Raw genomic sequence first — 288,358 nt, 5'->3', positions numbered from 1 at the left:
GAGTGAGCCACGCCTGGTGAGCCCGTCACAAATAGACGCGGAAAAATGATTGGACACTTAATACGACACGACCACTTCTAAAAAACTATCATGGAGGGGCGAATAGGACACAAGCGGAGAAGAGGAAAACCTAGACGCAGCTTTTTGGAGCAAGTGAAAGAAAAAGTGGGGGTAGTGTCAATGAGAATAACTCTTAAGTTAATGATGATGATGGCTTACCGTAGCAATACGCTGAGTGGGGGGTTAACGTCATTTGTCTATGTATAATTTGTAATTTAACTGGTTGGTTGATTTAAATAAATGTATTTTCTTTCTAAATCCAAATTCAACTGATAGTATTACATAAATATCCAAGTCTGGTGTATGTGCGGCAGATCCCAAATATCAAACCCTAGTGGAAGTTTTATATTGGTTTGAGAGTCTAAATAGTAAAGTGCATGCGTGCGTCACGGCCCCGGTTGTCAGCCGGCCTAGTTACCGTTCCGGTGTCATACCGTCTACGCGCCAACCCGGTCACGCACTCTTCCTCGGCAGACGTGTTTATTCCCGGGGCGATTCAAAACAAACTTACCCTTTAGAGAACTGGGTTAAATAGATTTACGGTGCGATTCGGAAAGCGAATTAGAGATTAATTAGATACGATATAGTAAAGATATGTGACGTCCCACGGATAAAGGTACCTTATCGTCGCTCCAATATTATTGCGGCGCTATGCGACGTAAGCGCCAGCCGCCATAAGGTACCTTTTGCCGTGGAACGTCACATATCTTTACTATTTCATATCTAGTACATCTCTTATTCATTTCCCGAATCGAGCCGTTAGTCACCTGTAGAAACAAGACGATGCGCTTAAAAAGAAAAAGATAAATGAATATAAGTAAAGGTTTTCTCGGGGGACTACAGTATGGAGATCTTCAAAACAGGTTTTTAAAAGATCAGCACCGTGCACGTAATACCTCTGGAGTGGCTGGCATCCATAAGCTACAGTGATCGTTTACCATCAGGCATCAGATATTACATAATAGGTACTTCATTCATAAATATAATCAGGGTTATGCTAGATAAATATAAAAAAGGCCCAAATTAATCTGCTTCAAAAAACGTCCGGGAAAATAATATTTGACGCCCTTTTCAAATTAATTCGGCTGCTCGGACTGTGTCGCTGCTTTAAAACAATTAAGCCGAGTAAAGGATTAGGTTTCAAAGGCGGGCCATTAGCAGGGCGGAGCGCTGGCAGCGCATGCGGCGAGTGCCGAACGTAATTATATAATGCTACGTACAAAAACCTGTTTTTCACGGTTGAAACCCAAAACGTGGCTGTCCTACTTCGATTCCACGTGTAAAGGATGGCTCACATTAGACCGTGCCGGGTCCAGGCCCCACCTTCCGGCGCTTACTTTTCTATGACAGATGACCGGTGATCACGTGATGCTTTTCATAGAAAACGAAGCGCTGGAACCGAAAGCTCCGGCCCGAACCCGGCCTGGTCTAACGTGAGTCATCCCTAAAACGGCTAAAAACCCTTTCATGTAGGTAGGTAACAATGTTAAAGATTTTTTTTTTCACTGACCGGTTCGAATACTGAATTCACCCTATTGTTCACTAAGCTCTTTGCTCTGAATTTCTGTTTAAACCCTCAGGCATATTCTGGTTCTAATATTGTTAGAGTTAGATTTGCATCAGATCCATATACATACGCCTGTCGTGTCTTTGTAATTGTGTTGCTTTCCCGTTCTGGATTTAAATCAAGAAACTTCGAGCGTATTGCAGGATTCGCGTCACCAGTTCCCTGACGTAAGCAAAAACGCAATCTGCACTAGCCAACTTCAAGAAACAGATTAAGTTAAATGTTAGAGCGAAGCGCAGCTAACTTTTTCCGGAAACGTTTCTGCGATACGGGCAGCTTAGAATAAGCGAGTCGGTGCACCTTGGAGTGAGTCAACTCATTTATTTTATGCTAATAAGTCGGTGCTTAGCCTCAGAAGACTCAGCAGTTTTGTGGGTGAGGAGCAACGCGTACACTCTGCCGCAAAAATGCATGGCCACTTTATGAATGAATTTATATGATGTGTTCATGGAATGGTGCAGCTCTACATTGAATAGTACATTGTCTGCACGTGGCATTATAAGGTTGTCATCGCATTTCTTAACACCGAATCGGCACTAAGTCTTTCAATTTATTTCCTGAGCGCGTGAGCGATTTTTAAGGTCGTATCAAAACAATAATTAATGGTTAAATGGGAATCGGCCTCGTTAAACTCAAACATTCAGAATGTATTAAGCTAATATTTCAGCAAATAGGCCACACATGAACTTTTACATATCATATATTTTTTAATAAAAATAAACTAACTTATCTATAAAATAAAACTAAAAACTAATACTAAATAAAATAAAATAAAATTAAAATATATCTAATACGCTGAGGACGCTGGCAGCATTTCCCCGCTGTATTGCTAAGCTAAGGCGGTTGTCACACTGCCGCCGCGTCTCGTTGCGAGACGCGGAGCAACGGACTCGCATGCGGGGACAACGCACCAAAGTCCGAGTTTTCTCCGCATCTCCGTCCGGAGCTGCGATGCGCGACGTCTCGCGTTCATTTCACATTCGAACGTTAAGGTGAAAACAGTTCCTATTGAATTTGTCGATAAAATGGAAACGGAACTTATTCAGAACGCTGCGGTGATACTTTCAGTTTGTTTTTTGTACAATCGAGTCATAAAACGCAGAAGACTAGACACTGCATGGGTACATCCCTATTTACAAACCAGACCTATAAATGGGTTTTTTCCTAGTAGAGATTACCAAGATTTAAGGCAACACGAAGAATTTTTTTTTAATTGCACCCGTATGTCAACCTCGTCATTTGATTATTTGCTAAGCAAAATATTCGTCGCATTTAATATTCCAAATTGCTGGACGACTTTCAATTTCAAAAATAAACTTATCGACGTCGATATTCATTGCGCCTACCTTCTTGCACTAAAATCCGTACGGCACTGCGGAGCTCGGTGTGACATACCCTGCGGCACGCACCGCGTCTCCGTCCGAGCGCACGAGTCGTCGTGCGTCTCGTTACTCCGCGCGTCGACGCGGAGCCAGTGTGTCGTACCATGCGTTTTTTCTATACAAAATCAAGATTCTACATACAAAGTTAAAAAACGCATCAACGGACGCCGCTGCGAGATGCGGAGCAGTGTGACGACCGCCTAATACGTTGAGCGAGAAAGCTGCCAGCTCTTCGGTCACCAGTGAAGTCTACAATCCTTTTCGAAAGCTCCTTAAAAAGTTTTAAAGCATTAGGACCCCACAGGGTCTCAACCCTAAATGGCATAAAAATATACTCGGGGCCGTTAGTTAGTTTATTTTTATTTTTAATATTTGTATCTACCTCTACCTCTACCTTATAAATAAATATATTCACCCCTTTTTTAATTAATAAATATTATATCACACCATTTTCCGAGTAAGTACCTACTTATGCGTGTTGGTGTCATCATAAAGAATAACATATAAACATCATTCTTATTTTATACATGAAATAGAGTCATAGAAACATTTAGTAATTAGTAATATTGTAAATACTTACCTATTACGAGTAATCGTACTCATTTATAGTTATAGAAAGGGTCTATATTTTGTTTCTACTCTGTGGTAATTATCTGACGAATACCACCAAAGTACTAGCATGAAGAACTGTTCCCATTGTTACGTGGTAAGAAACTGTATGCGGCAGGACTAAAAGTTCCCGTGGTGCAGCGCGAAGGAGCACGCGGTTGTTAAGGGATGCACGGCGCGGGGCGGCCGGGCTCGGGCGTCGGGCGGCAGTGCTGGGCGCTACGCCGTCGCGAACGCACGCCCCGCCGCCCGGCCCACCCGCGCCGACTTAATGCCTAATCTAATCAGTGACGTGAACAAACTCAGGAATAAACTGTCCGATTTGTGCTAATAGGTATGCGATGTTATGGATACTTTCTAATTCTTAGAAACTTTCATTTTGTAACTTAAAAAGTTTTATGTTTATTATGGTCTGTTATACCTCTACATGTTTATTATGGTCTGTTATGACTGTTATATACTATATATAGTTATATACTAATGTTATGAACTTATTTACAAGTTTTCTTGTACTTGAATACCGTGCTTTGAAATCGCACCTGAACCGTTCACGGATAACTGGCCTGTTAGTGAATGGGCTTTGGAAATCGTCAACAATAACTACAGCGAACTGGATGGTATCAGCGGGATAACGGGGATCGGCAACGAGGCAAATTCAAAGCTCTTTAAAGACTCGATATCCGATAAGTCGAGAGGAAACTAATTGCTGCTGTTGCATCGCATTTACTCAATAACGCGTTCGGAAAAGTTATTTCTGCTATTACAATTAGTATTGCTTTTTTTTTCTGGTAGATGGATTATTTATTTTCATAACAAGCCTCTATATACAATCATCATCATCATAGGCCTTTTCGTCTATATCAGACGATTTATGGTTTAACACCGTTTTTACATATACAATACAACAATGTTAAAACAATACTTACATAAATATTGCTTTTTGTTTTAACTTGAAGTTTTTTTTATATTAGGTACTGTCGTAATAATCGAAATGGATAGTACGAAACATGAGAAGGTACCTTACGAGTAATAGTTATGAATTAGGTAAAGTTAGTTCATTAATTGGATATATGTATAAACAAAAAAAATCAGTAGGTACCTAAAATAAATTGACCACAGAAACTTTTTTGGATTTCGCAGATTTTGGTCGGCAGGTTTTGTTATGAATTATTTTTACCTACAAATATCAGACATGAAGGTAAAACAGCTAGAAGAAGCACATAATCATTTACAAATTAGGAGTTTATACTTCGTTTTTTTTAGCATTAGAAAGAACTTGAAAGAAGGTAAGCGATCTTGGCAGGTCTTTTAATTGAAAACGCTTTTTAAAAATCAATAACTATTACTTATGAAAGAAGAAGAATATAAATGATCGTATTAGATTCATAATTGTTACATATTTGCCGTAACTTATTTTTAAAATGTGTTTTTCAATTAAAAGACACATCAAGATTGTTTACCTAATTTCTAATGCTAAAAAAAACGAAGTATAGGAACAAATGTAGGTAATGACTATAAGAATGTACGTACATAGGTAGTGAGTACTGACACGGTCTTCAAATTAATTATGGATCCGCACGTCGCTACGGTGTGCGAGCGGGACGTCGCAATATACATGCATAACGCTGTTTCGCTCACATAAGTACCGTAGCAGAGGTTGTGCGGATCCAGCAATTAAGAGTCATACGAACCGAACTATGCCGCCTCCATACAATCGAGGTTATGCTGCCATTTTAAAACTGCATTCTGAAATATTGACATGGATATACAATACGAGTACCTCTAGCTAGACTAATTATCACACACAATGAATTATGTATGACATTGATATACCGGGTGTGGCCTGTAATGAATGAATGAATGAATGAAAACATTTATTTTCAGGCAACTATTGGCCCATAGATAAATACCTTAAAACTAGCATACATATTATTACAAAATATATCTTAAAACTAAAAACACAATTATGGTTGCGACGCAGTATGAATTATGGTTGTAATATGAGCAAACAATGAAACCGTACGCTGTACTCCTCATACTGACCAACATTTGTTCAGCGACTTTTAAAAATAACGTGTGGATTGATTTTTAATACACTTTAAAGTTTATTCTAAGACGCAATGTATTGCGAATTTTGTTATGTTTAAGACGTGACAAGCAACGTCAATCACAATGATATGGCGTGGCGATGGCGTCCATTGAAGATAATATTTATTTTGTATGAAAAATAGGGAGTCTAAATACTTCATAATTTTTAAAAGTTGTTGAACAAAAGTGTCACCGTTTGAGGAGTACAATCTATGTTTTAATTATTTGCTCGTGTTACAGGCCACACCCGGTATAAAGGCGGTTTGTTTGTTTGATAAAGCAAAGGGCCTACCGGGAAACGCGAAAATCGAATCTGAGCTAACCGCCTCTTTATCGCTCGAATATGCAAGAGCGATAGAGAGGTTAGATAACAAAATTTCGACACTCACGTATGCGATTAGGGTTGCCAGATCGAAAGGCGCTATTATCGGGAAACAATATATATTTTTCGGGATTTTGGGACTTAAGTCGGGAAAAAAATACATTCAAATTAAAGTAATTGTATTAAAAACAACGATATTTTACACTATTGGCACTACGTCAGCTCACTCACTCGACGACAGTTCGGAACTTGAAATTATTGTTTTATAACGTGAAGCTGTTTTTCGGGACAGTTTACACTTTGTCGGGAATCGGGAACACATGCTAAAAATCGGGAGAATCCCGCCAAATCCCGACCATCTGGCAACCCTATATGCGATAGACCCTCAGATTGTGAGTAATTGTGGTAGTAGCGCCCCCTACGCAGAGTTTCGCGTAATATTCCCTATTGTTACATGTTCATACCAAGGGTGCATATTGGATAATTCGGGTCTATGGTGGAGACTACGGTACCCACGGAAGAAAGAATGAACTTCTTTGTTTTGTGACGGTACCGGACTTAATCTATGTTAAAAACACGAAACAAAACATAGACAGGCGGTACATAACTAGCAATTCATATCGTAATATCGGCCCCCAAAAGCAGCCATGCGGTGCAACACGAAGACCACGTTGTATCAGCGGCTTATGGCTCCTCTACACGATGGGCCAGCGCCGGCCACTCCAAGGGACGCATTTATGCGTTAGAGGGAGCAAGTGATATTGCTATCTCATTCTACCGCATGACTCCGTCTCTTGGAGTGGCCGGCGCTGGCCCATAGTGTCAAGGAGCCATTAGGGTATGGCTCTCCATACCGCCACTTCCTACCCAGAGAACTAAAGCAGGGGTCTTCAAACCCCGGCCCAATTACGACGAAAGTTTCTGAGGCGCAAAATGGCCCTCAGGTAAAAAAGTTTGGAGACCCCTGGCCTAAAGGGAAGGGAAGGGATTCAGCACGCCACTCCTCATCTAAAGAAAGCACGCTTATCACGAGGAATTTCGTACATGGACCCGCCTGTTCCTATCTCTATTGCACCGCACGCGTGCAATTATATTGCTGCCCCGCTCATGTTGCCGATGGTCAATGACACTGCGAGCGGGACAGGAATAAACTGCCGTATTCGAGCTTCAAGATATTCACAAGAGACGACACGTAGATCCATTCTAGATACGTTATAGTTTAGATATCAACTAGTTCTCTTTTGCAGCCCAATTCGGGCAACCAATGTCACTTTCACTTTTCAATACTATTATTAATTTGTACATTGTACAACGGAACTTAATCGCGTAATTAAGCTTTTGATTTACCTCCGACGGTGTAAAATTTAATAACGTGTAAAAATCGTGATATTATATTATAGTAAGAATAAAATTTAGGAAGACAATCAAGAACGAGTCTTGAGATTATGAGTTTTTTAAGGCGATACGAGTCAAATTAAGTACAAATAACTAGTTATTACGACCTAAATTATATCTCTTAAGAGAAAATGTACGGAAACTTTAATAAAAATTAAATTACTATTTGTGAACGTAATGACACTAGTCACAAAGTTTATAATTTATATAAGAACAAAACATTTTATAAGTCGGAGAACCTCCTCTCTTTAGAAGTTGGTTAATTAAATAACGTATGAGATATTTGTATTCATAGTATGGTTTCGGTGCAGTGTCGAATTACATGAGAGCGTTACGCATGGCTTAATTAGCTTATAATTATTGGGTATTAGAATGTTCGGCAATATCGGAATTGATGGCGTACATTTGAGGGAATTATTATACCGTGGGTAACAATGCTAATAAATGTCGTGATATGAAAGTTTTCAACACGCTTCTGTTTCATGGCTTTGTTTAAATTATAATTGTACGTGTATGTTATGATTGATATGATTTTAAGTGCTGTAGAAATATTCAATATCTCGCGTAACACGCCTTCTTTTCGTCACAACAAAATATTTGTAGCAACTTCGAACTTTAGCAACCTATGTTTGTTTAGGATTATGGATCTACAAACGCATTCACTGCCAACGGTTTCGTAGCGCTACACGCGTAGCCGATTCTAGGGTTTTCCCGTTTTGTAGAGGAAAGCGACTACGGACAGAGCTTAGCAATAAAGTCGTGCTGAGATCATTTTGAAAACCTTACCAGCTTAGCTACCTACCTACTTCTGCTGTTGACTATACTTAAAGGGATTTGAGAGCGTAAATTCGATACCTTTGTAGATTGGGGTTTTAAAATTGCACTAAAAATACGATGTACGTCATGTACCTACGTCTATTTGCCTTTCTATCGCTCGAATATCTAAGTGCGATAGAGAAGCTTATAACGAAATTTTTCATTTCTAATATTCGCGGAAGGCCATTGGACATTCATTTACTATTAGTATGCAGTATAAGTTTTGTTTAGACACTCTAGGATAGTGTTTTTCAAACTGTGGGTGTGTTTCAAACAAACGAAGCCTCTGCTAGCCTTAAAACATAAAAACTAATAAGCATAACATCATAAGCGAAACATTATGGGACACGTTGTGTAGAACCTTAAACAATGCTTTAACCTATATTATTTATTTCTACTGCAGTGACGTAGGTACGCAAAATGGTTGTTTATCATCCAAGCTGTTCTTTGGTTTAGGTGTGCATGCAGCAAGGACATTAAGATTGGTTACGCTTTCCATTCGACTTTGCACGTAGATATTGCGTTTTGTCATGAACTCGGCTCGGGTTTGTTTGGGGCTATACTAAGCCACTCACGAGTATTGATATTAATAGTATAACAGTACCGTTAGTTAACACAGCTAGTGTATTAGTTGATAGAGTACGTAATGTTTACTTGTTACCAAAATATTCTCCAACTTAGTTATCATCAGGTTAGGTTTGTTAGAAATGGACCTGAATATTTTATTACGCCTATGTATGGAAAAGTCCAAATGAAGAAGTATCTTTTTATTGACGCTGAGTACCTGTATAATTGAAACATTCTATAAGAAGGGTACGGTGACATATTTTCCGACCGAATATCGGTTATCAAAAAAAGTTCACAATTTAAAAAACACCAAAAAATAGCCACATTGGAAATAATTGAACGACGTGCATGAATTGGAGACAGGAACTTTCCGACAGGAGTTTTCTATTGGAGCTTTCCAGAGCCGAAACGAGCATTTTCCCGGCCGGGACGCGATTTCGGAGCGACCCCCATTCACTCGCGATCGTGCATCGACTGCATTTCAAGTTGGCTCCACTTCAGCTGATCCATCACAAACTGTATACCTGTATATTTTATAATTTCATTCAGTTTTAAGGAATCTGCAAGAAAGTTGGAAACTGTAGCCGCCTAGACTGTATAGGCTAGGATCTCGAAGACTCAAATAAAAAGCTTCATTAATGAAGTGATGTAATCTTCCAAAGTCCTGCATGGTTTACAAGGGTTTCTTAACTAAGCGGTCAAGGAAGTGGTGGTTATTGTATGGAGGCTGATAAAGGAGTGATTTGAATAATTTGAACAGTACAAAATGGTTTTAAATATAGGTGCCTCTGATTGGCCGCGGCCCGCGATACAGGATATGTTGAGCGCTGGTATTAGAGCTTTAGAAAAAGCCTCCGAATACTAGCCGAGCCCAACGGCTGCGTTTAGCTACTGCATTACGAATATACTTATTGAGGTTATATAGAAATAAAAGGTTGCATTTCCAACAAAAATAATATTCCTTGTGTTGTGGAGTAATATTATTTAGCGTATTCGTTGCGTCAGTTGCGTCGTATAGCGTAGTCCATATGCCGCGGCCATATTAAACATGCAGCTCTGGAAAAAGGTTTCATACTTCATTATAATTCCTATTTCTGGCATTTCTCATTCAGATTCAGCGTTGTCCCGTCACGTCTTCTTATCAGTACCTGCAAACATTATACGACACCTGAGTGTGACGCAGCCAGGCCACACAGTGGAAATAAGGTATTTAGAGTCCGCTCGGGCTGCAGACGTGCTCAAACTTGAAACATGACTGTTTAAGTTTCCGATAAGCCCGATATTACGTTATGAGTACACCTCTTCGCTTAAACATCAATCTTCTTTTATTAATTGCTTTGACCTAATTAAACAACTCAAAGCTTATAAAATATTTAAATTAACTGCTCCTTAATTTGCTTGAATACCGTTTGTAAAATTCGGTTTTCAGTTGATTTTCAGGGGAAATTTTCCCTGGGATTTTCAGATTTTATTGATAAGACAAGGTAAATTGATTTTAGGTTTGTAATTGAGCGTATTTCGTTAATTGAGGTTTAACTTGTTTGGTTCGATTTTATTATCGGAACATCAATGTATACATAGATATTTTTACTAACTTTAAGTAATAATATTTTTTAAAAGGCATCTTAGTATTCATTGTACCTACCTGTATTTATCTTTATTTGAATCTTATTTATTTTATAAACCATACATTATTTATCGTTATTTTTTGCTAAATGAGTTACCTACTTGTAATATAGTGAATATTGATTGACATCGACGAATAATGAAGGGAAAATATGTTTTATAAGCTTTATTATCATTCCCACTGCTGTATCCCTGTGTATATTAAATTTATCTCATTCGCTCATGAATCTCATGATATCCACATATCATACGAATAAAATAATAAAACAATAGGCACAAGTACCTTCTTTTATTATTGTTTAATATTCTAAGAAATTTCGCATTGATAAATCAAGCTACATTACTCTACTAAATATTTATGCTTATCAAAAAATACTTGAGTACGAGTATACGAACCGTGTACCTATCGCTGGAAATGGATATATTATGTACGAGTAATAGGTATAATAGCCTTCAGAATTGTTCAAGTCAGATTTATCTCCAGCTGAAGTGAAGTTTAGTTGAGCCGGCTTTTGTCTGGGCCATTGCACATGGGGCGATGTTCACACGAACACCCTCCGTCTTCCTAAGTAGGTATAGGTTTAGGTGGTATAGTTGTACTGAAAAAGAGGTCGTTTGTTAAGTTATTAGGGTTATCTGCTGACTGGTTGAAGGCTTGGCTGCGTGCGACTGTTTTGTAAATCTGTTTGTCATAGTTATGGACAGTCTTATACACATCGAACTACTAAGCTCTATAAACCTCGTATATTGTTGGTACTATTTAAACGACGATATCTAAAAAATAAAATAAAAATAGCATTTATTCTACGCATAACTATAATTTTTAATTGCACATTCCATTTTATTGTATTTAAAATATATACGAGTATTATATAACATATGCAGCATACTAGTAGGTATTATTTATAAAATAAAATAAATATATAGAGGTAATATAAAAAGTGAGTGGAGTGAAGTGAATGGAGGTCCAAGGGGGAGGGGGAGGCCTATGTTCAGCAGTGGACGTCTTAAGGCTGAGATGATGAATATAAAAAGTACATACCTACGCCTGGATAAACACACAAATAAGTGCATCTTACCAAGATTTGAACCCGGTATTCGATCATCTATGGATATGGTGCTCGACGCGGTCCCAGTACATGTTATCTTGAAACTTAAATCATTTGTTAATAGAGGTGACAGTAGGGTGTCATCTATTGGGCATTAGCATGTCGAGCACTAGTAACACCACCTTAACTTTAGAAAACTTACGAACTGTTCCCGCCCGCAACCTCCAGTTTGGAAGTCACGTACCTAACCACTGGACTATCAACATCCTTTGACAATCCAATGAGTATACAATATACATGAATCTTAAATATTTAATCAAAACAAACAGGAGAGGCTCCTACTTAGAAATAAACCCAGATTACCTCGATATACATTAGCGAATCCGTTTTAATAGAAAACCTTTGAAGAGCCAAGATGTCCACTAAGAGGCGAGACTAGAACGACATTTTTAGTCCTTATTTTTTTTATTAAAGTGCATTTTTATGAAGCTTGGATGGTATTAATTGTAATGGATTTTTTTGTGTAATAAATCACGGGTCTCAAAATGCATATCTCTCTAGTTTACGAGTAGGATATCAATCAATCATCTTCCACATCAGATGGAATATTGATTAGGCGGAATCTTGAGATGGTAAGCATATTGATGTTGTCACATGGTTGTAATGTAATTCAGATATACTCGGGTGATAACCGTATCATACGATTCCATCTGTATAACATTATTGGATACTAGCTGTGCCCGCGGCTCCGCCCGCGTGGAATTCGGTCTGTGTTAATAAGCGGCTTATTTCTAAGGCTAATTTCTCTCCCTCTCCCCTGAAGGTGGAACTTAAAGTTGACAGATGGATATGCTAGAGGACTGTAGTCCATATAAAATATTTTACAATTAGGTACCACTAAATAAAACTACACTCCAAAATCAATATTTTTTTCGCCCTTATTAAAATTTTACACGTAATTTAAACGACAGACAGTGGCGGATTTGCAGTCTTTGCCGCCCTAGGCCCCAAGCCTTGTAGCCGCCCCTTTCTCAGCATCAGCACCCATCATATTGACTACATTTAGATCAGGCAACGAAAAGATATACATGGTGTGTCTGACCATGGGGCTTTAAATCCAGGGCTTGATTTTACTCGCTAAACTGAGCTACTTTTACTATGGGACCAACCCTAAAATCGTGGGAAAATTTTTGGCTTTTCCATAGAAAACGTCGACATCTGATCAACCAAAATGTATGAAAAACTAAAAAAATTTTTCGAGATTTCGGGATTGGTGCTATAAAAAAAGTAGCTCAGTTTAGCGAGTAGAATCGAGCCCTAGATTTAAAGCCCCATAGTCAGACACACCCTGTATTATAGAGGGAAATGCTTGGGACACATTTTTTACTTAGTAACTTTTTTAGGGACGGTGGACGGGCAGCACCGTCCCTCAAATTCGGTGTACTCGACTGCGATCGCCAACCCGCCTGCCAAGCGTGGCGATTATGGCATTCACCCCCCATAAGGGGGAGGCCTATGTTCAGCAGTGGACGTCTTATGGCTGAGATGATGATGATGATGAACTTTTTTAGACTCGTTAGGAGGTGAACATATCAAAAGTCCCCTTGAGCGGGGACCCCCCTATGGTTTGGTTTGAAGGTCACATTTTTCGGTTTTTCGCTTATTACATCTCAGAAACTACACGTCATTATTCATTTTAAGTGACAGTTTTACCAATAACATTGACTTTTTATCCTACAAAACCATCCAAAAAATCTAGAAAAGAAACATAAGAAAAACATTTTTTTTCCTTTTTTCTTGAATAACTGCTAAACTTTTTAACCTAAAATTATAAAAAAAAATATATTTAAGATTCTTACAATGAGCTCTTTGATTTGATATGTAACACGATATAGTTAGAAAATCTTTATTTTTAAATTTTCTCACTTACCCCCAAAAATGGCCTCCATATTTAAAATTCATTTATTTACGTTACACGTCCATCTTTGGGTCACAAACTTACATATGTGTGCCAAATTTCAACTTAATTGGTCCAGCAGTTTCGGAGAAAATAGGCTGTGACAGACGGACAGCCAGACGCACGAGTATAAGGGTTCCGTTTTTTCCTTTCGAGGTATGGAACCCTATAAACGAGGAACAAGGCGCGAAGGTGTCAACAATATACGAAATCGACGCCACACTCACGTTCGCGGCTTCGCGCCGCGATTCGCGCACAAGTTTGGATGGCCCTCCAGATATCGTAAAAATTGTAGCTTGTAGCAAATTTAACCAACTTTCATTTTGTATGATGATCATGTCGTTAGAACGCATAGTTTCCTAGATATAAGCGAAAAACTGAAAAATGTGACTTCAAACCTCTCTCTTCCCCCGGCTCAAGGGCTACGGCCCCCCGGCCGTAGCACTTTTAATATGTTCACCCCATAGTCAGACACACCCTGTATTATAGAGGGAAATGCTTGGGACACATTTTTTACTTAGTAACTTTTTTAGGGACGGTGGACGGGCAGCACCGTCCCTCAAATTCGGTGTACTCGACTGCGATCGCCAACCCGCCTGCCAAGCGTGGCGATTATGGCATTCACCCCCCATAAGGGGGAGGCCTATGTTCAGCAGTGGACGTCTTATGGCTGAGATGATGATGATGATGAACTTTTTTAGACTCGTTAGGAGGTGAACATATCAAAAGTCCCCTTGAGCGGGGACCCCCCTATGGTTTGGTTTGAAGGTCACATTTTTCGGTTTTTCGCTTATTACATCTCAGAAACTACACGTCATTATTCATTTTAAGTGACAGTTTTACCAATAACATTGACTTTTTATCCTACAAAACCATCCAAAAAATCTAGAAAAGAAACATAAGAAAAACATTTTTTTTCCTTTTTTCTTGAATAACTGCTAAACTTTTTAACCTAAAATTATAAAAAAAAAAATATTTAAGATTCTTACAATGAGCTCTTTGATTTGATATGTAACACGATATAGTTAGAAAATCTTTATTTTTAAATTTTCTCACTTACCCCCAAAAATGGCCTCCATATTTAAAATTCATTTATTTACGTTACACGTCCATCTTTGGGTCACAAACTTACATATGTGTGCCAAATTTCAACTTAATTGGTCCAGCAGTTTCGGAGAAAATAGGCTGTGACAGACGGACAGCCAGACGCACGAGTATAAGGGTTCCGTTTTTTCCTTTTGAGGTATGGAACCCTATAAACGAGGAACAAGGCGCGAAGGTGTCAACAATATACGAAATCGACGCCACACTCACGTTCGCGGCTTCGCGCCGCGATTCGCGCACAAGTTTGGATGGCCCTCCAGATATCGTAAAAATTGTAGCTTGTAGCAAATTTAACCAACTTTCATTTTGTATGATGATCATGTCGTTAGAACGCATAGTTTCCTAGATATAAGCGAAAAACTGAAAAATGTGACTTCAAACCTCTCTCTTCCCCCGGCTCAAGGGCTACGGCCCCCCGGCCGTAGCACTTTTAATATGTTCACCTCCTAGATAGTCCAAATAAAGTTAGGTAGGTACAAAGTCAAAAATTGTGTTTCAAGCATTTCCCTCTATAGGTACTTTTTTTTTGAGAATTCGTTGCCTGGCCTAATTGTGAGCTATTTTTTGTTAACATCAGCGAATTTATTGTCACAATTTGCCGCCCCTAATATCTCGCCGCCCTAGGCCCGGGCCTACTGTGCCTTATGGGAAATCCGTCACTGACGACAGAGTAGTAATGTATCTATATCAGACGATACAGTAAGGTATATGCGCGCGAGCGAAAGCGAAGCAGCCTACCTGGCTAGAGCGCCACCCACTCACCGTGGTCTTCTTCAGACTCCTGAGGAAGATCACGTGCCCCTTGTAGGTAACCTCAATGCGTTGCGAGACTTTCGCGAATGATTCGATTTTTTTCGGGAAGGCATGGTAATGCGTATAAAATGCGAGTCCCAAATCGTTTCACTCCGCAGACGACCAGTGCCAGATTAAGATATTTTGATGCCCTAAGCATTTCTAGACTATGGTGCCTTCTCTCCCTAGGGTCATCGAGATTACATTGAGTTTTTCTGGTAAGTTGAGTGACGTTCATTGCCGCATTACAGCTGAGAATGGAAATCAGTCACATAAGTTTATCACGAAAATTGACAGTGCTGCAGCAGTAACGTTGCAACAGAGTAATGCTGCTGCAGTCGTTATATCGTAGAAAGTAATTAATAACGCGAGCGAAGCGAGCGCGAAAATTGTTCGATATAAAAACGCAATTTGATAGACAGTTGAAGTACATTTTTACTTTTAGTATGGAAATTAGTCACATAATTTTATCACTAAAATTGACAGTGCTGCAGCAGTAACGTTGCAACAAAGTAATGCTGCTGCAGTCGTCATATCTCAGAAAGTAATTGAAAACGCGAGCGAAGCGAGCGCGAAAATTATTCGATTTGAAAACGCAATTCGATAGACAGTTGTACATTTCTACTTTTAGTATGGAAATCAGTCACATAATTTTATCACGAAAATTGACATTGCTGTAGCAGTAACGTTGCAACAGAGTAATGCTGCTGCAGTCGTCATATCTTAAAAAGTTATTGAAAACGCGAGCGAAGCGAGCGCGAAAATTGTTCGATATAAAAACGCAATTTGATAGACAGTTGAAGTACATTTGTACTTTTAGTATGGAAATTAGTTACATAATTTTATCACGAAAATTGACAGTGCTGCAGCAGTAACGTTACAACAGATTAAAGCTGCTGCAGTCGCCACCCTTATGTCGCCTTTATTGTATCATATAATGTAACTGTAAACGCGAGCGAAGCGAGCGCGAAAATTTTTCGATATATAAAACGCAATTTGATAGACAGTTGTACATTTTTACTTTTAGTGCCAACCAGGCGCGAATCCAAGATTTCATACAGAGAAGGGATGGGACAGTTTTCTATCAGCCTAGCTTCGCATGGGGCTCGATATTTAAGGGTCAAAGCGAGGTTGTTTTCATACAGAAAAAATGCAAGGAAGCAGAGCTTGGAATTGACCAAGTGAATGTGAAGTGTGAGCAAGGCAGAAAGAGGAAAGCTTGGATTTGAATCCACGCCCAAGTGTAAATAAGGCAGAAGATCAACTTTGTCATAAGGCAGAAGACCTCGCATAAGACTTACGCCGAACTGCAAAAGAGTGGCTTGAAATCGAATCTATGCATGTAATCACGACTCTTCTACTGCTCGCTCTTTGGCGTCACTCGAAAGCGCTACTTGATAAGATGCTTTTAGTTTTCGGCTTTCACGGGGCCCCTTATAACACTTTGACAGTTAGGTCTCAGGATCGCGGCTAAGGAGTAACTCGGCTTGGCCGACAAATCTGGCGTGCAAGAGAGCAAAATACGCTATACAATCGAAATAATCCTATGTCGAAAAAATCGGCTGGCCGCAAGCCCGAAAGCAAGAATTTTTTCCATGACTATAAGGGTCTCCGCGTAAGGTCAAATCGAAAGCCTACGTTGGAGTTGTTCTTACGTACCCTCACTCTCTTACTTGATCCCTACGACCCTTCGTTATTAGATGGGTAATTGTACACGTATAAAAGTTTCATGTAGGTACCTACTACACGACGACTGCAATGCTGATGCAGCCTGCGCGTTTTTTTGCCTATGATGGTTGGTTTTGGTGCCCCCTAGACGTGGTGCCCTTGCAAGTGCTTATTTTGCTTAAAAGGGTTAATCAGGTTAGGTCAATGCTTTTTTTTTCAAAGTACCCACCTTCGTGGCCATTATTAAGTGCGAGGCGATACCTCCGTATGAATATGGATTTGATATGGGTGCGATATAATTACGATTAGGTATAATTCATGATGGAGAAAATTTATAACTTTAAATAATTATGCAATTATACGCGTGTTGATATGTGTGTTTATTTTACCACTACGTAACTATGTAAACTCATTTTTAGTTTTCTTGATTACTTAATGTTTACTCAGTTCCCCAAAAGATGCCACTGTGCAATGAGGGGCAATTAATTTACTGTCGTTTAATTTTGTTGTATTATTAATTTATTAAATCAACATAATTATTCAATTATTTTTGTTGATATCCGTAACCCCTCTTCTAAACTTAGAGTTAATTTGGCAAAATCTTTTCTCGGTGGCTTATCCATGTCAAAACGTATTCAATTCAGCGCCATCTGTTAGTTTACCAGGGTACTCAATAGTGGTAGCACATATTTGAAAAAAGTTTGCCCCTCCTTCCTAAGTAGCGCCATAAGATTCAGGGGCAAACTTAAGTCAATCGAGCGTTGTGGCTACCCCCCCTTTTAGGGGTTGAATTTTTATAGCCTATAACCTGGCCGGGAATTTTCTCGACAGTCAGTAAAGTTTTCATCAAAATCCGTTCAGCCGTTTTCACGTGATGCGCGTTCAAATAAACAGACAAACAGATAAACAGATAAACAGATAAACAGACAAAAATTCTAAAAACTTTTGGAACGTGTTCTGTTATCGATTCTAAGTATCCCCAGCCAACTTTTTTTCAAATATCTTCCATGTACAGACTTTCGACCGTCTTCAGCTTTATTATATGTATAGAAGAAGATAGATCATTGGCGTGTAATTACCTGACGAGATATTTGATGGATAAAGAATACATAAAAAATCAACGCGAGCGCGCGCATATACGAGTACATTTCGCGATGAGGAAATTATTTTTTTACCACACCAGCTCGGAAAGGCTTACTTTGCACTTCAAAAACTGATAGCAAACTTGCATTTTATTCACATGTGAGGCAAAGTAATCATGTGCAAATTTTGAGTTGTTTTCTTATGTTTGCTGGTAAAATTGACTTATATAAATGATGATTTTGGATGATAAATATTTAATAACATTCATTTGGAATTTGATTTGGTTTGATTTTGTTTGATATTTTACATTTAATATTTGCTTCGGGTTGGTGTGGTGAAAAATTTTGTGTTTCACTCGGGGGCAAATTTTGTTTAACCCTCGTGCTTTGAAACCCTTGCAACGCTCAAGATTCCGTTTTTCGAACCACTCGCTACGCTCGTGGTTCAATTTTGGAATCTTTCGCCTGCTCGGGTATCAATATTAGCACGAGCGGTTAAACAACAACTTTGCCCCCTTGTAAAACAAATAACTATTTTTCAGCTTTCGGTTCCACCAAGTCAATATTTTTTTTGGTTTATTCAGTCTTGGTCAGGAATAAACCAAAGTGTAAAAGCATTTATCTTTGCTCGGTGGCAGTTGCTCAAGATTCACGCGATAACTCTACTAAACTCTTTCTAACTTCGTGTTTTCTTTTCCTCAATAGATAGTAAAAATGTCCAAACTTAGATAATGGATAGAAAATAATAAGGTGCTTGTTTTGTTTACTAGTATTACTTGTTGAAATCACGTAATTGTTTGCTTCTGTAATGAAAGATGTACAAGTTTACCTTTATATAATGTGTTGAATCTTAGCTTCATTATATCCTAGTTGATTCATCGATGAAGCTGGGATTACTTAGGTATGTTTAAGAGGAGGCTAAAGGTCAATAAAAAAAATTACAACTTAAATCTTAAACGCAAGCTCCTGATGACACTCCTCGGTACGGAGTGAATCATGTCGAGCGTTTTTCGACTTAAAATACGTGAGTGACCCGTTTTTAATATATTTAATATGTCTGTGTCTCACGGAAGTTTTGTTATCAAAATTAAACCTTAAAAGGTTAAATTTGGCTCGATAGAACAAAAACACTTAAATTTTCAGTTGTACCTATGTATCGTTAGTATGAGCTAAACCGTAAAAACAATCTATAATTTTGAAAGTTATAGTTTCATCGCGAGTTTGATTGATAAGGGTGCGGCGGGTGTGATCACGTGCGCCCCCCCACTCTCCCCCTCTCGTCTCATTCTGATATATATCCAATTGGATCTTGCTCAGCAAATTTTCAACATCTGCTCCGCTCTGGGAGCATAAATTTTGAACATAGTTGTAGGTGTTTGTATGTGCGCAAACCTTCGGCATTTACTCGTAATATAAACTAATATATAAAAAGTGTTGTTTCGCGACATTTCTGTTTTAATTATTTATATTAGGTTGAAACCTAAACGGGTTGAATAAAAAAGTAGCTACTTATCTATCATAGTCGAAATTTCCCTCACAGTGCTCTCATTATTATAGCCAGTGTTGCCAACTCGGATTTTGAAAATTATGTTAGTCTGAATTATCCCAAAATTTTGCCAAAGTTTTTTGAAATATGCTAAAAAAATGCTAAAATGTCACTTGAAAATAGACACTTAAAATAATATGGTGTCTAAAAATATTCAGTATAAAACACCGTACGTGCGTACATACCTCTGCTGGCTCTGCTAGGACTAAAATGCCGACAGCTGTCCCTTCCCAGCAAAATAGCAAAACAGAGATTTGGCAAAATTTATGTAAGTACCTACAAGATCAGTAAAGGCCAGTCCAGATGGGACAATTTTCGCTCAACCTGATACAATTGTCTGACCAAATCTGCAAAACGGAACTTAGACTAAATTATGCTAAAAAATATGCCAGATGCTAATTGGAAAATTTTGGTGCCAAAGAGAGTGAAAATATGCCCGATCTGGCATCATTTATGCAAAGTTGGCAACACTGATTATAGCGCTGTAGCGGGGCTTGATTATCTTGATTTCCCAGGTACCAACACTTTCGCTAAAAATAAAAATAACTGATCAAACACACCGCAAAAACTTTTCGTTGTTCCCATTTCTTTTTATTGTAAAAAAAGTTAGGTGAAAGTTGACGGATTTTGCCGCTTTATTGCCCAATTCATTTGTCCTGAAAACGGGAACAAACCGCTACGTAAATAATGAAGGTCCGTCGCTTCCTTCGGCTCCAGATTACCGTGCAGTAAGTTTGTCTTGTTTCTCGTTATGCTCAAATAGGACAGTATAAAACGAACGAACTTATATACCGTACTTCTTATTAAGGGGCACCAATTGCCAATGATGATGATGGATAGGATTGGCTAGGGACCGGGATAAGTGGCGTACTCGAAGAGAGGTCTATGCTCAACAGTGGGCGATAAAAGGCTGATATGATGATGATGATGACAAATTCTCGGCAGAAATCCATCAAACTCATTGTCTGATGATGTCAGATGAATAAATGTAAGGTCTTTTGTAGGGTATATTATACAAACTTATCAACAAACAAGGAAAATGACCAATTAGAGTACTTAAGAGAGCATAGTTTTAGGTCTAAATTTTAGTTTAAGTATTAAATTCTATTATTATTTAAACCTTAAACATACTATTACAGTATAGGTACTTTTCCAACCTATACAAATGTAGATATATATTGAAGGCACACAGCATTATTAAAAACTTAATACATAGCTTGAATAAAAACTCCCCGTTAGTAATAAATATTTACAAAGATTTCCCGATAAATAGTGTTAACACGGTTATTAGCGACTTAACGACCTCATGGCTAGTAATCGCTCGTTACGAGAGATTACTGTCGATTTCGCGTCTTTTAAAGTCAATGGATATCTATAGAATGTTTCCCTCATTAAATTTACCAGGCGAAACTTCAGGGTGCGTAGCCAACATGCAATCGTTAACGCTCCGTAGCGAACTAAACGCAACTGTCATTGTCGCACTAGAGGAGAAGAGTGATAGAGAGAGATGACTACGATACGTTTCGGAGCGTTAACGATTGACACGTTGACTACTCGTTCTGCTCTACCCAAAAAGAATAGATAGTATAGAGGGGTCCTGTCATTGTGAATTTTGTAGTCACAGTAAATTTACTGCCATCTATCGACACACGACTAAAACTCAAAATGAAAACGTATAAACTTATCAAAAAATGTATATATATGGATAAATGATTTTTATTATTTTTATATCATTTTGATCCATGTTCATTCACCCATATCAAAGACATACGTAACTTCATATAAGACGAATGCGTTAAAATTGTTAAATATGAAACCGTGTCGTCACGCCATCTCGCCGAGAATAGGCTAAAGGCGTGTGCGGCATCTATCCGAGAATGACTTTTTCTTGATTTCCGAGGCACGTTTTTTCCTTAGACTTTATTCATCTTATACGAAGTTACATATGTCTTTGGCTCTACCAAATGCTCTTTTGCAGCTCATTGTATGTAAGTACCGTAAAACGGGGTGAGTAGGTATCGCGGGGAGAGTTGGGTTATGAATGGGGAGAGAAGGTTTGAGAGGGGGGTGAGAAGGGATTTTAAGGCTACTGCTAAAAAAAAAATATTCCAATTTAAAATGGGGCTATAGTAATACGCATAATAAAAAAAATCGAACCATCAATCTTCCAAAATCACCTTTGTATGAAAAACCCTCTCACCCCAAATACGAGGCACTACGGGGTGAGGTGGGTTTTCCTCTTTATCGTCAAAGTTATGAAATGGAACTACCCAAAATAAAATACAAACTAAAATACAAACGTCCGAACACTTATTATGTACACCATTCAGTTTTCACATATAAAAATAAAATTTTACCGAGGTTTGAAAGTCAAATTTCACCCAACTAACCCCATTTTACGGTATCTATGGTGAAATGTACTTTAAATTGTTTCAGAGCGTAACCCCCGGCCGCTTGACAACCGCGTGGCATTTGCGTGACTCGTGACAATCATGATGTTACCGACAATAGTCAATTTCGAGTGAATCGCAAGTGATTCTTAGTAAACATTAGAGCTCGGTAAAAAAGTGCCCCGTTTATGTACGCTGAGAAGTGGATTTACATTATACGTGAGTGAACCAGTGCATTTAGTGACAGGAACGACCAGGGCTGCTTTATAGAGGTAAGTAGATATTCTTGTTCCTAGGGGCCTAGGCTCTAGGGTTCCTACCCAAGATGACAATCGTTTGCGCTACAACAATGAAACGCTGTCTCTCTATCATTCTTCCGTATAAGAGCTCGGTAAAAAAGTGCCCCGTTTATGTACACTGAGAAGTGGATTTACATTATACGTGAGTGAACCAGTGCATTTAGTGACTGGAACGACCAGGGCTGCTTTATAGAGGTAAGTAGATATTCTTGTTCCTAGGGGCCTAGGCTCTAGGGTTCCTACCCAAGATGACAATCGTTTGCGCTACAACAATGAAACGTTGTCTCTCTATCATTCTTCCGTATAAGAGCTCGGTAAAAAAGTGCCCCGTTTATGTACACTGAGAAGTGGATTTACATTATACGTGAGTGAACCAGTGCATTTAGTGACTGGAACGACCAGGGCTGCTTTATAGAGGTAAGTAGATATTCTTGTTCCTAGGGGCCTAGGCTCTAGGGTTCCTACCCAAGATGACAATCGTTTGCGCTACAACAATGAAACGCTGTCTCTCTATCATTCTTCCGTATAAAGGATGACTTACTACTGGATTCGAACTTTAAGATACGTCAATTAGATCTAGAAACGATATGGATTAGATGTGTCAGTGTCAAAAGTGACGTATTTGTTTGAAGAAACGTCACATTTGACAGTGACATATCTAATCCATATCGTTTCTAGATCTATTGACGTATCTTAAAGTTAGAATCGAGCCGTCAAGCTAGACCGGGCCGGGGCCGAGCTGTAGCTTCAGGCGCTTCGTTTTCTATGGAAAGCAGTACGTGATCACCAATCAGCCGTCATAGAAAATGACATGTCGGACGCCTCGGCCCGGGCTCGGCCGGGTCTAGCGTGAGCATAGACCTAGTATTACATAGATGAGCTATACGCGTGCCTCCGTGAGGGACAAAACATACGCAAAGCGACAATATTAAAAACACGTTTTAACATTCCTGACAACATACCAAAAACAATCTACGTAATTCGGTCGGGTTATTTGTTGCCCACCATATTAATACTAAATTTTTGGTGGGGAACAGACAAAAAGTGAGACTGTGACAAGGATAAGCAATAATACCGCTTTCTCTGCTGCTCCTACTGAAATTGCCATAAGTGCAGCTCTTTCGGTCTTTTGGCCCCTCCTCCGTGTCATCTCTATATTATTGTACCTCTATGAGCGTGAGTCATCCTTTAGTGCGATAGCGTTTCGATGTCGTAGCGTAAACTATTGCCATCTTGGATAGGCCCCCTGAGGCCTTGCCGTGAAAAAAGAAAATATAAATTTCTATCCTACACCTCTCTATCGTCTGATATGCAAGAGCGATAGAGGGGCAGATAAAGAAATTTCGATTTCCGTTCTTCCCTCAGACAACGATAGATTTCATTTGTAAGCAACGAACGACTCTTGAACGCTTCTTGAAAGTTATCTCAAATTGTGTAACAATTAAAGACCGAGCTTTTTGGCAACGTCTTAATCCTTAAACAATGGCATTATATAATCCGAACACAAAAGCTAGTTTTTAATTTCTCTTCTAATTTCGTGTTTCATTGTCTCTCGCCTTAACTTAGGTACGCAATGAAAAGCTTATAATAATGTGAAACAATGTTTTCAGTGAAATACTGTTTTGTTCGCAGTAAATTTTAGTTGGCACATAAATATCTGTTTGCCGGCACGGGTGAGGGAGTGCTAGTGGTGAAGGCTCTATTTGGCCCGACAGCCTGAACGGTAGCAGCGAAATATAAATCGCACCCGGTTGAAATTACCTGTACGTTATATGACACACTCGACAAAGTGTCCACTCATGCGTTATATTGTGCTATGTTTTTATCCTGCCATTATAGGTAAAATATCTATCATGGCGTGGCTACAGATTTATAAGAAGCCTGCAGATATATTATTTTATTTTACATTTTGAATGGAGAATGCAACATATACTCGTATTACAAGCTTTTATTTAGTTTCACATGACCGTTGTCTGTCATCAAATCTTGCAAGTTAAATTTGATCCACTTTCCGGTTTCCGATTAAGCTGAAATTTTGCATGCATGTATAAATCAGATGACAATGCAATATTATGGTACCAACGAGCTGGTCTGATGATGGAGACAGGAGGTGGCCGTAGGAACTCTGTGATGAAACAACGCAACCTAATTGTGTTAGGGGTTTTTAGAATTGTCTCGATGAGTATTAGTTGTCTGTCGTAAAAAAAGTACAGTCAGCGATAAAAGCTTGTACCAAAATTGTTTTTTTTTGCCAAAAACTTGTTAACTTTAAGGTGGACTTGTAAGTGTTGAGTGTTGACCTGGTTTTATCGATTGATGTTACAACAGACAGATAAGTACATATCTTTAAACGAGCAATTCTTGTATATTTATATATATATTTCGGGGATCTCGGAAACGGCTCAAACGATTTCGATGAAATTTGGTATATGTAGGTTTTCGGGGCCGAAAAATCGATCTAAATAGCTTGGTCTTATCTCTGGGAAAACGTCCATTGTGAGTTTTTATGTTTTCCGAGCAAAGCTATAATAAGCTAGATAGTATGGTGTAATACAAGTACAAATGTGACCTGTACAAGTACATATTTGTCCTGGTTGGATTATACAAGTGAGGCAAACATCGTTAGACACCCTTTCTTTAAGATATCGACAGTGAATATTTAATAAGTTAATGGTACCTAGGTTAGTTTCGAGGGAATTTTACAATTTCGTATGTATTTAAATATTTGCCTGTTGGCATCAAAAGTATAAGCGTATTTATTAAGAACCCAAGCATACCTAAATATACATAAACGTGGATTAACTTTATTAAATTCTCAGCGAAAATGAACCTTTTGTTTTACGGGAATAAATTATTTAAACCGAAATCTGAAGTTTTCTGCGATCGACATGTTGCCTCCCTATCACACTTACGTATGAATTTACAAGTGCGACAGAGAGGTAACACGTCGAACGTGGTTCGCGGTAGATGCTCAGAGTGCTCGGTTCACTCACTGTACTATGTATGTTTGATGTGGCCGCACCAAAACATGTTTTCCGTTTTAAAGCGTGCTGCGAGCAGAGGGCCTATCGCGAACCACGTTCGAAGTGTTGCCTCTGTGTCGCACTTGTAAATTAGTACGTAAGCGTGACAGGGAGGCAACACGTCGAACGTGTTTCGCGTTAGGCCCTCAGATCCTAAGCACAGAACATTTGTAAACAGAGCTTCACGGCTCGATTCGGGAAATGAATTAGATACTCACTAGATATGAAATAGTAAAGATATGTGACGTTCCACGGAAAAAGGTACCTAATGGCGACCGGCGCTTACGTCGCATAGCGCCGCAACAATATTAGAGCGGTGTTAATAATAGCGTAAGCGCCAACCGCCATAAGGTACCTTTACCAGTGGGACGTCGTATATCTTTACTATATCGTATCTAGTTAATCTCTAATTCATTTCCCGAATCGCGCCGTCAGTAGCAAACCTTAAGGTGCAGTGAGTTCAGGTCCTCATCCGGACGTAGCTTGCTGAACACCGAGAGCCTACCGCGAACCACGTTCGACGTGTTGCCTCTCTGTTGCACTTGTAAATTAATACGTAAGTGTGACAGGGAGGCAACACGTCGAACGTGGTTCGCGGTAGGCCCACTGAGCGGACGGCCGTGCGTCAGTTGTTATTTCTAGTTATAAGTAGTGTCGTAAAGAAGTGAGATCTATTTTTCGTCTTTGTAACTAGAAAGGTATTTTACCTCTACTTGAGTTGCCGCATTCATAGTATTATTTTATCGTATTGATGTAGGTATATAAATAAAGAGTATTTGTATTATAATGTAAATAAAATGAAATCTTTAGAGCGAATTGATTTACAAATAATTATAATATATTTTTGCTCCTGGGCGTAGTGCGATTACGTCAATATCTAAGTAAACAGTCTAGCGTCTAGTAGCAGCCCACGCAAACGCCCCGCTCCTTGTGAGCTGTGTCGCGCAGCAATCGGCGGCGGCGGCGCGGGTGTAAAGGAACCGTGATTTGTATTTGCCCGCACCAGTTTTTCCGCGATTGGACGCGAGCTCGCTGCTGAACTAACGAACCATTTGCGAGCGCACCCAACTAGAACATCCATACTGATCATTTTTATACTATTTTATTTTAACTTTCGATTTACTACTCAGCCGATTTTTGTTTGTATTTTATTTAATAGGAATAACGTTTGGGTATTTTTAGGATAGAAATAGAATCGTGATTGATCGCGCACTGAGGAGATGGATGGAACTCCGCTGTGTTTTTTCGGCTGCACAATGTAGGTATGTGTGATATATCAACTATTTCTCAAGCCGATAAGTTCGTTGTGATAGATACCTACATTCACGTTTAACCTAACCTAACATCCATTCTTGGCTAACTGGTTCATTCTTTTTTCTAAAATGCAAATAGTATTTTGGAGTAAATAGTAGTTTGTAGTGGAAAGCTATTTTAGAAGTAAATAACCGGTGACTTGTTTAAATTCCGTCGCGGGAAGTTGCCTCGAAATTGTTGTGTAAAAAAGCAGGTATTTTAAACCGCCTCCATCCACACCAGCCATTGTAGGTGGCTGCATGCCAAATGAGTTTTGTGATGGAGTCCCCTTGTGGAAGGCCGATAGTGGCTGCGCATCCTCCGCGAAACAAAATCTACATAAATTTAAAATTTGGCCAGATTTGTGTTTATAAAAGATGATTTAAGGTGGTTCGCTTTTCATACAAAATTCAATCAAAGCTCATTAAGTAACTACACACTATTAGTACATAAATATTTCCGCATTTATCTTCTTTCGAATATTCGTTTGCGCGAAATTAACAGGAAAACAATGTTTCATACAGAAATCATGCAAAAATCATAGTTAACTTTTCATCAATTTTACGTATGTGTGTGTCACAAATGTCGTGTACAGATACATTTGCGACGTTGCCATACCATTTCCGACGTTGCCGGGCTGACCACGGCTCGAATTTGGAGTGCCGTCATGTTTAGTCCAATTTTGTTGACACTGATATTTGACAGGTAGTTAATTGACCTAAGCGAGAATAAGTACCCGAAGTTCGTCAGCTTAGCTGAGAACTATCATGGCGTGTTATGCAAACAGTCGCTTTTTTGCTTGCAAACGGAAGATTCCCGGTTCGATCCCCAGTCATTGTATGCTGGAACATAACTTTTTGTATTTTTGTTACACCTAAATTTCGTATTGTTTTTTTATTTTTATTTAATTTTTCTTATTATCATAAATCGATTGATTAATTTTTCTTATTATCATAAATCGATTGATTAAGTATGGGCTACACGTATTCTTTTATTTTTACAAAGATAATTAGAAATTATACTCTACCTAATCTCTCTGATTTTTACAATCAGGACATCCTCACTGCAATAAAAGAGAAGTGTATAAAATTTCCTGTGGTTAAAAATAATGGATTTTGTCTATGAATGAAAAACTCAATTATTACTATAGTTTGTTTTTTTTAGCATTAGAAATAAGGTAAACAATCTTGACGTGCCTTTTAATTGAAAAACACATTTTAAAAATTTTAAGTTACGGCAAATATGTAACAATTATAAATCTAATACCATCATTTATATTCTTCTGCTTTCATAAGTAATCGTTTTTGATATTTAAAAAGCGTTTTTGAATTAAAAGACATGTCAAGATCGCTTACCTTCTTGCAAGTTCTTTCTAATGCTAAAAAAAACGAACTATAGTTACAACCAGATAAGTAAATTATAACTTGATTATAACTTTATTAGAATCCATATTGTTGCAAATGTTGCATCATCTTTCTTTCTATTACATTAGTGATTTTTTCCTAGATTCATGATATTATACAATTTCTTTCAGGTTTCAGGTACGGATAACAAATATGAAAAAACCGGGCAAGTGCGAGTCGGACTCGCGCACAAAGGGTTCCGTACCATAAAGCAAAAAAAAACGAAAAAAAATGCAAAAAGAAAACGGTCACCCATCCAAGTACTGACCACGCACGACGTTGCTTAACTTTGGTCAAAAATCACGTTTGCTGTATGGGAGCCCCACTTAAATCTTTATTTTATTCTGTTTTTAGTATTTGTTGTTATAGCGGCAACAGAAATACATCATCTGTGAAATCTATCACGGTTCGTGAGATACAGCCTGGTGACAGACAGACGGACAGACGGACGGACGAACGGATGGATGGACGGACCGACAGCGAAGTCTTAGTAATAGGGTCCCGTTTTACCCTTTGGGTACGGAACCCTAAAAAATGTACTGTACTTGAAATCATAATAAAAAAAAAATATGTTTTCATTTTATTTTACAATTACCTACTACTTTATTAGAGGTTGAGCAGTAAGGGATTGCTTTACTTGTAGAATTATAACTACATATTACCTGCAGGTATCAGTTGACACTTACAAACCTGGACTTCCTTGGGGTCATTCCGCTAAGAATCGTCAGTAGGTATTCTCCATACTAGCATAAAAAGATATCCTAAAATGTCGGTTCCATCACGTCAGGTTTTAGTATCAAAAATGTTTCCCAGCCTGCGTGACGTAGCGGAAACTAAAACTTGTATACAAATATTTGGGACATAGTTTTTATATTAGCATCAGGATTCAACAAGAATATGCTAGTGATTCTGAGTTGGAAGAACCCAAAAAGATCTTAATCTGTGAAAATCAGGTATTGAATATTTTTTTTGAAAACGTTGATAAAGTAATTTATTGATAATACCTGATAACACTGAATATCTGGGGAAGCGCTGCTGGCCTAGCGGAAAACAATTCGGAGGTCGCGGGTTCCAACCGCGGCTCGTACCAATGATTTTTCGAACTTTTGTACGAAATAGCATTTGATACCTATTTATATACCGATACCTATTTTTCGGTGAAAGAAAACAATGTGAGGAAACCGGCCTAATCCAAATAAGTTTACTCTCTGGGTTGGAAGGTCAGGGCAGTCGCTTTCGTAAAAACTAGTGCGCATGCCAGTTCTGGGATTAGTTGCCAAGCGGACCCCACGTGAGGAAGAAGATTGAATATCTGGGAGACCGACCAAAGCTTACAAAACATAAAAACTCAAAAATGCGCGTTTTCTCATAGATCAGACCTAGCTAAGAGATCAAACCCCTTATAGCAAATTTCATCGAAATCGTTAGAGCCGTTTCTGATACCATCCAAATATATAAATAAATAATTATATACATAATAATTGCTCGTTTAAAGGTAAGATAACACAAAGGAGAAACAAAAAGAAATTACCTACTCGCACCAGTCTTGAACCCCAATCCTCTTGCACGTATTTCCACGAACATACCGTTACGCTATTGCAACATACTTACGTTGTATGAAATTGTCTACTACAACGATCACGGAAACACTGTTTGCATGTGTGAGTAACAGTAGGAAAAAGCGTGACAGCAACACTCCGTCGAATTAAAAAGGTGGTTTTTGCACAATGAAGTATTCAATGTTTATTTTAATAGTTCAATATTTACTTAAAGAGTGCGCGAAACATACTTTTAAGTATACAAATACCAAGACCATTTCACAAAAAAATAAAATCTGAAATTTTGCAAAAGTGGTGCCATCTAGCGAGAGTTAAGTTTTGAGTAACCTAGGCGAACCACCTTAAGTGGAGTTTTAAAATTTGGACTAACGTATTTGCAGTCTATAAATTCAACTTCCAATGAATGTATTCCTTTCTTCATGTCGTGATAATTTTTTTACCGCTGTTTATTAGCCTTCAGCCAAACATTATAAGTATTTTTTCACCACACCAACTGGTAAGGCTCTCTTGATTGTTCAAAAACTGCTATCAGTTTTTGAATAATCAAGGGAGCCTTTACTATTAAAGTTGCATTTTATTCATATGTGAGGCAAAAGCAATCAAATACAAATCTTGACTTGTTTTCTTATGTTTGCTGGTAGAATGGACTTTTAAATGATGATTATGAATGATCAAAATTTAATAACATTAATTTGGATTTGATTTTCTTTGATATTTTACAGTTAATATTTTGTTCGGGTTGGTGTGGTGAAAAATGTTGTGTTTCACTCGGGGGCAAATTTTGTTTAACCCTCGCTGCGCTCAAGATTCCATTTTACGAACCACTTGCTATGCTCCTGGTTAAATTTTGGAAGGACAACAAGTTTGCTCCCTTGTAAAACAAATAACTATTTAATTTAAATTTTATAAAAGAGAATAAAACGTAAGTTCCATCCGAGATAATGTATGTACTCGTAATAACGAACGAATTATTGAGTAGGCTGCTCTGCTCCCGTTGCTGATGCAGTAATCATAAAATATCTACTTTAATATGCATTTTTTAATCCCACCAACGGGAGATTATTTCTTACGAGTTCTAATACGAGTACTTACTTAATGTTATCATTTTTTTATTTGTATCATGCGTCTTTCATCTAAATGAAAATGTGGGCGCATTGACTGTTTTGTGCAAATTGTTTGTTTCTTAGGATATCACATAATTCCTCCTACTATAGTTCGTTTTTTTTAGCATTAGAAAGAAGTTGCAAGAAGGTAAGCGATCTTGAAATGTCTTTTAATTGAAAAACGCTTTTTAATAATCTAAAACTATTACTTATGAAAGCAGAAGAATATAAATGATCGTATTAGATTCATAAGTGTTACATATTTGCCGTAACTTATTTTTAAAATGTGTTTTTCAATTAAAAGACACATCAAGATTGTTTACCTTATTTCTAATGCTAAAAAAAACGAACTATAGGCTAACACAATAAGGTAGAAGTACCTACTAGTGCTCGACACTGCACTAGTATTCGACATGGGCACTTTATGTCAAAGTGATAAGGATTAAATTTGAATACAGAAAAATCTTCGTCGTTCAAGTTTAACCTATATTACTTTGACATAAAGTGCCCATATCGAATACTAGTGCAGCGTCGAACACTAGTACAGTCAACAACAGAGCTATGAATACAGGCAAAGTGCCAAAAATATATATACACGACCTTAATGTACAGGCAATAGTATGTTAGGCTAAGGCTAAAAGTATGTTATAGCCAATGTTCGCTAGTCCGCCAAATCTTAGTGTAAGGCCTGAGTGGGCGCTTGCCTTGCTTGCTTGCTTGACCGCCATTGACCTGGTGGTCTAACATCGAGAGAGACCTTAAGAAAGCCCAATTGCCAAAACCGACAATCCGGGACCGATGGGCCTGGCGCAGAAGTGTGAGGAGACCCGACCCCAGATAACGGGAGCAGGGACGGACAAAGAAGAAGGCCTGAGTGGACGCTCGGAGCGGAGCGTACGGCGGGGCGGGGCGTGCGGCGTGCATGTTAAACAAATGCAAACGTATAAGAGCGGCCTTAGTGCACTCAGGCGAGCGTCCACTCAGGCCTTACACTTACTGTAATAAAGCTTCATGTAGCGTACGAGTAGGTACCTCATGTAGCGGCAAAATATCGATATTTGTACAGGATACTTACAAACTACAAATTAGACTTGCGCCGAATCAACTTTTCAAGTTGCGTGCTCTAACCCTACTTACAGAAATGCCTGCGTACTTGAAGGTAACAGTTGTATACTGTCTACAGTAGTGCCACTTGACCTCAGAATGTACCTCGGCTTCTTTGCTGTGATCCGAGCCCCTCGTTGAACTCAATTTAAACTTTGTATCCGACCCCTTTCTGAAATAGTTTTGCATTTAAGAAATTCAATAGCCATTTATAATTACGTAGATACTTAGATTAAATTGGATTTACGAGTAGTATATATTTACCTGGCTGTTGCAAGCAGTGTTATTTATATTAAGTCACATTTTTAGACGGGACTAACGCGAAATTTACCTTTATAAGTAACTTTATTTACCGACGTTTCGACACATACCTGTAATCGAATAAATTTCGCGTTAGACCCGTCTAAAAATGTGACTTAATATGTGTTCAAAACGCGGAAGTTTTAAATATTATAGTGTTATTTATATTTATATCTCCAGGAGGAGCCCTTCACGAAACGGTCGATTCAGATATACCAATTTGTTACGGTCTTGATCTTGTTTTGATAACTTCATATTACCTTGAAGATCGTGTTGGTGAGCGTGTGCGTCTCACGTACAAAGGTGGTCAAGGTCGTATCAAAACAAGACCAGGGCTATAACCGCGAAAATCGAAGTTCGCAAATTGCGAGGATTTTTCTGTCACTCTAATTACGCCTTCATTGGAGTAAAAGAGAAAGATCCCCGCAATTTGCGAATTTCGGTTTTCGCGGTAGCCGCTCATAGCCGTTACAAGTTATAAAATCCGCTTCCAGGCTATTTTACTAACGAGTCATATCGTTTCGTATTATTATTGTAATACCGATATAATTAATTTTTTTTCCGTTAGAAATGCTTAGATAAATATAAATCATAACAAAAATTATAACAACATATTTAATATTTGTAGAGTAAATTCAAGGTACTATATATCGACATGGACAAAGTGTCAAAAATATGTATACAGGACCTTATTGCACAAACATTATGACTGACATGACTGTACTTATAGCTCGTGATAAATGCTAAATGCTTCTTTCTACTTTACTTTGTTTAAATAGAGTGTTGAACGTATACTATCTACTTACGTTACAAACAAAATGATTGATTTTCATAATGTATTACAAAGTTTTGATAAGGATTGAATGTTTTAATAACGTTATGTGAATCTTTTATAAATATTAAAGCAAGTGGGAGTCATTTAAATATAAACACACTCAAGGAATATCACCTTATGTGTCACTTATTAGTTCATAGTTAAATTAAAGCACGGTTGCCGAACACTAATGCAATCCATTTGCTCGTTAATTGAGTAAAAAAAGGCTTTTAGTTTAAGCAATCTAGTTATTAAAATACACCTAGATGGATGCACCGCACTACTAACATTGTACCAAATTTTAATTTTAAGTCCCTGCCGTAAAAACTGACATAAAACTTGTATATAGCCGCCATTCTATGCAATTTCAGCGATAATAAATAGATTTTATTTTTAAATTATACAACATTGTGATTACACTACGTAAATTAAACATATTGTAGATTAGTACTTACGTCCAAAATTTCTATTACGGTGGGTTTATCAAAACATGTTTTACGCAGGCTGGCCCTTGAGAAAAAAAATCACTTAATTGATAAGCAAACAATCCAAACAACGCGTGTGCGTGAGTTTTCATTACGGTTTCTAAATGGAAAGAGTGTGTACGGTTTGTGTCATCGCATATTCATGGGGTATTTTCGTGAGTCGACCTCTCAAGATTTGCGCACCGACTACGTAAACAACGTCTAATGGAGGGATTTGGGGAGGTTACGTGGCGTTTCTAAATATTCTAAATTTCGGAATTTTTAATTTATTTTTTAGATTCCTGATAACTTTGTCGTTAGCTGCGTGGTGTATTTGAAGCTTTTTAATCTTCGAGCAACACGGAAGGGAGGCGGCATTCGCACTATTTCCCCTCTGCCGAGGTATAAGATTAGCGCGTCAATCTAATCTAGCGCGGGTAATAAAACTAGTTGCACTTGGATTTTTCACTAGACCGAGTCCAGACGCGCGCGTGAACACTGCTGCTCAAAAATGCCTATTTGCTCGGTTTTTTGTTATAAAAAGAGGTCGGGGACATCAAATTTACAAAAAGAAAGTGTTACATTTCACATGTAATATTTTTTTTTACATATCATACGTTAAATTACATTTAAATACAATTATTATATTTTAGTCTCAAGTAATTGTTGGATTTATCGATTTTGCTCGCTCAGTACAAATTGCGGATCGGTCGAGCGACAAATCCGACTTCTCATCTCTCAGAATACAATGACATACTTCAACGAAAATGTGTTAGTGTGCGTGTTGTGACACTAGTCACTCGTCCGTACACAAAAAGAGATCGAGGTTTGCAAGATTTGTCTTTGACGTGTGTCATTTTCTATGTATTTGTGTCGTCATTACAGATTGGATTTTGTATGTAAGTGTGTGAGAAATGCGACTGTGTGCACCTTTCCCCCCGCGAAAGATGGCAGAATGATTTGTACGGCGAGATATCGCTTGGGCCCCTCCCTTCCGACGTGTCGGAAGCCGGTGTTGCTCGAAGTTTTTAATACATAATGCGAAGTTTTTAGACGGTAAACTACAGAAAAAAAAAGTAAAATGTCGAATCAAGTTTTGACATATTTCTGCCGAACTTCAAGACGTTCACAAGAGACGACACGTACTAGATCCATTCTAGATACGTTATAGTTTAGATATCAACTAGTTCTCTTTTGCAGCGCAATTCGGGCAACCAATGTCACAACGTCATATCCTGTGGTAATCGTTCATATCAAGAGTATCTCCAGAATCGCGCAAATGTCAAATTTGACAGGTTAGATCTTAAACATATCGTTATCGTATCTTGGTGATGTCTAAAAGATATCTAATAGATATCTATTTCAAAATCCGAATCAGGCCCACTGTCATGAAACTTAGTTGCCGACTGAGTAATAATTTTACGAGAGAGATAGCTTGTTAAACTTTCTTCTGCTTACTGTTAAAGAAGTTAAAGAGTAGAGGCGCGTTAGCATTCTAAAGTCACGGCTTATTGCGAAGTTTCGTAAGTCAGGTAGTGGAGGGCACGTACCCGGGCCGGGCCGTGTGTTTGGGCTGGCAGTGTGGGGGGACCGCCACTTCGCTGTTTGCTCCGACCCGGTCAACGACATTCTACACTATTACTATTTGACATGAAAAGAAATCGAGCGATAACACAGCTTTTACCCTGCAACATTTTAGTCCGTACCTACAATTCTTTGTTTTGTGTGCGAATTGGTTTTACATTTCAATATTGATATTTGAATAATTAGGGAATATTGAAAATTTGCTAACGGATACTTGAAACTTGTTGTTTATTTGTAGGCGAACAATAAATATTTATTTATTTACACTGGTGAAAGTTACGTGAGTCCGTTATTGTTTAACTAAAGTTAGGAATTTGTTTTGCGCAAAGAAACAACAACGAAAGTTTGATTTTGCATGGACTTTAGAAGTAGAATAACAATCCCCTAAAATGGCAACTTTGCTCCCCGCTGGGTAACTATGCTCCAATTCAATAAAATGACTTAACGTTTAATATATTGAAATATAATATTCCTATATTATTATATATAAATAAAAATTTATTAATATTCCTAGCTTTAAATACCTACTAACACATAATTTAGAATTATTTTTTACTAACCAAGATATGAGTGTAATTCACTGGAAATAAATTATGATTATATTATTATTTATAATTATACTTTGAATTGCTACGTTAGTCATAAAATAATCTTTCTTTTTTGGTGGTGCCCCTAACTTTGCGTCCCTTAGTAAACTATAGGTAGGAGCAAAAATACCCCTAACAATGGGTACCTTTTGCTTCTTATTCATTGCTTCAGATATACGCGTAGTATAAAACAATATTTAATAACGTTGATTTACCGATAAAAAAATGTTACATAAGACGTTCTGCTTGGTATCAATTCGTTTGAATATTTAATTATAAATTGATGAAAAAATCAACAAAATTTCCTTAAATTGGAGCAAATATTGGAGCAAAGTAGCACCATTTTACGGTCCTATTCAAGTATTATTTCTAGTTGTTTTCCTTGCTGCCCGCGTCAAGTCGTGCTTATTTTTTACCTGGCAAGTTTCAGTTTTTTAAATTATAAATTAAGTATGATTGTTAATTTTTCAGAAAAAATCTCGATTCGCTATTTACTTAACTATCATCAGCAGTCCACAGTTAATGCTTAATGTATAGTTCTGAAATATAGGTAATTTATCTCCGCATATAGCACTTCTGGTCTAGTTTTTAGGGTTTCGTACCCAAAGGGTAAAACAGGACCCTATTACTAAGACTCTGCTGTCTCTACTCCGTCCGTCCGTCCGTCTGTCACCAGGCTGTATCTCACGAACCGTGATAGCTAGACAGTTGAAATTTTCACAGATGATGTATTTCTGTTGCCGCTATAACAACAAATACTAAAAAAAGAATAAAATAAAATTTAAGTGGGGCTCCCATACAACAAACGTGATTTTTGACCGAAGTTAAGCAACGTCGGGCGGGGTCAGTACCTACTTGGATGGGTGACCGTTTTTTTTTCCCTTTTTTTGCATTATGGTACGGAACCCTTCGTGCGCGAGTCCGACTCGCACTTGGCCTACGCGGTGTCCGGGCTAAAATCTATTGGGATAAGTTGAGAGCCATCCCAAAAGGTAGGATAAAAAACCGGAGTAAGTGCACGTCCTTGTTACGCCGCGCCGTGGGCTGCTTGTATTTATTTTCAGGAATATTTTTACTTTATCCACGCCCTTCCGTTTTTTTGTGTGTGTTTGTATGTTCTAGCGGTGGGTCTTACTGTTCTTAGACATCTTTTATCAATAAATGTTATCTTGTCTTATCAAAATCGGTTCATCCATTTCATTGTATTGGTTTTTTATTTTTAATTTGATAATTTACATATTGTCTTATTGTATTATTGTTTGATAATTTGATAAATGTACATGAATAACTATTATTATAAGACAGTAAGTCTTAAAAGCTATGACAGGATGAAACTGATGACTTTTACATTTATCTGATGTCAAGTGGGTGGTCATGGTTAAAAGGTACTACTAATAAAATAGTAAAATACTATATTAGTTAGTGTCTGAAGGTTATATATTTTTAAGAAGAATAATAAAATTACATAATGTGTGCCTGTCCCGTACTTAATTATTTCGTCACGGTAAAATTTTACTGCATATGTTTAAACGGTAAACCAAAGGCCCCCTACCTTATTAGATGTCTATGCGCTAAGGCGGCTCCGCCATGTCTAGCACGCCATAGCACGTTGGATGCCGTAGTCATAATTAGCGTTTGTAGTAATTATTGACGTATCTATTAGTTATCTAACTGAGCTTGCCAGTTGCGTACTGACAGAGTTAATTAGCTAATGTATATTTAATAGGTTTGCATTCACCATCATTTAAAATGTTAAACTATGCTATTTATGTTTGGAAACTGATATTATTTACTATCTACCTATCCGGTATAGAAAATCCGGTACCTACCTACGTACCAGATTTTCTAATATCATAAAATTCATAAATTAGCTGAGTCGTAAACATTTCATCGTCCTTTTCAAACAAACAACTCTCAGACTTTTAATTGTCATTGAGGATCCATTGAACTCTGCCTTGTTGGCATTATTTGATTATTTTGTTTGTAATTCGAAAAGTAAACATGTACAAAGTTCTATTATGTCACAACGGATCTTCAGAAGAAAGTACCGAACAAGCATCGATTCCTACTTGGTTATTTTCATATGAAGAGCTCGCTTTCAGACTTTTACGACTGTATATGTCTTCTGAGAGCGGTAACTTAGTCATTTTATGTTTACCCCTTCTTGCCTCGGCGCACTTACCACGGGAACTTCAGCGAGTGACTCCCTAAGGAGTCTCATAAATACGCATATATTTCCCATCTCCCATTTGTACATGGAGTGTGTTATTAAATTTTTCCCATTAGTGTGAACAGTCGGATAACGAAGTTGTGGGTGGGTAACACGAGGTCCGTTAAGTAAAATATAGCAGATATAAACGAGGGGCAGAGCTGCGTCCGGGTCACCAGTGGGCAACCGTGCGACACTCGTAAAGGGCCCAGAATCGGTCGCGCGCCGCACTTTATAGTTTTAATATCGTGCGGTCTGAGGTCGCCGGAGTTATGGCGGGAACACGCTTTTCCTACAAATGCGTGTCTTTAGTACCGGTATACCGGAACATGTGTTCCGAGCGAACGGAAGTTGTAAGAGTTAATTTACCGACGGCAAGTTGCTTTCTGTGGTTTCAATATCGAAACATTCCAACATAACGTACGGATTGCTGGCAACCAACTACATACTTAGAACAATTTTTAGGCCAAGGGTTCGTTTATAAATTAGGTTACCTTGGCATTCCTTTTACATCGAATTTTATTTAAAAGCAAACATTTTATTTGCAACCTTCTCGTGTTAAAATGAAAAAAAAGCGCTTCCCCCGGCGCACGGCTCAGGTAGGCGTAAGTTATTTCGTTTTACATTTTCCTTAAGCCGCTCTGGGCGCCCTCTCTCGGGGCAGATAATTTCGTACATTGTACGTGCTGCGTGCCTTGTTGTCCGTGCTGGGATAACCTGAAGTGCCGTCCTAAACCTCAAAATAAAAACGAAACAAGGAATTTGTTCAGCCTGCACGGACGCACGTAACAATCGGTGTGCCTCAGAAGATTTCTTCTTACCACAATTTTTCCTTCTTTTTATTTATTAATATTGTTGCTCGCCGCTAAGTACAATTTAAAGATCTGTCATTTTAATATATTTTATATCAAACGTTGACTTCTACAGTAAGGTACCAATTGTAAGAGTAAGGATAATCGGCGCGATTCGGGAAATGAATTAGAGATTCACTAGATATGAAATAGTAAAGATATGTGACGTTCAACGGCAAAAGGTACCTTATGGCGGCCGCAATAATATTTGAGCGGCGTTAATAATAGCGTAAGTGCCAACCACCGAATATCTTAATGATTCTAGATCACGAGTACTGTTGTGTGTATTCAAATGTGTATCTATAGAAAATGTCGTCACGAAGAAAGCCTCAATTTCTTTGCGACAAACTGACAATTTAGGAAAGCTTTCTTTTATGTTTATGAGTTTACGTGTCCTGAAAGTCACTGGCCCTTTTATAAGTAAAAATTGTCCGGATTCTTTTAGGAATACGTTAAAGGGAAAAACTTTTTGACATTTTTGACCTCAATGTCATTTCATATTTTCTTTGCCTATGTTCAAATTCACCCCTAACTTGATTGTTGCCAGACTTTTCTAGCAATGAATAGCTTAATCAAAACAAATGACATAAGTTACGTTCTGAAATATAGAGGGTATAGAGGGTAATTAATTGGCGGGGCGGAGTGGTCTGTGGATGGATATAAATTGCGGTTTGAGGGACACACGTCTATAAACTAGGACGATGGTGATGAACGTGAGCGTGGCGACTGCCCCAGATACGCTTTTTTATGGCAGGACGCTATCGGCCCCTCATCTAACTGGAGACCTCAGATAGTGGATCACGCGTGTATGAGAGGGCTCGTGTAAAACTTGACCTACTTCGTTTCGGTTACGGTGACACAAGGTGTGTCTCAATTTCGACTCACCACCTTACTTTTGAACTTTTAAAGTGGATACGTTAAGTAGGTAATGAGATCTTGTACGAGATAAGTAGACCTTTGAAGATACGATATTGAGATTATGGTTTTAAAACAGGGTTCATAAAGGTACTTAATACATATAGGTAGGTATGTTACTTGTTTGGCAGGTTCAGGCAGGTTGTTTGTTATTCATAAAAAGTTATCACATATTTATTTTTATAGCAAGGTGAATAGCCGTGTTTGTTGTTAGATGTCGATCGATTGAACGTCAAACGTCAGTAATGTGAAATACAATGGATATTTTTCTACCAAGATAATGGGCAACCAAATATTTGGAGTTCTTATCACTGTTTAATGCATTAGAATTTACCTTTACTAAAAATAATATGACTGAGGCACAATATTTATAGAGATCTCCAGTTCGAAATATGTCAGATAGATCAAAAAGGATATCTTTGTTTACGGTCAAAGTGAACAAAACAAACAAGTATTTGGAAGGCTGTTGGGAATCTATAACTCAATGCCAAGTTTTCTGAAGTTTGGCAACTCGTAAAAGTACTTTGCCCGAGGCAAACTGGTCCGGGACGGCACCGCCATTCTGTTGTTCTCGAGTTACCTGAAAACAAAAACAATTTCCTAGAATAACTGTTTATTTCCCATTCTATTAATAATAAATCATTTGAAAACGAATTTAAAATCTTTATTATTAAATTTATATAAACTTGTTGGTAATGTAAGACTTTATGTAATAACATTTTTATAACATAATAAAAACACAAAAAACTTATAAAAAAAAACCTAAGTCATAGTCACTCGGTAGGGCGCTCAGAAGGCTGGCCGCTTTGCCCCGCTGGATGGCAATGCTGATGGGTTGGGCAAAACATTGGCCAGCCCTCTGGTCACCAGAAGCCTCTATGAGGCGCTTTTACGTCTCCTCATAGAGGCGCGCACGCTAGGATGTAGGTACAATTTAAGCTAAAGTATTTATGAAAGTCAAAAACTACCACCGGTTTTAACTTACGCCATAACTTCGAGAAGACACTTAAGCCCAATTCTAACTTCTTCCGATGTCAAAATGTTGTCATAATGCACGCGCGAATGTTAACGAAATGACATCATTTTGTTATCGGAACGTAAGTTCAAATTAGCCTTCGGCGCAAGAAATTTCGCGGGACTCATTTAAACTGCGCTAAGTGGCCTAACGGTAGCGGCGGAATAAGATGTAGACGAATACTACGCGTTTATTAATTTACATTTATTTCCATCGTTATGCTACAAACCATGTTTAGAGCTGGTAATAATTTTCATGCTTTGTCTGTAAACTAAAATTCAAATAAGTCTAAAGTAAGCTTTTAGCAGATAAAATTGTGTTTAGTGTTTCTCTACACATCACGAGAGTTATTTTCGTAATAAAGCGACAAGAAAAGTTTCCAATTTGGACGCGATGAACTTTTATGTCGGCAGCCTTACGTGAGCTGAAACGTGAGCAATGAGATTAAAAATGAATTATGTACCTACCGTATAGGGCGTTGGTGAGCGAGCGAGAAAACACGTTATGAGTGTGCAGAATACGCGACCTGTGGCTTCGTAATCAGCAGATATGATCAGCGAGCGGTTTCATTTCCCTGACATATTCATTAACGCTGTTCACATAATAATATCTCAAATATGAATAATAAATTGGCTAAGAGGGATTCGGACTCGCGAATGACTATTACAATATATTAACGCATTAACTGCCAACGTTTTCGTAATGATACGCTCGTAGCCAATCCCAAAGGTTGTAGAGCAAAGCAACTACAAACAGAGAACTCGCCGAGCGGGTAGTATTTTTTTGAACTTTGCGTAATATAATAAAATAAATGTCTAAATCGCACCGCCTCGTATGAAGCTTATTGTGATATTGTCATCATGAACCTTACTATTAATGTAGATGTATACTTAGTAAAAGTGATTATAATTCGGGGCGAATGTTAAACTTTTTAGTTAAAACTATAGCGGTTGCATTTAAAGTAGGGCTAATGAGTTGAGCAGAACTCTTTTGAATTAAGTTGTACGAGAAGTTACAGCTGTGATGAACAACTGAGCGACTGCGGTTTTCTCGACCTGAATAGTTGAGCATAGCCCTGGCTGCGTGCCGACCGTTGCAGTTAAATAATTTGTGATAACCGCGTTCATTCATTCAAGTTTAAGCCGGAACCTTTTGTGCGCTGCACGTCTAGTACTTAGGTAGGTACCTAAATTACGCGTAAATTCAGGACGAAAAACTTGTTATGCCGAAATTCTATAAGCAACGAAAGTAATTGTCTTCATATCGTCAATTTATAATAAAGTGACTAGCTGTGCCAGTGCCAGTTGTCGTTTTATTTTTAAGGACAATTTTTTTTAAAAGCATACCTATTCGCGGGCAAATTACATTTAGAGAATAGTACATTTCGATGCTAGTGCGGAAGGTATGTCATTACTTCACGAGTACCGAGATATCTTGCCACGAGCCGCAGGCGAGTGGCAAGACTCGGGACGAGTGAAGAATGACATTTCCGCACGTGTATCGAACGACGTTTTTTAATACAGTTGCGAAAAAATAAGAAAAACATTGTTAATCGTACACTAAACAAAAGTGGTAACAGTGACAGCTCGGTTAGACGTCGTCTTTAAGTATATTATATCTATGGGCGTTTGGCAGCTATTCCGTTCCATTCAGTCAACTTATTAAGAACGGAATTTTCAATATTGAATATTAAAAAATAAACGTGTTATAATGATGAAGAGGTAAGTCATTAAATATGAAATATGTAATATTTTTCGTATTCTTACATTAACGGTAGGTTTTTATGCTGATTACGACGTTTAAAGGAAACTAATATTAACACTCATCATAAGTAGTCGTGAATTGGAACAAGTATAAATTTAAAAAAAATGGAAAAGTAAAAAGCACTAGTTCGAGATAACCAACTTTCCGCACGCTAAACAGCTACGTAAAGTAGCACTTTTTGAGCAACTGTATTAAAAAATATATTATGGTTCACGTGTGTTCTTATAGGTTTACTATATTATAGTAGGCAGGCACAGACCAACCTAAGTATGTATTTGACTTTCATTAGATACATTTTCTGTCCTTCCTTCGATATCAACCTTATGTTAAAATACCTAACTTTTGACTTCCAGGTTTTATAACTAGCCGAATCTGTTTAGCTGTCAACTATTTACTATGTAAATATACCTAAATAAAACTTTCAAGTTAATTATTACGAGAAAATTCGTACCCAGACCATAAACTTTTACACTCTATGGGCTTGATAAGTTATAAATCCTGCTGTATCCGAGTACATGGGAATTTGTCGTTTATTTTTAAACACGCAGCAGCTGTGTCCGTGATAACGGCTGGTGTGAAAATTGGAGGTTTAACGGCTATAATAAAGTGTGTGTATCGGCATGGCGGTGCAGCGCTCCTTGGCTTTTAGGAGACCGCGTCATAATTATAACAGACAAAGTTTTAATTAAACGGCTTTTACTTGCTTCGCTTATTATGTTCTTGGTTTATATTCCACGTTAACGGCGTGTTTGGCTACCTTTTTTATCTACAAAAATAAAATTCGTGTTTGAATAAACAACACAAGTAAATAATTAAATGTAAATTCATTTACCTATACTCCGCTCTCAGCATGTTACATTTTTTACGAAGGCCTACAATGATACATAATAAATACCTACGTGTATTTCGTATAGATAGGCTGAAAGCTGAATATTCCCCAACATGTAGTTTGCGTCACGGGGAAGCCGCCACTAGACCTACATGCCGTGTTGGCCGACCCGAGCATACTCACGTTCGAGTACTGCTTGATGCTCGTTAAATGTCTTTGTTGCAAAAAGAAGTCTACATCTTCTCAAGACCTTCTTTAAAAAGTTACGTATTTCATGTAAAACTCGACTCGAAATTGTTAACGTTTTCTAAACGCTCCAGCTCCGACATTTATTAATGGGGTGTGAATAAATTTGTAGAACAACTTACCTCGGCGTTTTTTGCAGTCAATACTCTTTCTGTTGCTTTTCTTGAAAGCAAATTACGTCGGCAGCAAAATCTTTGTTCTGCTCTTTGAAGCAACGTTGTTGTTTAACACGGACAATTGAATTTGAACGGTGATTTTAGTGTAGCTATACTCGCACGCCCCCTCAAGATTAGTGGTTCCAACTTACAGTTATGAGGTTTTCAGCGTGCTCGGATGGGGCTGCGAAATTCATTACTTACGTAGAAAGCCCAGGCTTTTATCTCGAAAGATGTGCTTTTGTAATCACATTACGCAAATGAGAGCTCGAGAATTCACGGCTGGTTCGAGATAGGGTCATGATCCCGACAAATGAGAGGCGACACTCGCGGTCGACTAAATCTTCATCAACGCGTTAACCACTGCCGACTCGATAAAACCAATGAGACCAGTTGATTACCGTAACTTCAACGATTATTAAAATTAACATACGGGATGGAAATATAATATCACTCGCATTATAATAATGTAACTGGTAAGCCAATAAAAGGGTTAGTTAATTAAAGTTATAGTTTACAACGGCTTTTATAGATTAAAATTGTAATTTTAATATGTTAATTTGTCGAATGGAAATCCCGTTAGGTTTATAAGTACCTGATTTATTTTTGCGATGCATCACAGCTCGAGCAGATAGATTCAGAACCGCTTCAAAATATGTAGGTATAGGTATATCGAGTCATTCACGATGACGCGGAGTCAAATCTAACTTTTAATAGCATAACAATAAGAGTCAAAGCATGCGTCTTCGTGAATGAGACGGTCTATATACCGGTATATTTGGCTCAGAACTTTTCCTGAGAACTCGAAAAGATTAAGAACTTTACCTTAACTTCTCATATTAATTCCTATGTCACTTATTGTTTTACACTGAAGTGAGATAAACCGCGGACGGTATTCTGATTTTACAATTTGGTAAGGTTATGATATTTGTATCAACATCAAACACAACTGATTTCAAAATCAGAATACCGATTCATATTAAAAATTCGAGTTGGCTATTAGGCCCCTGTTTTAGGCAACGTGTAACATGTAAATAAATACCGTAAAATGGGGTGAGTAGGGTCAAAAGTGAAATTCAAACCTCGATAACATTTTATTTTTACATATGAAAGCTGAATGGTGTATATAATAAGTGTTCCGGACGTTTGTATATTAGTTTTTATTTTATTTTGGGTAGTTCCATTTCATAACTTTGACGATAAAGAGGCAAACCCACCTCACCCCGTAGTGCCTCGTATTTGGGGTGAGAGGGGTGATCGATTTTTTTTATTATGTTTTATTATAGCTCCATTTTAAATTGGAATACATTATTTTTGTAGCCTTAAAATCCCTTCTCACCCCCCTCTCAAACCTTCTCTCCCTATTCCTAACCCACCTCTCCCCGCGAAACCTACTCACCCCGTTTTACGGTACTACGCTGCTAGTATGTAGCTAATGCTACGCATTACCTTACAATTTGCCATATCGACTATTTCGACATTTATAATGTATTTAATCCCATTCTGTTTGCGCCATGATAATAAATTGTGGAGCTTGTAAATAAGTTTCATTTTATATAGACACAACTCACAACTCCTTCACAACTGACCCATAAATTATTACATTTAAAAACATAACTAATGGCGTTACGTAAAGTGCGTGGTATCGATTTATCGATATGTCGTTCAGCTAAATACGACTGTGTATTAATGTCCATCAGGCCATTAATGATTCATTGCAATGCTCAAAATATTGTCGATAATACACACGCGTGGGTTTTATATTTATGGCTTTTCAAACTTCATGCTTCTACAAGCAGGCGATTATGCGGAAGAGTGTGCTCTTCAACTTTTGAGATCACAGATAAATCAAACAGGCGTATTCTACATTTAATTGTAGGATATGAATTCGATCTTGATTAGATATGGATCAGATATATCTGTGTCAAAAGTGTCGTTTCATGACAACACGTTAATAAAATTAGCCTAATATAGCAAAGGCCTACCCTGCTTCCCGTTATTTGGTCTTATTTAGTGTAGGTACCTACATGGTAGGTATATACATTAAGTACCTTTTCTTTTGTGATTTATTTAGTTCTAGTTTGTATTAGTTATAGTTATAGTGTCTTAAAACCGCTTAACTAAAGCATTTAATAATTCGATTCCTACTGCACTATATAATTTCATTTACAATTTAACTAGCTCAATTATTAAAAATGTTCTGAACCGAACAATTGTCACTCGTTTAAAAGTTAAATAAGTTCGGTCAGTCGTTTCCCGGCCGGCTGAATAAAACATAAGACTTTTTAGCCGTCCTAATGAGTCGAGGTCTTTGTTTTTCTCAGTGACTGCATAAGTTGTGAATGAAAGTGGGAGGAAGGGGCGCCGGCCGGTGCGGAGACCACGGGCGTCGGATCAAATCGCACTTCATTTGTCCGCGTCAGACGCCGCCGCGTGATGGATGGCCAGCGTTGCCGGTGCGCCGCCTGTTTTTAATTGATACCGTCATTTTTGCACCGCGGCCGCTCCCGCCTACGCGTCACAACTCATTTCGGTTTCATTACATAATGGCATGAAACGGTTTGAAACATTTCTCTTTCACTTTAAGAGAACCTCTAGTAGCATTCTCAAGCAATTTGTGACTGACTTATAATGTAATCATTTATTGAAGTGAAAACTTCTTTAGCGACGTTGAGCACTTTTTGAGGTGGGGAAAAAATGATAAACTCGATTCAGCGTAACGTGTAACGTAATGCTGCAAAAATACGTAAGGCTAAAATACGAGGATCTCACAGTTACATTCTAACTTTATATAATTCAATAAAGCTACATCTTGATGAAATCGCTAATAAAAGTGAACTCTAGTACTGGTGAATAAAACTCAAAATATCATGACCAAATATATTTAGATACGAGGTCGGCAAGGTAACTTTACAATTTCTATTCGAATTTTAAACAATTAACGCTATAAATTTTAGCTCACTGGCCAGCAATTTCGGAACTAACATTTTTCAATAGAAAGGAGGATGGGTCAATTACCTATATATAGTGCTGCAGACATTTTGGACTAGTCATTGAGTTTTCACTTCTGTCGGGACTCCCGGAGTGCAACCCGTTGTTTTTTTTTTCAGACACTTTCTTTAGGATGACATACAATAAAAAAGTAATAAACAATTCAAAAGTTAAATTAATAGTTAATATAATAAATAAATGGACTCCAGGTCCATGGGGTCCCAGAGTTAGGGCCTGCCTGCCTGCTGTTTCTTGAACTATATTCTATTATTAAGTTAGGCTAATATTATTAGTATGTTGTCATCGAAATCCATACGAGTTGACAATTTGTGGACTAACAAATTAGTCCAACAGAGTTCGAGATATGGGCCCCAGCAGTATACTTTAACAGGCTAATTAAAAAAATTGTATAAGTATGCTTTTTTAGTATGCGTTGAAATAGTATACATTACATATCATGTGAAAATTTGATTATTGACATAGGTGTGAACAGAAAAAAAGTGCGTTGCATGATGACCCGGCTCCCTATTTTTATACAGAACAGTTATTTACATAGTTACCTACTTTTATTTCAGTACGCACTCAACAATCTTTGTAAGGCACATTACAATTTCAATGAAAACCTTATAGTATGTTAGCTTATCTGACCTCTTACACGCAAATGGCTCAGGTTACAGCCGTTCGTTGTTAAAGTTATACCTACATTGTATTGCGTTCTACAAAAGAGCAATATGTAGCAATTACCCTGAACTAAACTAACCTATGGCTTTTTGTCACCATCTATTATCCAAGGTGACATTAGGTCGTTTGTTACAAAACGAGGTTTCCGACATGTTAGAGGAAACTTTAATTGTAAGTTAAAAATAGCTCTTTTACTAAAGTTACAGTAGTTTATTTTGTAATATGTAACTATAACCTAAAAACTGCGCGACAATTATAAAATTTATAAGAATGGTTTTCACAAGTTGCAACCGAAATTATTTATACATACATATGGCAGTGTACCTAACGAACGAAGAGAATTTACTAGTTCACTTTATTTTTATGCACTCGTCTTGATCAAAAATGCAAACTTAAACTAACAAGTTTCTTTTGGTTCATGGTTTTAAGTTATGTTTCTTTAATTAGGTAATTTAAATAATTTATTTCTATGAAAAGCTATTTTTAGAATGTTATAAGGCCGTTTGATATTAGGTATTTACATTTGACATACATAATGTATACGTGAATGTACATTTCCCGCTTCCCTCTATCATTTATACTGGTTCAACTATAGGATCAAATTGTTCATAATTAGGGCTCATTGTTCATCTTCTGGGTGAACTGGTCTATTCCGACTGGCGTGTCTCACTCCGCGATTTCGTCGCTTTGCTACAGGTAGCTAAAAGTACATCCTTTCGGCCCCAATTTTGGGGTTTGCCATAAGCCGCGCGTGGCGCTGTCGCCACCTAGCGGCCATATCTGTGCTGATCGTAACAGACGCGTTTTGTTAGAGAGTGAGTCTTCTGTACTTAGTACTATTTATTTATTCAGTGATAATGTTTATAAAAGCAACAGACAACCAGGGTGTGAACCAGTTAAAACGGCGAATACTTGGAAAACTATAGGTACTTATTTATATGGTAACGCGCTCATGATATCATCGGCCATATCGTACTTTGTCCACTTACTATTAAGCCGGTTATATACTTGTTTGCCACCTCCGTGGTGCCTATATAAAGAGTAACAGAATGAATCTTCATTCATGAATTTAAACAGTCACCTTTTGGCTGCATATGAAAATTAATCTCGACGCGAAATAAGAGTTTCTGCTAAGACAGGACGAAACAGCGCGTTCATTATCATCTCGCCTTAATATGATGAGAGTTGGCACCGCTCCCGATCTCCCACAGCGAGTAATTCTGTTTTCGACTACGTGCCGCGAATCGTTAGTGGCTACTCGAAACTGTCCACTAAGCCCTGCGACTGGCCCGTTGCTTCGAACACAACCGAACACCATTAAGATTTCACCGACTTTGCGAATATCCTGGGAATCGGGTAGGCGCACCTTAATTAAACTGAATTGCCTACTAGAATAGAATAGAATAGAATAGAAATGGTTTATTTGGTGTTGAAATACATGCTTAACCTATAATACATCTTATTCTAGTACAAGACACCAAAATGGACGCCACTCAGCATATGCCGATGACTAATGTCCTTAGCCATGGCGCTGGTTTTCAGGGCAACCAATTTAAATACACATAACAAATATAAAATAAAGCAAAACTACTATTTACTAGAAATATTAATCACTACACTTTACAAAACAAAGTCCCTCGCCGCATCTGTCTGTTTGTGTGTAATGTATGTTTGCGATAGACTCAAAATCTACTGAACGGATTTTCACGCGGTTTTCACATTTATATCAATAGAGTGATTCTTGAGGAAGGTTTAGGTGTGTAATTTGTTACTTTTTTGTGTAACCCGTGCGAAGCCAGGGCGGGTCGCTAGTGTTACATATGTAGGTATCTATCTGTCATATATGTAGGTAATTAGGTATACTTCATGTTTTTCACGAAGGAAATAACAGCTGAATTATTATTTTGAAAAAATTGGCTTTTAAATAGATTGTAGAATATTAACACAAAATACTAACATAAGCAGAAAATCATCTCGCTAGGTAACAAATTAGATTAAAAAGTTAGTACGGGAGTATAAGTAGTAAGGGTTATACCGGATTCTGTTTAACGAATCATAACATGGAAGAAATTGCGAATAGAGACTGGTGGAATTCCAAGGCATCAGCGTCGCCAATGCACAAGTATAGCAAACTTATAGCAGTAATTATAATTAAATCCATTTGTTTTTTCTGTTTTTGGCGCGTCTCGGACTAAACCGCCGGTCGAAAAAACCCAGTAATATAAAAATAAACCTTGTCCCAACCAACATAGCACCAGTGTGCGATTAAACCAAAATAATACAGCGAGCACGGCGGCACGGTGTTCTCAAGGGAACCTTTTTAATTTGCCTAATTTCATATTTGTTTAGGGCTATGATTTATGCGCCTATCCCCGGGACCCAACTGCCCTAATTATTAAATCACGTTTATTGTTAATTATGGTTAGTTTTGTTTTAAGCATTTAAATAAACATATTTCATAATTAAAATAAAACATAAACTAAACATAAAACTATTTTAAAAATTAACTTAAATATAAACAAAATAAGTATAAAAAAAAACCTACTGAAGCCCGTCCCGGGCTGCCCCCGACGCAAAGGTGCCCGTCACGCTCGCTGCGTTGCCGCGTTGGATTGCGATGGACAACCTTTGCATCAGGATAAACCTGGAGCGGGGGTCAAGGCCCCTTTCAAGCAGGGACCCAGCTCCCGGAGGAAGGAGCGCACCGCACCAGCAGCCTGAGGTCTCGACAGCGATGGGGACGAATAAATAGGTACCCGTTTAGCGCCGAGTATTTAATATATTATTGTATTCACTACCTTAAAACGAAACAGGAGCTGAGTTTTAAATATTTTAGGTAAATATACCCGTCTCGCTAACGGAAGCGGCTCCTAAAACTAGTACGATAAGGACAAGGCGAAAAATCCTGCGTAAAAATCTCAAAAATCGAGGTTTCGTACTCGACTGTTTCCTCTTCCAAAACTTAACCAATCGTAACCAAATTTGGAAATCTAAATGATTATGAAATTATCTGTGTCGGACCGTTTTGCTTTTTTGGCTAATTGATATCAGTTTTGAATACTACGCCTCTCATTGCGGCATAGTCAATGAGGCCATTTTGGCCATTTTTGAAGGGCTCTAGCGCCTTAAAAAACAACAATATCAAAAAAAGAAAAGCGGTCCGACACAGGTATTGACAAAACTTATCTGTGTTGAAAAAGTCATTGCTCTAGCAGCAAATGTTAATGGTTATTGATTTTAATAATTTTACTGTCGATTTACTGTCGATCGGGGTTAATAAGGCCTAGTTTCCCCTCTGGGTTGGAAGGTCAGATGGCAGTCGCTTTCGTAAAAACTAGTGCCTACGTCAAATCATGGGATTAGTTGTCAAGCGGACCCCAGGCTCCCATGAGCTGTGGAAAAATGCCGGGATAACGCCAGGCAGAAGAAGACTGTCGATCGGAGTTATAATGAATAATATTTACTTAAACGTTCGCTGTATTCTACATAATTTGTCTATTATTACGCAGACTGACACTGATGCAGGGATAAGATGCGCGGGGATATGTTTGCGTAATTGTTTATTGGATCCCTGTCAGCCGGTGCTATTAGCCGGAAAGGTACACACAGCACTAATCAAACTTGGATTAACAGTAAGGAGCTTTGCGAGTTAGTACGCGCGATAAGCGGTGCCATTGAAACTTTAGCAAATCCTTCACTATGGAATTAAGGTGAAGAAATCGAATTGCTTTTACGTAGACTTTTGAGTTAAATATGTAAAACCAATGTATTATTTACGCATCCACTCAGACTGAAACATGTATGACGTGGTGGGGATTTTCACTCGCCTTACCAATTTGAATGTACATTTTGATGTCAAAATGATATAATTTTATTCACTCGTGCGTATCGCTCGCGCCAATATTGTAACGAACAGGCATGAGCAAAATGCAAGAGCAAATGATAACAAAACGATATCACTCTGACAAGTTTTTCATCAAAATGCAAGTTCGAATTGGTCTTTTAGGCTAATTGCAGTTTCGTAGAGCGCTGTCACACTGTCACACACTCCTCATGTGTCGTAAATATGTCACACGGCACACAGATTGTAGGAATAAATATTATAAAGTTTGCAAATATAAAAAAAATCAGACATACATATGTATAGGTACGTAAACATTAAATATCTATTTTACGTGTTTGGATAGTTCCAGTTCCTCAACTCACCAACGGAGTGGCAGTTGATCCAAAACTAGTTTTCGCAAAGTACCTTGGTGAAAACAAGTTTTCACTAATTAATTTAAATTCAGATATTCCCGGTGTCCTGCCAGAGTAAAAATAGTACATTTCGATGCTAGTGCGGAAGGTATGTCATTACTTCACGAGTACCGAGATATCTTGCCACGAGCCGCAGGCGAGTGGCAAGACTCGGGACGAGTGAAGAATGACATTTCCGCACGTGTATCGAACGACGTTTTTTAATACAGTTGCGAAAAAATGAGAAAAACATTGTTAATCGTACACTAAGCAAAAGTGGTAACAGTGACAGCTCGGTTAGACGTCGTCTTTAAGTATATTATATCTATGGGCGTTTGGCAGCTATTCCGTTCCATTCAGTCAACTTATTAAGAACGGAATTTTCAATATTGAATATTAAAAAATAAACGTGTTATAATGATGAAGAGGTAAGTAATTAAATATGAAATATGTAATATTTTTCGTATTCTTACATTAACGGTAGGTTTTTATGCTGATTACGACGTTTAAAGGAAACTAATATTAACACTCATCAATAAGTAGTCGTGAATTGGAACAAGTATAAATTTAAAAAAATTGGAAAAGTAAAAAGCACTAGTTCGAGATAACCAACTTTCCGCACGCTAAACAGCTACGTAAAGTAGCACTTTTTGAGCAACTGTATTAAAAAATATAATAAAAAATAGATGCAACGACGACCGAAGCGAGCTAGTTACTACCTTTAGAATGTTAAGTTAGAAAAAATGGTGGTTCCTCACACCAGCTCGTAAAATCGCTTTTTATACTTTAAACGCTGGTGAGAAATTCGCATTTCATCCACAAGACGCAATTATGCAAATTTTGAGTTGTTTCCTCGTGTCGGCGGTAGTATCGTCTGTAAAGTGATGAGCTTGAATGATCCATATTTAATTTTTACGTTCATTTGTCATGTTTTTGAGTTAGTATTTTCCTCGCGTTGGTGAGGTGAAAATTGTTGTCTTTCACTCGAGAGCAGTTTGTTTAACCCTGAATGCTGCGCTATACTCAAGATACCACTACCACTTATAAAGTGTTGAATCTTTTGCTTGCTCGAATATCAATACTAGCACGATACTCATTTTTATCGAGGCACTCTGCGAAAATGAGTGGTGACTGTAAAATCCCCGTTTAAAACTAATTTTACCAAAGGCTGTCGAAAAGCTACTTTAAACAATTTAAATCTCGTTTTCACTAAATACGGGTTTTACGGTAATATATATTATGCATTGTTTGTCAGCTTAAAATACTAGCACAACTAAATTGCGGATATGTAAACAGAAATTACAAATACCTATCTAAAAGTTACAGTAAAGAACTTATTTGATTGACTGAACCGGTCGATCTTAGTAAAATGCCAATTATTTTTAGTAAGTAATTAACGTTTAAGCTTCACAAATTGTTAATTTAGTTAACTGTGAAAATTAATAGAAAATATTGATTGTCTATGCATAAACTATGAGCATTTCGTCTAGACTTCGAGCCTAATTTTATAACCAAACAATTTGGGTCAGTCGTCATTTGATCAATGTTAGATTCGTATTTAAATTGTTACCTATACAATCGCTGCTAAGTAATTGGTGCCTGGCAAGTGTACCTAGTGACTTCCATTGTGTGACGGTTTGGCTCAAGCGCCCCGTGCGTGTACACACCCAGTGAAAGGTTATGGGCTAATAGATTAGGAAATAAATTCCCCGCGGCTTAATGGGTTCCGTTCTAATTTGTTTAGCGTCAAGAGGATCGGGTGACGCTAATTTAATTGTAAGTGAATTAAGACCACCTTCGAGAATATTGAATCGACTGCACGTCGATGGAGCAATAAATACGTCATTCATTAGTTAGGTGCCTACTTATATTATTCGTAAGCGAGCTTGGGCAAATGTGTTTTGAGTATTTTTTTTATTAGTAGATGGTAAAATGTACCGTGGAAAATACAAATAATTATTATAGCATATAAGCATAATTTAAAAATATAAGTCTTAACAATATACTTACAAAACAATATAGCAGAGAATTTTTTGTGTTGATTTGATATAAATGCTTATTGAATAACTGGGTCTCAAATTCATTTCAAGCACACTTGGCGATAAAAGCTGATTTTATTTTTGATAGAATGTGATTATTCTTTTTGTTCCAAAAAACCAAAAGTATTGTTACTGGAGCTTTTAATAAATTTTCAATGCGTTTTTTTTAATAGGTCAAAAATTTAAGCTTGTTGTTTACTATGTAAACACTTTATTGTATATAAGACAATAAAATCAAATATATACCTACAATATATATTGTTTTTCTAAGTACTTATGTGTTTATGTTATGAAAGGCTGCCCTTTGACCTCTCGCGAGTACGTTTGTCAGCGCGGTTGAATTATTAATACGTTCCAGATGTGATGGTGTATGACGGTTGTTTGTTTGTCTTACTTCTAAAAGCCGGAACACACTACCGCACTGTACCGCGACATTGGTGCGGTGCGGTAGTCTGTTACGGCTATTACAGTAGCATTTTGAAGTACCTATGTGTGATAAGGGATAGGTAAATAAAAGTAAAGTAATTATTGCATTGGTGTATTTACAGTCAGCTAATGAGATAGGGTAAGACCACCAGTGAATGAACACTTAAGCAATTATCCAAGTTTGAAAAATCATTGCTCAGCATTCATTAATAATTGGTATAATTAACTGCAATTTAATCAATCCTCATTTAATAAATAAGAAAGTAATTTCTGCGATTTTTAATTACTTTCATAGTTTATGAGTTATACCAGAATTTACCAAAAACTACCCAAAAACCTAATGAATGAACATAAAAACTAGTGAATGAACACCGAAAAACCCAGTGAATGAACATTATTTAACTCTTTTAATTAGCACAATAAAATCATTTTTATCACAAACACCGTTTCCGGCTCTATTTTAATAGGTATAGCGATAGCGTTTATATCTTTTTATCCCTCCATATTGACTTCAAATCGATTAGAATGTAATAAAATGATGGTTATTCACCAATAACATAGAAACCCGTTACATATTAAAAGGAAAAAATAAAATCAACCATTAAAACAAGAACCAACGTGCATATTTTGATGAAAAGGGGTCATGCTCACCAAATAATGCTTAAAATAATAAACTTGTCACTGCATTGTTCGTGGTTACACTGTTCATACATAGAATTAGTAGAAATCCAATAAATGAACAAGCCAAATTTTGTATTGTTCATACATAGGCATGACAAATCTAGTAAATGGACTATAGAAATTTGGTTTGTTCTAATACTGGCTAAATGAATCAGAATCGTTTTCTATGCAGAATCACAAAAAACAAGCTCAATACGATTGCGTTTACATATACATTTGAGAAAAAAATTAAATCTACGCGACACCAGTAAATGAACACACTGTTCATTTACTGGTTTCAGAACATTTGATGAGCCAGTAATGGAACTATAAAAATAAAGACTTAATCGCATAATATGCCGACAAAGTGTACATAAATAGAAGGTTCAACTCTTAATCTGATCAAATAACTAAACTTTGTACTGGTAAAGATTAAATAAGCACTTCATATGTTGCTCCAAACGTACACTGTTCTTATCTGGGATCTAATATTTCCATACAAAACTTAAAATCCAGAAACACGTAAACTTCAAACGCCAGTCACATCCTAACTGGTCGAAAATAAATTTATTACGGGTTGTCATTGCATAGGAAATAGAATTGTTAATAAGAAAAAAAATAAGACAAGTGGAAGAAATTGCTACATTTCTTATTTTAGACAAAAAACGTGATTTTGTTCATTCACTGGGGGGTGTTCATTCACTGGAGGGTTTACCCTAGTTGCCTCTAGTGAAATTGGATTAAAAAAAGACTAATGCATAATTATTGCCATAATTAACATGCATATAAATAAACTACAATTGTTTATCTCAAGTCAGCAAAATAAACTTTTAAATTAAAACTAGTTTTCATTGAGGCCTTACGGAAAACTAGTTTGGACTAGTTAAGTCGCGTTTTACTGAAGTGATAAGTACCCGTACCACGAGTCACTGACAGTATCAACACGTACCACGAGTCACTGACAGTGTCAACACTGACAGAGTCATATGCTAACGCTTAAGTGATTTGCTTTCTATATATCTCGCTCGCACTAATATATCAGTACGAGCTGAATGCATAGAAAGTAAGTTAAGTAAACGTTAGCGTGTCAGTGTTGATACGAGTACAGTTTTTACCAAGGAAAAAACATTTTCACTAAAAATGGGTTGTTACGGTAACATATACTATAGGTAAGTACCTACACTAATTGACTTTGAATGTAGGTATTTAACCAGATATTTGTTAAGAAAATTTTCGTAAAGTTAAATTTGTCATGGCAGAAATAGATCTTCAGTAACATTCGGGCCTCTTAAAGAATCTAACTATACCTATTCTGGTAGAAACTAACTCAGGAAAATACAATGCGTGTACCTACACCTCTATGACATATACCTACTCATATGTGGCATAGGCACGCGGCTATCTCATTGATGATTGATGCGAATCCATATCTAATGTGAAGGCCGCCACTGTCTCTCTGTCGAAGTCAATATCAGAACTTACCTAAACCAAAAGGTAACTTAAACCTTAAGTATTTGTGGCACAGAGGAACTTTGCTGAAGTCACTCCACGTTATAAGATTGGAACCCTCGTCTTACTCCCATGTATTTGGATATATCAGTTTGGCAACATTTAAATGAGATAAGTTTACATTTCACATGGCGTGGCATGGCGTATTTTGGCGTATTTTTATTATAGGACAATTTAGACTGTTCGACCTAGTCCCACAGTAAGCTCAATAAGATTTGTCTTGTGGGTAGTAGACGACTAGTATATAGCTAATATACGTTTTTACTTAGTAGTACTTGTCTTTAGTCATTTGACATTAATTATGTTATAGGTACTTTAGGATTGAAACGTTGTTGAAAAGAGCGCTGGTGGCCTAGCGGTAAGAGTGTGAAACTTTCAATCCAGAGATCGCGGGTTCAAACCCGAGCTCGTACCAATGAGTTTTTTGGAACTTATGAACGAAATATCAGTTGATATTTACTTACCAGTTGGTTTTTGGTGAAAGAAAACATCTTGAGGAAACTGGACAAATTCTTATAAGGCCTAGTTTCCTAGTTGGAAGGTCAGATGGCAGTCGCTTTCGTAAAAACTAGTGCGGACTTCAAAGGTGTCAAGCGGACCCCAGGCTCCCATCAGCCGTGGCAAAAGGCCGCGGGATAACGCGAGGAAGATGATGACTTTAGTATTGAAATATCTCGGGTGATATGGTTCACATTCCACCCCTTGGTTAACAATCTAGGGTAAACCCTTCAGTGAATGAACACCCCCCAGTGAATGAACAAAATCACGTTTTTTGTCTAAAATAAGAAATATAGCAATTTCTACCACTTGATTTTTTTTTTTCTTATTAACAACTCTATTTCCTATATAATAACAACCCGTAATAAATTTATCCTCGACCAGTTGAGATGTGACTGGCGTTTGAAGTTTACGTGTTTCTAGATTTGAAGTTTTGTATGGAAAAATTAGATCCCAGATAAGAACAGTGTACGTTTGGAGCAACATATGAAGAGCTTATTTAATCTTTACCAGTACAAAGTTTAGTTATTTGGTTAGATTAAGAGTTAAACCTTCTATTTATGTACACTTTGTCGGCGTATTATGCAATTAAGTCTTTATTTTTTACAGTTCCATTACTGGCTCATCAAATGTTCTGAAACCAGTAAATGAACAGTGTGTTCATTTACTGGTGACGCGTAGATTTCATTTTTTCCCCAAATGTATATGTAAACGCAATCGTATTGAGCTTGTTTTTTGTGATTCTGCATAGAAAACGATTCTAATTCATTTAGCCAGTATTGGAACAAACTAAATTTCTATAGTCCATTTACTAGATTTGTCATGCCTATGTATGAACAATACAAAATTTGGCTTGTTCATTTATTAGATTTCTACTAATTCTATGTATGAACAGTGTAACCGCGAATAATGCAGTGACAAGTTTATTATTTTAAGCATTATTTGATGAGCATGACCCCTTTTCATCAAAATATGCGCTTTGGTTCTTGTTTTAATGGTTGATTTTATTTTTTCCTTTTAATATGTAACGGGTTTCTGTGTTATTGATGAATAACCATCATTTTATTACATTCTAATTGATTGCAAGTCAATATGGAGGGATGAACACTATCGCTATACCTATTAAAAAAGAGCCGGAAACGGTGTTTGTGATAAAAATGATTTTATTATGCTAATTAAAAAGATTTCAATAATGTTCATTCACTGGGTTTTCCGGTGTTCATTCACTAGTTTTTATGTTCATTCATTAGGTTTTTGGGTAGTTTTTGGTAAATTCTGGTATAACTCAAAAACTATGAAAGTAATTAAAAATCGCAGAAATCACTTTCTTATTTATTAAATGAGGATTGATTAAATTGCAGTTAATTATTCCAATTATTAATGAATGCTGAGCAATGATTTTTCAAACTTGGATAATTGCTTAAGTGTTCATTCACTGGTGGTCTTACCCTACTATTGATGCTTCTATACCTACAGTCCTCACAGGATAGATTTCGGAACAAAGGAAGTCCAGTACTGACTAGACACTGTAAACGTTAGGTGTAATCCATGTATGCATTCGAATAAATGTAATTATTATGCCTATAGGCATTAAGTCCGCCATTTGTACATTTTATTTGTATTTTGTGCAATAAAGTTTAAATAAAATAAATAATTAGTTCATAGAAGCTCTAGTTGCTTGAAATCTAGTAAGGTGCCCTCCGGCTTCCTAAACCAGAGAGAAAGTAACTACGAGACGAGTACTAACTATGCTCTCGCCGTAAATTTGATACCCCAAAGCATTAGAGGATTAAGCTCCTTGGAAAACGTAGACTAAGGGTCTCCCCTGATATATCGACGCGCATTCGGCAAAAGCCGATAGGAAAAAGCTTTATGTCCACGCAATAAGAGCGAAAAAGTCGTCGTTCGGCTCGGCTCGCATCGGCCGGCGCCTGCCGACGCGTCGACGGCTTTTTCGCTCTTATTGCGTGGACATAAAGCTTTTTCCTATCGGCTTTTGCCGAATGCGCGTCGATATATCAGGGGAGACCCTAAATTTAAGTCTCCTAGCTGTTAATATTGAACGTACCTCCACCGATCTCTTTTGACGACCGGTCTGGCCTAGTGGGTAGTGACCCTGCCTGCTAAGCCGATGGTCCTGGGTTCGAATCCCAGTAAGGGCATTTATTTGTGTGATGAACACTAATATTTGTTCCTGAGTCATGGGTGTTTTCTATGTATATAAGTATGTATTTATCTATATAAGTATATATATCGTCGCCTAGCACCCATAGTACAAGCTTTGCTTAGTTTGGGGCTAGGTTGATCTGTGTAAGATGTCCCCAATAAAAAAAAAAAAACATCTACGTCTTTGACATCCGAACAAACTAATTAGAGACGTTTGCTCTGGCCAAACAAATGGCTTAAGTTAGTGTTCGAGAACAGGGATCAGGAATAGAAATAGGTTGTGATTAAATGTGCCGTTTTCAACCAAAAAGGTACTTATTGTCGGTTGTCAATAAGACGCTATTTCCATAAAGCTTCAATTTGAAATCAACTTTATCGACATCCGACAATGTGGCATCTTTTAGTTGAAAACGTCACAAAAGATGTTTTAGTATGCCTCTAAGGCCCTTCTCTCACGAGGCTACTTTCAAGCGATTTGTGTTTCGTAGGTACGCGTATCCTACGCGTCGCTGTGAGTACCCGCCATATTTTTGGCCCTTCTCTCACGAGGCTACTCTCAAGCGATTTGTGTTTCGTACGCGTATCCTACGCGTCGCTTGTCGCTTGTCGTCGCACCATATTTATTTCCTACGTTTCGCACACAACGAGACGCGTCGACGACGCGTTTGGTATCAGTCGCATGATACTGCCTTGCTGGTCGCACGCGACTCGAGTCGTATACGCGTTGTACGGCGCGATTCGAGAAATGAATTAGAGATTCACTAGATATGAAATAGTAAAGATATGTGACGTTCCACGGAAAAGGTACCATTGCTCCGGCTGAATATTGGAGCGGCGTTAATAAAAAAGCGTAAGCGCCAGCCGCCATAAGGTACCTTTTGCCGTGGAACGTCACATATCTTTACTATTTCATATCTAGTGAATGTCTAATTCATTTCCCGAATCGCGCCGGTATACTCAAGATAGCGGCGGAACAAGCTTTTAATGTAAATTTCGTTCAAGAGGTGGAAAAGTATCCATGTTTAAGCTGCCTGATTATGTAAGAAAAGATGTGACAGAAAAGACGTGAATTAAATAGGAAAAAAAATCTAATTAAAATTTCTTTCAATGCACCCAGAATCTTCTTTTATGTTTTCGCTTGTTCTTGCAATATAATAGAGAAGAAGATTGTCTTCATCGCTGGAGTCACTAGACATCGTCGCACCAATGTTGTTCCGCGAATGACACAAAATAGTCTCATTTGCGTAGCACCGTGTGCGGAAACGAGTAGCATACCAGGGGGCCGATTTTTGAATTTCGATCGTTCGATTTCGTCACTCGAAAATCGATGGAAAACGGCGAAATGCTTATTTTTGAGATACGAGCGATAAACATTTGGAATCTAGTGGTATTGGTCACTCGATTTCAATTTTATTAGTAGAATTTAAATGCCTAGTAGTGGAGATATTAATTAAGGAAATACACGAAATCGAGTGGTCGAAATTCAAAAATCGGCCCCCAGTAGGCGATCATGGTTTGCATCTCAGTCGCGTAGCATTTGAATAGTCTCGTGTGAGAAGGGCCAACTTTCTTCATCATAAGTAGAATTATTAAACTGAAATAAGTATACGTCATGCGAAATAAAAAATATGCAAAAAATCTCCAGCTCCCGAGGCTGGATTCGAATCGGCATCTTACGAGCATTTGCGGCTAATGCTGTCACCATAACTTCTAGGCCGGTCATGTCGGCACCCCGTCTCAATTTATTCCTAAGTTAAACTTTTAAAATTATAATGTCATTTTGAATAACGACTGCGAGGAGCGTACTGACTTCGTGACGGCAAATATGTATTCTCATAAAAAGGCGCAATATAATTCCTGACAAGTCTTATTAGCAGACGATTTTGATGTGCACAGTATGCTCTCAGGTTCAATGTTTATAACAGTCGAACACTGTATTCCATCTAATCATGATTTAAATCTGTCAGTCTGTGCGACCTTTTCTCTACACTCAGGTGTGTCGTAACTCCAAAATAGCGGTATAGCGCAAACGAGAGCTCGAGAGTAACGAATGCCCGCTCCAGAGAATATTATAATGAGACTTGAAAACACTGTGGCTGTTTAAATTTGTTAGTCTCTTCGCAGCTCGTCTTTGGCTGGGTTTAAAAAAAATGCAACATTTTGAATTTGTGGTTCATTTAGAGTTTAGAACATACAATCAGGTACAAGTCAGGTAAGTATATTAGGGTACCTACTTTCATAATGTTTCCTCAATTATCCCCTTCTGAATTATATGTGACTTGATCTGACATTGAGCAGGGGTAGTTTGGTTGGTCGGAAGGCCACCGATATGTGATATACCTACTTACTTCATTAATTATTACACAATACAATTACTCTTTATTGCATACTTCAATATAACAAAATAAAACAGATAATACAGCAACTCAAAGAAGAGGTAAACAACAGGCTATTGATAATCTAGCCTATGTGTTATACACCGTGTTTTTTTTTGATTTCCGTTAATTTCAAGAGTTCATTCCTGAGCTTAAATCAAGTAACTTTCTCAAAGACACCGATATTCTAATTAATTCCATTTCGGAGATAATCAATAATTTATTTTTTTCTTATAAGGCCTCTACAAGCGTGTACACTTGTCTTAGGGCCGGTTTACATATTGATTAGTGTTAAGAATGAGTTCATACATTTGCTACTAAACTTAAGTACAATCTCGGTCGATCAATGTTCGAAATGACATTGATATGTCATAGATTTCAATTGTTTGGTTGAGTTAAATGTAATGCCCGTGTTACAACAACGCTACATGCTACATTTAATCACTTTTTAAAGTTAATTTTTTAGCGGCCATGTTATTGTGACGTAGGCTTGTGTCACTCTGGGAAGAGAAGACCATGTTTTATTAGACTATGGGCGTGGGCTATACTGAAAGTTTCTGGATTTTGATATATGAGAAGACTTATTTTTTCTAAGCCAGTCCAGGGATTTTCAGTATGCCCTAAGTATATCGCACGCGAATTGTATGATTCCACCTTTTACAAACGGCGTCGTTATTTTACAAAGCGTGTAACGTTATACAAATTGCCTATTAAGGCAAATTTTAAAAAGTCCGCATTTTGTAAAATAATGACATTTTGGTGAAATTAGTTTTTGAATTTACCACGCACATTATAAACAATTAAAAAATCTAGAGTTCGTCTTTACTATTTTGAATATTTTTTAATCAACCACGACCACCCTAACGAAACCCTTAAGACAACCGTCGTCGCAACCCAACCTGACACTATTGAGCGCACTAACAATTTGCCTCCAGCAATTTGCATAACGTTTCACGTTTGTAAAATGACGACGCCTTTTGTAAAAGACGGAATCATACAATTTGCCTGCGACATATACAATGAGATGCACCATGAAGGCACCTTAAATTACCTTGCATTGGGGTAACATTGGAAACGGTTTCAAAAATCCCGAATAGAAGGAAGGGGATTGAGTTATTATTATTGTTTTATGTTTACTTTCAAATAAAATTATATATTGAGTTATCGATACCAAAACTTCTCACCGGTCATTCAAATTTGCCCCCGAATTCCCGATGTTTATATATATTATCTCTTCATTCGTTGCTTATTGTACACGGCAAGTATCTCGTCATCCCGTGTTTAATTGTATTATTAGTAAAATAGCTTTTGTTATCCAATTAAAATATCTAGATATGCCTATTGGTACGAGATTGAAATATGCGGACACTAATTGCGGTTCTGCAGGGAAGTATATCAATTAGCTAATTCGATTTTAAGCTATTATAGCTTTAATTTTCGCAACCGCGTACCTCGTAGGTCCTAGCCTATTCAATATGAACTTAATAATCATGTAATAAGGTTGGATTTGGAATACGTAGTTAAGCCTGATACGATGTAGCGTATTTAATTAGTTTTGCTTCGAACATAGCATTTGACTGGCGGTCCAATTAATCGAAAACTAGCACTTGGTAATTTAGCTAGTGCGTTATTGTGACGAGCAATTTATGGTGTGCCGTGTCTGTCAATAATGTTTGCCCAGCAGTCGTAAAAGGCAACTAATGACCACTGGTAATGGAAAGGTCAATGTTTGTCATTTACCTAATAACGGATAATGATTGATTGATTATATTTAGGTAGTATTTGTTTAATCTAAAATGTTGTAGAAATCTGTTTATAACTTATAGGTATTATGCTGTATCATGACTTGAGACATATTTTTTTAAATTCTATTTGAATGACATAAGTCACCAGTTTAGTGTACATTCAGCATTAAAAAAAGCGGATACGTGTCAAGTCAAAAGTATTTAGCAATTTCTAACGACTTAACAAAACGCGGGGTTATGTTTCAATATGAAGAACAATTAGATTATTTATTACAGATGCTTTGAATTTAATAATTTTTTTCTTGTTGAAAAAGTACTCTAGGGTGGCGTACTTATTAAGACGACGAGCTATGCGTCCTTCGTCTATTTTAATTTTTTAATGTACCATGTATAGTCGATATCGGTTTAAAGTTGGTTAGCATAGCAATCAATCCCACTCAAATGTTCCCAGTTACTTTGGTAGTTATACTGTCGGTTTTATTTTTCATTTTTATTTGTTTACCTTTACCTATATTCATCCACTGCGGTAGCAAAAATGGCTATTTTTTATTTTGTATTAGGTACATAAAAAGAACACTAGGTTTCTCTTCGTGGACTACCACAAGGGCTTAACTTTTTGTGTCACAAATTTTTATTAATTATAATTACAATTTTTAGAAATAAAAGCGTGCAGTAGTGAATGGCTTATGATAACTAAAATAAGGGAAAACACTTTTTAGTCAATTTTGAAGGGGATGTATGTAAATAGGTGGTTGGTATATAGATGACCACCAGGACGAAAGGAGTTAAAGGGTAACAAGATGGAGCACTGCGATTATCCCGTACTGTGCCCTGTAGGTAACTGTAGGGTCACCGCCGATCCGGATCGCTGCCTTTGTTCTCCGAACAACCAAATTCAAAGGATGAATTACCAATCCAGTTCACCACGTTGCGAAACATGCTTCACATGCTTGTGTTAACCCTAGCTGTTTCCGCTCTATTAATTAGTTCGTTGGTTTGTTGATTTCTGAAAAAAGCGGTGGTTGCCGAGTGGTTTGGTGTCCCACTCTCAACCCAGAGGGTTCACTTTCCTGAGAGTAAAACCAAAGAGTTTTTTGGAACTTTATTGAATACTACATACATCTGCGAAGAAATTCAAAGGTATGTGAAGTCCCCAATCGGCAAACTCATATCACAGGATGAAATTATTATTATTTTATTATATAATGGAATACCATAATTGATACTTACCACAAGCTTTTCGGTGAGTGGCAAGCGGTTCGGATTTATTAGTTAATGTCAGTACTTTTTGTACCAAGACTGACTGGAATAGACACGTTCGTAAGTTTCCGTAAAGATACGATGGAAAATAATTATGCACTACATTTGAATTTGAATGTTTATGATTTAATTCTTGATTTAAATCTTCAGTATAATATATCCTCATGCTTTTGCAAATGCACGTAACATGTTATATTCCATTCCATTAACAAAATCTTGCATATTCCGTGCTCATCCCCGTAACGAGTCAGAGTTATAATTAATGTCGAAATTGCTGGCAACAGTTTCTATTTACCCTGATGCGCTTATTGTTTGTTTGCATGCATCTACTAAACTACTGAAAGTGACACTGGCGTGGTATGGTCTGCGTAATGGCTCCTCTACACGATGGGCCAACGCCGGCCACTCCAAGGGACGCATTTATGCATTAGAGGGAGCAAGTGATATTGCTATCTCATTCTACCGCATGGCTGCGTCCCTTGGAGTGGCCGGCGCTGGCCCATCGTGTAGAGGAGCCATTACATAAATAATGAGAAGGTAGGTAGGTAGCCAGGTACGGTATTACTACATTTACTTTTATTGACTTCTAGCTTCTGGCCGCGACTTTGTTCTACGTGGGATAATGATTGACAAAAATATTCTATGTTCTTTCTCGGGCATCAAACTATCTCCATACAACTCCAACTAAAGGTCGTATGTATAAAAATGAGATGAACTAGGCTTATATCGACCGGGATATGAACAGTGATTACCTTTATTTGTGATATGTCTAGTGAAACTAACCGTGAATCATTCAACATTGTTAAATGAGGTGAAATACATATCAAATTGTTAAAACAGTAGGTATCCTCCTCACTATCATTACGGGGACCGGCTTAGCAATTGAAAACTTAAAGAGTATCATTGTAAAGCAACAGATAATGTTTGCATTACCTACATAAGGTATTCTTAATATGCGGTGTTCCACATTACCAGCTGCATACGTGTCTAAAGTCAAAGAAAAATTGTGTACAAAGCAAACGTTGTAAAAGATTCTCCGCGCAAAATATTAGCATTGTATTTTGGAAAGGAAGGCAGAGTGTATCGGAGTTTCGCCGGAAGCGGTCGTGTTCCAGCCATAACTCAGTGGGCGACAACGGCTCACCTATCTGCGCCACAAACTAGCCACGTGACCGTGTACACAGATACAATAAATGTACAGAACAAGGGAGTGCTATGCTTTATTTTATAATGCACTGCCATTTTGGCGATTTTTTTGCGTCTTATTTAATTTCCTAACCAAGTTATCGCAAGACGCTTTGTTAGAAAACCAACGTACCTATACAAAATTTATATTTTGCACAGTTTACTTTGGGCGAAGCATCACATAGCATAGAGGTTAGATAAGCTAAATAATTTACTAGATATACCTATTATAAGTGAAACGTTATCTGATCATTCGACGAAATTAAACTATGGAAAATATTGTTTGGGATATAATAAGTTGCGATAAAGCCAGTCAAATTAGTAAACTCAAATCTTTGAGATTCATTTCGCTCAGTCGGAATGTCTGAGCTCAATGAAGTCTCCAGATTTATTTTATTGTCATCTTTATTTATTATTAATATTTACTCCAAAACATCAATGCATTTAATTGCGTCTACAAGGAATTTCTACTAAAACGGGAGGAGTATTCAGATTTCAAATATTCAAATTCTCTTATATATTTTATATAATGAAACCATTTTCTATGCATCACGTAAGGAGAATTGTAGTATAATATCTGGGGACTTGTGAAATTCACGAATACCTCTCACTTATGCATGCTAAATCACTTTCTATTTTTAAAACCCAAGTAAAAGAATATAATTATCACTTTTAAGTAATGTTATTTTATATCCTTTTACTTGGTAATATAATACAATATAAAATTTTAAATCTTACAATAATTTGACTTTAGTTACAGAAAAACGGTCACATATTTTACTTACGTTAGTAGTCGCGCGGTGAGCAATTTGCCGTCAAACGCAACACAGCGACAACAACGTTTGCTTCCTGCGATCACCTAAGTACGCACTGAATTTCTTCAAGTGAGAGGGAAGGGAACTACTACTAGGACGCTTGGCCTTGACCATCCTTCCTTGCCGGTTCCTCATTACTGAGGCTCGTGATCACTTGGTTTTGCTGCTCCCGTGATTTGTCTCCACCGGTCTCGATCCCCCGTAGCCCTCACCGCCTTGACAAACGTAGCGTTTTCAAGTAATCATAGGTGACGTTCCACGGAAAAAGGTACCTTATAGCGGCTGGCGCTTACGTCGCATAGCGCCGCAATAATATTGGAGTGGCGTTAATAATAGCGTAAGCGCCAACCGCCATAAGGTACCTTTAACCGTGGGACGTCACATAGTTTTTTCGCCGAGTGCGGCAAAATACTCATAACGCGAGCATTCTAGGGTGTCAAGGTGACATTTAATTGAAAATTTACCTTCTTTGCTTAAAGATATTTATATATTTTCGTTTTTGAGATCCAAAGCAACTAGTCAACAGCAACAGACGGAACATATACGGTATGGTGTAAATTGCCTATTGTTAACATAAACAGTGTATTGACAGTGCGGGGTCATTTAGGATTGGTTTTCAATACTTTCCCCACGAAATGTTCAATGTAAAGAACGATTAATTGCTTTACCACTAGGTTTAGAACATTCGTCTCCGAGATAGCCCGTGGACAGCGTCTTGTCCTCGAGCCGCAGCGTCCGCCGCTCCAGCAAACACTAAATAACAAAGTGGGGCGAGGTATCTCGCTGAAAACAAATAGCCGACCTTTTGCCTTCTTTATGAGGCCCTTGTTAACTTGTCCTTAATAAATTATTTATTTGCTCTATTCTGCGCCGTGAAAATACAAATTTAACAGGTATGCGGGAGATTGATTAAGGTATAAAGCGAAGAAGATTAGGCAAGAACATTTTGATAAAGTAAACAGAGGCATCCCTTAAAATATACTTTTTACACATGATGTTGATGAAGTGCCGTAGGAGCATTCCATGAAATTGTCTACCGTTGTCCCGTACACACGCGAAGTTTCTGAAGATTTAAAGGTATAAGAGTTTCCTTTTCTATGACAAATAGTCAAAAATATGCACAGAAAAATAATCGCCTGCTTTAAATGCCGAGAAAAAAGTCGCAACACAGCAAATAAAATGCGTTTGTACGGGACAGCCCGTGGAATGCTCCCGTACGATGAAACATAATTAAAGTTTAGTTACATAAGTATAGAATTACTGGCATAATGAAGTAAAGAATGTACGCTACAAAATCCGGGCATACATGATCTGGTAAATCTTTGAAATGAATGTGCATTATTAAGCAGCACTTTTTATTTAAATAACGTGTAGTTATTTTTATCTTGATCTTTTATCTTTAATACTCGTAGATATACAACAGTTGGTACCTATCCGTTTTAATATACATTTATATGAAAATAAATGTTGTGTCACCTAAAACAAATCATCCGGTATATACCTATCCATAGTACGTATATAAGCACTAAATTGTACGGCCAGCACTTGTAGTAGGTGTAAAATTAACGAGTAACCCAACAAAGCGGCCGGTTTATTTGCCGGAAAGATTTCCCGTTCTGGTCACACGAAGAAAATGTATTTGATTTATCAGCACTTGAGGCCGGACCTTCCGCTGGCTATAAATTTTATTGTGTTATGATTTAGGGGCGTATGTGATTTTATGGTAAACAACGCTCTTTGTGTTTGTATGGGATTTATATCGCCGCATGACGGCCGATGCGAGGCGTCAATATCCTATGATTTGTATGCGAAAATAATGATTTTGAGCATTTATGAAACAGCCTTTGTTAAGGTTCCTGTTCCATAATATTACTGTTCCAGTCCCTGTTTACTTGAAGGAAATATATAAACGTTTCTCTGTAATTAAGTACACCTTTTGTATCTTGTACGCCTAACACAATGAAGGGTAGAGCTGAATATTTCAGTGGCAATATTTCGGTATATTGGTGAATAGCATAGTCATATTATTCCCAGATCATCTCGTCGTTTGTGAGGACGGCTACGAATATGAGATTTATGTGTGTGTACCTAATATTTTATAGAGCATAGCATATAATATCCCTTTGGAAGTAGGTATAAAATCGGTTAAGTGGGTAGGTAATACCTACTAGGTATAATATAGTATAATATAGTATAATATATTTTATTTAGTCTACGCACATTGTATATTGATTTGCATTGTATATTGATTTGCAATATGTTTTGGTCCTATTTCTATTCTATACTTTTCTTTTAATTTTGTTGACTTTTAATTTTGTTGCACCTATAGATTTACTTTACATTTTGTACCTATTCGCATGTTGTACTCTCAGAGCAAAATTGCATGTATTAACTTTCAGTGGAAACTGTTTTGGCTAATGTGTTAAAATATCTTTCTTAGGCTATAAGAATTATATATGCTGTTTGTTTCCCTAATCATAAAATAAAAAAATTAAAAAATAAAAATTAAATAAAAAGGAGAAATGCGGAACTCACGTAAACTCGTGAAAATGCTATATCCTTAAATATTTAACTTTTACGAACACCCCGTCGTTTAAAATTTATGCGACTAAATTTGATATGGGAGTCAACAAAATGTTGTTGGTTGGTGTGTGACTTTCAACCGAAAATGTTTATCCCTATTTATCCCCGATCCGCACCTAGCCAGACATACCACAATAATTTCTTACATCGCAGTCTGTTACTCTGTTTAGTAACTTAGTACTTTGCTAGTATTACCTGCTTGCCTGTTGCCACTGACAGATCCAATTACATTAAAAGGATCGAAACATTTATTCCATTACCATTAGACATTGTTACTAATACTCGTTTTATTTTGAATAACAATAATATCATTACAGTATACATTTGATAGAATGAAACTTGTGCACTCATTGCTTTTCAAAACGATCTCTAATTAATTACTTTAAATGTTTCAAACTCAGCTAATTCTTGTAGGAAATCTTGACTTTGCACGTCTAAATTGTTGTAGAAGTTAATTTTAATAATATTACTAGTCTGTAAAACTTGTGTTTAAATCAAGAAAGTTGATTAAGCAATCTCACTTTTGCGTCGAACTGATAGTCCAAAAGTTTATAGTCCAATGATTAGTTCAAATTTTATACTTTAATTTTAGACTCGGTGAAGTTACTCATAAAATAGATCGAACGACGTTTAGTCGACTCGACGGCTAGTTATGTAGATGGAGTTCTTTTCATAAGGGGCAAAAACTGATCAGTTTAATCAAGAGCTGCGTCAATCAGTGCGCTCGTTATCCGAACGACCCGTAATTTTCTTTCGCTGACCGAACGCGATTTCTAACGCTTCGGCTCCGAACATTAACTAGTCCTTATTCATTCTATCTTCTGCCAAAGAGTCTTATATAAAGTTTTTTGGCAGATTAATAAATACATCGGTAAGATTAATGTGTGGATAATTAAAGGTAGCGACGAAATAATATATCGCTATTTATGATATGGTGCATTCTATTTGAGTTCCATTGAGGGTGTTTGTCAACAAGATACTTTTATATTTTTTATTATTCAATGTTGCATGTATGTTCTTCTTCTTTGTCTGTCCCTCAAGGCTGAGGGTCGTGACCATCAGGAGTGCAGTTCTTCACCACAATGTATGCATGTATGTTATATGTATGTAAATTAAAATGATCACGATGGAAACTAGTCTGAAACTGTGAGTCAAAGGACATGAGAAAGAAAGCTCTGCCGACGACAAGCGATGCGAATTGATTAGGTACCTACGTTAGTACATTCGGTAGAACACTAATAACAATGGAAGGCAAGGCAATACGAAGACATCTCTCCTCAGACTTAAACGTTCAATATCGCTTGTGAGCTTGAGACAGTCGACGATTCGTATAGCGTGCCGTGCCAAATAACCTGAAGACATCTATTACAAACCTGCTGTTGGTCAATCCAGTTATGAGGATCAAAGGTCTATAAAATATGGGACTCATTGCGTTAAAGCAACACAAAAATCAGAAATGACCTCCTTTGATAATCGTACGTACTAAACGTCCCGTACTATATTTACATTATTCAAACGTGCTGTGGCGCAAGGGCTGAAGTCGTTTTGAAAAATGAAAAATTTAGCTTTTTAAGTTTTTTGTATATACTTGACTTCAAAACTATTCTTAAAATGTAGGTAAGGAATCGAATGGGACCATTTTTTTTAATAATATGTGTTTCATCCAAAATCGACGACTTCCGTCACTGACTCACGATAAGTGCTAGATCCGAGAAGGCCTTTACATTTTGTATAGTCACCATTCTAAATATTTTCACACAATTAACAACAGCTATTAAAGTGCCCGAAGAAACAAAAGGATTCCGTAAAACTATGCTTGTTTAATATTGCACTGCGACAACGGAGTGCGATTACCCGAGAGCAGGAGGCGAGCAGAACCGTAGGTAATGATAGCAATAATTTGACCCTAATCGCTGCACGCCGCTTTGTAGTCGCCTTGGGATACGAGTCCGATTTTAAGCTCTCTGTGTTGCGCATCACTGGACTTCTACCTAAATCAACCTGGATAATTGCCGTAGAGCCGTACCGTTATAAAGTTAGCCTAATATCTACTACTTACTTATAGAACATTATCTCTCTCTTAGTGTTTGTATAATTGTATAATTCTGTTGTAGCAAAAACCCGTTATTAGTGAAAGCGCGTTTTCTCAAAACTAGTTTTCTGTAAGGCCTCGGTTGTCCATGGGCTGTGCAGACGGACGGACCCTAACTCCAAACTGTCAGTAGTTTAAAGTTACCGAAATCGAAGGCTAACAAATACGACAAAGTCAGCCATCCTCCAACTGCGAGCCTCGCTGGCTATATATTTTAAACCAACATTAATAACCTATCTATCTACCTATTTGACGACCTCCTAGCCTAGTCGGTAGTGACTCTGCCTATGAAGCAGGAGGTCCCGGGTTCGAATCCTGGTAAGGGTATTTATCACAAATATTTGTTCCTGAGTTATGGATGTTTTCTATGTATATAAGTATTTATATATTATATGTATCGTCGTCTAGTACCCACAACACAAGCTTTATTGAGCTTACCGTGGGACTAGATTGATCTGTGTTAAATTGTCCTGTAATATTTATTTATGTATTTATCTTCATAATGCAGCCCTCATGTAACATTATCGAGCAACCTTAATTTATGCTTTGCTGTAACTTGGTAAACTTGGTGAAACCGTAATTAAAACAATTTTCCTCTACAAGGAAGTGAACTTATAGACGCACATATAAACTTGGGGATGCTGTTAGTTTAGGAACTATTTGGTATGCACAGAGCAGAAGGTATATCATATAGGAAAAAAACATTTACCAAACATTTCAGCAAGCCAGTATATAAAAAAACAGTGCATTGTTGTGTATGAACAGACATGTTCATGACAGGCGAACGGCAGGCAGGTTTTAAATAAGGGAACCTTTTTGGTTCAGAACCCAAAAAAAGATCTACATATTTCTTAACGTCAAAACGATATAATACATTTACCATTGTGTTGTTTTATTATTTATTACGGAGTTTCCAATATACAAAATTTCAGCTCGATCGGAAATCGGGAAGTAGGTCTTATCTTCCAATTAAGATTTGACCCATACTAAATACAAACATATCTACATACTAACAGGGCAAGTTAAATTAGAGCTTGTAAAAAAGAGATTAAGATTTTTAGGCCCATTTACAACTGCTTGCGTACATATTCCGTTCATATTATGTATTTCGTACTTAAAATAAATACGCCTTTTAATAGGAACGCAAAATAGACAAATTTAAAAACAAATGTTAGACAATTTTTTTTTTAAATATTTAAATGCCATCAACTTTGGAGCCCTAAATAATTCTAGGGTGGAGTTTTTGTGTTGTTATTTTTTTCCGTTATCCAAGAGACAACGGTGGCACAGCAGCAAATGTTGGGGAAATGTATCACGTTCTACTAACATGCTTAGTATGGCCTATTATGGAATAGGATTATTTAATACTACCGCTACAACATGTTTGGTTAATTTAAATAATATAAAATCAGGATTTAACAATTTTATTTACCCTGAACAGCTAACCGTAACCACGCCAGCGAGTGACACTAAAAAGCTGATTCATCCTATTCAATAATGCAACAGAATCCCCAATAGAACGATTTGTTATTGTTAAAATGTATTGCTCACGATATAAACAGCGATTTACATGAGTTGGACATTGGGAAGGATTTCTTAAAACCCATTGACCCACGCGGGCGTAACTCACCGGGACACGCGGACAATAATGGCCGCCATAATTTGCCTGTAATGGGCCACACACTATCGCGCTGTCAGCCCCACCAAAAATAAGCTTCTTTCACCTAAATCTCTTTCCCCGTTGCCGGGAAAGATGATCCTCTTTAGTATGTCATGCGTTTAATGGTTGGTTTACCTACTTATTAGATTTGGATTTGTTAGGCAGCAGAATATGCAAACGACTTATAAATTGATTGATTTGTGTTGTGTTGCCAAATTGTCCCCTATAGCTCACGCTTCTAAAGGGGCCCACTGATTAACAGTCCGCCGGACGGTATCGGCCTGTCAGTTAGAACAAAATTTTGACAGTTCCGAACAACTGATCGGCCGATACCGTCCGTCGGACTGTTAATCAGTGGTCCCCTAACTGTAACCGTCTAATGTCAAAAAGTTATGGATTACTTTAACAAGCACCTAGGGTAATTCGTCAATTACTGGCTGTTTAATAACTGGTCACTTTATACTAAAAATGAATTCTATTCACCTATTTATAAACAGAATTCATTTTAGTATAATAAGGTGGCTAGTTCTTGAAGGGTGGCCAGTTATTGACACGTTATACTAAAATTAATTCTGTTTACATGTGAATATAATTCATTTTTAGTATAAGGTGGCCAGTTATTTACCGGTGACCAGTAATTGACGATATACCTACCCTATGTGTTTATATTAGAATGCACTAGATTAGCATTTGGTTGGAAGCCGAGGGACCTGTGTGTCATGCGAACCATCCTGTTTCAAATTGCTGCGCGTTCTGGGTGTATTCGGTCGTGAATTATGTTGACATACCCTAATATAAACGTGCTTCAGAGTTACCTATTAGTCTACTTGATGGATTCCAAGAGTCATTTTAGTTATTCCCTAAATAGGTACTTTGTTTTTTCTTTTCATTTATTTATTGAAGCTTAAACACGTTCTTATTTATAAATTAATGGTTTCTTTCATTTAATCAACATAATTTGTATTTCCCTGATTTAAACTTTCATGTTTGGGACTTTTCATGAGCCTTAATTGAGGTACCTATCTAAATCTTAAAACTTAAATACGCGAATAAGTCCCGTTGTACAATTCAATAATTTGTATTTGTTTATATTTTTTAATTTCTTATAAAAATTACACACGTACGTACAGTCAGCATCGAAACCATAGTCGGTCATAGTAGCCGAATATATTACGATATATTCATTCATTCATTCATTATTTATTCATAAAACATAATATTTTACATGTCGAATAAGGTAGGTACATAGATAATTTATACACTAGGTCTTAGGTAGATCATGATGTTATCATAGAAATAAAGATGTGTTTGTGTTTGGCTAGGTATTACCTTTGCCGTCACCACCTATGTATTTAATGCTGGCTGTAAGTACCAAGTACCTTTTTCATGTATTAGTTACTTATATAAATGTACACCTACACCTTTTTAAATTTAAATGCTGAATTGCAATAATAAAAGCAGTTTGAATACCTGAACAGGAGAACACTGCAATACATAGTATTCCCAAGAAACACTTCGCTCCGAGTATCTTCGTTTAACTTGAATGAAAATAACCTTGTAGCTCTTACTCACTTTACTTCATATCATAAAATACGTTTTCAGGATGTATTATTATTAATATATAGACATAACTTAGTTTGTAGCAATTCGACTAAAACCTGACTAAGAAAATGTATGATCAATTGATCACGCGCCATGTTGCGGAATTTCACTGGAACTATTTTTTTCATACTATACTGAACTGTCACCCAATACACGAGAATAACAGGGCATTTTCACTCAATTGAACGGCCGGCTTTAACGGCCGGTTAGCAATCGTTACAAAACTGACGGTCAATGTCAAATCCCATACATTTTGTCAGAAATGTAACGGTTAGACGTTACTGAAACAAGACATAAGTCGTGCTTAACTTGTACAAGTCAAATGAAAATGCCCAACAGCGGCCTTTTACCGCTTGCCGTCAGGCTTTGGGCACAATTTGGGCACTTATTTAACTAAGATCAATTTGTTAAAAAAACAAGTGTTAACGGGTTACGGTCGATCACGGTGATGCAGTACAGTAAACTGTTAGTGTACGTTTTCCGTTTTCATATTATTGCATTGCGAACAATGTTTACCAAAAAGTTTAAGCAGGTACTACCTATACAAGTTTTATCTAGCGACCATGTCTACCGACAATATAGAGACAAGTTGCTGGCGTGGTTGCGTTTCGTAGAGGGCGCAATAGTTCCGGGCATTGATGGTAGATGGCGCTTTTACGGGGCGGGCGTGAAACTCCGTTTACGAGGCAATTCGCTCTGTTTTTGATAGATGGCGTGAGCGACATTGTCAAGGGGTAGTTACTTGAATTTTCGTTTTAGTGCGTGGTCTACAAATTCGTAAAATGTACGATTGTTTTAAGCAGTACTTAGGATTTAGGATACACAGTAATTAGTTAAATCCAAAACTTCCACATTTAATAAATACATACTGCCGAATTCGAACTTTAAGATACGTCAATTAATAGATCTGCAAACGATATGGATTAGCAGAGAGCGCAACTTTGGTGCCGATGACGTCATTATGACGTTAAGTCGCATATAGGATGTTTTTTTAAAACAACATTGTAACACCTCAATGATTCATAATAATGATAATATATATAAATGCTTGGTAATTTACACAAAATATGATAAAAAAATAATGTAAACATTAAAAAACGATACGAAACGATCTCCTTCTCGTTCAATATGCTTTGTTGTTTTCAAATGTTTCTCTATATTGCTTGCTTTTGCTGTTAAATTTTGGTCACATTCTTTCATTTTTTACAATCAGAAAAGGAAATTTCTGCAAATAAGTACGGGTGCATAGACTCCATAGCGACTTCAAACAATAATATTTCGGTTATATTGTACTCATACAGAAATATTAAGTAAACAGAAATTGGTTGTCATTTCCAACAATTTTGCTTTTAACATGACAATGACAGTTAGTTATGTTTTTATACGTGGCCAGTACGTATAAAAACTCTCAACTCAAGTTTCAATGTCAGTAAATTAAAGAGGCTAATAAGTTGTTATTTGTTTAAGTATCTATAATCTAAATAACAACACTCTGTATTTAGCTTACATACGTCTGTCATCGGCACCAAAGTTGCGCTCTCTGTGGATTAGATATGTCAGTGTCAAAAGTGACGTATTTGTTTGAAGAAACATTTGACACTGACATATCTAATCCATATCGTTTCCAGATCTGTTAATTGACGTATCTTAAAGTTAGAATCGGGCCGATAAGGTGTATTCGGGTAATACCGAATGTCGGATAATTTCGAAATTCGGATGAAAATCACCCTAAATTCCATCATAATAAAAGTCTCTTTTCGGAATTATCCGACAGTTTTTGACATTCGGAATTACCCGAGTAAACCTTACTATGTTATATCACAAAATTAAATTCATGGATTCAGGATATTTTCTTTTTAAATCCGAAACATGGTTTTAAATCCGAAAAAATTTGCCGAAACATGATTATTCTGTCGAACTAGCCTCAATTGAAACACTTTAGTCGGACACTAGTTACATCTACGACTCTACGTGCTCGTTTACGAGAGGCAAACTGCTACGATGCGCAGGGCCCGGTGTAGCACGCTACGCCGTAGCCCGTAGCTGGTAAATCTTATACATAGGCAAAGACATACGTAACTTCGTATAAGATGAATCAAGAAAAAGTCATTCTCGGATAGATGGCGTACACACCTTTGGCCTATGCTCGGCTAGATGGCGTGACGACACCGTTTCATATTTAACAATTTTAACACATAGATATCAGTGAATGAACATGGGTCAAAATGATATAAAAATAATAAAATCATTTATCCATATATATTCATTTTTTTGATAATTTTATACGTGTTTATTTTGAGTTTTAGTCGTGTGTCGATAGATGGCAGTAAATTTACAGTGACTACAACATTTACTATGACAGGACCCCTCTATACTATCTATTCTTTTTGACATAGGTAAGTATGTAAAGTTTTTATGGAAGCGACTGCCATCCGACCTTCTAACCCAGAGGGTACTTAACTAAACTAGGCCTTAGTGGGATTAGTCCGGTTTCCTCACGATGTTTTCCTTTACCGAAAGGGACTGGCAAATATCAAATGATATTTCGTACAGTCAGCCAGATGATAGAGTCGAAAAGTGGTAGACCACTTTCTTGGCTGACCGTACATATGATCGAAAAACTAATTGGCTCGAGCCGGAGTTTGAACCTGCGAATTCTGGATTGAAAATCGCACGCTCTTATCGCTAGGCCATCGCACCAGAGTATTACCATAAATTGATAAATTGGCTTGTTGACTAGTGCGAGTGAGACACAGTCCTCTGGTTTGATCCTGTCTTTCTTACCGTTTCCTCTAGTCGACTATGATGACCTGTTTTGCTAGGTTATAAGGTTCAATTTTGCTTAGCAAAAAAGGCACCGCACTATCCGTGTTCTATATAAATTCATGGAGATAGTACAATGAATCATGGCCAAAGTTACCCCGCACTTGGCACACAATCACGGAGGCTCCTTCTTCATTACAAGACACTTTTTTGTCCGACTTTCTCTTTTATTTTAGCGCCGAAAGCCGTTTATCCACTTTAAGAGTAAGAGCGTGGTGAGAGCAAATGTGTGTTTGCTATTGTTAAGGATTTCTTGTGTGTTGTTGGAAAAATTTTCAGTTTTGTTACATTTGTTGAATTTGGTTGGCTATTTAAGAAAGAAATTAATGATATATTATGTATTTACAAGTTGAAGTGCCGTTTTCTTGTGTGAAAAAAGAAATAAGATTACATTGTTTATTCTTATACATTATACAAAAGTTTCAGTGATGATAAAACATACATACAGTAAACTGAACTGGTATACAATATTAATTATTTGCAACTCTTTATTTATATAAATATTCTAACATTACAACTATATTCCATACATTTCAACATGGGTTTAGCAGAACACTCTTTTAGAATAGTATATTGCACAGACAATAGAATACTGAAGCATTTAGGCCATCTTTTACAACAAAGTAAAAATAATAAAACATATGTTTACTGTCATAAAGACAGCAATTTTGCTAAGTAGTTCAACACGTGAGCTGGGCGCTCCGCCGCGCCATGCGTTAAGGTGACAGTCCATTTCCAACGACAGCTGCATTACTGTTCATTTTACCATGGAAATTGACAATAACAGCGACGCGTTCAGTACTAGTAGTGCAGCTGCAGTCAGAAATGGAATTTTACCATTAAGGTGACAGTTCATTTCCAACGACAGCTGCACTACTGTCAATTTTACCATGGAAATTGACAATGACAGCGACGCGTTCAGTACCGGTAGTGCAGCTGCGGTTAGAAATGGAATGTTACCATTAGGCACGGAGCTAGGCAGCTTAGACGATTCAGTTTTTGTCTCCGGCTGGGCCTCTGACACTGGCTGTCAATAGCGGCCCTTGTTGGGAAACTTTTCAAAATTGGAATTCCGAAGTTCGGAGAGACGTGCCGGCGCGCAGCGAGGCACGCTCCATCTCTCAAAGGAAATTCGGTAACGGCCCATGTATTTACGGGAATTGAATTATTCACTGTGGCGTAGATTATTACATTTAGAAAGCGTGAAATTTCTAAATACTGAAAACGGGTAGCATTCAATTTGTGAGTTTTCTTTTCCCGTGTCAATTCCGGGATATGCAAGCGCGACTTTACACAAATCGATCTAGTCGATCATTATTTCATTAAGCTCAATATAGGCCTTACATTGTGTGTACTAGGGTACCATCGCCCACACTGTTAACTGACAGTTCGTAAACCCTATTCAAATCAAATCAAAATATACAACAATACAATATACATACTTCAGTAAAATAGCTATTTATGATACAAAAGTGTGGAAAGTAGGTCTTTCCCAACGAGTGGCGGTGAGTTCTCACTTCGTTCATGTTTTAAATCGACACGAGTTTCCCGTACGCGTGCTGAAAAGTGGCACTTTCTATGCCTATGTTGTCCCACATAAACCAGTACCATTTTCTGAGCATATGCATTGTAAAGGTCTTAGATAATAACAGGTTCATGTTCGCTATATCCTGCCTTACAAAGGCGTACAATATACCTATGGATATGTTTTATAACTAATTTAGGGACCATATTCTTTTTTCTTATTACAAAAGGCATGAGGTCCACCGATGGACAGAAAAGAATGCCTGTTTGTGTATATGCATACATTTTTTAATATTTTTGGCTCTTACACATCAATTTTTACAGCACATCTGGTGCTACTATACCGAATTTCTTACTTTTCTGTGTCGTAAAGGTGGAATTCCACCAGTGTGCGGTACAAGCATAAACTATTATACGACCGTGATGCATCGACGTGACTGAGTTGTCGAAACGGGATGAAATTGATCGACCTGGATTTATAGGACGTTTGCCATGGAGACAGATTAAATAATGGCTTATAAGAGAATAATACATCAATTAACATAAATAAATAAAATAGATATCATACGAATCACGTTAATAACCCCAAATCCAGTCATACACACACTAGAAAAGCAATATGAAAATTATTTAATCACTAAACTACCCAACTTCGCGTCCATTAGTGCAGATAAGGAGCTATTATGTTCCTCTGCGGTCGCTTTGTTTGGCGTCTAATTAGAAATGGCTGGATAACTAAGCTCAGACAATATAAAGCGTGAGGAGCTTTATTGGACAGTGAAAATGAGTCTAAAGTTGCAGCGTGGGGATTAAACGCAACCCAATTAACGGGCGCAGAGTCCGTGCCTGCCTCAGCTCGATATCAGATTACCTCGCAGGATTACATTAGTGCCCGACGTCGCAGTGCACTTTCTGGTATAATATAATCTATGCACGATCTGCGTCACCTTACCAATCCGAGTAAAATGGGGTATCGATATGTTACGGGTAATGTTAGAAGGTTAATTTAACTCAAGTTTACCCTGGTGTAACTAGTATTACCCGAGTCTTTTGGGTTAAACAACATTAATCTGTAGAGATGCAACGGATAGTTGTTTGATCGGATACTGGATATTCGGCCCGATCATCAGCCGAATAATCCGGCCGGCGGAACTATACTTACATTTCGGTTTTTCAGGTGCGCATTGTGCAGGTTTGACCCATCCTAGTGAACGTTCGCGCGGACATATTTCTAAGTTCGAAGTGAGTGCACGTGCAAGTCAAGGAATGTTTAAATTGTTTTAAAATATTAAACAAGTACGATTATGACTGTTGCTTAAATCCAATTTGTTTAAGCAATGTTACTATCCGGTATCCGGCCAGATAGTAGGTCACTATCTGGTATCCGGCCGGATATTTAAATAATGGCCGTATAGTAACCGAATATCCGGTGCAACTCTATTAATGTGTATTCGTCGTTTACCTGCATACACATCTGGATATTGAACAGCGCGCCAAGCGGAACGTTTTGGAAACCCAAAATCCCCTGCAATTTGCATGCAAAAAACAACGCAAGCGCGTACGTCACGTCACGCTCTCGAATGATATGTAAACTAGGGTACTGTGGGCATTAGAAACCGTCACCGTCCTCGTCAGCCTATTACCGGGAATAGGCTCCGGTGCATTCAATAGTCATGCAGATTAGTTCCTACACGCCTATAATACCGGGAAACACTCTGCGACAGTGTGTGGTATAGACCTGTCCTATTCAACAAAGTTTGAACAGTGTTGGATGTTGTGTATATTGTTACAGATATAGTGCGTACTTGTTTTTGTTTTTTCTCGGATCTCCTCCGGGGGAGTTACGAGGTTTACGACTTTAAGTATTGTTGTCCAAGGTAGCAATTACTAATTTTCTTGAAATCGAGTTACGATGTTTGCAACTTAAGCCGACGTTATGCTAGTTCAGTTCAAATTATAAGAACTCATAAGTTTTGCTGGTGTTATAATATATGTAAAAGACGTAAATTAATTGTGATGTTAAAAGTTTCGTTTCTATTACTAATTTCATATTAATAGACGGCGATGTTCCATTACGAGTAGTTGGTTGGTTAGAAGGCAAGCCATATAAGATGAGCTAAATTATTAAGTCGTCAAGTTATCGTTTCAGGAAGCTACCTAGAATAGTTTTCCTACCGATTTGACAGCTAATTTCCTGTACCCGTTTGAAGCGTAGTCTACTGACATTGACTTGAATGACACGACATATTATTTAATTGCTCGTCGCTCGTCGATACCTAAAAGTGGGGTTTATCGTATTTAAATTAAATGGTATCAAAATAACGCTACGAGAAAAATCGTAATTAAAGGACTAAGTAATTACAAATTTAGTTATCAATAGCGTGGACGCTTCTTTTTTTGTTGGATTGGCCTATCGAACTCTTGCTCCTGTATTTATTGGGTAAAAGACACAAATTTAAAGGCTTTTTCTTAAAGGCGACTAAATGTGTCATTGACTGAAGCGGCATTGCATTATTGATACCGCATTACTGCTGCAGCGTTAAAGAGGCCCACTGATTAACAGCCGCACGGTATCGGCCTGTCAGTTGTTCGGAACTATTAAAATTGACAGGACGATACCGTCCAGCGGACTGTTAATGTTGCCCTTAACGCGAGGGCTTCTAATCGCGACAGTCACTCATTTTATCAAGAGAATTAAGTGACAGCGTTCGTGTTAACGCCACAGCCGTTATGCTGCAACAGTAATGCAGCTGTAGCGTTGCCACGTAGCCTCATCTCGCACACCAAATCAGTTTAGACCATTGAAATTTAAACCAAGGAATTTAGAAAACAGTGTTGATGTTCCTTTGTTCCAGGTTTTACTTAAAAAAAGAAAATTCACTGTAATCTTAGGTTGAGGTTACACTGAAATTATTTTTTTTCATCCAGCCTTTTTATTCATCACTTGCTAAAAATGGAATATGTCCTTTAGGAATCACGTTGGGCAGGACGAGGTTAAGTAATAATAGCGAATGCAATTATAATCGTAATTATATGCAAGACAGATAACTAAGCGAGTTGACAGATGGACTCTGATACCGAATTAGGAGTTAATTAGTTTACGACGTGACTGTAAGTAGATACTAGCCAATTTGCATAACTGGCTTAGCACAGCGGCTTCCAAGACCAAGCTAAGTACATACAACTAATATTATAAATGTGAAATGTTATAAATGTGAAAATCAGTAACTCTGTATGCACCACATAGATACAAAATTTTTCTTTTGATTGACAAAACAAGATAGGTACGAGTTTTTTTTATCAAAGTAGTGGCAATATGTCTACTTGTATTAAGTAGGTATATATGTCTAAGTTTGTCAATATAGTTTAATATTGATGTCTTGTTTACAATTTCATTTACTTTAAAAGACACGCGACTTTAGCTTTCTGGTTTAGCACATTGGTTGACCGGTACAGTAGAGAAATTAATGCCTTCACTTAAGGCATTAAGTCCACCATTTCTACCTTCATATATTGTGCAATAAAAATTAAATAAAGAAATTACATCCTTTTTGCACAGTAGGTTTGAACTTAAAAAGTTGTACAGTCGATCCACGTCAAAGATATGTTTACATTTTTCGTCTTATTACAATGGAGTATGGTGAAAAAGAGTAAACATATTTTTGACTTCGACTGTACCCCGCTACTACTTTCCGAAACGTAGCAATGAGCCACTTACAGAGCATGAGAAATTTAAAAATAAAATAATGTAATGTCGCCAGTACTTTTGGCACATTTCGTCCGGGGATAATCCGAGTGGGGGGTAGGGTTTATTAGTCATTTAGTTCTTATTCTTAGTTTAAATTAATTTTATTTTAAGTAAGTAAAGGCCCACGCGTGATAACTTAGTGTAACCCTTACAGCGGTGCGCATCGCAGAGATTGCAGTGAATTCTGCACACGACGTGCAGTGCTGACCTGTATCTTACGTGATTAAAATTCTAACTCTGCCCGAGGGAACTTCGAACACTGATCACGGCTCAGATCTTGCAATTATATACGCCACTGTTTCAAATTCAATCTATTTGTGGAAAACTTTCTTTCGTCATAGTCATCTTACCTCGTCTATCATAGTAAAACTCGGCGCTTGGAGTCACCCCGCTAGGCAGTGACAAAACTGACAATGTCGCTCAGTAGAGCTAAGATGGTGGGTTTTTTGTCATCTGTTATTATGCCAGTCACATTCTAACAAGTATGTAAGCGGAATAGTGACGCATGACATGACAAGTGATAAAAATGAGACCGTGATACTTGGATGAGAGTTATTTAGATATAACATAACACTTGGGATTAAAACTTAGTGTAGTCTGAGGTCTGATACTTACTACATATTTATTTATTTGTTATATTATAATTTTATTAGGTACTAATAGAGTCTTTAAGGAGACATCACAGTAGTCCCCTGTTTAACGGCGTGAAGTGTAAACGAGTTTATTCTCAAATTTGATCACATGATGGTAGACACTACGACACATCCAACTCAGTTCTGCTTATAAATAGGCGTGATGTGATGTGGCAATTAGGTATGAAATTAAGTTTTTGCTGAAAAATATAAAACTTTAATAAAACGGGCTAGTGTGACAGCCTGATCCACCAGTTATCTCTCTACATAGATTTTGCTAGAAATTTAAGGCAAAGTGAAGCAGTGAAAAACTGTATAAACATGCACGGGTTTCACGAGGCAGCCTTCGCTCAATAAGCCAGCGTTTAATATAAACTGGCATCAAGTGTGTAAAGGAAACTGAGCCTGCATGCTCTGAACATTTATTTTGAGTATGTAAACTAGATGTCTGAAGAAGGTCAACGAGCGTAAGATGCAGTTTTAATACAGCCCGCTGGCGTGTGGGTCGTATTTCAAATGCTTGTCGTGCTCCCCATTGGCCTGACGCTTATTTTATACGTGACGCGAAAGAATCCTTGTTGTATCTCTACGATCTACGAGTAACAGTTCTAATTTGATGAATTCAAATCTTTTTTACGAGACTTTGCACTTTGTCGTCATAAGTCCGTCATAGGTACTTTCCCTTGATGTCCCATAGTCTTGGAACACCCTGTATATAACTTCGTAAAGAGCACGGGCACCAGGAATGAGGCCAGCGCACTAGTGAGTACACGAATGCGAGCCATGCAGTCCAACGCAACTAGTTGTGGCCAATCGCGCACCTGATGCGGGTGATTCCACTGGTGTTCATCAAACGAGAATGTTCGGTCGGAATTATATGAACGGCCCTATCTTTACTTTTGAAATCGTTGGCTGTAGGCGCGATTATGAACGACGCGACGCGGCGGGTAAAGAGGGAATCCACTTTATATTAAACCGAGCGGTCTATCAGACGCGCCATTAGCCGGTGTCTGTCGACCTATGAATTAATAGACGCGGCAATAAAAAATGTTCTATTAGATTATACAAATCGTTGAAAACCTGGTATTTACCCTTGTTCTTCGCCCGGAAAGCGGCAATTTCCAGTCCGGGTGCGCTAAACGAACAGAAAAATAGTATACACACCTCGGCCAGTAAATAAGAAAATCACAGGGTGCGTAGTCAACATGCAAAACATTTGTCAGGGATAAGGAAAAGGTCGTTATTTGAACGATATTGGAAAAAGCGATCTAGGTCTTTGCAATAAAAGGCAATCCGCTTCTGAAACAACAGACTTGTATATTTGTCTACTCGAGAAACTAAAAACGGTGAAAAATAGAGATACGTAATGATGCCTAGAAAAATGTATTCGAAGCGTGTATTAGCACACAAAAAAAGAGATTATAAAAGAGGAGGATATTTCCAATAAAACATTCCATACTAGCAGAACTGTATTTCCATTATTTATACTTTTTATTCAACGCTGAACACAGCCCTCCGCGCCTCATTTTCGGAAAACGCGCGCGGCGTGAAAAAGCGAGTACGTAACATTTTAAAGGTATTAAAATATTCACTGAAATTACGGCCCAATTCGAACTTTACATAAGACACGTTAATTAATATATCTAGAAACTATATGGATTAGATATGTCAGTGTCAAATTTCACGTTATTTCGACCTAGAATCAAACGTTTCTTTAAACAAAAACATCACTTTTGACACTGACACATCTAATCCATGTCGTTTCTAGATCTATTAATTGACGAATCTTAAAGTCCGATTCGGGCACCTAGTAATGTAGGTATATGATATTTAAATAACCTTAAATCTTTATTTAATGAGGTTTTATAGGCGAAAACTGTTAATGTAATGTATATAGGTATTGTTATTGTTAATAAAAATAATATCAACTTTAAATCTTTATGATTCCTAGCTCTATGGAATGTCGGCGAATCTCTAATGAAACCTCCTCTGTTTATTTAGTCTATACGAAATGAGAAATGAGTGCAGCTAGCCTTAACAATTGTTGCGCGGGCCCCGGGCTCGATACTGTTTAACGTTTTATTGTTACATTCATATAGAAGTTGCCATTAAAGCGCTCACTTTTTCGAATCCATATTTTGAAATAAGTACCTACTCGTATTTTAGTGTTCCGTACCTACATGTAAAACTTTGTTCACGGGACACTTATGGGATCACTTCGGTCTTATTTATAGGACAATCAAGATTAAAAGTATTTGGTCTATCAAGTCTTTTGACAGTTGAACTACTTACTCACTGGTATGCAGAACGGTAAAGGATTTTTATTCAGTACCATTTTGTACCTTTGTCACAATGACAATAGAACGAGGTCCTTGTTAGTTCAAGTTACGAGGTAACAAACGCACACTGTTGCGACCTGATTTCTAGTTAATAGATTCCAAAAAATCGACGATGTTCCAACTCTCCTCTGTCACAACTCAACTCGGTCTCCCCTACGCCAAAATAATCCTTTCAACTGAAAATGGCAGGATATTCAATTTGTACTGCAAAAGTACGAGAAAACTTTTGCATTACGAGTAGAAGGACCGCATTTAAATATTAACTTGGAGAGAACATTATAAAGTCTTATCAAACTGCACAACGGGACTTAATCGCGTATTTAAGTTTTAAGATTTACCTCCGACGTTTCGAGGACGGCGTTGTCCCCGTGGTCTCGGAGAAGACTGGCTCAAGTTGACATCAACATCTTCTAGCCGCGCGAGTTTTTCGAACTACCCGCACTTGGTCTTGTTTATCAGTTTGAACGTTTTGCGCACTAGGGATGTCACTCTGTCGACACACAACACTAACGATATTCGATTTATCGACTGTCGATATTCGTTTCCGCTTACATTTACTAATGACTGGATTCCATGTGGATGAGATCTTAAAACCCTCGTCCCGATTAAAATTGCAATGTTTTTTTATTTCAATGGCTTCCCGCACTTTTCTACTGTAGAAATGGCGATCCGTGGAGAGGATTTTAGGGTTATGCAGCTCAATCCAGTGGTTTGGTCCTGACTCCAGCAAATGCTCAGCCACCGCAGACTTGTTGACCTGACGATTTTTAATAATAATGTTTAATAATCGTGAAAGTTTAAACCAGTGTATTATAAAGTCTGCTATTAAATGCGGCCAGTCTATCAACCAAGGAAATAGCATACACAAAGTGACGGGAGAGCAAAGAGAAGTTTGCAGTGAAACTAGCTGAGTCAATAGGAGAATTGCGGTCCGTGCTGGTAGGCCGCGCCGCGGGCAGCGTCGCGCCGCGATCCACTGGATTAGGCCCCACGCACGCCCGCCAACTTCCTATTTATATTGGGTCGCTAACCAAACAACTTGTAGGCTCTTTATTACAGTTGTTCTTTTCCGTTCACGACGTCGTTACCGCTTCGATAAAATATCGTGTCGATTCTTTGTTTTGAGCAGGGGCTTACTCAGCCCTTCGTGGCCGATAAGGTATTTATTAAACGAACGTTTCCGTTAACAAACAATAATAATATGCTTTTGTATACTTACTGAAGAAAAAGAAGATTGTATAACAATTTCTTTCGTGATAAGAAATATTGCTGGTTTTCGATTTAAATTTGTTTCGGCAAATACAGTCTGTTATTTTCAACTGTTGCTATCGCGAAAAAAAATTGTATTCCTTATAAACATCGATATCTGAGTGTTGTCGGCAAAAACGGAACCCTTATAGGATCACTTTGTTGTCCGTATCTCTGTCCAACTGTCAATCAAATACTATGGTCTGATACCCCTTGGAGCAGTGAAACGCAATCTAAAGATAAGGCCATTCATGCTGCTCCGTTTATGGCGCATGTAGGTAATGGGACCTAGAATTATGAAATTCCTATGTAGCAGATGTAAAGAAATAATCCACTTACCGAAAATATGCAGTTGCATTACAAAATAATTAATTCTTGTATTCTTGGGATTAGTTGCCAAGCGGACGCCAGGCTACCATGAGCCGTGGCAAAATGCCGGAATAACGCGAAGAAGATGATGGAGTAATTTAACCATAAAATTAACCATTATGATAACAATATTGGACTGATAGCTGATATTGCCTGTTTACATTGCTTGGCTATAATTTAATAATTTGTATGTTGTTGTCCACAGATGCTCTGATGAAATGGCATGAGCACGACTAGGATGGAGCGGGCCGGCCGGCGCAGCAAGGCCGGCTCGCTGAGCGGTCTGTCCGGCGGCCTGGGCAGCGCGCCGGGCGCGGGCGTCCGCCGCCAACGCTCGCTGGAGTGGGGCGGCGACCGCTACAGCAGCAGCGACGATGACCGCCCGCCGCAGCCGCCGCCGCTCGCCGATAGAGTCTTCGCTTCGCTTCTTGCTCAAGCCACGCAGCAGTTCGATAGTAAGTCATCTACCGTACTCACTTAATCCTTAGTGCTTTATCCGCAGCCTGCAAGACTACAAAACGTGATTTGTTTGTAGTAGTAGTAGTAGTAGTAGTAGTAAACTCTTTATTGTACAAAAAGACATATTAAAAATAACATACAATTAGCAAGAAGTACAAAGGCGAACTTATCCCTTTGAGGGATCTCTTCTAGTTAACCTTTGAGTAGATGAGAGGAGAGAGTGACAAGAGGGTGACAAATGCAGCAATGTATTTAGTTTTGTTAATTAATTCCAAACCAAACATATGTACTCTCTTCGTAACTTATTTCTAAGTATGTAGGTATAAATATGTGGCTAGCTTACGTGTATAAGGAAAATAATTGCAAAATGCGAGCGGTCTGCTCAGCTAGCCGCGAGTTGAATGACAATCTTATGGCCTTTAATATTTGTTCAGCGGCCGCTACGGACTAGGATCAGCTTAGAATTTGTTATTCACCGAGTGACATGGCCGAAGGTCCGTGCTGAGCCCCCAACAAGTGGGATCATTAGTGGAGCCTGCGGGGAGGGGCGGGCGGCCGGCGAGGGGGAAGGCAATTGATAGGGGAGCGCCCTGCGGTGAGCTTATGAGGAAAACTTTACACGTAAACCCGACGCAGCCTTCACTCGTCGTCCTTCTGCCATGACAACTACGACTTGATGAACTCATGCGGGATACTTAGTAATGTTATAAGTAGGTTTTTCCATTTTTATTCATATGAAAGCAATACGTTTACATTACATACCTTATTTAATCGATATTCTCAATCACTTTCGGAATCAAATATCGTTCGTTGGCCGATATGAACTCTTATCTGAAAAATAAATTACGTAAATACGAGATCGGTAATATAAGGCTCCATTCAATTACGTTCAATTTGTTCCTGTCGTATCGAGACTAAAGTCTCATGTAAGTATATTATAGGTAAGCGTCAACAAGCTACGCTGAAATAAAATGCCTGTTCATTGCGCTGTACAATGCAAATGGTTTTGTTAACGTTCCTTATTGCAAGTACGTGATTTTAGTTTGCGATTTTTAGGGTTCCGTACCCAAAGGGTAAAACGGGACCCTATTACTAAGACTTCGCTGTCCGTCCGTCCGTCCGTCCGTCCGTCCGTCTGTCACCAGGCTGTATCTCACGAACCGTGATAGCTAGACAGTTGAAATTTTCACAGATGATGTATTTCTGTTGCCGCTATAACAACAAATACTAAAAACAGAATAAAATAAAGATTTAAATGGGGCTCCCATACAACAAACGTGATTTTTGACCAAAGTTAAGCAACGTCGGGAGTGGTCAGTACTTGGATGGGTGACCGTTTTTTTTTGTTTTTTTTTTTGCATTATGGTACGGAACCCTTCGTGCGCGAGTCCGACTCGCACTTGCCCGGTTTTTTATTAACTAGAGCCCGACATATTACTGTTTGCATCATGTTTCCTTCCCATCTATTCCAAATATAACTGAATTTACATTATATTTGACTTCTTGTTTTTTTATTATCAGACATCGTACATTTTCCAGCGTTTTTGGTGCAGCGGAGTGGTGTTAACGGAATTGGTATGAATAATTTCAACCCTAATGATTAATTAGCGTTAATTACGTTAATATTAACCTTAGTTTACCATTTCAGTTGAAATTATTTATACCAATTCCGTTAACACTACTCTGCTGCACTAAAAATGCTGTAAATATACGATGTCTGATTATTATCATACTTAGTGTCATTTTGTTTCAAATCGTTACTATTTTGCACGCTAAATTCTCTAAAATGATGCTCATCATTCGTATATCACTATCACTAAAACAGGGTGCCTTAACAAAGCTTAATGTGATTCTGTGATAACAGCCTTCCTGAAATTGGGAGCACAGTCCATTGCAATTTGGACCTTACACTTCATACGCAGACGTCACATTCGATTGGTCGAACTTGTCGATAAGGTATCGGTAAAGGTTTAGTTAGGATTATGATGGAAAGTCGTCTGTCGAAAGGTATTCGTATCGATGAGGACAAACGCAGAGAACACTCGGGGAAAATCGACGCGACGGTTAGGGCGGAATTTAACGGTATTATAGGTATAGAGCCCTGTTTTAGTACTATTGATGTAAGTAACAATATTTAAATCCTTAAAATTAAGTCAAGGAGCTGTGTTTAGTTCACAGATTTTAAGGACTGGTAAAATAGTTTGAGCTTATTAACCGTATTTTTTTCTGTCAACTTAGTTAAGGGTTAACTATGTTACAAAGTAATTTGTGTAAAAATGCTTTAATTACATAGGTAGTATGATTAGTGTTATAAAAAGAAAATCAATGATATAGTTTATACGAATTAGACTCTTTAATTATATTACTTAATGTTTTTGCATTTTAAAGGTTTATCATAAAAATGCGCAAGGAAAATAAAACGAATTATCCAGTGAATTTGATCGCAAACCGATCGTAAGTCACATTACAGGTTTATTAAAAGTAGAATCATTATTGATTCGATTTAAAGTTCCGTTGAAACGTGATCCTTTTACGGATCCTTTCCTTACGTTCACCCTCTCACCTTTGCCCCGTGTACGAACTCGTGTGAATGAAGGAATGCGTCGGGGTTGGCTGTAACGGAAATGACTTTAGCGGAAGCAGATGCGGACGTGAAAGTTTGCTTCCACACGGATGTGATGAAATACGCTCAATTGACGTTGAAGTAAAAAAACATCTCAAAGCAAACGGAAGGCGCTCAATTATTAGCCTGAAACGTGCATTCAAAATGTAATAAAATCTATGTTAGTTTAATTTAAATTTTACTAAAATAATTTTATACAAGTAAGGTCAAAAATATGATATCTAATTTTTTCTCGAAACCTGTTAACTTGTCGGAATCGTATTTCGAAATAGGTAGGCATTTCCTTGTTACGCCCAAAATGTACTAACATATTTAATAGCACCTAGTTTCTAAGCACGTTATTTAAAATATCGTTAGATGGTTTAAAGTCGGTCCGTGTTTCATATTTCATGACACGCGGGGAGTATTTACCATGTAACGAAGGAGGCAACATTATCATAAAGGTTCTTGTTATTGCGGCTCAGATATTGCACGCCCTGCCTTTCATAAAATATGCGGTATCCAAGCTTGCCTTGCGCTTTAATTACAAGAAATGTTGACTATCTTTGCTGCGCTTGATGTATACTCAGCTTCTAAATCTTTTCATATAGGTACCACAATATTAAAACTACCATCTTTATGGTATTGTTTATATTATAATAGTAACAGACTCGGACTTTGAACTATAAACCATAGTGTACTTACGTATCATTTTAGTCCAGTGGTAAAATAGTCGTAAGTCATGTAGTTTGAATATAATTATATTAATTTTCTAGAGTGGCCCAAACAAATTAAGTGTAACCAATGACCGTGTAATTCCTATGTATATGCATATGAGTAGATAACTATCTATAGGTATCTACGAGGTGGCGTGTCTCGATTGTTCGTAGGTAAGCCGTAGCTAAGTTGCCCTTCTTTTTCTTCATAAGTTTAAAGAAAGTAGCCCAAGAGCCTGAATACTTATCAGACAAGCCGATGGGAATCGAGTTCTATAGGCCGTCCGCCACTGCAGTTTGTGTATACCGGGTGTGGCCTGTAACACGAGCAAATAATTAAAACATAGATTGTACTCCTCAAACGGTGACACTTTTGTTAAACAACTTTAAAAAATTATGAAGTATATAGACTCCCTATTTTTCATACAAAATAAATATTATCTTCAATGGACGCCATCGCCACCCCACATCATTGTGATTGACGTTGCTTGTCACGCCTTAACATAACAAAATTCGCGATACATTGCGTCTTAAAATAAACTTTAAAGTGTATTAAAAATCAAACCATAAGTTATTTTTAAAAGTTGCTGTACAAATGTTGGTCAGTATGAGGAGTACAGCATATACAGTTTAATTTTTTGCTCGTATTACAGGCCACACCCGGTATATTTAGTGTACTTAAAAATAAAAACGTTAACTGTAGTATATAGTGCCAAAGAATTAGAAAACTAACAAAGAAGATATCGACCGTATTGTGTACTTAGCGGTAGCTATGTTATTATACAGTGCTATGATAATGTTTATGGTAACATCGATAACAGGCATGTCGATATTTTATTTTGTCAATCCATTTATTTTGACACTATAACTTATATGTCTGTTAATTAGTGTTGTCGTTACCGGTCTAATTAACGGATGCATATTATCAGCCCAAGCTCACGTGGACAAGCATCCGCAGTTACATTGATCGGCTGCCAGGCCATGCATTAAAGCGGCGCAAATATCATCGCTCGGGTATATTAATTACGTCCGTATGGGTAATCAGAGGATAAGCTCGAAATGCAAAGTCAAAATATTTATTTATTAGCATCCGTTTCGCTGCGCATGTACATTTTAGCGTAATGTTTTATTGTGTCTTTGTCAAGCAAAGCAACAATTAAGTTTAATAAGTCAACAAAGTAACTTTTTCAAATCATTAAACATATTATTAACATCATTGAGCGTACAGGCACGCTATTTTATTTATTTGTATAAGGACGAACCTATAAAGGAAATCCAACATTTGTATTGTAAGTACAAATGTAAGTATTTATAAAGTGCGTTGGGGTAACTACGAAAATAAGGTAATATCAAAACTAGCCGAGACGCCACTATATCAGCCTTCCCACTTCTAAGGGTCTACCGCCAAAAACGGAAATTGAAATTTCGTTCTGTGTTTGGTGAAATTCGGTTTTTCGCGGGAGGCCCCCGGTCCCGGCGCATGCATGGAAGCGCTTATGCTGGGAACCAATTCCTAAGTTAATTGTAATTAAATCTGACAACATGTAAGGACTATTGAACCCATCCCATGTCATATAACTCAGGAATCTGTTAGGTTACATCTTTGTTTCATTGTTTTAACGTTTGTTAGTTAGTTTCAATTGAGTAACCCTACAACAATCACACTGTAATTTTAAAAGAACATTCAATTTTATCCTACGGCGGTGGAAATTCGTAATATGTATGTAGTTAATTACTTTCGAAACAATCCCAAATTAACTCTTAGCATCGTAAGGATTATTTCATTGATTGTGAATTTTGTCTCCAAACACGAACACACTTTACACACTAGGTACCTACCCTCCCCACTCTCCCACAGACATATCGAAAATACCCGAAAGCACCTTGCGTTGTTTGTCGAATAGCGAACAGTGTATAATTGCCGCCATTTATGGTTTCATTCAATTAGCTGCATGTTTACAGTTGATGTACCAAATGCACTAGCACGCCAACATGACGGGCGCGTTGTACATTTGTAAGTTGCCATGCGGAAGCTGGACGCAATAATTCCATGTTCAGTCTCCCGTAAGAGTGCCCGTATAATGATCGTGACAATGATGGGAAATATGGTGATAAAAATTAATTTAAACGGCTAAAATTAATTTTTACACGATTTTCGATTATGGCTGAATCCGAGTGGGTCTGTGCCTTCGAATCCAAACCTGCCAAAACAAGACAATATGGCGGCCGAATGTTTGAAATGTCACCGTATTTAAGAATGATTTCGCTTAAAATTAAGTTTTTTCTTCGCAAGTGTGATGAAAAGCATTGTATGTAACATATAGACCTCGTTTACAAAATCTCGCTTACCCCCCTCGTTGCACAATGTACTATTGATTACATTATTTGTTAACTTACACTCCTTCCTAGCGCTATCCCGGCTTCTTATGGTTCAAGCAACTTGGGTTCTCAAGGGAGTGAACTAATTCCAAGATTTGACGTATGCACTAGTTTTTACGAAAACCACTTGAATCTGACTTAACAACCCATAGAGGAAATTAGGCCTCATTGGGATTTATTCGTTTTCCTCATGATGTCTTCCTTCACCAAAAAGTGATTTGGTAAACTTGTAAAGGTGACAGTCCATTTCCAACGACAGCTGCATTACTGTTCATTTTATGTACTATGGAAATTGACAATGACAGCGACGCGTTCAGTACCGGTAGTGCAGCTGCGGTTAGAAACGTTTCGTACATAAGGGTAAAAATCCGAAAGATTTGGTCCGAGTTCGGGTTCGAACCCGCTACGTTTGTTCCCGATGTAGGGGAACTTAGGAAACTAGGTATTATTAATTTATGAAAAGAGTAACTCATTAACTACACTGTTAATACTGTTATTAATTGTTATCACTGTTACATACTACGTTTATCAATATATGCATTGTTCCAACCGAATGTTATACGACATTCAGGCATTTTTTTTTTGTATAAATGGATAAATCGCGTGATACTGAGTAAAAATAATATCAAATTTTCCAATTCTTAATACAGAAATTGGAGGTACCATTTTAATAGAAATGCCTAATTATGTCTTTGGTGACCTAGCTCGGGTCCCAATCGTATGACCGTACACTATAAGAAAAAAAAACCGACTAAGTGCGAGTCAGACTTGCGTTTCTAGGGTTCCGTACATAAGTCAGACTTATGCTTGACTGCACATTTCTAATAGGTTTTCCTGTCATCTACAGATAAAGAACTATTTTGTGTATTTTTTTTAGTTTTAATTCAGTAGTTTCGGAGATAAAAGGGGGGGGGGGAATGGAATATTTTGGCTATTTTCTTAAATAACTTCGAACCTATGTACTTTAAAATTATAACAAAAACATGTCCATCTTTGGGTCACTAATTTACATATATGTACCTTTCAACTTAATTAATTGGTCTAGTAGTATCCGAGAAAATAGGCTGTGACAGACGGACAGACAGACAGACGCACGAGTGATCCTATAAGGGATCCGTTTTTTCCTTTTAAGGTACGGAACCCTAAATACACTAGTCTTCAATTATAGCTAATCATAAAATCAAAAGCGCCCTCCAGATCAAAATTAAAAAAGCAATACGCCGCAGGCAAATTGTAAACCGAGATTGGAAACCATAAGGCGGTGGCTAGTTTCCATTTCATTTCGTATTTTTCCTTACACAAACGATATCGGTGGTGTTATTAGAGGCAAGGCCGGTAAGTACGCAATATCTCCGCCCGCTCCACAAGAATCTTCGGCGAGGCGAGACGAAGCCTCCTGTACCAACCCGTGGCTGTAAAAGGCTCTATGTATCTATAACCTTCATATATACTTACTCTCTTTCTGCTTCAAGTGGCAGCGTTATTGCATGGAAATACTTCGGCGTGCAACTTCATTGAGTCTCTTCCGTATAAAGGTTTCTGCGCAATGTTCCGAGGTTATTGTTTTTCAAAAACGGAGTACTCGTATTATATTCCTGGAATCCGAGCAGTTGGTTTAAGGTTGTTATTCACCTAGGTTTGTATAATTTTTAGCTTTCACACTTTTTTTTCCTATCTAAAAATTGGAAAGGTCAATGGAAGATCTAGCATGTAAATGTGAAGGTATATATGATTTTGAAAACTTGTATTAAGTATATTTTACAGGTATTAAGTACAACATCATATCCGGATTTATTGGTACGTGAAGTAAAAAATAAATATGATTAATGGTGTCTGCGATAGGTATTTTTGTAATGTCATGGTTGCTTGACGTTAAAATATACTGGAACCTATGAACTTTGTAAGAATTTATTGCCTTTTACTTCTAGAAAACGTGTTGACAATATTGAGTCACTGTGCTTCGGAAGTTAGTCATAAATACGAGTTAGGGTTGATCCGGTTGATTGATTGATTATTTAGTAAAATTTCTATCACAGTTAAAGTATAATAATCATTAAATTAATCCAATACTTACTCGTAATTCAACCTTCTAAAATATTAAGTACATATGGTTAAAACCTAATCAAATAGTTTTTTTTTTCATATTATGTACAAAATATTAAGGCATAAAATATTTAACATATTAATAATTATGCAAATTTTCATGTTTGCTTTCGCTTTCTATTTCGCGAACGGGTTTTCACTTGCAACGTCTTTAATTTTCATTGTTTGTCAGCAGGTATATACCTTTTATTTCGCATTAAGATACCTACCTTGTCGGCCATTTTAATTGAGATAAACTTACCTGCCGCCTTAATACAGAATATTGCAGAATTATTTTGTTTGACCGAGGCCGATTCGAACTTTGATGTCAATTTTATCTTATTAACTAATTAGATTACTTAGATTCGAGAGAACTTACATTCGCCGCGATTCGGGAAATGAATTAATTACAAATTCACTAGATATGAAATAGTAAACATATGTGACGTTCCACGGAAAAAGGTACCATTGTCCCGGCTGAATATTGGAGCGGCGTTAATAATAGCGTAAGCGCCAGCCGCCATAAGGTATCTTTTGCTGTGGAAAGTCACACATCTTTTCTATTTTATATCTAGTGAATCTCTTTAATTTCCCGAATCGCGCCGATTGTCTTGTCAACAAAAGGAATCAGTACAAAGATAATGTACTGTGTGCAATATGTATGTACACTTCGGCATTATTGTGGCCGCTCGCGTCAATTGTAAACAGCATGGCCGAATAGCGATGGCGCGGCAAATGGATCCATTTATTTAGCTAAAAGCTTTTGCCGCCGGTGATATGTCATTTGTACTGTGCATTGAATGATGCATTGTTAAATATCTTAACACTAGTATTCTATAGTTTACTTAACACTAGTTTTAACACAGGAAAAATAAACTTAAAGATCTAGTGGGTATTATTTAATGGTCTCCTAGCCTATCCTGCTACAAAGCAGGAGGTCCAGAGTTCGGATCCTGGTAAGGGCATTTATTTGTGTGTTCATCACTAATATTTGTTCCTGAGTCAAGGTGTTATAAACATGTGTACCTATGTATAAGTACGTATTATATTATTTAAGTATCTAACTAAGACAACGACGGACCACGCACAGCCTAAACCATTCTGAAGGATATAATTATTCAAAAATTTAAATAATACTTAAGGTTACAAATTACAATAGTCAAAGGTCTTTATCTTAAGAATGAACTAATTTAATTTATTGCTAAATGAGGATATAACAAAATTGTGAGCTTATGGTGGTTGATACTAATATGCAAGAAAATCCTTTCATTCCATTTCGCCAGTAAAATCCGTGGCGTGGGGTTAATGTATGCACTGAGTACTCATTAAAGTCACTATCTAATCCAAAAGCTCGTCTGCCCTCGTCAATTGAAGCTTTATGTGGCTCTGTGTAGTAAACTACTACGCACTGGTAGTGGTGGCATGTAAATAGTTCTAATAACAGCAGGATCTCCCCGATCCCCGAAATAAATAAATATATATACAAGAATTGCTCGTTTAAAGGTATAAAATAAGGTACATATAAGTATCTTTTTTTGTATTTATTAGGTAGTAGCACAGATTATATAATAGTTCTTACGAACAGATACTTATCTCTCAAACAAAACGCAAATACCTACCGTTTTGATACCTACACAAAAATACAATGGAGTGACCTTCAACGCGCCGCTCCCCGCACCGCACGCACAGGCACAACGCTAGGGTTGCTGACGCTTAGAAATGATAAATAAATACCTACTTAAACAGCGGAGTGAAATAAAAGGAAAGCTAAATCATAAATTATACCTAATATTCCGATTATGCGTTAGTGTTTGCGAAATAGTAATTTTAAAATGTCATATGTCCCTGCAGTAACCGCAGTGTTAACGCCGTTTTATAAACCGCGCAATAATCCCAGCAAGAATTAGTTTTAAAACTTCATGTAATTTAAAACCAGATAGAGATTAATGTTACACAATAAAGAAAAATAATAGAAACACCATGAATAAAGGTAATTAATTATAAGTTAACCAGAGCAAAAATGAGTAGACACTTTCCGGTGTAAAGTTAACTTACTGTCGTTAAAATAAACATTTAACAAAATAAATTAAAAATTTGCTACCTATTTCAAATAGATAGATATCTAAAACTATACATTTGTCATACATAATAAACATTACATGTTTAATTAAAGAAATTCAATAGTAGGTAGGTACCTACTACGTAGCTTGTAACTATCGAAAAATTGTCAGTGCGGCGCGCGGTGACGTGCGTATGTGAGCGCGCGTGGCAACCAACTGGCTTGCTTTTCTACCGTGAACGGGAGCAGATTCGTAGGTATAAATCCGAGCTCGCGCGGAGAGTCCCATAGGCCTGGTAGTAGTAGGGTTAGGTAGTAGTAGAAAGGAAGGGGTTTGCCCAGCAGTGGGACAGTCTAGGCCTCTAGGGAATAGTGGCATACTATATAAATATACGGTATAACAATTACATAATATACATACTTAAACTCAATATTTCAGACTTAATTTACCAATACTAGCATTAACATTCTGGGGGCCTAGCCAAGATGACAATCGTTTGCAGAAAACGAAACGAAATTTCATTGTATCTCTATCATTCTTTCATATTAGCGCGATAGAGACTGACGGCGCGATTCGGGAAATGATTTAGAGATTCACTAGATATGAAATAGTAAAGACATGTGACGTTACACGACAAAAGGTACAATTGCCGCGGCTGAATTTTGGAGCGGCGTTAATTATAGCGTAAGCGCCAGCAGCCAAAAGGTACCTTTTGTCGTGGAACGTCACATATCTTTACTATTTCATATCTAGTGAATGAAGTGAATCTCTAATCATTTCCCGAATCGCACCGTGATAGAGTTTCGTTTCGTTTCTCTGCGAACGGCTGACAGTTTGGCTAAGCCCCCTGTACGCCGGCTGCAAGGAATACAAGTCGTACTGTAGCGCGTATCCGCTATGTTCCGGGCTTGCACCCACCGGCCTACGACCGACGCGACATGCGGGCAGCCATTGCGATTGTACCTATATTGCTGCAGATAAGCCGACCTTCTATCGAAGCACCTACTATGGCCAGTTTCATTTGGACATGAAGGCCATTTGGTTTTAATAATATCGTACGGTTTTCATCTTGTTTTCATACGACTTTTAGTCGTGTCACTAGGCATTTCACGTTTGCCAGTAAGTAATATACCACGTAAGTGCTTTGGTGTCACACTGTTAATTTATGTGTAAAGTTTAATAAAAATAAAAAAAAGTGCGAGCTAAACGTCGAATCAAAAACTATCAAATGTTAAAAAATAATCGGCCTGATAATCGTATCGTACTAATAACCTTTCGAATTCTGTGACAAAATTTATTTATTTACCTTGTACAAAAGGCGGACTTACGGCGCAATTCGGGAAATGAATTAGAGATTCACTAGATATGAAACAGTACACACAAGATATGTGACGTCCCACGGCAAAAGGTACCTTATGGCGGTTGGCGCTTACGCTATTATTAACGCCGCTCTAATATCATTGCGGCCGCCATAAGGAACCTTTTGACGTGGAACGTCACATATCTTTCGTCACTATTTCATATCTAGTGATGATTAATTAGGTGTGAACAACTAGATTACAACCAAAATTTTATGATCGCTTTTCATTATTAGTTGCCAACTTATTATTTTAGACGCGAACCTATCACTTCAAGTTCTCTATCAATTTTTTGGGTAGCTTGATTTTGCTGCCAGTTTTTTTTAAATAATATGATGCTTATATTTGAGGCTAATATAAATTTATAGGCGCTAAAATATTAATGCACAGCCAAATTATATTAACTATTATATGCCCAGTGAAAGTTCTTGTTTAATATTTTAGTTGCCCGGTTAATAATAAGCCATTTAGTAGTTAGGCAAGGTTAAGAAAGGCATTTCAAAAAGAATTACACTAGACGGTAAAGAAAAGCATGTCAAACATAATTATTTATAGGATACCTAAGTCAAGTAGAATTGGATTGGAAAGTAAATACTTTTTCTTGACAGTCCGCGTTAAATGCGATTCCATTGCATTTGTGGTCGATAGGGCTCCGCTCGCTGGTTTCAATTCTCTTTAGGAGATATTTTTTCTACGAATTATATTGAAATTTACGTAAGTAATTTTTTTTCTCTCAATATTATGTTAATGGTGTTACCTACGTTACAAAGACGAGAAGTTTCTACAACAGCATGAGTTACGAACCCGCCAGGAGACAAAGAAAATTCTTTGGAACAACTTCTAAGTATATAAACATCTGAAATTATTCCCTTTATAATTCAAAAATAATTCATCTACTTAACTTTTTTCTTTTATGCTAAAATTCTTTGAAGTCGAAGAAAGCTCCCAAAAAGTAATTTTATTAATTACGAGTCAGGAATTCAACAAAGTTCCAAGCCAGAGAGGTCCTTTTCTTTCGCAGCGAACCATTATCTTATGAAGATTTAGAAATTCCTGCGGTGCGGAGATATACGTACCGCCGTCTGAAGGCGGTTCATTGCCGGGAAACCTTTTAACCTCGCGTATTAAATTGTATACTTAAGTGAGTACACGCACAGAACGCTTTTAGATACACATGCCTAAACGCACTGATCTGACGATTCATTTAAGGCTGTAATAAAGTTTGAGACGCACGCGTTACTCCTCCGCATCGCGCCCGTTTATTGAAGTTGTTTATCTTCAATCTGATATGTACACTTTATATGACGTTCTTGAAATTTATAATAAATTTCGATGTAATTACTCATAAAATTAAACGGTTAGGTTTAGCAATCTAACCAGAAAAGCCGAGCCGAGCTACAACCTTTTATACTACTAAAATTATGAATTTATGACGGTTTAGTCAGCCTGCGAGCCCTGGTATGGAGGGCTGGGTAAGAAAACAAAGGGTGAAGGGCCGGACTACTTGCTGCCCTAAGGGCATTTTCTCTGTAAATGTTGCCGTGCTCCTCTTTATCGTTTCGTGCGCCGGTGGGTCGCGAGAGGGCGCTATAGACAACCTCATTTACCCTCTTTAACAGAATCGCTAGTCGACTCCGTGAAACCGCAGGTGTGGCGGTAACTTCAACCCATTAACATTTCACTGTTTTGTTCCCAAGCCCCAGTACTTATTGTAATTAATACGTTTTATGTTTTACGTAGGTGTGTAAGTCGTTACTGAACTTCGAGGGCGTAATCACATTATTAATGAAGTAGAAAGTTTACTGGCCTAACCTAATGCTATCTGTCCGTGTTGGACCTCATTAAAATAATAACTCCACAAAATAATGTTTACTTGCTGAGTTATTTTCAGCTATTATTTATTATTTTGATGTGTTGTTATTGCTTGTTATTTTTCTACATACATATATACTTCATGTACCTACTTACTATATTTTTTAATATTACGTAGCCTTAGTTTTGAGTAAAAATTACGCAGTTATACAATACATACATATACATCATAATAATGGTCACCTAAATGAAAATTTTGCTAGGGGTGGTTAATTGGTTATTCTGTTTAGTTGCCCGACAAGGTTGAGTGAATATTTCACAAGATAGCCTGCCGGACGGGCGCTGGGGATTCAACCAGGTACATATTTAATTATCACTCGCAATATTATCGAGACTGCCATTAAAATAAACTCAACGTTATAAATATTTTAGTTCATTGGCATACCGATCATATTTATATCAAGTCTAAATCGGAATCAAGTCTAAATTTAATTAGGTACCTTCATATAATCGATATTAAACTTTCGTGAGAGATATTTTAAATTGTTTATACGACAACGGTTTCACTCACTTGAATTTTTAGTCGCTATTGTACCTTCATATGTATGTATTGTACCTTGATATGCTTTTTGTATTATCAGTCCTGGGGGCCGATTTTTGAATTTCGACCACTCGATTTCGTGTATTTCGTTAAATAATATCTCCACTACTAGGCATTTAAATTCTACTAATAGAATTGAAATCGAGTGGTCAATACCAATAGATTCCAAATTTCGATCGCTCGTATTTCAAAAATTAGCATGTCGCCGTTTTCCACCGATTTTCGAGTGACGAAATCGAGCGATCGAAATTCAAAAATCGGCCCCCTGGGTGAAGACTTCTTTTCCGGTGTTTTAGTCGTAATCACTAGAAGAATAAGGTTAAAAACTACCAGCCATCTTGTGTTTCAGATAAGGGTAAAAAACAAAATCCGCATAGTTTTTAGACTTAAAGGGTGACTTTAATTTATGGAAGTAATTTGGACTTGATTATCACTACAATATTAACATAAGCTTGAATTTGCCTATGCACGTGAAGAGAAAACTTCAATTATCCCAATAGGTTCACGAAGAGCGCTACGCACGTGTCTCGGATTACTTGTAATTGATGGGCCTGGGTCTAATCTCTGCACTCCGTTGCGAACGCTCTGAGCCCAGCGCGTGCGGGCTTTTATTGGCGACTAACATTTGAATAGCTAAATAAACAACACATTTTTGTGAATGCTTCCCAGCTTGGTAAAATACCCATTCAGATATCCTAATGATTCTTTTATATATGTAAGAATGTCGGGATGTAGTGGGAATTCAATATACGCCATATAATCCGTTACAATAGTTTTATTTCATGAGTAGGTAACTATCGCGGTAACCGAAGACAATATTATGTAAGAAAACAAGTTGAAAGTACCTACACAGTGAGTAGAAAATAAATAAGTACCATCAACATAAACTAGGGATAATATAACTCTGACCTAAAAGCATAAGAATTCACCATCAATGGCAGTAAAACCTTTAATGTGCCAGAGGAAAAGAATTGCAGTGAGAATATTTGAAGCGCATTTATTTGCTAAGAGCGTAATTTAGCCGGCCCGGCGGCCGTTGTTGCGGCGGCGTACTTTCGCGTGAGCTTCTTATCTGCTGATATTTAAATTCCAGACTGAGCCTCAAAATAGTTCAAATTAAACGGAGCTTGTAAATTAAGTGTTGCTATCACGCAATCCTCGGGAAATAGCTCTAAGTGGTTCGGTGTACGATCTACTATTTTATCCGCTCTGTAATGACAACGTTTTGGAAGCGATTTACATTTATGTTGATCTAGTTTTTACTCTTCAAAAAATAATGGCCTATTTTTGCGTGTCGGGCAAATTTTCTTTTTAACTTTGTTTTTCTGGACCTATCGAATTTATCTTACTTATCTGATTTCTACATTTTTTTTAAACTTTTAGTTACATGTCTCGACTCGGCCACGACATTGTGCGACCGGCGGCGGCGGCAACCATAAGTTGGAGCGAGACACAGTGCCATTAGTTGCCATCGCCGCAGCCGCCGGTCGCGCAATGTCTTATTCAAAGATCTACGTTCAAAGTTTTGAAATTAATGAAGACAATAATGAAAATATCAACTCGCTTTTTATAATACGGTCCAGATACCATCATTAATTAATATGTAATTGGCATTCATGTCATTCTCATTGATAGTGTCTGGCCCGCATAAACTAAAATGAGTATATCGTGAGATTGTTGAAAGAAGTTATTTTTTTAATCAGTTCGTATCATTAATTAAAGTTTTTTGAAGGTTTAAAGTTTTCTAATCACAGTAAGTACAGAAAGTAAAAAAAGTTGCGCGTTTGTCTTTTAAATAAATTATTAAAATGCCCAACAGTCATACAAATGTAATGTAGCTGTAGGTGTTAAATGCATTATTATAATTTTGTTGATAAAAACAGAAACAGAATTGGGGTCGAGGCGGCGGATAGCGATCGCTCTCGAGGGTAAACACCCGGCGATTGAATGTTAAAACTTAATTCAGGTCATTTTCAACGCTGGAGCAAAGAATCTGTTATTCTCCCCAAAGGAAGCGATTACCTTTTCAATATATTTTATGAAGCCATTACGATTCTTTCACGATGATGTTATTACCTTTAGGCGATATTCTATGGTGAGAATACCTTATGATATGATGGTTAACCGTTTCGCTGCCACGTCAATGAAGTAATAAAAAAAAATGCAATGTCGTGTGTCGCATATGGGACACGAAATATGCTGACTTCATACATCAAGTCAATAGCGGCGAAAAGGAAACCTATAATGTAGCTGTAGCTATGTATTTAATACTTAAGTTTTTAATCGGAGTTTTTAATAAATTGATTTTAAACTCCATTTCTTACTTCTTTGGCCGATGGCTTCCATGGCAGAAATCGGCCGAAAGGATATTTTTGGATAGATAAGTATCCACGTGCCGCCCTAAATTAGAAGTACTTATTTCAATAAATAAGCTTATGAGGAAAAAAAGTCTCCACGAGACAACATAAAATTCCAATAATGAAACTGAAATTGTAGCAACATAAAATATCTCTTCAATTTAAAAACAACGCTCTGTTAGTAGAATAAATCCTCTAAATATATCTACTAGCATTGCGAACCAGAATACAATTTACAACTTAGTTAAATTATCAACCTCATATTTAACTTGTGCGTTCTTCTAACTTAAACTTTATTACGCAGATGGAAGGGTAGCTATTGCAATTTCATGATTGAGTAAAATACGAGATCGGGAAGGTAACTGGTCAATTTACAGCCGGCATTTACAGGTAGACAATAAATACGAGTGGATGAAGCAACTGTTGTGTTTCGTTAGATATGCGCCTTGGGGCCCGATTCGGATTTTGAAATAGACATCTATTAGATATCTTTTAGACATCACCAAGATACGATAACGATATGTTTAAGATCTAACCTGTCAAATTTGACATTTGCGCGATTTTGGAGATACTCTTGAACGATTTCCACAGGATATGACTTAGAGATCCAATTCACATCTAATAGATATCTTACTCTATCTAACGTAAAAGTGACATTGTTGGTTGCCCGAATTGCGCTGCAAAAGAGAACTAGTTGATATCTAAACTATAACGTATCTAGAATGGATTTAGTACGTGTCGTCTCTTGTGAATATCTTGAAGTTCGAATACGGCAGTTGGTTTATTGAGACGGCCCACCCGCTTCCTGCCACTTAAATATGAGAAATGATTCCGAGAATAGAATCAATTGTACACCAAATTAATGCTCTACAAACGAATTTACAAGGGAAATACGGATTAATAATCAATTTTCATTTGATATTCATTATCGCCTCGTAAGATATAGGTATGTAGAATTTTGACTTTAGATAGGGTAAAAGGAGAAAACTATCCGAATCGAAACTCTTGTTTTTCATGATAGATATAAAACTAACGATAGTAGGTACTTTCAATACTCAGACTAAGCGGATTAAATTTCCATTCATAAAATTTGTCTCTGATTTTATTTCTCAGACTTCAAACGATATACAACTTATCTGGTAACCTTGCAAATACATATGTACTAACAAATGTGGGCAATGGTGTATCCTTTGTAATAAGTATATTATATAAGTGATTTACGAAATAACCTGAAAAAATGTATAAACTGAAATTCATAACTAAAGAGAGAGAAGCTGGTTCGAATTGGCCCTATTTATTAATAATGTTCATTTCAATTTGATCTGTAATGATTTACAGTTAGCATTTTACTCGAATTGGTGTTGTGAAAAATGTCGGGAGCAAAGTTTATTTGAAACCCGCTCAAGATTCCACTTTTCTGTCATCTATAAAGTCGACAGTCATTGGCAATAGAGGTGGCAGTACGTTAGGATGTCACTAGCACTAATAAGACCTTTATATTAAATAAATGTACCTAAATATAAAAACAACAAAGTGATCCTACAAGGGTTCCGTGTTTTTTCTTTTGAGGTACGGAACCCTAAAAATCAAGCATTTCACGAGTAGTGAATGAATCGAACTGAGCCGTTGCATTCATTTGCAAACCGCCAAACTTTGACAAGTTAGGTTGCATTTAAATGCCGAGCGGAGTCTCTGGGCGGCCACCCTAGGTGAAATTTGCATTTTCAGTCTTTTGTGTCTCAAAGCTAAACCTCGCTACCTATACTATCGGTGTACCCTTAGGTAGCTAAATGTTGGCATTCTTCCTACCTTTCGAGAGGTTATAATCCCAAGTGTAATAGGCTGAAAGGCGATTTTATATCGAATAAAGAGAATAAACATTATTTTCAACACACTTGCTCGAATAAGATCTTACACGTGTATTTCATGCACGTGTAAGAGATAAATACAAGATGAAAAAAATTAAATAACATTTAAAAGGCTGTTTCTGATTTCATGATAAATCAACAACTATGTGTAGTACTTTTCGACACCCAGTTTGCTCGGCGCTCGTGTGCCCAAAGATGGCTGATGTAGCCGAAAATACAGTTTTCGGAAACTACGTTCTTAATGTAAATTAAATTTGCAGAATCGTTGAGTAAATTACAACTTAACTCAAACACCAGCCTCAGGCTATCCGGCTAACTTAACTTTCATTAATCATTACCTTTTAACCCTAAAACATTACGTATTTTACACGTTGCGTTGCGACCAGATAGCAAAGCATAATAGCAAAACATGAACAACGTTTAAAAAAAACCATCTTACCTAACACTCACTTTTTTTTTCTTTTAACTGCACTGTTATCTCTCAATTTTAACGTCTCCATAAATATTCTATGACGTTTCATTGTAAACTTTTCTTTTTAAACACGGATACAATAAACCATGCGCTCCGTGGCTTGCCGGTCCGCCCTCCATTTTGAATTTATTCACGTTTCTCCGAAACCATAATAACATTGCGAACAATTTGTAAAGTATCGCGAAACTTCTCAATCTGGTCGAGGTTTTTCTAAATTCATATTCCACTCGGTCGTTACTTGAAAACTTTTAACAGTTTTATGCATACCCCGTTACCCCTTGGGGCGTGTTGTTACTGTTGCAAGTTTTTTTTCGTTATCAAATTTCAGAACTATAAAGAAATTTGGGATATAATTTCATTTTGAAGCCTTTACACCTCTAAATCGAATTAGTGCTTTACTATGTCATTGGGAACCTTTTACATCTTGAAATTTAATGTTTCATTTACCATATCTCTGTTATATTATATTAGGTAATTATTTATTTTAAGATTATTATAATGTAATATTTGCCCAGGTATTGGCTGTTGTATTTATGTATAAATGTTGCTATGAATATAAATGTTGTATTGACTTGTGACAGAGCCCTTGAGGCATACTTACAGAATACAATTTTGAATTTGAATTTTTGTTTGTCTTCGTCTTCTCGTGTCGATGGTTTCGTTCATATTAAGCGGGACCAGAACTTAATTTTTGTTTGTGAAATATTAATACTCTAGGGCAAAGGCGCACCTTCAAAATGAATAGCTAGTTGCTTTGATTGCTGTCCTGTGTAATACAAGTACCTATAAAAAATGTTTTTTTTTTTTTTTTTATGCATGGGTTTACTCATGGCCACAGACTAGCCGAGGCGTAGACGTGGCCTACGATGGAGCGAGCTCGCCCAGAAGGTGCCTGTTCACTCTTGATTTGAAGGTTGCCGGGTTATAAGAGCACGGAAATATAGACGCCGGCAAGGAATTCCATTCCTTGGCAGTGCGCATAAGGAAAGTAGAAGCAAAGCGCTTAGTGCGAATTGGCGGAATATCTACCAAGTAAGGATGGTGGATGATGTACTGTCATACACCATACCACAGTTAAAAATTGGTACCTAAATACTACCTTTGAACTTCAGTGTAAGGCAGTACAATACAAAGAAAAGAACAATGTCCCCTAAATATAATAGCAGCCTTAAATTTTGCCTAGAAAAATATTTACAGAAGTAAAGTCGGGGTTTGTGTGAATCGCTTTCGCTTGTTCGGTTTGTTTGTGGAAGTAGTGGGGCGCCACAGTGTTTCGTCTAGAACAAGCTAGGTGGACAAAATTATTTTTTTGTGTTTTTGGGTAGTATTATGGTTAGTATTGCTTAATTAAATATAATTTACTAAAAATTTTAAAATACCATGAAAAAAAGTAAAAAAATTAAAATAAAATATATATTTAAATTAATTATATATTTTTTTGCAAATAAATTATTAACACAATCATAAACAAAATTTTACAGTTCATTAGATACATTATTTTCATAGTATTTACTTTAAAATATACAAAAAAATAAAAATTTTATATAGAAAATTAATTAAAATTTAACTTATTATTAATAATTAATCTGTTAATTATTAATAACTTATAATCTGTTCTAACTCATGTATTATATCAGAATAATAATTGTTTTCCTTGTTTTGCGTAAGTTTTTTAAAGTTCTTCTGAAGGATATAACACGCTTGTACCTTTTGCATTGGGCAAATAATGATATGATGAATATTTATGATAATCAGCCTTCATTGACCACATTTTAGTCTGCTTGTAAGTTTGTATTTGTCGATTTTGACTCAATATAATATGCTAATGCCTCATTAACACTTAGCTGCCTAGAATTCATTGAAGTACCTACTGCTGTCGTAAGAACAAGACTACGTTGGCTTATGTGGACTTTCTCTAATATTTTTTAACATTTTTGCCGTGTTCTATTTGCTGCCGATCACGAATCAATCGGGATTTCGGCAGCAGTTAAAAAATAGGTACGTAATTGTACCAGATCTTTAACTCAGCGTTTTTTCCGTTTTAAAAGGGGAACTTTTGAAGTTTAATTTGGGTCTTCCTGCAGGATTAACATTTTCAGACGACGTTGATGCACTTGGTCTAGTTATGTACACTCGTAATTCTATATTTTGGCCATCCATACCACTTTTAAACTTTTCCACAAATTGCTTCTTTAAATCTTGACGCACTATTCCACTTGGTATTCAGTTATGATGAATAACTGGTTAAAATATTTTTTAACCGTCTCTCAGACTCTTCTTTGAAATCTCGTAACTCATATTTTACCAATATAAACTGATAAAGGTGGAAATTTTCGTCGTTTTTCCCCTTCTTTGTCCATTCTTCAAAAACCCCTTCCTTAAAATAGAGAAAACGTGTTCTGCAAAAAAAAAGAAAAAAAATGTTCTGCAAATTTCTGCAAAATGAAATATACACCATCATAAAATAGAATTATGCAAGTAAATAATATTAAAAATCTAGACCGGTGTCAAGCGGTGTCAAGTATTTGCTAGTCTATCAAAGTTCTAAAATGAAGAAAATCTCACCACGTTTTTAAGTGCATATTTATTGCATTATTACAACTGATATGAACATGTTTTTATGAAAAATATAAAGTGCTTACCTTCAGTTATAAGATCTATTACCAAACCTTTTCATAAAATAACGTTTTACTTGTAAGAGATGTCGTTGAACGCATCACAAAATTGCAACTGATTAAATTGTGCAATTGCACTTACCTCATTAGCTGACTTCTGCACCCTATGGCTCATAAAATTAGAAAGTTAGACATAATCTATTAATGGGTTTGGGGGTTTCAACATGTTGTTTATCATATCTAATGACTCATTAGAGATAATTTGATAACGACTTTTGTCCACCTAGCTTGTTCTAGACGAAACACTGTGGGGCGGTCGCGGCGCGGCGCCCGCGGCGCGGAACTTGCCTCGGCGCTCAACTCCGCTCCCGTCTACATTCGTTTGTTATTGTTTACAATTAGGTACCCAAAACAAACCGCCTCATATATTTCTAACTTTCACTCGAAACTTTTGTACCCACCTAATACAGGCCTACTTGTGCGGAATGATGAAAATTTTCCACCAGACATGTGGCTCTAATAAATAACATTGTTTCTCTTTGTTTTGAAATGGTGCAAATGAGTCAGTGATGTGCTGACAACGAATTGAATTATACAGTTTCGAAGTTACGCATCACACCAAGTGTGTCTGAATAATCAGCTACCTACTTATTTTATTTTGGGCAATACGTGTTGAAGTTTCATGTTTACCAAGAATAGCAGATATTAAATTGATGTATTGTAGATCCCTAAACATATATGCCTATTCTGGCATATCCGTAGGTATAAGAGGCCGTCCTCTTGAATGATATTGACAGAAGAAAAATGAATAAAAATTCATTTATTTCATGCCATAACGTAGCACATGAATAAAAGTAAAGACATGCGTAGACATATACGTACTTAAAATATCTATTCTACTCAGCATAACGCCGCGGCTATCCTCAGTTTTCAGTAGGGCCTGACCAAAAGTACGAATTAGTCGCGGCACATACGCCAACGATAGACAGAACAACATATTGAAATACACATAATGTTTGACAGATGAGCAGCGTCGTATTTACGGGTCGGAGTGCGGAGAGGAGCCCCCGCGCTACGTCAGCAGCCCGCAGCGGCAAGCCTCGCCGTTCCCGCTCGAGACCACCGGCCGGAGATACTTCCGGAGGAACAGGAACTCCAAAGGTAACTATTAATATGCGCACTTGAATTAAATGGAACTGTTTACTTAGGACTGGTAGTTTCTAAGTTATATTTGCTTATTGCATTTATGATATAACAGCAGAATATAACAGTCGACGATCCTGAAAATATGAATAATCCTATGCCAATATAAACTAGCGTCAAACGCAAAAAGAGGGGGTATATGTTTGACTCCAATGCCTGTCTGTGGCATCGCAGCTCTCAAACGAATGGACCGATTTCAATGTGGGTATTTATTTATGCTTTTGAGTTTGATAAAAATAGATCCAACAGTTTGAAGTGTATCAGCTGTTTTGCAAAATCATGTAAGGAATTTTTGGCATAAAATTGATAGGTTTTGTAGGTACCAAGCGCTTGTAATATTTTTAGAGTTGCAAGCGTCAATATGAGACAGTGTCCGTTAACCATCAAGCTGCTAAATACGTATACACTTTGTCTGCTTAATTCTTTGTCTTAGTATGAAGAAAAATCATTTAAAAGTGATGAATAAGGAATGTGAATATTGGCGCAGGTGAAGAGCTGTTCGCTGCGGAAGCCAGCGGAACGCTGTCGAGGCGAGGGCGCCGCTCCGAGGACTTTGCGCACGACAACAACGCGAGACACCGACTTGATAACGGTATATATTATACGAGTATTCATTACGAGCTACAAGTGTGTATAAAAATGGGTGCAGGGTGTATAAAAATAAATATTAACATCAGCCAGCCAAAATATATCTCGCCAAGGGTTCCGTAACAACACAATATTATAAATGATTGAAAACCATTTTGAAATGATTGTATGGTAGAAAATTGCCTAACGATATCGTCTAAAATAAATTACGTACGTAACGTACGTAATATCAATAGAGATGATGATTTTATTATGTTTAGCAAACGCAGGGGTCAACGAATAATATCAAGTCACTACACCTTATTAAACCAAGTCCCCCGCCGCGTATGTCGGTTTGTGTGTTTGTATGTTTCTTCGCAATAGACTCAAAAACTACCATACGGATTTTTATGTGGTTTTCACTTATCGATAGAGTGTTTCTTGAGGAAGATTTAAGTGTATAACTTGTTAAACCGTGCAAAGCCGGGGCGGTTCGCTAATCGTTTATAAAAGTGAACGTCAATAAGGTATAACGTTCTTCGCATACACAGTGTGTTAGTATAATATTGAATTGTTCCGTTTAGTTATTCCAGTTAGGCATAGTGTAGCTATTACGCGGCTGACGGGAAGGTGGCACGTGCCTTTGATAAGGATGCCTGGCATAGTTTCACTGCTGACGCACGTGGCTCGCAGGCGAGGCGGGCCTGTGAATACCGAGACTTATCGACGTTTTACTATATACGAGTAACAAGTGTTTACATGGATTATTATGTGGAATTCCACGAAATCGTCTATCATTGTCTCTTACATACGCGAATTTTCTGAAGATTTGCTGGTATATAATGAGTTTGTGACAACAATCAAGTATACGCAGAAAAAATAATCATCGACTTAAACCGCTGTAGGTATATAGGTACATATTCATCAAATACAGGAAAATATAATTTGTTTGAACGGGCTCGTGGAACATGCTTCTTAATCAATTTCATGTAAATAGCTACGGAATTATTTGTTATGCGTGATCAGATTTCATTTCAGAATTTCGTTGGTTTATTAGTCAGACCAAGAAAAGTTTGCAGCGCAGTGCGCGTGTTATTTCAAACGTCAAACTTCTGGGAATTATGGCGTATAAATAACACTTATACTGCGTGGGCTATCAAATCCGCTGCAGACTATTCTTGGTCCGACTCTAATAAATGTTATAACATGGCAAACCTGCGCGGTGCAGCCACCGCGCGCACTGGCCGGTTGAAAATGAACTAAGCCATTCGCCCGTCTTTTGTTTTTTAGGGTTCCGTACCCAAAGGGTAAAACGGGACCCTATTACTAAGACTTCGCTGTCCGTCCGTCTGTCACCATGCTGTATCTCACGAACCGTGATAGCTAGACAGTTGAAATTTTCACAGATGATGTATTTCTGTTGCCGCTATAACAACAAATACTAAAAACAGAATAAAATAAAGATTTAAATGGGGCTCCCATACAACAAAAGTGATTTTTGACCAAAGTTAAGCAACGTCGGGAGTGGTCAGTACTTGGATGGGTGACCGTTTTTTTTGCTTTTTTTTTGTTTTTTTTTGCATTATGGTACGGAACCCTTCGTGCGCGAGTCCGACTCGCACTTGCCCGATTTTTCTCTTCAATTTTCTCTTGGAATTTTGTTGCAAATAGCCCAACTCCGATTTTATTTCTTACGTAATGTGACTCGATGCTTATGATTCGTGTTAAAACTTAATACGAGGGCTACGTTAAATGCAGGTAAATTGGTATAATTGTCTATTGTCTATATATTTAGTATTAAGTTTCTCTTTGTTTAATTTAAATTAAACCTAATCCAAGTCTTATTACGTCACTAGTTCTTATAACTGAATAAGGCTTGGGTTAGGTAAACAACTTCTAATAGCCGTATTAATTGGAAACTTTACAAATGTATGTAATACACAAGACATTACAATAATTTGGTCTTGTCGAGCTGATTTCATGATTCTTATTAGTATACGTCTTTAGTGAGTACTAATAGACTTCTCGATTGGGCTTCAAATCTTTAGGGGCATTAAGTGCAATTTGTCAAGATATTATTTTACTATAAAAATTTTTGAAGTGAAAATTTAGCGGCGCTGTGCACATTTTGTGATGGGGAAAGAATGTTAAACTCGCGACAGGTCACGTGACCGTAAGATTCGTAAGACGTAACACGGACACGTGACCTGATCGAAAAACTGTTACAATGTCATTGAGTTTTCACTTCTGCCGGCACTCCCGGAGTGCAGCCCGTTTTTTGTTTATAATTTTATATCTCCGCTATTTTCAAGGTGCAACGAATGCTGGTGCAGCGAGCGAGCGCGAGTGCGACTCCCCGCCTGAGCCGGCGCCGCCCGAGGTGCCTCCGCGCGGGCCCTCGCTGCACGTGACGCTGCGCCACCGGCCCGCGCCCAGCGAGCAGCCCGTCGAGCCCGACCGACTGTATCTGTCTGAAGGTGAGTCAGAACGAACGTGAACATAATATTATTGCAATACCTATCATACACGTCAAGATTATAACCAATTTCAGCTCAGTACAACCTAAATGATTGAAATAATACATGTATTTAACTATTCTGCTTTTCTATTGATTAAATGCCTATAATGAACTTTATTCCGATTAGCGAAAAGTTGAATTGAGTTAAACCAGGCGTGGCTCACTCCGCAATTTTGTCGCTTTCCTACAGGTAGCTAAAAGTTATGTAGGTACATATACATACGGCGCGATTCGGGAATTGAATTAGAGATGCACTAGATAAGATAAAGTAAAGATATGTGACGTTCCACGGCGAAAGGTACCATTACCCCGACTGAATATTGGAGCGGCGTTAATAAATAAGCGTAAGCGCCAGCTGCCATACCATAAGGTACCTTTTGCCGTGGAACGTCACACATCTTTACTATTTCATATCTAGTGAATGTCTAACGGCGCGATATCTTGAACTTGGAATCGCGCCGATATTCAAACAGAGAATCGCTATGGCTAAAAGAGCCTTCAATAACAAAAAAGATCTACTTAAGGCACGCATTTCAAAAATAGCCAAAAAACGAATGATAAAAGTGTTTATCTGGAGCATGGCGTTGTATACAAATGACACATGGATATTGAGACAACAAGATAGAAAGAGGTTGGAGGCTTTCGAAATATGGTGTTGGCGGAGGATGGAGAGGATTAGCTGGACTGAAAGGAAGACGAATGAAGAGGTCCTGAGTATGATAAGAGAAAAGCGATGCTTGTTAAACGTAATAAGAAATAGGAGAGGCATGATGTTAGTACACCTTATACGGCATGATAACTTTTTCCTAAACATACTGGAAGGTAGGATTGAAAAGACAAGAGAAGAAGGGAGACCTAGAATCACTTATCTTAGCCAAATAAAAAATAATGCGTCGCATGAGGAAATTAAAAGACTGGCACAAGAAAGAAATGATTGGCGATTACTCCACCGACAAGAGCAAAGCTCTTAAGTTATGATGATGATGATGATGATACATATTCAAAATTCAAATGACATAGTTTGGTTTCGGGATAAAATTTGATTACTTTTACAAGAGGTAAGCGTAATACATGCACGAAGAAGACACCATGCCGCGTGTCAGGCACGCACGGGTTAGCGGAGCACTCCACTGATGAGTTAGCTAATTAAATTTCCGCTCTAGACCTACATCGACCGTTAAATAGGCGTAGGCCGCACTCCGGTACTTGGGCAGAAGTTTAATCGAATTGCAGCGTCCGTGGTCCGTGGCACCAAGTTTCCTCTTGCTGACAAATTAGCTACTTAATCTCGCAATGCCCAAGGCGCGTGTACGTAAAGAACTCAGACTTTAATTCCTTTTGCGACTCGTTTTGACGTTCTCTTTCTTGTTTACACTTTGCTTTGATTTTTTTGTGGCGCTGTCCCTAACTAGCGGTCGGTTGCGCGAAGAGTACGCTTTATTTTTTAACATCCTTTGAGTTGAGTTTTGTATAAATAAATTAAGTAACATTTTGTAGGAGATTTAATTACGTAAACAATAAATAAAATATGCATTGAGGAACTCTTTCGTGTGTGTAAATAAAAATAGTCAATTTACAATTTGGATATGAATAGGTAGTCATAATACAATATGGAAAGACATGCAGCTTCCAAACCAGTCTCCATAGGTTACGAGTAGAATTAAGTATACCGAAATAGCCTCATTTTGATACCTCAAAGTCGTCTGGCAGCAGAGCTTTTAAGCTGCCTACTCTATTTTTATAAAGTTGTCTTAAAGGTGTAAACAAGATAACAGTAAATAGATTGCATATCAGTAGGTAACCTGAAACCATCCAACTATTATATACTCGTAGTCCAAAAGATCCCAACAATGTCCAAAATATGTGGCACGCTCTCGTTTTGGAGGCCAAGATTCTCTTTGGATCTATGAGCCAAAATAGTTTTAGTTTTTAGTGTAAATATATTATTACCCCCTTAGTACCCCCCTTTATTACCCCGAAGCGGTGGTGGCCTAGTGGTATGAGCGTGCGACTTGCAATCCGGACTATCCGGAGGTCGCGGAGTTCAAACCCCGGCTCGTAGAGTCACCTGCAATAATAATTGTTACTCTTTGAAGGCCGCAAAAATAAGTGACATGCTCTTATGGCTCTACAAATAAGATCGTGGCAGATATTTCTGCGGCCTTTGTTGTGTAACATATTATTGCAGGTGACTGTACCAATGAGTTTTTACGAACTTATGTACGAAATATCATTTGATATTTACCAGTCACTTTTCGGTGAAGGAAAACATCGTGAAGAAACCGGACTAATCCCAATAAGGAGTAGTTTCCCCTCTGGGTAATCTGGGTTGGAAGGTCAGATGGCAGTCGCATTTGTAAAAACTAGTGCCTACGTCAATTCTTTATTATTTATTTATTTATTTAAACTTTATTGCACAGTAAAAAATATACAGTGACAAAAGGCGGACTTAATGCTACACGGCATTCTCTACCAGTCAATTCTTGGGATTAGTTAGCGGACCCCAGGCTCCCGTGAACCTGGCACCACCTGGAACCACCAGGGCTGTCTCGAACAGACGGCAAATGACGGGTTAACGCTGGTTCCCTGGTAGAGAGGGCGGTGTTTCATATGGAATGCAACTTGTGTGAGTACATTTGCTGCATCCCATGTAGGACACACCGCTAAGTCGGCAGGCTTAGCGGCAGAGACTGCCACCTAAGACTACGTGCCCGTCGCCGTCGAGACAGCTGGGCCCTGGGGAAGGAAGGCACGTGAGCTCTTTCGAGAGCTTGGCAAGCGCTTCAGGGAGAAGGGGGATGACCCCCGTTCTGAGTCATGGCTTGTCCAACAGGTCTCATCACCATACAGCGGGGTAACCCTGCTAGTGTGATGGAGACCATACTCTTGCAATTTGTTAGGTAGTTTGCCGTATTCACATACCTACTGAGTTTTATCAGTACACTGTTCAGGCTGTTAGTTTATAAATAACATCTTATTTACTTACCGGTTTTTGGTGGATTGAGTCTGGAGGACAAAGTTATTTGTCTGCTACATAAATCTTCTTTGTTATATTGATATTAATATTCAGGGATAATTTTACAGGATTATATTACAGCTAGGGGCGGCCGTAGCTGCAAAATTAAATATGTTACAGTAAAGCTATAGTAATAAAATTATATGATGAATATGGCAATAATTAAGTTATAGTGATGATGACTATGTTCATTCACAAAAACGTAAAAAATCTTTATGATGTTTATCGGCAAACACGTCGCAGTCAGGTGCAAAAATTAAGAAATTGTTGAGAAGTGTCCGGGAGTGGACGATTGGAAAGTACTGGTGTGCTGTTGTGTGAGAGGTTTCATTCGCTAGGAGGCGATGGCTGCGACCACGTAAGTAGTTGTCGGGAACAAAGAAGGTAGTCGTCTTCGCCATGAAGTCCAAGCAGTCCGACTCTCCTCTTAATATTTGAGATGCAGCAGGCATTAAGTTGACATTACGCCTTAGCTCTAGGGAGTTAAAGCCTAGCATACCCAGTGAAAACTTGGTAGGGTAATATAAAAAAGGGTTACATCCGTACGCTTTTTTTTATAAGAAGCGGAGAAAAGTTTTCTATACCTTTTCTAAGACAAGATGTAGGAATTTTTATGAAAGGGTCCAGATGCAGGGCTCTATAAGCCCGATTCTTTTTTACTCCTAACTAATGCAATATGTAATAGGTGAGTAACATTAGGATCATTAAATTTTTTCAAATTATTCGAACTAATAGTAACATTTAATATGAGGAGGGGGGGTGGGTGTTACCCGGCCGGCCAGAATGGAGTCGTTAGAGCTATGAGATAAGGTCCAGGGGTGGCAGTTAAAGATGCATAAGACGCGTGCGTGCAACACACACACACACACAACGGTATACGGGCAAGGGCAGCATCCACACGGTGTGCCCCTTACATTTAATTGAAGTGTTAAATGGTCCTCTACGTGTTGGCTTCGGCTCCGTGAGTCCGTGCACGCCTCCCAAAGGTCCCGAAACCATTGTCACGTGAAAATCACGAAATATCAAAATAATTAACATAACAGGGACAAAGGGTCAAAGAGTTGAATACACTTAACTGAATAAGTATACTATTTTTGGATTAATAGTTTTTTAGTAGAGGTAGGTAAAAACTACTATCAAAAAACACAACATAAAATTTATGTATGTATAACCTTTAGAAACTGACCCATAAGTAGGCACAGTCTAGTTGGAGATATCCAGCGACCCAGTCTTTCATGTAGGTATACCGGGTGTGGCCTGTAACACGAGCAAATAATTTAAAACATAGATTGTACTCCTCAAACGGTGACACTTTTGTTCAACAACTTTTAAAAATTATGAGGTATTTAGACTCCCTATTTTTCATACAAAATAAATATTATCTTCAATGGAGGTCATCGCCACGCCATATCTTTGTGATTGAGGTTGCTTGTCACGCCTTAAACATAACAAAATTCGCAATACATTGCGTCTTATAAAAAACTTTAAAGTGTATTAAAACTCAAACCACAAGTTATTTTTAAAAATCGCTGAACAAATGTTGGTCAGTATGAGGAGTACCAGTCTACAGTTTAATTTTTTGCTCATATTACAGGCCACACCCGGTATACTCAGTAGCGTTTTAGGACCATGACGAAAGAAGAAAGCTGCTAAATTTGATTTGGAGCTCGCCCGACGCAGGATGAAGCGCTTTGATGTGGCGTGCGCGCCGCCACCCCCTCCCCCAGTAATGGCGCGCACTTACACAGAAACTCTACCGTAATTTAATTTTTATGATAGCGCATTGTAAGTGTCCCGGAGAGAGTTTTATTTTGATTTGTCCTTTCACTTAGGCGAGGCACTTCGGAAAATGAATAGCTGCCAATAAAACCTACCTAGCTATTGTAGAGAGACTGCTGTAACATTAAAATTGAATTGTCATTTATATTTTGGTTTAATCTCCGATAAAGTTTATTTAGAGAGCGTTTGATTCCATCAAGACGTCAGGCCCTCTGGAGCCTATGGAAATGAACTAGTCAAATCTTGATTCAAACAAGAAAATAGCTTCAAAAGGTCTTGAAAGTTTAATGGAATCGAACAAGGCCGGAGCGAAGTCGTCGGAAGTTTGCGCGGGTGACAAATTGGGCACTTGACCCGCGCGAGCCTCCGAGTGCTTGTTCTGGAGGACCGTAATAAGTTTAACTTAAAGTAAACTATGTTCCATTCCCTCTAATTTGCCCTCCTGTCCTGGGATGCTGGGAAACTCTTTGTAGTTTCGAATTAACGTTTCCGATTTCCTCCAGGAGTTTGATAAGGTAATAAGATCGCCGTGGGTTTATACACGTTGGCATTGCTTTTTTGTTAAATAGTAGCTTTAAGAATTATTATAGAGGGTGGGCCTGGTAACCAACTATAATCATAGATTTTAATACGGATTGTAGTTAAAATACCAAAAGTAGTCAGTTTACACTACTTAATTTCTATAAAGACTAGTCTTACTTAATCAATCTCGTGTCATATTTATATCATACCGTAAAACGGGGTGAAAAGACACGATTTTCAACTTCAAGGACGATTTTCGCCAATAATCCAAGTGATAAAAGTAATAATTTTGATATCATTTTTTGAGTCTTGGTTAGTTCTTCAATTTTGCATATGTGAAAGAAATTTTTACCAACCCAATGCAGAGAAAATCAAAGAAAACTAACTGATTTCTCCACATCCTTAAAACGGGGTCGATAGACACAAGAAAGGGGTGAATAGAAATATTAAGTTTTAGTGGTCATAGGCATCGAATTTGGTCATTATTATGTGGATACTCTATTGGCAAATGGTATATATATATCTGTTAAACAGCTATTCGACACAAAATTATTTTTTCGTGTCTTTTAACCCCCAAGGCGTGTCTTTACACCCCTTTGTTGTATCTAATCACCCCCTATGGCGTAACTGTTCACCCCATATGCGTGTCCACTGACCCCTTTATCACGTAGATTTGCTTGTTATTGGTTTTTTGCAAAAAAATGCTTTATTATAGAGAAAATTAGTGATATTATTTATTATTTAGGTACTACAGATACTATATTACCAGGTTATCTAACTTTTACTTAGTTAATGTCAAAACATTTACCGCTAGAACAAAGTTCAGACAGGCTTCATTTCTTACCTCGGCGAGGCCTTACTTTAGAGTAAAAAAAAATCGAACTTTTAGGCAGTTTGATTAAGTTCTTTTGGTATCAATGTAGAGAATAAATAGTCTACTATATATGCATTCCAAAAAATCTAATTTTAGAGATGTACGTTTTTAAATATAACAACTTGAAAGAAAAAGTTCAAAATGTATCTATTCACCCCGCGATTTCTGTTGACCCCGTTTTACGGTACGCCACTCGCTGTCATTGCAGTCACAGCGACCTGGTGCAGTCAAAATATCTTTTTCTCGCTCTTACTTATAGCTGCGTCCTTAACGCACGTACGGCGGCATTATTTATATACACTCAGATTGCGACTGCATCGTTGCTGTACTATCAGCACGTTTCCCCGGCGGCAATGAACAATGGCACTGTAAATATTTTTTAACCCATTCAGTGCTAATCACGATACCTACGTTGTCGTTTTGCATCTACGAAGCATTTTCGCTACATACTGGGAAATCCATGTTATGGGCTACGACGTAGCGCTACGACCGTAGCTCATCGGTGAATGTGTTAATAAATTGCGTTACTATTGTTGCCGCGAGCCAACAGGAGTGGTCATTTCTCCATACAAACGTATGTACGTACTGTTTCCTCCGTGGGTTTTGATGCTAGAGCTATGATTTTTTCAACACAGATTAATATTGTCAATATATGTGTCGGACCGTTTTGCTTTTTTTGATATTTTCTTTTTTAAGGCGCTAGAGCCCTTCAAAAATGGCCAAAACGGACTCATTAACTATGCCGCAATGAGAGGTGTAGTATTCAAAACTGATATCAATTAGCCAAGAAAGCAAAACGGTCTGACACAGATAATTTCATAATCATTTAGATTTCCAAATTTGGTTACGATTGGTTAAGTTTTGGACGAGGAAACAGTCGAGTACGAACCTCGATTTTCGAGATTTTTACGCAGGATTTTTCGCCTTGTCCTTATCGCACTAGTTTTAGGAGCCGCTTCCGTTAGCGAGACGGGTATATTTACCTAAAATGTTTAAAACTCAGCTCCTGTTTCGTCTTAATCCGTCACTAGTTATAATCATACAGATTGATGGTTAAATCATCATTTTACCGATAATACTGGAACGCTGCTTCGTTTGCCATTTTTTATTTAATTTGATAGTTATATGGATGTGATCTGGCATGTTGACAGCTAACAGATTATATCCATAACCGTTTCATAACAAGAAATTACTATCTGAATACCGCTCCACGCCTTATTAGGATTACTTTGGTTTCTTTAAATGTCCGCAGCTATACCATAAACATTCATCTTGGAATTGAATACAATTCCTTTATTTTAAAACTACACATTTACACACTTTGTCAAAATTAAAATAAATTAAAGGTAAATAAATTAAATTTAAAATTAAATTACCTACATATAAAAATGAAATTACCATATCGTCCGATACCAACTTAGTACATGCGAGATTTGTCAATATTGTATGCAATTGTCATTTTTATGTTACAACTACTTACACCAAATTTTTAATTAGGATATCCACAACGCAGGCTTCGTCAGGTGGCTACAAATGCAAATCCGCAACATGCTTCGTTCAAAACAAACCAATGATGATATCCGCAACAGGCTTCGTCATTTTTTTTTTAAACAATAAAGAAAAGTTAATTCGCAAAGCAATTGTCACGAATCGTACCTGGCTCAAAAGTTCCCATCACACTGGCAGCGTTACCACGTTGAATGGCCAATGAGATTTGTTGAACCAGGTACGATCCGGACCGAGGGTCACACCCCCTGTCCCTCAGCCGCCGGCCCAAATCCCCTACGAATTCCTTGGCCTCCAAAGCCCAAGGTCCCGCAGTCTCGACTGCAACTGGCACAAAGTCGTACATTGGCTCCAGGGCAGAGTACTTAGCATGTTTCATTTTAGCCGCATACTCCGCGGCTGAGCCAGTGGACCTCACCGTGAGATTCAATTGGGACGGCGCAAACGTACTGACACACGTTGCATCCCACAGGAGGCACCGACCCTTCTGCCATGGAACCAATGTCAGACCGTCAGATATCTTGGAATTGTAAATCGGTTAGAGTAAACATGGGTACAGAACTGATTGCAAAGTTTTTATGATGTAGGTATCGTAGATATACTTGTCTTAAACACGATGTTCTTAAAGCAGTAGACGATCATTAGGAGAATGATTGCTTTGCACAAGCAATTATGTTATTATCCAGCACAACATAGCTTGTTTCTGTTTACCGCACTTGCGGATGCAATATTATTTTGCAAGACTCGGCGCTCGGATGCCTCTCCTTGCTTGAAAATTGAAACCTCCCCAGAGATCTGACGTAATTTAATTTTTATGATGCCGTATTGTTAGAGCTTCCGGAAGCGTTGCTTGCAATTAAAACTCAAACGGCATCTGCCGCTCGTATTATTAGAATGTTTTTGTTTACGACTCACAGAGTGCAATGTGGATTATAGTTCTACTACGAAGTGGAGTCACTAATACCTATTTTATTTATAGACAAACAATAGTGCCTTAGACGTAATATGACTAATATCTAGAAATATGTACCTCACATACCGGGTGGGGCCTGTAACATGAGCAAATAATTAAAACATAGTTTGTACTCCTCAAACGGTGACACTTTTGTTCAAAAACTTTAAAAATTATGAAGTATTGAGACTCCCTATTTTTTATACAAAATAAATATTATCTTCAATGGACGCCATCGCCATGCCATATCATTGTGGTTGACGTTGCTTGTCACGCCTTAAACATAACAGAATTCCCAATACATTGCTTCTTAGAATAAACTTTAAAGTGTATTAAAAATCAAACCACAAGTTATTTTTAAAAGTCGCTCAACAAATGTTGGTCAGTATGAGAAGTACAGCCTACAGTTTAATTTTTTGCTCATATTACAGGCCACACCCGGTATATTTTAAGAATTATGTAACTAGCTTCTACCCGTGAATTCGTCTAGGTACGTCTAATGACGACTGATAAAAACTCTCCTATGCCCTTTCCTATATTCTGTGCGAGTATGGTGTATAGCTTAGGTACATGGCGTTGGCGGTCTACAACCAGAATCAAACATCGTCATACAATCTCATTACGAAAGTCATGGCGCATACATAACAATAAATACAAACGGTTGTAATTTGTAGCGTACTGAGCTTGGCTTCTAACTGTATCGTATTTAGTTTATATTGGCATGCGCACCGGATGTTTCATAACAAGCCACTAACTGCATATTAATACGTAAACTTTTAACCGCCCATCAAAGTTTGCTCGGTCGCGATCAAATCCGACATTGTCGTGTGTCGAGAGCCACTCGATTCCACGATACTCGTCCCCGTGCGGAAGCCCCTCAAGTGCTCATAAAACACTCATGCGAGTTAGTTGACTATTCGAGATCTGTCTTACTTCTTTACGTTATATTATGCATTTTGCGGATACTTTCATTTTATTACATACAGTACTTTCTGCTGCTGGCGTCTTTTTACTAGGGGCGTTTATCTTAACAGTTTTTTTATAGTCAATGCTGTAGAATTAACAAGTGCAGTCCGATCGTCATCTGGAAAATAGATTAAAATCTTAACCAGATCATTATAGGTATATTTGCAGATTCCTATTATTAATTTATTAAATGGGGTATTTGCTACAAAATGATTTTTATATATCATTATATAGATAGGTATGGGCACTAATAGTACCTATTCTTTTTTCGTATCCATAGCAAGTCGACCCGCCAATCGCAAGATAGACCAAACATTGTCTTGAAGAATTTTTATTTTTTTTCAGCTTAATATCTTGCGCTTAAGTCACATTCGCTCATTCATTCATTCAATACTTTTGTATCTGTGTAGCCGTGCATGTAATCATCATTCATCATTCGCCTCAACTCTCCTGCCGTTACTTAAGTACACCTATTTGACCTTTTTATTGTTTTAATGCAGTTAACGTTACACTATATATACGTAATACCTCTAACATAATTGTGACCCAAGCCTGTAGGTTTATTTTTAAGTGCCCAAGGCGCTATTTCAAAGCGTTATGACGGTAGAGGCGGTTATGGCGGTGTTCAGATATTTGTGAGCACCTCTGCCGCTCCGATATATATGATGACAACTGTACACAAGAGAATCGAATGGTTGCATCACTGCATACGTATAAGATGTAGATATGAGTAGCAGGCGTCATATAATCTCGCAAGTAGGTCAAGTAAATGAGCGAGTGCGATACGTCACAGTTACGCGAGCACTTTAAAGTTTTTCCGCGTAAAGACGGATCCGCGGCCGAGGAATAAATGATTGATGGCGGGCCCTCAAGTATAAACTCGATTATCCGTCGAGACGAACAACTCACAAGTTTTATGTAACGATGGATCAGGATTATTTGAAACTTTCCTTCGGAAAAAATCGACTCATGACAATCATGTTTGAGTTGAATATCAATGACAGCGGAGTTTTTCACGGAGTAAGTCGGCGTCTTACTTAGTAGGGAGGTTCTTAAGTACCTATTATAAATATGTCGATGGTAAAAAATAATTTATATTCAATCTTTAAACATAGTTCGTATTAGCCGATTTTTTTACAGCTTCTAAATTCACGCTAAGTACAAGAATTTAATTGCTAGAACAGATTATTAACGTAAATATAAATAATAATTTAATATCTTTATAACCAACCCGTTCTTTTTCAACAATTTCAAGGATAATCGAATAAATTGTAAGGTACTCTGCCTACGTGTAGGTACTAATTTAAAATTGTGAAAGTCCAACCCTCTCGCAGCTGTGCAAGGGTTAGGCTATTAGGGATGTCTGTAGAATTTAAATGGGATATGATTTTGTGTACAGGTTACAAACAGAATACTGGCTAATGACGTGCCGGGACGATAAGGAAAATACTCATTTCTCCCCATCGGCCTCTGTATTGAATTATTAAAATTAATTTATCGAAGATGCGCAGTGTAGGAGGGAATCTTGTGCATTTTAAAATTCAGAATGGAAACTTAGAAAACAAATTGGTAAATTGAGATAGTACGAGCGTATTTATAAAAAGAAATGTTCTTTAGCTTAAATTTAATTTCAACCTAACCTACATAATAAATGACGATGCTTAATTGGACTATAAGAAAACTTTATAGGTAGGTACCTACATTATTTACTTGAAAAATGGTTATTATATGTCCTATATCTTATTTTACAAAAAAAAATCTTCTAAATGTCTAAGTGAATTCATCCTAATTAATAATATTTCTTACTTACATATAATCATTAACATAACATGAAACAAGACATCAGTTTGGCTAATGTCATTCACATTTTTAACTCAATTTATCAGTTTTTGTTATACATTGTCTTACAAGATTATCTGAATGAGTGACATTTTAATATATCCATGCATACCTATTACCAGACATGGCACAATATTGGCATCCGGCTCAAAATCAGATCGCGGTTTCATCTCTTCAACGTGAGATTGCTTCTGAGACCGTAGCAGCGAAGAAAATTCCTCCTCACAGAACTAATTCGTCGAACTTATATACTCTGAAAAGTAGCGTTTGCGACCTATTGCGTCTGAAACACATAACTGTTGCGCCGTTTATTATGTCGAGTTTTAATCAAGGAACCTCATGTCGAAGGGATGGCGCCGAGGACAAGTTTTCGTGCCTTTACTGCTCTCTCTGCATGTTAGAACATCCTATAGGATAGTTTAAATAGTTAATATCTTTTAACCAAACACTGTTATCAATGCGATGGAGCAACTCAGGGAAACTAAGTTTCGCAAAACTACCTAAGTACCCTAAATTCACATTTAGTGTCACCTAACTAACATTTAATAAAATTTGTTTGGTTTGCCGATTCACCAAGCAGGATTTGAATTAAGTTTTAATAAAACTTTGATGTGTTTTATAAATATTTACGGTATTATCGTTCCATTCATCGACCCTTAAAAATTCTACGCTATATATTCGAGTCATGTCGCAAAACAAAGTACCAAGCGGCTGCGCTACTCTCATTTATAGTTAATCCTATTTGATATATTGGTCCATTAAGAGCGTTGTCGCAGCTAGCTACTCCGTGATTGTAAGAAAGTACAAATAACAAGAACGATACACCTTTCTTTAACCCTTACTTATGTACCGTTCACTTAGATATAAAACACACGAAAAGAAATGTTTCATTGACAATAAAAAAGAAGTACATATTAATTGCAGTGGTGGCCGAGTGGATATGACGCCTGACTTTCAATCCGGAGGTCGCGGGTTCAAATCCTGGCTCGTACCAATGAGTTTTTCGGAACTTATGTACGAAATATCATTTGATATTTACCACTAGCTTTTCGGTGAAGGAAAAACATCGTGAGGAAACCTGCATACATCTGCGAAGAAATTCAAAGGTGTATGTGAAGTCCCCAATCCGCATTGGGCTAGCGTGGGGACTATAGCCCAAACCCTCTCGCGCATGAGAGGAGGCCTGTGCTCAGCAGTGGGACGTATATAGGCTGAAATGATGAATGATGATGACATATTAATTGATAACCTTTACTAGAAAACTGGAGAGGCTAATCGCCACGTAACTGGAGCATGAATTGGAAATCTTAAATCATAAATAACGTCCTATATACATTAAAACTTATAAATAAAATCTTGAATATTTCAGCTAGAAAAATTAAAGAGAATCCTCCTGTAGATACTATGTTAGTCCGGAGGTCGCTACGTTGAACTTGCGCAAATTGGATCGCACTTACCGGGAAAGCAATACCGGGCAGAGTGCAAGGATCACAGCGCGACTCGTTGCTTAACTACGTAGTACTTCAACAAAATATTTGCCGGCACTCATCTTTTCAGGAATACCTAAACTATGCAACTCAGCAAATACGTCACCACCGCCAAAAAAACTTTCGAAGCAGTACTAAAAGACACACTTCTGGTTTATTCTACTGGAGCTATTATAATTTCACGTTACCATGATAATAAAAATGCAGAGCTGCTAAAACTTTTTTAATAACAACAACAGACTTTTTTGAGACGAAAACACGCCGTGCCTTATTTTGATACAGATAAAATTTTGTGAAAAGAAACTCAATTTGCGCTTATCGAGATCCGGTATCAATCTATTTTGTTTGCGCGCTCCGTAACAATAATAGCGGGGAGAGGCGTTTCTTAAAAGTCGGTTTTAAACGTAAGTAATACATTATCGGTGTGGCGTCGGTTTAGAGCTTTCCTCGGTATCGTCGGAAGCGAGTCGCGGATAAATGATTGATGGGTCGCGCTATCACGCGAGACTTTCACTTACGGCCAAATATTTTACGCGCTCTGTTACTCAAGCGTGCCTGCACTATAACGAACAATGATTTACATTCCATCACTAACATTGACATTCGTTTCTTTTGATTTAGGTATAACCTAGTAGTTCCCTTATTCAGGTTTGTGAAACAACTTTTTAAAATTTGTATCACCATGTTTCCCATTTTTATTTTTTAAATCAATACAAATTATTATCTCAGTGAAACGACACTAAAACATGGTGGTAGGCCGGGAGATTGCCCTACCTTATACATATGTAGTCTTCTTTTGAAATTAATGTACCTACCTATGCATTTACACATAATATTTTAATACTCTAAGAAAGAAATCTTATACGAAGAGTTTCGCTGTGTTTACTTAATAAAGTACGAGTATAACTTTTTGCTGTTAAGTCGATTTCGCTGTCTGCGAAAATCGACTCCACACTCGCGTTCGCGGCTTCGCCCGCGATTCACGGGCATAGTCTGGAGGGGGCTTTAGGTTCACTCGAACAAATAGGTACATAGGGGGTGGAAATCTCAGCACGCGAGTATCACACAGCTAGATTAGCTTTAAGCCAAACTTTAAAGAGCCGCAAAGGTTCATTTGAATGGAACTCGGTGTTGAATTTGCATACTTATTTACATTATCTCTGCAGCACACAAGTGGGGCCCTTTCATTATCAAATTCACAATACAGGGGAGAAGGGCGCAGACAGAATACAAACTCGCAGTTGAAAGTGATTATCAGTAAATTCCATGCAAAAATAGTACCCGATTAACAAAGCAATAAAACTACGGTCGGCTAGCCTAAAGAAATCCGTGGAGTTGGAATGGATATCTTTTTAAGCTAAGACTTTATTATTTAAGATAACTTGTGAATAAATAAAATGATTCTTTCACATCACACCATGTATCCTTCGATGTTTTATTATCTTATAAATAATACGAAAGGAATATCACAAAATCGTCTGTAATTAATCATTCATGGGCTTCGTGGCCATCACAAACCGAAAGCAATCATTAACAGATTAACTAGACAACCTCTACGTTTAACCCCTCGTACTCGTATGCCGCCTTTCAAAATTGATCATTGAAAAAGTGACCTTGACATTTAAAACAATTGATTTAAATTCCCACGCACGGATCCTTATCATACATAGACACATCATACATAATATCGTTGTCTAAGTACCACAACAGAAGCCTTATTATTGAGCTTACTGTGGAATTTTGTGTTATAATGTTCTATAATATTTACCTATTTATTTATTTAAGTGATTAAAATAAAATATTGAAGACATTTATTATTAATCAAAATCTGTACCTTTTCAATTCCTTTAAAAATTTGTTAAAAATTAAATGTAAGTCAGTTTTTCAAAATTTGACTTTCTCATGCGAATCTCCCTCTACTCTGAAAATAGGTTTGTATGTATTCACATCTATTTACTTTATATTTGAATTATTGGAAATTTGAAACTCGACAACAGTTAACTGAAAATAACCGCAACAATTTGCAAGACGTTTATTTAGGCACGAAAGAGAATACTTTTCCTTTTACTTCACGGAATTTTAATCAAGCGAAGAATCCAAGCGAAACTTTGTTACCTAAAGAAATGTTTATTTTAGGGTAAGAATTTTATTAGAGAAAAAAGTGCTCTCACTTTAGAGATATCAAATATCACTGAGCGGTAACGATTCAAATAGTCTGCGTGCTTCGCGGAGGAGGAGCTAGTCGTACCGACTGTCTGCACCACAGTCTTATAAATCCTGTATAATGAGATCTTGAAGTACAACGAAGCTTTTTTATAATTGAGATGCAATTTAATCCATTTTTGAGACTTTTAGTTGAGGGTCGTCTACGTGAAGATAATTAAATCCAACCCCTTCTACTCACTCGAGCAAAGGAAAGTCCCGTAAATTGGAAAACTAAACTGCGGATCTCACCCCAGGATTCAATTAGGCGCTAATCATATCTGGAGGGTGTGAGCGGATCGATCAAAAGCTACCCTTTCGTGCATCTTAACTGATGGTACAAATCAAAATAGGACTCGATGGCTACGAAGCACGCTTTAACGAAGTTGGTTAAGTCTGTTAGCGCCTGCCTGCTCACCCGTTACCGGTGTGAAGTTCAACGTGTAACGTATCCTCTATCATAACGGGACACTTGCAAATTGTGTGTGTAACATATTACTTAACAATTCGTTGTATACAGGGCATCCCACAGCTATGGCACATGGAGGGAAAGTACCCTGAATATTGTAAATGGAACATTTTACTGAGAGAAGACATTATTTTAATTTAAAAAATAATTTAAACTGCATTCATAAGTTTGCCATGGGCTTCACTTTACTGTTCACTGCATAAGGAAGCCCATGAATTTTAACATTTTTAATTTAAAATTATTCAATTTAATTTCTCAAATGCTCAAAGTGAGTCACATTCTTTTGATTGTTTCGCTAAATTTCACATCAAATTTTAAAATTCATGGTCTTCCATTTGTTTCTGACACTATATTGTTTAGCAAAAAAGAATCCTTATGATGAAGCCTTTCGATCGGTATGATAAAGTTACAGGTTGTTTTTTTTTCTCGTGTAGCGGGATCGATTCCCGGTTCAACCATGTAATTATTTAAAAATCTATGAATGCAGTTTAAATTGTTTTTTAAGTTAAAATAATGTCTTCTTTCAGTAAAATGTTCCATCTACAATATTCAGGGTACTTGCCCTCCATGTGGCATAGCTGTGGGACGCCCTGTATTATTTATTCGTAATGACGTTGCACCGAAAGTTATCTTGTATTTCATCTTAATAAAACAATCACTAAATGAGATATTATATTATTATAAAATTATTAAATATAGTTATACTTATTTATAAATATAGTTAGACTTATAGAACTTTCTCAATATTAGTAGGGTTTATTCGTTCAATTTTACTCAGTAGCTAAAAATACAATTCTTCCTAAAATATATCGGTAGTACCAAGTATTTATCAAATAAAACGTACGTGTCGGTTTCTCACGAGTGCAACAAAGATTCGTAGCATTCGGAAACGACACCAATAGCAAAAGCACTTCCACAGGCATGCACTTTTCCGATCCCTTTTATACTTCCCGTCTCGCTTGCAGGGCGTCTTACATATACTCGTACCTCTAAGTATCTGTCGTAGCTTAACTAAGGAAATTTACCAAGTCATTCGATCGTAAACTCGAATGCATACTGATACCCCTGTATCTATACTCTAGAATGTTAGGATATAACCAGAGTTAATATAAGAACTCATGACTTACGAGTTAAATAATAGAAGTCAGTTTTACGAGACTTTGCTTCAGTTTTTACAGTTTTTGGAGTGGTGACTCCAGTTTAAGTTTAAAGTATGTATTTAGTATTTTGGGCCATCACTCAAAAGGACTAGAGTAGTGTAGAGTAGTGTGTAGTAGTGTAGTGTAGTGTGTGTGTAGAGTAGTGTATAAACTCCATCATCCATTTAGAAGTTTTGCTCTCGCTGTACACGCTTAAACATTTTTTTGCTATATCCAAAAATTGTGCTTAAAAACAACGCCTTTATAAATATAAATCGAAAAAAAAATCGTTTTCAGTACAATAAAGTAGTTTCTAAAGACTAATAGATTCTAAACAGCCAAGCGATGTCTGGTTCATGCACCAAGTCACAGACCAAGTGTTCCGTAGAACTCTCGAAATGCACAAACTATGAAAGTTATTGAGGAATATACGCCTGAGTGAAGTGCAAACCCGTCGTTGCCGCTGAAATATCAGCATAGGTACATCACCTAACAACATTACAGTATTAACGGAAAATAAAATACAGTAACAGAACCTCCGACCTGAATATACACGTGATCCACGCACCACACACACGTGTGGGCAATGTTGTATGCTTGTATTTTATTGGTATAATGTGTTGATAGTGTTCGAAGCGCCAAACTATGCAGTTACGGCGAATAGTTGAAAAGGAACGTACTGTTATCGCACGTCGTTGCCCAAGAATGTGAACGATAGAAAGTTCCTCCTCCATTATACCGCGCAAACATCCTCGGAACACCAAACTATTGACCCGAGCCTTCACACAGATAACTTTTAATATCACGAAATTGCCTCGACATCATTTAGTCGCTGCAAATATTACTTTAATCCCACAGCAATAAAGTTTAAGCGTCTGAGCTTGCGGGGAATGCAATAAAACCTTTTGCAATTTAAGACGCACTGTCAAAGTTTTAGCCATTTCTTTTCATCCTAAGGTCATACGCAGTAAAAGTAAAGTGCCGTCTCTGTCTAGTGAATGTCACGCTTACATTGCAAAGACAGCCTGGAAGTCGACGTCACACGATGAAAATTCTTCCTATGTACCAATGTTATTTTATGCTATACTGATAGCTTTAATAAGCGAGATTAGATAAACATAATATACAAATAGTTGATATATTACATATTTTAAAAGGCTTAATGGCGATATACAATTCAAACTTAGGTAAATTGTGCGACTATTTCAGAAAAGCTTGTATGTAAGTAACTATGGAATTGAAATAGAATAAAACAGCCTCTAACTTGTATTAAGAGCCCTTCAACGTGCAAACTAGCGCCACAGCTAAATAATTGTGATTATTTAAATTTAACGAAAGATATTGAAAAAAGGGGGCCGCTACGTACTCTATTGTGTATTTAAGTACCTTTTGAATACATCAAACTGGTTTTTATGTTGCTGATTTCGTCGATCTAGGAACTCAAAACAAAAACGGCCGTTTTAACTTTGGACGCATAGATTGACGAATCCAGCAACATAAAAACTAGTCTAATGTATTCAAAATGTACTTAAATACACAATACAGTACGTAACGGCCCCCTTTTTTCAATATCTTTGGTCAAATTTAAATAATCACGATTATTTAGCTGTGGTGCTAGTGGGCACGTTGAAGGGCTCTTAAAAGTAGCAAGCTTTCATGAAATAGGCCCCAGATCTGGAGAACATGCCGCGAATGCGCCTGTTTGCGAAAGGCTCGGTTACTGCTCGCATGTATTAAATACGTGCCTACTCAGTAGCTACGATGTAGCACGCGTGTTACTCGAGCAGGCCCCTATTTCACCAACGTGACATGTGCGACAATCCGACAAGTCTCATTGTTGCCGATCTCACAGGCATCCATGGGCTACGGTTATCGCTTACCATCGGGCGGGCCGTATTCCTGTTTGTCACCATCATTGTATTATTTAAAAAAACTTTGTTATATCGGCAAAAAACAGGTATTTCTCTTGTGATGTTTATGATGATAATGATGACAATTGTCACAAGATTTCAAAGAACTTTCGGTAATTCTTGACAGCAAATGAGTTCTGTGTTGGAATTTCGTGACAATTGTCGTATTTCTTGTGACAATTGTCATTAGCTTCGCAAAATAAATACTTATTTACTGGCGATATACAGGGTGATTCATGAGACGTGAGCAGGACTAATCCTGCACACTCAGTAACTGATAATTGATCGATCACCGTCGTATTTAGGTGAAACATTCACACTTTTTCCTATTTTTAACTTTTTGGCGAGGGCAAATTTAATTCTCTACAATCATGGTCACCCTACAAGACCCAATTAATAAACATAAAACCTCTTTAACCGTAATGACAGCATTATGATTACGAAGAAAATAAACTGTCAAACTTGAGTGAGATACGAGTTTTCAAAAGTAACCAGACCGTGATGACATTCAATTTGACACAGAATATCGGTAGTTTAGTATTCTAATTATAGGGTGACCATGCATGTCGTAAATAAATTAATAACTTTTTTTTTCAACATGACTAGAAAATTAACGCTATCCTCACTAATACTGATACGAAACAGTTGCTTATAATTTACGAAATGCGCAGTGCTAGTCCTGCTCACGTCTCCTGAATCACCCTGTAGTGGAGTTTTTTTAAATTAACATGTTGGTGGCAAACAACCACACCGCCCGTCTGATGGTAAGTGGTTACCGTAGCCTATGGAGGCCTGTGACGTCAGTAACAGTGATGTCGACAAATGCGACACGTTGGTGAAATAGGGCCCAGTTCGTGAATGGTACCCTAGTTGCGCATACACTACATTTGAGCGATACATACCTACCAGGCTGTTTTGTTTGCGGTATTATTTAAAAATACGATTTAAAGTGAAAGAATTCTGAAATTGCTCGCTTTTTAGGGTTTGTGATCCAGCTTTATAAGGACCTTAAAAAGGGACGTGAATGAATATTAATATCTATTTTTTAAAATTTATTAAACAGACCCCGTAAAGAAACATTTACAGCTCATATAAGAAGCGAGTATTCAAAAATGTGATAAAACGCCTAATCTCGACGTTTCCAAAATTAACCGTAACACATAACTTTTCTTTGCTGCAATATGGGATACTTCCCCTCCCAGGCGGCCAGGGGTTGGTGTCCTTGTAAAAGCAGGTTTATGAGGGACACGTGTCGACCCCAGAAGACGGAATATATCGAATATACTACAGACCTAACGAAAGGGCAATGGACTTCAATAAAATTCACACAAGCTGTATTCTTTATGGAGCTTGTTCAAATAAACACTGGTCGAGTCGCCGTAATGAGTTCATAAATTCGAAGAAATACAAGAGACTTGAATTGCTACGAGAGCTGGGTAGTAGGTGGCTTTAATTGAAAACGAAATACTAGGTACTTAAGTATTTTATTTGTGAGTGTTTAGACTTGATAGTTTATTTGTTAAAATACTTGCAACCTTTTATAACGGCTAAATTTCAAAAGCAATTAGAGCTATTAGAAGGACTAGGTAATAAAAAAAAAACCACATAACCTCCTTCTTTGAGATTTGGAAGTCGGTTAAAAACTACTAGTTGGAGAAGTAATGGTAACTTGAATAAGTAAATAAATATTTTTATTCATTATTTGCTATCCTTATTCATCATTTGCGGCAACTTGTAGAATTTCAGTTGCATGACTTGTGAATGCTGTAAATTACCTCGCCAACGTATGTAAATGACTTTCATTGCATTTCCGGAAAGCGATGCCAAATTACTTTTCTCCGCTCAAAGCGTTTATTGTTTTAGATTCAAACCATTTCACATTTAAAATGTATTTACATGTAGTCGTTTACAAGTAAGCATTAGCATTATTTTGAATTAACCAAGTGACTCTGGACCTAACCTTTGTTTCGGAGTTAGGATTATGAAAATGGGAACAGCCTAATAACAATTTTCATCTTTACAAGCATTCCGCGGCGGCGCAAAAATGGAAACGGCTGCATCCCTGTAGGTGTAAAAATAGTGTAAGCCATTTTTTCCAGCTATCTGACGGTTTATGTGGCGCCGCGTAGCTTCTCCCGGCGCTGTCCGCTCCGAGGGGAATACTATTGCTATTTTTATAGCAAACAAGTACCTAATTGACACTTCTGCACACTTCATTAAATGCACCTCTGTCTGTGACTGTAAGGGGGCGTTGTTGTGGTTTGTTTATACCAACGATGTGCCTTAATAATGTCTTGGTCGCTCTCTTATTGTAATTGTATGGCCTTACGATATAGCTAATATTGATGCATGGTAAATATAATTTTGTTGCCGGAGTACCTATATGAGAAAACAAATAAAAAAACCATTATTATTATAAATAAATATACATATAAATAAATAAACAAGAATTGCTCCTTTAAAGGTATTAGATATAACTCTTCTTCTTCCTCGCGTTATCCCGGCATTTCGCCACGGCTCATGAGAGCCTGGGGTCCGCTTGTCAACTAATCCCATGATTTGACGTAGGCAACTAGTTTTTACGAAAGCGACTGCCATCTGACCTTCCAACCCAGAGGGTAAACTAGGCCTTATTGGGACTAGTCCGGTTTCCTCACGATGTTTTCCTTCACCGAAAAGCGACTGGTAAATATCAAATGATATTTCGTACATAAGTTCCGAAAAACTCATTGGTACGAGCCGGGATTTGAACCCGCGACCTCCAGATTGCAAGTCGCACGCTCTCACCGCTAGGCCACCAGCGCTTTTTAAAGGTATTAGATATAACTATGTAGAAAAAAAATATGAAAAAAAACGATCATAATAGGTAGGTAAGCATAGTAATATTATAAAATAAAATCCGTCCAAGAAACCATATTCGGTAACGATATTGATCGCGAGTACTATACATTTTGTCAGCGGCGGGTATTGATGGATCGTTTATAATTTATTTACCTATGCCACCTACTCGCCCGCACCCACTTTAGAGGCGGCGTCAGCGAAATTGGTTCCTTGGGGACTTTTTCTCCAATTATCGGCGAACGCTGGGGACGGTATTGTTGATCGGTATAAAATACGATACCGCCTGTCTCTGCACTGCAGCTAGGTGAATAACGGCGATAAGGGTAAACAAATTGCAATACTTGGAGCCTTATTACCCGTCGCATCAATCATGGTACCCTCAAAGCATAGATCACTTAACACCATAGATGGACCAATATAAGGGATCTCACACATACATGAATTCATGATTGTCTGGTCTATGAAGAAATTCAGATATATGCACTCCGGTTGATTTTTGGCTAAAGATATGTCTATACGATGTTTAGAATTGTGAGTGCAACTGATTATTCAACAGCGTAATAAAAAAAAAACTAAATTTGAGAACTATAGGTACCTATTGCTGGTCTGGCTCGTAACGGTATCCACCACGAACTTTGTATAACTTTTGTAACGCGGAGTCTACATCCTATAATGCGTTGGGCATGAAACTTAATTCTAAATTTATTTATTTATATCTTTTCATGACGATTTATATGTTCTTAACCAATATTTTATGATCCTTGAATCAGTATCTGAATGACATAAAATATCTCTCTTGTTAGGATAAAAAATAGTTGATGACTTATCAGTAATCACTTCCTATTATTGTTATTTATTACTAAACAAACAACAAAATTATATTACAGACAGAAACCTTGCAAAACTGTTAAGTACAGTATCCTCTATTTTTTCAAAAGGAATGTTCATAATAATAGCCTATTACGAAACTATGTCATCTTTTTGTCGACGTAGACATGTTCAAAGATGAGCTTGCCACGAGCGCTAATAAAAAAATAATAAGGAGTCTTTATTACTGGCTGTTTACGATGGAAGATAAAAAAAAGTAATCGACGGTGTGACGTCACAGCCCAGTGAGCCGGCTCGCAGGCGGCGAGGCGGCAGGCACCGCTTCGCAAATACGAGAGATAGCCTGGCCGGAAATTCAATCAAGCCCGCACGGAGATTCGATCAAGATTGGGGTAATTAAAATACCTAAATTTTTACCCCTACATACCTCCATAGGGCATCGCGTTTTGTGGCAACATTTTTCCCGTTAAAGCTTGTTTCCAATTAATGATAAGTAGACGCAATTGAAGAAACTTTCTTAATAACGCTCGCTTGTATAATAAAGTGGCAGTAGCCTGGAATAGAGTTTAATTATGGTGAAAGAGATCTCGTATGGAGGGATAGTTAAACGGTAACGGGCACCTCCACACTTATTTATTTCCTAGGTACTATGGAAATTCAATATGGAGTGGAGCCGACGACGCGGTCGAAGGTAATTAAAAATACGTCAGGAGCAGCCGACCTTTCAATTCAACCATATGTCGAAATTGGGAATGAATCATTTCCCGTTGATATTTGTACGTTAGCCTGGCGGGCTAGTTTTGTTATTTGAAGCTTTAATTTTATTGCAATTTTAATAGTAGGATGCTTACACTATTGTATAGACAAATCGTCTATAAACAAAAATCGGTATTACTTAAAGTGCAAACATAATATAGTTTTGCTTGTGTTCTCAGGTGAAGACTGGCCGCTTCCCATCAGACCTTATCTGCTCGTTCGTCACTTATTTATATAAATTTTAATGTACGAATTCTGTCTACTATACTTTATTACTATGTGATCAGTTGATCACGTAGTTGCATTTGTACGCGACATAAAAAGGTCAGATACTGCTTTCTCTGAATCAAAGGTTTCCTTTGGCAGAGTTATTTTTTTAAGTACGACGTTCTAAACGCCGCATTTCACCTTGTATAATGGCCACTAACGTTAATTGTATCTTAATTGAAAAATCAAAAATTTATAGAGTAATAATTATGTATATAAGTAAAGAACATAGTTTTGCATTTAATATTGGGTTACTCGTCTCGTCGGTTATACTGTAATTTTTAACTGTCATAAAGGCTAACGGATCCATTCATGCGAGTATGTATCTTAACGCAATAAGATTATCAACATTTAATTATACACAATATGAATAATTACATTGGTTCGTGAATAAACAAATTAATTGAGTTAAACTAAACCCATTTTGATACAATACAATGTAGTATTGTTCGAACTATCAAGATCTTTCAGAGCAGACGTCGTTGGTACACAATAATATCTATCATATTAATATAACATTGTTTTAGTGATGCCAGTGGGGCGTTATTCGGGGGCACGTGATTTCGTCACTAGGGAGACGTCTTATTATTCACCGAGTGCGAACATCTCTGTTTTCGTTTGCTAAATTAACTTTAGGGTACACCCTAAAGGGGTATTTCCTTGCTCCGCAACAGGGCCTGGGTGACATGCAGATTAATGACATTAATAAAACACATCCACTAATTGCACTAAGAAATTAAGGCTTGTTATTGAATTTAAATTCAGGGCTTGGTGACAAAAAATTCAATAAAATTTTTGAGGAAATTTTTGAATATTTGGCGTGTTCCGAGTATTGGAGCATTCCATGGGCTGTCCCGTACAGGGGCCTATTTCTCGAACGATATTAGTCTAATATTATTAGTGTGTTGTCATGGTAACCCATACGATTTGACAGTTTGTGGACTAATAATCGACGACCGGTCTGGCCTAGGGGTAGTGACCCTGCCTGCGAAGCCGATGGTCCTGGGTTCGAATCCCAGTAAGGGCATTTATTTGTATGATGATACATGTAGATATTTGTTCTTGAGTCATGGGTGTTTTCTACGTATTTAAGTATTTGTATATTATATATATCGTTGTCTGAGTACCCACAACACAAGCCTTCTTGAGCTTACTGTGGGACTTAGTCAATCTGTGTACGAATGTTCTATAATATTTATTTATTATTTATAATATTAGTCTAATACCGTTCGAGAAATGGGCCCCTGACACATTTTATTTCTTGTGTTAGATACGACTTTTTTCGGCATTTAAAACAGGCAATAATTTTTCAGTACATATTTTCTATATTAATTTTTCTGTACATATGTATATCTTCAGTTTTCGGCTACAAAAAAGGTAGTGTTCTCGGAAAACCACTGTGATACAATATGTAACCTGGATTCTTAGATTACGTATTATGGTAACATTCCATTTCTAACCGCCGCTGCACTACCGGTACTGAACGCGTCGCTGTCATTGTCAATTTCCATAGTAAAATTGACAGTAGTGCAGCTGTCGTTGGAAATGGATTGTTACCCTTATTCTGAAATTAGGCACGTGATTTCACGTATATTCTGACAAACCCCGAAATGCTATCTGTTTCGTGAAGCAATAAGTTGAAAGAACCAAATGACCCTGGCTATACATTACAAGGGGGCGCATCTGGTCAGCCTGGTCGAGTGCCGCGCGCTGATTTATCTACCGTATCCATCAGGCGTCCACACTCAGCTGAGACGTCTTGTCTACCCTCTTTGTCTAATCGTTCTGCACTCGCGGACGTTCAATTAAACGCTTGCGCTGATGCTGAGACATTTTTCACGGCCTTAAAATTTGTAACATAAAATTGTTTGAAACGCCCCTATTCGAACTTTATACGTCAGCTAATAGATCTTGAAACGATATGGATTAGATATGTCAGTGTCAAATGTGACGTTTTTGTTTGAAGAAACGTCACATTTGGCACTGACATATCTAATCCATATCGTTTCAAGATCTATTAATTGACGTATCTTAAAGTTCGAATAGGGCAGTAAGTTACAATTGAATTATAGGTCCACCGCTTACCTCAGGCGGTTAGTAAAACAGTAACGTCGTAGAAAGTTGAATATTGGGACAGTGGCTGTGTCTTTTTCTAAATAATTAAACTTAACTGTATTTTCATCCGCAAATGATGATGATGCCTAAGGTACTTGCGGCAAAGAATTTATTAGGTTCTTAAGTGTGAGTGGGCTCCAACTTTGCGTCCATGTTTCTGCAAGTTCATATGACGGAGTTATGAGTTAAATATGATTCGACCTTCGAAATTCATAACCTCCTTTTTAAGTCGGTTAAAAATACGAACGTAGTAGTAACTTTGTATTGATGAACTATGCAATTTTCTTTCAAAAAATATAAACGTAAGGGGCGTCAAAAACATCATGCATGGCTGCACTTACAAACAGGCTTCGAACCCACTGTATTTCAAAACATCAATGAATCATTCACGCTAGATTAAATAGTAGTTGACCTCTCCCTTCGAGAAGTAAACACCATTAGGGTACTAGTGGTCTAAGGGGTGTTCACCGGAAAAATTTTCACACTTGCCATCGCTGATAATTTTTATTGATGAATCCCTGTCAACCGTGAATTGCAATGTAATGGCATTTTTCGGATAGCTTGGGGTATTGTGACTGTCGCGTACCTTCTATGCATTTTAGTTTTTGACCCTTTCTCTTTTAGATAATCATTTCAATATCGGTTAGCTTCTTGACATTTTAAATTAAGCGACATTATAGTTCCAATGTTTGATTACTAAAAATGCAATTTTGAGAGAAGGAATTGCAATTTTGATCTTCAGGTACACCGCATAGCATATCCACTCAATTACATGAGCCTAGAATGCACACGTTCAGGCGCCACACCGCCGTCAGCTACTTTGCATTATAATCGAGTTCCCACAAAGTAAAACAAAATCTCTACGTCGCATTAATATTCAGTGATAGGGCTCGACGCATCGCCGTCACATTGACGTTTAACATGCAAATTGCAATCTGAAAATCTAGCATAATTGTGTGCCACTAAACATTTTCGTCATTATTAATTCGGGACACAGTTGTTTGAATTGGTTTTCGGAATATGATTTAAATCCTAAACGAATTGGTGCTATTAACGCGTAACGGGAGAGTGAGCGGTCACCGGTGGTGATTTAATTAAATACTCGCAGTAGGTATGTACTTCACTTAGTCCTTGTCTACCTTTGTCACTAGAAATGTATAGAAAAGATATATATAAGATATCAGGTTTCTTAAATTTGTATATCTACAAGAGTTAGATCTCCAACGGACTATCTACGCCTTGGGAAAATCAATATAATTTCATAACTGTTTTAGAGAACCTTTCTTGTACTCGATTCTATTTGTTTTCATTTTATTATATAATATATGTAAATAAAATCATTGTACCTTTCTAATATTTATCAATTCCTCAAAATAGTAAAGTTTTTGGTAATAGGATATTAGTTCTAACTGGTACTGACTGAGTTGTGACACGTTTTCATTCAATGGAATCGCGACAACCGATTCCGGAGCTAAAATGGCTCGCTTGTTGAATTACCTGCAGCATACGAAACTCACAAAGGATTTTGAGCGGCTGGATCGAGCTTCATCAGAGCCAAGCGACTGTAGGCACGGCACTGCCAAACCCATTTATCTATCTATCCGATATCAAGGTGCCAGCTTGTTTGATATTCCATGATAAATTTTGCATCATCATTATTCATAAAATTTTTGCAAATCTGAAAATAGGAGAAGTGGTACGAAATAGCTACTAACATGCAAATGGCATTAGGAAGTTTAAAAAAGTTAACTTTCGGAAATGTTAGATTTATTTAAAAACTTACGGCTCTTTCAAAACCTGGCTATTTTACGTACCTACTCCTTCCTTAAATAATGAAGTTGCTAATTTTGCCATGCATACAGTGGAAGCATGACGGCTGGGTACCAAGCCCTTTACTAAATCAAAATTAGCAAAATGGAAATGAATCGTAAAATTAATCACAGAAAAAGACGGTCTGGCACATAAAAAAGGGGATTCCTGGGTGTTGATCAAAATATACGTCTCTCTAAATGAAATTAGCTAAAAGTTTAATCACCAGTTCAGGGGGATGAGCGTGCGGACAGGTGCGCGCGGTCACGCTGGCTCTTGCTGAAATTTACCTACTTGCTTTAATTAGCCTTGTGTAGGCTTACGGGCGGTAATTTTTCTTGTTTAGCCGTAATTGATAAAGGGCGAGCACCAACCCGAGCGGACCACATCAAACGCTGCACCCAACATTCTCTTGTTTACTCGTCCGCCCTACGCAGACAAATATGTTAGTTGGAAATGATTGCGTCATATATCCCGTTTTTGATTGCTTGTGACAACAATTTCGAGATTATTAATTTATTGTTAGCATCACGGTAACAGATTGAATTCAGGTATGAAGTACCGAAGGGGTGTTGTCAGTTCGAACACACGTAGAAGCATGCAGGCGGGCAGCATATTCCACCTTGCAATTTGCTTTGAAAACTAACCTTACCTACGGCACTACAAAACGGTATCTAAATCAGTTCTCGAAACTAGGACCAAGCAGGTATCAATTATTGACCGAGACGGAAATTTGTTTTCCCTAGTATTCTCGATCATTTGATTAAATTGCCATAAAAAGGCAGGTACTCATGCTACGAGGTTAGTAGAAAGTGAATCGATTTCATTTTAATTTTATGACCTAATTACATAATAACAAACCATGTTGGAGTGGATTGAATGAAAATATTAACAAATTGGCCTGCAGCTGGATTGTACAGTAAATTCTCATATCCTCATATTAGCGTTTCCCCTTCAGTTGAGGGTGACCGGCCCTGCGGCCCACAAAGGGGATGCAACCTCAGAAATTGCGTTAAATCAGCAGCTCTATTGGATTAAAAGTGTATCATATCCATACGTACATCAACATTTCAATATAGTCCGTGATTACACGGAGGGATTTATTAAATGTACAGAAGCAAACTATATGTAACGACGGAGCGGTACGCAAACAAATTTACTTGCAAGTTTTCTTCAAAGATCGATAAGGTCGAGTGATTTGATTTGGTCGTCGAAGACCCGAGCGAAGGAGTTTCTTTTTGACGGAGGGGACCGTGCCTACAGAACTGTCGCGAGACCAATATTGCCAAGGAAATTAGTTTATGTAAAATGTAGAACAGGTACAAAAATATTCAAGGAAAAATGTACAGGGAATATTGGAATCAATTCAATTTGTATGTTACTTTTACGTCGTAGGAAATCATATCGCGCGAAGTGCAATTATTGACATAAGTATATTTTTAATGAGGTACCGTTTCGATAATAGAAAATCTTCCTACACAAATGAAATAGATGAAATTGTTCTAAGTTGTTTCAGAGTGTTTGGGATGGAGAAGGTGAAACAAGGGAATGTTTGCATGACTTGACGAAGTAACCCATCCATCCCGGGCGTCAAATTTAATAGTTTACCTCAAATCACCCTCAAATTATACTAGTTAACTGTCATAAAGTAAATTACCATTATCATTTATATACGACTCCTAAATAACCGCGAAGTAACATCATTTGCATAATCAATTAAAATATCAATTACCCTACAGGTAAGCTGTTACCCACCAACACACCTGGAAAATGTGATTTGCTCCACGCATATAAATAATTAATAATCAAACGAACTTACCTGTGAAGTTTGATTACAATTATACGAGTATCCAAATCCAAGACAACAAATATAATTTACAAGCAGCAGTACATGGAATCATGCCGTCCTTGTCACACATTTTAGAGATATAATATTTAAAAAACAATTTCGCGCTGTTCCCCTACCTCACTACGCCATCGTCCCTCGCCATCCCACTCTAACCCCGCTCCTCAGATACCCGTCATTATTTCAGAGTGGATCTTTTTTGTGTTATGAACAGAGACTATTTTATTTTAATTTTCGGGGTTGGGGGGCGGGAATTTGTTGTCTTGGATTTGGATACTCGTATAATTGTAATCAAACTTCACAGGTAAGTTCGTTTGATTATTAATTATACTTCCTATCCAAATCCAAGACAACAAATATAATTTACAAGCAGATGTTCAGAGCCTTGTATCTAAATACAGGTGCGAAAATAAAATGAAATATCGATATGAAATCAGTAAGTTACGTATACCGTTACTGATATGACTGATTACAGCTGAAGAGATTTACCTGCAAATGTAATTTTATATAAGTATAGCATTGTATATTATAATGATAAGCGTCATTGATTAACGGGTAAAATTAGGTACCTTTTATATTCCTTTTTGGTGAAAGAAAAAAAATAATCATAAATAAATTAAACTTTCTTAGTTTTTATTGTAATAATATAACTATAACTTTAAAAAACAACTTCTTAAAATTATGGTTATAACTGTTGTATAATGTAATTTTGCCTTTGCTTATGTAGACCATTGAAAGGTGTGTTCAATCTTTAGTTATAGCTCTGAACCAATTTTTATAGCACTTTATACCCATTATATTATTCGAATTTCAATTTAAATTTAAGTAAGATATACATTGTTTTAATTTTCAAGATTATAATTACTACAACGGTTTAGGTTGTTTTCTGCCAGACACTATACATAATAAATAAGCTGTTTTTTATCATTTAGATTTTACCTCTCACTGGATGTAGTTATTTTTTGCGTTATGATTAATCTATGAATGTATGTCTTTTTAAGTATTGACAAGTAGAATAAAATATAACTTTATGACAGTTTGCAATGAAGATCCAATACAACAATAAATACCCTCTTCTATACAAAGCCTGTGGGTAAAGGAGATTTTTCTTCATTGTAAGGTTGTCATAGAAATCAAGTTTCTATACATTTAGACTAAGTCCGGACAATGACTAGTAGAAAAGCCTGTAGGTGCTGTATTGAAACTTATAATTTTTCAAATTTTCAATTATAATTCAGCTTCAAATTATAGATTTATATAGTTGGTCAAACCAATATGTCAGTCAGTAACAGGAAAACTATACTCATCCTTTCCTTTTGGGTGCTAGTACTGGTGTAAGACAAAGATAGTACGATTCTCTCTGTCTTTGATTGAAATGAGACAGTCACATTCTCAAACGATATGTAACTAGCTAAATAATGTATATAGATAGACTACCTTTATTAATAAATAACTCGTCTTTCTTTACGTATCTGACCGATGACGACTACACGTGATACAAGTGGCAAGTAAACTTTGGTAGATTGTAGTGTAGGTAGTTAGGTCTTAAATTATGATATATTTGTGTATAAGGCATTTACTTGAAATTTATCATTCAAGGAGTAACTTATAGTAACCTTTTTTAAAAATAACAATTATACTGTGCAGCGTGCACAGTATTCTTGTGATACACACAATCAACAATAATTATTTAAGCTCTGATTTAAACTTTCACGATTATTAAACATTATCAAACTGCACAACGGGACTTAATCGCGTATTTAAGTTTTAAGATTTACCTCCGACGTTTCGAGGACGGCGTCCAAACAACAACCAAGACCAAGTGCGGGTAGTTCGAAAAACTCGCGCGGCTAGAAGATGTTGATGTCAACTTGAGCCAGTCTTCTCCGAGACCACGGGGACAACGCCGTCCTCGAAACGTCGGAGGTAAATCTTAAAACTTAAATACGCGATTAAGTCCCGTTGTGCAGTTTGATAATTATTTAAGCTTTCTAGTGTTACGTAGCATTCAATAGGGTATTATTACATAGGTACTATAAGTATTTAAATAAATCATTTTACACCATGCATAAAATACACAGATTAGAGTTATTGTTAAACACAAGTTCTATTTTATAAATTGGATAGAAATATAACAATACACTCTTTTTGTTTGGGCAGTCGTGTAAAAAGTAGGTGAGTTGACCGTGACGTCACGATCTAATGTTTCATATAAATTCCATGTTAGCAAATCGTTTTGACAGTTCTAAAAAGGTAACTGATTTGTAGTAGTAGTAGTAGTAGTAGTAGTAGGAAAATACCCTATTATAACTGTACAGCAATATAATATGACAACCTAGAGCATTTAAATTAATGACAATATTTAATTTTATTATTGTTGATGGATATCAATCTTTTATTGCGATTGTCAATCTAGCTATTTAGCGATGGCGACTCATGTAACAGGTTACAGCATTTAACTCTGGTTGCATTGTTGTGCAATTGTGCATATTGGTTTTCAGCTAAGGATTCCAGCGTTGATTTCGCGTCGTGGGATATATGCATCAACCACGGTGCAGCCCTTGTTAGTTGCGGCGACGGTCCCCTGAAGTTTAGAGCTGAGATAACCAGTAAGCAAATCGTACCGGATTTGTTACGAGTAGGTAAATCGGGCTCGTTGAGATGCTATATATTTGACTGCAGGACAAATATGCTGTTTGAAGCTATTTGGAACACATAACTTCGTTATATGTACATATGTATAATAATGTGAATGTAAAACCGGTTAAAGGGTTATATCTCTTTCCATATATTGTTTACTCGTCATACAGCACTGTTGGTGTACTTAACAGGATTTTAGGCTGCATTAACACCAGTTAAATTGCTTCAACGTAACTAAAATCTCCTTTGTATTTCACATACGTAAAGTCACATCATCACTATTAAAGTGGAGGCAACATAAAGGTCTGGATGCAGACTATGACAAGTACATTACATTGGCATCAACACTGTTACAGTGGAGCACGGTTATATATCTTTGACTCATTTTATAACGATCAAAGCGTCTGCAGAACAAACATACCGAAGAGCGTAAAGACCGAAGACCGAAGTGACTGAAGAACGAAGTGATCGAAGAGCGAAGCGACTGAAGAGCGTATCATCAGAAGAGCGTAGCGACCGAAGAGCGTAGTATCCGAAGAGCGAAGCGACCGAAGAGCGTAGCATCCGAAGAGCGGAGAGACCGAAGAGCGTAGCATCCGAAGAGCGAAGCGGCCAAAGAGCAAAGCGACCGATAAACCAAATGACCGAAGCAATCGAAGAGCGAGTCAGCCATTATTATGTAGTTTTTGATATTATGCAATTATCATCATAAATCTTCAACACAGTAAATGTGGAGTAAGGATAACCTCTTTACTATTAATGAGGAGCAAATTCAACCTCGACGCTGTGAAAGCGGAGCTCTCGACACAATTACTGTGGAGTAAAAATAGCCTCATCACTATTAAAGTGGGGCAAACTTACCCTCAACGCTGTTAAAGCGGAGTTCTCGACACAATTAATGTGGAGTAAAGATAGCCTCTTCACTATTAAAGTGGGGCAAATTTAGCCTCAACGCTGTTAAAGCGGAGCCCTCGACACAATTGATGTGGAGTAATGATGGCCTCTTCACTATTAAAGTGGGGCAAATTTACCCTCAACGCTGTTAAAGCGGAGTTCTCGACACAATTAATGTGGAGTTAAGATAGCCTCTTCACTATTAAAGTGGGGCAAATATAACCTCAACGCTGTGAAGGCGGAGCTCTCGACACAATGAATGTGGAAAATTTTGCCTCGACTTCTCGTTTGTAACTAAATATTTATCCTATATGAATTTTAATTTATATGTGTTATTTAATGTGCAATATCATAAACTCTCCTTTTGTCATTGACTTTTATTTGGTAACACGGTTTATACCGAGTACTTACCTACCTGTTTGATGATCATCTCGTTGCATAGTATACCTAAGTTTCTAAGTACTCACTCTACGTAAACTACCAAATTCTGAATCCCAGTTGTCATTAGGAGGTTTACTTATATTTCCGATACGATTTACGCATGAGTTTACGATCCTCAACGCTATTGTACTAGCGGAGTATTATTATTTGACATAGTCCATAATATTACACAAATCAAGTCCCAATACTTTGATGCGAGTGTATAAAAAGAAATTGATGTTAGCACATTCATGAGGTTTACTTACTCGTACAAAGATATACTGTTCACACTTGGTACGCCTCCGTTATACAGTACTGTTGTAGAAAGTAACTGGCTATGTGATGTTAAACATATAGCATTGGTACTTAATAGTGTCAATCAGTAATGTCTATTTATCACAAAGCAGGAGATCTGTTGAGCAAAAGGAGGCGACCACACCGACTGGACCCAAGACTCGACGATACTGCGATGTGCGATTAAAACCAGTACCTAATCCGTTTAAATCCTTACGATACATTCACTATGTCGGTATCGGAGCACGCATAGCGAGTGCTCGTCGTATACATCGATTACTGGCATTAAACACTTTAAACAGTCGGTCAAACTATTATTCAAGTATCTATTTAATGAAATTTTTTATGTACCTACATATAAAATGTAGGTATCTGTATACCTACAGGTATGAGGATACCTCCTCATAAGATGCTAATTAAACTTATTGTTTAAGTAAAGAATAAGTCTATTTGCACAAAGACACATTTGCTACCGTGCATAGGCACTTAAATATTACCAATCGGCAAGGATTAATATTGTTACCTATCTTTTTTATTACACAGTAGGGTAGATCGGACATGGTAAGAGCCTTCTTCGTGAAACGATTACCTTTTTATTCAAAACATGAAATGTTAGTAATATCGTACATATTACTATAATCTTTGGATTTTGTATTAGTCATATAACTGGGTTAAAGATCATTTTGATTTATCTATTTATAGCTCCGTACTTATTTCACCCGTAATTATTTTATTCTAAAAAGGAGGTAGTTGTAACAAGTGATTTCATACGGAAGCAAAGATTACTTACATAGTTGATTTATTACGTAATGAGTTTATAACGCTAAATGAAAATACGATTTCAAATTAAAGATTACTAGCCATGTAAGGTATTATTGCAAACGAGACTAGACTTGCCGTGCCGAAAAACCATTAATTTTTTGCTCGGCCACGGCGGCCGGCGGTACAAGTAATGTTTTGATTATATAATTATCATTCAGCGCTTAATAGACATATTAAAATTACTCACCCTAACTTCATCAATCGACACACACACAGACATTTTTAGAGGAACACTATTTTGGCGAAAATACGTGTGATTCGGACTAACACAAAAACATGTAATGACGGGTATCTGAGGAGCGGGGTTAGAGTGGGATGGCGAGGGACGATGGCGTAGTGAGGTAGGGGAACAGCGCGAAATTGTTTTTTAAATATTATATCTCTAAAATGTGTGACAAGGACGGCATGATTCCATGTACTGCTGCTTGTAAATTATATTTGTTGTCTTGGATTTGGATAGGAAGTATAATATATTATATACCTAATAACTGCTACTGAATTGGAGCCAATCATGTGTTCATTAATTAAAGTACAGTTATGTTTATTGTTTCAGGTAAGTGCTCAGTTCACGGCGACTTTAGAAGGAGAAACGTTGTAAGTAATAATACAAAAAGTGATTTATATCTACCTATCTTAAGTTGAACACGAAATTATGCAAAGCGATGGCTTGGTGCCAGACGCAAGGCTGCATCCAGATGCAGCCTTGGTGCGTCCAATTACTTCTCAACCCTAAAATATAACGACATGACCGGCATACGAATTAACTAAATAAATCAATAGCCGACAGCGGACTTTTTATCAAACTCATGATTCGACTATGCGGCCGAGACAGACCATTTATTGAGCAAGGCCTTTTGCCTTCTATTCTGAATTACTTAGTGAAAACATTGCAGTGCCTACTTTATATACTACTTAAAAAGGTGGTATTTATGCGAAGTACTTGAGTTCTCCTAAATGGAACAGAACAAGAGAGGCATAATGTCATATTTTGACTTGCTTACACTCAATACTTTGAATATTTTAGGCATAATGTCTCAAGTTACAATACAAAACGTAGTATGTATTGTTACTAAAGTTCTAGGAAAAACGCTACTAATACACACCTCACAATGGGTCTATATTTTAGATGCATTAAGTCTCCAATAACCGCAATTTTTAAAATCGAAACATTTGAGAGGCGGAACTACGGAAAAAGACGAATGCCGTACAATAAAATTATTCATCGTACGTTTGTTATTCTTAAAACTTATCACACTGCCTAGTAATGTGTCAATTTGAGAAAGTAGGCTAATTATAAAGTAAAGTCTGCTCATAAATGATATTGTAGCAATCTATTCAGGAAATGGCTGTCGTATAATATCTGAATCACTTTCAAGTCTAGTATTAGCCGCCGGTCCTGTAAACTTCGATGAGGAAACTTTACAGTCCATTACGTTGTGACCATACTAGCAGCTGCATATACATATACCTAGTGCATATTTACTTACCTAGCCGCCCTTGTGCGTTAGTGCTCGCCGTAATAGTATTATGCCTCTATTAAAAATAATAACGTTAGGAACGACTATAGAGTATCTAACAGTATTATATGCGAGGGGTAAGAAAAGGGTGCTAATAGTATAATATATAGATGGAGGATGAAACACATGAAGTAAAGTAACTAACGATAACAAGTATAAAACTTTGAAGTGTGCTTTTTAGGGTTCCGTACCCAAAGGGTTCCACTCATGTATGGAATATCACCTCATCATACTTAGAATAGGTGCCACTCATGGATGGAATTTGCACAAAATAATCGATCTATTTAGTATGAAACGCGTGACGTAATTATTGTAATTAATCATTTCATTCCAAATCACTTTGCATTGAAATATTGTCCGGTGACTATTATCCGGGAATGTCATAAAGCGTAATTATCATCGAACCATTTTATGTTTATAATTAGGTGGGTACATGTGTAGTGCGGGTACGAGAGGCGGTTTGAGTGCATAGTTTGGTCCACAGTAGCAAATGTCCGTCATTGATTATGTATGTGCGCTGAACCCCGGCGCTTGACCCTGAATGCCACATAGCCGCGTTCAGAATTATGGAGACCGAATGTTGCTTGTGTGTATCTAATGTATCTGATCGGAATTGAATGCTGTCAAGATATGATTGATGAATGACGATGGTCAATTAAATGGTAAAGTAAGGAATTACCGATCTTTTTGTCTATTTTACTTCTAACCGTACATATGTACGAGTAAGTACAGCGAAGTTCGCCTTTGTTGTGTATAATTAACTCTATAATTGTATTTCAAGTCTTGTCTTTTTATGTACAATAATGCATATACATACATAAATAGTTGTAGTTTCTATTACCTACCTGGTTTCTTTAATCACAATCTGCATTTTACAGATAATGATTTTTTACAACAAGTCGTGATATTAATAGCAAATACAAGCTTGGTTAACAGCAACGTTATTTGACAAATATATTTATAAAAGAGTAGTAGGAGTTACGGGGCTTGTCTAATGGAGCCCGGGCATCCGGCCGAGAGCCAACGGGCATTTAATCCTCTCTGAATTATGTGCTGATGCCTGAGACCCGGAAAACGAGCCCTGTCCGCGCCCCACTAATTTCACTTTTTATTATACGCTTTCAGCTAGTTTCTGTGTATACTTACTGCCCTTCGTAGCAAATAATTCTTCCTACCCGTCACATGATTGATATTTTTCAGTGACCTCTATTTTTATTATAAAATAAGACTGACAGCTGGCAACTACAGTTACCAAAAGCATGTGAGTGGCTACAGAGTTTTTTAAATTTGAAGTTAATCTCATGGCTAAGGGTTATCCACAGATGGTCTAGAACGCAAAATGATTAGTGTGTTGTTTTGCCTAAATCGCAAACGGTCTAGAACGCAAAATGCCCACTTTTTATATCACCACATTTTACATAGGTAGGTTAGGTTCGTTAGATATCTTTAAATGGTCGAAGGCCAAACAGCAAAGAATAGGAGCCCCGCCATCGACATCGCTATAAAGTTAAGATAAAACGGAAAAAATAATTCGGGCATTTTGCGTTTTAGACCGTTCGCGATGTAGACTAATTGCGATTTAGGCAAAAGAACACATTAGTCATTTTGCGTTCTAGACCATCTGCGCCCCCATGGCTAACTCATGGCTAAGAATATGAATAGTACATTACTACAGAGGCCGGGACGAAAGGGGTTGCCGGCCGAAGACATATAGACGGCCGAGCGAAGCGAGGCCGGATAGGTCTGAGCGCGGGCAACCCCATTTCCCGCCGAGGTATGTATAGTGCTTTTCTCAAACATGCAATGAAATAAATAAAATAAAAAATCCACAAACCCAAGTTTTATTTATAGAAAAAACTAAAAGTAAACTACACCCAAAATATAACCAACACGTACCTATATTATTATCACGCGTATGTTTTGTTACACGAGTCGTGTATTTTTACTACCCGTATATTTTCATGTATCTTTGATTTTTTCGCCTTGTATCCGTCTGACTGTCGTTTTCGTCACATAAGTTTACATAGTCTTTCATGTTGATATCATGTTTCACATACATCGTTGCTTTATGCATGCATGGAGTAAGTAAGTATAATTTCCACAGTGTTGACGAATTTGTAGTTACATTCATTTAAAATATGCCACAAAACTGTTTCTAATAAACTGTAAGCCATTTTTCTTACAATTAATATTAATTTCATTATTTCGTCGGAACTCATATTAAAGTCAAAAAATCAACAACGCACCATAAATCCAATAAAACAGAATGAAAATTTTTCAACTTTACCTCCATAACAATTTAAAAAATATAACTACGCGTGTTTGAGTAGACCTTTTTACCGCTAACGTTTAGATGAAATATTTTAAATGTTTTTATTTGTGTAGTTAAATTTATAATTTAAAATTATAAAATTATAATTACGGTCTGGCCAGGGTCGATGGCAAGAGGCCTGACGGAATGACGCTGGTGCCTTGGAGTATGGGACGGCCACTTGTCTGGGACGCTACGTGCGTTGATACCCTGGCGCCGTCCCATATTCCAGGCACCAAAGTTGGCGCTGGTGCGGCCGCATCCTCGGCCGAAAGCCTCAAACGCCGCAAATATGTCACACTAGGTAGTAGCTATATATTTGCGGCGTTTGGTGTGGAAACCTTGGGGCCGTGGGGACCTAGCGCGCGTCGCCTCTATGGGGAGTTATCAAAGCGCCTCATAGAGGCCTCCGGTGACCAGAGGGCTGGCCTATATTTTGCCCAAAGGATCAGCATTGCCATCCAGCGGGGCAATGCGGCTAGCCTTCTGGGCACCCTACCTACGGACCATGACTTAGGGCAAATTTTTTATTTATAAGTTTTAGTGATTTGTTATAAAGTTGTAAAAATGTTATTAATTATAGATTGTATTATTTATTAAGTTCATGTTGATTTTATACAAATAAAACTGCAAATTATAGCAAACATTGTTTTTTGTTTTTTTTTTTATAGGCGTAGTGGCAGAGTGTCATTACGAACCATAAAGCAAATACTGCCTCTAGTTTTTTTTTAATGGATGAATGCCACGATGCTGTGTCACAAATATCTGTGAAATGAAAATTAAAAAAGAGGACTTTGCCGGCCTAGGCCTGCAAGATGTGTATGAAATTCCATTAACGACCTTTTGTCCTAGCCGCACCTGAAACGTCATACTTCGCAGCCTACTATAAGGAACATAACATCAATATTTCATTGCATGTTTGAGAAAAATCAATTTGCTGTATGTGAACCGGAAATAAATACGAACGGTGCAAAAGAAGATTAATCTATTTGTACCAAACTGCATCATAAAGATCGATCGGCGGCGCACCGTCCAGTAATATTGCAGGTTAACCTAATCTCGTGGAGCATGTTTGGAGCCGGTAAGGTCGGGGCAAAAACAGCGTACCTCGTACCGTATTCCCTGATGTAATTACACCGGACTCGGCCGGACCTAATACATCGGACGTTCGATGAGCGCAACTCGACGCGTTTCGGCTGTTTATAACGTGCCCGTTAACTCAGGGGCTATAAAGCAAACCCGCCAGGACCTTGTTAGACCCAACAGTTTATCGCATAGTAATTAAAATATTTCATTACGGTTTAGCCAGAATATTGCGCTGCGTCAAGCTTGACATAGTAAAAATTAGAGGTATGTTTTGAAGCTACTCCGTCTTTCGTGGAGCACAGATTTTAGACCGCACTTTAAAATAATATTTCGTACTTACCATTTTATGTCGTTCTGACTTAACAATATTAGGTAGTACAGTAGGCATGCAATGCATATTCATTCTGGGACTGTGTTCCTATTAATCTTATTTTTTTTACGATTTTACTTCCCTAATATCTGAAGGCTTACTCTGATTGTAATAAGTAACTAATTGGTCTGGGTTTGTCACAGCTGATATTAATCATAAATTTAATTTAAAATCGTAACAAGTTATTACATTCAGAATAAACCACCTGAAATGTTTTTTATTTTACATTTTTGTTGAAACCTTTGCATTACATAAGCATTATAAGATAAATTAAATAAAGTTGAATTTAGGTGCAACTTTATCATCTGAAAAATATTGAATCAGAGTCATGGGAAAATACAGTTATGCATTGCGGTTGCAGGTCTACACAAATTCAATACTACTTGCAGCCAACGCAGTTACCGCCAATTAAAAGTATGGCTCCCTCACCGGGGTGGAATCGAGTTACGCGGAGCTCGCGGGTCTTGAGACAAGCCCCAAATAACAAAGAATCTAAGATAATTAAAGTGCTTTCACTAACTATTTTCATTACTAAAGTAAAAGGCATTAACAAGTTGAATAGCGACTTATATATAAGTACGAGCGATATAAAACGTTATTTATATCTAAAGTTGTGATCTGTCGAGTTTTACAACAAGTTTTTGTTAAGTTGCTTATACTTAATTAACTTATGAAATGTAGCTTCGGTTTCGGTACATACAATAACAATAAAGTAGATACCTACTTTCAAGCTGTTGAAATGGGTTACTAGATTTGATATTTTAAACAAACAATACCTATTTAAAACTGTATATATATCTATATATATTATTCTGTCTAGTCTGTCGACTGTAAGCGGCACCTATGCCCTCACATAAGTATTCCCAGTTACTGCGTGATGGTCCCGCGCCGACAGCAGACACGATTTCTTCTCCACGTCTGAATGAGACAGTGTCATTAAATTAAAGTTTCATTTGTCTTCATTTGCTAAACAATAGCAATTATACAAAGCCCCGCAGCGGGCGAGTAATCAAGCGTCCCTTTAATTAAGTACAGAAACAGTGCCAAGTAATTGGATCTGAACAACTGAGTAAACAAATCGAAATGGAAGGTAATAAATCTAACGAACACCTTTTTAAGCGTCACTGCGTTGAATCTGTTGCGTCAAGAATAACGCACAACGATAAAATGTGACGCCATTTTGCTGCTTAGATTTGCGTTTAACGAGTTACGACGACGAGTCCCGGTGCTGAGCGGCTACCGCGAAAACGGAAATTCGCAAATTGCGGGGATCTTTCTCTTTTACTCCAATGAAGGCGTAATTAGAGTGACAGAGAAAAATCCCCGCAATTTTCAAAATTCGATTTTCGCGGTTATAGCCCTGTTCCGGGCCCTACCTCCAGCTAAAACTACAGCCAATTCCATTCGAATTTGATTTAACTTCAATCTGTTTATCGGCGCGTCGCTCTTTTAAAATACAGCCGGCCTAGCCACGGTTACAATCGCTATAGCTTCGACAGCGAAAAGCATTATGTCTCTCTATCACTCTTCCATATTGGTGCGACAGTGACAGTTTCGTTTCGATCGCTACGGAGCGTATGCGATCGGCATCTTGGCTACGCGGCCTTTTTACGCGTTGGCCAATAAGATGCCGCGGAGAAACTGTTTTTCTTTTAAAGCTGACAAAGCATCACGTGGGCGTTCTGCCTTAGACCATTATCTTTGCAGATGATAGTTGCAGCGACTAAAGAAGGTACTCTGAGGAGGTAGTCTACAGCCTACATCGACTGCGATGACTGTATAGACCAACGACATTAAATAATATTAAAATTTACTTCAAATGCTTGCCCGCACTGCCGTCCTAGTCTAAAAGGCAGTTTTTCGACAAAAGCTAGTTTCGAGATAATCGCAAAAAACCAACCCAAACATCTTTCTTGAATTTCTACGAAACGGTAAAACTTTTTCCACTTTTTCTTTTTGTATGTGGTAGGTATATATATGTACTTATTTTAGGTATTTATAGTATGTTTCTAAACAGCTCAGTTTTTTTTTATTTTATAAAAAACACTTTAAATTAGTATTAAGCTTAAAAATGAGTAGGTCGTACTAGTCAAGAAGGCGGTAAACATGCGTTATGCGGCATTCTAACTTAGTTCCGAAGTAGAAACTAGGTAAAAACGCCGTATATGTCACATGCTGCCTTTTTGCTTAGTACCAATGAATAATTCGCACTTGAGATCCTAAGTTAAAAGACCCTATAGCAGCTATTCGGCCTTTTTGGTTAGTATACTAGGAAAAATTATGAATTTGACCAGATTTTCGACTAGCGTGCTAGTGTAAAAAAACGTATACCAACAAAAACACCGAATATACGGTTTTATAGATTAGTATTTATGGAAGAAATGGGAATAAAAAACAGTCACGTAGTTTAAATGTTTATTTATATACGAACAAAAAACACCATACTAGTAGGCTATTATTAAAAAAACGAGATCCAGCAATTACTTTTTGGATTATAATCTCAATTACCATACAAAATTAACATATAAATTGGGTTATTCCCACTAGTTTCGATCAAGTTGTTACCAGTGGTAACTAATGGGAGTAGTTACCACCTTCGAGCAACACGGAAGGGAGGCGGCATTCGCACTATTTCCCCTCTGCCGAGGTACAAGATTAGCGCGTCAATATAATCTAGCGCGGGTAATAAAACTAGTTGCACTTGGATTTTTCACTAGACCGAGTCCAGACGCGCGCGTGAACACTGCTGCACAAAAATGCCTGTTTGCTCGGTTTTTTGTTATAAAAAGAGGTCGGGGACATCAAATTTACAAAAAGAAAGTGTTACATTTCACATGTAATATTTTTTTTTACATATCATACGTTTAATTACATTTAAATACAATTATTATATTTTAGTCTCATGTAATTGTTGGATTTATCGATTTTGCTCGCTCAGTACAAATTGTGGATCGGTCGAGCGACAAATCCGACTTCTCATCTCTCAGAATACAATGACATACTTCAACGAAAATGTGTTAGTGTGCGTGTTGTGACACTAGTCACTCGTCCGTACACAAAAAGAGATCGAGGTTTGCAAGATTTGTCTTTGACGTGTGTCATTTTCTATGTATTTGTGTCGTCATTACAGAGGGCCTACCGCAAACCACGTTCGACGTGTTGCCTCCCTGTCACACTTACGTATGAATTTACAAGTGCCATAGAGAGGCAACACGTCGAACGTGGTTCGCGGTAGGGCCTTTGATTGGATTTTGTATGTAAGTGTGTGAGAAGTGCGACTGTGTGCACCTTCCCCCCGCGAAAAATGGCAGAATGATTTGTACGGTGAGATATCGCTTGGGCCCCTCCCTTCCGACGTGTCGGAAGCCGGTGTTGCTCGAAGGTTACCACTACAATCTTGTTAGGGTTCAATAAAGCCTCTATATATATAGTATTCTACTTATACTGTTTTTATTACTATTGAACTGTAACAAAATGTTGGTGGTAACTACTAGGAATAAAATCCAACCTTTTACCAGTGGTAACTACTGGGAAACAAATCTCATTAGTTACCACTGGTAACAACTTGATGGTAATTAGTGGGAAAAACCCGATCTATGTGTTAATTTTGTATGGTAATTAAGATTATAATCCAAAAAGTAATCGCTGGATCTTGTTTTTTTAATAATAGCCTGATAGTATAGTGTTTTGTGTTCATATAATAAACAAACATTTAAACTGTACTGTAAAAAAATGTTGGTGGTAACTACTAGGAAAAAATCCCACCTTTTACCAGTGGTAACTACTGGAAAAAGAAGTTCCTAGTAGTTACCACAAAACTGAGTTGATGGTAGCTACTGGGAAGAAAAGTGGGATATAAATTCCCAGTAGTTACCACTGGTAACAACTTGGCGGTAGATACCTAACTAGTGGGAATAGCCCCATAATATGTAACAATTTTTTAGTGTACGGCCTTTCTGATTTTATTTGTATAATAGACTAGATTTACTCGACTCTACTAATGACATTACATATACTTCTAATGAGCATGGCTACTAAACTTAACAGAGTCCGCAGTAAGCTCAGCCGAATTTTTACTTCCCATAAAAACGGAGATTCGTACTCATTTTAAAACAACGTGTTGGATTGTACTAAATTGCACATACAATGACATGAGGTATATCTATGCCAGTACCTAATTAGTTTATATTCCAACAAAACTAATGAAATAATGGAAAAATTAGTTTTGTATGAAAAACTTATTTTCGCTGTATTTTTTTCCATGGTATCTGAAGCTACACATTAATTACAGGCATAGATATACCTTATCCTTTACTGAGTACAAAGTTTTAAAGCAATCTAGCTAATCGTTTTAAAATGAGAGCGTAACTACAGTTGTATGGAGAACCCAGCTTGCTGCTGATTTAAATCTTAGCAAACATTTATCTTTGTAGGTGACCAGTTTTTGCATACACGTAACTCAAAAAATACATAATGTTTTACCGAATTCGTGGCATCTCTAATATTTATTTTAGTTTGTTATCAATAGGCATGGAATTTCATCGCACGGTAATACGTTAGCGAATTATGTAGTCTACATTAGGAATAAAATTAATACGAGTGTATTAATTCCTGCACATACTCTGTCATTTATTTAATTCTAAAACGCCTTTTAGCAGTTGTAATTAAAAATTAGATTCACAATAAAATTATTTTTCTATTAGATTACAAACTCATAGCTTTGACTATTTTAACATACAACTATTACCTAATACACAAACATATCAACCTATTTTAAGATACATATTGTTTTTTTATAAAACGTAATAGATAGTACTGTAATATATAAATACTATGATAAATAAAACGTAATATAATTTGCAGTAATTAATTTACGATATTTCTTATCGAAATCTATTAGTGCGATATGAACTAGATAAAACCTACTTAAGTATTTCATTTAAGTAAAATATTATATATATATATATAATATTATCTTTAATTCTCAGTTGGTTTTCGGATGGACCCAGGTTCCATACAAAGATGCCCATGGTCCTTTGTCCTGGTTATCTAAATACTTAGGCGGAAAATGTTATACTGCCCGTAAGAATTCTCATTAAATTTCCCTTTAAAACATTTTTCAATAAGATTTAAACTCTTCATAATGTCAAATACCTACTTGGCTTATAAGGAATTAAACCCGATACGATTAGCTGTAATATCAATTTGATTTTATTTAAATAAAAGCAGTCAAACCGTCCAATGAATAAATAAAACTTAAACAACGTTTGCTGTAGAAAAGTACGTATGAACAATTTTACCAACACAAACTACGCTAGAAAGACGTATTTGCTGTCGAGCGGAAGTATTTGCGAGGCATTTTTAAAGTATATACCTTGATAAAAATGATAATACTCGAAGGTACTAATTGTAAACACTACATATTATTGATAACATATGATGGTAATGCAATAATAAAGTATATTTTTAACCTTGGCGTTCGGTCAATATTTCGCGCGCAAAAAGCCATCTCCGGTCTCATTCCGGCAGCCACAAGCCTGCGCTTGCGGCTGACGGCTTTTACTTAGCGTAAAGGTGTCTTTCGGCGCGCGGGGAGCATGACGAAGGTTGGAGCATATACTGCGTTATAGACTAGTTAGACGCACTTTCAACCATTTTAAAAGTTTGTTTGCGTTTAATACGACGTCCATACAAAATAAGAAGAACGTATAATAGTTATACGTTTCTAAAGACTATTATGGTGACGTAAAAAAGTTAAGTGATACTAGGCTAAAATGGCGTATGAGACATTTAAACAAAAAAAAATATTATACGATTTTTTAGACTAGTATCAGATCTAAAATTTTGCTAAAGATCCTAATCTTAAAGTGCGTATAGCGTCTTTTACGTATTTTTAGCCTAGTTTTTGGCTTATACGTTATTTTAGGCTAGATATGGTGGATAAGATTTTACGCAAACCAGAGCGTAAAAAAACGTATAGCTGCATATACGTTGTTTTAGCCTGGCTTTGACAAATAGTCGCTTTTTAGACTAGGAACGAACGAAAATTAGTGCAAATACGGTCTTTTTACGATATTTTTCTCGAAAACTAAGCCACTTATCGGAAAACGGGCCAAAGTGGTCGATGCGTCTCGATCTCTACATTACGAATATCACAAAAAGTCCATTTTGGCAAAATGTCGAAAAACTGCCTTTTAGCTTAGGGCGGCAGCGCACGTTTCATGTAGGTGTTATCAATTTTTACAAAGATTAATTTCAAATATCAGGGGTAACAATGGAAAGATGGCTGCAGGGGGTTCTAAAGCTCTAGAATATTACAAAATGGTACCGCTACACACTATACAGTATACAGGCCCATATTGTACCTGCCGGGCGTATTCATTTCCGGCTTCTAGCATTTTTATAACCTTTCAACGGTTACCGTTGCCCCTAGCAAAAGGGTTGCGCTGTTTCGTATTTTTTATTTATTTAATCTTTGATAGATGATTATATTAAAATCTTTTATTTATTAATGTTATCAATCATATGTTCTGTTATTTACTTTTAAATATGTAGAAATATTTATTTTAATTTCAATCAGGATTTCACGTTAATTCGTGAATTATTTATTTATATGTTTTACCAATTATTTATTATGTTGGTAGATGAACCTCAAATGCGATGCGACACAGGATTATATTACTCCTACGTACATTATGTTTATATTCATGGCCTGAGAACCTTTTTATCCCGCTGTGGAATAGTTCCCCGTTCTATTTCCATGCGTGTTCCATGGAATAAGCAACAAATAACCTTACTTTTTTCGCCGTTCCCGATTTGATTGTCGGGATTTACTTTTACTGTTTCACATTTATAGACAGTTTCTGTGAGATTATGGTCCTCGCTTCAATTTTATATGTTTCTTTTATACCTACATGTATATTTTGCGGTTTTCCATATATGTCAATATTTTTATTGTAAGGATTGAAGGCTATGTTTACATCTAATGTAAACATAACCTTATGTATGTGTAAGGTTTGTTTACATCTGACCACGCTTCATGAAAAATACTTTAACGGACGTTAAAAAAAACAAAATTGCTGCCTACTTTTTCCGGAAATGGATTCTTCAAGTGATCCCACTGCCGTATTCGAACTTCAAGATATTCACAAGAGACGACACGTACTAGATCCATTCTAGATACGTTATAGTTTAGATATCAACTAGTTCTCTTTTGCAGCGCAATTTGGGCAATCAATGTCACTTTTACGTTAGATAGAGACTCTATCATAGAGTAAGATATCTATTATATGTGAATTAGATCTCTAACGGCTCGTTTCTGAAAATGTATTAGATCTGTACTAGAACTCAGCAAGTTACGATATGGATAATTTAAAGATATTTGTAAGATAGATATGTCAAATTTGACGTTTTCGCGATTCTGGAGGTCCTCTTGAACGATTTCGACAAGATAGATACCTATGTCAAATTTGACGTTTCCGCGATTCTGGAGGTCCTCTTGAACGATTTCGATAAGTTATGACTTAGATATCCAAGTCACATCTAGTCGATATCTAATGTAAATCTAGTTGATCTCTATATCGTTTCTAGATCTTGTGATTGTCTTGTTTCCCGAATACGCGTGTTAGTCATATCCTGTGGAAATCGTTCAAGAGTATCTCCAGAATCGCGCAAATGTATAATTTGACAGGTTAGATCTAAAACATATCTTTATCGTATCTTGGTGATGTCTAAAAGATGTCTAAGATGTCTATTTCAATATCCGAATCGGGCCGCCAGTGTCTGGAAAAAAGTTAAACTTAAATTAACCATCCTGTATATTTATGTCTAGTACAAGTTTACTTTGCTAAAACTTGTTATACTTATAAAGAAAATAGAAATCTCTGTTTTACAATTTCTAGTAACAAAACTAGTAGCACTTACTTGAATAATCGTGTAAATTACGTGTTACTCGTATTATAGAGTAACTTAGATTGTATAGCGATGGCTAAGGTTTGTGTGACTCTTAAGTACGCGTATTAAGTTAATGCTTAGCCACTCGTTGTCGTGTTAGCGACATTCGAACTCTTTTACGATAATTACTCGAACGTACTGTAACTAACTGTAATTACCCTGCTTTGCGTGAAATTTAATACAACATACGGACATAAAATGCTAAGTAGTATTTTAAAGATAACAAGAGTTAGCAAGACATTATATACATAGATTGATTCTAATGTATGGGGAAGACAAACTAATTATAGACAGCATGACATATTTCATGCTAAAAGGGGGATTGCGTCAGGGGGAGGGCGGGCATTGGACACGCGTATGCGTAAAGCACCATACGTAAAGGTATCATACTACGTTCACTTCAAGCTGGCTATAATTTGTGTTAAAGAAAACCCAATACGGATGTTTCCTGTACTTAAAATAAATTATTTCAAACCGTGCACGAAATAAAACACCAGATAATTATTCGAAAAACATAGATAGCAGCTATTTTTAAACATGTATTAATAAATCGGGTTGAAATATAAAAAGTAGGTGAGTTTACCGTGACGTCACTATATTTGTTTTCATATAAATTCCATATTAGCAAATCGTTTTGACAGTTCTAAAAAAGAAGCTGATTTGACTAGTAGGAATGTATTTGACCGAGTCATAATCTAGCAGCAACGGTGCCTAACAAAGTCAACCGAGGCAATTTGAACTCGACTAAGTTGCTTTATTTTTGATTATACATCTCTTGTAGCATACAGATGACGTCCAAATTCATTCATGGTCTGACGGCGCGATTCGGGAAATGAATTAGAGATTCACTAGATATAATTAGTAAAGATATGTGACGTTCCACGGCAAAAGGTACCTTATGGCGGCCGCAATAATATTGGAACGGCGTTAATAATAGCGTAAGCGCCAACCGCCATAAGGTACCTTTTGCCGTGGAATGTCGTATATCTTTACTAGTTCATATCTATAGAATCTCTAATTAATTTTCCGAATCGCGCCGTGATTCCTTAGATTCCCGAAGATCAAACATTTACGTCTTATTTGTAATGACTAAACCCCTTACTCATAAACACGCTACAAACATCAATTAGCTAATAATCGTTTGTTCTTATCTGCCATTTTGACTTATGTATTTGTAAGAACGGGATAAAACATAATTTAACCACTTAAATCAGTCCCATAAAGTTTAATGAATAGATAAAATTTAATTATACAAAAAAAATTGTTCATATTTCTAAGATGGCATCTGCCACCGCAACCAAAATAATACCTATCTATCCTGGAGTTTATGTAAGTATAAATACATAGTACAAATTAATTAACTTTGTTTTCTTTTTAACGGAACAAACGAATATTAAAGTGTGAGCTCAATCACAGTTCAGTAAATAAAAGTACAATAATATAGGTAATATAATATACCTATCGATTGATCACACTCGTCCCTTTTCAACTAAATTATAGTAATTTCCACCCGGAAGTGCATTGACATCGCAAAATGGGCCGCTAAGCGGTCTCTACTTGGTAAAAATTGCTCTTAGTTGAACTCGAATTTGACACCAATATTTAGATAATGCAACTTAAGTACATATAAAGATAAAAGGAGTTTTGAGTTATTCAAAAAGTAGGTACTAAAGATTGAAACAGTATATTCGTAATAAACTGAACTAAAGATGTATTTCATAATATTAAAGCATACATAAACTAAACATAAAACTAAACTTAAATACAAATATAAACAAAATAAGTATAAATTCGTATTCGTAATTTGCTTCCATTAATATTGATAGTGACGAGTGACTGATGACCTAACTCACTTCTGCTTAATAAATATTATTACTAATACAAATTATCCTTATATTCAGTTTCTCAAAAACTGGTAATTAATTTTAAAGCAGTAGTACTTTAAAATTAATGTAGGTACAGTTGAAGAGAAACCCTACTTAAATTTGTTGCAATCAAGTCACGAACGTTCCCGGTTGGCGGAGGCTGTACAAATGCGGGCAATTTACAGAGTTCAATATAAATAGAGGCACTAACTCTAGACTTGAGCATTAATTGAATAGATACGTTCGCTGCCCGCTTCAATCCTACCTTAATCACACTTGAAAAGGCCTCATGGAATCAAGGCGCCCGCCCGATCTCCAACAAGCGCGCTTATTAACTACACCGTATCGCACTTTCAGTTTGATACAATCTACAACTTAGAACGTCTGAGCTTATAAAGAAACTCTATCCGTATAGTCACTTCAATAAAATAATGCAAACCGATCATCATAAACGAATATGCGAATATTTATATTCACAGCAAAGTTGATGATGATGATGATGATCTAGAGAAGTCATTTCTAAGTAGAAAGAAAAAAAAAACACGTTTTTTACAAGTTAATTATTATTTATAACGATGGATAGACTACACTGTGAAGCCATAAATACGAAATCCTAAAAAACGTTTTTCCGCACATCCTGCGGTGCTTTTATTATTTCACCTGTGTCATCAGAAACGGTATCATTTTATTACATCCCGTGTGTAAAATCAAACGGCAAACATTGTCTCGTATCAGTAAAAGCAATTACATTTGCCATAAGTGTTCGTTCACATTTGCAATTAGCGAGTGGACCAAAAACGTGCAAATCGTTAACTGCCGCCGCCGCGCGGCGTGTCTTTGCATATTCATAGCCTACTTAAAATATTTTAATACGGATCGTCCTTACACCCACATTCACTGTTTTCTACTAATGTTCAGTTTGTTTCCTAATGAGTAAAAAATGACGGTGAAAGTCATACGTAAGGTTTCACGTTTTTTAAATATTTGATTGAAACGTAATTAATTTAATTGACATGTACCTATATGAATATACAAGGTCAGACACACCCCGTTTCATGGTTTTCTTTTTAAATTAAAAATATATCAAGTTAAGAGAATGTTCGAGCTTTAGCGTTTTATAATTTTCCACTCTTTTCTCCCTGTTATCGAGAATTTCTTCCGCTCGCACCCTCTTCCTTCCTCAAATCTACTGTAAAGGGTACGTATTTAGGTATAAAGGATCCTTAATTGCTAGATAGTAAGATTTTATATGATTTTTCTACGTAATTGGTATTTTAATAAAAAGATTCGATATTTATGTGGATAAGGTTGCAAGAAAACAAAAGTAGCGTGCTCTATATACGTAAATAAACTAATGACATACTCACAAGTTTAGTAAACTGTGGACTGTATGTAACACCGTAGACTTAGAATTTGCCTTAGTTACAATACAACGTAGTAGTTAAGTTGAGCGAGCATCAGCGAGTTCCTTCCACTGGGCCCGATTCGGATTTTGAAATAGACATCTATTAGATATAGACATCACCAAGATACGATAACGATGATTAAGATCTAACCCGTCAAATTTGACATTTGGTGCTATTCTGGAGATACTCTTGAACGATTTCCACAGGATATGACTTAGAGATCCAATTCACATCTAATAGATATCTTACTCTATCTAACGTAAAAGTGACATTGGTTGCCCGAATCGCGATGCAAAAGAGAACTAGTTGACTAAACTATAACGTATCTAGAATGGATCTAGTACGTGTCGTCTCTTGTGAATATCTTGAAGTTCGAATACGGCAGACTGTTTGCGTCCCGATTTGTGACGAAGGTGAAAGACAATTAAATTGTAGTCGGATTTAATTTTGAGTGACAGTGCCCCTTCTATTGTCAATCGAGATTCAAATGAAGCTGACGAGAATTTTCAATTAGTGAGGACACTGAGCGATCGGCGACGATTGTCTACGGCGGCGCCATGGACGACCTCATCCATCTACATTTTGTGTAACCGAGTGAAAAAGCAATGAGACGGCCTACAAACTTCTCTGCGAATATATTACGATACATCTTTTCAGGGTAGACATGCGTTCTAAATATAAAATCTACATACTTACAACACATATGTCTTAATAATATCATACTCGTAGTTAAGCAGTTCTTCATTTACCGACAAACATGCCGTTTTCCCTGTTTGCAGGCTTAATTCTATCCCCCCTGACACGTTACAACGGTTCATTATGTCATATTCGGACAATAATGATGTGCTACCATCAGAAAATTGCCTATATCCCAAATGAAATGGCTCATAGGAGTATAATGTTGTAGGGGTTGAATATGCACACGTAGTTATGGGCCGGCTATTATAATATAGCTGTACATTCATATTATTCAGGGAATTTGCATATTTGAGGCTGATAAAATGTAATATTCACTCAGCCGAACGGCTACGCTGCTTTGATAAAATGTTAGTTCTTAATGGCACGTGCGTGAGACGTGGAGCACTTTTGAGTTTTTAACTCGACTAACTTATGATGCCACTCATGATGTACTCGTACCTCAGCGAGCCAGCCCTTGTGGTAATTAGTTCCTCGGTAAATTGTGGCAATTAAGGCCACAAACATCATTTATATTTGAAACATACACGTGTTATAATCGAACGAGCGAGCGAAGCGAACAGAAGTTCTTACGTTCAACTTGGAACACACGGCTGGCTAAGGAGCACATCCCGGCATTTTGTTGTGTGTTAACTGAGCTATCAGATGATAGTTTGTTACCCAATTACTTTAGTTCTTGTTAAAACGTATTATTTTTTATTCAGCATTATATTTTATTCATTATATTATGAGCAGGCTCGATCAAGGGTTTATGGAGCTTCAAGAGGCTAGCAGGCGAAAAAGCTACGTACGAGTATCAGGGGTCAGCTAAGTCGATTGACGCAATTGGGCGTTATAGGCGCCCACAGTCGCCCTCCTATTTCGGACTTAATTTTCGGGGCCAACACATGTCAAGGCACATCGCTACGTACCGTGTCACGCCATTACCATACGCCGCGCAAAGCGAACGTCGGAAGGGCCTTTACAACTCGTGAATAGGCACATGACACTCGGGCGTGGTCAACGTTTGATTAAAAATGTAACTTTGAATCGCTCACCCAGCGCCCTCTTTCACAAAGAAGGCTTTATACTGTTTGTTCCCAGTGACGCTGACGCGGTTTTAATTACTTTTGCTCGGTCATGCACGTGTGAGTTTATTAAATAACGCCGCAGTCGGCTCATAAGGGATTGTGTCGTGTCGCGAGCTTCCATTGGAGATTTATCTTTTATCCGCATAATATTAGACAAGTATGAATAAGTTAATTAGCTGTATTATACGGATTAATACTAAATATGCATACTTTGTAAAATGTAGGTGACATTGTTACAGAACTTGATGAGTAAAGTATGTATTTTAAGTTACAAAAAAGTACAAACATAATCGTCGCAATAGTCTACATGAAAGCATGAGAATGACAGGATTTAATCGCGCTGTTAAAAAGTGACGTTTATTTTATCATGCGGATAACGCCGTCTATCATACGCCTTTTGGAAATATTAACCATCTTTATTAATCTATTCATTTATTTTTAAGAATTTTCAAGATATGTTTGGGTTTTTACATCGTCCACACGATTATTTGCTAACTATTTAGGTACTGTAACATAATTGTATTTAGTATTATCCACATAATTTAGGTACGGTGAGAGCTGTCATCTATATACAATTTATAACCCTAAATCGCATTAACTGTACTGTCACCGTATCCAAGCTATGTGTAAAATACGATACGTAATAATTATACAGATCTTTAGATACTGTGGAAAATGCTGCTAAGTGAAGATTCAGTAAAATAAGATAATTTTTAGAACAAGTAGTGTTTGATAGAAATCTGTCTCGTTCCAACTTAATACAATCGAACTAGTACAAGGTTGATATCTCGTGAAAAGTCTTGAATTTGGTATCTATGTCAATAAGAGGTTCCGTTTTAATGTACCCGCAGACCATTTCACGTGGGGGAATTCAAGAAACGGCCGCCATCTTGGAAAACTGTGATACTGTGAATCTGCGCGCTCTATGAAAATATGATCTGGGCCTAGTAAAAAATAATAAATTAAGGTCCCTTCCTGGACCTTATCTTATACCTTCGCTGCGACAGTATAGGTACCTGCATAAGTCTTATAATGTAAAAATGTTTAACATAATACTTATTCTCGTATCGTAATACCTTACTTATATATTGTAACATAATATTTGTACCAGCCATGTGTGTAAAGTGTAAGAAAATAACAACCTTAAAATAAAATGAGTTCTTTCTTGTGGCTTAGTAACGCGTTTGACGCGTGAAGGCGTTGTATGTTAAAAAAAAAACTTATAAACAGCTTCGTCATAAAGCAGTAGGTACCTGTTGCTGCAGCGACCGATGGCGGCTCCGAATAAAGATCTAACATATTTGCAGGGGTATTATATTATATCTTTGGTGCGAGTATTATTAACCATGGCAACCGAACCCTCGCCCTCGCAAACTTTTTGAAAACATCACCCTGTTGACGACGTCTGATCACCTATACAGTCTATAATCTTCTGTTCCTGCCATTTTTAGTTGCCGACTTCCAACCGACGCTGTACGAAAGTCCCCACATTTGCAAGTCGAGCTGCAGGGGTGCGACCTGTCAAATAGATGACGGGATTATTTTTGTGTTTGACATAATCATAGTGACAAATTTATCTTTAGGGTTGTCATATTATATATTTTGTTATTATGTGTTCATTTTCTTTGAAGTAATGGAAACATGAACGTATTATGTTTTTTTTTCAAACGAATTCTTTGGTTCCCCAGCATTGTGTATCTTATTTTTAATGTAGGTGCATATATATGAATAATTAAATACCGTGGCAAGCTAGTAGAAACTTATTATTTTAACCGTTAAACATTTACTAGGTAGCGTATTAAAATCCCATCCCCGAGGGTAATCAATTTCTGACATGGGCGTCAGAATTTATTTCAATTTAACATACTCCAGACATTTAAAACCTTTATGTACTTAGTAATACATATACCTATACCTGCAAGTAAACATAATTACGTTTTTTAAAATGTAATAACGTAAATAATTATTCGTAAATCTTGGTTTTATTTTAAAAACAATCTTTAACAGACGGTTCTATACAAAAATAGGTATATGGAATTACAGCTTGTTTCATTATATTGGAAAATGTACCAGATATTGTAGGGATTTACTCCGTACTTAGTAGACTGCGCGTGACTACCCCTGCGGGCCCGAGAGGGATTAAATATAAATAGACTGAAGCTCGCCATTCATCTGTCGCCGTTCGATTGTTGAAGTTTCTAGAAGATCATGTGATATTGTGTACATATGTTGTATGCGAGCATTTTCCAACGCTACTGTTCTTGATTTACAACAACACGACAATAACTTTATATCTTTGGTATGTTTTAGATTATGTTTATATCTTACTCCAAAATATATGTAGAGATACATAGTCAGACCGTAAAAAGTCTGCAGCGATTTTGATAGCCCACGCAGTGCAAGTGTCATTTTAAACGTCAAACTTCTATGAAATTATGACGTACTAATAACACACACTGCGTGGGCTAAATCCGCTGCAGAGTTTTATTGGTGCGACTATAAAACATAATCTTGTTAAAACTAGTTTTCCTACGGTAAAAATGTTCGTGTTTTTTTTTTTCTATCCAGCATAAGTCAAAAAATCAGGATTCGAATCGATGCGATTTGAACAACAGCACCAATAAAGAGCCGTCGATATACATAAGCAAAATTTCGTCACCACAGATATTAAGGTTGTTGGTTTCATCAAAAGTTAATTTGAAGAACATGACAGGTAAGAACATAGGTACCTTCTAGCCTCTTACCACGAAAATTGCAAAATTATCTCGCGTCTTTATCTACAAAGAGATGTCATCCCCATCTACGCGGTTGGGCCGGGCCACTTTCAAAGTTGTTTGCCGTGCAGATCGTTCTTATTAAACACGCTGATGTTTATCCCGATTCACCTGTCGCTGTATAATGGAATGAGAAATATGACTTTTAATTGGATAGATACAGCCATCCCTCTTGTCGGGCCGCCTCGCTCTGAACTTGTCAGCTGGGATTTGAGTATGAGTCGGGCTTTTATGCGATAAACTTTAAATAATGCGGGCTCATGTTTATAATGTCGGGGTTTGTTTGACAGGTGGGTGGGTAAACTATTTTAGTCAGTTCCACAATGAAATTTTCGAATGTAAATAGACCTTTTCATGCATGTGGGCGAGCTGTGCAAATATACACATTATATAAAATCCTCTTACGACTCAGTATCCAAAATACTCTTGTTTACGATAAATTGTGGTTATTTCCATTGTTTGTACTTAGATATAATACATTTATGCTATCGATTTTCTAATGTAAATATGTTGGTTAGGTACCTGCCTACCTGCTAAATACCTAGTCAATTTCATCTGATTTACACAGTTGGAAATAAATAAACTTAATTGCTTTATATCGTACCAACATAGATACTCGTATATTCAGAATTCCCAGCAAAAATCGGGTATCAAAAATATTCGCGCTCAGAATTATTCCTGTGAAACTAACATGAATTCGATTTTTTTTGTTCGTCGTTAGAAGTTCACGCCGATTTTCGGATGAGTATTTGTGGTAGGTGTGGTAGGTATATAGGATGTCCCGTGGCAGATTTCCAATTTCAAATTCTAATAATTTTCTAACGCACAGAGCAAGAGCGTTGTTTTTATAGTTTCGCGAGTATTGCGGGTTAATTACTTATGCTTGTTCTTCCAATTTTGAATCTTAAATGTATATACCACGTAAGTGCTTTGGTGCTACACTGTTAACTTATGTGTAAAGTTTTAAATAAATAAAATAAAAAATAAAAATTAGTGACAAGGGATCTCTGGCCAGTAGAGCAGCGTTCTTGTACTAATTGAGACATATTTTACCAATGGCTTTTCATTTGACTAAATTCCTACCGCAAGATCCTGACGCTACGTCTTACGTAGGCGAACAACGCGCGAACGCGCCGCCTGACATTCGCGTGCAAATCGCGCCGCACCGCGTTCGCAACGAGATCGCTTACGTAGGACACTTCTATGGGCATCAAAGGATTGATTTCGCCGCGCCGCGCCGCGCCGCGTTCGCGCGTTGTTCGCCTACGTAAGACGTAGCGTAATTCTGTTTTTAATTTCTTGTTCTGTTTGATCAAATTATTTGATCGTGTAGAAAATGTGATTTTCGTCACTCATAAGCTCTTAACAATATACCTACCTCAAAACTAAAAATGGAAAAATAAAAACTTATTACAATAAAAAAACTACTTCATAGAGCATTAAATAAAATATTATCCTCTTTAATATTATTCGTTACCAACTGCTATGTTTGAAGTCGGTTCCACTCCAAGCCAAATTTTGAAGTGTAGGTACCATGACTTTGGTGCGATTCGATAATCTGCAGCTCAGAGGCTGAATAACACTGATTTAAACTTTCTCGCTTTTTACATATTATTATTTACGGCACTTAATTGCTTATAATTAAGTTTTAAAATTACCTGCGATGTTTTAAACATGACGTCATCGTGGTTTCAGAGAAAGCCTAGTTAAAATTTACAGCAACAACTATAGCTGCGGTAGTTTTACTAACTACCCGTACTATACTAGTTTGTTATAAACAAGTTGTAGTATTTTTAACTATTATATTAACCATGTTTGTTTGCTATTAAATTTGACAAAATGAGAGTTGGGATTAAAACGGTGTTGTAGGGTCAGTATTTTGTAAATGAATTGGCGGTTCTGCGCTATTACGCAAACTGTCAGCGCAGGTGCGGCTTCTACTGCGCTCCGCACAGGATTTGCATTTGGAAATACTAATTTAACTTCTCTACTAGCAACGACTCCGAACGAAAGCGGCAAGCGGTACTGTAAAATGGGGTGAGTAGGGATTACGAGGGCAGGCAGGGTTATGAATGGGGTGAGGAGGGATGGTAGGGGGGTGAGATGGTATTTTTAGACTGGTTATCACATACTACTTTATTCACTTGAGAAGTCAAGCTATTGTGTCAATTGTAACAATTGTCCCAACTCACTCAATTCCTATCCCCCCTAACACCGACTGTGGGGTGAGCTGGGATTCCTACTATTTTGTGTTTACCGTTGAATCTATGAAATTAATTGAATCTATGATTATCATTACAAAACTGAAGTTCAAACTACCGGGACACTTTTCAAGTAGGTATATAAATCAACGTGCGACATATAAAAATGAACTTTGATTCAGGTTTGAACTTCGAATTTCCCAACTCACCCCATTTTATGGTATGTAATGTAAGACAGATGTACGTTGGTCTATGTTTACTATGGTAAAATTAATATGAATGCTTTCTTGACTTCTAAAATTGTTCTTTTCGGTTTTGTGCAATAAATACACGAACTAAAAATAATAATGCCATGCATCGTCAACTTTATAGCATCGCACTTAAAGGTGTAAGTGTACGTTTTGATTATTTATTAAATTATTATATACGTATATCTATTGGTAGCAACGGTAATTAATACTTAAGTAAGGTCAATGTGGCTAATTCCGTCACAGCGGCTATTACGTCTACTAGTGTTTTTCTCGAACAACGAACAAAAATGATAATTGCATAGACAAAGCAGTGATTGCTTTTAGTTTCAGCTATAAAAAAGCAAATGGTTCTTTTCCTACGATTGAAAATCAAGGAAATATACGCACGTGGACGGAATATTAGCCACATTGACCATACTCGTCTTGTTATCGTATTTACTAAGTGGAACGGTGCTTTTCGCGAGAATCAGAATAGCGAGGGTCTATCTACATATTGTACGTAAATTATTAGTCTTGTGCTAAATGTGCACAAAATTTTAAAGTGATCCAACCGACCTGAAATCACAATAGCTGGTGTATTCGCCGTTATAGCTTATAATTCATGACTTAACTAGAATGCGCTGTGCTAAAATGAAGCACAAATTCAGACAGACTTTTAGACTAAATAAGTACATTAAATATAATAGGTATGTAGGTATAAAAACAGGTAGCTACTGTCGCGTCACGCTCTCGACTTAAACCCATCCAGCCAGCGGTTGCACGACCGATTAACTTGCCGTCAGGGGTAACCACAGCGATCGCCGGCCGCCTGCTCTTTACACCACAGCTCTAAGTCAAACTACATAAACAATCGCGTCGTTTTTGGCTCATGCGAGTAAAACTAACACCGCTGCCGACTTTTGCATACAACAAACATTTATGTTTTCATAAACATTATAAATAAATACAAGCTATAGACTAGAAATCCTCTAGACCGAGTTTAGAGCAATTATTTCATGCAACCGATGATGCCAAAAATGCGGGGGTGCACGGGACGAGGTGAGCGAAGTCCCGTGCCGTGATTGGTCCATTCAAAGACACGGACGTCACACAAAGACACTTTCGACTCGAACATGGAGTAAAATTACCGTATGCGTGGCAGAGGGGGTAGCGCGACTATGCTAAGTCTGGTGGATGTTTTGTCTGTGATACAAGCTGAATGTTGCATTAAATTATACTGCACTTAAATCTGTTACCAGGAGAATATCTTATTAAAGCAAACCAAGAATGGCTTAGAAACGTAAACAGTGCAAGCATAATGACAGGCTCTCTGACTAAATCACCTAAAGGTCATCCACACTGGCAGTTATAAACTTTTGTGAAACAACGATTAGCAAAACTGTGCAACAGTAACTAAGGGCTACTTGCACCATCAATCATCCCACTAACCCGGGGTTTACCGGTTAAGCCTGGAGTTACCATGGTTACCAGTACACTTTGACTGGGTTGACGGTTAAACCGGTTATCCCTGGTTAGTGGAGTGGTGCAAGTGGGCCTAAGTAACTTGGTAAGTTACCTAATATTACCATGTTCCTCCACAATAGTCAAAAGAACTGCGGTGTGGATGCACCTTTACGGATATTTACCAACAATAGTTCGTCGCGGTTATCGTGCATGCCTTTGTTACAATTTCAAGTTTCATTTGCGTACGCACACATTCATGGAACAAATTAATGGCATTGTGTTAGACGGATTACGGAGCGACGTCCATTTATATGTAAATAGTGACGCGCACGGTCGAGCCAACGGGCCGTTCACGCGCACGGCGCTCTGCCACCGCGCTTCTTTACCACTCACTAAAGCCTGACAACAGTTTATTTGACCCTCGCCATTTTGCGGATTTTCAATGGTACTACAGTAGAACCCGGTTAATACGATCACGTTTAAAACGATTTCCCGCATAATACGCCATTTTACGCCGGTCCCTGCAATTTTAGGCCTGTTTTCATACATTTTTTCACGGCTAATACGATTCGCGTCCCGCTTAATACGCCATCTAAAATTCCCGTTACGCACCATCTGCACGTTTGTGTTATTGCTATAACCATCGTACGGTCGTATTGTTATGCAATACGCCGTTAGTTAATATTTTTTAATGTGTTTATTACCTACCTTAGGTTTTTTGTTTTGTCTTTAATATCTTTTGTCGGGTCTTTGTCGGCGTGAGAATGCTATTGCCATCTGCTTGACGGTTGTGGACCACGGAGTGCAAGCTATCGCTTTTTATTTGCAGTTAGTTACTCCACGACTTTATAGTTGGGCCTATTGTTAGTGTACCTAATCTAGATTAATTTAACCGCGTGTGAACCTACCCACACTTAGATATCATTCGCTCATTATCACCGCTGCGGTGTTTGTACATGAAATAATATGTACTAGTTTTTATTTCACGTTTAATACGATTTCCCGTTTAAGACGCGTATTTTGCTAGGTCCCCTCAGAATCGTCTTAAGCGGGTTCTACTGTAATTTCTTTTACTGGCAACAAGTACTCTTTGACAACGAACGTTGGATGTCATCGAATGTCACCGATGTAAATAAATAGAAAATATCTACGAATATATTCAAATATAAACGGTTTTATTACAAAAAAATGCCAAAAAAAATCCAAAGATGCGAAAAAAATTGTAGTGAATGCAATCAAAACTTACATCTTAAAAAAGACGAAGGATTTACATAGCATTCCAATAAACAATGTTTTAAAGTTGGTTGTTGACATAACCGGGATTGACATTTTATAGTGCAGTTATATTGAACTGGTTAATTGTTTGGTTTAATATTAAATATTTAGAATCAGATTTCGACGAATAGGTAAATAGGGAATATTAGGCAAAGCTCTGCGTAGGTGGCACCTTTGTGGCATATACAGTAAACAAACCACATTGACACATCACACGTCACGTCAATCACATGGCCTACCGCGAAACAAGAAAATCGAAATTTCGTTATCTAATCTCTCTATCACTCTTGCATATTCGAGCGCTAAAGAGGCAGATAACTAAATTTCGATTTTCGCATTTACCGGTACCGGTACCGGTATGCCTTTGTTAACAAACCGCCTTCATGCATCAATGTCATATTTTATTGTCTGTGAAAACTTGTCAATAAACAGTTAGTCTATGAATTTACTGAGTCGGTAGTGCTGCACTCTGGCGGCAGAACATTGCAGTAATATCCCCTATTGAAAGAACCGAATTCTCTGTAAGCAATGTTTTGACATTATACGAGTATGAACATGAAGCCAATGCCCACTACCCCGACTATACATGACGTACGCACATTATATTGCCATACGTAAGCTGTTTGTAGCGACACTATCTCAGGGTTAAATAAACTGTTGTCAGGCTATACACTCCGTGCATTGTTATTTGCGTTATTTGACACATGTCACTCACAACAGCAATACAACGTAAAATGTCTTGCACATCGAAAATCGAATTATAAAGGAAGACAATTGCACTGCGAACGTTTACGTTCTACGTCTTTTTTTTAATTTATGGTTAGCCGGACACCACCGTTATGAATCGGTAGACGTCTAAGTAAATCGATATGAATTTTTCATTTTTCTTTTAATAAAAACAAGGAAAAGGTGGATAATTAACTGTAAATCCATACTAATATTATAAATGCGAAAGTGTGTCTGTCTGTCTGTCTGTCTGTTACCTCTTCACGCTTAAACCGCTGAACCGATTTTAATGAAATTTGGCATAGAGATAGTTTGAGTCCCGGGGAAGGACATAGGGTAGTTTTTATCCCAAAAATCCCTTTTTAAGGGGGTGAAAAAGGGGGTGGAAGTTTGTATGGGGAATCAATAACAGCTGAACCGATTCGGTTGAAATTTGGTATACAGATAGTTTGAGTCCCGGGGAAGGATATAGATTATTCTAGAACATTCGAAAGTATTCTGGAATGTTCCACAATCATCTAGAAAGTTCTCAAATATTCGACAACATTCCAGAATGTTCTGAAACGCTGTGGAATGCTCTCGAATACTCTCATATGGTCTGGACTATTCTAGAAATGTCTAGCCACCGAGACCCGGGACGTCTTCGAATGTTCTAGAATATTCCACAACATTCCAAAATATTCTGGAATATCCCACAACATTCGAAAGTGTTCTGGAATATTCCACAATGATCTAGAATGTTCTCGAATATTCGACAACATTCCAGAATGTTCTGAATTGCTGTGGAGGGCTCTCGAATACTCTCGAATGTTCTGGCCTGTTATAGAAATGTCTAGCCTCCGAGACCCGACACCTCACCAGGTACAAATTTTTGTAGGTATATATTTATTTAAACATTATTGCACAAAATACAAATAAAATGTACAAATGGCGGACTTAATGCCTAAAGGCATTCTCTACCAGTCAATCATAGCCAATCATAACTTCAATTACTCCTACTTCTTCAACTTCATCTTCTCTTACTTCTTCAACTTCATCTCCTCCAACCTTTTCAACGTCTTCAACTTCAACTTCTCCTACTTCTTCATCTTTACCTTCTCCTACTTCTTCAACTTCAACTTTAACTTCTCCAACCTTTTCAACTTCGTCTTCTCCTACTTCTTCAACTTCAACTTCTCCAACCTTTTCAACTTCTTCAACTTTTACTTCTCCTACTTCTTCAACTTCTACTTCTCCTACTTATTCAACTTCAACTCCTCCTACTTCTTTAACATCTACTTCTTCAACTTCTTCAACTTCTCTAACATCAACTTCTCCAACTCGAACTTTTTCGACTTTTTCAACTTCAACTACTATAACTTCGACATCTCTTATTTCTTTAATTTTAACTTATCCAACCTTTTCAACTCCTTCAAAATCAACTTCTCCAACCTTTTCAACTTCAACTCCTCCTACTTCTTCAACTTCTACTTCTCTCACTTCAACTTCTCCTACTTCTTCAACTTCAACTTCTCCAACCTTTTCAACTTCGTCTTCTCCTACTTCTTCAACTTTATCTTCTCCTACTTCTTCAACTTCTACTTCTCCTACTTATTCAACTTCAACTCTTCCTACTTCTTTAACATCTACTTCTTCAACTTCAACTTCTTCAACTTCTCTAACATCATTTTCTCCAACTCAAACCTCTTCGACTTTTTCAACTTCAACTACTATAACTTCGACATCTCTTAATTTTTTAATTTTAACTTATCCAACCTTTTCAACTCCTTCAACATCAACTTCTCCAACCTTTTCAACTTCAACTCCCCCTACTTCTTCAACTTCAACTTCTTCCACTTTTACTTTTCTAACTTCATTTTCTCCAACTCAAACTTCTTCGACTTTTTCAACTTCTCCAACTTCTACTACTATAACTTCAACATCTCTTATTTCTTTAATTTCAACTTATCCAACCTTTTCAACTCCTTCAACATCAACTTCTCTAACCTTTTCAATGCCAACTTCGCCAACTTCTTCAACTTCTACTTCTTCAACTTCAACTTCTCCAACCTTTTCAACTTCGTCTTCTCCTACTTCTTCAACTTCAACTTCTCCAACCTTTTAAACTTCTTCAACTTTTACTTCTCCTACTTCTTCAACTTCTATTTCTCCTACTTATTCAACTTCAACTCCTCATACTTCTTTAACATCTACTTCAACTTCTCTAACTTTATCAACTTCTTCAACTTCTCGAACCTCTAAGTTGGAGTGGAGGTGGAAATGATGTTAAGATACAAAAATATGGTAACTGTATAGTCCTACCGGTGTTCATCGATTTAGAAGACATTGTCACGTCAAAATTAATAAATAACTAAAAGAAAATAATAGGTATCTTAAATTTAAAAGGGCTCAAAAGACCTTTCGTTACAAATAAAGAAAGTTCGCACTTTTTACTAATTAGTCATCCATTTTGGGAGTGAGTGTAATAAAAAGCAGATTAGTTTAAATGGTACCCAAATTACTAATTCCACGCAGACGAAGTCGCGGGCAAAAGCTAGTATGGATATATTTATCGTCACCTAACAGACAACAAATTTGACATGCTGTGACAATCGAAATACAAAAGAATATTTATCTACTTATATATATATATATATATATATATATATATACAGGGTGATTCATGAGACGTGAGCAGGAATAATCCTGCATACTCAGTAAGTGATAATTGATCGATCACCGTCGTATTTAGGTGAAACGACCACACTTTTTCCTATTTTTTAACTTTTTGGTGAGGGCAAATTTAATTCTCTAGAACAATGGTCACCCTACAAGACCTAATTAATAAACATAAAACCTCTTTAACCGTAATGACAGCATTTTGCTTACGAAGAAAATAAACTGTCAACTTGAGTGAGATACGAGTTTTCAAAAGTAACCAGACCGTGATGACAGTGTTGACATTCAATTTGACACAGATTATTGGTAGTTTAGTATTCTAATTTTAGGGTGACCATGCATGTGGTAAATAAATTAATTACCTTTTTTTTTCAACACGACTAGAAAATTAACGTTAACCTCACTAATACTGATACGAAACAGTTGCTTATAATTTACGAAATGCGCAGTGTTAGTCCTGCTCACGTCTCCTGAATCACCCTGTATATATATACATAAAGATTTATTAAGATTAATTGAATGGCAACTCACCAAACTTTTACTCCTAAATTGATAGTTTTGAATATCCAGCGAGCTGCAGCACTGTTTACTTTTTTGCAGCTGGTGTACCAGCATAACAAAAACCATGGAAAACCTAAACAAGTGACATGTTAATTACAATCACAAACCGTGTTTCAAATACGAGCCACAAATACTGCACTACAAGGGCTAATTGCAGCCCACAAGCTTCAAGGGGGAAATTGCTGCGGCTAGTTATTACGCTACTGACTAAAGGGGGGAGATAGTTGGACGTCCCAGAATGTCTGTTGTATTATCACCGGTACCTACGAGTAAATTGTGTACATCGTAACGCATATAAATTGATTATGTCGGGCCAATTCCGCTCATAACTCAGAGGCTTCAGGTAATCGAATTGGATTGTAACAGGAAATTCGATATCGGATTTCATATTTCTAATAAAGTTACGATTTAATTTGAATTTTATTTCTCTTTGACATTGTACCGGTGTTTTTGTCATTTGTTTGTTACAAGCTTTTATTTAACTTGTAAAATCTTGCAAGCTTAATTAAATCCACTCCCCATTTTTCGAACTGAAACTTCACAATACATAATTATGTAGTTGGGTGACAATATTGACAATGCAATATTATGGAAGCTCGATGGGAGCTGATGTGATGACGGACACAGGAGTTAGCCATTGGAACTCTGTCTTAAAACAACGCAAACTAATTGTGTTTGGGTTTTTTACTGTTGTCTCGATGAGTATCAGTAGTTTGTTTAAAGAAAAGTACAGTCAGAGACAAAAGCTTGTATCAAAAATAATTTTTTAAACATATTTATGAAGGTACGTACTTACTCGATGAATTCCCTCGAATTTAAATCATCGATTTTTATTTTTGTGTTAGCCGCTGATTGCTCAGTTTAGTTGTGCAATTCGAACAGTGCAAACTCCTGGCTTGATAGACAGGGTTTTGTCGTCATGAATAAAGTTTTCACAAACAGGCACACGCTGAAATATCGCCACATGCAGGCGCCGCTAACGCGGGCGCCGAGCTACGAATTGTGATACCAAGATTTTACTTAACAATATGATCAGAGCTTTTACAATTTATTCTTTTTTACAAGCTTTTATTTACTTTCACCTGACCGTTGTCTGTAATCAAATCTTGCAAGTTAAATTGGATCCACTTCCCGGTTTCCGATTGAGCTGAAATTTTTCATGCATGTATAGGTAAATCGGATGACAATGCAATAATATGGTACCTACTATCGAACTGATCTGATGATGGAGACAGGAGGTGGCCATATAGGAACTCTGTGATGAAACAACGCAACCTAATTGTGTCAGGAGTTTTTAGAATAGTCTCGATGAGTATTAGTTGTCTGTCCATAAGAAAAGTACAGTCAGCGATAAAAGCTTGTACCAAAAATGAAATTTTTGCCAAAACTTTTTGTGCATGATCTTAAATAATGAATGAGTGAAACTATTTAGTTTCAGGCAACTATTGGCCTGTAGGTAAATTACCTTCAAACAGGCATACATATTATTATTAAATATATCTTTAAACTAAAAACATACAATTATGGCTGCGATGCAGTTCTCAACCCCGCAGTGTCAGGGAGCCGGCCGTGGAACCTTGTGTGTAGACTTCCTTTTAAATGGAATAGGAATTAAATATGAGAAGTTTTTGTGTTAAAAACTTAGGGCCCGATTCGGATTTTGAAATAGATATCTATAAGATATCTTTTAGACATCACCAAGATACACTAACGATATGTTTAAGATCTAACCAGTCAAATTAGACATTTACGCGATTATGGAGATATTCTTGAACGATTTCCACAGCATATGACTTAGAGATCTAATTCACATGTAATAGATATCTTACTCTATCTAACGTAAAAGTGACATTGATTGCCCGAATTGCGCTGCAAAAGAGAACTAGTTGATATCTAAACTATAACGTATCTAGAATGGATCTAGTACGTGTCGTCTCTTGTGAATATCTTGAAGTTAGAATACGGCAGTTGGTCTATATTTACCCGACCTGACCTTACGCGAAACTAGGTTATAAAAAAACGCAAATTGTAAATATGAATATGAATAGGTCTAGAAATGCATCGTATTGATAAAAATAGTTGTTCTGGTGAGTCGCAATCTATCATTGTTAGCTCGGGTTTCGAGCGCTGCGGAGACAAATCGCGCCGCCGCCTGCTGGCGTTCGTTAGCCGTCCCACCTTCCTACATATTTGCATTTCGTCGACGACGCACAAGAAAAATATGAGCAATATTTACGGAAATCGTATTTCTCTTATAGCTTTAATTACTGAGGAAACCCTGTATATATATATAAATAATGTTGTGTGTAATAAAATACACTAACAAAATTATTGGTAAATACCATATAGCTATGGATTTTTGGACTAAAGAAAAAACTTGAAAGGTAAGCTATAAGAGTACTTTTCTAATTATTACAAAAGACAAATAAATAGCTTTGTCGCTATCCTTTTTATTTGACATTTCTGCTAAGAACTATTTAGGCCGCTAATAAGTAAATCATTTTGAAATTGAAATCTTTGAAAGCGTAGATTGTAGTCTTTTTAAATCGTGTATAGTTATAATCTCACCCACATTTTAATGGAGCCTGCTAGAGAGTGCTACTAGTGCCACCTGTAAGAATATGTATATAACTCAACTTGGCCCAAAACTCGAGTTGTTGCACTTTTCGCTAGGAGGGTAGTGCTGCAGTGGCGAGGCAACTAGTAGGTACCTACCGTTGAAAAATACTTGCAGCCGCTTTTGCTTTGCACCATTGTGATTTGTGAGCATCTGCGAAATGCTTTCACAAATAAGTCAAATAGCTCTTTTAGCAAAAATATCGGTATACCTACTATTAGACGTAGTACGATTTCCATAAATATTGTTATATAAATATAATAATAATTCACTCTTCCATTTTAAAATAATATGGTTCAAATTAGTCCATAAACAAGCGCAAAAGTTTATTTCTATTATCCGGAAGCGCCATCGGATCCACATTATACAGGGTGCTATCAATTTGCTTATCCAGACGGTTTGCAACAAATTACCGCCATCGTATGCGATGGATTATGTAAAACGACACCCATTTGTATGTAAACTAATGGCGAGTGACGGTGTATGGGGACGCGACACGACCGATCAGGCGCCATTATAGTTTCACTGCTTTTATTTTACATTTTACACCCAGTACTTGGGGAAGAGCCTTGTTAAATCAAGGGACAGAAATTATAGCGAAGCGCGCTTTTACCGTGACTGTCACTTTTCGATAAGCATGTGAGAGTGAGTGCAACGGTGAAATGATAGACGATGAGTGTATTTATGTCATACATTCGTACATGACACGCCAGTTCAGTAAAATTTTATGACAAAAGAGATATTATTTATTTATAACTTAATTGCACAACAAAAAAATTGCAAATGGTGGACTTAAAGCCTCGTGGCATTCTCTACCAGTCATCCATAGGACCAAACAGAAAAATGTCTAGGTGGGTGCTGTGAGAAGCGTTTAGAAGCAAAACAAGTGATTCATATAGGTAGTAGCAGGGGACAGATCTGGGGGACCTTTTTTTTTTTTAAGGTAGGTGGGTAAGTTTTATTTATTTATTTTATTAGTTTTAGTTTTAATTTATTTTATTTAGTTTATACTCAATTTTAATAATAGTTTGTATAAGTTTTGTTATTGAATAAATTACTAGGTAGTAGCAAAATCAGTAACATCCACTTCAACTAAATTTATTTATTAGACTTCTTATAAGTTATATATTAAGATTGTTATTATTTCTTCAGTTTAAGTAGATGTTGCTGAATTTGCTTCTATATAACTCAAGTATTACAAAATACATTAACTATACCGTATCTAGATATATCGTAATATATAAATATAATCAATATATATGTACATATTTAATTACTGGCATGACCGAAGATTTTTTGTGTCGATGGGCAAGGCTGACATTGGAGGATAATTGGCACATTTTTCCATTCCCGACGACTTTCACGACTCATTGCCTGGCTGTCAATGAATTATACATGAATTGTTATTCGACTATGTAATTATTAGGTCTTATCCGGTCATGTATATGGATGACCAATATTGCCAGAGGAAATAGTATTTTGGTATTACATCATTGTGCCAAGATAATATTTAATAAGTTTTTTAGAAAAAGGTTTAGACTATGTGTTAGTATCTTTAATAACATTTTTCCGAAAGTACCATTTTTTTATTAAAATATGTGATCGAATTTGAATCATCCTCAAAATTTCGAAAGAGGTGTTTTTAGACGTATAAAATTTTAATTGTTTTGTTCAGAGTACCCTAATGATTAATGTCGTGTTTAAAGTTCCGTTCCAACGATCGCGGAAAAGCTCTTCACAAGGGTTGTGATTATCTATCTGTTTTCACATTTAGTTTTCAAGGAGGAGAAAAGTTTCGTACACGTTTAAATCTGGCATTATAAAACATTTAACATACGATACTGTTATATAATGTGTACAATTACTTACGGCATGAAAACAGCGATAGTAAACATAAGTGAGTGAGTAAACACATTGCGTGACGTACATGTGAGGTTGAAAGGGTCGTTATCAGGCCCATTTTCTCAGAACTTTCACCGAATGTCAAACATATAAGGTTACGAGTTACTAGACATCAGGCTCGGCTCGCTAATGGACACTCGTGGGGTCTGAGGTGTCCTTTAAGAATGGACCCATTATGACAGGTAGGTAAATTATAACATTACTCGTAATCTAAGAAGTTTCTTTTTACAAATTGGACTATAACTTATAAAAATTGATGGTAATGGATTGATTAGTTTTTTTAACTATTATAAATGTATAGTATTTACAAAAGAATAAAATAAAATACTCTCTGCTTAGATAATAAAATAGGAAAACCGACTTCAAAAATCAGAAAATAAATTCACGATATGGGTATTTTTTAAATTAAAATGCCTAGATCTGAATCACTCGAGATTTTTGGGAGTATCCTTGATTCCTCATGGAACTCATCATCAAAACTGGACCTAGACAAAATGTTTCTTAGAAATTTAGTTGTTTACGAGCTTAGGGAAGAAGATTTGTCTTTTGTTTTGCGGATTTGTCGATGTGAAATATACGTCGTAAAGTGATCTGTTGGTTGGAAGCGCTGGTGGCCTAGCGGTGCGAGCGTGCGACTTGCAATCTGGAGGTCGCGGGTTCAAACCCCGGCTCGTACCAATGAGTCTTTCGGAACTTATGTACGAAATATCATTTGATATTTACCAGTCGTTTTTCGGTGAAGGAAAACATCGTGAGGAAACCGGACTAATCCCAATAAGGCCTAGTTTACCCTCTGGGTTGAAAGGTCAGATGGCAGTCGCTTTCGCTAAAAACTAGTGCCTACGTCAAATCATGGGATTAGTTGTCAAGCGGACCCCAGGCTCTCATGAGCTGTGGCGAAATGCCGGGATAACGCGAGGAAGAAGAAGAAGAAGAAAGTGATCAGTTGGTTTTCAACAGCAGTTTCACTTCACCAAATGGCACTTATTGAACGTAAATGCTTGATTTATTGATGAAATCAATACGTCCTCCTTTTTGTGAAGTTAGGTAAAAAATACAATTATCAAGTAGTAGTCTATTACAAGTACGGATTCTGGTTGATCCGATGGAGGTCGCTAATCAAGATGTATTCCCATTAGTCGCTGCCCCACATAGACGGGGAGGCCACAGATGGGAACGATTCATTCCCTTTTGTTCCCGCCGGGACAATGGGAATAGGCTAGAATAGAATAGAAATATTTTTATTCATGAGCACAAAAACAAGAACGAAAATTATACAAGCAGAGAAACATAAAATAGGAGAAAGTGCCACGAAATGGTCTCACCTCAGCATTCATTCCATTCATTCAGGTTTATTTCCATTCGTCCCCGCCGGGCACAGATGAGAATAAATCCTTCGTATTTGTCTTTGGCGGGTGCAAACTAGTAATATATTAATTTATTGTATCAATATCAATTTAGCATGCTTTGATTATGTTCAAAATGTGTAGGTACCTATGCATGTATATCTAGGTAATTCAATTCGGTTTACGAAATTTATCCGATAAAATTCTGTTACATACCTAAGACATATCGTTTGATAGTTATCAATTGCTTTTCGGTGAAGGAAAACATCGTGGGGATCCGGACTAATCCCAATAAGGCCTAGTTTCCGCTATGGGTCGCAAGGTCAGTTATCAGTCGTTTTCGTTAAAACTAGTGCCTACGTCAAATCATGGGATTAGTTGTCAAGCGGACCCCAGGCTCCCATGAGCCCTAGCAAAATACCCGGATAACGCGAGGAAGAAGAATATTCTGCTATAAGATGAAGAATATAAGATCTCAAATGTCAAAGAGACTTCCCCACATACTTCCGAAAATCACACATTCTCCGTATTGATGTCTGATTTATGAAATATCTCCTAAAGAAAATTATCCATCTCGTAGACCGGATCCGATACAATGTGATTGCCCTATCCTCGTCCTGTGATCTTTACATGCCATTCCCGTATATTGACATCCGACTTGCAATAGCGGCTTCCCTTTCCGTGTTATCGCACATCCGTAGCTCCACTATAATAAATTAATCCTTTGATTGAATACCGTGCGTGGAGAATAAACCTGTATTATTTCCAATGAATTTTGGCTGCCTCAATTTTAGACATATTTGAAGCAAACTATCACAGCTGAATTTAATTTACTTCTCGGAAATCGAGTTTAAGGTGACAGTCCATTTCCAACGACAGCTGCATTACTGTTCATTTTACTATGGAAATTGACAATGACAGCGACGTGTTCAGTACCGGTAGTGCATCTGCGGTTAGAAATGGAATGTTACCATTACTTTAAAGTAGGGCGCAGATTTTAATTAGATAGAACTGTAGCGTCTCTCCTTTAATTAATCAATTAAAGCATAGAAATAAAAGTTTTACCTGTTTATTAAATTTCGCGATAACATATAGGTATATTTGTACCAAAAACACTTGATATCCGTGCTGAATTTCTGACTCTAACGTTTCTTAATATACAAAATTATAACGATGTTAATATTTATAAAATCACATGAAATTAAATTAAGGTTTTCGACAATAAAGCGGGAATATTCTGCGGTACGGCGGCGCGATTTGCTGAAACATTATAAAATTTAATATTAATCCCGGATCACAAATAAGATAGGATTCACCCTTGCTTAACTGGGTTACGTAACGAGCGTGGCGTGGCGTGGCGTAACGTGTTGCGTTAGGTACGCGGAAGCCGGATGCCGAACGACTTAGTTACAGTTTGCCTGTATTTTTGTCTTGAATTGTCATCGTTGTAGCCTGTTTATTACATTCCATTAATGTTAATAATTTAAAGAAGTACCGTAATATGGGGTGAGTAGGTTACGAGGGCAGTTGGGTCATGAATGGGGTGAGGAGGGATGGTAGGATCTCTTGAGAAGTCAAGCTATTGTAATATTTTGTCAATTGTGGCGACTACGAGGTGAGCAGGGATTTCTTACTATTTTGTGTTTATCGTTGAATCTATGAAATGAATCGACAGATTATCGTTGAAAAACTAATGTTCATACTACCGGATACTTTTCAAGTATATAAATCAACGTGCCACATAGAATAATAAACTTTTATTGAGGTTTGAACTTCGGATATGTCCCAACTCACCTTTACGGTAACGTAATATGGTATTTGTTTAAATTTTGTGCTAAAGTTAATTTTATTCTTCTCTCTCTCTCTAAATAAATATAGTCATAAAAAAGTTGGAAATGGAAAGTATGTTTTGGAGCTGTCAGTAAAATTTTTATATATCACTGTAAATAGTTTGCATATTCAGAGTAGTCAAGTATTTTATTAGTAATATTGAATTTTAAATAACCAAGAGCGCTTACATACAGAGCGGTAACTTGATGCGGGGAATTAATATTATATTCCACTTTATTAGGTTCATCATCTCAGCCATAAGACGTCCACTGCTGAACATAGGCCTCCCCCTTATCAATTATCTTTATTAGGTTGGTTCATTTATATGTTATTTCATCAAATGAAGCCCACACGAAATTATATTTTCATTTTGAGAGTCTTTTATCAGGTCAGAATCGCTTAATTGGTTATTTATGAAAAATACGATTGCGTAAATGGCCAAATTTGCGAAGTTATGTTGAAAGTCTTAAAAGTTTGCCCAAAGACAAATTATAAGCCTAGAGAGAGAGAATTCTAAGCCAAGGCTGTTATTAGTCTTCCTTTTTGGTATAATGTTCAATAGAAAATATAAATAAATTAACGTTTGATACACGAAAACGTTGCTATTGACATTAATTTATTTACTTTTTATATATGTCGGCGGCCGATCGTAAGATCAGGCATATCATGAAATTCCTAGGCATATCGTGGAACGTGAAAATATTTGATTCGTTCCCTGAGTCGATGGAGCTACGCGGGGCTCCTATTTCTGGGCAGTTTGCCCTTCGGGCATCTGAAGAACCTAACGAACCTATATATTGGTTTAATGAGACTATCGTCAAAACATTACACAGGAACATTACAATCTGCCTGATCTTACGATCGGCCGCCGACATATATATCCCGTTAGAGTTTGTACGGAAAGAGAAGAGTCGTAGAAGATGTATGGGCTCCCTTACATTCCACGACTCTTCTCTTTCCGCACAGCCTCTATCTTAAGGTGAATTTACATTACGAAATTAGTGTCATGAAATTGGTTTCGTGACTTTAGTTTTACCAATAGTTTCACGTGTAATTTAGTACTTTCATAATGCATGCATTAATTTCACGAAGGCAAATCAGTTTCGTGCTCTGCGCGATTTTTTGGTGAAATTAGTGCCATGCAACTAATTTCGTAGTGTAAATGCGACGTGAAAACTTAGTGTCGCGAAAGTGTCTGCGCTGTGCAGACGTGTATCTTAGATCCTGATAGGGCCATGGTCACTGCGATACTGTGAATTTTACGACGCTAATTATTTCACGAAATTACTTTCGCATATAACGAAACTACTTTCGTGAAACTGATTTCAACATGCATGACACTAATTTCGTAATGTAAATCCCGCTTTACTTAACACACACACTTTCATGCTAGAAAAATTATGTGTATAAATATTTATGATTCTCCTTTGTATTATTTACGGCGCGACCTGAGAGAAGCCAATACGACCATTATTATTCACAGGGTACCGCGTCTTAATAAGAAAACGTGTATCTAATACGGTGTTTGATATTCGCATCTCCGTGTATGCGGTGTTGTAATGGCGTGGAATCACAATATCTCGTTATAACCGAGTGAAACAAAAGAAAGGCGCGTGCTTGGAATGCTGAGGAGGTGTCGTCTGAAACAAGCTGAAAATCTATCGAGGGAGCATCGGATCTTTCAGCGTTTACCGGTCTAACGCCGCAGCCTCATAATGTATATTAAACGCTTTAAAAGGATCTTATAAGGATTTTCCCGTATAATGGTTATATAGGGCAAGAGGTACTGTTACATTATAGTAACTTCGTATTACGTAGTTCCACATCCGGTGTGAAGACCGCCTCAGTACAACAACCGCCTTAGTTGGTACTTTGTTCCAGTTTTCACTATGTGAATTACACTGAAAAGTTAGGTATCATTTACTAAAATAATAATAATATATGATAGGCTACTAGTATTAGTTAGATTTGTCATCATGCAATCAACCGACTGGTTCATGTAAATTCGCTAAGTTAATATTAGTTGCCATCCTTATTTTTTCAAATAGCAAAATATTTGAAAAAATAATCCTTGTGCAATTAATTTCTCACTTCAATTCTAATAAAATTCTCCATACACAACAATTTGGTTTTACCAAATATAGATCCACTGCTGATGCGGGTATAAGTTTAATTAAATTTATTTTGCAAGCTTGGGAAGAGTCGCAGGATGCGATTGGCGTCTTCTGCGACCTTTCCAAAGCCTTCGATTGTGTAGACCATAAGACGTTAATTGCCAAGCTTTGTTTCTATGGCATTCAAGGACAAGCATTAAATCTAATACACTCTTATCTATCAGAGAGAAGCCAAAAGGTTGCTGTAAATGGTGCCTTGTCGTCAGATGAAGTGGTAGAGTTGGGTGTGCCACAGGGATCAATTTTAGGTCCTTTCCTGTTTCTGGTTTATGTCAATGACCTGCCTTATATGGTAAGCCGAAAGTCCGGCATTGTCATGTTCGCCGATGACACTTCTTTGCTTTTCAAGGTGAACAGAAAAAACACTGTGCTTGCTGAGACAAATGACACTCTTTCTAAAGTATGTGATTGGTTTGCTGCAAATAATTTAATGTTGAATCCAAAAAAAAACCAAATGTATGAAATTCTCTTTAGTTAATGGTTCTAATCGAAATTTAGTCTCTAATATTAAACTTAATGGTCAGTCTGTTGACTTTGTAGAAACAACGGTGTTTTTAGGAATAACCCTAGATTCAAAATTGCAATGGGGATCCCATGTAACTACACTAGCTAGTAGGTTGAGCTCAGCTACTTTTGCAGTCAGAAAAATGAGACAGTTAACTAATGTAGAGACGGCACGATTGGTTTACTTCGCCTACTTTAATACTTAGTTTGATGTCATACGGTCTTATACTGTGGGGTTCTGCTGCCGATATAGAAACTATATTTATACTGCAAATACGAGCAATAAGGGCAATATATAACTTAAGAACGCGGGAGTCATTGAGAGAAATATTCAAGAAAATTGACATTTTAACGCTACCGTCACTATATATTTTCGAGATAATAATGTATGTCAGGAGGAATTTGTACAATTTTCCAATAAATACTGATAAACCAAAGGTTACCAGAAATTCGGGTAAGCTTAAAGTCTCATCCTACAGGCTAGTAAAAACAAAAAAGTCTTTCTTGGGGAATTGTACAAAGTTCTACAACAAAATTCCTTTAGAAATTTGTAAGTTAACAGATGCAAAATTTAAAACAGTTGTAAAACGAGCACTTATTGCTAGAGCGTATTATAAAGTTAAGGACTATATCACTGATCGAGATATATGGAAAGAAATTGTCATAAACCAAAAAACGGTTAAATAATTGAAACTGATTTTATTTTATTTGGTGCTAGGTATACCAATTATGCAATGTGTTTGTAATTATGTATTTGATGTTTGTTGTGATTGTTTAATTTAATTTAAATTGAATTCTGTACAAATGTACTTTTTTGACCTTCATAGGTGCATTATGTTAATGCCTAAATTGAATAATAAAGAAATTGAAATTGAAATTGAAAAATTGAAAATCAAAATGTTTAGCTTTTATGACATTCGGCTTCAGTTAAAATTGTTTTAAGCAGTCAGGCCGTCTGTTGTAGCCGTGTCATTCCAGGCAAGTATCATTTTCCTGAAATTTCTTCACCTGTCTTCGTTATTTTACTTAAAAGCTTCATTCTTTTACTTGTAAGAGTCCACAAGGGAACGAAATAAAAAGTGAAGTGACTATTTACTTAGGGTCTCATAAGTGGGCACTATTTTTTTATATCCGAGATTTGTTCTTTTACGAGTATCTGCATTACCCACGTAAAATAACCAGGTTTGATAGACTTAAAGACCTGAGCACATCGGATGCGTTTGCGTAGAAGTGCACAGTACGCGTTGTAATATACAGATTCATAAGAGAGACGACACGCCGCTTGCGTGACGTGTGCGTGCGTGCACGGCTCCAAGAATTTAGCGCAAGTACACGTGCATGCCTAATAAGTAATTTTTTATACTACCTACCAAAATAGAATAACTACAAGTATGTCTCGACATCGTTCTAAAAATAACGTTAATATTGCTATTAGGTACAACGGACAGTTAACTGCTTGTTTGTTTTGTATTGATATTCTTTATGTTCATGTCTTTGAACCACCCTGAACTGCATGTTTGCCTACTTAGATGCATAATATATGGATAGTTACGTAGTGCACATATTCGTACATAGGTAAATAATTTAAGTAAATTTTGAAATCTATCTCAACAGTAGCTGATTTAATAATAATATCAATGTCGTGGTGGTGCACCCCTTACATTTCATTAAAGTATCAAAAGAGGCCTCTACGCATTGACTTCGGCTCCGCGCACTCCTCCCAATGATACGGAACACCATTGTTCCGTGATGGGAAAAACATTATTAAGTAAATAAATAAATATTGTAGGGCATTCTTACATTGACCAAGCCCCACAGTAAGCTCAAGAAGGCTTGTTTTGTGGGTACTCAGACAACGATATATATAATATATAAATACTTAAATACATATAGAAAACAACCATGACTCAGGAACAAATATCTGTGTCATCACACAAATAAATGCCCTTACTGGGCTGGGATTCGAACCCAGGACCATCGGCTTCACAGGCAGGGTCACTACCCACTAGGCCAGACCGGTCGTCAATGGTATTTGACTGCGTTGTTCCTTTTAATACAAATGCTTATGTTGGATTGCAATAAAAGCAAGTGGTACAGTCGCCATCAGATATATCGGAGCGGCCAAGGTGTTTACAATATCTGAACAAGCGCTTTGAGCCCTTCAACGTGCACACTAGCGCCACACAGCTATATAATCGTGATTATTTAAATTTAACGAAAGATATTGAAAAAAAGGGGCCGCTACGTACTGTATTGTGTATTTAAGTACCTTTTGAATACATCAGACTAGTTTTTATGTTGCTGGATTCGTCAATCTATGCGTCGAAGTTAAAACGGCCGTTTTTGATTTGAGTTCCTAGATCGACGAAACCAGCAACACAAAAACTAGTTTGATGTATTCAAAATGTACTTAAATACACAATACAGTACGTAGCGGGCCCCTTTTTTCAATATCCTTCGTTAAATTTAAATAACCACGATTATTTAGCTGTGGCGCTAGTGTGCACGTTGAAGGGCGCCCTGACAATAGAGGCGTGTTCAGATATTTGTGAGCACCTTGGCCGCTGCGATATATCTGATGGCGACTGTACATATACAGAGTGTAGAGCTGCGCCAAACCTGGAGCTAGAAATAATTTAGCCTTCATTCAATATTGAAAGAAAAATTGATTGTCTTGTTTTTTTTCGTATTAAATTAGCAATGAATGGGGCCGTCGTCACGCGAACCAAGCCCGAGCTACTCCTTAACCTAATTCTGGCATTCATTTCGCCAGCTCGATCGTAAAATTTTAATGGCACCAGAAAACGTCGGTCTTAAGAAGAAGAGATAACGAAGGGTTCCGTCTCGCCCACCTTGATCGGCCTGTATCTATCGGGCTATATATTGTGGTATGTTTTGTACAAGAAATCTTATTTTCATTAGCAAAACCAAACAGTCATAGTCAGGTTAGCCCTTTAAACTAGTATGTTTTGCTAATTAAAGATTCCAACGAATTGAGAACCTCCTGCTTATTTTAAGACGGTTAAAAAGTCACATGGCTCATTTTTAACCTTTCATGGGTTTGTTAGTTTATATGTAATTTACTAGCTCAGAAAAATGAGTTGTGGTTTGTAATAAAAAAGGTAATCAAAAACCTTACCAAACAATCTCCTTAAAGTTACAAAGAATCATTAATAAAGTAAGGGCCACTTGCACCATTCCACTAACCCGGGGTTAAGTGGTTAAACCGTTAACCCAGTGTCAAATTGTATTGGTAGCCATGGTAACTCCAGGTTTAACCGGATAACCCCGGGTTAGTAAAATGGTGCAAGTGGCGCTAAAAGTGAAAGAAAACTTAATTGGATTCTTAAGGTTATTAACCATAGATATCGAGCACAAACTTATATTATAAGTTATTTATTCAACTACTTTTTCACGACATTTTATGAAATATTTTCCGTGAATTACAAGTAGGTAGGTACCTACGTCTAAAAAGCAGGCCGGTAAAAGCCACTATTATTCTCTCCTCGGGGCCTGACGGTATCATTCCTATTTTGAAGTTGCTAGTTGCTAGGTACAGTCAGCATAACTATTATCTTAGGGCCCCCCACATCTGGCGTCTTTCGAGCGTCGGCGTCTGTCGGCGTCGGTCCAGCGCTATGGAAAATGACGTCGCTGCGCAGTTGCGTCGACGCTGCGTCGACGTTGCGTCGCCGTCGGCCATAGAATTGTAGACGCTGACGCTCGAAAGACGCCAGATGTGGGGGGGCCCTTAGAACCCCTATATTTGTATGCAGTATGTAGTAGTAGTAGTAGTAGTAGTAAAACACTTTATTGTACAAAAAACAAAACAAAACAGGAAAAATAACATTCGTCATTAGTACAAAGGCGAACTTATCCCTTTAAGGGATCTCTTCCAGTTAACCTTTGAGCAATTGAGGGAGAATTGGATTGGAATTATGTATGCTAAGCGAATAGTTGTAAGCTGACTGTACAATAAAAACAAGCTAAATTTACAATTCACACCGTTTTCATTTATTTGCAAATACACGTATGTACGTTTAAAACATATTTTACAGCGTTTAACAAAATTTCGTGTGCCATTTTTGGTCACTTATTTAAAATGAAACATGAGAACACAGTTTGTATTATTTATTATGACAACTACCAGTGGAACAGTGGAAATGTAATGTATGGTTCGATGTGCAAAAGTCATTGCCACGGGCAGTAATGATGTACTCAGTGTAAAGCAATTTTATAAATCGCTTTTACACCAGCCAGGCGGTCGGTTGACGACAAAGCACGTCGATTCGCTGAGGAGTTTTAACAGCCCGCTATATATCTGGGCGCATCCTGAACCTTACGACCGCCCCGGAAGTGCCCATAAAGCGGACGTTAAAACGATGACTCTTTTTACACTTTATTATCATTGGATGTGAACGTCGACTCAGATTCCATGGCAATTCACCGGCGGCGCCGCGCCGAAGATGCCCGCTTGTCCGACAGTTTTATCGCAAAATCAATATAACTGATGATGGGCTTCGGGTCTAAAACCTCGTGGCTTATGAACTTCGGTTTACGATGGACGCCATATCTTCGACACAGGCGATACAACGACACATTACTTTCGATGGCTAATAACAATATATTGACTTTGTTAACTCACGAGATGTGGTGTCATAAAGTGGACAGTTTAGCATCGCGCTTCAGGAGTAAAGAAATGAGGTTTGGTTGGCTCGACTGCGCTGTAACAAACCAACCATCAAAGTAACGGTCATGTTACAGTGGGCATGCTGTTCATACTTTCAAATGTTTCAATAGCAATTTGTGCGTTTCGGTTAGTAGTTAGATACCTACACTTGCGTTAGTTTCAATGCCGCATTTCAAGTTTTAACAAAATTGAGACGCGCTTAGAGTTGAGTATTATTATTTTGATAGTACCTACTTAATAACGTATTGTGAGTTTACCTATCATCTTAGACGCCCGATCCGCCGCGGAGATCGAGTTACGAAGCTTCAGCCAAGTTTTAAGACCCTGCCCAAGGCCTCTTACTAACTATCTTCCTTAACGCCTTAGTTAAGAAGCGTCTTATGAGAACTTTGATGCTGAGATTGAGGAAGCTATTACGGGATCCGTTCCGATAGATATATAAGCAGGATGTCACTTCCACGCGCGACTTTGTGAACTTGTTTACTTTGATGATTCAAAACTTTTGCCTAAATTATCTGAAGAGTCTATTAGCCGAGGCAATAAACTTTAAATAGAACTTTGAAATGTTTACCAGACAAATTAAACTTGACAACAATTTGTTGAACTTTCAACCTTAATAGGGACGCTAGAACAGACACTATTATATTATATTACTCACATGAATGAAGCGGAAGGTTAAATAATATCTTGAAATTCTTGAATACTGTTTGTGTACGTATTTAAGTGCACTACTGTTACTTGGTAGAGTTGGGCATCCGCCAGCGTATTCGGTGTCGTGGAACGGCCGCGTACAGGTTCGATTAGATAGCGCTATCTTGTTTGCACCGGTTGCTTCGTTGTGAAGGACGGTAGATTCCACCCTTGCGATTCGGTTTTACTTGCATGGTAGTGAATCGAGAGCCCAACCGGGCAGTGGTTGCATCCCGCTCTATCATTACTTCCGCTCCGCTCTCAACTGGGGCAATCGATAGCGGCGGGCGAGGGGGCCCGCTGTGGCAGCGCCAGCGGAGCGCCGCCGCCGCGCCGCCCGCGCCGCGTGCCCCGCGGTCGTTGCGCTCCACTGTCACTCTTCGCTTCGCCTACGCTTCGCTCTCCGCTCATCTCCGACCGCGAGGCACGCGCGCGCACCTTGTTTACACTCACGTATTTGTTTTTCATTTCAATGCCCTATTTTCTTGTTGTGATTTGTATCTTTTTTCATTGAAATAATAACAACTGTTTGAACAATTGACGATTCTTAATTATTTTTTTATTATCTGATGGAATATCGGAAATTCACCTCTAAGTATGATGCATTAAAATTACTAGAATGAACTTAATATCGACGAGTCGACGACTCTACATAACGATTATTTGTTACTTGTGAGCCCTCTAGTTAAATAGTTAGGTTAAAAGAACTTGAGTCCAGATATAATGATGTACCTACTGAGTTGAATACATTTCGTGTTGAATTTGGTCCATTATTGGCGCTTTTGTAACTGCGCTTAGTTTTTCCCGAGCGTTTTGTGGCTCGCGTCAGATGGCGGACAACTGTTGAGCACGCCTTCTGATACAGATACAGGCACTAACATGAATCAAATATAATATGCCAACGGAATGAAATAGTAAATATAGAACTGAGTTCAGTATTTACCAAAAAAAGGGGTTATATACCAGACCAGCTGTGTGTGATATAGTCACAGCCAATGAGAAAATGAAAATTAAGGGAAAGTTACAACTCTAGATCATTCATATTAAAACCTTGTTTTTATTTTTTTTTTGGTGTAAGGGCGCGGACGCGGCAGGCCCAGACGGAGATGGTGGGACTACCTAGACACCTTTCTCATTAACTGACCAGGGCAGGCGCTATGTCGGGAGTCGTGAAGACAAGGCCTTTGCCCAGTGGGACACCATAATAGGCTATCACAAAAAAATCTTCTGCAGCTACTGTAAGATCCAATACAGCTATGAACGTCACTCACTTTATCAAGAAAAGTGATAGTCACGGCCGGCCGTAATGCCGCAATAGTAATGCAGATGCAATTTCCTCCCGAATATAACCTTAATAATAGTCATAAAAAAAAGTCATACACTCACACATATCATGGAAATATATTCAAACTAATTCAACCTTAACATGTAATTCAATGTATTTTAGATTGTCCGTATGACAGCCATTTTTTAAAAGAACACGTGCAAGTCGGTTCTGAATCCATTCAAACTAAAGCGTAAGTACCATAAATTCAAATAAAAACATATTGGATGAAATTGCAGGATGACCGTTAAAGAGGTTCACGGCACAGACGCTCATGGCGGCCGGAGCGTCGCCCGACACCTGAGTTCGCAATCACTGCTGCTGTTCTAATATTTATTACGTGTGAATATCATATGCCACTTCTTTTTCTCGGCTCTGATTGCTCCCCTCCGCCTCTCATCGTAAAAAGGAATGGTATTCCTTCGTAAAATAATAATTCGCGCGGAGAAGCGATAAACCTTACCGTACCTGTTATCTGCTTAATAATAATGCAAGTGAAAAACAGGAAGCGAAAGCGAACTCTGCGTAGGTATCAACATTTCTTTGTGTTATTTAATGTGTTGTATTGTACATTGTACATAGGTTGAAATATTATCCATCGCCAAGGGTAACGTGGTAAAGGGTCACTTTTTTTTTTATATTAATAGGTATAGGTACTTGTTTTTGGTTTTCGACAGATCGTGGTTTTTGATGTCGAGTATAATGAGTAATAATATATACTAGGTATATTGTATTATAGTGGGATACGAAAAACTTGCCAATTTATAAAATGAAGGTTTCCAATCAAATTCGTAAATATTCAATACAAACAGTGGATTCCCTCGCAAAGTGATGACACGCTAAACGAACCCGATTGTTCGCTTTGAAACAATTCCCAATTTAAAATGCATGGGCATACTTGCAATGAGATTGCAGCTTCCAGTTAACCTTTGTAATTTAATTCGTGTTGGTTATATTTTCTCTAACGTGTGGCAAGATATCGGCAAATCTTATATTCGAAACAATAAACGGAAAAATATAAAACTTGGGTGCTTTAGGGAGATACATTGCCGGCCTAGGCCAAGGACCTTTTTTAGCAAAAACTTGATTCAGATCTCTGCTACAAACGAGTATTGGCGCTGTCCTATTACTCCTCCAGCAATCCCTTATTTCTCAGTTTAAGGCAACAATTATCTTCCCAGTACCCACAAATGGTTATTTGGTTGATGTCATCGAGTCCTCACTTTGCTGGCGTCCGCCTGACAGATGAATGGTTGCTGGAATTGGAATATTCTATTATTGCTCAATGCCAATTAGCGTTGGATGCCAATGCGCGTCATTGATGGCCATAGCGTACACATTTATCGTTGTACAACGGTTCGCCAAATAACGTGGCGTCAAAATTGAAAATACGTATATACTTAGTAATATTCACAGAATTTTTGTTTGTTAACGCGTTTAATTAAGTTCTATTTTAGAAACATTCGTAACAAGCTTCTGCCCGCGATGACTTTGTCTGCGTGAGATGTTTAATGATAGATAATAGTTATTTGTTTTACAAGGGGGCAAAGTTGTTGTTTAACCGCTCGTGCTAATATTGATACCCGAGCAAGCGAAAGATTCCAAAATTGAACCACGAGCGTAGCGAGTGGTTCTAATAATGGAATCTTGAGCGTTGTGAGGGTTTCTAAGCACGAGGGTTAAACAAAATTTGCCCCCGAGTGAAACAAAATTTTTCACCACACCAACCGAAGCAAATGTTAAATGTAAATTATCAAACAAAATCAAAACAAATCAAATCCAAATGAATGTTATTAAATATTTATCATCCAAATTCATCATTTAAAAGTCTATTCTACCAGCAAACATAAGAAAACAACTCAAAATTTGCATAAATTTGATTACTTTGCCTCACATGTGAATAAAATGAAACTTTGCTATTCGTTTACGAAGTGCAAAGTAAGCCTTTCCGAGCTAGTGTGGTGAAAAAATTATTATTTTAGCAATTTCAGAAATGTAGCATTAGCATCGCAGTTCATTCACGGAGGTAGTAAATAACCCACATACATAAATTGGCTATGGACACCGTGTGGTATGTACGCTTGCAGCTTCAGAAGTGCTTACGAATTCGTTACCGACCCTTTATAGATAACTATTTTCTTCTTCCATAGTAAATAAATACCACCCCCTTCCGTTAGGTACACCCTTTTCAGGGATGATTTCCGTCATAAAAACTTTTGCATGTCTATACCATCCAAATCAGTCTAGCAGTCAAAGCGAGAAGAGGTAGCAGACATAAAGACAAAGTTACTTTTGCATTTATATTATAAAAATAGTAGGGGTAGAGCTTTATTCGCTGTATCGATAACAATATTACCTATGTAGGTAAGGTAAGAATTCTAAAAAGAAAAAAAACAATGCAATTGCTCAGAGTGTCTGCAGCTGTAGTTAATTACAACGGTTTTAACTTGAAGTAATGTAGTAAGAAAACCTTGTAGTCTTTATTGTTATATTGTTATCAAGCAACATTAACTAGAACACTACTGTACCCGGGTTACACTATGGCTTAAATATTGAGCGATCGTGTGGTAACAATTAAACAAAACTAGTTCAGATACATACATTTGCAACATCCTAAAGTAATGAATGAAGATGCATCATATCTGAGCGAATTAATAAGCAAAGAACGTCATCATTATGCATAACATAAATAATTCATTAAAGTATGTGCATCAGTTATCTGAAGGCTCGTAAGTTTGGTGTCAAGGACGTGAAAATACTGACAGCATGATGTGATAAATAAAATAACTTATGAAACTTGTTACCGACTAACCGTAATATAAGTTTACGTACGTAATTTCTTGGTGTCAAAGACGTAACGTAAAAATAGGATGATATGACATGTGAAACTTGTTACTGCAATGTAAGATTAGGTACGTGCATAATTTCTTGGATACATAGGTTATATAAACGAGCTCATCCGAAAACGCACAAAACTCGTCCACATAGGTCACAGAGTTGCCCGGCTAAAATGGGCCTGGGCAGGGCATATGTGCCGACTTCACGACGAACGGTGGAGCAAGTGCGTTTTGGAGTGGAGCCCCCGGCTCGGCAGAAGAAGGCAGGCAGACCACCCGCACCCACCCGTTGGTCCGATGACATAAAGGAGACTGCGGGACCAGTCTGGATAAGGGTGACCAACAACCGCTCAAAATGGAGAGAGATTGGAGAGGTGTATGCCCAACGGTGGGCGAACACACGCTGAAGAAGGTTATATTATATGATATGTAGGAGATCGCTATCGCTCGTGGCTTGGTGCTATGGCCTCCGCATATAAGGTAGCGAGTAGCTGGCGGCTGGCGGGTCGCTGAGAGGGCTACAGAACAAAAGCCTCACGTAATTAGACCGACCGCGGCAATACATAAATAATTTGCCTCACGTACCGCTTTGTTCGCGCAGAACAGCTTTTTATTTAACGCTGTTATATCAAGAACAACACTTGGTGTGCTTTTGATGACGGTAATCCGCCATCCTTTTATCCCTGGATACGTCAGGTGGGTATTGTTGGCCGCTACGGAATACTTCCTACTATCTTTGTGTTGTAATTTATTGCGAACATAGCTAGAACATATTTTTGCTAATTAACGTGTTAATACGCAGAGTTTGCGGACACGTGTATCGTGTATACCACGTTGCCGTAGTTGTTGAGATTTGTTGGCTTCAAGTTCAGATACAAGGTTTAATTAGCACATATAAGGTTTAATTAGCTGACTGTTCGAACTTAAACTTCTTATGAGACTGATGTGCGCTGTTTATGTAAGTACCTACATAAGTATAAGTACCTGTACCTACACGCTACACATACATATAAATAAATAATAAATAGGTACATGAATGCACGACTAATATGTCCACTTTTCGTTAGCCGAATTGGGCATGATAAAAGGACATTAATAGATGAAAATAATCATATTGCAACAAGATTTATTTATTTTAAGTATTATCTTCATTCTGTTACCTATATTCATTATTTCTTCAGTGACACAAAACCCGGTGACTGTTTTCGTTCAAAAAAAGACCGGTCATTTGATAATCTAAGTGTCCATTTACCCTTCGGTATTTTATTACAAAAAAAGCTTTGGTAAGCGGATAGCCAAGAAAATATTTGACATTGAATTAAGTTACCGGAATTTCGCCTCGGTAGGACGAAAAGAAAATTTTAGGTTGGCCCGCTTAATGAAACAAATTTTCAGGGCGGCGCCATCTAAACCTTAAGCCCTTTGTAGTGCTGCCGGCGCTTTGTCCCCTGGCCGACCCACGGCGACTCTCTTTGTGCCGCTTACAAATATTGCTAATTACGATTAAAAAGAACCGACTCGGCACTTCCGCGTTCACCACACCCCGTTTCGCTATTATGTTTCACATTATACTAATTGAATCTGCTTTTTATTAATTGTCAAAGGTTGTAAAAGTCACATTAAGATGGATAACAATCTGTTAAACGAATAAAAATAATAGTTTTGCTTACAGACTAAATTTTTTTTAAATATTTATTTAGGAAAAAAAGGCCTTCGTCGCTGAGCGATGATGCCGGTCTCATAATAATTACATATGATTAATGTCTACATCATACATACTTAATTGCACACAATAGGTACAAGTACGATCTACTAGTACATAACAGCCAACTATAAAAATATGGGTGTAGCCAACTTACCTATTCAAAAATATGTACCATAGTTCTTAATTCGCTGACATAAGGGCTATGTGACATATTTTTGAGATGATTAAAATTTGTGCACCCATATTTTTATATTAGAGTGGGAGCCCGAAAACTCAAATCGGGGACCTGGCAGACCCTGCCGGCGATGGCGGGATGAACTAGACTCCTTCTTAAAGGAGTGGCCAGGCATAGCACTTGACAGAGATTTGTGGAGAAATTGGGGGGAGGCCTTTGCCTAGCAGTGGGACACGACAGGCTCCAAATAATAATAATATTTTTACAGTTGACTGTACATACAAACACCTATGTCTAAATATTCAACATAACGTTTAGGTGTAGCATCTTGTATCCTAGAAATATATACTTACCCACCGGAAACCATTACAAAAACTCAATATCATTGTTATTTCGATCAGCATTGCAAATACAGCTCTGCTCAACTTATGTCTCCGACGTAGAGATGGGTAGTGAGTAAATACTCACAGGTAAATACCGAGTAAATACTCAGTATTTACTCAATATACCCGTATTTACTCGTTTACACCCAAATTGGTGGGTATAAACTATTTAGAGTGCTGAAAGGGGCATATAAATTTGAAATATAGGTGTATTTTGTACGCCGCTACTGGATTAAGTACTCAAAATTGTAAGAAATGTATTTTTAAGAGGGGCACTCCATACATGTAACTAATTGTCACAAAAAAATATCTCAGAAACCACCAACGTATTGCACGTCATTAAATGGGTCTTCAAAAATAACTGGAATGTTTCTAAGAACATTTTTGGATAAATTGAATATATTTGGAAAAAAACCGTTTCGAAAGGCCAAAATAATGTTTATCTCTCTATAACTTTCGAACCAAAGTTCAGAAAAAATATGAAAACATATCGGGAGATTAGCCGTATAATAGAGTACAAAAAACAATATTTTGAACATCATCGGTTGAGCCATTTTTGAGTTTTCTTTAAAAAACCCTTAATAAAAGGTCGTAAGTGCCGCGCAAACACGCACTTTTGCGCGACATGCACTTATCTAGAACATCGATAGAATTTAAGTACTCATATTTTTTAAGTAAATACCTTCTTATTTAAAACAAAATTGTTATCACAATTTGCCTCTCACTAATAATTACCTTTTTTTCCTAAATTAAGCGCCCTCTATGCTTTTTATTTTAAAGATATTGTTAATACACGTTAGCACTCTTCAATAAAAGACAATTTTGTTCTTAAATCTCAGTTTTTGAATATTTTATAAGCAATCGTTTTTACCCACCTAAATGAGTAAATACGGGTATTTATCGGGTGCTTTGAGTAAATACCGAGTAAATACTCAGTATTTACTCACCCCTACCCATCTCTACTCCGACGTGACCTACACTGTATAGCTTAAAGGTATTAGGGAAAAATCGCTACAAAATTTTACGTCCGCCGTGCGACACCCCCCTAATAATGTCTGCTTAAGGGCGGGAGCGACATGGAGTACACATTTACGCACCGTTAAATGGGGAAAGCTTTTTTCGTGTTTAGTGTCACAAAAACTGTTATTAGCCTGAATTGTGGCGGCAACTGCTACGACAAAATTCACTTATAATAGAAAACCAAATGTCGAAAAAGGTTGTATATTATATGTCACTACACCTTTTATAAAACAAAGTCTCCTGTCGCGTCTGTATGTCTGTATGTATGTTCGCGATAAACTCGAAAACAACTGAACGGATTTTCATGCGGTTTTCACATATCAAAAGAGTGATTTTTGAGGAAGGTTTAGGTATATTATTTGTTAAGGTTTTGTGTAGCCTAACATTCGACAAATTTTCGTTATGGTAAAGTTTAATTTGGTAGAATTATTTTGAACCCTTACCAGGCTGCATAGAACACGCGTGTTTTAATAAGTACTTTATATAGATTTGCAACCGCATTGAATATCTTGTACAAAATGTATGTACCTATACATATTTACAAAAGTCTGATGTGTACCTGTAAACCAGAACAACAAAAACGTGAGATACTGAGCGGCTACCGCGAAAACCGAAATTCGCAAATTGCGGGATCTTTCTCTTTTACTCCAATGAAGGGGTAATTAGAGTGACACAGAAAAATCCCCGTAATCATCATCACGTATCATATTTATTAGGTTATTTTAGCTTCAGATTATTTTTGGGTCTAAATTTGGACATAAAATTTGTATAACCCGCCCCGGCTTCGCACAGGTTAACAAATTATACACCTACATAAACCTTTGTTCAAGAATCACACTATAAGTGAAAATCGCATGTAAATCTGTCCAGTAGTTTTTGAGTTTATCGTGAACATACAAACAACTACACAAACAGACAAACGCGGCGGGGGACTTTGTTTTAAGGTGTAGTGATGATGAAACTAACTTGCAGAATAAAATACAACTACAAATTTAAATATCGCGTTTGTGTACAAATATCGTAATCGCAACTTGAGTGATTCAACAAAGTTTGACCAAATCATCAATCAAACTTTACAACTCAAATCATTATTCATTAGATACCTCAGTATTTTATGTATATACTAGCGACCCGCCCTGGCTTCGCACGATTGGTTGCCAAAGTAAATCATCTGCGGAAAGTTAATAAAACTTCGACGAAAAGGCAGAACACCCTATTTGACATGGGTCCATATTGGCTCATATACAATTCATTATTCGAATATTTCTAATAATACCGCTTTGTAGTCATAATCATCGTTTCTCCGAAACTTGTTACTCATATATTTTTTTAATAGTTTTTTGTGCTACTACCTACATTATTCATAACGATACATAATCCGTTTTTTTTTACTCATAATATTGTCACTGAGAATGTATCTGTGCCCATAATGTTATTTGTAAGAATTTCTCGAAGACTAAGGCGAGCATTTGCTCTCGCTACGCTCGCTCACTGTGAGGGTCACAGGATTTCGGTTCTGTGAGGTTCTTACCTAACCTAACCCACCATTCTGACAGCATTTCGGTTCTGTGAGGGTCGCAGTTCTAACCTAACCTAACCCACCTTTCCGGCAGCATTTCGATTCTGTGAGGGTCGCAGTTCTAACCTAACCTAACCCACCATTCTGGCAGCATTTCGGTTCTGTGAGGGTCGCAGTTCTAACCTAACCTAACCCACCTTTCTGGCAGCATTTCGGTTCTGTGGGGGTCGCAGTTCTAACCTAACCTAACCCACCATTCTGGCAGCATTTCGGTTCTGTGAGGGTCGCAGTTCTAACCTAACCCACCTGTCTGGCAGCATTTCGGTTCTGTGGGGGTCACAGTTCTAACCTAACCTAACCCACCTTTCTGGCAGCATTTCGGGTCTGTGAGGGTCGCAGTTCTAACCTAACCCACCTGTCTGGCAGCATTTCGGTTCTGTGAGGGTTACAGTTCTAACCTAACCTAACCCACCCTTCTGGCAGCATTTCGGTTCTGTGAGGGTCTCAGTTCTAACCTAACCTAACCCACCTTTCTGGCAGCATTTCGATTCTGTGTGGGTCGCAGTTCTAACCTAACCCACCTTTCTGGCAGGATTTTAACCTGACTTGACCTACAGGTGCATTCTGTTATAAATAAAATCAAATATGTCAAAATCGACATGTCGAGTAATAATATATGCATAAATTTTAGTAATAGAGATATTTATGTAGAATGACATTATGAATATAATAAATTCGAAGTTCCAATGAGTATTGTTTAAAATGAAAATGTACAATGATCATTAGGATGTAAAATTATATGAGATACATTTTCGGAGTTTTAATAATCGAATTTGCAATTTTATATGAACTTTGGCGCACCCATTTGACATATTTACTTTGGGCTATCACATATAATGAAAAGGAATATCTCATTTTCCGTAAAAGGTATCTTACTTAAATTAATTATACATCTTAAAAGGTAACGAACCGGACCCTTGGCATAGCAGTCGGCGCGGCGTCGCGGCGACCCGCCAATAAGTGCACCGCGGTGATACTTGACGGACTCCCTTAATGCGAGGTTCGCGTGGACGGAAATGGACATTTGTATTCACATCGGGGAACAACAAGACATTCTAAGTGCCTATTCTGCCTGTCATTAATAAATAACAGGTGAATTATTCAGATTTTCGACGAACCCTTGCCTTTAATAAGTAATAGGATTCATCGGGCCAAGTAAAATGACGTTTTGTCGCTTTGAATAGACGCTCAGATTTAGAGCACTAATTATTTATGTAGTACAGAGTGAAATTTAAAGAAGGACTTTGCTGAAAGTGTTATAACAATTAGAGAGGCTTTGCGACCTCTTCCCCGACAAGGGCCATAATAATTGTGATAATTAAATATTATAAAAGTCCAATATTTTTTTGTAATCGCGTGCACTAGTTACATTTAATTATTTATCCTGGTCTTTCGAAATATGTTCATCGGAATAGGTTCATCGATTTGTTTTCGAAATAGGCTAGAAGTTCTACTCTGACTTTAAAAGATCTGATCTTAATCTGTTATGGTTACACGACAAAGTATCACTTGTGAGAATTCAGACAGCTGAAAGGTTTATGAACCTGAACTCCAATGAACTTTGTTTCGTAGAATCAAAATGTTGATGACGTTCTTAATACCTACAGCAATTATTCTATTTCCAGGAAATTTCATCTTCCTACCGCCCATAAATAATACCTATCTCTGCGTCGAAATTATGGCAATTTAATGCGAAGTTCATTGACACCTGTGTTCATTGAAAAGAAAATTCTCATGATTATTTCACGCCGGGTCATATGATGATAACATTTTCATTTATGCTTCAATCGATCGATTGTTGCAACAACTAACTAACAAGTAACTAACACAACAACACACAACACACTGTTGTGTGTTGTGTTAACAACGAACTGGTTGTTAGTAACAACTAACGTTCAGGATATATTTTGAAACATGACGGCTTGATCAGTATTCTAAGTTTACATTTTTTTATGCTGAAATTCTTATGATACAATATCAATTTGCACACGAGATCCACTAAAAGTCGTTAAATGTCCGCGAGCTATTCTGGCATAACGATATCAAAACATTAACAGATTTTAAAATCAGAATGTCGCTCTTTATCATTGCTGCTCAGATTATTTCTTCCATTTTCAAATTATACATAAAACCGCCAAAATGCAATTTTGGCGCTTTTATTGACAAGATTGTACCGACAGTTAACTCGTGGAAAATAATTAATTCTGATACAAAGACAAAGTTATATTATTATCTCTTTATTTATTTGAATTCTTTACTTTTATATTGGTAAGCATGGGCGGTAAAATAAAAATACGCAACCCCTCCCTTTCCTGTCTTAACGTTACCCTAAAATATATTGTTATGATATATGTAGAACATGTACGTAAAGCTGAAATTGACCAATACTATAATTGGATTTCTAATTACTAGTGGTAATTCGAAGTGACCGCACCCGTCAGCGCCGGGCGAGACCGCAAGCCACTGGGTGACGCGTTTATTTCACGCTCAAATCCGTGACGAATGTCACGCTCACGCGTCGTGGACACGCGCCTATATCCACTTTTAGTTTGTTTTGCTTCATGCACAGGATTTATGATATACAACTTCATTCGGGAGTGCAGTTAAGCTTAGCAATAAGATTTAAAATTAATAGCGGAGATTGACATTGATTCAGCATGAATTTGTTTTTTACTCTCAGCGTTAAAAGGGATATTATTCGCTTAAAATTATGATAGATAAATTAGATACGCCCTAAAGATAATTTTCTCTATGGCATCACATAGATTACTATACGAGTGTATGGGAGATCGAGGTGAGTTTTGACAGATGAGAGTTGTGACATTGTCGATTTTTTGGAATCTAATGACTCTTAGCGAGCTCGCAACAGTGTGCGTTTGTTAGCTTGTAACTTGAACTAACGAACGCGCGCTATTGCGACCTTGTTTTTAGTTAATAGATTCCAAAAAATCAACGATGTCACAACTCTCCTCTATCATAACTCACATCGGTCTCCCCTACTAGCTCTTAAACGGATCTACCAATTCCAGCGCGTTTTTATAAAGGCATTCTGTATTATATATCTTAAACATTTACAGCTGTTTACATATTTGTTATATTTCATATCCCATACTTTGTATATAAATATAGTAGGAAGTATATAGGTTTACCTGTCTTGTAGGATATTAAATATTTTGTCTTTAAGTATGCCGTTTAGTACCTACAGCTTTTATGCCTACCGTTCTCCAATTCTCCTTTAATTGCTCAAGGGTTAACTGGAAGAGATCTCTGAAAGGGATAAGTTGGCTTTTGTACTAATTATGTGTGTTCTTTCATGTTTTATGTTTATTTTTGTACAATAAAGTGTTTTTATAAATCGAAATTCTTATTTGTTGGGATTGTCCTTGGCTATTTTGGTGGAAATTAAATCAGCTATTTCCGACAAAGCAAAAATAGTACTTTTGTAAAGTAACTAATAGAGTCCGAGGATGCTGTAGATGTTTGGGGGAGTGGGCAGAGTGACGGGCAGGCGAGGCGCCGCGCCACACGTATTACTTAGTTTACGCCACATTGAGCGCGTTGTGGGATCGAACTTATTAGGAAATGTGATCATGCGAATATACTCGCTTCATACGTTTTATTGTGTTACTGAATTGGTCTCCACATTACCTACTTTACAAAGTTTTTAGGCGTTTGAGGTAGAAAAAAAATCTCGATTTCTGCCAACAATGCAGATGCTTCTAATCGGATCGCAAAAGGGAGACGTTAACATTTTTACTAGCAGTCAAATCAAATTTGTTTTGGTTTCTAGAATCTTTTCCTGTCCGCCTAAGAAGGCTTTTGAGTCACATAATAAGACATGTCAATGCCTACACAACAGTCGTTCCGTATTTCGACAGCGTCTCGCTGACTCTGATTATGTAGATTCCTTTACAGAGGACATTTTACGCAAACATACGAATGAAGATCGAATCAGATATGCATGGGATCAGTATTTTATCCTTAGGAAAATATGGAAAACGAATTTTTCGTAAATAGAGTTAAAGGGATGTTATTAATTTTTTTACCTATGCTGAAACACCGAATTGCTGATTCTTCTTACGTGCTACTGCAAATCGTGGTTGCTTTAATTATACCTACTTCTCCTTCTAGTCTCGATGGTTTCAGACTGTGACTGTGGGACCAAAATGCAATTTATGGTTCCTGCCGTCAAATTTGTCCAGAGATATAGACCGAGGGCAGCTTTAAAATATAATTAAATATTATGAGAAATCAAGTAAACATTTTTAGGCCCAAGACAAGCTATATTTTGACTATAAGTAGGTACCTACACAATTTTATAGCGAATCTTAACTGTTATCATTGTCAACACACAAAGTCCCCCGGTTAACCATCCAGGTAGGTGATCATAAATTAACTTATAATACCTGAATGAAATTATATTAAAACTCATTTATAAAGTAGGTACCTAGAGGTTTAATAAAACACTTTATTTTAAACTACAACTAGCCGTGAGTAAAGTCATACTTGTATCTTCTAAATCCAAGTAATGTCCCAAGAAAGGTCCACCTCAGAACCAATCCAGTAAAGTGCACGGTTGTTTGAACGTTTTGGTGTTATTTAGCTGAAATGCTCCGGTTGTTGACTGGACCGAAGCAACTTCGCGATATGAGTATCTACCCTAGTATGTCTCGTATTCCGTCCCACATCGATAAACTCCAGTTACTTGAGAGCATTTTAATATTCTAGCAGCATCCTACTACGGTCAGAATGGCCTTATTTAGAAGTGGCTATGTCGTTATTTGCTCCTTGTAACTAAGAGAAACGAAAGTTAAACTATAATGTGTTCGCACAAGTAACTAATGGGTGGCAAGTTTCCGCTGGAGGTACTTAAGCGCCAATTCTTGAGCAGACTACTTTCTGAGTACATACACATTAGTGAGCGCTACTCGGCGCTTTCCGCTAAATCTTAACTATCTACTTAAGTCAGTGTCAGGGCGAGCGAATGAATTGAATAAGCCCCCTGCTTTCTCTTCGCTTCCCATTATCTGCTTTCATTACATGAGCTTCTCTCTGGAATTCGGTTCAATTACTTCGTAATTTGGTGAATTGACGTGGCATTTTGTCAGCTTCTTCGCGTATTTTGTATAGGGTTTGATAGCAATGAGTAAAATATCTTCGGCTTTGATATTTTGCGCAATTATGACAGACCACGCCAAAGAATATATGATATAGACCACCTGTTGTTGCAAAGTTTTTTATTCTTTATTCAGGTAAAGACTAAGTACAAGTTTACAGCTCCAGCCATTTATGTTAATTTGCTGTATTTAATCATGTTTTCATTGTGCACAATAAAGAATATTATTATTATTTGTATGTATTTTCCATATCTCGGGACCATGGGGTCCCGGACCTTTGGGAGGCGTACGTGGGGCCGAAGCCAACAGCGCATATTTTCATTTTATGTACCTACCTCCGAATACTTTGTACAGTCACCTGCAAAATAATATGTTACTCTAAGAAGGCTTCAAAATTATGTGACTCGTTCTTATGGCTCTACAAATAAGATCGTGTCATATATTCTTGCGGCCTTCGTTGTGTAACATATTATTGCAAGTAACTGTACCTACCTAAATAAATAAACTCTAAAACTAACCATAAACTAAACAAAAATAATAAATTAGTAGTTTGTAGAAAACAAGTTGGAGCATGGCTATGTAAATTAGTAATTTTTCAAGCTTGTCGGAAACTTTCCAATAGGAACATTTCTCGAGTTGTTTGCGAAGCGAACTAACTCAATTAGGCTTGTTCCTGCCGACACCAGCGAGCTCCTGAAACGAAGTGACTCTGTATTTCTTTGGAAAACATAACCCTTCATGGCAGCGAAAGACTAAAAATACATGAATACTGGACAATCTTACACAAATCGGCCTAGTCCGACAACTCCGACAGTAAGCTCAGTAGGGCTAGCGTTGTGGATACTAGACGACGATATTTATAATAGATATAAATAATCTTAAAATTGTGATTTTTCTTGTGTTTTTTGATTTGCCGATACCGGGTGTGGCCTGTAATACGAGCAAAAAATTAAACCGTAGGCTGTACTCCTCATACTAACCAACATTTGTTCAGTAACTTTTAAAAATAACTTGTGGTTTAATTTTTAATACATTTTAAAGTTTATTCTAAGACGCAATGTATTGCGAATTTCGTTAAGTTTAAGGCGTGACAAACAACGTCAATCACAATGATATGACGTGGCGATGGCGTCCATTGAAGATAATATTTTATTTATTTTGTATGAAGAATAGGGAGTCTTAATACTTCATAATTTTTAAAAGTTGTTGAACAAAAGTGTCACCTTTTGAGGAGTACAATCTATGTTTTAATTATTTGCTCGTGTTACAGGCCACACCCGGTATAAGTTTAAATTTCAATTTGAATATGTACTTATATACCTACGTTTATAAAAGTCCGGTATTTGTTATATTAAAGATACTTGATGTAAAAATAGCGTAATAAAGTCAGCTGTGTTACAATAAGTGAATAGTACGGAAAATTTTATTACGATGAAGGGCAATTAAATTAGATGCTTGCAATCTCTTCGAGTAATGTAGCACATTTGGCAGTATTATAGTATCAAAATGTCTTTAATTTAAATATCACCATCCAAATTATATAACTATTATTTCCCCCGCGATACACTGAAACCCCACACTTAACCGCCCCCAGCTCCGAGACCCATCAATCGCGATCTTTATGGCAATCACTGAAAATACAATTACGCAGACTGCATATATTATCGCCACTGTAATTACACACCAAATACTTAATATTTTATGAGAATACGTTTATTTTTTGCAGTAGGTAATACAATAATATAAACTTGAAAGATATATTTTATTGCTTTAGTTTTTATTCAAAGAAATCAAGTTAAATAATATTTATGTTAAACTTAAAAGAAACAATTTAGAATAAAAATGTGAAGTTCACAAAAGCAGATTTGCCATTGAATTGTCCCAAATTTGAGCAAACTCTCCCTTCGCTCACGGCGCTGCTATTAACCGCAAGTTTCGCTATTAGCAACTGTGTCGGAAAGTTACTATGGGAATTACCTTAATTTAAATTAGGATTAAATTCTTAGCCTGATGGAATGTCTGAGTTTAGTTCACGTCGAGTACCGAGTGATATATACGAAAACAACTTTAATTTGGTATTTACACAGTTTTCTAGAACACAGCTTCTATAAAAGGAACAGCGTCTCGAAAAATAATCTTCCTGATTCAATAATCTATATTAGTGTAATATACGTATTAACAATTATGTGACTTCTGTTTGTCATGAGAATGTTAATGGTTTAGAACGCTATCTATTGTCAGCCCCTTTAAATCATAACATTTTGATCGTTAAATTTTTAATTACCTATGGATATACCTACGCTCTTGAATGAAGAAAAAGAGAGTAAAACGGTCTCTTTCAATTGTGTTTTGTAACCTAATTTGAAAATGTTATACGTAGTTAACTTGCATTAAATAAACAAAAGAATGTGACGGAGTACAATAAATTAGGGGCAAGCTTTGTGAAAACTTTGTACAACATTCAAAGGCCCGTAAACGAGATCAAGTCATTTAAACCGAAATAAGCAGAATTACTCAAGCATTGTTGGCTGCCGCCAGAACATTACGGAAATATCATTCGAGACCAATCCTTTAAATAAATGTTGTAATACAATTAAAAAGAGAACGGAACATTTTTTTTACAAGGATGGTGCTTAGCAACGTCCTGTTTTTTGACGTCTTAGTTGCCGATCTGAAAACACATTCGAACTTTAAAAATCCTAAATTGATTTGTTATTGATTTGCCATAGCTCGCAGTGTATTCCACATCCAACGGAGGAATACGAATGATGTACTTTAAATGTCAAATCAATATCAAGCCAAGTTGAGATATTAAAAGTTCGAACGCGCCTGCTATGTGTCCTTTCTTTTGGTATTCAGAGCACGGGTCGGGAAAGAAAATTAAGGTGGCCGCCATGGACATGTGAACTTTGATTCCATACCGATTTTTTATGTAAAAAAAGCGGTTTCCTCATACAGTATTCATAGAGAGCCGCACGACGCTGTTCTGCAGAAGAGTTTTGTGGGAGCTGTCAGCCCTTTGTTTTATATCGTAGGTACACATTACGGCCATAATTGTAGTATTATTCATTTACAAATATAGAATTATTTAATATAAAAGTATCTACACATCACACAAATGCTCGTGCACTGGTGCACTCAGACTTTTGCTGTTGTCGAAGTAAATCAATAATTTATCGTATTCACATAAGTCAATAGGCTTTATCGTTAATTATTCTCAGGAGTTTAAATCGTTAATATTGATATTAATCTTATAGGTACGAAGAAATTGAAAAACTAATATAGCAAACATTCATTTATAAGAAAGAAGATTATTTTGAGTCAGAAAACCGTGAGACCTTAAACATAGTAGGTAATCCTAGGAATGGGTTGTGAGCTGGCCGAACGCGTCCATTTGCCAACAGCGACAGGGCGCGGTTGGGAAGAATAACGGACATCGTGATTAATGGCCACACTCGTTAAGTTTCTTGTTTGAACAATAATTAGTTAGAACTAACCTGAAACGAACATTTTTGTTCCCCACGAACCCAAATAGTAAAGTTAATAAATAACCAGCAACTTGTCTTCGCGCGATATTAAAATTTGCATCAACACATACTAGCGAGAGTACTAGTGTTGGCTATTTTAAAAGCATTACAAGAATATACTGCACGACTTTCTGCTGCGTTTCCACCAGAGATATGCGAGGAGGAGTAGCGCGGCATGTGTTTGTTAAGAACCAATAAATTTACTACATGTTGAGCGAGGAAAACAAATGAAGTGATTCTATTGATTATTAACAAACACATCCCTCGCTTCGTATCCTCGGGCATTTCTGGTGGAAACACAGCCTTACTATGTGATCAACCTCAAAACCGTTGTCACTAAAATTTTATGTTCCAAGCTTAGAAAACTTAGAAAAATATGTCAGGGTTTGGTCGGTCATTCGTATAATATCCATAAGTATTGCTTACAATCACGCATAAATCCGCCGCCGGAAGACGCTGGATGCGGATCGCTTCCAACCGGTACTCATGAATGGAGGTCCAAGGGAGGCCTATGTTCAGCAGTGTACGTCTTATGGCGGAGATGATGACGCATAAATAAATGGAGGATCTACTAATAAATACATATATTTACTGGTCAATTGCATTGTTAATAAAGTACTTACTCATACTTAATCACATAGTCCAAGTTCTTGGTACACTATATTTTCTGTGCGCGAGTCGGCGCACGGAGCACTTCCATTCCGCCTTAACTTTCTAAACTTGTCATAGTTAGCGACAATCAATTTTAATTTTCCGTCGATTACAAAACTTAGAAAATACTATTTTAATATTGCTAATGGTAGTGCCTTTTGAAATAGTTACTTGTGTTATATTATACGTAACAAAGTTTGCCATTTCTAAATGCAATTAAAACACAAGCGATAGCGAGATTAAAATGGTTTTATTTTGGTTATATACCAAAATTATACAGCTATTGACATGCAGGGTAACAATATACAATTGAAAATAAATGAAAATTATTATTATTTCTGTATAGTCAACTTTAACTATTTCAGGTTTTTCTTACTCTGTCGATAGCAGAGTATTTTAGTAATTTAGTATGTTAACGAGTGAATTTTTCATGTCGTTTGTCCTTGATTAAAACATACATTTCTTTCGTGATCAGGTAGGGAAACCGCGTCGTTGAAGTTTCTCTAACCCTCATCGTCTAATTATATCTATTAAGTACAAGTTAAGTAGGTATATTTTAGATGTGAAAGCAAGTTGGTTGCACCCAGCGCTACCAACTCCTTCCTAATGAAATGATGTAGGTAAACATACTGTAGGTCACGTGTAACATGTAACGAATCGCGTAGTATCCGAGTTTGTTTCCATTTCTTCCGCTTACACGTATTTGCATATTGAACAAACAGGAGTACATTTTCAAGATTACAACCAACGCAGGATACAAGTTATGTCGCTGAATTTTCATCTGGTGGCAATATGTCAACTTTATAGGCCCTTTTAATTTCTACATGAATAAGTAAAGAGTTCGGTTCAGCTATGATAATGTTTAAATTAAAGTACCTACCTACCTATTTAACAAGATATTCGATATGTTTCAAAACAATCGCAATCCATCGATCGAATAAAGAAGCTCGTGATCGTAATACTTATGTTTACGTGTTGGAGGGATCATAACATACAACAAAATTATAACAACACCTCGCGCATCCCCACGCTTACTGTCTAAACAAACATTACGCGGGTATATTAATCATTTACACGACTCTTTCATGTCAGAATCAGAAACACATTAAATGAGTTGTTTACAAAACCTTACAAATCCGATTTCCATTGATTTCCCACCACATCTATTGACACTTGCGTGTCCATATCGTACTAACTGTATACAAAATATTGGAATATTTATTTATTATTTATGCATTTCAGATAACTGTTGTAATTTATTACACTGAACTAAACATAGGTTTACAATACTCAAAAATGAGTTTACCTGTGGGAGTTTATACGGAATAATTTGGTTATGTCAGACCAAACCTACTCTAAGGGGTGAATATGTAGGTCATATTGAACAACTTTTACAACTGTAGTAAAAGCTGTTCAGTATGACCTACATAAGTATTCACCCCTTAGAGTAGGTTTGGTCAGATATAACATAACCAAATCATCCTGTATGTTGATATTTTTAATAATTTACAGTCTAAGGACTGTAGGCTACGATTCAAAGAAAAGTACACAAAAAGGCAAATTAAAACAGTAGTAAAGCATTCTATGACTTTACGCAAAAAAAAATCTTATTTTGAGCAATGATTCAAAGTGAAGTTTAGATTTGGGTCGTTCCTTATTATACACTACAAAAGACACTACCATAAACAACGGCCGAGGCTAAGATAACAACGTTAAATAATTCATTAGATAGCGAGGACATCGAAAACAAACAGAGCTGCCATTGGTCCTTGTAAAAAATGGTCGTCAATAAAATGTATGGTAGCTTGTTGTCAAGGCGGTGAGTGGAGGCGTTCGGTCTTCGATCCGACATTCATCATGCTCAGCGGCGGTTCTCGGCAGATTGATCGCCGGCGTCCGCACGCCACGCAGACAGATATAGCGCGAGTAGCGCCGAGACAAAAATGGTGAGAACAAACAAATGCGCTGTCGATAGCGTGACAGAAGGATTGATAGTTAGCGCCGACGCTGCCCCCGGCCGGCCCCGGCCGAGAAATAAAATGAGACTTACATACTGCGTTTGCGGTCATTTTGTATAGACTAAACCTACTCTAGTTGCGTGTCCTCTAAATGTTATTCGAAAATACTCGTATTCAGTTGAGTTCGATAACGAATTAAATGCATGTAGAAATAAAGCGTAACAAATGGGGTGTTCTAAATCAATAGAATATTCCTTGAAGAGAATAAATTTAAGACGAAACAGGAGCTGAGTTTTAAGTATTTTAGGTAAATATACCCGTCTCGCTAAAGGAAACGGCTCCTAAAACTAGTGCGATAAGGACAAGGCGAAAAATCCTGCGTAAAAATCTCAAAAATCGAGGTTTCGTACTCGACTGTTTCCTCCTCCAAAACTTAACCAATCCTAACCGAACTTGTAAATCTAAATGATTATGAAATTATCTGTGTCGGATCGTTTTGCTTTTTTGGCTAATTGATATCAGTTTTGAATACTACGCCTCTCATTGCGGCATAGTCAATTAGGCCATTTTGGCCATTTTTGAAAGGGCTCTAGCGCCTTAAAAAACAAAAATATCAAAAAAAGCAAAACGGTCCGACACAGATATTGACAATATTAATCTGTGTTAAAAAATTGCTCTATCAAAACCCACGGAGTAAACAGTCGAGTACGTTTGTATGAAGAAATGACCACTCCTGTTGGCTCTTAACTGTAAAGTTAACGCATCTTATTCTCAACTAATCTATCATAAAACATTCACATCTCAACTAAAAACTCATTCAACTTATAGTGGGAATATCTTTCTGAGATTGTTCGACGATAATACCTCTAAATATTGTTGCAGAATTCGTGATGTCGGAGGGCGGGCACGGCGCGGCCGCGTTCCCGGCGCGCTCGCCCATGTCCAGCTCCACCACCGGACACTCCAGCTCCAGCCATCACAGGTTCCTATCACAATATTTCAAGCAAAATAGTTATTTACGATACAAGTGCGGAAAACAGGAAATTGGAAAAAAATCGCCACGAGTTGCGAATTACCTATTCGCACGTGTATTATTGTACAACGTTTTACAGTACATATGGCTCTTTAAACTTTTGACATACGCACGAAAAGTGCTATTTTACGCGCTAGTGCGGGAAAATAGGACCATATGTACTGTAAAAATATATCACTTTGAAATGTTAGTATTTGAGAGTGATATATTGTATTCCAGAGTGATACCTAATTGTAAGATTAATGTAGTCCCAAAAATCGGTGGCTATCAGGATGGAGCCTGCATATTTACGGGCCACTTTTCTTTTTTAGGGCCATTTTTCTTCTTGTAAGTTGCCTTGTGAATATTTATAGTTAAATAGATGTGTTTATTATAATTTACAGGCACATCAGACATACTCTAATTGTTTCATCAATTTAGATTTACCCATTTATTAAAAAAAATGTAACTTATCCCTTAGGTGCATATTAATATTACAATCTTCCTAATTGAATAATTATTGTAAGAGTAAAAACACCAGAGCACCACTTATAACAATATTTATCAGGTAATCACAAATATGAGCGTTTAGGTCTTAGATAATATGCGACCTAATTCACGCGCAAAAACCAATCTACAAGATGGACGACAGCACTGGTGATGTGAAGCACCAATAAATGTCGATTCCGCCGTTTATTACACAACAATAATCACAGAAATATGAGTAAAATACTAATTATGAATATTTCTCACTTTATAGATCAAAATAAAGGCAAGTTCGATAACAAAAGCCCATGAAAAAATTAATAAAGACTTATTTCGATGGTAGAGAAGGTAGGTACCTATCGAGAGACTGAAAAAATCTTTATTAATGCACTTATATTCTAAAACTTCCTTTGAGCTTCGAGCTCTTCAAACCCTCCGAAATTAATCTTAGCACTCATCAAAAGGATCGAGAATGCTCTGCATTCCGACCGCGCATTGAATAGGCGCGCACAAGCGGCGACAAGACAAATTTCCACGTGTCAAATAAATGAAATCCTCTGTGTGGTCTGTAATTAAATATAATAGCGACCCCTTGCATTATAATTATACATTACGCACGATGTATAGACCCCTTAACTTTGAATCTCGGGTCTTATAAAAAATTGATACAACGCCGCTCGCCGCCTTGCTTATAGAAAACTGGCGCCCTGCATTAATTTTCAACTTAAGCGAGAGAACCGTTTAAAGTTTTAAATGAGGAATATTTACATTTTTAGACCTTGTTCAGCAGGCAAATTATTCGCATATTATAGATTTTGGTGTACATCTTATAGTTCATTTGGCGGCCGCTGAAGTTTGAAACGTGATTTCAATACATTTCGTGCCATAAATTGAGGAATAACATAAATATTGAATACTAAAATGCAAGCTTAGTTTGGTAAGTAGTTTGATTTCTAGCATTTATTGTAGGCAGGAAAATTAATAAAATAGGTAAAAAAAAAACTTCAACATTCCTTTAAAATTAATATCGCGAGCGCTCCAGAGAGTTGAGTTTAGAACGCGCAGTTTCAGTTAGTATAATTTAAGAAGCGCAATTAACAAATGTCATCAGCAAGCGCCGGCGAACATCGCAAAATGCATTACTCCTCACCGAACGTGTTTCTCTTTCAACGAGCTCCAGTTCTACTTTTTTTCACCTTTTTTTACCTGCACTTTAGCCGCTGTTTCACCTTCATGTATACATATACCTGCTACATACAGACAGCCAACCAAATTTGCCTTCGTTTCTACCCGAACTAAAATGTGAAAGCAATTTTATTTTCTCTTTTCGCTGAAATAAAATTTAATTTCTGCTATTCCTTCAAGGATGCAAGTTGGGTTCTGGGCATTCGAGGTTTAGACGAATAAAAAATACGTTGATGATGAGATGTTTTGCTATTTACCAAATGAAAGAATAGGTACTTAATGTCCCAACTAAGTACCTATACAATATGTTGTATAGGTTCGTTAGCCAAACAATTTAGAGGCAATTACATTTTGAATAAAGCGTAATTTGTGTTAACATTAACCATTGGCTTCATTATCAGTAAATTGATACATTTTGGCTGAAATATAATAATACAACAGTAATAATAACATTTATTTTCTCTAAATTAGACACTTCATTCCCGAACACTGTACAACTGTTTTCTAGATCGTTTCATTAAATATTCAGTTGAACTCGCCCAAAAATTTCGCCGTTGTCTCTGAGAATGAAACAGGATTAAATTACAGGAAAGTTCAGAAACTGCATACGTTTTAACTTCGCGCGAACCGGCGAGCTGGCATCCCCAGTGACGTCATAATTTTATATAATTAACCTGGCGAGAAACGTAGCTAGCCTTATTTCTACTGACATATATCTACATGCATCCTAACAGTATATTAATTAAAGAGAAGTAGATATTACACGTAAGGAGGATAAACGGAACTTTTATAATTAAAGCTAAAAAAAAACAAAAGTAAATAATGACAATACCTACTACCATACGGTCAGAGCGGCTACCGCGAAAACCGAAATTCGCAAATTGCGGGGATCTTTCTCTTTTACTCCAATGAAGGCGTAATTAGAGTGACAGAGAAAAATTCCCGCAATCTGCGAATTTAGATTTTCGCGGTTATAGCCCAGAGCATAGTTAAACCTGGTGTTGCAACACACCTGGTGCTACAGAACCATGAACTTACATAACATAACATTAATAAGTACTCTTTGCTCAGATATACGTGGAAAGCTTTTTTTCTCAAGTTTTACCATTGGGAACAACTCATCATTTTAGTACTCTTAATTTACTAGACGTACATATAGTATCTGACACATAGTCCAATGTGCGCGGCTTATCCTAGTATAGAACAAATATTTTTTCTAACTACATAAGATGAGCCTACACGAGTACATTACCTAGTAGGTACTGATTGATTAGGCTTACGTTTTCACGAATATTTGTTTCTCTCAGGACTTCACTCTAGACGAGTGGTTAACGCAGGCTTGAGGCAAGAGATTTTGTACCCATCCGGTAGGACTCCCTTAGTAGCACTCAGCTCCAACTGCACCGAGCTGCAACTGGAGCCAGGACCACGAGCTGTAGCTCATCATAAGATGCATTCAACTAACTTCATTCAAAATTATGTCGGCTCAATAATAGTTATTTGTTTTATAAGGGGGCAAAGTTGTTGTTTAACCGCTCGTGCTAATATTGATACCCGAGCAAGGGAAAGATTCCAAAATTTTACCACGACCGTAGCGAGCGGTTCAAAAAATGGAATTGCGCGTTGCGAAAGTTTCAAAATTTTCAAAGTACGGGGGTTAATCAAAATTTGCCCCCGAGTGAATCACAACAATTTTCACCACACTAACCCGAAGAAAATATTAAGTGTACGATATCAAAACAAATCAAACCCATTCAAATCCAAATGAATGTTAATTAATATTTATCATTCAAAATGATCATTTAAGTCATTTTCACCGGAAAACATAGGAAAACAACTCAAAATTTGCATTTGATTACTTTAAGTCACATGTGAATAAAGTGCAACTTTGCTGTCAGTTTTAGAACAATTAAGAGAGCCTTTACCAGTTGGTGCGGTGAAAATTTATTAATAGTGTCAAGTTACTCAACAATAATACAGTGCATCATGCAACATTGTACTCTGACCCAATTAATACATGCAATACGGAGAGTATAGACATCGTAACAATGTGGCGATGCCACGTGACGTGTAACAAACATGTATTGTATGCATTGGTCTGCTATACCGGGTGTGGCCTGTAATATGAGCAAAAAATTAAACTGTAGGCTGTACTCCTCATACTGACCAACATTTGTTCAGCGACTTTTAAAAATAACTTGTGGTTTAATTTTTAATACACTTTAAAGTTTATTCTAAGACGCAATGTATTGCGAATTTTGTTATGTTTAAGGCGTGACAAGCAATGTCAATCACAATGATATGGCGTGGCGATGGCGTCCATTGAAGATAATATTTATTTTATATAAAAAATAGGGAGTCTTAATACTTCATAATTTTTAAAAGTTGTTGAACAAAAGTGTCACTGTTTGAGGAGTACAATCTGTTTTAATTATTTGCTCATGTTACAGGCCACACCCGGTATGTATATACGCCGCCGACTGTCTACAATGTTATATTTTATGTCGAGGAGGGTGGTATAAGATAGAGTAGAATATAATGTGACAAAGACGGAGTAAGGCTAAAAACAAGATCCAATCAATAACTATCAAAATGATTGCCACTTATGACTAGGGTTTCTGGTTTCTCGGCCTTTTTGATTTCTCGAGGCACGGGAATTCTCGACCAGGATTTCTCGAGTTTCTCGAGTATCTCGAGAAATTTTGAAAGTTGTAAAAAACACCATGTTATTTTAATTTTTTTGCTTTTTTACAAATAAGACTCACGCGAATCGTAGGTGAGATCAATAATCAAACGTATGGTAAATTTTTAGTCACCATAAATTGCTCTTTTCAATAATCACAAATTCAACAACAAACATAACTATACTACTATAGGTGCAGGCGTGCGCGACGGCGATGTGATATGCTAATATAGGTAGTGTATGTCTTTATCTTGTCGTGTATATCTTTAAAAAAAAACTTGATGTGACAAACTTACAGAAGTTTTACTACGTAATATTAATACTTACTGAACAGTGAAAGTAACAATTGAGATATTTTGCTAATAGGAATATATTATCGGGATGATTTAATTTATCAATAGTAATTTAGTTTTGAGGTTTTTGTTAATTAACAAAAACCTCAAAACTAAATAATACATCCTAGGTCCTATAGGCAATTCACTTTTGCATTAGAAAGAAGATACGAGATCTTGACGTCCTAATAAAAAGTTATGTATTGAAAAACACTTTTGAAAAATTAATCACGGCAAATGTGTAACAATTAACAAATCATATACGATATTTTATATTATTTTGCTTTCATAAGTAATAGTAAAAAAACTTAATTGCCTCTTTACAGTAAAAACACACGTCATGAATGTCACGATAGTTTAAAATTTTTAAACGGGACGGATCAAGGCAGTTTTTTATTTGTTTGGTTAACTACCTAATAAATGGTTTAAGTACCTGAAAATGTAAAAAATAAACATTGTTTACATTAATTTAACTACCTAAAGAAATACACTATATACACACCACGTGTTATACGCGTTTTCTTTTTACTTATCCCAAGATATTTATTTCTCGAGTTCTCGAGGCATAGAGAATTTTTTTCCCGTCTCGACTTAGGACAAATTTCTCGAGATTTCCCGCCTCGAGAATTCTCGAGCAGAAACCCTACTTATGACTGGGATGTTACGACGCTGATTTTCAGGGCAACCTGCCTAGAGGTATAATAAAGGAGTCGATAGTCGATCTAATCTTAGCGAAATCTAGTTTTGATAAACAAAATGATAACATCAGTTTGTCTTTATTGGCTAATATTGATTTTATAGATTAACAACAACAACAACACAATATGTTTATTGCGTAAATGGCTTATTACCAGTAGCCGTACTACAAGTCACTGACAGTATCAACACTAGGGTCTGTGCGGAAAGAGAAGAGTCGTAGAATGTATGGGCTCCCCTACATTTCACGAGTCTTCTCTTTCCGCACAGACTCTAACTAACACATTTACTTTCTATACATCTCGCTCGCACTAAGCACGAGCGAGATGCATAGAATGCGAGTTACGTAGACGTTAGCGTATAATGTATGCGTGATGTTGATACAGTCAATGTCTCCTGGCAAATGTATAAGTAGATACTGTGTTTGATAGTTCAGTCATATCGCACCATGGAAACCATGGCTCAAAACAGTTATCTACTTGCACAGATATTATTTTTTGCATTTAAATGCAGGAGCCAGGAAGCCATCCTGCAGCGAAAAGCGAGGCAAGTTAGCAAAAATACAATAAAAAGAATAAATCGAATAGCCGTAATACAATTGCGATGGTAACACAAAGCGACACCGCCACCTCTCGCCATCCTCGGTGTAAATTGAATGTGCAATATTTTCAACAAGCCAATTCCACCCATTAGATTATTAAAAAATAAAATTATTCAATTTGACGTAAACAAGGGATTCAAACTAACAAACAAAACTAAGTATTTGTATTCGCACTCTACTTGTACCATTATTAACCTAATGAATTTTTTTGTCAGGTTCCGCATAAAACGACGTTTTTATAATCCTGAAGCTTAATGGGAATTGGATTTTCGTCAAATAAAGTAATCTCATGATCATGACACAGTCACAAAATTTGTCTTAACCGTAGCCCCAATTGATTTCATTGTACCATTTGTACCTTATTTAATTACACAAACGGGTCTACCGCGATATAATTTCATTGTTTTTACCTTTAATTCCGACGAATTGTTGGGACGTCAGTCTTTCCGTGACCACAGCTGGTACAACTCAGCTGAAACGTCGGAATTTAAGGTAAAAACAATGAAATTATATCGCGGTAGACCCGTTTGTGTAATTAAATATGTGTACAAAACGCGAGAGTTTTTGTACCTTTATTTTAAACGAGTGATAAGTAGGTACAAGAGTAAAGTTTATGTTTTAAAGAAAACGTGTTGTTTCGTATTTGTCTGTTCACAAGATTAAAATTGAAGAGAAGAAACACGATAGATAAATAATCTGATCAGACTAAATAGTAAAATGTGAGACAGACATACTCAATGGCTTAACTATTCTTGTAAAACTTAAAATTTACTTTATACAAATTGCCATTTTTACTGTTCCGTACTAAACTTTGTTCACTAAACACTTATGGGATCACTTCGGTCTTGCGAATCGGTTATTTGGTAAGACGATGAACTTCATTCTTAGTGGTAAATTGTTTAGATAATAATTTATTGGTAGACTGTTTTGGATAACAGTGATTTTCTGAAAGCTAAGAATGTTAGTGATTCTTAATGTGTGAAGACATAATACAATATATTATGACAGTTTTGTATTAATGATATAAGTAGATCTGGTTTTGTGGATAAAATGTCTTTTATTTAAATTAATTGTAGTCAAAGTCTGACAATCGTACTTTACGCACAGACGCCTGTTACTAAACAGTACTTGATCGTGACGTCACGCTCGAGTTGAAGACTTCAAGCCGCCTTGAAGTACCTACGCAAAACAAGAAAATTGATATTTTGAGGGCGAGGTATTGCGTTTATGAAGGTAGGTATACAATCTGACTGTAAACTTAGAATAAATTTAAAAGTGGAAAAAATTACTGCTTGGGTGAGACTTGAACTTTGAACTCACGGCCTCTGGCCAGACCCCCCGCTCTGGATCCAGAAGACAGTATTTTTAGGGTTCCGTACCCATGTACCCAAAGGGTAAAATGGGACCCTATTACTAAGACTTCGCATTCCGTCCGTCCGTCCGTCCGTCTGTCTGTCACCAGGCTGTATCTCACGAACCGTGATAGCTAGACAGTTGAAATTTTCACAGATGATGTATTTCTGTTGCCGCTAAAACAACAAATACTAAAAACAGAATAAAATAAAGATTTAAGTGAGGCTCCCATACAGCAAACGTGATTTTTGACCAAAGTTAAGCAACGTCGGGCGTGGTCAGTACTTGGATGGGTGACCGTTTTCTTTTTGCATTTTTTTACGTTTTTTTTTGCTTTATGGTACGGAACCTTTCGTGCGCGAGTCCGACTCGCACTTGCCCGGTTTTTTTCCACTTTCAAGTTTATTCTAAGCTTGATAGCATCGTTCGCAGACGTATCTGCTTGTTAAAAAATAAAATCTGACTCGAACTTTTTATTAATTATAGATGTTGAAAAATATGTACATAATTAGCTTCGAATTACTTACTTATATTTTGAAACATCAAAGTCGTGTAATTTTTAATTTAGTGTGATAAATTGCAAATGTTCTATCTATTGAACTAGATTTTGTTATAAAATTCAACATATATAGTACATGTTACAACATCTTCCTTGCATCCTTCCAATTAAAAATGAATGTTTGCCAAATATCTACATTACAGCGGTGTCCTGAGTCCACTATAACCCAGAACGGTGTATGTAACTTTGAAACACTTCCCTGGCTGTGGCTATAGGATGTCTTGGTCGTATAGGTGACCGCCTCCTGCCGGCCCGCGGCACACGCTTTTCTTATTCACAGCGCTACCGTCATTCCGAACGAGTTAGCTTTCAAATTGAACCTAAATAATATATCAGGCCCAAAGATAACCTTTAACAACCAACGTTTTCACAAATAATTATTTACCTTTTCCTTCACATTTTCTTGTTACGATTCATGGAATATTTATTTATGTATTTCACCCTTAAATGAGACCTGTTTTTTGATTTTATGTTAGAAACTAAAAGCTTCTCAAATTTGCCTATTTTCAATCTTCTTGTTCTTGGAATTCAGGTAGGGATCAATAGGGGTATATTTATCTCAGTTAATACAAAAGCGTACATTTTAATATACAACAAATAATTCTATATTATTTTCTTCTACAAGCCCTAAGCCTGAAATATTGTGTCATATATACTAAATCCATTAGTGTCCGTCTGTTACCTCTTCACGCTTAAGTCGCTAAACCTATTTAGTTGAAATTTGGTATAGAGATAGTTTGAGTCCCGGGGAAGGACATAGGGTAGTTTTTATGTCGGAAATCATCCCTGAAGAGAGTGAAAAGGGGGTGGACTTGAAAGAGTTAATGAATTGCCTGATAATTGAAGTAAGCAATGCGCGAATTGAATTATTGCTGTTAGCATTATATAATTTCACGCAGACGAAGTCGCGGGCAAAAGCTAGTAAAAAATAAAATTAAGCTTATGTAGGTATTCTGAATTTGAGGCACCTTTCGATCATTAAGTAAATAAGTAATAATAAAGGCATATATAATCAATACCGTACAAGCAGATGTTTTTTCAAGTGGCTTATCGTTTCGAGTGTTTTGAGCTCCCTCGTTTTAAAACAACTACGTAGGTGCTTTAAAACAGTCGAGTCACTATGTTCATTAGTCATTGACCTCAGAGGCGCAGAACCCAATAAAACAACCCCCTTTACGATGTGTTAAGTGGATACGAATCATATTCTATCATCAATCATAATTACACCCCTTTTTACAAGGTAATGGAAGCCCACAGATAAGCAAATAAAAGTGTTTTTACAAATTAAATTACTTCCATTGTTTTTCTTTTTTATGCAATGCGTCTGTATAAGAACAAGCTGATTGTTATCCTTTAAATAGTTTAAAGTATTGTTATGAATATTACTTGCATTTTTATGCATTGGCTTATTAAGTTCTAACAACAATGCACTCAAGTTAGCTTAGTAGAACTTATTTGGTTCATCATCATCATCATCATCATCTCAGCCATAAGACGTCCACTGCTGAACATAGGCCTCCCCCTTGGACCTCCATTCGTACCGGTTGGAAGCGACCCGCATCCAGCGTCCTCTGGCGGCCTTAACAAGGTCGTCTGTCCATCTTGTGGGTGGACGTCCTACGCTACGCTTGCTAGTCCGTGGTCTCCACTCGAGCACTTTTCGACCCCATCGGCCATCTTCTCTGCGTGCAATATGGCCATCCCATTGCCACTTCCGCTTGCTAATCCGGTGGGCTATGTCGGTGACTTTAGTTCGTCTACGGATCTCCTCATTTCTGATTTGATCACGCAGAGAAACTCCGAGCATAGCCATCTCCTCTCCATAGCTCGTTGAGCGACTTTGAGTTTTGAGATGAGGCCGATAGTGAAAGACCACGTTTCGGAGCCGTAAGTCATCACTGGTAACACACATTACACACTTATTTGGTTGCAATAAGACAAATGGTCAGTAAAGTGTGTCGGCGAAAATAGTACGTATAATTAGACAATTTCCAAATAATAATATTATTTCAAAGGATTACAGTTTTCTGACGACGTTCGCTCTCGTAACGTTCGTTATCACATATTTACCGTGTATCCTGTTCATTCGCTTACCTATATTAGCCTTTTAGATAGTTTATAGTTCATTTCACAGTACACCTATCTTTAAATTTTTATCAAAAGAAATATACCATAATTATGCCTAACTTAGTCATAAGTGTGTCGTTTCACAAACAGTAATGAAAACTTCTATAATAAAAATAAATATGGACCAAATCTTGACGAAGTAGAACAGTTGCAAAAATGATCTAAGAGGAATTATATTGCGTGTATAAAATAACACACCACCACAGCTACCAACGATGTCTTTATGTCACCAACTCTACTCACAAGGCAATAAACCTTGGTCATTCGCTTTGCGAGGTGCTTTACTTAAACAAGCTAAATAAAAGGGTTTTATCGTCTAAATAGTGTTTAGTTTTAAGTTTATAAAATACATATGTATGTTAGTCTGTAAGGTATTTGTAATATGGGCCATGTTGCCTGAAGTAAATATCTAAATAAGTAAATAAATAAATAAAAGGATTTCGGCATCGGCTGACCACACTCGCGAGGGATCCACCAGCAAAAGTGAGTGACGTCTCAGCCTCAAAGAAGCTCCATTAACCGCTAACTTTAAGGGGCTCAACAAGGATGCGAACGCGTCGCAATAAATAAAGCGCTTGAGACAGATAAATTATCTTTGACTTGCGCACAGCTACCCTTGACAAATTATCTGTCATAAAAGCTAAAAACAAATTTGCTTTGGAAAGGAAAACTTTGTAAATACCAATAACGCCAACTGGTTTATGTGGGCTAATGTTGTATTAAAAGTTATAATTTTTGTTCGGTGTGAAATTATAACACCTGCAATCTACATAATACGTATTTCATATTTTATTTTAACTTTTTTTTTACTGTAAAAAATGATAAACTACCTGTTGACTACAAACTACTGTTGTTGTTGTATGGTTAAAGGCTTGCCTTCGTGCGTCTGGTTAACCAAATATGTAGTAATAATTCAATACAATAACTAAGTACGAGTATAGTCTCAAACTATACATTATTATAAAATGTATAAACCACTGAGCAATCTGAGCATATCTCACCAGCCGCTGTAGAGTAAATCAAGGATGCTCTAAAACTAATTTGTAACGCTCGAACAGAAATAAAAAAATAAATAATTAAAATGTTTTTAATTCAGTAAAATCGAGTTCGCTTAGTGAAAGTTTTAATTGCTTTTATCACGGGCCGGTGCTTTTAGGACCAGAAAATGCGTGTAGTGGGATTAAATATTGTATATTCTAAAACATAGTAAATGTAACTAAGTAGGTGCGTTACCATTTTCGCAGATAATAAAATTTCACATACAATTTTGCTTAACAATATCACAGATTATAAAATACAAGACACAAAATAATACTAGTTACAATATTAAATTTCACGTGGCCGAATAGGAATTTGTTAGTGACGCCACCTGGGGCCTTATTATGATTAAGTTTGGGTTCTGATTTTAGTTATCCCAACAAATTTGAATACGCTATTTTGCAGTAGTTGACAGGTTAGTGGGATCATTTGCATGAACAATTTGTAATAAGGACGGAACCCGAAATCAGTTATTGAAATTTAAATCCGGTACATGAGAAATAAGTTCACTTTGGAGTAAGATACGTATTACATGTAGGTACGCACTTCGCACATACATTAGATCTTGCTGATTTTATAAATATGAAAGTTTGTATGTTTACATTTTGGGGCCTTTATTTAATTATTACGAAAACATCTACCGAACGAATTTGGATTAAACATGACATACCTACTTAAGACACTTTTAACGCTATAACTCAGCCTTGACTTAATTCAAATGCATGTAGATCCTAAACCTATATGTGTCTATAGTAGATAGAAGTTTAGAATGAAATACAAAAAATAAAAATCAATCCTTTAGGGCGTGGATTGTGGGAGACAGTTTCTATGGAAGAAAAATGAAAAACCAGCAAATTTGTACCTATCAAAAACGGTCAAAAACGCATAGAACAAGCATCAAAACTTATTCATATGTACTTTAAAATGCCATATTGAGATTTTTTAAACATTTTTTAATCTTTAAAATTGGCTATAACTCTATTTGTATGGGATCACAAATGCACGCTTTAATTTTTTTAAATTGTATTGATGCAAATCGTCGCCTGAACTGAGACAAAAGTTTATAATTATATTAATTATACTGCTCCTTTATTTTATAGGTAGGTAAGTTTCTTTTACTTTAGCATTAATTTTAATTTGTTTGTAGTTTTAGTTTATTTTATAAGTTATTTTATATTTAATATGTTATATAAACATACTGCTCCATACATTTCTCCACTTAGGTACTTTCCCTACTAGTATACTTAGGTAAACAATATTGGACGCAAACACATATGCGTGCAGAGTGCACGTACCGTTAATGAAATTGCCACGTATTTTTCGACATATTCAGGAGAACAATAGTTCATAATGGCGGCGGTTGAACGTAGATAGGTATGTCGGCTGCATACTCCTCTATTCACTGTCTGAAACTCTGATCTATATCTATTAATCTACAAAAAACAATCTTCCGGTCTGCGTGTTAAGGTTTGTATTACAACAAAATTGTATTAAGATATGAGTTTGGGTAAGCGCTCAAACGATGTTCGGCTCGCGTCACTCGTCCCTCTATTGTCTCGTCAACAATTGACATGAACACATCAGGCATATTGATTACATTTGGCGTCCATAATACATATTGGTAGTTAATCTATTTTGAAGACATTCCCACCAAAACACTGTAATCGCAGTAATGTTTGTTCAATACACCAACAAAACATAGTATATATAGGTATATGGTATTGGTAGTACCTAGGTATGTGCCTTGGTACTTGTCCAATCCAAAATGGTAGTCCAAGACTTCATACTTATTTAACGCTTAATAATAAGCCTTCTTGAGTTTAGTTATTGTGGAACTGGGTTGATTTGTGAAAGATTTTCCCATAATATGTTTAATAGGAATTTAATTACTTATATGGCTGTCACATAAAGTTAAACTAAATTGATGCAACTGCACTTGACCACACAATATCATAAGATAGATAGGCATTGCCGCTGTCACTGGCTAAACTACAATAAAAGCATGTCAGACTAGTTGTATGCCTCTCAGGAACCGCTCGAAGAGCTATATAGTAACAGCACCAGTCATGGGACATTTAAGAGGAAATTTGGAGTATTTATGATATTTCCCGTATACATGTAAATGGTCTACCGCTTAGCGTGTTAAAAGATGAAAGTCCTATCCGTCTTTCATGTTTTAGGCGTGTTGTATGAAAGATACAGCAATTAATTTCCACATATTTAACAAATTAAAACTATGCTTTTTTTCTCCAGTCATGGACACCAAAGCTCCAGTAATGGGCCCCCGGTAATGGACGTGGATCCAGTGATGGGCCCCCTATAATGGACATTGCTCTATCAGTATAAAATATTGAAATGGGGAATATGTTACGGCAAAAAAATCAATTTTTGGTATAAGCTTTTATCGCTGAATGTATTTTTCTTTCCACAGCCAATTATTTTTGTATTAGATCCATCGAGACAATTCTAATATACCCAAACACAATTAGTTAGGGTTTATTGCGATAAAGTTCCCATGGCCACCTCCTGTCTCCATCATCAGATTAGGTCCATGTTATCATAATATTGCATTATCATCCCATTTGCATACTTAATTACGTACTTACACAAAATTTCAACTGATACGGAAATCGAAAAGTGGCTCAAATTCAGCTACCAAGATTGGACCGACACTAACTAACAGGGCAAGTTAAATAAAAGTTTGGTAAAACGATATTAATTTATCCGAAGTCCGAGAATACCTCCTGATTGACATATTTCGTAACTACATTTTACTTCTGTATTGTTTAAACATGAAATTATGGCATGGCAAGCATCATTCTGTCAATTGTCCCATCATAGGAGGTACGCAGTTTTACAGCTCCTATAATGGGATTGGGACAAATACCACTATTTTTTTACATCTGTGGAGTCACAACATAGTGTGTTGTATACCTTATCTCATGGTAAATGCAATTAACAAAACACATTCTAGTTTTCATCAAGTATTAATTAATTGAAATTTAATAAATTAACTCACCTCTCTTAGCGAAGTTGTTAAGAATTCGTAGTGGTATTTTTTTTCAGTGACACGACAACTTTTGGGTTGACGCCAATTTCTTAAAAAGCAACCAAATTTAATGAAACTTCAAACTGAAACAGCTCTAGGACTCTTATTTATGTTAATATACAGCCAGTGTTTATAAACTACTTTTAGATACTTATTTTAGAGGAATTATGTTTTTTTGTCCCATTACTGGTTCCACGTCCATTATAGGGTATACTACTATATATAGGGAATGCAAATCGGTTATTTTCGGTTATCTTTTGTATGGAAATAATCGGTTATTAACCGAAACTGCGGTTATTTCCATACAAAAAATAACCGATTTGCATTCCCTAGTTATTATATGCCTTCTTAGGTCTTTAAAACAAAAATATAAATCAAATTAAAACTTCCCATATAAAAATTACTCTTTATTGTATTGTGTAATGTAAACTGTCTTCTAAAAATATTTTCAACGTCACTATTGCTTTGAAATTAAGTGTCAACGCTACGGTGAATCAAATCAATCATAGGATAGACCAAGTATTTTGTGTGGATAAAATTGACCAACCTTGTTGTGAGTAATTAAAAGCAGACTTACTTATACATACATACATCGATAATATGTGATTAATCCTTTATAAATTATAACCATGCATATTTCAATTATTTTCTCGGTTTCAAGGGGATATTTTGTTCGAAGCTAGTGTTCCATGTTTTTATGTTCACTGGCGATGGTATAAAAATCGCTTGCTAACGACCTCCCGAACAAATCGTGCATCCATAACCAATCCTCTTACGTTAAGCCCTCACCCCAGCAGCGAGATAGCAATAGAGATATGATAGACGTTATTAATTAGATGTCGTTATACGTCTTGCGCAGTTTCGGGAACGCATAGCGCTTAGTGAACTTCCCTTCGCAACGATGGGGCAGGAAGGCATTACCTCCTATTGTGCCGTAATTTTTGCTTCTAGTCACATATTTGAAAAATACAGAATGAAAATGATGCAGTTATTTTAATACGGGATTTACCGTGTACGGGTAAGTATAAAAAAATTTATGTGAAATATGTAATAACTAGCTGTGCCCGCGGCTTAATAATATTATAAATACAAGACAATGTATTTTTTATTATGTTATGTTTGACGATCATGGTAAGAAGATAAACATATAAATCTATATGTAAATCTATAACTCTATGAGTATTATATGTGATATGGTTATGAACGCCATTAATTGAGCCTCTTCGACTAGGGTCTTAGTTTAGGATTTTACAATGTGAGTATAAAAGTAAAATATAAAAACACTAACAAAATATTACAAAAAATATAAGTACTTAAATAAAGACATAAAAAACCTACTGTCATGATTATTAAAGTTTTATAACGCCTTACACTCTTTTCATAGCAATTCTGTGCTCGCACATCTGAATCATCATTCTTAACGCGCATCTGAATTCCATACTTTGACAACAAAATATATCAAAAATATGATAATAAATATGAAAATAAAACAAACATTGCATTAATTAACCAGTCGCGTTTCCGGTAAACAGAAAGCTAATAAAATGCAAACGAAACCGCACATTAGCGAGTTTCGGTTACGCGTGGGCATACAAGAAAACCAAGAGCAAACGCCACGGGTGAAATTAAACCGTATCCATGGAACCGCGTTACGAGCGGGGCTGCATGGAGCTCTCCCATGGCAACCCCATGCATGCGACGGCTTTCACTTGGCGCATCGTAAAACTCTCCCCAAGATGCCGTAATGAATCCTCATCGTCTGTTCTGTCGGGGCAAGCACGCAATAATAAGGGTAACGAGGATAATATAACTCAATTTATGAACATATTTTCATCAATCTGCAGTCCAACATGATTTGCCCCTTTGTTGGGATACGACATATCGGGAAAATTGCCTCAATCCAAAACTAGTGTTGATGACCGGTCTGTCCTAGGTATAAGTTTTAATTTGTATCAAAAAACAATGTAGCGAAAGTAAACACAAGAATTTTTCGGAGTCTGTCCTATAGTGTATAGTGGGTAGTGTCCCTGCCAGTGCAGCCGATGGCCCTGGGTTCGAATCCCGGCAAGGGCATTTATTTGTGTGATGTGCACAGATATTTGTTCCTGAGTCAATGGGTGTTTTCTATGTATATAAGTATGTATGTAGTGATAAAATACCTACTAATTGTAAATAACTAGATCAACTATGTATAAGAAAATGATTCCGGTATTCTCTTTTCCATCCGTCTTTTCTTTTCACTTGTAAAAGATACATTACGTTGGAAACATTTCTGCATGACAGACGCGATAACAATATTTTTCGATTTAATTAAAACAACCATTACAAGTCTGTAATTACAGCTCCGAATAAAACAACACTTCCGTTTACAAAATTGAATAAAAACAAATACTATCAATTCGGGTGTCATTACTTTCAAATTAGTTGTCAGAGCTGCAATTACAGAGCTGCAACCAGACGGTGAATTAAATTTTGTTTTAAGCCCTGGTATCGGAGCACCAGGTCTACTGTTACGCGCCATTTCACGCGTAATTTGATATTCGGATGACAAATTAGTTGGCGAACGCTGCACAGCCAGGGGAAAATTACAGGGCGCACGACACTCGAAGTGCTCGCCTTGCCTCGCTCGCAAACTTCGATGCTGCTTTAAAAATAAAGACTTCCAGACAAACAGATTTGATTTTGATAGCCCATTTTTAAAATGATTCCTCAGAATTAGGCTAAAAAAATAATATTGAAGGAGTATGGAAGAATTAATTTGAACTGCTATGCATATTTACCGAGTGGATCAATAATTAGTTTTGTCACTTGTTGCCCTATTACGTCTTCTGGGTCTCACGTTGATCAACCATGATTTTAAAGCATTCAAAATACATCTTACACATTTTAGAAGTAGGTAGTTATAAAAGTCCGGCTATCCGTAACGAGTCCTAATAGTAAGACGAACGATTTTCAATATTTCTTCTAACAAGCTAGCTCCTGTACTCTTTTATTGTTGTTTGTCTCTACGCTGTCCTTTCACTATTATTATGTCTAAATTGCTGCTATTTTCTTGTGGCACCTCGCGGTTGACGAGACAGAGTAGGTAACAAATAAATAACCCAATGAATTAGGTATTTTACTAACATATACTTAAAGATGATTTTGCTGAGTATTGAAACAAAGGCAAGTTATATATAGGAATATTTAGCGATTAAAAAACCAAATTTAAAAAGCTTAAAGACACCGAAGTTTTGAGTGATGATGGTAAATTCAAGGTACTTGAATTTTATTTTACAGATTTCATTAACTAAACAATGCCATGAAATTATAACGTTGATTACCGATCACTAAGTCATTACGCTTCCTACACGTAAGTAGCTATTTTGAGCACTAGACATATTGACTTTTAAATTATTGTTATAAGGTATTTTGTACAAAGGAATATTTATTGATTTTCGAAACGAAAACGAGATCATTCGATTAAAAGTGTATTGGGACATGCATTTTTAGGAATGACATACATTACTTACATTAGATGTTTTGATTTTCGAATTTATGCTACGAACCCGGCGACCATTTATAAATGATTTTTATAAATGATGTCAAAAATCTAACTAAAAATACTTTCTACCCTGGTGGGAAATGCAATTTTCCACCCGGCTATCAGCCTATTAAAGGTGAACTTTCCGAATAGGAGAGATGAAAAAAGTTATCATAGGTTTATACCTATGATAACTTTTTTACCTTATGGTACCTGCTCACATATTGCGTTGAATTGATCATTTAGCAAGGTAGGCGTGTAAATATAAACGTTTTCATAACAGGCTTATACAAAATATTCACGTGGAAAGTGGATTATGTCGCAAGCTAAAATCCGTAAATCCGAATATATGCCTCGCGCCAATATGCTACCCAATACAGAGCACATTCACACACAACAAAGTCGGTTATGACGCGTCGATAAAACACTCTAATCTACTGTACGAGACCTATTCCAAGTATAAAAATCTTAACTTCATTTAATATTGATACGACATAATGAGAAAAGTTGTATGCCGTTTGATAGTTAATTAGCCCATTGAAAAAAAATGTCTAGGAAGTGCGACTTGACTTAAGATCCTATGTCCCCTAGATGGGGCAGAGGGCGTCCACAGTGACTCTCCGTGTAGATCGATCTTGAGCTTCTCGCTTCATTTGTTGCTTCGCACTTCAGGAAGTGCGAGGAGGAGTGGAATATGCCACAATATTTTTGCCGCATTAGTAAACCAAGTTCGTATCTATCATACCAATAACAAATCAAGTTGAGATATTTAAACTTCGGGTAGGCCTCCAGATCGGTAAATAACGCGTTGGTGGCAATGTCGCGCGACCCGGCGGTACTTTTCCAAGGGCTTTAATTGGAAGAGCGTAATTACTACTTGCTTGTAAAGCCATCATCTCATCATCTCCCGAAAGGGTATTAGCGAAAAACACCGCGAGCGGCGGAGGGTGCGGGTAAAACGCAGGGTTGACTGACAACAACTCAATTAAAACTTGATTATTTAAGTCTGATGATGGACACAAAATATATCCTAAACATTATAATTCTAAATATATTTATCATCGACCATGTGTCCATATCACTACACCTTATAAAACAAAGTCTGTGTGTGTGAAAGACTGTCTGTGTGTTTGTATGTTCGCGATAAACTCAAAAACTACTGGGCGGATTTTCATGCGATTTTCATCTATATTATGTTTTTTTTAGCATTAGAAAGAACTTCCAAGAAGGTAAGCGATCTTGACATGTCTTTTCATTGAAAAACGCTTTTTAAAAATCAAAAACTATTACTTATGAAAGCAGAAGAATATTAACAGAAAAGTGTTAATAAATGAATCCATACATTGACGAAACCCAAAAGTTTACCATTTAAAAGAAAAAATTCAAATCGTGAGAACATCACCGATGTATAATTTGTTAACCCGTGCGAAGCCGGGGCGGGTCGGTAACTCGCTAGTTATTATAATAAATAATTTGACATTCGACTTCAGTGTTTGTGTTAATGTTCGACTGTCGATGACGTAGCAAATAACGAGGCAAATAACAAACGAGTGTTGGAAATGAAGAGTTATTATTTTAATTCTATTCAGGATATCTATACTACGTCTATATCAAAACTATAAAGCCAGTTTCTTAAGGTACTTATGGCTAATATATCAAAACATTCATTCGCTTGCTATTCGCTCCATCATTCGTATCGTCGTAAACGCAATCATACTTTTTTTGGCTACTCCACTAAAGTTCCACATACGCTAACTCATACATGTGTATTTAATCTCGTTTATGTCGCCTAATGTGACAGCCCTGCGCGACTCTTCTGTGACCGAGATGCGGGCAGAAGAAGACAGCTTCGACTTAGATGGTTATTAATATCTTTTGACGAGTCGGGAAATAACCGACTAACTCTCAAAGGGTACACGTCAAAACAAGGCAATTACGAGATAGGGTAATTAGGTTTAAATAATATTCGGGTTTTTAAGTTTATTCTCTTGGAAAATAAACGTCCGGGGAGGCTTACCGTGGCGTGGTTAAGCCCAACATACAAAGGCTTGGCGAAGAAAAATGGAATATAAGTAGGTAGGTAGGTATGTCAGATTTACTTGTACCTACAGGCTGCTAATTTGTTAGTATACTTAATCTTGGAGGTTATTAATTATTAACTACAAAGAGATTGTAATTCCCATTTAGTTTCCTTGAATACTTATTATACTTACTTAGCCAAACGCCATAATTAATGGATATCAAAAGTATCACCCTGCATAATATTATAACTTAGCCTTGGTCTAGACCTAGCCTTTATTGTGAATAAATTTAATGATAAAATTGAAATAAACTGACTGGTACCTAAAATGTTGTGACTATGAGTACATGAATACTGTACAATGGGAGCTCTTTTCAGAAAGCCCCAGAACTCTTTTCAATAGCACAGTAAAAAGGGTTTTATAAAGTGAAACTATCAAAGTGAAGATAAGCCGTTAACATGGCGGGTGCCAGGCGGAGGGCGCCGCTTGATGACTTGTCGCCCTGACAGATTCTTGTGTAATCTGATTTTTGATAAATTGTCTCGAGCTTTGCCTTTTCCGCGGTCTCCGTGAAAAACATATTTCGTTTAGGAATTGTTAGCTATTACCAGTGTAACGAATGATGTGAAATCAGCGGCGTTATTTTATGTTAAGTTGCACATCAATACACTCTGACTGATCGTCCCATAATGAAAAATCTAGAAAAATGCGTCCCCTAAAAATATATTTAAAAATTCTGAGAAAAAAATAGGTATATTGGTGTTTTAGTGGTACCTAGATATTACATTAAGCGGGTGACCCGTAGAAAAATATATCTATTTTCAACGAAATAAGGTCCACCCTAATGTAACGTACATATTTGTTACAACGTATATAAACGCCATTTTCTAGAAAGGTACGACAGTCAAGCTTTTAATTTACATACTTTAAATAATTTTACGGTTTAGGTTTAAACTCATTTGTTTTTAGTCACTCGCGCGACATCTTTCAATATTAGTATGTCTCACAACAGTTTAAATTCGATTATTTACATACCTACTATAAACTAGTAAATACTGTAGCATCGAACTAATACTCGTATGATAACATACAAGAAAATATTTTAATCTATGTTAGCAAACGAAACGAATACCTACTTACCAAATTGTTGCGAATTAGTTCACTTTGCCGTGTTATGCGCAGTTTTAGGAATTGAGCTAAAGCTTTTTGTCACGCTTTGAGTCACTTTTATGCAGCAGTAAAAAAAATTAAGTACTGGAACATTCAGGATAAAAGAACAATTTCGTTAGGTGCCCGGTGCCCGCTGAAAATTCACACGACTTCAAAGGGCGCGTTAACAGCGCCCCCTCTTTGTTTACTCTCGAAAACGCATTTAAAAATAGAACTTTATTTGGCATAATAACGACAAAAAATATACGTGAAAAATTGTTGGAATTTTACACCTAACTAAATGCTTCAAAAATGGAAATATAAATTCTGGAATGGAAACTGCCGCCCATCTCGTTACCTCATACATCAACACAACAAAAAAATTAGGACTGGACTTGTATGTAGTTTGTAGGTCCATCATTTACCTGGTTTTGTTTTTATGTAGTAGATTTTGTAGCACATTAGGAGTCGTAAAATTACTGATCTGAAGTTAAATCGTACTCGTACGTGCGTTTGACGTCATAAAGCGATTGTAAAATCATATTACGAAAATAAATGATATGATATGAGGATAATGTGCACATGTCACCCGGCCTGGAAAAATTAATGGGCACTAGTAAGAAACATCAGTTTCTGTAAAACGCGTGATCATAATTTTAATAATCTACAACACAAATGAGCTGTTACGTAGTATAAAGCTGCCGTAGCGAGCGATCAGCCATCCAATTATGTTTCTCAGGAAAGTTTTAAGATTTGGATTATATTGAAGTAATGATTGGAGCGACCAACTTTTAAACCTCGCCAATAGATCCAATTTATTTATTTCGAGTACTTCGGGACCCGTCGACAGTGCTACAGCTTTATTTGTTAAATACAGACTTAAAAACGTCGGGAATTGCCATTTAAATTATACTATTACTTTTATTGAGTTTTATTTATAATTACTTTGGCCAGTATGGGAAACGGGTATTGTTAGTAACAAAAGAATTAAAAAAAAACTATATTAGTTGGCTTTACATACTAGCAGAACAAAAAGATATTGTGAATCTCTCTGCCTATGTTTCACTAACAAGGGGCTTTTGCCAAAGTATTATGCATTTTTTAAGTCGCCAGAATATGCAGCTATTGAATTCCGTGCCGTAATGCGAAAAGTCAGCATTTTACTGTATTTTGAAAAAATTACATTACAGTACATGTTGCATGCAAATAGTTTGTTAATAGTAATTGGCTACTCCCGAATATGGTTGTAGGTGTTAAAATAAATACATTTTATACTCTGAGTAAAAACAATATAGGAGGAAGCAGGATAGAAGTTGACGCGACGTGATGTCACCAAAATAAAACCGGGCAAGTGCGAGTCGGACTCGCGCACGAAGGGTTCCGTACCATAAAGCAAAAAAAAACGGAAAAAAATGCAAAAAGAAAACGGTGACCCATCCAAGTACTGACCACGCCCGACGTTGCTTAACTTTGGTCAAAAATCACGTTTGCTGTATGGGAGCCCCACTTAAATCTTTATTTTTTTTCTGGTTTTAGTATTTGTTGTTATAGCGGCAACAGAAATACATCATCTGTGAAAATTTCAACTGTCTAGCTATCACGGTTCGTGAGATACAGCCTGGTGACAGACAGACGGCCGGACGGACGGACGGACGGACAGCGAAGTCTTAGTAATAGGGTCCCGTTTTACCCTTTGGGTACGGAACCCTAAAAACAACATTTGGCTTTTATGGATAATGCAAAACATGTACATTATTACCTACTTAAAAGATGAATGATCTGAGTGTGAGAGTCAATTTTGAACAAAAAGAAAGTGAATGATGAGATAAAATTATGAAGAGAGTCATACGAGTAAAATATACACCAAGTAAATATAAAAAGGGTAAGAGTAATATTCCTTAATTACATAATTATTTAAGTAAGTGCATTCAATACGAAAAATACAACCGAGCTGTCTAGTGTGGCTACCACCAGGTTAGCATTGACATAAGCGCTATCGAGAACGGAACTTACTTTCTTGCTTTTCGTTTGTACTCGCATATTAGTGCGAGCGAGACGTATAGAAGGTAAATTACGTAGACGTTAGCGTGTATATATATATATGTGTATATATATATATGCCAGTTTTGACACTGTCAGTGACTCATGGTACAGGTAGATGTACGAGTATGTATCTACTTCTTGTCGTCTCTTTGATTTTATTCGCTCCAATTTACTACGTTCTGTTTTAGTTCGTTTCCAATCGTGTAGATTCGAAGGCATACGAGCATTTTTGACTTGGCGTTGGTATTTATTCGGGCAAAACTTTAAATTGCTTCCGACCCAGTTGGAGCGCCTATTGAACCAATTCGCCGATTGCCTGCGTCCGATCAATTCATACTTTGTCTTGTTTATTCGTAACCAATATCTTGTTCTTAAGTACTATTTGAAGTTGGCCACGGCCTTAGCAAAGCCATTTATTACTAGCATTAGGTACTGTTGCAGTATTGCAGCGCGACATAACTGCCGACGGCATTACTGCCGCAAATGTCAAAAACCCAGGCAGTAAACCTCGATTTTGGCGCAGTCTGAATCCGAACGGTACCTTAACGCTGATGGTTACCGCTATAATTTACATTTAAATCCGTGCACGTAAAAATTTCTAAAATGTTAACTTCACCAGTTCAGATAGGTACCAAATTATGTGCCCAGTTCTGTTATTATACCTTATAGGTTCTGCTCTATGCAATTTATCCCTCTAATTAAGAAAAATCCTAACCCAGTTGGTGAAACTGGTAAAATTAATTTTTGCTATAGTGAGACTGGAAGGCTCGTCAGAAATATGGCATTCCAATTGGATCAGTCACTCTCAGTTCGAGCTCCACCGTGAAAAAGGATAAATGTATAAAAGCATTTCAAACGCACCATGGCATTTGACAATTAGAAAATAACTGGATTTGAAACTCGATAAAATATTTAAACGAAAGTTTATTATTTAATACGACAAAATTATATAAATATTAGTCATCTATCATGTACCTATAAAAGTCATTTGAATACTAATTTGATGGAACGTAATTCCTATAAAATAAATGGTATCTGACATAGCGCCTGATGATATAAAAGAGAAATGTTGCTTTCCCTTTACACTTAAGTCCGTAAACACTATCGTAGTGCCTAAGTACGTAGGTTATAATAAGTACCTACAACTTTTACCAATACACGTATAATATGGGTAAATTAATTATAAATGTATTCCATGAAAACTGGCATATAATATAATTTGCCCAGTAGGTGTATCTACTTATCGCCAGTCGGCTGGAAGCATTTCCTTTTTGAATGACCAAGACCAGTGTACTAGTATAATAATATAATCCTCTGCTTTCATGGAGTATTTTTATAAATAATTTACCCATGTGTACTTATTTTAATCTATGTAAGCACTACGATAAGATCATAGGACATTTTAAGTCTATTTTTAGATTATTTCCTACTTATGAAGGACTTGGAAACAAAGGATTTTCTTGGAGTTAATATGTCTTTACCGATTTAAGAAGAAATCCCATAGGTACGCCAATAGAGTTCTTTCGCAAACCGTATAAGGGAACACCTGAATTAAGCAGCCGCAGAGGATAAGAATTCTTTTAATTTATTTGGAAATAGGGATTCAGCCCTTGAGGCGAGCGAGCGATTGATGTCTATAAAATTCAAGGATTTCTTTATCCGAATGCTCTAAAAGGAATTACTATGGCATGCTTTTACCTCCAATGTCTTTGGTAGTTAGCGAGCATTTGCAATTGAAATTTGTATTGTACCTGTTGGATAGATTTTTATATTTTTTATGGTGTCGTTTCCACGAGAATTATTTATTTACATCAATAAATAGAAAATATATAAAATATAAAAAACCTAACCTAGGTTATTTATTTTACACCTACGTGAAATAATAGAAAAATCTTGCATATTCGTAATTTTGTTCCAGATTTATTTTAAATCTCCATAACTTATATTTATATGCCAAGGCATCAAGATTCCTTCTGCTATAAAACTATAATCAATCATTTTTGCAAATTTGATGTTAAGTCTAGTATAGTTCAGTCCCGATTTATTGCGCTCACTCACATCTGCTTTAAATTTTAGCATTTTAATTCAATTTTAAGGCTTGTGTATGGTAAACTGCGATCAATCATCACATTCTTTAATGAGCGGCATATAAATTGAGTGTTTTTGTACATACAAATCGAATATCGGTGATCAATAACGTGCGATCGAGGGTTGGCATAATGAGCGCGGCTGGAGGCGTTCGCGCGTGGCGGGAAGCCAGCCGTGTGAATTTCGTGGCTGAAACGCGTACATTCGCGTTAACACACGCGCACACCTGGACAGAAATTATGTGGACAGAATATATGCATTACCTAAAACATTCAACTCTTCGTTTGGTACGTACCTGTTACACTGGTAACTGGAGTCTTCCTCCCCTCCCCCTTTTTAAACGCATTTTCAAATCATTTACCAAAATTTTGAGACAATACAATCTGATTAGTTAGATACAACTCAGAGTACCATGATCCATGATCGTTGCATGTGCAACATCGGGTCGTATTGTTTTAGCTATTATTTCATTTCATATAGTGTGACTGAAACGAGAGCTGACAAGTAAGTATCTCGAGAGCTCGTACCTTCTAAATTCAGTCTAAGAAATCCGACGGCCGCACAATGTCAAAACCGTCAACGGCAGCCGCACCACTGTTTTATTTTTCCACTAGCGTCATGTCATGAATGAGACCCGCAATAGAATTACTAAATGACGCTCACACAAAATTGGTAAAGTGTGATTGATTGGAACGCGTCACGACTAAAGCGTTTTACTCTGAAGATAATTGAATTGGATTGAATCTGAATATTTAGACCACATTTTCCCGATATGCGACCAGGACGAAAGTTAAAAGTCCATCGAACATGTAGGCATCGTATGATATTATCATGGAATATTTCCAGACCAGTGTAATTAAATTTACATCCTTTATTCAGTTATTAATCGAAACGGTATGTAGCGCCAGGCGGTAAAGTCGCCGAATCGTATCCAAAAATGAAAGAAAAAATGATTGAAGTATTTTTGATATGAGAAAAATCGTTACCTACATTAATATTACGTTACCTGCGAAGTTTCGAGGTTTTTCATTTCTGCATTTGTTTTTTCGTTTGTCGGTTTTTTAATGTAATAACGTGGTTCGTTGCTGGGCCGGCGCTGGCGGGAGGTAGGATCTCCACTGACACGCGGTATTAGCCTGATTAGCTGTGAAGCGGGCGCGGCGCTGGTGCAAAAAGCTTTAAAAACGTCGCCAGTAATTCAGTTAGGGTGGCAATGGTATGGCGCACGCTGACCCAACCATGATACCCGACGTTTACGCTGAGCCTCGGTTTATGTAGATAATCCAAATGTATCAATGAAATAATTTCTGTTCTAATAAGGTATTGGCAAAAATTTAATTTTAGGTACAAGCTTTTATCGCTGACTGTACTTATCTTACGACAGACAACTAATACTCATCGAAACAATTCTAAAAACCCCTAACACAATTAGGTTGCGTTGTTTCATCACAGAGTTCCTATGGCCACCTCCTGTCTCCATCATCAGCTCAGTTCGACAGTACCATATTATTGTATTGTCATCAGAACTACATAGTTACAGCTGCCAATTTTCATGACGCTACGATCCTTGGAAGGTGGTTAAATTAGTTACCTTAGATTCCATTACATAGTTACATACAGGTCGAGAGTTCCTATGGCCACCTCCTGTCTCCATCATCAGCTCAGTTCGACAGTACCATATTATTGTATTGTCATCAGAACTACAGACAGCTGCCAATTTTCATGACGCTACGATCGATCCTTGGAAGATGGTTAAATTAGTTACCTTAGATTTCATTACATAGTTAGTTACATACAGGTCGATCTAATAAAAGCTTGTTAAAAATACATAAGAGTGCTCACTCCATACATCACTTTTAGCACCAAAACGACTATTATTTTCGTAGTCGACATCTAGCATCGAGTAGAGGAATTACTGCTACTTGACAATAGATGTTCCGAAGATCGAAAACAATTATCAGCTAATATTATAACAGGATTAACCGGAACTCTATGGTCAACTCGTTCTGCTTTTAATATTATTTATAAATTGTTGTTCAATACAATTTTCGTGTGTCGCGACACTAGAGAATTCTAGTATCAAGTAGCGGTACTAATTATTCCGCTACTCGATGCGAGATGTCGACTGCGAAAATAATAGTCGTTTTGGTATCAAAACTGACTGTGAGTGAGCACTCTATTCTTACTAATATTTCTCTATGACTAGAATATAAATTTGCTTTGCTATGACTTGTAGATTAACGTAATTGAAACGAATTATTTTGTCGATGTTAAAATTGTTAAAGTCTATTTAGGTATATACATATGTACGTAAAGGGGCCCACTGATTAACAGTCCGCCGGACGGTATCGGCCTGTCAGTTAGAACAAAATTTTGACAGCTCCGAACAACTGACAGGCCGATACCGTCCGGCGGACTGTTAATCAGTGGGCCCCTTTAGTGCTATATTTTTTAAACCTGATCAATTTCTATTAGAATCTTTGAGTTGTATATTGAATTTTAATTTTAATTTGCGCAGGTTTTTTAACAAAAAGTCGATTCATATATTCATGGTAGGGGTTTTTTGTAACCCGACAATAATTAGATACGGCGCGCTTTTACAGCGGCGCGACTCTGAATACCGGCCAAATTGCGCCCTTCCAATCCTGTTTATGCCACGATGGAACTTTGAAGCTTCGTTTGGACACCATTTTGTATTTTGGCTCGCACAAATATTTATGAAACTTTCTAAACTCAATTTAAAATTGAAGTAATTTTTCAATTTGCTGAAATACTTTAATCATTGCTGAGAATTTGGCAGGTACCTATTAAAAATTTCAAGCGACGCTGTGCGGTGGGAGGCATTTAGGAAGCCTGAATTCCGGGGCTGTCCGGCGTTAACCATGGCGAATGCACTTCAAATTCCGGGCAGTTGATTAGCCCGGAACCGGATATCAAGCTTCCCTCGAAAGCCTCGCTGTCGCTGTGCCCACCTGCTGAAACGGTTTTCGAATTTGTTTTTTTTTAACTTTTGTAGATACATTAAAGATCAAATGGCGACGTACATAAAAAAATGACAACGTCATCGGGAAACTCGTCAAATGGTATTGCAGCAGATTTCGTATTAGGAGCCAACAGGAGTGGTCATTTCTCCATACAAACGTACTCGACTGTTTCCTCCGTGGGTTTTGATGCTAGAGCAATGATTTTTTGGAAATCTTAATGATTATGAAATTATCTGTGTCGGACCGTTTATAGCTTTTTTGGATATTTTTGTTTTTTAAGGCGCTAGAGCCCTTCAAAAATGGTCAAAATGGCCTAATTGACTATGCCGTAATGAAAGGCGTAGTATTCAAAACTGATATCAATGAGCCAAAAAAGCAAAACTGTTCGACACAGATAATTTCATAATCATTTAGGTTTCCAAAGGTTACGATTACTTAAGTTTTGGAGGAGGAAACAGTCTAGTACGAAACCTCGATTTGTGAGATTTTTACGCAGGATTTTTCGCCTTGTCCTTAATTCATCTTAAAATATATATAGAATTGTTTAGATTAAACTCTCGAATCAAAGAAACTTTGGTTAACCTCTAAGATACAAAGCTTTTAAAACAAAACTCATAAAGTAATAAATTCTGAGCCACGTCAGTTGATATATTATTAAATTCAATCGTATAATTTTATCCTAACGATATCGACGTAATCCATAACTGAATTATTTATTTACTAGGAAACACCACGCAATTTCTTAATAAATAATGAATAAGATAGTGTAATGATTCAAAAAATTACATACTACACACAGCCTTAGTTAAACGATCAACGTTAAAAAATATATAATATTATTTAAAAATATGTTAATAATCATGCTAATAATAATTAAGTAAGTATTTAAATATTTACGTAAATTACACTTAAATTATTTTATAACTTCAAAATACAGTTATTGCGAGCGAAACATTTTATGAGGATCTTATATTGAGTGAGTTTTACATAATATCCTGATTAATTCTAAAAATAATATATGAAAATTAAAGTGGGCCTTTTGTATATGCCTCACCTGCCTTAGTTGTACTACACTTGTACTTTCCACTCACTGATTGATTGACTTTCAACCGATCTCAGTGCACCATGTTAATTTTATGGTCGTGCTAATAATCCTTTTTAAAATAAGAATAGTTGTTTAAAAAAAAGTCTTTAGCTATTTTTTTTTTAATTAAATAGTTCATATATTTTTGTAATTTGTTGAGTGATTATAATTAAGAGATTTGTTGTAAAAACGGATAATTCAAATAAATATAGTGTTCATAATGCATGTTCTGCAAGGTTGGTTGTTTTACCTAAATTTTGAGTCAAAGCAGGTAAGAATATGAAATTGCTGTCTCCCTTGAAACGATTATAAAATATATACACAATTATGTATAATTAAATACTTTGCTCACAGTAGTCGTGAAAAGCACCTTGTAAAGACTCGGCTGAACGGAAAGTTCAAAGTGCAATAGATGGACTCGTATCTTTAAGGGGCCTCCCTTGACGGGTCGGCCCTCAAATTAACTCGTCCACCTATTGATTTGTAATCTAGCCTCTTCAGCAATGTACTACCTATAATATTTAGAGAGTACAACGAAATATTTTGTGACGTGAACAAGTATCCTTAAATAAATATGTATTATTAACTACCACATTAGGACTGACTGACGATTATATTTTTTAAATAAAATACGCAAATGTCCGTTCTTAAATGCACATTTCACGTAAAGAAATACATAGTAAATAATACAAGCTTTGTCGCTAAAAATCGCAAGAGGCAACGAGGACCGCGTCGGTTTGTCACGAAGAGGCTGTATCAGATAAGCAGCAGTTTGTCGCGTTCGCGTCATTTGTCGCTGCAGTCGAGATGACGCGCTCCATGTCGTGACTGCGTAGGCGGGAACGGCCATGCGCTATATAAATTTATAGGAGGCATTTTATGTTTTAGTTTTAAGCATTTTCTCCGCGCTTATATGTATTTTTAATGTGTTTTAAGTCACCAGATTGAAGTTAGTTATAGAGATTGGACTTAGGCGCTTATAGAGATGCCTTCATACCAGTACTTGTGTATCTCGCAGACGGATAAAATGGATAAGTAAAGTAAAAGTTAATTGGAAACGACTTAAGACCGAAGCCAGAAGTATGATTATTGAGAATGCCATAACATTTCAAACTTTTTGCAAACGTTCAAGCTTATCGCGCATCTCCTCACGGGATGTTGAAACGCAATCTATGTTTAATATCTATATAAATAAATGCATTAATATTTTCTGATGCACTGACTCATTAACAGAGAATGGAAACTATACAAACTAGAAAATAGAATTTTAAACATACCCTGTACCCATGTATAAAATAAACGTGGTAGACAAACACTATATTACAAGGAAATCAATTTTAAGTGCCATTGAAAATTCGTTTCTTCAGGGATTGAAAATGGGGTTAACAATTTTTTTTTATACCTATACTTGGAACCTCCTTCAACAACCATCAAAAGTACCTATCCCTTATGAAAGAGGAGTAGGTAAGGTGCAAAAATGTAAACAAATCTTTTACGTCGACTGTGCAAGCATGTGTACATTCATACATTTTTGAATGCCAATTTTGACTAATCTCAGGTCTATGAGATGTGATGATGATGATGATAAATAATCGAGGGTAGTATTCATATTTATGACTGTTGAGAAAAACCGAGAAATTCAAATCCCCTGTGTTAGGTATTGTTAACACACAGCCTATTTAAAGACAAATTAATTTCATAATTAAAATAACACATAAACTAAACACAAAACGAATTAAAACCTAAACTTAAATATAAATATAAACTAAATAAGTATAAAACAGATTGCCTACTGAAGCCCGTCCCGGGCTGCCCCCAACGGAAATTATTGCCGTATTATTATTAGTATTATTTTATTTTATCTATTTCTACTTCAACTAGACTTTATTAGAGAATTGCATGCGCATCCATAGATCACGAGAAACTATTCCCGGGGCTGACCCCGGCCCACGCGTGTCGCCTGCGACTGCGCCAGGTAAGAGCGCGCGCATACATTTGTGCATTATGCACTCTCAAATAAATACAGGTTGAAGCCGAGCCCCTCACTTGCGCTTTACAGTGTCGCAATTTGTTTTTCATTTTATTGCTTTTATTGTATACGTTGGCTCTTCAAACTATAAAGCACATTATAAAACGTAGGTAGGCAAGATCTTCTCTTGTTACAAACTCAACTAAACATAAGCCTAACGTGTATCGTACGAACAACTCCTGCTCGTAACTTTTAATGAACGCTAAAAATTTAAAAGCTTATTCAGGCCTCTACCAAATAATAGGAGACGGCGCGGAAACGGGATAGACCTTTATTTGGGACCGAAAAGGGGCTTATCGGGGTGTTTTTCAAATAACGGCACCAATTCCGCGCCGGTGTCCCTACATGTTATCTGCTGTTCTTCCTGCGCCGTGGCGCCCTCTCGCGCTACGCAAATTCGCATTCCGACCGCTTGTAATGTGGAGCGTTCGGGTAGCAAATAATACTATGAAAGTCTGCTGAATACTGAACTCCTTTATTGAGTAAATTGGTGCTTATATACTAGTGGCCTACGTGAGTGGCATTTAGGTGACCTTTATGAAATGTACTTAGAATTATTGTTTATTTTATTAAATATATTTTCTGTTTATTAAATGTCACCTAAATGTCACATGACGTGTTGACCCTAATACCCAACACGTCATGTGCCTACTCACCGTACACGCTTTTACGCCACTTGAAATATATTATGACCCCCATCTCGGGTCACCTGACCGACCGCGTCAACCATATTAACGGTTGTCTGACAAAAGCATAATCTAAGCACTCCTCGTTACTTACTGTCATAAAATTTTAATTCCTTTTAGCATTTCATCCGACCTTTCGTTTTGTTAACAGGTATGTTCCGGCCGTATTTACGAAGTTGGCAGCTAATGAGATCATCGCATACGGCGAGAGGCATACGCCTGATGTGGCGAATTTGTCTAAATAAATTACAGCGGCTATACTGTAAGTATACGGCCTTTGATGTGTAGTTCTAAAATATATCAACTTTTAGATTTAGGCGCCCGTAATTTACACGACGCTGGATGCGGGTGGCTTCCAACCGGTACGAATGGAGGTCCAAGGGGGAGGCCTATGTTCAGCAGTGGACGTCTTATAGCTGAGATGATGATGATGATGAATTTACAAGACAAATAAAATAACTCGCAAACTTATTAATACCTACTATACAATTATCTCGAGCTGTGAAGCATTAAACGCTTTACGAATTTATTTCATTAAAATTTACGATTTAAATGTCTAGGCATAATTAAATTCGCACATATGTGATATAGCTAGTTAGGTGGGCTTTGTACGAGTCAATTTATAAGCTGCAGTTAGCTGTCCGACGCCCGCGGCGCTACGCACTTTATTGTTCCTCTCCTACGCATGCTACCTGAGTATTAGTAATTCTCACCAGCTACTTTTCTCACCAACCGAATAAACACTTCCATTTTTTCTGTTTATATTGGCTTCCTGTTAATTTTAATTTGGAGCATTATAAAATATGCTATTTGGATAGCTGTTCTTTTTTATGTTGAATAAAAAATGGCATCATAATATATCTACTATCATTCCTATAATCTACTTAGCTAGACCTTCATCATACTTATTGCATCACAACGACTTGGGTTTCGGCCTCCGATGACAGAGACTGCCATTTTTATACATATACCATACTAATTCAACAGCAATTGATCGGCAAACATTGTTTTCAATTGCCTTGTTTACCTAGTTTACCTACTGAAAGATATATAGATCGCCATGGTGGGAGGATAGGTCGCAGCACATCACATATTATAACATTTGTACATTTTGTACATACACATATCGTATACAAACATGGTAAATGTCCCGTTATTAATAAATAAGTACATGGTTGGAATGACGATATTGACTTGAAATATTCAAAGTATTTAATGAAACATTAAGCAAATAAATATAAATATCGTAAAAAAACGTATAAACTAAAAGTACTTATTCTAAATTAATAAAAATAAAATATCCCTAAACTACAATAAAAAATCACCCCTCTTATTTCTACTTCAAATTGTGTTTTTCATGAAATAGGTAACCTAAAAACAGCAATTGATACAGTCAACAATAGAGCTATGAATACAGGCAAAGTGCCAAAAATATGTATACACGACCTTAAAGATGTACAGGCAATAAAGCACTGTATACATATTTTTGACACTTTGCCTGTATTCATAGCTCTGTTGTTGACTGTACAACACGCACATATCGCGTACCCGATCTGCGAAGGAAGGCCGGCATTCGCCCATTCTTATCATCAGACGACTTTCATTACGAACTTTTTTAATCGTCCTTTGTCCTGAAAAAATAAATTCATCGCGACGCCGGGACAGTCCGCCGTAATTAAACTGACACCATCCCCGGGGACGAGTTTTGAATGTTATTAGAATCTCTTTCGCGCCCCGTTGCGTCTGATTGGAAACCTTTATTCACTACAACAACTAAATATACAATGTTAAGTTTAACATATTGTTTATTTCGAAACGTGCGGCTTAGTTTAACATGCATCGGGGACAGAGGTAATATAATTAATAATCAAACGAACTTACCTGTGAAGTTTGATTACAATTATACGAGTATCCAAATCCAAGACAACAAATATAATTTACAAGCAGCAGTACATGGAATCATGCCGTCCTTGTCACATATTTTAGAGATATAATATTTAAAAAACAAGTTCGCACTGTTCCTCTCCCTCACTACGTCATCATCCCCCGCCATCCCACTCTAACGCCGCTCCTCGGATACCCGTCATTATTTCAGAGTGGATCTTTTTTGTGTTATGAACAGAGACTATTTTATTTTAATTTTCGGGGTTGGGGGGCGGGAATTTGTTGTCTTGGATTTGGATACTCGTATAATTGTAATCAAACTTCACAGGTAAGTTCGTTTGATTATTAATTATACTTCCTATCCAAATCCAAGACAACAAATATAATTTACAAGCAGATGTTCAGAGCCTTGTATCTAAATACAGCTGCGAAAATAAAATGAAATATCGATATCAAATCAGTAAGTTACGTATACCGTTACTGATATTACTGATTTCAGCTCACAATTTAGTAGGATATATCTACCTGCAAATGTAATTTTATATAAGTATAGCATTGTCTATTATAATGATAAGCGTCATTAATTAACGGGTAAAATTAGGTACCTTTTATATTTCTTTTTGGTGAAAGTAGAAAATAATAAAGTATTAAACTTTCTTTGAAGTTATTGTAATACCTATTGATAGACTTTAAAAAACAACTTCATAAAATTATGATTATAACTGTTGTTTATGTAATTTTGCCTTTGCTTATGTAGACCGTTGAAAGGTGTGTCCAATCTTTAGCTCTGAACCAATTTTTATAGCACTTTATTCCCATTACATTACAATTTCAATTTCAATTTTACTAAGATATACATTGTTTTAATTTTCAAGATCATAATTACTACAACGGTTTAGGTTGTTTTCTGTCAGACACTTATACATATAAATAAGCCATTTTGTATCATTTAGATTTTACCAACCACTCACTGGATGTAATTATTTTATGCGTTATGATTAATCTATGAATGCATGTCTTTTTGAGTATTGACAAGTAGAATAAAATATAACTTTATGACACTTTGCAATGAATATCCAATACAAAAATAAATACCCTCTTCTATACACAGCCTTTAAATGTGGGTAAAGAAGATTTTTCTTCATTGCAAGGTTGTCATAGAAATCAAGTTTCTATACTTTTAGACTAAGTCCGGACAATTACTAGTAGAAAAGCCTGTAGGTGCTGTTTTGAAACTTTTAATTTTTCAAATTTTCATTTATAATTCAGCTTCAAATTATAGATTTATATAGTTAGTCAAACCAATTTGTCAGTCAGTAACAGGAAAACTATACTCATCCTCTTCTTTTGGGTGCTAGTACTAACTAGTGTAAGACAAAGATAGTATGATTTTCTTTTTCTTTGATTGAAATGAGACAGTCACATTCTCAAACGATATGTAAATAGCTAAATAATGTATATAATAGACTACCTTTATTAATAAATAACTCGTCTTTCTTTACGTATATGACCGATGATGACTACACGTGATACAAGTGGCAAGCAAACTTTGGGCGCTTGTAGTGTAGGTATATAGTTAGGACTTAAGGTATGATATATTTGTGGACGATATATAAGGCATTTACTTGAAATTTATCATTCAAGGAGTAACTTACAGTAACCTTTTTTAAAAGTAACAATTATACTGTGCAGCGTGCACAGTATTCTTGTGATACACAACCAACAATCATTGTTTAAGCTTTCTCGTGTTACGTAGCTTCCAATAGGGTATTATATGTATACTGTAAGTATTTAAAATAAATTATTTTACACCATGCATGAAATACACAGATAGGAGTTATTTTTAGAAACACAAGTTCTATTTAATAAATTGGATAGAAATATAAAAAGAAGGTGAGTTGACCGTGACGTCACGATCTAATGTTTCATATAAATTCCATATTAGCAAATCGTTTTGACAGTTCTAAAAAGGTAACTGATTTGTAGTAGTAGTAGTAAGTAGTAGGAAAAATACGCTATTATAACTGTTCAGCAAGACAATATGACAACCTAGTGCATTTAAATTAATGACAATATTTAATTTTATTATTGTTTAAGGATGATCAATCCTTTATTGCGATTGTCAATCTAGCTATTTAGCGATGGCGACTCATGTAACAGTATTTAACTCTGGTTGCATGGTTGTACAATTGTGCATATTGGTTTTCAACTGAGGATTCCAGCGTTGATTTCGCGTCGTGGGATATATGCATCAACCACGGCGCAGCCCCTGTTAGTTGCGGCGACGGTCCCCTGAAGTTTAGAGCTGAGATAACCAAATCGTAATAAGCAAATAGTACTGGATTTGTTACGAGTAGGTAAATCGGGCTCGTTGAGATGGTATATATTTGACTGCAGGTCAAAGATGCTGTTTGAAGCTATTTGGAACACAACGTCGTGATGTGTATAATAATTTGAATGTAAAATCGGTTAGAGGGTTATATCTCTTTCCATATATTGTTCACTCGTCATACAGCACTTTTTTTTTTAAATAGGATTTTAGGCTGCATTAACACCAATTAAATTGCTTCAACGTAACTAAAGTCTCCTCTGTATTTCACATACGTAAGCCAGTATACGTAGCCACATCATCACTATTAAAGTGGAGTCAACTTAAAGGTCTGGATACAGGCTATGACAAGTACATTACATTGGCATCAACACTGTTACAGTGGAGCAACGTTATATATCTTTGACTCATTTTATAACGATCAAAGCGTCTGCAGAACAAACATACCGAAGAGCGTAATGACCGAAGAACGAAGTGATCGAAGGGCGAAGCGACTGAAGAGCGTATCATCCGAAGAGCGAAGCGACTGAAGAGCGAAGCGACTGAAGAGCGTATCATCCGAAGGGCGAAGCGACCGAAGAGCGTAGCATCCGAAGAGCGAAGCGATCGATGAATCAAATGACCGAAGCAATCGAAGAGCGAGTCAGCCATTATTATGTAGTTTTTGATATTACGCAATAATCATCATAAATCTTCAACACAGTAAAAGTGGAGTAAGGATAGCCTCGTCACTATTAATGCGGGGCGAATTTAACCTCGACGCTGTGAAAGCGGAGCTCTCTACACAATGGCTGTGGCGTAAAAATAGCCTCATCACTATTAAAGTGGGGCAAAATTACCCTCAACGCTGTTAAAGCGGAGTTCTCAACACAATTAATGTGGAGTAAAGATAGCCTCGTCACTATTAAAGTGGGGCAAATTTAGCCTCAACGCTGTTAAAGCGGAGCTCTCGACACAATAATGTGGAGTAAAGATGGCCTCTTCACTATTAAAGTAGGGCAAATTTACCTTCAACGCTGTTAAAGCGGAGTTCTCGACACAATTAATGTGGAGTAAAGATAGCCTCTTCACTATTAAAGTGGGGCAAATATAACCTCAACGCTGTAAAGGCGGAGCTCTCGACGCAATGAATGTGGAAAATTTTGCCTCGACTTCTCGTTTGTAACTAAATATTTATTCGATATGAATTGTAATTTATACGTGTTAATTAATGTGAAATATCACAAACTCTCCTTTGTCACTGACTTTTATTTGATAACACGGTTTATACCTACCTGTTTGATGATCATCTTGTTGCATAGTATACCTAAGCTTCTAAGTACTCACTCTACTTAAACTACCAAATTCGGAATCCCAATTGTCATTTGAAGGTTTAACTTATATTTCCGATACGATTTACGCATGGGTTTACGATCCTCGACGCTATTGTACTAGCGGAGTATTATTATTGGACGTAGTCCATAATATTACACAAATCAAGTACATATACTTTGTCCATGATTTATTTCATTCTAAAATTACATTGAGTTGATAATGTGCGAGTTTATTAAAAGAATCGATGTTAGCACATTCATGAGGTTTACACGTACAAAGATAAACTCTTCACACTTGGTACGCCTCCGTTATAGAGTACTATTGTAGAAAGTAACTCGCTATGTGATGTTTAATATATAGCATTGGTACTTAGTGTCAATCAGTAATGTCTTATTTATCACAAAACAGGAGATCTGATGAGCAAAAGGAGGCGACCAGACCGACTCGACCCAAGACTCAACGATACCACGATGTGCGATTAAAGCCAGTACCTAACCCGTTTTAACCCTTACGGTACATTCACTATGTCGGTATCGGAGCACGCATAGCGCGTGCTGGTTGTATACATCGGTTACTGGCATTAAACACTTTGAACAGTAGGTCAAACTATTCTTTAACTATCTTGTAGATTGTGTATTTAATGAAATTTTTCATGTACCTAAATATAAAGGTACCTGTATACCTACAGGTATGAGGATACCTCCCCATAAGATGCTAATTAAACTTATTGGTTACAGAATATGTCTATTTGCACAAAGACACATTTGCTACCGTGCATAGGCACTTAAATATTACCAATCGGCAAGGATTAATATATCCTATCTTTTTTATTACACGGTAGGGTAGGTCGGACATGGTAAGAACCGTTTTTGTGAAACGATTACTTAGTACATATAAATACCTATATAAATTTTATTCAATTCGGATATAATTTGTATACAGTATATAAAATCTGTAGGCGAAAGCATGTCAATATATAATATAATAATATGGTGTTCGCATTCGTAAACAATTTACTGAGCGAACATTGCATACCTATGAATGTAACATATTTTATTCAAAACATGAAATGTAAGTAATATCATACATATTACTATAATCTATCATTTTTGTGATTTATCTATTTATAGCTCCGTACTTATTTCATCCGTAAGTATTTTATTCTAAAAAGAAGATAGTTGTAACAATTGATTTCGTACGAAAGCAAAGTTACTTAGTTGATTTATTAGGTAATGAGTTTATAACGCTAAATGAAATTACGATTTCAAATTAAAGTTTACCAGCAATGTAAAGGATTGCAAACGAGACTAGACTTGCCGTGCCGAAAAACCATTAATTTTTCGCTCGGCCACGGCGGCCGGCGGCGGTACAAGTAATGTTTTGATTCTATAATTATCATTCAGCGCTCAATAGACATATTAAAATTACTCACCCTAACTTCATCAATCGACACACACACAGAGATATTTAGAGGAACACTATTTTGGCGAAAATACGTGTGACTCGGACTAACACAAAAACATGTAATGACGGGTATCCGAGGAGCGGCGTTAGAGTGGGATGGCGGGGGATGATGACGTAGTGAGGGAGAGGAACAGTGCGAACTTGTTTTTTAAATATTATATCTCTAAAATATGTGACAAGGAGGGCATGATTCCATGTACTGCTGCTTGTAAATTATATTTGTTGTCTTGGATTTGGATAGGAAGTATAATTTATAACATCGTGTCGCCAGGTTATTATCCGATTCTTGATAGGTATTGTTTTCTGGAATGAAGTGAGCACAGAACAATAAAAATGTCGTCGCTAAAGCATTTAAAATACATTTTTCTTCTAATATTTTCTATCTCACTTTATTTTGAAAAACGTTTAAAGTGCTCACTTTTTATTATTAAAAGGTTTGTAAGCTGCCTACATGTTTTCATAAATTTTAATGGTATTTTCGAGAGCATTTTTTTGTTTTATCTAATTACAACGTGTAATTTTACTGGGCTTATATTAATTAGTCGTCATTTATTTTAGACTCCATTAAATATTCGTCAAAACTAGACGAGGATACTTTTATGAATTCATCTGTAGGTATTTATCTAAACAAAAAATATTCTCGAAATAAATTACTAAATTAGGACGTCTGTAGGTTACATCTTAATCCTTTTGTCGACAAATATAGTTTTAAATATGTCCTCAAATTAGTTGGAATAATAAATTTTTGAAGAAGTTGATGGGCAGCGGGCTGGCACCGAGCCAAGCGTCCCCACTTTCCCTCGCGTTCTGAGCATTTCTCTGTCGTACCTACGAGTATTATAGACCAAAAACGGACAGCGCACATTTGCCGCTTCCGAGAAATTGCCGATTCCCAGCAACGTGCTCCGGCAGACGGAAATGTTTTATGAGTAATGAATTGCTATGGAATTGATGGTTCCGAGATGAGTTTCAAATAATGTTGGAGTTTTCACGCCGTTTATCAACGTTCTAATACTTAACGAGTCGTATTAGACGCGTATTCGTTGTTGCTTGTTGCTTCATTTAGTTTATTTCTGAATTTATTATTCTAATTGCTGAATTTTACTGTTACTTATTTGTAAAGAACAATCACTAGTATATTAATTGTAATGAAATAATAGTCTAGAAAATGTACTGTCAGTTCGGAAAAGATTCACTAAATAAAACTTTAGACATACATTTTTGACTTTGGTCGAAGTCCAATTTTTAATGTTCACTCTTGATAAATAATCTTATTACAACTATACCAACTTAATATAATACCTAATCGATCTCGTGCTTACGTATACTATTAGATAGGTCCTTCTTATAAATCACACACTTGCTTAAAAAATTTGTATAAATAGTTCATCGTCCGTCATTTTCCGTTAAATGAGGAAGGTGGGCAAATATATAGGTATGTAGATATTTTCTAGAATCAAAACTAATAGTTATTATTGGAAGCGAGTTAGTACACAAAGATAAATGATATATGTACTTGTAAATACTAAAATTTCATATTAAAAATACCTATCTAAAATGGTTTCAGCTGTCTCATTATTAATGCTGTTGTTCCAAATTGCTTTTAATTTAGTTGATTTGAAAAATTATAATTTAACTGTTGATTATGGTTTTAATGTTTAATGGCATTTTGTAAAATAATGTATTAACTGTATTTAACTGTTATAAATATAGGTATTTTCTGTTCGTAATGTACAGATAAAAGAGATCAGTACTTATGCACACGATAACATTGTCCATCGGTGGACCATATTACAAAAGGCATAGGCGCGAAGGGATAGACGGTATATCCCTTCGCGCCTACATTTTTCAAAATTGCCGCCCTTTTCTACTACACATATAAAATTTTAATTTGGCGCCTTTTTCTACTGACAAGTTTTGCTTGTCCATCTATAATTCGAAAACAGTTCGATGATTGAAAGAAAAAAAACTGTAGGTAATTAATTGTTAATGAAGCGTGAAAACTGCACGTCAATGATTACTTGCATCGTGATTGACGTGGAATGACGTTCGCAGAGCGCTCCGCACTAAGCGAGCGATAATGGGCCTACGCTGCCTGCAGTCGATCCGCGAGACTGGCTGTAATCGCGAAATGCACTGCCTAACACAAATTGTACAGAATAATTGTTCGCAGTGTTGTATTCACTTATATTATAGAAATAAAAAGAGTAAAAGGTGCCCATCGAACACATAATAATATCTATTTTGTAACATTAACTAAAATACTCACTATACCATGTAAGCTGTAAAATAATAAGTAGCTACCTATGCGTATGCGAATAACGCACTGTATGTTCGGACGTTAAACGTAAATAATGACGTTTATTTCCTCATCCTCTAGATATGGAAATAGTAAAAAAAACGCCCCACGAGTTCTTTATTTTTAAATTAACTCGAGGGGGTTCTGCAAAGAAGTGCACGAGAATGTGACACTAAGGTTGCGAGGGCCGCTCGCTCGGCTAGTGCTCTGGAGTGTCATCTCGCTAACACATTGTCTAGCGTCATTGTCTGCGGGCTCTCTCGTTACACCGATGTTCAACTTTTTATTTACGCCCAAGTGCACTCTGCGTCTGTCGCGTCGAGAGCTGAATTAAGGCTCTCGCTGTTGATATGGGATCATTCAACCCGAGAATATCGAATTACGCAGCGCACTGGGCGCTTTGTTGGTTACTTGCACGTGATATTCCTTTTGTGGAAGCCCGCGAGCATCCAGCTCCAGCCCCCGCGAGTTATGTACCGCCTGGCGAACTTTGGAACCTCAGTGCTCACTTGAAACGCAATCGCTTATTAGTTTTTATTTTTCGTGCAACTATTTAGATGCGCGTAAACATTATTATAAACTTAAAGGCTTCGTCGATGGATAAGTAAATTTGTTCAGAATTTTGATTACTTTGACGTTAACCGCATAGGATTTTTAAGACTTCAGCACCCTAACTAGAACACTGACGTTAGCACTAACTTTTTGCTTGGAACTATAAGTGGATCTGATTGCATTAAATTTCAGAGCGGAGTAGCGCAGTACCTTCCATGTTTTCGTTTGGAAGCGTTTGAATAATGTTTTTAGTCTGGTTCAATGGTGGCCTTATTAGAGGTCCGGTTGCGGAAATTGAATCTGGAGCTACGCAGCTTCCGGACGGCATCGCGCTTCCGACTCACTAGCTCGGAACAACCTCCGAGTTATTATTTACCTTTTACTTTTCGTTTTACTTCACATTGCTTCGTTCTTCAATTCAGACATCTAATAAACACTGAATTGCAGATGGACTGTTTGCATTATTGCAATTAATTGCAGTTTTTCAAAATTTCCGGCTGCTTTAATTCGCTATTTCCATGTTGATAATTCCATTTCTGGTGCTTAAAAAGTAGATAGGTAAACAGTAAGCTACTCTTTTTTGTTTTAGCTCGTTAGGCTCTACACTGTACTGGTACGGGGCTTTTGATTTGCCTCTTGGCTAAAGGTTAATCCGTTTGTCAGTATAGTCTGCACAAGATAAAAGAGAGAAGTTCCCGACAATCAACGGCGCGTCTTTGTTATGTGTGACTTTAGTCATATCTGTGTTTGTGCCGCCGTGTTGTGTGTGTTTGGGGATGGCATTGTCTGCTGCGTCAGGCGGCAACTCTGAGATTGTGTCATGCTAACTAGAACAGCGGGATGCACTTGCCTTTATGTTTTGATTCCAACACTGCAAAAATATTTATAAAGTTATGAAAAGACCGCAACTTCATGTTTCCGTTATGAACTAACAAGTAACAAACTTCACAGCGTCTAAGTTACCTACACTCTAAAGTTTTCGTGTATCGCTGTAATATAACTAGTAAGTGATATTGCCAATAACAGCAGAACTAGAGTGAATAAAGGTGACGTTCGGATTCAGACTGCACCAGTATGACTTCAGCAGTACTGCGGAACGACATTCTCAAAACAAAATCTCATAAATCCGGACAGTAACATGGATTTTGATATTTGCGACATTTGCAATATGCAGTGCTGGTGTAGCTTGAATCAGAACGTCACATCTAGGTTTTTATAACTATAAATAAATAATTAAATATACCTTAATTAAACGTCTTCTAGAAATTTCTCGTGCAGTCAGCGTCTACCACGCTCTATTATTGTTACAAACAGAGTAATCTGCAGTTTGCGTTTTTAACTGCCTCTCATAATTACTCTAAAATATGTGTAATATATCTATAGTCTTGTAGTGTTTGTTGAAAACAAGACATTATTTGACCTTATTATTTCTTTAACTCTACATTGCCTTGGGAATAAAACGATTTTACCGATCACTATAATAACTAGGTTTCAAATTCATTGATTTTCATCGTCAAAGCCCGGCTATTGTTGCAAACACCGCTGTAATTTACGTGGTATCACATTAACGGTGACTGAGCGGTTTCTCTTAATTATCATTTTGCACGGTTCGTCAAACACACGCCTGGCCCCATCCTGTTCGAAATACCCCATATAAATATCCCCGCGGTCACCTTTCTATATTATTTACCCGAATCACATAATCCCTGGTGAAATTAATTAACTTTGGACATTCATTAGTTACAAGATTAGTAATGTAATTACACTTAATTATTACGCAATAGCTACACCTAGTCCAATAGTATATTACAACAAAATAAGGGCCAAAGTTACAAAACAAAACGAAGTAGAATTTTGTAATGACAGGCATTAGATACCTACAGCTTAAGTAATGTTGTGCTTAAGCTTTATTCATAACCCTTTATTAGATGTCCTGGATTATCCGCAGGCACTTTGACGGGTTAATTAAACAGTAAATGAAGGTTCAAAAATGGTCATACGAAATATTGCTAACAGCAACTTCACTGAATATGTAAATTCGTAACGTATATATTATGCTTTTCTACAAGCCCGCCGTGTGTATTTATTCGAGAATAATAAATGGAATACATTTTAATTTTTTTCCGCACTCGTTGTTATTGGGCAGTCAAGGGAGATTGTTACCTATTTTTTTTAAATGACCTATTGCCCTAATTAACATTGTACGTCCATCGCACTACTGCAGCTCAATTTCTGAAATCGTTTAAACTAAACTACAAAAACCGGCCAAGAGCATGTCGGGCCATGTTCAGTGTAGGGTTCCGTAGTTATCCTTCTGTCACAATAGGCTGCCCTGAACGAAGGCTATTATGTAGTATCATGTACTAGCAAAAGGCCTTTGCAACGCTTTGTAGGTAGGGTAGGGTAGTTAAAAGTTACGCTTGTTGTATCTGTACATATAGTTCGTTTTTTTTAGCATTAGAAAGAACTTGCAAGAAGGTAAGCGATCTTGACATGTCTTTTAATTGAAAAACGCTTTTTAAAAATCAATAACTATTACTTATGAAAGCAGAAGGATATAAATGATCGTATTAGATTCATAATTGTTACATATTTGCCGTAATTTATTTTTAAAATGTGTTTTTCAATTAAAAGATACATCAAGATTGTTTAGTATAGGTATATAGTAATGGTAAAAAAGCGTGATCATCATCATAGGCCCGTAGTAAGTATATCTATTTACCTATTTATATATGTACATCTCGCGTCGAATGAATCATCACCCTATGATAATTTTAAAGGCTTAATTTAAAAAAAATATTGAGTAATTATATTTTAACCGTTATTTTAGTATTCATAATTTATAGCGCCGATATAACTAATGTTATCAAGCACTGTAAATATCATTTATACGCAGATGACGTTCAATTGTATTACTCAGATCACTGTAATGACTTTGCCAATTCAATCGTTAAAATTAACGAAGACCTCGAAAACATATCATCCTGGGCTGAAAGAAACTGTTTGTTATTAAATCCTCTTAAAACGAAGTACATGATTATGGGCACTTAAACACAGATTACTCGTATTTTGGACTGTGATCCTCAATTAAGCATCAGAGGCTCTGCAATCGATCGTGTAGAAGAGGCTAGAAACTTAGGTGTAGTACTTGATAGTCAGTTGAGGTTTGAGAAACACGTAGGTGAATTGGTTAGGTCATGTTTCTTTCGCCTCAAGGTTTTATACCAGATCCGAAATCTTTTGAGTGAGAACGTCCGCATTACTTTATGTGAATCGCTGATTCTTTCAAAATTGAATTATGGTGATATAGTTTATGGACCACGCCTGCAACATAAAACTCGTCGCTTAATACAAAGAGTACAAAATGCGTGTTACAGATTTTGTTACTCAATACCCCCTAGAAGCCACATTACACCGTATTTGAACAAATCGTCCATGCTGAATATGTCTTCTCGGCGACATCTACATCTTGCATGTCTCCTCTTTGGCGTCTTAAACAATAAAACTCCGGAATATCTCTTCTCCAAAATTAATTTTTCAACATTTCACAATCGTCATGGCACTAGGTCAACTCGGCGTTGTCTCTTAGAAATGTACCCTCATAGAACAATTGCATTTACCGGTTGTTTCCGATATCTCGCGACCAAATGCTGGAATGATATCCCTCCACCTGTAAGACAGCTCAAAAATAAGCTAACTTTTAAACACCAGTTTAAAAGGATACTGCTTGAAAAACAAAAAACAGGTATACCATATGGCTTTTTGGTTGCGGATTTCAGGATCTAATCGGTAATTCGAAGGATTTCCAGGAGAACTAGAACCAAACCCAATGCACTCACTCACTTTTATTTTATTTTATGGCCACTTAATATGGTTTACTAACGAATGGGCCAAAATCGTTTCCCAAAGTATCACATCCCAAACTATGTTTCCCAAATTATCATTTCCCAAAAAAATGTTTGGCAAAACAACTTATCGCAAATTTTCAGTTAGCAATAGTCTTTTTTGGCAAGTTATTGTTTAGCAAATAATTACTTGGACAAGTTTCATTTTACCAAATATTATTTAGTCAAATGTATCATTAAGCATAACTTACATGTCCCAAAATATTGCATGGCATACAATTTACATACCAATAAAGTGGAGGCTGCAGAATTTTATTTGTCTAGTATTTAAATGATCATTACATATACATAGTAAAATGTAACGTCAAAAAAAGACATTCTTACTGCCAAAAATATGTAGTAAATGATCACTAAAATTAAAACTCCATTTTAATGTAAAATGACAACCAAATTTGTTACATCTTGCTATACTATTAAAGCAAATAACACCAAAGTAATCATTGTAACCCAAAAATAGTAAATAACCACCAATATTCAAACCACATTTTAGTTTAAAATGTCATGCAATTTTTTTACATCTCGTTATTCTATTAAATTAATTAATCCACTTCGATGACCTTTTTTTAGTACATAGAATTTCGTTTCTGTAAGGACCGCAGTTCTAACCTAACCTAACCCACTTTTCTAATAGCATTTCGATTCTGTGAGGGTGACAGTTCTAACCTAACCTAACCCACTTTTCTGATAGCGGTTCCGTTTTGTGAGGATCGTAGTTCAAACCTAACCCAACCCACCCAAATTACGTAGAATTTAACGTACCTATTATAACATAACAAAAAGTACTTTAAATAGAGATGCCTATTTGTCAAATTTGCGAAGTGACAATTTTGACCAAACATCTTTTTGGAATATAATATTAGACAATAAAAAACGTTTGCTAAATAAGTTTTTGTCCTAATAACATTTGACAAAGTAAAATCATGCCAAATGTTAATTTGACCAAATAAATTATATGCGAAGTGTAACTTTGCTAAAGGTTCCTTTGGGAAATGAAACTATTGCGATAAGTTTGTTGGGAAGTGAAATTTGGCGAAATGTATTTGGCCGAAACGAAAGTACACCACTTAATATTCTTATTTTTGTTTTATTTATGTATTTTTATTTCGGAATGTTTTAACACCATTTAACTACACACTGTTTATCATCACATTTACCCAAGTGTAACGTGATCTGGGTTCCGGCAGAATATCAGTGCTTTGCTCAAAAGAGCGAAGCGTATAGCTGAGTCGGAACCCTTTTGTTTTTGCTGCAATGCACACAGAGTACAGCAAGTAAACCCATCTTTCCGTGTTTAAGTATTTTTTATTGTTAATTAAACTCTGTAGATATTTTTAGTTTTGTTCTGTTTGTAATGTACCTATTTGTAAATTGTGTGTTTTTGCAGCATACAAATAAACGTTTTATCTATCTATCTATCTATCTATCTATCTATCTATTCAAAATATGCGATACTTCCAAAAAATTACCTACGAACATTTTATATGATATCTACTCCACATAAAAATGTCAGTCATAAAGACTATCATTCGACTCGAGAGGTATATAATATGTAAAATTTATCAACAAAGTTTCTAGTGACACTGACGGACCGGTTGATATGGGACGCAGTCCAAGTTTAATTGTTTATTTAGAAACCACCAACTTCTCGAATTAGGTCACCCGGAATAGCAATTCGCAACATTAATTAATATTTATGTTTGAACTGTACCGTGCCCTTGAGTGATTAAGCGACATTTCAAATAACAGTTAGCTGAGGACTATTCCCCTTATTTGTGTTCCAAATCATAACTCTAAGACATTGCTTCTAGTTTATGCAATTAATTTGTGAGCACTCTACGTAATTGGTTTTATTTCAGCGTATTTCGCATAAAATTTATAGGATCACGACCGATCTCGAGTAGGTATCTCACAATATGTAATAAGAGACATATTGGGTGTATCGTAATTTGATCTCGTCAAATCATCTCGCTAAAGAGGCGAAACGAATCGTAAATAATACTTGTGAATTAACGAGATAAATCCTTTTGTGTTGCGCTGAGAGCTCGGAGGTAGACATATTAATAGGGCTGAATATCCTTCAATGCTGCACAGCTGTGTTATTATAGTTCGGCTATTGTTGGTCTGTTTGTGTGCGTAATCTGAAAGCTCTATTTGTTGCAACCGTGGTGACATCTGTGCGCGGACTAATAACATGACTGTTTTCCTTCGAGTATAACCTCTAATTACGAGGACGTACATTGTTTGCTTTGAAAATGTCTCCAGGTCTGTAGTTATTCACATTTTATAGTTTTATTATAGTCAATAAAGTAGATTGGCTCCATCCAATAAAAGATAAAAGGTTTTTAATCATTTTATACTCGAGTGCAGTACTGTGTATCAATATTGATACCACAAGTCAGTTATAGTGTTTAACTAAACTCAGTCCTAGGTTCGCTTCCTCAAATCTCGTGTTTATGCAAACCACCAGCCATGCGGCTAAACCTTAGGTTTGCTTGATCCAATCTCAGGTTTGGCAAGTGGTCGTATCCCAAAACTAATAACAAATATCAACATGACGAGTCAAACTTAAAGTGACGAACTTGGACAGTCAAATCCTGAAACGAATATTCTCGTATTATTACTGAAGTCTATTATTATTATTATTTTGTATCTCCTTTTGGATATCACGGGCCTATAATCCCGGTTTTTTGATAGGCTTGCGTGGGGACACAGATCCAACACGTAGAGGCCCCTTGGAGAGCTTTAATGTCATGTAGAACGCCTGCTGGAACCCGTTCACAGGCGCAACAATAGATACCCATGAACCGGTCGCAGCAGGCATTGGGACTATTGTAGCAAAAGTGAATAGTATACCGGTCTATGGATTGAAGTTTGGGTGGACAATGAGACTGGGCTATTGTAAAGAGTTCGGACACCTGCCATAACAATGCTAACACACGTTATCGAGGCAGGTGGTGACTTGCCGCCGACTAGATGGGCCCCTGAAACTGCCGTCGCGAAGACGACCAGGAGCAACATCGGTGTGAGCGGCTCAGGGGTGTCGAGAGGTGTGCGCCGCTTTCTACCCAGTGGCTGTTAACAGCCACTGTGCCAACTCGCGTCTTATGCATCTTTCACTTCCACCCCTGGAGCATATAGCTCTAACGACTCCTCTCTGGACGGCCAATGAAGGCAAGCCAGAGCTGAGAGTCCTGCGGGTCCCCTTGGGGTCCACTCCGACCGATGAAGACACGCCGGAGACGGAGACCCTGACCGACTCTCGGGAGCACTCGGGTCCGTGGGGTCGTTACTCCCCAACAGCTCGCCACAAGCTGCCCTGCGGGCTTATTATTATTGTTTGTATCTCCTTTCTGGATTTCACGGGCCTATAAATCCCGGTCTTTTGATAGGCTTGCGTGGGGATACAGATCCAACACGTAGAGGCCGTTTGGAGAGCTTTAATGTCATGTAGAACGCCTGCTGGAACCCGTTCACAGGCGCAACAATAGACACCCATGAACCGGTCACAGCAGGCATTGGGACTATTGTAGAAAAAGTGAACAGCGTTCCGGTCTATAGATTGCAGTTTGGGTGGACAATGAAACTGGGCTATTGCAAAGAGGTCCGGACACCTGCCATAACAATGTTAACACCGTCATCGAGGCAGGTGGTGACTCGCCGCTGACTAGATGGGCCCCTGAAACTGCCGTCGTAAAGACGACCAGGAGCAACATCGATGTGAGCGGCTCAGGGGTGTCGAGAGGTGTGCGCCGCTTTCTACCCAGTGGCTGTTACCAGCCACTGTGCCAACTCGCGTCTTATGCATCTTTCACTTCCACCCCTGGAGCATATAGCTCTAGCGACTCCTCTCTGGACGGCCAATGAAGGCAAGCCAGAGCTGAGAGTCCTGCGGGTCCCCTTGGGGTCCACTCCGACCGACGAAGACACGCCGGAGACGGAGACCCTGACCGACTCTCGGGAGCACTCGGGTCCGTGGGGTCGTTACTCCCCAACAGCTCGCCACAAGCTGCCCTGCGGCAATAAAACACCGCTTCAATTATATATTGCATTTGGGAGTTTGACTTATCCAAAATTGACAGGGGGCAATTGCACATAAAATCCCGATGGGTCGAAATGTATCCGCAAAGGCCTCCGAATTTATAAGATAAAGGGCCCGATCCGGATTTTGAAATAGACATCTATTAGATATCTTTTAGACATTACTAAGTTACGATAACGATATGTTTAAGATCTAACCTGTCAAATTTGACATTTGCGCGATTCTGGAGATACTCTTGAACGATTTCCACAGGATTTGACTTAGAGATCCACATCTAATAGATATCTTACTCTATCTAACGTAAAAGTGACATTGGTTGCCCGAATTGCGCTGCAAAAGAGAACTAGTTCATATCTAAACTATAATGTATCTAGCACGTTCGTCTCTTTTGAATGTTTTGAAGTTCGAATACGGCAGAAGATATCCAATATTATCACAAGAGGCCATTCATGTTTGTTTATCAAACTTAGGAATACCGCAGTTTTGAGGTTTCGGTCAGCGTCAAATATACATATATGTAGTGAAATACAAAATGACGGCGACAGTACCCAAATCGGGAGACATCTTTATTCTATTCTGTCTAATGTGTGTTACGGTATATATATTTGGCCAATATGACAGTCACTATCTATTTGAGACTGGCTGTAAGTACATGTATTATTTACATACCTATATGTATTACACCACAAAGTGTGTTCGAGTTCACATAAGTAATTATTAAAGAAGGCAAGTTTTATCGAAGCCAAGTAAGTGAAGTTTGGTCAACATCGTTCCGTATTACGCACTGAATAGAATGACGTTGCCCAACTGTCCAAACTCAATTATGGTGCAAACAAAATTCCTACTCAGGAAAACGACATTATTAGAGGAAATGCGTAGAAAGAGGCGTAAAATATGTATCAGCTTAGGTTTTTTTATTTTAACAACTTGAAGACGAAAGTTATTGTAATATTTAATATCAAACTCGAAAAGCAGCAGGTACAACCTCCAAGGTCTTCCAGTCAACCTTTGGGTAGAGAAAATAAACAAGTTAATCCAAAAGTAGGTGTTGTGAAAACGTTATGAAGCACAATTTCATACACACAATTAAAGTAAATATGCATACCTACCTAAAGATAAAAAACACATAATACACAAACTTACCTACAAATGTATAAATATTTACTATAAAATAAATCTAAACTACGAGTAACTAAATAACAGAAACATGTCAGCCAAAGAGTTAAAAAACTATATACAAACACTAAAAGTAAGATAGATAATGTTTTTTGAGTACCTATTAATTCATGAGATTTGCGTAGGTATAATACACGTATCCCATATAGCGGCAGTGACCATGCAAACACATCTATTAATTAGTTGCCCAAATCCGCATTAAGTCCCATAAAGTCCCATTACCTGCAGTCCAGGACAGGACAGGAATAACTTACGTTTCTAAGAAGCTCCCCGTCCAACCGGAAAGAATGTTAATAGCTCGTGAAAGCCAGATAAGGAGTACCCTAATCAAATATTCTGGAATCCTTTTTAAGAAAGAAGCGAGGTTTCGGCGAGCGGTCGTGCATAAGCTACTATATCTGTTCCTTTAAAGGAGCAAGACAACTGAAGGACAAATCGTAATCCGCTCCAGGTTTGACCTTTCTTAGCAAGGCTTTCTAAGTTTCTACCTTGCAGGTAGGCCCTCCTGAATATGATACGGATTAAAGATAAAAATATGTACTTATTTTAAGACACTAGCGACCGGTTTTACGCGAAACCTTAACAAATTATATATTATTTCTCAAGAATCTCTCTATTGATAGGTGAAAACCGCATGAAAATCCGTTCAGTAGTTTTCGAGTTTATCGCTAACACACATACACACAAACAGAGAGACGCGGTGGGGGACTTAGTATTATAAAGTGTAGTGGCTCGAAATACATACTCGTACATATATGTACTTACACATGATATGTGTTATTAAGAACCGAACAGTGCTCAATAAAAATTGCAGCTCCAGGATCATGTAGGCACAATATTAATTTAATTTTTTTTTTTTTAGCGTATGTACAGTGAGCGTTACTCCTACTCTGTTTCTTGTTAGGTATTACTTTTTAATTTTTAATTGTGCCTATTAGAGTGATTCATTAATATCTGGTGCCATATTAGATTTAATACACAAATTGTATTTTATTTATTATTCATCACCAACAGGTTCCAAATCCATCTGATGTTTGAGTAAAGTACTACTTGGTAGGTTACTCTTAAGCCGATATTAGTATACGTATTTAATAAGAAGCAATCAATAGTCAAGGGATTTCAAACTAATTGCAGTGATCCAGATAGCTAACTCAACCGACCGGGGTTTGATGCAATATTGATGCATCCAAATTAGCTGGACATTCACTGACTCGGTAACTAATAATATATTATGTTCCTTGATGATTTGCTCCAAAGATAATATTAAACTACATAGGTACACATATTACATATTTTTAAATACTGGAATATTTAATAGATACAAGTAACCTACGGCCCGATTAGAACTTTAAGATACGTCAAATATTACGGCTAAATACGACATGGATTAGATATGTCAGTGTCAAAAGTGAGGTTTTTGTTTGAAGAAACGTAACTTTTGACACTGAAATATCTAATCGTATCTTGCCCTAACATTTGACGTATCTTAAAATTCGAATCGGGTAGCTACATACCTAATCCCAAAAGATAATATTATCTCATTTTTTTAAAGACCTTATTCACTGTCAACATTACGTTAGATACCGTGTATTTGACAACACGTCGCATGAGATCAAACATTGCACAAAAAACCGAATTCTTGATAGAACTCCACGCCGGATCCGTCACGGTGTCACAAAAAAACCGGGCAAGTGCGAGTCGGACTCGCGCACGAAGGGTTTCGTACCACAGTGCAAAAAAAGGCAAAAAAAACGGTCACCCATCCAAGTACTGACCCCGCCCGACGTTGCTTAACTTCGGTCAAAAATCACGTTTGTTGTATGGGAGCCCCACTTAAATCTTTATTTTATTCTGTTTTTAGTATTTGTTGTTATAGCGGCAACAGAAATACATCATCTGTGAAAATTTCAACTGTCTAGCTATCACGGTTCGTGAGATTCAGCCTGGTGACAGACGGACAGACGGACGGACGGACGGACGGACAGACGGACAGCAGAGTCTTAGTATATAGTCCTCCTCACCGATTTCGATGACGGCGACCTCAAAAATTTTTTTACGGATTACGCCTGCTATGGGCCCGAATGTGGCTGGCCAGGCCGAACTTGGTCTTAAAGACTCTTCTGCAGGTGTTACCCTTTGGGTACGGAACCCTAAAAATGCGAATGCACGTTCGTAAGTTTTGTCTCCGATGTACCGGCCGGCCGAACTCTTTGCACAATGCGTCATTGTTGTCCCACATAATACGCGGCATTAACATTTTGTACCGCGATTCACGTCATTGATGACGATTTATTGTCACGCACCACCGCAGCGGACTCTATGTCGTATAATTAATGCTGATTTTTTTCATCCCCAATGATTTAGGTTTGTCAAGTTTGTTTTGCGGGACATCTGCTTCCATTGTTAGCTAAATCTGTCCTCAGGTAAAGCCAGATAATGGGAATTATCTGAGAAAGAGTTGACGTTTCTCCTTTCAACTTTTATGGAGTCGAGTGTTTTGACAATGCCGGGCTATTTAGGGGGATTATTCTTGAAGGTGGTTTATTAAGATTCTTGTCTCTGTGGATTTTTATCAAACCGGGGGTTTTATTGTTAATAAACTCGAGAAAAAAGTTGTAAAAATTTGTAATATTGTATTATTACCGCGGCTCTTAAGTAACCCAAATACGCTTCGTTATTATAAGTTGAAAACTATAGCTATAGCATTAGTTGGAGTCACGCGAGTCGATCGCTCTTACCCACGTATGGGTGCATTCATTTATTGGGTAAACAAAAAATTTACTGATGTCGTATAATTTTATGCTCTAAACAAAGGCTCGTCATTCTCCCCGCGCCCGCGCCATGCTGTCACGGTCGATATATTATAATCAGTATCTTGACTTTTTTAACAGCCTAGTGCGTGACTACGCAGACCACCTTTACTACTAGATGGAACATTATTATCACGTAAGACAACTCGTCGCAATCACCATACATCAACGACCATACATAACATACACAGCTTCAGGATTCATTTTTGGGACATTTGCGAATCGTCATTGATACTATAAATAAAATATTTTTTTTATTATTAAGTCAAGTCAAGTCAAAAATACTTTATTCATGTAGGCCTAGTAACAAGCACTTATGAACGTTTTACATAATAATATATTATCTTAAGCTAATTATCAGAGCAATTTATTGAAGTTAATATTATTCCATAGTAATATTGGATTATTATACAGATCAAATTTAATACTAAGAATTTCACAAAAAGATCGTCAAACATAAAAAAAAATTGTATAAAAAATACTAGTCTAGATGTTTCTAGAATAAAATCTAAATGTCAATAACAAATGTCAATAAAACTTAACAAAGAAGTACATACATTGAATTATCTATTTCGAGTCACAATTAATCCCACGTTGTTTTATCACTCATGTAGTCTTGTGTGGTATAATAAGCTTTAGAAATAAGTTTACGCTTTACATAATTTTTAAATTTATTAATTGATAATTCAGTAATATGGTTTGGAAGTTTATTATAAAATCTTACACAATTACCCATGAATGATTTTTTAATTTTATGGAGCCGTGTGAAGGGCACTGCGAGCTTATGTTTATTTCTAGTATTAATATTATGAATGTCACAATTTTTCCTAAAATTAACAATATTTTTATGTACATACAGAATATTCTCATAAATATATTGACAGTGCACTGTCATTATGTCAATTTCCTTGAATTTATCTCTAAGTGAGTCTCTATGGTTCAATTTATATATTGCTCGAATAGCCCGCTTCTGCAGAACAAAAATGGTATTTATCTCTGAAGCACCGCCCCACAGTAAAATACCATATGCCATAATGCTATGGAAGTAACTAAAATATACTAATCGAGCTGTTTTCACATCAGTTAACTGACGGATTTTGCTCACTGCAAAAGCTGCAGAACTCAGTCTACTCGAAAGAGTAGCAATATGGGGACCCCACTGAAGTTTAGAATCTAAAGTTATACCAAGAAAAACTGTACTATCAACTAATTCCAATTCCTCATCCTTCACAATGACACTTGTTTGCACATGCCTTACGTTACTACTAGTGACAAACTGAATACATTTAGTCTTTTTCTCATTTAACAATAAATTATTAACATTGAACCAATTTACTACCTTTGAAATAGCATCGTTTACATCATTGTACGCTTGTTGCTGTCGTTTGACTTTGAAAATAAGTGAGGTGTCGTCTGCAAACAATACTATGTCATGGTGGGTCTTTACAAGGAATGGCAAGTCATTTATGTAGATAAGGAACAGGAAAGGCCCCAATATTGACCCCTGTGGTACACCCATAGAGACCAATGACCCCGGTGATCGCTGTCCACTCACATCGACCCTTTGTATTCTACCATTTAAGTAGGACTTAAGTAAATTCAGTGCCGATCCTCTAACTCCATAATAGTGTAGTTTCCTGATCAATGTTTCATGACAAACGCAGTCGAACGCCTTAGACAAATCACAGAAGACACCTAAAGCATCTCGTGACTCCTCCCAGGCATCGAAAATATGCTTAATTAGCTCAACACCAGCATCGGTTGTTGAGCGACCCCGTGTGAAACCAAACTGCTTATTATGCATTAAATTATTGCCGTTAAAATGTCGTACTAATTGTGAAAGAACTAATTTTTCAAAAATCTTGCTGAATGTTGGTAGCACAGATATCGGTCTAAAGTTAGTGGGGTCAGAGCTGCTACCAGATTTAAACAAAGGAGTTATTTTACTATGTTTCATTAAATCAGGAAACTCGCCGCAATCGACACTGTTGTTAAATATAACTACCAAGTCAGGCGCTACAATTTCTACTAAGGATTTGACAGCATGGACAGAGACTCCCCTAACATTTTTACTTTAGAAACTACGATTTAATAGTTTCTAAAGTAAAAATGTTAACTATTCCAAACCATTTTTTGATAAAGTAAAATATTTTCAGAAACAATCGGTACGAAAGAAAAATGTGTGTGTGTGTCCCTATAAATTATAAAATAAGAAAAAATCGTAAAACAACAACTTATTAAATATGTAATTTCAATGAAAACTATAGCAAACATGATAGGTCTACTCGTTTTTTAACTGTAACAGTGAAATCAAACCGCTTTTCTTTTTTCATCTTTGTTTTTAGAGAAAGTAAATAATGTATGTTTATGATTATGTTATATTGTTTTAATAATAATAGTTTTGTGTTTTGTATTTACTTAAGTATGCACCTGCATTCGGATTGCATGAAATACAATACAATACAAATCCTCTTTATTGCACAACCTCAATAAAACATTTACAGAGAGACACACATAATACATGAAGACAGAGGTAACAAGAGGCTGTTTCATCGTTAAAGAGCGATCTCTTCCAGACAACCTTTAGGTAGTGGAGAAATAATCGGTAATAATAGGTAATTAAACTATTTAGGAGGTGCAAATTACTAAATTGGAAACTATATTAGCTAGAAAATACCTATAAATATTAACCCCCTTATTACGCTTATTAAAGCTTTACGGGCCTGATTTAGTTAAATTATGTTTTATCCCTTTCTTACAAATACATAAGTCAAAATGATAGATAAGGACAAACGATTATTAGCTAATTGAAGTTTGCAGCGCGTTTATGATTAAGGGGGTAAATGTATAACAATATACTTATACATAAATACTACTTACATATACAGCATTTACATATAAAATTAAATTTTATATAACTTTTTGGCTAATTATAGTAAATGGTTGACTTTCGTAATTTAAGAATAATTTATGCTTGATTTATTAGTTTTTTGTTGTCAATTTAAAGTACTGGTTATTTTAATAGTGGCGTGCCGCCGCCGCTCGGCCGCGCGCCCACGCAGCGACCGCGCCGCGCCGCGCTGGTGCGCTGCACTTGTTCCCCAACATGTGTCTACAAGTACCTTTGTTTATGCTTCCACTCGTGTTTACAATACGCCTTCCAGAACTAAATAAACCTTATCGACGCGCAACCCAATCACTGGCCATTCGACGCATGACCAAAAATAAATTATAAATGTTCAAACATTTGGAGCGTAACATATTGTGTATTGAAAACTCGCAACCCTTGCAAAGGAAACATTCTTTTCTATTACCATACAAAGCGGTGTTAAAATCAATTGGTCAGAGGTATTCATTGCGCGGCACGGCATCTAAACGTCTGTCTTTTGAATCTCATTGTCGTGTCGGTCTCCCACTGTGAAGTCGCCGACGTCCTATCCCTGTACCGGTCAATCGTTTATTTCTTAGAATAGAATAATCCCCGTCCTCTTATTAAATTAAATACAGACTATATGATTACAAGAACGATTCATTCAAGTGATTAATCACACTATCGACTCGAATATGGTCTGCCGTGCCCATTAGTCTTGATCAGCCGAAAGGAGTACAAAAGTCACGACTCGTGTTTAGGTCAGCGGCGTCAACATTTTAAAGTCATAAAACTATATTGTGGATGTGAAAGTAGAACGCGAGATCCAATCCGAGTTTGCAAACAAGGGAAGTTAGTGCGGAGGAGCGGTGTGGGCGCCGGCCGTCCGCGCGGCGCGGATCGGCAAATAGGTACGGGCAGCGTCGATAAGACGCCGTCTCCTGTGACTCCTGTTTAAATAGACAGGGAAGCGCTCACAGATTAAATCTTTCGCCTGCTTATTTTTCTTCCCGGCGGACGTTCGAAGGCTGGGATAAAGATGACTAGTCGACTTATCTACCTCTATCTACGTAATCTAAACGTGGGTTGTCTTAAAAAGCAGCAGAGTGGCTCGAGCGAAGCAACTTCGGATTATGAAGCTTTCAGATCTGCGCGGTTTCCGCGACACGGTTATTACCAGCCGCTTTGTTTGCGCATTCGACGAGTCAGCGTCAAGCTTCTGGTAAAATATTAAAACATAAGGTTGCAGCTCAACTTCATCCACGGCTGCGATAAAAAGTTATTCACAGTTTTAGAGTTCATACTTTAAACATTTGTCTCGCCTCCACCTAAACTATTCAAAAATTTGTCAACGCCAGGACCCTATTCTACTCATTAATGCGAAGGTATTCTATCACATAAACAGTAATTATTACTTTAACGAGTCCGCCTTTAATTTGTTAGGCGTTTAAAACGGCTTTGCGCATTTGAATCGCAAATTTCTTAGAATATTTCAAGAGGGTCTCTGGCGTTTGGAGGGCATTATCTCTTCATAAAATTCAAGATCCGGCGTAGTATTTCATTGTATTTCTAAATTAAAGCGTAATGCCCTGGCGCTGGCGCTTATCCTTACTATGACGATTTAAATAATTATTCGCCGTGATGTTTTATCTTGTCTAAATTTACTAGCTTAAAATAAAACACCTTGTAAATCTAAACATAGTAAAATATGTGCACACATTCTAATATAACTGCTAGCTAATCAGTGATGAAGAGGAGAAAAGACTTCTCAAAATAGATTATTATAACTATGTCGGATGTCGGGATATAATCACGCTTCAACATCTGGAACGCGGGGCATATTTCATAAGTGACACGAATATAAATCCAATCAGGTCATCGCGATAAATCGCTTCCATCCCATACAAGTACCTACTTCTCTCCAACGAAAATAGATTGATTAGTTAAAAGGAGTGTTGTCTACTGGATATGTACACCTACGTTGCTCCCGTTACTTGAGGTTATGAATTGTTATAACTGACAAAAAGTATATATGTAATTTATTACCATTATTTATACCTATCCTGAATAAATTATTTATTATGTATAGAAACGCGCATTGATTTTCTTAGGGGAAAATTTACTATTTAGTAAGTAAACAGAGCTAAAATATGTCGCAATCCTAGCAATTCATCGCTTATTAATTTCGTAATCTCTCAGGCTTTTCAACAGTTTCTTAGAACTAAATATTAATATTGTTCACACCTCAAACGATAAATTTAAATTAGCAGCGGTGGCATCACCGCGATGAATGTTTTACAATTTCTGTTTTTATGTAGGTTGCGAAACCCTCAATTCAAAGCTATGATATTGTTAAAATTCTATGAAAATCTGTATTTGTGCATGAAATACTTAAAATACTTTCAATTGAATTGTCCGCAAGAATGTCAATACAAGCGTTGTCAAAATGTCTATACAAATTGAATATACAACGAATTGACGACTTTTATCTTTTTAATCCGGAAGCCTTGTAAGAATAGCGCAATAAGTACGGCATATGGCGTTTCCCGATTGCCGTGGCCTGAAGCGCAGGAAGCACGATCGAGTCGCGTCGAGCGCCAATCGGTCGCACATCCGAGTCACTTTGTGCTGTAGCACCATCCTTGTTGACTGTCTTAGAGTGCACTACAACTCTTCTGCTAGAGTGAACGTCTAACAGCCCTTTGCATAAAAGTTTTTATGAAACCAACGACTTTAATTCGAAAACTTCAGGTACTAGGCATGTGCCTAAGTACCTAAAGTTTTCGAATTCCCCATAGTACTATGGCAGTTTTCTCTGAAGTCATTTTCAAGTCTAAGGTAGAATTAAACCTGAATTATTACCTTTTCATGCGTTGAGTGCTCAAAGCCGACGTTAATAACAAATTTTAATCAGCTTTTCATTGTCCTAATGTTTTTGGAGCAATTTCAATATTAACAAAGCTGGCTTAAGGTGGCCGTGCATTTTAAATGTGCTGAAACACGATCCGTGGGCGGGTTAGATGCTGCGTGCGTTGTGCCGACTAACCCTTTACCGAAGGGCCCTGCCCTGCTGCAAACAAACGGAAGCGATATTGAGTTCCGGAACTCGCAGCAAACCTTTTGATTACTGAATCCCTTTTTAATTACCACGACCTAAATAAAAATTGTATTTTTATTTCAAGTAGGCGTAATTGAAAAGGAAATTGCCTTGTTGGGGGACCGCGCGGCGTCGAGTAAAACTTTAATATGATGCATAAGGGCCCTTTGATCTCGCACTCACTCGCATTAAATCGCTGAAATACGAAACACCGCGTGTGGAGCTCCGTATAATATCTAACTCGGTTTACTTTGTGCACTGCCAGAGTGTGTATGAGAGAACTGTGTAGAAAAATAAGAACTCGGGTAGAATAACTAAATACTTATTTTTTCATCGATCATCGTTTATTAAATAATACAATGGTGTTTTTTTTATAAATAACTGTACAAGTAGGTACACCTACAGTCCTACACAATCTACACATATATTTGCAAAAGTTATCTTTTAAGTAAGTTGAGATATCTAGATCAATATACCTAGGTATTATCTAAGTCGGCTTTTACTAAATACATTTTTAAATAGGTACCTAACTAAACAATGTTTCTAAGTACACCCATGACTAATATTACTGATTTCAATATTTTAATTAGTACTTAATATACGAAAACGTGTATTTACGGGTAATATAGCAAAAATAATTCATTTTTATTCCTTTTTTGGTAATTTAATTCCAATTTTCGCTTTCAACACAATTGGCTTTTGAGCCTGAAGACTTTTTAATCGAGGAAACCATAAACCTGAGAAGTGCCATAAATTACATGTAAAATAATAAAAGTAGGAAAATCTTTCATCCGCAAACGATTCACAAAGAGACTCCCCCGCGGAGATAAATGTCGCTTGTAGCACGATTCAGCCGGTAGAAATGTGTTCCTAATAAAATCGTGGTCAATCCTACATCGCGACGACACGGTTCTAAAGTCTGGCCCGTCCACACCCGTCCACTCTTGTTACAAAACAACCTGGTAGCATTTCACTACTGCATATATAGTAAACTTGCCCCTTTCCTCTCACTAATTGGACGTATCTCCCGGGTAAGCGGGTAATTAAATAAGAAAAGAGCTTGGATTATAAAAACAACAATAAATTCACCTTTTACGAAAAAGAAATACGCCGGATTGGCAAAGGTAAGACATACGGTCAAAGGGAAGATAATAAAGCGTTGTGTTTTCATTCTAATCCACTGCAGAGTGGGGAGTCGGAGGCGGGGGGAGTTTCGATATCTAAAATTACAAGCCTGCATAGAGTGCCTATCTCGGGGCACACCGTCTCCATTCCTTTATGTTCAACTGCCACTTTCAGTAACATGCTTCCATTCGGACTAGGTATGCCCCAGACATTCGTTTTGCCTCGCTTTATGCGTAACTGTGGATTTAAATAAATTAGATGGAGATATTCTTTACTCATTATTGTGGATGACGTTTCACTAATTAGCTTTTGTTGGAATGGAGTATGATTGGCGTTAAATTAGATTAAAATCGGGTGATCACCGTGACAGACTGAAAGCATGTTTATTGAGGTGTGTAAATGTCGCGTGCCGTAGTATCGTAAGGCTGCGTGCACTTACTGGTCGCGATAGAAACCGTATCGAACTTGCAGAATGCAGCAGGTACCCACACGGCCCGCGAATGCCCACGCGTGCTTTGCATCTGCCGCAAGGATGTCGCGCCAAACGGTAAAGGCCGTCATTAATTTAAGGTTTTAACGAGCTATTTGTATTGTAACTAGCCAGCTGCCATTCGGGCGCAAAAACGTACACAGGTTCAAACTTACATTTTACCTACTTGCCTACTCATCAAAGCTATTGTTATTACATAAGTAGGTATTACCTGCAGAATCAAACCAATGAACATGATTTCAAATTATTACTAACTTGAAATTATTATACATACCTAGGTACTTATTATAGCTAACACAATACGCCTCACGCAATTTGTTCAAAGCAATTTCCAAATACGTTTTTCCACCACAATACCCGACAAGAATTATTGTGATACAAGTACTCGGAATATGAACAAAGCAACCGAATCGAATGTAATAAAAATCACTTTAGCATTACGTAGCGACGGGTACTGATGTCTATCGGCATTGTGACACACGACGCGGCTCGATAGATGTCACGGGGGAAAAGGCTGCGGCGACGAACTGACTATTATTTTTCTGCTACAAAACGAAATTGATTATTCTTCGACCTTTGTGCGTTACGTACATTATTTCGATTCGTCTTTATTTGACGTTTGATAAGTTTGTAGCAAGGTATTTCAAATTTGAGATATATCTCAAACCCCAGACTGGAATATCGATATTCGTGATTAACATGAAATTAATTTTCCAACTCCGTGATTACCGAGATTTATACGCTCCAACGAAATCCATATGACCTTATTTTAGAGGACGACACGACGATCAATAACTAGTGTGTTTAACATTCAAGCCTAAAATTTGGAGAAAGTGAGATGATACATTCGGTGTCTGCAGCCTCATATCAAGTAGGTACAGGTACTTAAAGGTTTACTTATTCATCGTCTGCGCCTTCCACAGGGATAGCTTGAGTTCACTTGTATTATATGGATAACTATTTACGTAAAATAAAGCTCAATCTTTATTTGCGTAGGCAGTCCGAGATTTTATCATATCCATGGTGGTGCAAATGTCGCGTAATGTGACTACTGGCGCGCGAAACGTGAACGCATTACAGCCGCGGCGACGAAGCGCGTGTCACTTAATGACGTAGCTATCGTCGCCAACCACGGTTTTTATTATTTCAACCTCACCTTTTATATCACAATGCGAGTTTTACAGCTTTCATGAAATTCTTTACACAATTAACTCCCCTCCCGATGGAAAGGTACACGATAAAAGCGCACAGTTAACTTTTTTGTTAATATAAGTGACATAATTAGTTACACGCGGCGACTGGAACGGAAATATGAATCTTGCGGAATGTGTTCCCCTAAAAATATGCTTCGTTTTTGTTGCAAATTCTTTCTTGCAATGCGGTTTAGTGTTTTAAAATTGGATGATATTCTTCACAGTCCCACCCTAACTGTCTTTTCCACATTTGTATGTTTAGGCGCGTAAGTGTGCCCTTAATTATCTCTGCGGCAGTTACTAACTTCTCGGTATCATTTACTCGTTAGAAGTCTCCCTGTTTTTCCCTCACTTCGTCGTCCGTTTTATAAAAAATTGCTCGTTTGCTCTTGATGAATGACGCGAACGACAGCGCGCACGAAATTGGGTGTCGAAGTCTAGAGCTAAAAGCATACACGTGTTGCCGCCGATCGACGATCGCCGCACCATCTGACAGCCCATTGTCTATGCTTTATCTGGCAGAAGGCTGTACACAATAAATCGTCCGTGTAGCTTTGTGTCGAACTAAGTGGTGTACACGGTTGCGATCGAGGTGCGCGTGAAATATCGTCCCGGAATGTTATTAGAAGGCGGAGGAATACCCAATCGATCGGCGGCTTTTTACTCCGAGAAAGCCTTTTTGCACCGCTACCGCAGCTACCCAGGTTTGGTATGAGATAGGCGCCGCCTCTTTGTGGTTTTTGAATGCAGGCACAAAAGGAATGCGCACGCCGACATTAAAGGGGGAACATGCTTATGAACTTCGCGTGGATACTTGATTATTAAGTAGCCGGTTTGGTTGGATATCCAATACTCTAACCCCCTTATTCATAAAACTTTACAGGCCTGATTTAGTTAAATTATGTTTTATCCCTTTCTTACAAATAGATAAGTCAAAATGGCAGATAAAGACAAACGATTGTTAGCTAATAGAGGCGTGTAACGCGGTTATGAATAAGGGGTACCGTGTGTATACGTCCCTAGCTAGCTGTTAGCAAGATAATAAAAATAACGTTAAAAATAAAATAAAGTTAAATTTGTACGGGACCTCGGTAGGGTAGGCGAGTCCGATTCTTTTTTTTCATATAGGTATAATATATAGTAACGTTATACATATATTCGCCGTCAAATAGGTGCTTTAATGCCACAAGTTATCAATATGGAGAACCAATATTTATTATTTTTAAGGTTTCGTTACCAAAATGACATAGGTAAACCGAACCATTATAATTTTTACTTATTCGTCTGTCCGTGCGTATGTTACAACCGTAATACGAGTACTCAAATGATATTTTAAAATCAACCAGATTTTACAATTAACTTTAGGTATGCGTGGTAGGATAGTAATCGAAGGATGTAAGTGCAATAAAGATACTAAAAAAATAATCTAAATTATATATATTGTATAAGTCTCTCACATGATGGTAGAAAGTAATTGATGCTGACCAAGTTCCCGTAGCGAGTTGTTTTTGCGAACAGGGGAGCCGACTATTCAAGTGGAAACTAACCGAGTTTTTAGGCCCTTTGTCGAGTTTCAGGAAAGTGACTTTAGTATAAATGTAATTTGCTAATGATACTCCTTCAATCTATATAGGCAATATACATAAAGAGCTTGTATTGATAGAAATGAGCCTTAAAAATGACGTTAAAGCATAATGTCAATAATCTAATGGATTCTCTATTACGAGATATTATATTTTGGTTGTGGTTATGCTTCATCATTGGCAAAATATGAATTAAGGTTATAATATAATATTATCCTCACATAATATCAAGAAATCAATACTAATGGAATCATCATCAACATCATCTCAGCCATAATACGTGCACTGCTGAACATAGTTGGACCTCCATACTCGCCACTAGGGATTGCAATCCAGCAGTGTTTTGAATCCAGCTGGATTTTTGCTGGATCGGTATCAATCCAGCTGGATCCAGCGCGGATCCAGCAGATTACCGATTTTACAAAAAAAAACACATGGTGCAATTTTACATGTTTTTTTTTTAATTAAATTGAAATAAACCAAACAAAGGGAGGATGATAATAGGGCGTAATTTAAACTTAAAACTCTTTTCTTAAGGTAATTTCTTGCGAAAGTTTATTTCTTTTGAGATCTCTGAAAGTGAGAGCTCGTAATTTATTTGTAACTGTTGCTGGTGCTGCCGGACAGCAGCACTCCAGCCCTCATATATTTTTTTAAAGTAGGTAATTCCATAGTTTTTAATCACCATCCTCGTCCATTTTAACGTTTATATTAAATGTTTTTTTGTATACGTACACAAAACTTATACCTTAAACGAAAGTTCACATGCGGTTGAATAATCTAGAAACACTAACGATAGCTAGAATAGATAGGAGAAAGAAAGTAACTGACTGCAAAAAAACCTGGGAGCGATAGCTTGCACTCCGTGGTCCATAACGGTCAAGCAGATGGCATAACATTCTCACGCCGATAAGGACCCGACCAAAATATTATATTAGACAAAACAAAAAAATAAAATAAATAAGTAATAAACACATTAAAAATTTTTTGGCTAGCGGCGTATTGCATAACAATACGAAGGTAATGTCAATAACACAAAGTGTAGATGGCGCGTAACTGTAAACTATAAGAAAACATCTATACGAGTATACCCGGGACGAGTATATTTATCTATAAGCAAATTTACCTACACTAGTAGATTTGGGATGGGCTAAGCGTTGGAACGCTTAAACCAACGGTTTTTATATGTTTTTGTAAAGTTAAGTGTGTAGTTTTTTGATGTTTTTTTATCGCGGATCCGCGGCGCTGGATCCAGCGCTGCCTGCTGGATCCAGCGGACCGAAAAAAGCGCTGGATCCAGCTGGATTGCTGGATGCTGGATCCAGCAATTGCAATCCCTACTCGCCACGCTTGGCAGGCGGGTTGGCGATCGCAGTCGAGTACACCGAATTTGAGGGACGCTGCTGCCCGTCCACTGGTGGTCTTGGACGTAGTTTAAGGACATACCCGGGTCCCGGGATGGACCCATTTTAATGCCAACCTACAATAATTGCTACACAAAATACTTTCCCCGTTCCTTAGACTTTTAATAGCCAAAAGAAAAACAGTACATATGGTCTAACCCGATTTTACTGCATTATTGAAATAAGTATAGATACATTTATATACATTTTTAACTAGGGATTCGACATTTATATACATTTTAGGAACTGAATAATCCTCTACCTCGAGCGAGACGAGAGGTCGCGACTCCCGCGTATTAGCCCCCCGCTCTACCAGCTGTGCCGACTTATCCATCTGCAGCGAGTATTTCCACCACAACCTTCATGCACGTCTTTGGGTTGGCGTCTACTCTCAAATTCATCCATGGTACAAAATATAATCTGTCGAACAGCTTTGTCAGAGGAAAAGGCGCGAAACAAAACAACAACAACAACGTAATAAATAACCTATATTATATACTTGAATGTCAGGCGGGTCACATCTAATATCCCTGTATACATGTCTTTCCAAACATCAGTTAGATGACACAGACTAATTTTGATCAAAAGCGGTACGATTTAATATTGCATCGGTATGGCGGAATATGAGGGCAGTCGATGTGAGACAAGAATAGATTATGAGGTGTATTGCACCGGAGCTAGATTCAGATTCATCAATTTTTTACTGTTTTATCTTGTTTTGATGCCATCTTGACAATCGCACGCGCTTCATACATTCGTGTGTGTGTAGGGGAGACCGGGGTTACTTAAAACAGAGGTAAGTTGAAACAACGTAATTTTTGAGACATATATATAACTGATATCGTGGTGGAAAAAACGACGTTTAGCCGCGTCCTAGTAACCCGCTGGTACCTCTATATGCGTCCTTGCCTCAAGACGATTATAAATACCGCAAAATTCACTTTCAACTTACCTCTGTTTCAACTCACCTCGGTCTCCACTAAATACTTCGCTATCGTACTCTTCTTCTGCGCGTGAGATGAACTGCGACCCGAGTAAAGGTCACATCAGACCAAGATCAAACTTAAATTAGAATCGGTCTGCCAGCCCACGGCTGCACTTTCGGTCATTTCATTCATTTCCTATTCCTACATGTCATCCCAGACTGATCTATCGTGTACACTACATGAGCTAGATTGTATGCCCTCACGTCCATCGGTAAAGCGTGATTGGGACATTACAATACAAATCCTCTTTATTGGACAACCTCAAATACATTTGCAAGGAAACATATTGCATCTATTCTACTTATGGACTGTATTTCAGTTTATACTTCAAACCACATTCGAATTAGGTAACCAACTCTTTACTTTTACGGTAATATGAAGTATAAATAAGGTAATTAAATACGACAACAATTAGTACGACTCACACCCAGTGGTTCCATAAAATGTTCCTCTTCTAATACGACGACGGTCTGTGGTTTTGACGACCGGTCTGGCCTAGTGGGTAGTGACCCTGCCTGCGAAGCCGATGGTCCTGGGTTCGAATCCCAGTAAGGGCATTTATTTGTATGCTGATACAGATATTTGTTCCTGAGTCATGGGTGTTTTCTATGTATTTAAACTATTTAAGTATTTGTATATTATATATATCATTGTCTGAGTACCCACAACACAAGCCTTCTTGAGCTTACTGTGGGACTTAGTCAATCTGTAATAAGAATGTCCTATAATATTTATTTATTTAATACCATACTTCAGAAACAAAAAATTAAGCTTTAATTATTGTTCAAAAGCTCTCATTCAGCGGTGTGATACACGACTGATTGTAGCATAAAGCGACGCGGCCATGCGAGGACGTTGCTTGGAGACGCCCGCTTCCAGCAGGAGCGCGAGCGGGCGGGTGTGGGCCGTGTGGGCATGTACCGAGTATACGATTACATGCACAAATGACCAGGTCCAATAATTAGCATCGACATTCTGCTGTACCTATTCGAACTTCAAGATATTCACAAGAGACGACACGTACTAGATCCATTCTAGATACGTTATAGTTTAGATATCAACTAGTTCTCTTTTGCAGCGCAATTCGGGCAACCAATGTCACTTTTACGTTAGATAGATTAAGATATCTATTAGAAGTGAATTGGATCTCTAAGTCATATCCTGTGGAAATCGTTCAAGAGTATCTCCAGAATCGCGCAAATGTCAAATTTGACAGGTTACATCTTAAACATATCGTTATCGTATCTTGGTGATGTCTAAAAGATATCTAATAGATAGGTATCTATTTCAAAATCCGAATCGGGCCCATTGAAACATCGACATCCAACGGAACATTTATTATGCTTCTTTGTATTGCAAAAATGTGTTTTGAATATAATTTTTCGAGAGTTGTTTAATCGTTAATTTCTGATGACAATTTTTTTTAACTCGGTAAAGAATAATGTTTCTTAGGCCCACTTGCACCATTCCACCAACCCGGGGTTAATTGGTTAAACCTGGAGTTACCATAGTTACCAGTACAATTTGACATTAAGTTAATGGTTTAACCACTTAACCACGGGTTAGTGGAACGGTGCAAGTGGCACTTACTGTATTGTATTGAAGCTCGCTCTCGCCTCTGCTGCGGGCCTCGCTACAATCCGCCGCACTCGCTACGCTGCCCATAACTGCTATTGTCCGCCGCTTCTTATTTCTCTCCTTTTCACGCTCCACGATAATGGGAATTTCTGAAATTGCAACAATACACATACGGACCCACTGCAATAGCTTGCGGAAATTTTGCTCTTATTCTCCACTCTGTAAGTAGGGACAGTCTATTTCCGAGGCGTATGAAGTTTATTTTAGTCCTTTTTGATGTCCACATAAATAAAGTGTGGATATTGAAAATAATAAATTTGATATTAAATCTTGTTAGATGTTGGTTAGGTACAGATGTGAAATAGGATTGGTATTAAGGCTTCTATATTTAGTTTTCATTCATTTAGAGTTATGGTATTAAATTGGAGTGATATGTGTGAAATATATATAAGTATGTATTACGTAAGTACGATAGAAATAAAATACATATGTAGTATGTTTAGTTTTTAATATGTTGGAATAGATCTGTACGGCTACCATCAGTTTGGCATTGACATAAACGGTATCGTGAACGTAATTTACTTTCTATATATCTCTTTCGCACTAATGTGTCAGTACGAGCGAGATGCATAGAAAGTAATTCACATTCACGATTGCGTTTATGTCAATGCCAAACTGATGGTAGCCGTACTGTTGATCATTCTAGCATGAGTTTTGGTAAATTAATTGTAACTTCAAACCCCGTACCACAGACCACAGACTGAACCTTGTGATTATTGGCTGTGAATCAAATACTGTAGACAGCAGAATAGTAGTTTGGTTTCAACTGTGCCAAATTGTATATCGATAGAATCGATAAAGGTAGATTTTATACGGACAGGCTACTGCTGACATTATAAAGGTCTCTAGTTAACTAAGGCCCACTTGCACCATTCCACTAACCCGGGCTTAATCGGTTAAACTGTTAACACAGTGTCAAATTGTACTGGTAACCATGGTACCTCCATGGTTTAACCGGTTAACCTCGGGTTAGTCAATGGTGCAAGTGGCCCTTTTATTTATTATACAAGAAGTTACAACTTTTATGTTAAAGACTACAACTATGGGACCGTAAAAAATGTTTGGCACGCTCTGTGCGACACATCTACTTGCCATTTAATACGATGAATTTTGCCGATACGCAGAACATTTCAACTATACTGAAGTGTAGCTGAATATCGCTTAAATGTAAATAAATTATAGTGTTTTTCCCTTGTATCGTTTTTTACAAACAAACAAAAATTTATTCGCAGAAAAAGGGTAAAGATTACATGTGTTAGTGTAAAAATAAAATGTTTCACCTTTTTCAACTGTTTTAAACAGTATGCAAATATTATAGAGGATATTAATTAGCATTACATACAACATAAATTAATCCGACAAATGGTAACTTAACACCAGTAAAAAAGAGTCAGTAATATAAAAATAGTTCGGATTGGAATTAGAAGACACTAAGTAGTTTAAGAAATGGTTGTAATATAACACGTCACTATGTAAATAGATCACATGCATTTTGACTATTGAACTACTATTTATGTATAATGTTAGCATTCCAAAGTATGTTGTCTGTTCACCTAAATAAGGGGTCATAACATAATTAAAGTATCGTAATTCATCATTTACTTTAGGCCGCCTGTATGGGCAGCTGCTTGCTCGGTGGTATCGCTTCGGAAGCGGAAACTTGCGCACCTGGCCCCCGTGACCTACACATCCTGCAACCATACAAGTGTAAGCCTGCTTTCATATTATGGTCAGCGTTTGACCGGCTTCAGAAAGCTTTGCCACTTTTACTTTGACTTCTTAGAGGTAATCTATTATTAATTACATTTTATAATATACAGCCTATGCAAACAATCAGCGTCAACCAATTCACCTTAGCTCAAAATAATTTATTTATACAAGTTCGTAAAATACTTTTATTCCGTACACCGGGTATGGCCTGTAACACGAGCAAATAATTAAAACATAGATTGTACTCCTCAAACGGTGACACTTTTGTTCAACAACTTTTAAAAATTATGAAGTATTTAGACTCCCTATTTTTCATACAATATAAATATTATCTTCAATGGACGCCATCTCCACGCCTTATCATTGTGATTGACGTTGCTTGTCACGCCTTAAACATAACAAAATTCGCAATACATTGCGTCTTAGAATAAACTTTAAAGTGTATTAAAAATCAAATCACAAGTTATTTTTAAAAGTTGCTGAACAAATGTTGGTCAGTATGAGGAGTACAGCCTACAATTTAATTTTTTGCTCGTGTTACAGGCCACACCCGGTATAGCAGAAAGTGGACAATATGAAAGATACACGATACACGAATATGAAACTAGCGTCGATTCCGAAGAGACGTAATGATTTTTTAAAATCTGATTTCGTTTATTTATACACCCAATAAGTACACCAAAGATTAGCACACTTGACGCAAATTTTACAGTAAAATTTCCACAATACCAAGACGTAATAAGAAAATTCAATATCCAGTGAATTTCGATCAGAGACCATATTATACATGATTTTCCACATTCATATTTCTATCCCAGTGCTTCGTTTGATTAACCTGAGGACTCATTTGAATATTAGGCGTGTTATATATAAAGGCAAACATTTCAAAGTAGTTAATAAATAAATTAAATAAACTGTTGAAGTAATCGCAAATATATCGCGACTGCGTATAAAATGGAAAAATGTGTACATATTCTATTCATGGAGTACGTACGTGTTCTCTTCGTGTTTTAATAGAAAAACTTTGTCTAGCTTCATTGCAGACGGAGCTTGTACTGCAGAGGAAATGGCGTCGTACTTTAGATATTTTCTGTAAACATAATACGTCTTCATGATGTCTGCTGTCGAACAGAACCAAGTGTATCGACATTCGCAGTTTGTCTTCGTTCCAAATGCCTATACACTTTATACAGGGTAATTTCTGGGTCGTGATCCAGAACCACTTTTTCTGACTCTGTAAATCATCCGCATTATGATATGGTAGTATTTGATTAAAAGATAATAAGTTCAGGTAATTATTCTTATTTTTCAAGTAAAATAAGTAATCATGGTCACCCTATGACTTTTGACATTACGCTCTATGGAAAACGACAAGACGTCACATTGATAGAGTGACCAGATTGTATGCAAAATGTTTTTTCTACTTGTCATCGGAAAAATAATCATCATTAAGAACAACATCATTAGGCTCATCTTTGGATTCTGTATGATATCTTGTTATCTTATTCTACGACCCCGAAATCACTCTGTATAATAAGCACTTCGTTCAGACATTGGTTGATACCTATAAATAATTTAGCTAGGCATAGAAATTGCAATTTTCGCCGAGTTAATATTCCCGGGATCTTCTTCATCGAGGTACTCACAATTTCTAAAGGAGACTATCGATTTTCAGCCCACTTAGTACTAGCTTATCGTATACACAGTTCATACAATTTTGTTATAATACATTTCATTATGCACAAAATAGACAAAATATATTTTAAATAAGAAACGGGAATTTAAATTCGCAATTCGTTGAGACATTTGAGACTTTTATTGGTGTCATACTAAAATACAGTCATATTAAAATACAGTATTTAAATTTCTGTCCTACGCGAATTTATTTTGTTAGGTACATTTCTTTCCTAGGATTTATTTTAAACGTCGGAAATAAATATTTAAAAAAAAATATGTCTAGATTATTGTCAATTTCGTGTTTTAATATAAAACATTCTCAATATTACCGTTATATTTTGTTAAATCGTAATCACCATTCTAATCTAGAACTTATAACGATTCATTTGAAGTGTATATTATAAGTCTACGATCGATAACATGCGGGGGCAATCGCTTAAGAAATCGTTGATCTCTTTTATTGTTTCGATATCACAAAACTCATTTGTTATTTTTATACACATTCCTGCACGTGTATGAACACGTAACATTAATTTATTTCCTTTGGGTAGGTATCTAATAAAAAATTTACCTACTTATGATTTTCTTGTTCAAATTATATATAAATGTATGTAAAGGGTAATGGAATTCAGCACGGGGGGTGCGCGTCGTCCGTACGAACAACTTCAAAAATCGACTTTCAGTATAAGTTCTCGTCCTTCCACGTTGGCTTTCCATTTTTATTTGAAACTGACTGTGATGCCACGTCTCAGAGAAATGTACATGTTTAACATGCTAACATTAATAAAGTAACTTTACGAGGAATAAGGTAGGTAAATAGAAGATAAGTGGAATTGAAAGCGACAGCTTTCCTTAACTTAAAAAAATTACTTCGCAAACTTTTTTGTTTGATGAATGATGATAAGTATCAATAGTTAACTATGTTATGCCATAGAGGAAATAAACAAGCTTAGATTGTTCACTCCTTACATGGATAAACCACATTTATAATAAGATTTGAGCGAGCTTTGCGATACCGGTATTCAATACTGCTATTCATTGCAATTGATAAGTAGCTGTTAATTATTATGAAAATAAAGTACAACAAATACCTATACTAGGTTTAACAGTGAAATGTCATGAAATAACATTGTGCATGGCTGGATGAAATGTCTACTATTACTATATAAATCAATTTATTTGTGATATCTGTCAATTCATTTATATTTTGTAAGATTAAGCATTTTTTCAATCGACTTCAAAAAAAGGAGTAGGTTATCAATTCGTCTTATTTTGATGAGATCCATGAGGAATTGAGGAAACTCCTTAAATCTTGTATGCATATGTACATACTTATAGCTATTATTGTATTTGCATTTTTGCAAAAATTTGCGTGGCAGTCTGTTGCCAGAAAACTTATTTTACCATCCTACCACCTGGTACTACTATATCCTAAAAGTAATAAGTATCACTTTTTAATGTAATTTTTATCTGTGTAGGTTTAAATGGTTAAATTATAATAATAAATATCACCATTTAATTTAATTGTGATCTGTGTAGGTTTAAGTGGTTAAATTGTAAGTTAGTGAAAATAGATAAACGGGACACGGTCTATCTTAATGAAACTGCCTCCCTCCACACACACTTCTATGCGTTTAATTTTATCTATGCAGCTGACTGTACTAAGTATTGATTAAAAGGTTAGAATACCTATGTCGTTATTTGCATGTGACATGTGAATGTCGTTATGTACATACTTATACCTACCATATTTGTTTTAATTTGAAGCCTCCGTAACTTGAATATTTGTATGTTTCTTTTATGATATGGAGTTAGTTGATTTTCGTTTTTATTCGAAAATAAAAGAGGGCATTCAGGAAAGTCCTTATCACTGTTGGTGGAGGCGCGCATTATAGTCGTATTGTTAGCGCACCGGTGAGCGGGATGATTCGGGAGAACAATATTTTCATTTTAACGGGAGATTCCGTTTAGGATTTCTTCCAGTTGCAGTCAGACGGGAAATTCGGCGCCTGCGAGCGGTCGGCCGCGTCGATTCGATTTGCTCTAACGCGATAGTCACACATTCAGCTCCCGGTGGACCGTGTAAGTGCTCCATTCACTACGTAGACCATTATTAATACATCCCCTCCCCACTCGTCCTCTCAAGGCCCTCATTGTGTGCCGTTGCGAGTTAATCCGCCGGCCAGCAAAGACCGCCGATCGAATGCGACCGACCCAGCTTTACGTAACACGCGAAACGTAATAGGGTCCTACGGTTAAATTCTGCGTGTAATTTTTGGTTTGCGATTGTAATTATCTATTGAATCGCTCTGCTTCGAGGGAAGAGTTCAATTATCGCGCGACGCTCCGTCGAACTGATTGATTGGTTGCGGCCCTGCTTGTATCCGTCAATTTGATAGACACAACACACGTACCAAAGCTAAATTACTGAGGCGCTACGAAGGTTCGATAGCAATTATTAGCTTTACTTACGGATTAATGCTTTCTTGTAATAGCAGGTCTCTACTATAGTCACAATAGATACATTTGGATATACTTGTATGTGCGTAAAAGCCGGTGAATGCATCAGCGAATACCACAAGTCGGAAACACACCTCTGTGATGGCCGAGGGGGAGAGTAGGTACGCGAGCCAGGAATCGATCGCGGACACAGCAGGCCGTCGCGACGGACGAGTGGACGTCCCAGAGGACAAGCCGAACAAAGCTCGGCAAAGCAATTTAACCAATTTAATGTCATTCTCATCTATTGACGGCCTACCGTTCTAAAATAATAATAAATATACTTAATACGTTGTTGTAGCTCTCGCGAAAACATCATGCTTATTTAGACTGCAGTAGATATGACGATAACCTTTGAACACGCCGCTTATTACTTTGTGCTTTTCTTAGAAAATGATTTAAATAGCCGTTAAATAGTCATAACCGACTCGACGACATACTAATAATGCAATAAACTGTCTCTATGGCCTAAAGAAGACTTTTATCGACGAACTCGAAATACCTACGGTTATTTAAAGCGGTATCTTTACGTTCATGAAAAAGTCGTTAAATATTCTTTCGTCGTAAGGACTCGGGGACGTACGGTCTTGGTCTCAAGTTTATTTACTAAGTTACCTGTCTGCGACCGTTTATTTCGTCATGTGTTTAGGGCACAATAAATTATATTACAGAGTAGATACATGAATGTTTCTACATTCACGTTTTACATAAAATTGGCACAACTTACATCAGTCTTGATCATGTGAGAGTATATTCGTGTTAAAAATACCACTGGGTGTTAGTACAGTTAG

General features: G+C 37.0%; 2 protein-coding genes across 2 annotated transcripts; both read left to right on the top strand.

The window, feature by feature from the left end:
• Window positions 1–86,952: 86,952 nt before the first annotated feature.
• On the top strand, window positions 86,953–270,467 carry LOC134666899 (uncharacterized). The gene is made up of 6 exons (XM_063524204.1): window positions 86,953–87,198; window positions 109,148–109,285; window positions 109,815–109,919; window positions 112,207–112,371; window positions 213,680–213,779; window positions 270,323–270,467. Exons 1-6 carry the CDS (start codon window positions 86,967–86,969, stop codon window positions 270,465–270,467), a joined length of 885 nt encoding a protein of 294 aa, XP_063380274.1. The 5' UTR covers window positions 86,953–86,966.
• Window positions 174,757–175,215, top strand: LOC134666868 (putative uncharacterized protein DDB_G0283467; the record flags this gene model as incomplete). The annotated part of the gene is made up of 2 exons (XM_063524174.1): window positions 174,757–174,963; window positions 175,156–175,215. Coding segments are annotated over 2 exons (267 nt in total), but the record flags the coding sequence as incomplete, so codon positions are not given.
• Window positions 270,468–288,358: the final 17,891 nt, after the last annotated feature.

This window comes from Cydia fagiglandana, chromosome 8, assembly GCF_963556715.1.
Source record: "Cydia fagiglandana chromosome 8, ilCydFagi1.1, whole genome shotgun sequence".
In the NCBI taxonomy this organism is placed as follows: Eukaryota; Metazoa; Arthropoda; class Insecta; order Lepidoptera; family Tortricidae; genus Cydia; species Cydia fagiglandana.
Note: the sequence above shows the minus strand (reverse complement) of the source record. Positions and strands in the feature narration are given on the sequence as shown.

What these genes read in the sequence shown, in the direction of transcription:
- LOC134666899 (XM_063524204.1), top strand. Translation starts at nt 86,967, where the DNA reads ATGAGCACGACTAGGATGGAGCGGGCCGGCCGGCGCAGCAAGGCCGGC. An exon ending in AGCCACGCAGCAGTTCGATA is followed by an intron (nt 87,199 to 109,147) that starts GTAAGTCATCTA and finishes AATGTTTGACAG; the next exon opens with ATGAGCAGCGTCGTATTTAC. An exon ending in CCGACTGTATCTGTCTGAAG is followed by an intron (nt 112,372 to 213,679) that starts GTGAGTCAGAAC and finishes ATATTGTTGCAG; the next exon opens with AATTCGTGATGTCGGAGGGC.